This window comes from Capricornis sumatraensis, chromosome 16 (genome assembly GCF_032405125.1).
Source record: "Capricornis sumatraensis isolate serow.1 chromosome 16, serow.2, whole genome shotgun sequence".
NCBI classification, from domain to species: Eukaryota; Metazoa; Chordata; class Mammalia; order Artiodactyla; family Bovidae; genus Capricornis; species Capricornis sumatraensis.
The window spans coordinates 42566806-42855163 of NC_091084.1; the positions used below are offsets into that span (position 1 = coordinate 42566806).

Here is a 288358-nt window from a genome sequence, read left to right on the forward strand (position 1 = left end):
TCAGAACACTCTGAACTTCTCATTGTTTACACAACAGCCACTGCTATGAGCTTTCCAGGGTTAATCACCTTGTAACCATTATGTAGAAGTGAGGAGACTGAGGCACCAAGAGGTGTGTGCCTAGATCAGGATTCATAAAATAGTGAGAGTGATAAACGGGTAGGCCTTGGTCCCCAGGCATGTTCACTAAATACCTGATGCACCGATTTTTTGTTTTTGAAAGTCGCTCAGTCGTGTCCGACTCTGCGACCCCATGGACTATACAGTCCATGGACTTCTCCAGGCCAGAATACTGGAGTGGGTAGCCATTCCCTTCTCCAGGGGATCTTCCCAACCCAGGGGTTGAACCCAGGTGTCCCACATTGCAGGTAGATTCTTCACCAGCTGAGCCACCAGGGAAGCCCGTTAGTGAGCTCCAATTAATAGTGGCATATAGGAATAATAGGGGCTTCCCATGTGGCTCAGTGGTAAAGAATCTGCCTGCCAATGTAGGAGACATAGGTTCTATCCCTGGGTCAGGAAGATCCCCTGGAGAAGGAAATAGTAACCAGCTCCAGTATTCTTGCCTGGGAAATCCCATGGCCAGAGGAGCCTGGTGGGCTACAGTCCATAGGGTCACAAAAGAGTCAGACACAATTTAGCCCCTGAACAACAGGAGTAATAAACATCTTCCCAGTAAAATACTGACTTTACCTCTGGGTGGACCTTGCCAGGTGTGGACCAGGTGAGCCACAGGTGTATAGTCAGTGTTAAGTTCTAGATGTCAAGGGCTTCACTGGTGGTACAAAAGGCCCTCATCCACTCCCCAATCTAGTGGTTCACCTACCAGAGCAGGCACCCCATATTCTCACGTGGCCGTGGGCATGGAACGGGGCTTCTCTCTTCCTTGCATTGGCAGATGCAGGTCTTCACAAGCCCCCAAACTACCAGCCTCCTAAGTGTCTGTTTGCTGTGTGTTTGCTTGGTGACAGTGTGAGATTGTAGGTCACCTTTGCTTTCTAAGTGACCCTGACGGCTACCTGAGTCCCAGCTGCCCAACAGGAGTTCCATGGAGGATGAAACCCACTCTGCTCCTTTCTTTAACAAAGCTGCTGCCCAAACCCCTTTCCCCTCAACCCTCCCCTATAAACTAGATCGAGCCAGGATGATCTTCAGGATGACGCTGTAGTGCAGAGACTTGCGGTGAGAAATGACCCGCAGATATTTTAGCAGACTGGAGTTTGCTTGATGGGAATGTGGACTTTTCTCCAAAATTAAGGTTTTTGGTACTTTATTACTTAAATTTTTAAAAAATTACATAGCATTTATACACAACTTGCTTTATCTGGGCATTTAGTTTTATTGTTGAATGCTTTCTTTAGAAATTTCCATGAATTCCTTAGAGAAGGAGGGTGGGGCTGCTGGAAGAGAGAAGGATAAAGAAGGAAGAGGCACAAGGCCTGGCTATGGTCGGTCTGGAACACCTGTTAACTGAGTGAGTGGTGGATGGATGGATGAGTAAAATTATCACCAAGCAGTGGATTTAAGGGATCCTGGCTCCTCCCTTTCCTTTTTCGGTCACCTGCAAAATAGTGTCCAGGAACCCTATGTACTTCACCCAAACATTCCCATGTTCAGGCTTCAGCCCCATGCTGAGGGGGTGTGGACCACCTGAGGCCCTGGCCGGAGCAGCGGTTGACATGAGCCAGGTACCCACAGCAGCCACCAGCCCTTCCCCACCTGGGTTGTTAAATCAAGCCACATGGTTCCCTCATGGGTTCCCAGAGCACCCCACCAAGGAGGCAGGGGCTCACTCCTGTTATGCCCTTGGGGTCCTGCACCTATGACTGAAACAGCCACCACGGCCAGCAGGAAGAGGGGCAGTCAGGATCGACACACCAGCTGGACATCAGCATGGGGAGACTGCCCCAAACTTAGGGGATCTGAGCACTTCCAGAGTCCCAGCCAGTTTCCCAACCTTTATAAACTCACTCCCCAATAACACTGGAGCACTTTGTTTTACCTCCCCAACAAGCAAGAAAACTTGAAGTTGAACCCACAGGTTAAATTATGAGAATAATAAAAATATTGTATATTCATTTTCAAACACAGCTTCCATCTCAGACCCTGGTAACATCCCCTAAGGGTCCAAGCCCCCGACTTCTTCACTGCTCCCCGAGGGGAGCACTGCTCTTGATGACGAGAAAGCACGGGTCCCCTCCTCCTCTGCTCAGTGGCAGCACACAAAACACTCTGCCCTCAGTTCCATACCCCTCAACCTGGTCCTAAGAGTTAGGGGGGTGGGAGGGCAAAGTCCATAGAGCCATTTGCTCCCCTCAAATCTGGGGCCCCCTACTTGTGACTGCTGTCCTCAAGAAACTTTGAGCAAGGGAACTGAGTCAGCTGGCTTACAGCATCAATCCTCAGTTAAATCCACTGACTCTTTTTATATCTAAAAACTCTGCGATATAAGCGACCTAAATGTTTGTTGGGGCAGAAGAACCACAAATCTGCAAACTGCCTAGGCTTGCTAAGGATCTCAAAAGAGCTAACCTAACTTACTGAGGGAAGTGCCCCACTAGAGAGACCTTTGGAGGAGGATGGCTAAGATGTCACTGACAGGCGAGAAGCAGCTGAAAGAAATGGGAACTTTCATTTTGAACAGCATGCAGCTGGCCGCTGTTCTCAAACCTCTGGATGGCTCCAGTGGAGAAGAGAAGCGGACTTGCTCAAAGGGGGCCCTACAGGCGAGGACAGTGAAGGAAGGCCACATGGAGGTAGGTGGCAGCCCCGTGAGGGACAGCAAGGACTCAAGAGCCATCCTGACTGGGGACAGCTGACCTGTAAGGTAGTGAGGTCCCCATCCCCGGAAGCATCCAAATATCCATTCTTTCATTTATTCTGTCAACATATATGCATTGTGGTCCAGCTACACTTTGAGGGCCAGAAAGGCAAGGTTACTACTATCAGGTAGCTTACATTTTAGTGGGGAAGACAAAAAAAATTTTTTAATTATACAAAAAAATTAAATAGGGTTATGGAAGAGTACATTCCAAGTGTCTCCCCTGAATTGGGTCGCAGGGTGAATATCAAGCAGAAGCAAAATGGCCTCTTGGCAAGGAAGGTGTTCAGGGAGTATAGGCTAGGGACCTTGGAAACCCCTTCCATTCTGAGTCCGTGGGGATCTCACATCATACTACTTGGCCGTTTGTTCCCTAATGACTGACTATTGGGTGAGCCTCCCCAGAAGGTGGATATAGTTGAAGGAACCTTGACCTGACTCCCCCATGGGTGTGTGTTTGGGACCAGGGGGTCCCAGGCACAGTGAGGTGGTGGCTTCCTTTATTTCCACCTGCCACTTCTTGCATTTTGCCTGCCTCACAGGCTTGGTTGCATAACTGCTGCGCTTGGTTTTATAGCTTAGCACAGCATGGAGCTTGTAAATCTTCTTTCACATCATGAAATGCCAGCAATTTCACAGCCAGGGATTCTTGTTCCCATAAAGTCCTCACACCAGCAGATTTGCATCTAAAAGTGTCCTCTGGACTGATGAATTGATGTCAGAACTGCTCTGGAGCCAAACACGGAGGCAGGCAGTCCCTGCCACCCACTCGACTTCCCTGAAGCTCCTAGAAGTGAAGGTCCTGGCTGCCTGGCACAGCCCCTCAGATGTGGCTCCAAGGAAGCAGAGGGGCAAACTTGGCAGCCCCACACTGGGAACTGAGGCACATTTATCTTCAAGCCTATCTGAGGTGGAGAACAGAACACACTTCTAAACAACATGCACAGTGGTAATCCATGTCAGGAAACACTTAAATTTATGCTTGCCAGTGACTCTCAACCTGGATCCTGTTAGAGTAACCTGTGATGTTTTTGAAAAATAAGCTTACAGAAAGAGGCATTTCCCATGGAGATTCTGACCCAGTAGAATCTAGCATCTAGAAAGGGGCCCCTGCATCTCTATGGTCACAGGCAAACATTCACCACCTAATTCATAAGAAAAATAGAAAACAAACAAAGACACGGTGGCAGCTTTCCAAAATGGCCCCAAAGATCCCCACCTCCTAGGACTCATACACTTGTGTAATCTGCCCCCCTTGTGAGTGGGCTGGACCTAGTGACTCACCTCTACGAATAGAACAGGAGCAGAATGATGGAAGGTCATTTCCAAGACCAGGTTACGAAAGGACTATGACTTCTTTATGAGCTCCCTCCTTCTTCTCTCCCTCTCCGGGAAGACAGCGCCAGCGTTGCTAGTTGCCCTATGGAGAGACCCATATGGCAAGGAGTTGATGTCCCCAACCAGTAGCCAGCAAGGACTAGAGGGCTGCTGACAGCCACATGACTGAGCTTGGAAATGCATTCTCTCTCTGTCGAGACTTGAAATGACTGCTGTCACAATGATACCTTGATTGCAGCCTTGTGAGTGATCCTGAGAAAAAGGTGCCCAATAAAGGGCTCCCAGATGCCTGACCCACAGAAACTTTGAGAAAATAAATGTTTGTTTAAAGTTGTGTTTCTGGGATAATTTGTTACATAGCAATGGATAACTAATACACACATATGCAGCAATACATTCATGGTGGCCCACCTAGGGTAGTCTGATTATGAGTGATCTGTATTTTCTTCCTTTTGTTCACCCATATTTTCTAATTTTAAAAAATTACCATGGATTTTGTTCAAAATGAAAAAACAAAATTCATTTTCAAATTATGTTCAAAAATATTCTAGAGGAAAATATCAGAGAAAAATTTTTGTGAATTTATGTAAGGCAAAGCTTTTAGACAAGTCACACAAAAGGGCAATCCAAAAAGTAAATAAATTGGACTTTATCAAAATTAAAAGCTTTTGCTCATCAACAAACAACATTTAAAAAATATGAAAAACAAGCCAGAAATTAGAAGAAAAGATTTGTAAATTATGTTTGATAAAGGATTTTTCCAGATTGTTTAAAGAGCAATAAGACAAGTCAATTAAAACCTGAGCAAAAGTTTCTAATAGACGTTTCCCCAAAGAAGATACACAAATGGCTAAGAAGCACATGAAAAGATGTTCATCATTAGTCATTAAGAAAATGTAAATTCAAACCACAGAGAGATATTAATGTTTACCTATTAGAATGACAATACTCAAAATAATAAGTGTTGGTGAGGATGTGAAACAAGTGTAACTTTGATATTATGCATTGCTAGTGAGAAGGTAAAATGAAAAGTTTGGGGACATTCTTCGGTGATTTCTTAAAATGTTTAATATAAGCTTACCATATGACCCACTCCTAGGTATCTATCTACCCAAGAGAAATGGGTAAAAACATGTCCACACAGAGACTTGTGGGTAAATATTCATAGCAAAATTCTTCTTAGTAGGAGAAAACTGGGAATAATCCAAATTTCCACCAACAGACTACTCAGCAACAAAAAGGAACAAAGTCGTAATTCATGCCGCAACATCACTGGGTCAGAATAATGATATGATAAGTATGGTTTTTCCTGTGGTCATGTATGGATGTGAGAGTTGGACTGTGAAGAAGACTGAGCACTGAAGAATCGATGCTTTTGAGCTGTGGTGTTGGAGAAGACTCTTGAGAGTCCCTTGCACTGCAAGGAGATCCAACCAGTCCATTCTGAAGGAGATCAGCCCTGGGATTTCTTTGGAAGGAATGATGCTAAAGCTGAAACTCCAGTACTTTGGCCACCTCATGCGAAGAGCTGACTCATTGGAAAAGACTTTGATGCTGGGAGGGATTGGGGGCAGGAGGAGAAGGGGACGACAGAGGATGAGATGGTTGGATGGCATCACTGACTCGATGGACGTGAGTCTGAGTGAACTTCGGGAGATGGTGATGGACAGGGAGGCCTGGTGTGCTGTGGTTCATGGGGTCTCAAAGAGTCAGATATGACTGAGCGACTGAACTGAACTGAACTGAAGTAAACATGGCCATATAGAAAAAGAGTACATAATGTATGATTCTGTTTTATGAAATGTCCATAAAGGGTAAATCTATATATACAGTAGATCAGTGGTTGTTTGGGGCTGGAGTGGGAGTGAGTTTGTCATAAAAGAAATTGAGGAAATGTTTTGTGATAACCAGTATGTTCTAAATCTGAACTGTGGAGGTGATTGGCATGGATGTATAAATTTATTAAAAATCATTACATGAACAACTTACAATGGTGAATTTTATGTTTTGTAAAGTATACCTCAATAAAACTGTAAAAATGTTATGTTCATAAGCTTGAACCCAGTAATTTCATGACAAGGGCATAATTGGAAAGGCACACAAAGGCGCATGTCAAGTATGCTCATAACAGTGTTTTAAGTTAATGAAAGTGAAAGGGAAGTCGCTCAGTCGTGTCCGATTCTTTGTGACCCCATGGACTATAGCCTACCATGCTCCTCCGTCCATGGGATTTTCCAGGCAAGAGTACTGGAGTGGGTTGCCATTGCCTTCTTCAGAAAAATTAGAAAAAACTCTGAATGTTTAATAATAGATAATAAATGCTTAGTAAGTGATGATCCACTTGATAGAATACCATGCAGCCATTAAAAATGGTATTTACAAGGGATTTTTAATGATCTCGGGAAATGCTTAGGATTACAAAATTGTTCTTATGGCCAGATTTCTGCTGCTCCCCCCCCCACAAAAAAAAAGAATCTATATAAAAGTGTTCATTTTTAAACATAGCTAAATTTGTTCTTTGAATGGATGTGTCTACATACGCAGCACAACCAGAGGCATATCTGAATATAGTTATTTTTTTTTCTTTTGCACATTTATAGATAGGAAACTGCTGGTGCCTATAAGTCATTTCTATTTTCTTCTTTGTCCTTCCATTATCTTTCTGTATTTTTTTTTCCAAAAAGCATGTATTCATTTCTAAATCTGAAAAGAAAATATTTAAAGGAAGGAAAGCCATGGCAGTCCCTCCTTGCATGGTCAGAGGAGAGGCTGAGGTATCCTGAGTGAGGGGTACACCCTGGCCTCAACCAGAGGATGTAGAGGGCTTATCAGCACGTGCAGGCATGATGGCAGTGAGCACACCTGGAAACAGCTGTCTGGGTCCCATTCATCCCAGCGTGGACTCACAGCCAGTTAGAGATGAAGGAACAGGGCAGGTGCTGATGCAAGGACACTTTCCCCTCATTGGCCAAGAGGAGGAGATGCTCCTGCTGTGGAGAGGCCCCAGGGCTGCTTGCTTTGTCATTGCAGGGTGACAGAACAAGGAGCAAGGATCTCAGAAACAGTCACATGAGTCTTAAAAGAAACTGCTGTAAATCCAGGTCTACAAGCTGCCGCATCATGGAGACAGCCTAACCGCTGGTAATGGAGAAACCAGAGTCTGAATCTTGAATCTGCTGTGGAAGCCATGCTCTGTGGGGTCTGAGACAAACTACGGATCTTTACAGAATCTCAGGTTCCCGATTTGTAAAGTGGGAACAATTAGACTACTTGCTTCCAAAACGGAAATCTCCGTCATTGCTTAATAAGATACTCAGGAATAAAGGGCTTGTATTTAGTTCCCCAGGGCTGCCAGAACAAATTATTGCAATGCGGGTGGCAAAAAAACAAAAATAAACAAAAAGAAAAAAAAAAAAACAGAAAATTTTCTCAGGTTCTGGAGGCTGTGCTAAGCTGCTTCAGTCATGTCCAACTCTGTGCAACACTATGGACTGTAGCCTGCCAGGCTCCTCTGTCCATGGGATTCTCCAGGCAAGAATACTGGAGTGGGTTGCTGTGCCCTCCTTCAGGGGATCGTCCTGACTCAGGGATCGAACCTGTATCTCTTGCATCTCCAGCATTGGCAGGGGGGTTCTTTTACCACTAGTCATCTAGGAAGCTAGAAGTCCAAAACAAAAGCACTGTCAGGGCCATGCTCTTTCCAGAGATTCTGGAGAAGACTTTGGCTTATGGCAGAATCCCCAGGACCTAGTACAGTAACCAGTACATGCTAGATGCTCAATAGGATTTGTACGAATAACTAAAAGGTTAATAAATAGGAGGACAGTGGATATTCCTTTTTGTCTTATTTTATGATGACCTCTTTTTTTCTAAAATAAAAGTGACACATATTCATTTTTTTAAATATCAAAAACATTTATAAGCAGAAAGATCAAAATGTGCCAGAATCACACCTTTTACAGATGAATCACTGCTAATATTTTTGCATATAGCTATCCAACATTTATATAGTGCTGCTGCTGCTAAGTCGCTTCAGTTGTGTCCGACTCAGTGGACCCCATGGACAGCAGCCCACCAGGCTTCCCCGTCCCTGGGATTCTCCAGGCAAGAACATTGGAGTGAGTTGCCATTTCCTTCTCCAATGCGTGAAAGTGAAGTCGCTCAGTTGTGTCCAACTCTTAGCGACCCCATGGACTGCAGCCCCCCCAGGCTCCTCTGTCCGTGGAATTTTCCAGTCAAGAGTACTGAAGTGGGGTGCTATTGCCTTCTCTGATTTACATAGTATAATAACATTTAAGAAAAACTTCATACTGTAAACACACTTTTGTCACTTGACAAAAGTCACATTAACAATTTAATAATATCTTTCTGAAGTAGTATATATTATTCAACCCTAGGAATCATATATCGAAACACTAACCACAATTCTCCTACCTTTCTGAGCATCCTTTTTTCCTAATGCCCTTCTTCCAACCAGTCGGAAGCGGAAATGAGCCGTTGTCATTGCCTTGGACTTGTACCAGTACTCAGATCAACAATGAGTAGTATTTTTAGTCCAAGTATCTCTCAATAAGAAAGGGATGCTGAAAGAGAAAAACACGATACTCAATCTTCAGGTGGCAGAAAATCTGTTCCTTCTTAGTGGGTGCAATAGATTAAAGATGACTGCAAATTCTTCATCACTGTTCCCTGAAGAGGTGAGGTCTATGTCCCCCACTGTGGAAGCCAGGTTGGTTTTGTGACTGCTTGACCTATAGAATAAGGCAGAAGTGATATTGAACTAGTTGACAGGCCCAAGATTCAAGAGACTGGCAGTTTTCATTTCCTTTTTCAGAGTCTGGTCTCAGAGTCTCCATGTAGGAAGCCTGGCCACCTGAGGCTGCTCTCCTGTGAGAGTCCTTAACTATATGCAAAAGTGCCCTGGAGGATGAGACGTCACCTGAAGGGAGAGTTTGAGGCCAGGGGCACCCAGGCACCAGACGCGTAGATGAAGCACCGCCCATAGCAGAGCATCTTCCAACTGCCCCAAACCCCACCCAAATTCCTGACCCACAAAACTGGAACCAAAATAGGGTTCCCAAATTTTGAAAAAAATTCCAAAAAACAAGATGCTCCATTAAATTTGAATTTCAGATCAATGATAAGTAACCTTTTTTTTAGTCCAAGTATCTCTCAAATATGCTAAGACATACTTATACTAATATATATATATATATTGCTGATCTAAAATTCAAGTTTAACTGGGATTAAATTTTTACTCATATAGTACACAAAGATAAATGTTATCATTTTTAACTTTAAAGATAAATAGGTATAGTATTTAGAGGTAAAATATCCATAGTACTTTATCTGGCAATCCTAGACCAAAAGAAAATATATGCTTGATAGGGCTGTTTTGGAAGTGGTTTGTCATGCTGCAGTAGATAACCAGAACAGTGGGAAGAGAAAGGGATCTTTCTCTTGTATAATACACTGGAGTTGGAAGCATACAACTGCTAGCAGAGCTGTTGTTCTTACTCTCAAAATTAAAAAAAAAAAAAAAAAAAAAACAAAGAGGAAGGAAGGGAGGGAGGAAGGAAGGAAGAGAGAAAGAAAGGAGAGAAAGAAAGAGAAATTTCCTCGATGGGAGAAAAGGAGAAATAAAGTGGCCGGGACAAGAGTTGAGACGCTGTTGGTTTCCCGAGGCGGGGCTCCAGCTCCCTCCCCTTCTCCCTTCCCTCTCCCAGGCAGAGTCTCTGCATGTGGAGGTGGGCCAGGGACACGATGGTGGTCTCACAAAGATGCAGGCCTTGATCTCAGAAAGCAGAGGGATGCTAGGTCTTCAAGCATGCCGGAGGATGATGCTCCTGACTCTAAGGGGCATGGAAGTACTGCTACAGAGCCAGCTCCCCAAAGAGGATCCCGGGGCAGGATGGAGGAGATGGTGTGCACAAGGGCCTGACAAAGGAACAGCAAAGCGGCCAAGTAGACTAATGGCTGACACTAAACACCTCCTTATCCCTTGGGAAAGGGTCAAGGCAGCCCCTAGCTGACTAAGGCGAACTTCTCTCATTGGATGAAATGTATCTTAAAATTCTCTTCTAGCCATGGAAAAGATGAAACGATGTTTCTAACCCAACTGAGTGAACAAATTTAAATTTGTACCTGTTACAGTCATAAACCATTCTATGCCACTGTGGTGCTGATATATCCAAGTCTGAAAATTCTACTGTATATACTGGAATACTGACTGCCCCCTCCCCCACTGCCTATCTTGTACCATGCTCAAGCCTTCATCAGTCAGCTGTAGGGGGGAGGGGGAATTTTCTAGCAGTCACATGGCAGAGCATGCACTCTGGAGCAAGATTGTCAGGCTTTGTCCCATAATGGCTATGTGTCCTTGAGCAAATTACTTAATCTTCCTGGTCTTCCATTTCTTAATATGTAAAATAACAATAACAGTCATAACATATGGGCTTCCCTGGTAGTTCAGCTGATAAAGAATCCGCTGTAATGCAGGAGACCCCAGTTCGATTCCCGGGTCTGAAGATCCTCTGGAGAAGGCATAAGCTACCCACTCCAGTATTCTTGGGCTTCCCTGGTGGTTCAGCTGGTGAAAAATCTGCCTGCAACACAGGAGGCTTGGGTTCGATCCCTTGGAGAAGGTAAAGGCTACCTACTCCAGTATTCTGGCCTGGAGAATTCCATGGACTGTATAGTCCATGGGGTCGCAAAGAGTCGGACTTTTATCTGTAAAATAACAATAACAATCGTAACATCTACCACGTAGCATTGTTGCAAGGATATTGTAAACCTGCCCACAGTATGTGTCTGTATGTGTTAGACATCATTATTCTTCTTTGTTCACTTACCTGGAGACTGCATATGGCACTACTATTTTATAAAAACCAGTGGGAAATAGCTATGTAGAAGTGTTGGTGCTAATGATTATTAAACTGTGACAAAGATGGGGAAATCAAGCAGGAAATCTTTGTTCTCAAATATCCTCTGGATTTCTTTGTCACTTGTAGGTTGAATTGTTTAAGAAAAGAACAGATTTAAAAGAAAAACACCATAGAGAATCCAGAAATGTACTATAACAATTTCCACCAGTGCCCGCCTATCCCCTTAGCATTTCCCATTTCGGTGCACTTCACTTAGCTTCCCACCTCAGCCCCTAAGACTTTGCTTTCTCTGGGCACTGCTGGGAAGCCACGCCCTGGGGAGCAGTTGCCACCAATGATTGATGGGAGGTGGTGGGTAAATACCCCAGCTCCTCTGCCTCTTGAGACAGGAGCGTTCTGCCTAGTTTCCCAGAGACCCCAGGGGAGGCAAGTTCCAGCTGCCCACAGTGGTAACTTTCTGGAGAAGTCTCCCCTTCTTAGCTCTCTCTCTTCCCTTTTTCATTTCCCTATCATGCCACCCAAAGCAGCATTTCCTAGGGTCACTTCCCAAATAGACCACCTGCATGCAACTTTTTGTCTCAGGTGTTATTTTTGGGAAAACCCAAATAAGACACATATTATTAAAGATTGTGTCTAAAAGGTTAGACATGTTTAGTGATTTGATAATGCTTTTAATTTGGGAGTTAGTAGGGAGTATAAACATCTCTCATAACTTTAAAAGCTATTGTCAGTTTTTAAAAATAAGCAGGTGTCCAACTTTCAAACATTTGACATATGGATAAATTTCTGGGAACACTCACCATGTATGAAAGCAGAGGGTGGCCTGTGATCAATTACTGCTTCTCTTGATGGACATTTGGTTTATTTTCAACTATTGCTAGAACAAACAATGCTTCAGATAACATCCTTCTGGCAAAATCTGTGCACACATCCTTGATTTTCTTAAGCACAGATTTCCTGGAGTAGGACCACTGTGTCAAAGGCTGCCGTATTGCAAATTGCTCTTGCGTTATACTCCCCTAGGTCTGGTTTCAGAAGTGTTTTCCCACCTTAATTCTCTGCTGGCTGTGGCTGGACAAAGGACATTGCCTTTGCCCTGGCTGAACACTCTGAAGGGCAGGTAGGCTGCAGGCTCAGGCAGTGGGCTCGGACACAGTGGACACCAGACAGGGCCACAGGTCTGGGTCCAGCCCCAGAGTTAAGAGATAAGATGAGCAAGTGAGCATCCAGATCAATGTTGATCCTGGGAGCAGACCTGGAGCTACTAGAGAGGTGACACGTTACCCAGAGACATGGAGAGTGAATCCTCACCACACATATGGTGGCAGAAAAGTCTGTGTCCAGGGAAGGACCTGGTGGATCCGTAAAGCACCTTTGAGCCAATTAGGCAAAGATGTCTCTTCTTGAGGATAAAAACGCAGGATCAGGGTGAGCAGCACCTTGGCTCCATGTACACACAAGCCATGGAATCACAGTTGTGGCCAACATCACACACACTCAGAGGGCCACTCTTCCACCCCACCTACCCCACCCCCATCAGGTGAGGCAACATCAGGTTTAAAGGCTCAAGGGGCTGGGAATCAGGCAGAAGAGGGCCCCAGGGGATAAGACTGCATAGGGCAGCTGCGGCAGGACACACATGCGTGTGCAGAGAGTCTCTGCCCAGACCAGAGTGCCACTGTGAATTCAGGTCAAAGGTGGCTCTCCCCTGCTACCTATCTGGAGACCCAGAGTTTCTGTACCATCAGTATTCTCCCACATAAATTAGTGTGTGTCTCCCGTGTGGACGATGCCCCTTAGATGTAGTGCCCTTGAGTAGTGCACAATCTGAATTCCTGAACATAGGCTGCAAGGCAACTTCCATTCAAGATCTATGAGCCGTACCCTACCTGGTGGTGGGCTGGACTCCTCAAGACCTCCCGGCCCTGCTCAGCCTAGGCTCAAGAATGCAGCAGAGACTTGAAGGGCTTGAGTAGGAGGGCCTGGTTGGGGCAGGGGCCAGAATCCACCCTAGGCCACAGCCATCTCCTAAGGTAGCTCTTTGGGCTCAGGCTGCCAATTACAGGCCTTCAAGATGAAAGAGGAAGGCTTCAGTAAGCAGCTGGCCAAGATGAAAGCCAAGTCCAAGTGGTGTTTTACAGCCTCCTAATGGGAGGATTCTTAGTACTTCTTATTACGCCCAATCAAGCGCTTGCAATTACAGAAACCCAAAGAGATTCTTACCAAGGCGGGCCGGCTGGCCTTGGCTTTCACTCCTGACTCACTTTGACAAATCACATGTACTCATTTCCCCACCAGCAGGCATCTGAAGAACATGCTAATTACTCCAGGCTTCTGGCAGCAGACCCCACCCACTCCTGGGCCCGACTTTGCAGACATTGCATACACGCCCCCTCCCCAGCCCAGGAGCCCAGCCTCGGCTGTGTGGCAGGCCAGAGCCTAGAAGCACTGGGACAGAGCAGCCCTGTCTTCCAAGCCCCTCAGTGGGGTGCATATAAAGGAGTGGGTGGAGCCCCTGGCTAGGGGGACCATCAGCTGATCAGCCTGCCCCACCCCGGGCTCCCTCTGTTACATCTATGCTCAGCAGCCTGGCTCAGCACCCCACCAGAGGGAGAGGAAACGTCCATCCCACAAACCATGTATTCATTTATTTCCTTATTGCCTATCTCCCTATAAGAATGTAAGCCCATGATGGAACGTTTGTGTTAGTAATCCTATTACTGCTACGAAAAATTCCCACAAATGTAGCAGCTTGAAACAACATAGATTTGGGACTTCCCTGACAGTCTGGGTTAAGACTTCTCCTTCCAGGGGTTGCAGGGGTTGCAGGTTCGATTCCTGGTCAGGAAGCTAAGATCCCACATACCTTGGGTCCAAAAGACCAAGACATAAAACAGGAGAGATATTGAAACAAACTCAATAAAGACTTTAAACAGCAATGACACTGGTTTATTATCTTACAGGTCTAGAGGTCAGAAGTCTCACTGGACTAAAACCAAGTGCAGAGCTTTACTCTCTTCTAGAGACTCCGGGGAGAATCTGTTTCCTTGCCTGTTCCAGCTTGTAGAGGCTGCCTGCACTCCATGGCCCTTGACCCTCTTCCATCTTCAAAGCCCCAAATCACTCCACTCTGATCTCTGCTTCATCATATGTCCTCTCGGACTCTGCCTCACCTGTCTATCTTGGGCCACCCAAATGGCCAAGTTATCTCTTGGTCAGCTGATTACCAACCTTAACTGCCAGCTGGTTCTGGGGATTAGGATATGGATGTCCTTGGGGGACCTGCACTCTTTCCACCACAGGACTTATTGTCTCCTTCACTGGTCTATTCCCAGGGCCTGAACAGTGTCTGACACTCATTGAATGAATAGGTGAATGAGTACATGAATGAATTATTAAGAATAAGATTGAATATCCTAGTAAACAGTAACTGTACTTCTTCAGGGTCAGGCACTACTCAAAAATGTTGTACATACATTAACTCATTTCACCCCCAACAGTTCCATAAGGTGCATATTATTATCTCTGCTTCTGCAGAAGAGGAGGTTAAAGGACAGATAAGGAGCCTGACCCCAGCTACACGGTTAGTGAGTGGTGAAGCTGGGATTTGAACTCGAATTTAACGAGCACTTATTTTGTTGCTGGCCCTGGCTGGGCCCTTAACATTTCTGATGCCACTTCATCCTTCTGAGTGGCCCTGAGGAAGGTGGGTAGAACATGAACCCTGGCCTTAACAGGCCCAGAATGAAGTTGCTAGCTCAGCTGAGGGATCCTGTGGCTTGGTTGAGGCAAGGGTTAGATCTTGCTTCTTGGGTCTCCTCTGATGCTGATCAGACAATGACTCTGTGCCCCCATGATACCGTGGGGGCTCCGGTTCCCACCATAATGCAGGGCTCCTCCCTCAGACCTTCCTCTCAGGTGCTGCTTCCACTTTATGCAGCCAGTACTCAGGTCCCCACAGGTCTGCAGCAGACCATGGCCTTCCCCTGCAGCTGGCTGTGGTCACTCTGCCTCCTGGGAGCCTATCCTTCTTCACTTCAAACCGCACCCAGAGCTGAGGTTGCATTGCCCATTTGTCTGATGCCCTCAGAGCCTGGCCCCATCCATAGTTTGTACATGCTGGAGCTGCTTGTGCTCCGCATCACTGGCCTCTAGGACAGGCTGCCTCTCCAGAGCCCCTCTCCAGCTGCTCTGATTCCCCCTGCCAACCTGCTGTTCAAGGCCATGAGCATACCCAGGCCTGCAGGAAGCCCCCAGCCGGCATTACTTCCACTTCCCCCAGCTCTGCAGTGAGAGAGCCACTCAGGCAGGAAGACGGCCCTGCCCCCCTCACTTGCATCTTAACCTTTGCGATCAAAGCCAAGAGGAGTGAAACTCCCCTGTGCCTGCCAGCACAGTGGGGCATCGCATTTTCTGTTCCTGCCAGCACATTTTTCTAGGTCAATGTCAGATCAGGGAAATCCAATACCACATGTCCCAACTTTTTATTTGCAAACAGAGAAGTGGCTTTCCAAAATAAATAGTGTTTACAAGCAAAGCCTGGGGAAGCCTCCATCAGAAACACACTCAGTGCCCAGGAGGACAGATGCTTTCTGGCTTGGTGACTGTAAACCCCACTCCAGCCCCAGCTCCTGCTCTGGAAGGATAGGCCGGGATGAAGGAGAATATATGTATTTACACACGGGTGTTGATGTGTGCCTGGACGTGTGCATGAACATGCATTTGCACAGAGGTACATAGGGTATTTCCTTATGGCTCTTTGTGTACAGTTAGCAAGCAGATGTATATTGGGGGGTTAAACATGTGTACTTATGTGTGCATATACCGATATGTGCGTGTGTGTAATAGGCATGTGCATGTGTGTGTGTGTAATAGGCATGTGCATATGCGCTTGTGTGTGTGTGTGTATGTTTCTGCCTGATGCTTTTGCACCCAGCCCTGCTCCGCAGACATCCAGGCCCCTCTGTAGACACTTTCCTTTCTCCTTACTTCTTCTTTCAGCCCCCATCCTGTTCTCTTTCTCACCTGAATGAGGAGCTGGGGCTCAGATTCTGATACGCTGTAAGTGCATTTCTTCCATTTCCTCTCAGTGTCTACCCCCTGCCCACTAATCCTGGTCGGACGTGAGCTTCTTGCACAGGGCTGCCAGTCACGTTGGGACCCAGCAGTTTGAGCGCACGGCGTGTGACCAGCTCCTGGTAAACGGTGCCTCCTGCTGCCCCAGGAAGGCCTCTCCTTTCACACATCACTGTGGGTCACCCTGCCTTCAGGATCTCCCTCACAGACCTTCTTACTAGCGCTTTCACTACAGTCTTCCCTAAGCTCTGCCCATGTCTGAGCTCAAGGCCCTACCTGTCCAGGGAAGCATCAGCTTCATCAAACTCAAACGACTCAGCTTCCAAGAGCCAAGCGATTTTTCTCAGCAAACCCTCTGGTTTCTTCAGGACAACCCTGGCAAGGCTACCTCGCTGTGGGTTAGCTTGGCCCCCCTCCTCCGTCCACCTCTGAGCCTGTCTTTACTCCGCTGTTCCTCTGCCACAGCCCCTTTCTCCTGCCTCTTCTCTGCCATCAGCTCTGCCAGCCCACACCCTGAGCCTCCTTCCAGACTGGCTGGACTCCCACCCTTCCCCTACGAGTCCTTCTCAGATAAATCTCCCATCCTGAAGTGCCTTTCCTGTCAGGCCCTGTATCACTGGATGACATACCGCCCCATGAATTGCCCAAGAATTGTTTTCAAGTTGCTTCACGGCACTTATCTCGCCCTCCCACCTAGATTGCAATCTCCTTCTAGAATCGAGCCCTGTGCTCACTGTGAATAAGCTGTGGAACCCGACGCAGGTCTCAACACAGTACAGACCAGTGATAAGGGCTTGTAGGTGACTGGATACAAGTAGATGAAGTTGGGGTTGGGGGTGGTCAAGCCATAAAACTGTGTCGGGCACTGTGCCCAGTGACTCACCAGCCCTCCCTCATTTAATCCTCCAATAACCGTGGGAATTGGGTAATACTATCTCCATCTCATAGACGAGAAAACAGAGGATAAGGAAGCACACATGACTTCTCCAAGGCCACAAGACAAGCAAATGCCAGAGTCAGGATTTAACCCTAGGTTGGTGTGACTCCATTTCTCCGTTGCCTTGCAGCAACCATCGCAGTGGAAGGCAGCGTACTAAGAAGTCGAGAACTTTTTGAAATTCTAAAGAACATCCTATGTAGAAAAGAGTCTAAAGCAAGCACTAGATTAATGCTGTCCAGGAGAACTTTCTACTGATCTTCCCTGGTGGCTCAGTGGTAAAGAATCTGCCTGCAATGCAGGAGACCCAAATTCAATCATTGGGTTGGGAAGGTCCCCTGGAGGAGGGCGCGGCAACCTACTCCAGTATTCTTGCCTGGACAATCCCATGGACAGAGCAGCCAGTTGGGCTACAGTCCATGGCATCCCGAAGAGTCAGACGCGACTGAAATGACTGAGCGTGCATGCAGAACTTTCTACAAGGAGAGAAATGCTCATTTCTGTGCTGTCTAGTAGGATAGACGCCAGCCGCGTGTGGCCACTGAGGACCTGAAAAGTGGCTAGTGTGACTATGGAACTGGATTTTAAATCTTACTTAATTTTAACTGACTGAATTGTAAGCAGTGGCTGTGGCTAGTGGCTAGCATATTGGACAGTGTGTCTCTGGATCACTGCTTCCCAACCATGTTCACACCAAGTAAAGGCAGAAAATAATAATAATTGTACAGTGGGTGAGGTGCTTGTTACTGGGGACAACTGGCTCAAGGAGTCCTGCCCTCCTGGTCCCACCCAGCCGCCCCAAGAGTTATGACCCTGAGGGTCAACGTTTTCAATGAACGCGGAACCCATTCCAGGCACAACGGCTCTTCATAATGAGGAGTTACCGGTCAGCTCTAGCCTCCAAGCCTAGGACACCGAAGTCACTGTGATGAGAAACCTGGCGTAGGACACGCACGGGACCTTATCAGTCTTCACATGGTCTCTGACCCCTCCGTTCTCCACAGTTGGTGCCAGGCTCTGGGGTGAGGCTACCGTGCAAAGGGTGGCTCAGAGCCCAGCCTCACTGAGCACGGGGTGGCAGTGAGCCTTCCTGGCCCTCATGGTCAAGGAGCCTGCAGCCCCATGGTCATTAGGGAGCAGCACCCTGGCCACCGCCACAGAACCCGAGGTGGGCTCTGGCCCAGTGAAGGGGAGCCCAGGGACCCAGAAACCTATCAGGCAGCACTTTGGCGCCATCTCCTGGGCAGATTGCAGAGTGTCTGTGGGCCGGGGGGAAGCGAGGCCGGGCCTCTGCTGACCATTGGTGGCTATCAGAGACCTCGCAGGCCCCGTCTGGTCACAGGCTGAGGGACAGCAATAGGGTCCACTCCCTTCCTGCTGGGGAAGGACACCTGGGGGTGGAAGGGAGGGCGAGATCACAGCGCCGGGGAAAGGGGAAGGGAGACAGCTCAAGCACGACGTGAGTTTGGAATGGGTACCTTCCGGAACCCAGGACCTCGTTCACACCTTCATCCTAAACTGCCCCAGGCCGGGGATATACCAGGCAGGAGAGAGCAGACACGAGCTTGGCAGTGGCTGTGATGCAGTGGCTGCGGAAAGCAGGGTGAAGGGCAATGTCTGGACTGGTCTCTGAGGATGAGAAGGGTTGGCTGCACCCAGAGAAGGGGAAGGGAATGACTTTTTGGCAGAGGGAGCCGCCTGGGCGTCAGGCCTGGAGGTGAGAAGGAGGGAGACCCTCTGGGGAAAGTGAAGTGGCTCCGGGTGGCCAGAAAGTGGAGTCTGTGTGTAGGGAAGGGGGCTGGGGTGAGGCTGAGGGAGCCGCAGGATCCAGATCACGCAGGGGCTTCTGAGTTTGAGTGGTTTTACCCATGACCCTGGAGCAGCTGGCAAGTACAGCGGAGAAGCTATATGGTTTAGAGATGGGGCGGGGGTGGCGGGAGGAGAGAGGCCCAGGCTGGGAGACAGGACATTCTGCCGCTGACCAGTGCTGGGACCCGGGGCAACCTTCTTCTCGCTTGGCCGCAGCTGCCTCCACGGAGAGGAGTTGACTGATGGTGTCCATCACCTCTGTCTTAACCAGTCTGAGTCCCCGAGCACAGGAAGGGAGAGAGGAGTAGAGACAGCCATGCCCTGGGGAATAGCCCCTGCCCAGGAGGGTGTGGGTGGGGCTCTGGAGCCCTTCTCCGGTTCTGTGCAGCTGAATGAAGCCCATCGAGTCTTGAGTTCCTCAGCAAGGGAGCTGGGGGAAACAGGCCCTCGTGGAGGGTCAGGCACACGGCTGAGCCTCAGAGGCTTATGGGGAGGGGTCTCTTGTTCAGAGTTCAGCCTGACACAGTTTCTCCGTCATCTCCACCAAGGGGGTCCTTCTGTCAAGGTGCTGGGGGAAGTCTGGGGCTCTGTCTAGAGACAAAAACCTGAGGAGCCCACAGCCGATTTCTGTGTGTGTGTGTGTGTGTGTGTGTGTGTGTGTGTGTGGCATGTGAAATCTTAGTTCCCTAACTAGGGATCAAACCTGCGCCCCCTACATTGGAAGGTGAAGTCTTAACCACGGGACCACCAGGGAAGTCTCCCACTGCAGGTTTCTTCCCAAGAGATTCCTAAGCCCAGGACGCCATCAGATGAGCCCCAGGAGTCCTTCTCAGGGGGCTAGAGAGTTAGCAGCATCGTTAGTGCCGGAGCCTTTGGGTGGAGTCAGAACAGCAACCCTTAGGAAGCTGAGATGGGGAAACAGGGCCACCAGTCAACAGGCGTGACTCTCTCATTGGAAAGCACAGCCGAGCCTCTTACCTGAGGGAGGCAGGGCAGGCAGGGCAGGATTCGGGTTAGGGTCAGGCTGCATTTGCTGACAGCAACACTTCCCTCGGGGCAGAAGGTCAGAGGTCAGCAGTTCAGCCTGGCATTTCATAGGAAAGGACATCAAGCCCCGCCATAGGTATACATATATCCCTTCCCTTTTGAACCTCCCTCTCATCTCCCCATCCCACTCCTTTAGGTTGATACAAAGCCCCTGTTTGAGTTTCCTGGGCCATACAGCAAATTCTCATTGGCTCTCTATTTTATATATGGTAATGTAAGTTTCCCCGTTGCTCTTGCCATACATCTCACCCTCTCCCCCCCTCTCCCCGTGTCCGTAAGTCTATTCTCTGTCTGTTTCTCCATTGCTGCCCTGAAGATAAGCTCTTCAGTACCATTCTTCTAGATTCCATATATATGTGCTAGAACATGATATTTCTCTTTCTCTTTCTGACTCACTTCACCCTGTATATTAGGTTCTAGGTTCATCCACCTCATCAGAACTGACTCAAATGCATTCCTTTTTATGACTAAGTAATATTCCATTGTGTATATGTACCTCAACTTCTTTATCCATTCATCTAGGTTGCTTCCATGTTCTAGCTATAGTAAATAGTGCTTCTCGCAGCCTCTTAATACTGGAGGGCAGAGAGAGTCATGCTCCAAGTGTGAAATACAGACAGAATTGTAGTGCAGAGAAAAAAGGGATATGAAATATATCATTATTTATTAATATTTTAATTACATGTTGACATAACAAGATACTGGATTAAATAAAATATATTATTAAAAAGTAATTTCACCTTTTTTCCCCCTTCTTTTCATGTAGTTACAAAAAATTTTTTTAAATAAATAAGCAGTTGGCATCTGTGGCACGTGTTAAATTTGTAACCGACAGCGCTGTACCAGGCTGTGAGTTCTCACACTGCCTGGGCTGGGTTCATTGCTCTCACCCTTAGGTCTAGTCCATGGAATGGACTGGGGTAGAGACAGACGAGGGACAGGAATTTTCATGTGCCGAGCGCTGGGCTAAACTCTTTTTTTTTGGGGGGGGGGGCGCTAAACTCTTAAATTTTGTTTATCTTCCCAGCAGGGAGAGAGGGGCAAAGCAAGAGGGCTCATTCATGGTCCGGGGTTGGGGTCAGAATGAGGTCCAGGTGATGGATACAGTCCTCTCTTCCTTGCATTAATCTTGAGTTTCTTTCTAGACAGGGGGTTGCCACCTCCTACCCTCCCTCTATGACATCCTGGTGGACCATCTTCCCAACTTGTCCTCAGCCCCGTCAGCTGTCCCATAGCCTCTCAGGCTTTGCCCTTATCTTCCTGATCCAGACACTCTCCCACCAGCAACAGCGTACTGCTCCCCAGAAATTGCACATCTGCCCCATGACCTCCACAGGCCTCAGCAGTGCAGCAGCTTCCAGAGAAGGGCTTTAGAGTCAGGTCCCTGGGCCTGATGCCTGAACGGAACCTGGGCTCGACCCAGGCTGTGGTCCCGACCCAGGCTGTGGTCCCAGAAAGACCTTTGCCAGTAAATTCAAAATCCCCAGTTCCAGGAGTGCATTCTTCCAGGATCCAGGCTTTAGCAGCTGCCAGTCCTTGCTCCAGAAAATGACCACAGGAACCACAAGGTGGTGCTGTCCCCACAAACTCCCCAGCAACCCCGTCACCTGCAACTAAAACATATTTCCAGCGTTTGGAAAAAGCAGCTTTCCCCTGGACCAGTTGTTGAATTTCTTTCTCGGCCTTTAGCTGCCAAAGGTTATTCAGACTCAGGAATGCTGCTATGGAAAATGGTCATCTTTGAGTGGAGCACAGACCGCCAATCAATGCCAGTTCTCCTCTACAAAGGAATTCAGTACCCAGAGGCCCGGCCGCACACCTAACCCAAGAGGCCCGCACACATGCTGAGCACTAGCACATGGGTCCACGTGTGTGTGTGAAGGATGGCCAGAGCCAGAGGATAGTCTTTACAGATTAGTTAGCAGTAGGGTTTATTTTCCTTTTTCAGTTAGCTCCAGGATTTTTTTATTAAAAAAAAAAAAAAAAAAAAAAACAGAAAACCTACATAAAAGCCAAATATGTAAAATGAGGGGGAATTTTTTAAAATTATGTCTGCAGTTGTGGGGATAGACGAGTCTCTTGCCAGTGAGTGTTTTTCTGGAGCCTTGTTTGAAACCTGTCCATCTAGTCCCACAGCCTTACTTCATAGATGAGGACACTGAGACTCTGGAAGGAGACATGACTTACGATCACGCAGCTGCTTTTAAAATCCATGTCCCAAAAGGCAGGTGTTTCCACTGAGAAAAAAAAGTTTCTCTTTTCTCCAACTTCTGCCCAGATTCTCTTCAAACTGTGATGATGGCTCAGGCAGGGCAGAATGAGGGTTATGCATGACACGCCCATCCATCTCTGCTCGCAGCAAGCCCTTTCAGCATCCAGGGTTCAGCACGGCCCTCACACTATCCCTGAGAGCTGGGGAACATTAAGAGGATACCTCACAGATCTGGGAACCGACAAGGCCCGGAAAGGCCACCTGGCTTGCCCTTAAGTACAGAGTGAGTGTGTGTCAAATTAAAAAAAAAAAAATTAAAAAACTAGCCCTCAGGACTCTTGCAACAGCCTGCAAAATAGTCTAGAGCTGAGTCTATTCGAGGCTTAGTGGGAAACACTTTTTAAAAATAATAAAGGTGAAAATGCTATATAAAAAAAAAGGTGGGTGGAGAGGCTGTTAGATATTGGTTCTCAACTGATGAAAAGAAAAGGTGAAAACAAGTCTCTGTTCCTTAGATATAGGACCCGGACTTCTTCACTTTTATGTATTCAGAGCCAGGCATCATAAGTGGTAAGTCTCTAGCTAGTCACTGAATGAATAAATAAATGCAATATAGGCATATAAATAGATCCACTTGGCTCCTGAGACAAATAATTAAGATTCGGCAAATGTTAATATCATTTCCCAATCCACACAGACAGAAACCCTGGGCAGATGTCTTGAGAGGAGGAAAGCTCACAGCACACAAGGATTTGTGGTCTTTTTCTCCTGAACACACTGAACAGTAATTCTGTTACTGTTTTCTCGCTGAACAGTAACCCCCTGGGGAAAGGCAGGCTTCAAATGGTGCTGGGCTCCTGCAGCATTTCTATTGTCCAAATCATACATTCAGCTAATGTCTTCTACCCACCTGCCACGGATAACAATGAATTAGGTCCCAAGGCGTATGAAATTCAGGTAACATACTTAATAGTCTAATATATCAGGACTTAGATTCAGAGTGGAAACATTTAAAGGGAAACTAGCTTTGTGATCTTGAACAAGTGCTGACTCATAGTATAGGTGGGGACAGGGGAAGCAATACTAGTAATTCAATCTAGTAACAGTTTCCTAAACCCTAATCTGCCCATGGGCAATCCACTCCAGTATTCTTGCCTGGCGAATCCCAAGGACAGAGGAGCCTAGCGGGCTGCCATCTATGGGGTCGCATAGAGTCGGACACGACTGAAGCGACTTAGCAGCAGCAGCAGCAGCAGCAATCTGCCCACGAACAAGTGCTCGGTAAGTAGAGAAACAGGGATAAGGAAGGCAAATCACTGGAGCACTTCCTTCAGATAGATGGGATAAGACAAGCATGGAATAATCACTTGGTGTCATATTTAGTCATGCTGTAACGGGTCTCAAGACTCTATTTCTTTTCATTGCCAAACAGCATTCCATTGTATGGATATATACTGGGGCTTCCCAGGTGGCGCAGTGGTCAAGAATCCACCTGCCAATGTAGGAGATATAGGGTTCCACCACTGGGTGGCCAAGATCCCCTGGAGGTGGAAATGGCAACCCACTCCAGTATTCTTGCTGGTAAAATCCAAAATCCCCACAGACAGAGGAGCCTGGCAGGCTACAGTCCATGGGGTTGAAGAGTCACCCATGACTGAGCACATCTACCTATGGATATACTACACTTTATTTCTCCATTCAAAGGTCGATGCACGTTTGGGTTGTTTCCACATTTGTCCTGTTATGAGTAATACTACCATGAACATTCATGTACAAGGTTTTATGGGGACACGTGTTTTCATTTCTCCTGGGTGCATACATACCTAGGAGTGGAATTGCTGGATGATATGCTAACACTATGTTGAACCATTTGAGAAACTGGGACATTTTTCCAAAGTGCCTGCACCATGTTATATATCCTCCCACTGGCCGTGTGTGAGAGCTCCAATCTCTCCCCGTCCTCTTCAGCACTTGTTAGTATCTGTCTTTTTGATCACAGGAGCCCGTTTGAGAGTGCTCTGGTCAGAGATTTTTTCTCCTGCCTTCTGTGGAGCTGGACAAATAGAAGGGATGGCCAGCCAGCAGGGAGAGAGGTGGCCCTGCAAAGGGACTGTGCTGTGTCCATGGAGTCAGTGGTGGAGAGGGGCCCGGGGCTGCACTTCTTAGCTCTGCGTGGACCTGCCTCACCTGTGTATTGCAGGGGCCTGCTAAGCCCAAATGACAAGCGTCTTCACCTGTGCCTGCAGCAGCCCGTGGGCAGGCACACAGGTAAGCAGCTGATGAGGCAGCCAAAGAGACTGTGAAAGACCAGGTCCTGGGAGAGTGGCACTCTCAGGCGGCCTCCAGAGTGGAATAGGTCTTCCGTGTGCTGTGTGTCTGCTGTGCGCTGCACCTCCCAATACCGCATTTAATGCTCACAACAGGGCAAGGGAAAGGAATTAGGAGCTCCATCTTGAGAAGTGGACGTTCTGACTTCTTGCTCCAGGGACTCTCAGACTTTTTTTTTAACTTTTTATTTTGTGCTAGGGTATAGCTAGTTAACAATATTATGATAGTTTCAGGTGATCAGCGAAGGGACTCAGCCATACATATACATGTCTCTCCCTTACAAGCCTTCTTAGGCAATGTTTTCTAACTGACTCCACCCATAAAATTTTAGTACCACACACACTATATATCTGTTTACATACTGTATATACTTCTGTGCTTTATATATAAGCATAAGAATTTTTCTCCCCCCAAGAACCAATTCTTGCCCTGCAGAGATGACACTGCCCATGGGGAAGCCTTGCCCTCCTGTACAATGGACTGAATGATGATAAAAAGAGGCACCTGCCCCCAAGATGCTCATGGCCCAGTGAGAATAGCATTTCAAGTCTTAGTCACTCAGTCATGTCCAACTCTTTGTGGTCATATAGACTGTAGCCTCCAGGCTCTTCTGTCCATGGAATTCTCCAGTCAAGAATTCTGGAGTGGGAGGCCATTCCTTTCTCTAGGGGATCTTCCCAACTCAGGGATCAAACCCAGGTCTCCTGCACTGCAGGCAGATTCTTTACCATCTGAGCCCGCAGGAAAGCCACCAAGGGACAGGAGCCAAGCATCGCAATAGGAATTTAAGATGGAACGGCCGTTTGTATTTGAAGTAAGAGCCTGCCAGACCAGTGGGCGAGGAGGAGCTATGTACCTGCTCTGTACCTGCTCTCTCAGGAGCCACCGAGGGGCCCAAGCCTGCACTGACTGTGTCCTTCCTGACCCTCACCACTCCTCTCCTGAGCTGCTGGGTAAGCACAACTTTCTTTCAGGTGACTCCCGGGAAACTGATTCAGCAGCCCAGGGGAAAGGCCAGGTGGCTGTGGAAGCATCTCACTCTGGGCACCAGACTACTGAGGGCAGGAGGCAGAGGACGGACCTGTGCTCAGAAGCCACCGGCTGCACCTTGAAGGGGGGCCCAAGAGCCCACCTTGGGCTTCAGGAGGATAGCCAGGTTGGGCCACATAGAAGTTGACTTTAGAGCAATGCCAGCTGGCTTTCTCGGTCCCTCTTTGCAGTAATTTTGTGTCCACCTGGCCACCGTTTGCATTCACTCCAATGTGCCCTAGCACCTCAGGCCACCATCCGTGGCCACTTCGCCCAGCCTCAGAGCGCATCGCTGCTGTGTGTCTGATGCATGACCTTCCCTCCTTGGCATGTCAAACTTCTTGGGCTCTTCCACCAGAGCACCTAGCCAAAGTGAGAAAGCATGCTCTATTTGGGGAGCAGGATCTAAATCGTGTTTTTCTTGCTCTTTCTCATTCTTTCTTCTGTACTGCTACTGCTAAGTCACTTCAGTCGTGTCCTACTCTGTGCGACCCTGTAGACGGCAGCCCACCAGGCTCCCCAGTCCCTGGGATTCACCAGGCAAGAACACTGGAGTGGGCTACCATTTCCTTCTGCAATGCATGAAAGTGAATAGTGAAAGTGAAATCGCTCAGTCGTATCCGACTCTTAGCGACCCCATGGACTGCAGCCTACCAGGCTCCTCCATCCATGGGATTTTCCAGGCAAGAGTACTGGAGTGGGGTGCCATCACCTTCTCCTCTTTCTTCTGTAAGGATCTGCTTAATATCCTGTGGGAGAAATATATCTGGTCTTTGCGCCCAGTTCCTGACATACAGCTCCAAAAATCTCTCAGAACCTCTGGAGTGCCGAGAGTGTCTTTTGTATGCTGAGATGACTGGAGGCTGGAGGACCCTAGATAGCTTCAGGATGAGAGAGGTCGCCAGAAAGACTGACTTGAGTAGAGGGTTGGAACTTTCCTGGACTTCCTGATCTTTGGGGAAGGGAGACCTTCAGATTGAGCTAATCGCCAGTGACCGTTGATTCAATCAATCAAGCCTCCATGATGCAGCCTCCAGTAAAACCCTTAAAAGACAAAGTTCAGAGAGCGTCCATATAGGTGAGTACCTCAAGGTGCTGGCAGTGAGGCATGCCTAGATGGAGCAAAGCTGCTCCACACCCCTTCCTACATTCCTTGCCGTATGCATCTCTCCCATTTGGCTGTTCCTGTGTTGTATCCTTTATAATAAACCGGGAATAGCCAGGAAAACTCTTTTCTGAGATCTGTGAGCATTTCAGGCAAATTATCAGATTTGAAGGAGGGAGGCATGGGAGCCTCCAATTTACAGCTAGTCAGTCAGAAGTACAGGTGGCACCTTGGAACCCATGACTGGCATCAGAAGTGGGGACAGTCTCCAGGGGCTGAGCTTTTAACCTGAGAGTCTGCACTAACCTTGAATGAATAGCATCAGGATTGAACTGAGCTTTGAGACACCCAGTCGGTGTCTAAGGGTTGTGGAACTGGTGGGTGGTGTGGGAAAAGCCTGCGTAGTCCATATCAGAAGTGTTCTGAGTAGGAAACACTCCCACCATTCATTCAGCGTGCACTGGGTCCTTTCCTCATGATCTCATTAATGTAGATGACAAACCCCCAGACAGTAGGTACCGTCATTGTGCCTCCGTCACAGAAGTGAAAACTGGGACTGAGAGTAACACAGAGTTTTCAGCTGATGCCTGTTCAAGTTGAGATCTCAAACCTGGTCTGAGTGTGAGGTCAGCACTGTGTTTAAAAGCAGTTCATTAATTCACTTTTCAGTTTTTGCATGAGTAGTATATATGGACAATTTGCAAATTGTACAGAAATTGTACAGAAACCTTTCAGGTACAGAAAGGTTAACAGTGGATATTTCATGCTGATAGACAGACAATATCATACACATACGGTTTTACACTTTCCTTTTTTGACCTAGCAGCTTATCTGGGGGATCATGCTAGTCTATACTTTCTTCCCCTTAATAATAGATTGAGGTGAAATTGAAGATGGTGACTGAAGCCATGAAATTAAAAGATGCTTGCTCCTTGGAAGAAAAGTTGTGACCACTAGACAGCGTATTAAAAGCCGAGACATTACTTTGCTGACAAAGATCCATCTAGTCAAAGCTATGGTTTTTCCAGTGGTCATGTATGGATGTGAGAGTTGGACTATAAAGAAAGCTGAGCGCAAAAGAATTGATGCTTTTGAACTGTGGCATTGGAGAAGACTCTTGAGAGCTCCTTGGACTGCAAGAAGATCCTACCAGTCCATCCTAAAGGAAATCAGTCCTGAATATTCATTGGAAGGACTGATGCTAAAGCTGAAACTCCAACACTTTGGCCATCTGATGTGAAGAACCAACTCATTGGAAAAGACCCTGATGCTGGGAAAGATTGAAGGCAGGAGGAGAAGGGGATGACAGAGGATGAGATGGTTGGATGACATCACCAACTCAATGGACATGAGTTTGAGTAAACTATGGGAGTTGGTGATGGACAGGGAGGCCTGGCATGCTGCAGTCCATGGGGTCACAGAGTCAGATGCGACTGAACTAAACTGAGGTGAAATTCACAAGATGTTAAGTGAACCACTTTACTTTGTTTTAAATTGTCATTTTATTAAAATAACCCATCTCCCTTCACCCAGTCATACACTTAAAAAAAAAAATGCATTTCCTTTATTTCTGTTTGCCCTGGGTCTTCGTTCTGTGTGAGGGCTTCCTCTAGCTGCGGGGAGCGGAGGCCAGGCTTTGTTGCAGTGCACAGGCTTCTCACGGAGCTGGCTCCTCCTGCTGGTGGAGCACAGGCTCTAGGCCCAAGGGCTTCAGCAGTTGCAGCACGTGGGCTCAGTAGCTGTGGCTCCTGGGCTCTAGGGCGCAGGCTCAATAGTTGTGGCGCATGGACTCAGTTGCTCCGCAGCATGTGGAATCTTCCTGAATCCAGGATCAAACCCAGGTCCCCTGCATTGTTAGGCAGCTTCTTCTCCACTGCACCACCAGGAAACGTCCAAGTCAACCGTTTCTGTGGCATTTACAGGACTTCCCTGGAGGCTCAGATGGTAAAGCATCTGCCTACAATGCGGGAGACCCAGGTTCGATCCCTGGGTGGGGAAGATCCTCCGGAGAAGGAAATGGCACCCACTTCAGTACTCTTGCCTGGAAAATCCCATGGGAGGACCCTGGTAGGCCACAGTCCATGGGGTCGCAAAGAGTTGGACACGACTGAGTGACTTCACTTCTGCGGCATTTAGTGCACTCAGTGCTGTGCAACGACTAGCTTCTATCTAGTTCCCAAGAACTCCCATCACTCCAAAGGTAAACTCCTTACCCATCAGGCAGTTTACGCCCATTCAGCTCTTCTTCCAGCCCCTGGTAACCAGAGCCTGCATTCTGTCTTGAACAGATTTGTGGATGGATGTATCTATTCTGGGTATTCACATAAGTAGAATCATATGATCTGTGAGCTTTGGTGTTTAACTTCTGTCGCGTAGCATAATGTTTTGAAGGTTCCCCCATATTGTAGCATGCATCAGGATTTCACCCCTTTCTCAGGCTGATACGATTCCATTGTGTAAATACACCACAATTTGTTTATCCATTCATCCAGCAATGACTTTGGGCTGCTTCTGCCTTTCTGCTATGAACATATATGTGCTGAGGCCCTGTTTTCAATTCTAAGATTGGAGTTGCTGGGTCATATGATAATTCTATATTTGACCCTTTGAGAAGCCACCAAACTGTTTTCCACAGTGGCTAAGCCATTTTACAGACTTATCAGCAATTCTTGAGGGCTCCAACCTTTCCACCAATACTTGTTATTTCTTATTCTTTTATTATAGCCATTCTGATGGGTATGAAGTCACTTTGATTAGCATTTCTCCAGGGACTAATGGTTCTAGGTGTAAGGTGTAAGCTGTTGAGTATCTTTTCATGTGTTTGTTAACTGTTTATCTTCTTTGGAGAAATGTCTGCTCAAGTCCTTTGTCCATTAATAAGTGTGGTTGTCTTTTTGCTTTCACATTTCAAGAGTTTTATCCCTATTCCACATGCTAGACCTTTATCAGATACCATTTCTCACTTTCTTTGTGGCTGCTCAAATATTACCTTATCCAAAAAAAAAGAGATAAAAAACAAATAAAGAAAAAAAAAGATTTTAAAAAAATCAAATATTACCTTATCAGAGGTTTCTCCATAGCACATCTAAAATAGCAATTCTCCTCATTCTTCTCAGTCCTTGGCTTTATTTTATCACCTCCTAAAATGTAAAATATTCTGTGTGTGTGTGTGTGTGTGTGTGTGTGTGTCTGTGTGTGTGTGTCTGTGTAGGTTTGAAGGTCTCTCTCTGTCATCTGGGATGAAAACTCAACAAAGACAGATACTTTGCTGTGTTTTCCATCTCTATTCCCAGTTCCTTTTGTTGTAATTCAGTTGCTAAGTCGTGTCCAACTCTTTGCGATCCTATAGACTGCAGGCTCCCCTGTCCTTCACTATCTCCTAGAGCTTGCTCAAACTCATGTCCATTGAGTCAGTGATGCTATCTAACCATCTCATCCTCTGCCACTCCCTTCTCCTTTTGTCTTCAATCTTTCCCAACCTCAGGGTCTTCTCCAGCTCCTAGAGCAGAGGTTAGCATGTGGAAGCACCCAAAAGATAAATGGATGAATGAATGAATGAGTGAATGAATGAGAAAAGATAGAGCAACCTCATGCTTTTGATGGGTAAAAACAGTATCTCATTGTAGTTTTACCAAATATGATTCTTAAAGCATAAGGTTTCTGGCCATCTAGCAGTTACGTTTTAAGAGAATTGTTCAGCCCTGTCTGGCCCCATAAACAATCAGCTGTCTACACCAGGATTTATATAGCCATCAGTTCATAAACACAGACCACTCACCAGCCCCCACGTACCCTTACAGACTTGAGCCTGCACTGCTTGCCATAACCTGTGGCAAGTACTGTATCCTATTCCGTTTCTAATTTGCACACATTCTGTTGTCTACCTATTTCTGACCTCACCTTACCTTGGCTGTGACACTCAACACTGTTCTTTTCAGCTTGGCTCTTCAGTTATCAGTTGTGTTCTATAAACATCATTCTTTGTCCCTCTGGATTTCAATGGTCCATTTCCTTGAGCAAATCTTTCACCCATTTCTCCTTTCTTGGTTCTTAATTTGAACCCCATCAAGAATGTTTGCTGATAGCTGTTGGCAGAAAATAGAATGAAAAATTTGGAAAGCACTTCAGTTCCCCTTTTGGCTTTATCTACAGTTGTGCTCTCTCTTTTACCTGGGCTGGAGTGCTACCAGCAACACTGCCACCATCTTCTGATCTCTGGTGAAGCTCAGCATCTCCTCCAACAATTATGAATAGACATTTGAAAGGTTTGGTCCCCAGACAGATAGTATTAAGATCACCCAGAAAACTGTTAGAGACACAAAGCCCGGGGCCTCATCTGGGAGTCTAAGACCCACCGCCACTGCCTCCAGGCAATTCTGATGCTTGCTAAGGTTTAAGGATACCAGCCAAAAAGATGACAGGTGCTGTCCAGCAGCAATGGTCAGCCTCAGGGCCAGCAGGGTGAATTTCCAAAATGGTCCAATCATACTGGCATGGGGCTGTTGCCTTGCAGAGACATTAAGCAAATAGACCCACTCCAAGCGTTTGCTTCAGATCAAGGAGTCAAGAGTGACCGTGACAGAGGGATAGAAGTGAGAAGACAGTTTTGTTCCAATCATAGAAAGTCTTTCCCTTGTTAACAACGGGACTTTGGACTTCGACTCTTGCTCACATGTCATCAGGGGACTGGATGGAAATCATATTGCAGGAAGGGGTCTGCAGACCATGAGCGAGAAAAGAAAAAGAGTTTAAACTGTAGGCGCCTCAGCTGCAGGACCTAAGCATGGATGGGAGTGTGTTCTGAGTACAGAGTGTGTTTATTATGTGAACTTCTTCTGACCCAGCCACGCTGGCGGCACTGTGCACCGAGGCAGACAAAAGGTTTGCCTGCATAAACAGAGAAGAGCTGTCTGCACAAGACCCTCCACAACCCTTCGCGGTCTGAGCAAAATTGCTGTGGACACTCCCCTCACTCAGGCTTCCCTGGAGCCCCGGCTGAGTGTACACAAAGGGAGCTCTGTTCCCAGCTCGCTTTGCAAGAGCTTTGTTGGCTGGACCTGGCAACGACGTGGAAGTGATCATATCTTAATAGTTCATGCTCACTGATGCCTGCTGAGTGCTGGGTGCTTTGCTGAGTGCCTTAAGGAGCTGATTCTTGTAAGGATCTCATCAGTCCCATGAGGTCGATGCAGTGCCTAGCCTTTTATAGATGCAAAAAGTGGGGCTCAGAGTCTGAGAGAGGCTTGTCCCAGTCACCTGGCTGGAAAGTAACACAGAGTTGGGGTTGCTCCCAGGCTCCTTCTCTTTACAATGACACAGCAGTGCTTCTAGCAAAGGAGAAAGCAGTTTAAAGATGAGAAAACTAGGGTTTAGAAAGAGAAATTAGCTTATCCAAGATTATACATCTACAAGAAACTTCTCTGGGGGTCCAGTGGCTAAGAATCTGCCTGCCAATGCAGGGGACAAGAGTTTGATTCCTGGTTCGGGAAGATTCCACATGTCTCAGGGCAACTAAGCCCACGGTCCACAACTACTGAAGTCTGCGTGCCTAGAGTCAATGCTCCATAACAAGAGAAACCGCCGCAGTGAGAAGCCCTCACTCCACTAAAGAGGAGCTCCTACTTGCCGCAGCTAGAAAACGCCTGCACAGCAACAAAGACACAGCACAGCCTAAATAAATAATTATTTTAAAAATTTGTATTGAAAATAATAATAATAAATCTAGAAGGTAGCAAAACCATGACTGGAACATTTTCCCCCACACTACGGTGCTCCCACCTGGAACTTCTTTGTTTGATATTCCTGACCAGGGACAGTGTTTCCTGAGAGGTGTGCCTCCCTCTTGAGCTGCCCAAGGTTCCTGAGCACATGCTGCTGAGCAGTTCAAAGTCTGGATCCAGGGGTTCCACACACCTGTTTGAATCCCTGGCTCGGACCTTGGGCGAGTTAATTGCATATTTCCCTCCCCTCATTTTCTTTTAGCTTAGGTATAATTTGCATATATTAAATTCATAGATTTTAGTGGACAGTTCTACGAGTTTTGACAAAAGGATACTAACTTTGTGTGTCTGCTACCATCACCACCAAAGTATAGAATCCCCTGAAGGTCCCTGGGATCCTTTACAGTAAACACCTCCCTCCACCCCAGCCTAGTTGGTAGTCCCTGTAGTTTTGCTTTTTCTGGAACATCACGTAAATGGAAGCAGTATATATAGCCTTTTGAGTCTGGCTCCTTTTTCACTAAGCATAATGCATTCGAGATGCACTTGTGTTGTGTATGTAAGTATTTCATTCCTTTTTACTGCTGACCAGCGAAGATCTTAATGTAGCAAAAACCAACAGCAGCCACCCATTGGAAACACCAGGCTACACTGTTGAGCTTTTCACCTACTAAGTTTTGACTCATTATCTTCAAGGTGGCACAACAATTTTGAAGATGGTGATAGTGGGGGTGACTGGAAACCAGAACTGGATCACAGATGCACAAACATATCTCTTGGGGACTTCCCAGATTATCCCAGTGACAGCAGGTATGGGCTAAAAGCCCTGTGGTTTGGGCATGATGTGCCCATAAGCTAGAGAGTCCTGGGATATTCACAACACGGCAGTTAGGGTAAAAGCCCAAACCTAAATTCAGCACTGTCCAGCTCCAAGTCCAGCCACCTTTCCAGCAGCTTCCAGTCACATCCAGGGGGAAGCAAGAGCTGCTGGCTATTGCACAGGTCAGGGGACAGGCTGATGGCATGAAAGGAGACAACTTTGGTGAGACTTAACAGAAAATGAATTCTCAGTGAGGACCATTGGGAATGTACCCTGAAGGACCCTCTCTCTTAAGTACTGAATCAGTATCTCCAAAGGACACTCAGGCATCTGTTCAGTTCAGTTCAGTCGCTCAGTCATGTCCGACTCTTTGCGACCCCATGAATCACAGCATGCCAGGCCTCCCCATCCATCACCAACTCCCAGAGTCTACCCAAACTCATGTCCATGGAGTTGGTGATGCCATCCAGCCATCTCATCCTCTGTCGTCCTCTTCTCCTCCTGCCCCCAATCCCTCCCAGCATCAGGGTCTTTTCCAGTGAGTCAACTCTTCACATGAGGTGGCCAAAGTATTGGAGTTTCAGCTTCAACATCAGTCCTTCCAATGGACACCCAGGACTGATCTCCTTTAGGATGGACTGGTTGGATCTCCCTGCAGTCCAAGGAACTCTCAAGAGTCTTTTCCAACACCACAGTTCAAAAGCATCTATTCTTTGGCACTCAGCTTTCTTCACAGTCCAACTCTCACATCCATACATGACCACTGGAAAAACCATAGCCTTGACTAGACGGATCTTTGTTGGCAAAGTAATGTCTCTGCTTTTTAATATGCTATCTAGGTTGGTCATAACTTTCCTCCAAGGAGTAAACGTCTAAATTTCATGGCTGCAGTCACCATCTGCAGTGATTTTGGAGCTCAAAAAAATTGTTCAGCAAACTTCCCAGGTAATTCTATTACAGAGCCAGCACTGGACACTGCTCCAGGGAAGAAATAAGCACACCATTCTGACCCAAAGCAATGCAAAGAACTGGGTAGAAACACAGCTATAGTCTTCCCCTATCCTTGCCTGATAAGATCAATTCTTTGCTCTTTCTCTTTTGTCACTGCCTCCACCAAAATTCTCTTAGTCCTTTGTCGTCCTCCTCTTCAGATACACATGCGAGAATATACAGAGCACGTGAATCCACCTGCTAAATAGCAAAGTAAGACAACCAGGCTTGGGCTCACCCTTCCAGTATCAGTCCGAGGGCGACAGGCAGGAATGTGGCCCCCTGGGTCTCTTTTGTTCACTGACCCACGGAAACTTGGCACAGTATATGTTTTGGATATTCAGTAGCTGTTACTCATGGAAACCTTGAATCCACATGAACACTCTTTCCAAAGCCAGATGGAGTTTCCATTCAGAAAAATCTTGGCACCAATTTCTTCATAACAATCATAACTTACAGACAGGAACTGGGAAGCCTCGATAAAAACTGGTGACTGGCACCGTGGGTCAGAGTGGCTAGCAAAGAGGAGGAGACCCCTGGCTGACCATTCCCTGTTCTGCTGGACCTAGTGGCCCTCTATTTCTTGGTCATGGACCTCCTCCTCTAATGCAAATTTCCCTGATGCAGATTGTCTTGTTAAAATATAGGCAGCCCTACCCTAGACATTTAGGACAGCTTGGTAGCCAATAAAAGAAAGTTATGAAACCTAGCTGGAACAAAAAAGGGAAATATATGAGAATCCCCAAACATCTCAGAGTCTAAGGGCTGCTGGGTTTCAAACTCATGAAAAATTAGAACCAAGAACCAGAATGACATCATGGGGTGAGGTTGCCCCTCTCCCCATCACCCCCTTTCTCACACTCATAGAATCTCATTTCTCTAAATGTGTCTCGCCTTCAGTATCTCTCTCTGATTTTTTACTGCATTGGCTTTTATCCTCAAGCAGCTGAACAATGACACCTCCAGCCTTAAAATTCAGGTGGAAAACAGATGGGTTTCAGACAGGTATCCATCCTGATCCAATCAAAGGGGTGAGAGAGGTGGGTCATCCATGCAGATACCACGGGATTGCCCACTTCCCTAGAGATAATTGGACCGCAGTGGACTCCTCTCACCTCCTATGGATGTTCTGAAAAGAATCAAGTTCTCTTGTCTTTTTCTCTGTCTTATTGCCCTGATATTATCTGTTTACTTCTCTCTTTCTTTATATACTATAGATTCCTTGTGGGTGGGGACTCCAGTCCCTCACAGGCCCACATTCATTCAGGATTTCCTTATTGAGTGCAAACTCCCTACATACTGCCTGCTGGACAGGATAGGAGGTGGTTGCAGAGCCCGGTATCCTGGACAATCTCACGGGGCCTGCATTCCAGCAAACAGCTACTAAATACTAAATAGTCATGCAGATACCTGATCTCTGAGCCAACCCTTCACATTTGTTTCCAGATTATGTTCAGTGTAGCCTGTCTATTAATAAGACGGGAGGGAAAGAAAAAGGGAAGTGTGGAATAAATCCTTCCTTGGTTTAATTAATTATTCTAAATGGTTGAAGTTTTAAAAATCAGGGTACGATAGTCACCTATCCAGATTGTGTGCCTCTAAGTTGTGGAAGTCTGAGGTTTCCTTGTTTGCAAACTCTACCCTATCTTGGTGGTGGCAGTGAGTTGGGGGAGGGTTTGACAGATAAGCCCCATCCAGTCCCCAGGGTCATTACTTGAGTCCAGCTCCCCTTACCCTTGCATCCACTACAGAAGGAAAGCTTCCAAGCATTGGAACAGACAAAAGGGCCTTTTATGAAGAGAAAGACCTCTTCTGCTGGGTCTGGTGTGGACCCTCCCCTCCTCCCCTCTCACCTCATAGCAGTAGGGGCCACTGCTGGGCCTTGAGGAAGAGAGCATTCCTGCCAGGAACAGATCTAAGAAGTCTGTTTGGCTCTAAGAGGTTGTATTGCTTTGTTTTGTTTTCAAGGGGTGCAGGATAGAGGTGAGGGGCTGGGGTAAGGGTGCTTGCCTTTTAAGTTTTTGCTTATTTCAGTTTATTCACATGCTAAGTCACTTCAGTTGTGTTCAACTCTTTATGACCCCCATGGACTGTAGCCAGCCAGGCTCCACGTCCATGGGATTCTCCAGAGAATAATACTGGAGTGGGCTGCCATGCCCTCCTCCAGGGGGTCTTCTTGACTCAGGGATCGAACTCACATCTCTCTTGTATTCTGCATTGACAGATGGGCTCTTTACCACTGAGTCACCAATTTATTCACAAACTATTTTAAATACAGTCTGCATATTAAATATTCTGTATATTTTAAACATACAGAGAATAATACAATAGACACACCCATATACCCACATGTTGTTCATCAACTATAGTCCTTTGTCTTTGGACGCTTCTGCTTCAGAACTCCACGTTGCCACATTCTCTTTCTTAAAGAAATAAAATGTTAGAAATGTACATTCCCCACCTCTTCCCCTAACTTCCACCTCAGAGGCAGCCTGCCCACTTCTGTTATTTTCCCCTTATTTGTAGCCTTCAAAAACAGTAGACAATTGTTTTGAGATTTTAAAATAAGCACAAAAAGCATTCTGTGCATCTTATTTTGAAAATTGCCACATTTGTCTTTCAAAATGTAACCACATTGTTGCCTAGAAATATTGGTCCATACCTTTAACTCTTGTTTAGTAGCTAAGTCCTGCCTGACTTTTGACTCCATGGACTGTAGCCCGCTAGCCCTCTGTAGCCGGCCCTCTGTCCACGGGATTCTCCAGGCAAGAATACTGCAGTGGGTTGCCATTTGCTTCTCTGTTGTTTGTAGAAATTTGTTCACCCATCCTTCTGCTAAAGACACTAAGAAGTGCTTTCAAGCACATGGCTATGAGCAGACGTCTGAGACAGCTACACTTGAAATTGTTGTGTGAGTGCTGATTTAGTATGTAATTTCCAGCAGGTGACAACCTCTCTGCTTCTACTTCTTCAATCACAAAATGAGACCCCAGGAGAGAAAACGTGAGGACTTGGAAAAATTTTGAAAGATAATTCTGAAGTGCTTCCAACACCCTAAAAGAAAGAAAACAATGTCCTTGATGGATATAGAGCTTAGACCAGGGATATAAAGAAACTGTGGTGTTTTAGCAAGTTGATTACCCTAAGATGATCAATCTGGACAGCTCTGCCTGCTCTGTGTACCCCTGGGCCTGTCTGTTCACAATGAACATCCAGACTGTGACCCTTTCTCAAGTCAGACCCCAAACCCAGAGGGCTCCCCCCACTCTTGTTCCTAAGCTTCTTGGAGCCCAGAATATACGCAGGTCTGGTTGGGACCCATCTCTGTGGCCACTCGCCTGCCCCGACCCTCCACCCCCTCCACCCCTCCACCTCCCACTCCACACACACACACCCACCCCCCTCACCCCCCACCCCCCGTGCCCCACGAGTTTTCCTGCCTCAGGCTTGTGATAAGATTATATTACCAGGCTGGGCCCGGGGAGCACTTACATTTGAGGACTGTAGATTTTCTTAACTTTCCTTTCTTTTTTCCCTTTTATCTCTTCCTTTTTTGCTGCTTTCACTTAATAATGGCACTATTGATACATTCCTCCATTTCAGGGTACAAAATTTAGACCTCATATGAGGAGACGCATAGTCCTTCCCCTGTCACTTGAGGGCAGCTCAAATTTTTCTTTTTTTAAAAGTTGAGTCTAACAGTCAAGAACTCTAGAATTCAGGGCAAAAGACATAAGGTAGAAGACAAGCCTTACTTGGAGAAAATTCTGGTCTCTTAAGTCAGCAACATAGAGGAATAGAAGCCCATGATTTGTGTTGAGGCAGCCCGAGCGAGGCTTGGAAAAGAATTTCCAAACACAGAGTACTGCGGAAAGGAGTGAGTTTATTGAGAACAAAGAGCAGAGATAATGTGGGCACCGGAATCACAGCAGGCCAACACCTCTTGACAGGCCAGAGAGAGTCCACGGGGCACTGTTGGAATAGCAGCCCGGCTCAAGGGACAGCCGACTCTTTTCATGGGCAAGTAGCCAATCTTTATAGCCTCAAGACAAAGAAAATTCCTGCTGGAAGGTTGGCATTAGGCGATTGGATAGGGTGCTATAGGGTAGGTACTGGGGTGGGCATTTTTGGCCTAATGCGGGGTCAGGAAGCTTGTTGGTGACGATCAAGGAGGGCTTTTGGCAATGGCTACAAAGGGTCTCAGTCAGTTCTGGAGGTGACCTTGGTTCTGGGCTCCACTGCAGTGGCCTCGGAGTAGGACTCCACAGTTTGCTCTGTAAATCTGCACAAGTCTTGTCTTGGCCCCAGAGTGTCTCCATTCTGCTTTCGTTTCTTCCTAGGGTATGTGCCTGGAGTGGCAAGGCGGGGGAGATTGTGTTCCAGGCTCTTTGCACAGGATGAGCCACCCTGAGAGAGCTGATGAATAGCTGAGCCGGGGCTGCAGAGCAGGGGATACTGGGGGCGAATGGGCTTTCCCTGGATTTTTAGCAGGGCTTGATCCAAAGGCCCAGAAGTTGAAGAGAACATGGCTAGAATCCACATCTTGGTGATATACAGTGATTTGAAGACATGTGCAAAGACAATCATGAGAAGGAGAGTTAAGAGCGCCAGCTTTACAGTCAGTCACACTCGGGGTCCAGTTCCAGACCAAACTCTCACTTGCTGTCTGACTCTGGGCAGAGGGTCTGACTTCTCGGAGTCCCATCCCTCACTACAGATTTGGGGTGTGCACCATGCCTGATTCCAAGAAGGCCCCCACATGCTTTCTTCCTGATAGATACTCTGTGGTGGACTCGGCTGGATGAACATGCCAGAGAAGCCATGGTCCTTTTAGGGAGGAAAAAGGTTCTCCCCTACCCTCTTAGAGTCCCCAGCTGGGCCTAAGAATTAAACAGACAAAACACAGAGTAACAGGAGAAAAACATCCACATTTCATTAAAATTTTACATGTAGGGATTTCCCTGGGGGTCCAGTGGTTAGGACTTGGTGCTTCCATCCCTGGCCGGTGAACTAAGACCGCACAGGCTGCGTGCCCCACTCCAAAAGTATTTTACATCTACCTGGGAGACTTCTCAGGAAAATGAATACCTGAGAAGGTACCTAGAGCAGAAAGCTTATATACGTTTTAGTCAAAGATATGATAGATTTGTGAAGAGGTGACAAGGCCAAGGGCGTTGGGTTAGGGACAGTGAACTGTGGGGAAGTGACTGGGAGCGATATGGGGCAAATCTAAGATAAGGGTTATTTTAGTAAGTGTGTCTGTACAGATCCATTTTGGCACTGACTTCCTCTCTGGTGATAAGGATGTTCTCTCCCTGGTACATGGAGGGCATCTCTCTCCTGAGAAATTTTATGGCCTATTTTTAGGTAGAAAAGGGCAGGTGCATCTGCTGTTTCTCAAGCACCTTCCATTCAAAATAGTCAGTGTGCTAAAGTGGCATATTTTGGGGTGGCATGTCCTGAATTCTCTCCTCTGAATACGTGTTTTCTAAGTGGTCACCTGCAGAAACTGCTTATCTCATGCTCCCAAGTCCTCTCATACTTCCTGACCAGGTTTATAGGAGAGGAGTTTGGCAACGAAGGGTGAAGGCTCTGGTGCCAGAGTCTTGCGTTCAAATGCCAGTTCAACCAATCACACAGGAGCTACATGACCTTAGGGAAGTTCCCTTATTTGTGAGATGGAATAAAAGTAGCAGTACCAACCTCAGAGATTGTTTGAGAATTAAATGAGTTGATACTTGTTGCTGGCACATAGCAAGTTCTCTGTAGTGTTACTGCTTATATTGATATATCAATAGTAGCTGATAGAATGACCAGTCCATCCATTTCTTGTTGACCAAGTACAGAATATAACTGAAGCCCTGGTGACACAAAGGTGGGCAGATTGGTCCCTGCCTCCTAGGAGCTCCTGGGCCAGTGACCAGACCTATAGATCATGGCAAGTCGGGGCTTCCATGGGGAAGGACACGGCAGAGGGGAGGTGGGGTGTGGTGGTCCTAGAGGAGAAATGAGACGGAGCTGGGCCAGGTAACAAGAGGCTCTGAGTCTTGAAATATGGGATGGAGTTAGTCTGGCTGAGGGGAGAAGGGAAGGCTGTCCAGACAGAAAAGGTAACAGGAAAAAACAGGAGGCAGTTTGACAAATAAAATACAGGTATTTTTCAAAAATTATGTGAGTGCTCTCTGTTCAGGGCCCTAAGGAGACCACTGTGAATAGACCAAGTTCTGTTCTCATTACAATAGCTGACCTTTATACCTCACTTCCCTGTGTGCGGTCTCCTCGTTACCTGCAAGGTACCCTTACTACTTGTCAACTGAATTCAGAAAAACAAGAGAGCTGTGAGTTTTAGTTTTCCTTGGGGACCTATTGAGGATGACAGTCCATTAGACAGCCTCTCAGAAAGCTCTGTGGAACTGCTCCAAAGAGGTAAGGTGGAGGTGGGGAAGTCAGCATATCCATGATTCTGGCAAAGGGGATAAGTGCAACCAAGGCCACATCTCAATAAAACGTGGCTGGTAGTCGTGAGGAACACATGTGTTACTTCGTAGTTTTAGCGCTTTTCAAAGAATGGGATGATGCAAGAGTTCAGGTTCATAAATCTCCCTCCTGGAAATATCTTAACTATCTGAACGCCTGCTCTGCCATTTTCCCAGAGCACAGAATGCCTCAGCTGCCATCTCTGCCCCGAACTCCTTTCAGGATATGCTGAAGGTCAGCCGCTTCAGGGGCCAGTGACTTCATTCCTATAGAACCAGATGGCAAGCAACATTTTTTTTTTTTTAATTATCATACTCCAAACTCCGTTTTACATTTGGGCTAACTGGGGAGAGACAAATCTGACAACTTGGCCAGATCCTTAAAGTCCTAAGGAGCAGAGCTGGGGTTGACACCAGGGAGCCTGACTGCAGAGTCTGGTCTTAACCACTCTGCCGCCCTTAACGAGCTTGCTGACGTTCTCAGGACCTAGGACCTATTGCGGGAGCTACAGGTGGGTTTTCTCAGGTGGAGTAGGAGTCAACCATGGCAAAGGGATTATGACCAGTAGTTTGTGATGGGCCTTGAGTGCCAGCCTGCCAGGTGCAGAATAGCCTGGAAAAGGCAAGGTGGCGAGGGTTGGACACAGAAAGAACACCTCATGGAAAGTGTGGCAAGAATCTGGGCCAGAGATGACAATGCCGCCCTGGGATGCCGGGCGGCAACGGGATGCAGAGAAGGGGTCAGCTTCCTGCAGGGCCAGGCGCGCGGGCAGAGGAGGCCAGCCTGGGGTGGGAGGTCGCCGGCGCAGGGGCCGGCCAATGGCGGCGGGCTGGGCCGCAGCCCCTCCCTAGGGGCGGGGGCGGGGGCGGGCGGGGCGAGCGCTGCGGGCTCGCCGGGGTACCAGCGCTGCCGCATCCCTGCCGAGCTCCTAGCGCCGGCGGTCCGCCCACCAGGCAGCTCCCGCTCCGCAGCCTCGAGGCAGACCCCGGCGAGGCCTGGCAGGTCCAAACCAGAGCGCAGCTCGGTCCAGTTGGGGTAGGTGAAGGGCGGCGGCGGGGAAGGGGGTGGCTCAGCTCAGTCCCTCCGGGGTGGGTGGAGGAGGACGGGGCGTCGGATTTGGTTCCAGCCCCCGGGGTGGGGGTGTTGAGTTCTCTGACCACTCAAGATGGGGGATCGAATAGGGGACGGGGAGGGGGGGTAGGGTCGCCGCAGCACGGCTGCGCTCTGACCTGGTGGAGAAGGGAACAGGGCTCAAACCCGAGACCCAGGCGGGGTGGGGGAGCGGGGAGGGCGGGGGTAGGGCCATGGGGGGAGATGGGTGTAAGCGTAGGGGCCCCTGAGTTCTGTCGCTCGCAGGAGGGAGCTATCCCTGGGGGCCGTAGCAGAGCGCGGCTTGTGCTCGAGTATGGGGGTCGGGGTACGGAGAGGATCCGGGCGCGCGGCTGGAGTGGGGGTGGGGGCGGGCTTCCCGGTCTGGGGATGCTGCGTCCTCCGGGGACTCAGTATCCTCCTTTCTGGGGGTGGGTGCGGGGAAGCGCGGCGCAGGGGGCGGGCCAGGCTGTGAGAGCCGGAGGCGGCGGGGCGGGGCGGGGCGGCGGCGCGGGCGAGCGGGTGGTCTGCGCGCCTCTGACCGCATTCTGGGACGCGCAGGCGGCGGCGGAGATGCGGCGGCTCGGGGGCACCCTGCTCTGCCTGCTGCTGGCGGCGGCGGTCCCCACGGCCCCCGCGCCGGCTCCGACGGTGACTTCTGCCCCGATCGAGCCCGGCCCGGCTCTCAACTACCCGCAGGAGGAGGCCACTCTCAACGAGATGTTCCGCGAGGTTGAGGAACTGATGGAGGACACGCAGTACAAACTGCGCAGCGCGGTGGAGGAGGTGGGTGCGCCCGAGGGGCCTGCGCTCCGGGAAGCGCGAGGCGGGTGACAGTGGGGGCTGGCGAAGCAGTGCCCCAACCGCTGGCCAGGGTCCTCGGGTCCGCTAAGGGGCTGGGCACAGCCCGCAGCAGATTTCGAGTTATCTGGAGGCAGTGCGGGGGTGATCCCAAATCCCACCTGGTTCCTGCCAAAAGCTCTGGATCTGAGGCTGTCCACCCAGAGACACCGGCTGGACCCACCCATGGACAGCTGGAGTCACCACCTGCTTGCAGGCTGCCGGCCGTCACCTTCCAATTAACTTCAGGTGTGCAGTCGGCCTCATCCTGTTTTAAGCGGATGCTTGCAAGGCCCCTGGTATTCGAGCACTGCGATTTTGCAGAGGAGGCTCCAGGTATCTCAAGTCCTAGCTTGTCTGTTGGGCTTTGAGCTTGTGCCACTTCCCAAGAGACAGTTAGGGTGCCATTCAGTTCAGTTGCTCAGTCATGTCCAATTCTTTGTGACCCCATAGACTGCAGCACGCCAGGCTCCCCTGCCAGTCACCGACTCCTGGAGCTTGCTCAAACTCCTGTCCATCGAGTGGGTGATGCCATCCAACCATCTCATCCTCTGTCATCCCCTTCTCCATATGGGGACAAAAAGCCCTGAGCTGTGCTGGTAATCTGTCTGGACTTCCCCAAATGCCATGTGGGGCAAAGAAGGAACCTGGGAATCTCCATCAGTGTCAGTGGGTGCTGGGTGAGAGGAGCAGGGGCAAAGTGAAAGGCCACCCCTCACCTTGTTTCCAAGGGTGCTTTGGAGTCAATCCTGGGCTCAGGGCCCTCCTCTGCCATTCACCATAGGGTGGCATTGGCCAAATCCCTTAACATCCTTTACCTCAATTTTCCATGAGAATTAAATCTGTGATATGTGTGGCACCTGGAGTATAATAGATGTGCATATATAGCAGCTGTTAGTTATCAGATACCAGACATCTTGGGAAAACTTTGCCTGTTTCTTGCTTCCGTCGCCTCCCAGGTCCAAACACTGTGGATGGCATCCTCTGTGATCAGCACGCAAGCATTGCCAGGGTTGCCTGGAGCGGAGGTGCAGATGGTCCAGCTCGCCCAGCCAGGTGGCTCTGCTGCCTGGGGTGGGTGGGCGTGGCCCCTGTTGGGCCTGACTCTGGCTGCAGCCTGTCTTTGGAGAGAAGCCAGCCATCCCAGAGAAGGAGTCAGTGAGAGATCAGATGTCTAGGCTGGTAGGTCAGGTGCCTCCATGTCCCTGCTTCTCCACACGACATTTGGGCAAAGCCTCCAAAGCTGGCTCTGGTCTACTAGGCGAGGTGGCTTTTTCCTCCCACACCTGCTTAGTCTGGGGATCGCTCCCCTTCCTTCCCACAGCAGTCAACCTGGTGGACCCTGGGTGAAGGAGACACTGGGTTGGAAGGTGGTTGCCTGGGTAGCTGTACCTGAACATCCACTGGACAGGCCGGATTCCAAATATAGACTTTGTTTCCTGTGAAAGCAAGAGAATCCTGACACGAAACAATGAAAGGGGCAGGGGTGTCAGACAGGCCCCAGTGAATTTTAACTCTGCACCTTCACTGATTAAACTGAACATGTGATCCTTGGTTCCAGAGCAAGTCATCTGCTTCCCTTCACTGGGTTCTAGGACTTTCCCTCCTGCCCACGGCTTCCCGTTGAGACTCATCAGGTCACCTCCCCGTTTTTATTCAAGTGTGCACTTGAGCACACAGCGCGGTCCTGTGCTGGTAGCTCCTGCTGAGGGGGCCGAGGGGGCCTGCTCGGTCTTTTCATTGGTCAGAGCCGTTCAGGGCCCAGCAGTCCAGGGTACTGGTGCTCACTCCACGGGAGTTGGCCACGTTGCCTTTGCTTGGGCCCCAGCCTTCCTGCTCCAGACGTGGCTCTGCCTGAGTTCTGCAGTCTGCTACCCAGGGAAACATTGGCTGCCGCGCCCACCCGACTCAGTGGGAGCCAACCTTTCTTATCTCATTCCAGCTCTGCCACATATGAGTGATGGGATCCAGGCTCCAAAGTGGAGGAAGTGTCCACCTCTGGAGTGAAGGGGAGAATTAAATGAAAGGGTGCAAGTAAAGCATGCGATCTGGTTGTCAAAAATGGGGTTAAGTAGGGACTTCTCTGGTGGTCTAGTGGCTTTCACTGCTGTGACCCTGGGTTCAATCCCTGATTGGGGAACTAAGATCCCACAAGGCACGCAGTGCAGCCAAAAAATAAAATGGGGTTAAGTAAAATTGGTGCAATATAAGTTGCCCCCTCATGTCGCTGTTGTAAGGACTATGAGAAATTGTTGATTCTCAATAAATAATGGCTCTCACTGGCACTAATGGAAATGAACCTGCTTGCCAGTGGAGGAGACATGAGACCCATGTTCGATCCCTAGGTCAGGAAGACCCCCTGGAGAAGGGTATGGCAACCCACTCTGGTATTCTCGCCTGGAGTGTCCCATGGACGGAGGAGCCTGGTGTGGGCTACAGCACATAGGGTGGCAGAGTTGGACACGACTGAAGCGACTTAACACACAAACACACTCATTATCATCATATTAATAGCGCTAGTATGAGTGATAACGAAAGAACCACCAGTGTCTGATATATAATAGAATCACAATGGATTAGGGCTATTAGTATTAATTTTAAAAGAGAGATTGCCAAAAAGCCCCTTAAATCTCATAAACACAAGATAATTGCTATTTACTTACGGTCCCAGTAAAGAACAGAAAAGGACCTGCGGCCAGATGCATTAATTGTTTACATAGTTGCACCATGAATCTGCTTTCAAGTAACTTCCTGACATTTAAAATATTCCAGCTGACTTCAAGCTGCTGATTTCTCCTAAGGGAAAAAAGTTAACTCTGGTTATAGGCTCATTATGGAGAGGAAGCAAATCTTCGAATGGTTCAGTCTGGGCTGTTTATTACTGATAAACATATTTTGAGGATAAAGCCACTCCCCAGCCCTTCATTACCACGTCTGTAATTGGCATATTTTACAATAGAATGTTCTTATCAACTCATTATTCCTAGGAAGAATGCCAACACCAAGCCTGAATTTCTCTCTCCAGTTTTTCTTACTCTGTTCCTTTAACAAACACAGAGTTAACAATTTGTGAGTGCCATGTTAAATAATATTCACATTCCTCCTCTATGAAACAAGTCCTGTTGCTTCAGGCTTAAATTTCTCTTGCTAGCAGCAGTAATAGTTGTGGCCGAAATTTCCATTGTAAGCTGTACTTTTAGTTTGTGGTGCCATGAAAGAGCTTTAGCTCATTCTGTTGGAGTAACCACTGGTTGAGGGGGAAATGGCTTTATATAAAGACTATCTGCTCAGCCCAGAGCAAATTCTAATTTTGGTACCTTGTCAATTATATGTAAGCCAAACTGGAGGAGTCTGATTCCTATAGGAATTGTAAAAGCACTAATGTTCTAGTCTCCTTCTGGATTTAGTCCTTCTAGCATCCCCAGACTCCTCTTCATTCCCAGCTGTTCCTCTTCTATCACTAAACAGACCAGGATCTCTCCCTTAAAACAAATTTATAAAGCCTTTTCCTTCGTCTTAAGTCTCCTTTCTTAACTTCATCCGTTTCTCCTCTATTTTATTAGCAAACCCTTCGAACATATGTTATCTACTTCTGCCTTTTCCACCCCTACCCAGACATCCCCTGGCAAACTCGCTTCTTCTAAAACTGCTTTCTTTATTATACCTTTGCAGAATGGCAGATACTGGATCAAGTTCTCGGATTTCATGAGCTTTAATTCTTACATTTGTCCAATAAAGTAGAATCATCATCATTTTACAAACAGGAAAGCTGAGGTTTAGAGATATTGGGTTGACCAAAAAGATCGTTTGGGTCTCTCTGTAAGATGTTACACATTAGCCACCCCAGTATTTGGTATCTTGCTGAAGGTCACGTGGCTGCTTTGTGGCCGAGCTGGGACTTGACCTCATGTTCCCTGACTCCAGAATCTGGGTACTTTCTACTTTGTTGTCTTCAGATGCTGCTGGGGGCAACTTCTTGCCAAATCTAGTGGCAAGCTCTCAGAAGCCTGAGTTCTTCTAGATTTATTTGGAGGCCCCTCCCAATAGAAGGCCCTCCCCAGATATAACTTCTGACTCTCAGCCTGCTTCTAGCTAGTTCTCTGACTCTATTCTTTTCCTTCTCTCGGTTCTGTATTATGTCCCAGTTAGTCTTCAGAGCTTGCTGCAGCTCCCCATTGCTTGGTGCAGAAGTTCTTACCTGGGGGTGAATACAGGGGAGGGAATATCTCAGAATCATCTGGAAAACTCATTGTTTTGTGGGGTGCCCCCTCCAGAAATTTTAATTTGGCAGCTCCAGATATGTAGATATTTTTTAAAGCATTGGGCATGACTCTGAGGTACCCTTCTTGTTGAGAACTAGGCTATCACCATCTGCTTTAGAACTATACCCTGGATCCATCTGCCAGGCTGTCTCTACTTCATCATCCATCATTTTATCGATTTGGGGTCCAGCATGGACCCTTTGCCCTAGCCCATGACACTCCATTCTCATCCAGGCTGCCACCATTCTGCCTCCTTTATGCTCCTCTCTATCCAGCTCATATCTGTCCTTTGAGCCCAATCATGGCTCGCCTCCACCTGGGGACCTTTTTCCTCTCTTCTTTGGACCTGACTGACTTCTAGAGACTTTCGTGATCATCCTCAAACTAGCTTGTGTGAGGATGCCCTGTCTCCACAGTAAAAGCACAAGCAGAATCTTACACTAGGAAAAACACATAATTTGGGGTCAGACCGAGCTGAGTTCTAATCTAAGTTTTGCCACCTACTAAGAATGTGATGACCTTAGACATTCCTCCACTTCCGTCAACCTCATTTTCTTCATCTGCAAATGAGGCGAATAATACTTCCTCATAGAGTTGCTGTGAATACACAAGGAGATATGGAAGGGACTGGTGCGATGGCTCAGACACAGCTGATGCCCAGGCATGGAGGCAGGGATCGGGTTTCAGATATGTGAGGAGTAATCTCAGGGTCAAGCACAGTGCACGGCGGCTGCTGACCAAGTCCTTGTTTGGTTTTCTGGGCCTTTATGTGGACTAGGTGTTCTTCACACTTCTAGTGCAGTATCTCTGTGCTCCACTGAGGCATGGGAATTCTTTCCCCATGTATACCCAGCTCAGCAAACTTGGTTGGGAAAGATTGGAAAAGATGGGCCTCTTGTAGTATATAAGGGAATAGAGAACAGTGATTTTTTTAAAAATAGTAAAATCCTTTTTGAGGATTCATTTAAAGGAATAAAAATAGCCAAGAGTCAAGACTGCACTGTTGGAAAATTGCCAACCACCAGTGACAGCTTCTCTTTGTGTCTCTCATTTTAAATTCCTAGAGAGAGTGTCTGGTTGGCTCAACTAGTCCATGATGTATCTTCTGTTTAAGTCCCGTCAGCTGTGACTGGTCCAGTTGTCACCTGCCCACTCATCAAGTCTGGGTCTGGAAGTGGGTACAGATTCCATCTGGCTGATGTGTCTGGTATAGATGTCATGGAGGCCCATGATTTGAGGATAGTGGCCTCAGAAACCTGACATCACTAAAGAACACTTGTGTAAGAAGGGCCAGAAGGGTGCACCAAGAAATGAGTCATCTGAACTTCTACCGGGGTCTCTCGTACTCAGAGGGTGGATGGGGAAGGACTCATAACTGTGACCCTGCCAGTCATGGGGAAGGGGCTAGGTTCGTGCCCATCCCCACTCAGCCCTGCAGCAAGGATTTGGGAGCAAATAATTTATTCGCGGGGCTTCCCCGGTGGCTCAGCAGTAGTAATCTGCCTGCAGTACGGGAGCCACAGGAGACACAGGCTTGATCCCTGGGTTGGGAAGCTCCTCTGAAGGAGGGCGTGGCAACCCACTCCAGTATTCTTGCTTGGAGACTCCCCATGAACAGAAGAGCCTGGCGGACTGCAGTTCATAGGGTTGCAAAGAGTCACACACAACTGAAGCGAATTAGCATGCATGTAATTTATTTGTGATGTGATCCCAGAAACACTAGGAGGAAGTAGAGGGAGATGGAAAAGGAAAAAGGCAGCAAAGGCTGTGCTGATGAGCAGGTGACTTCTAGGGACAACTAGGGTTCCATCTCTCTGAGGTCCTCGGAGAGAGAGAAACTATCCCACTGAGTGGAGAGGGCACTGGGGTACTTACCCTCATAGGCCGTTCTTCACTGATTGAGAGGTGTCCCTGGGGTGTTCACTAACTAACACTTGGTGCTTGTGTGGACTGAACACACTTCTGTAGTCAGAGAATGCTCTCAAAGAGAAACAGAGTTGGTTGCTGGCATGTAAGGGAATTGAATGTGAGTGACCTCCTGATTAGGACATGGGAAGATGGGAGCAGCACCAAGAGCATCTCTCAGGGGTCAAGATTGCTCAGTGGGGGCATTCTCAAATCCCAACTCTGCCCTTCCCTGGGAATCTTGAGAACTTACCTAGTCTTCCTGAGCCTCAGTTGCCCCAGTTGTGAAATGGGGACATTAACACCCACCCCATAGGGAGATTGTGAGATGTAAGATGATAATATATGAAAACATTTAGAACAACACCTTGTTCTACTCAGTTCTCATTGGCACTTATCAGCAATAACACCATTGTTATTGCAGAAGAGGAAAAGAGTAGTTTTTTTTCTAATGGACTCTGATATGTATCAGAAGAAAACAATATTGCTCATTAAATTCGTTGATTTAATTAGATGGAAGCCGAAGAGGCTGCTGCTAAAACATCATCAGAAGTGACCCTCGCACACTTACCTCCCAGCTACCACAACGAGACCAACACAGAAACCAAGGTGGGAAATAATACCATCCACGTCCACCGAGAAATTCACAAGGTAAGTCGTGGCCAGCGCTTCCTCCTTTCTTCAGTGCCCAGTCCCATCAGAGGACTGAGGTGTGGCCTGTGCTTTCTTTAAGAGAGTCTGCTGTGCAGATGTTTACATATTTGATACACAAGTCAAAAATACACATAAATATGGTAAAATACAGGTTAAAAGCCAGAGGGAGTGAGGGAGATTATTTAAAGGGGAACAATATGTATCAAAAACATAAATTGCTTTTGCATTGAAGCAATAAATTTAACGCTAGTCTTCCTGCCAGTCCAATTGCAAAGGAATGTTCAGGGATTTTTATTACTTGAAAAAAGGAAGCAAATAAGTGTTTAGAGAAAGACTTTCCCAGTATTGAATTTATCTCACAGGTTTTTATCTGTGATTCAGTAGAGAGTTGAAATAGAGTTCATGTTGCGGTGAATAGATCTTCACCATCTCCTTAGGAGGAGCTCAAATGTGATATACTCGAGTCTTCAGAATGGAAAACCTCTATTGCCACAACATGAAACATTTATCTGTTTGCTGGCTATCCATTCAAAATTTTATAGTGGCCTGTTTTCCAACCTACCATATGTCCAAGTGTCCCTTGGTCCAAAGTCTTGCATGAGGAGTGAGCAGGTTTGTTTTCAATCTGATTTGAGAAAGAAAACATTGCCCCTAGCATGCGATGTCTCCAGGGTGACTTTGGTAGGACTTTGGAGATCAAATCATGTGGGCTGTTTTCTCTTAAAGAGAGTCTGGTGTGCAGATGTTTGGATCATTGTTGGAGGCTGTAAAATTGACCTCTGATCTCAGCGCAAGGCCTGTGCACAAGGCCATGAAGATTCTCACAAAAGAGCCTTGCTTTTGTTCAAGTGTCCAGGTAATGACTGAGCTGACACAATAGCATTTCTGTGCCACAGTGGATTAAAGGGTCAATTCTCATGGGCCATTGCCTAGACTATAAAGTAGCCTTTGTGTGGCTCTAGCCCCACTGTATACTCACAGCCCAGCTCCAGAGCACACCCCCCACATAAATGAATGAGCCACCTGCCAAACAGAATCCTTTAGCATTGCTCATCTGAAGACTGGAGAGTTCCGGTCGTTGTCTCCAAAAGTGCATATTTTATTCCTGTCAAAACCAATATTCAGTCATCCTTTCTGACAGTAATTAGCCAATAGGTTTGGCTGCTTCTTCAATTTGCTCCTTGTGAATATCAGAATAACCAAGTATGTGTCCTGCCAGTAACGAGTATGGTTTTCAACTCTGTGACCCTCACTAACCATGTTTATGAAAACAGGAAGATCGGCACCTAGAATACCTTATGGTGTCGTGGGGGCCAAATGACTTAGAGTGTGTGAGAGTTGTTGTAAACTGTTAAGCACTATACAGCAGCAAATTGTTCTTACTGTTAATATTACTGTTGTTGTTACGGTGAAGTTATGGCATCCGCATGGTATAGTAGTTCTTGGGTGAGTTCCATGGAGCTCCTGTCCTGCATGATGCTTTATAAAAGAAGAGCTCAGTGGTGAAACCTGTTTGGAAAACATTGTACATATTTCTCTTCCTAGGGATACAAAAATGCACCTTAGTGTAATAAAACCTCAGAAAAGTCCCTGGATCTTTGCATACAGGACTGTATAATTTTAAAAATATATAGCATTGATTAATCTTGTGAAAATCTGGTATAAAAGGAAGAAGACATTATTTCTTTGCTGGAGAGAGGAATTATTTACATCAAAAATTTTAAAGTATGTTGGTGAAGACATGATCCTTATGCTCCAGAATGGGAATTAGAACTGGAATTTGATCCACTGTTGCACGTTAGGCTAAGAGTTTCCACTTTGTTTTGGCTGCAGATGCCTGTGATATTAGAGCTGGCAGGAACTTTAAAGATGGCCTAGAAATGAGAAAACTGTGAATCAGAGAACAGAAATGATTTGTTCCAGGATACATACTAGACGGTCATTCGTGTCTGAGCCAGGGATCAAAGAATATCGATCCCCTGGCTCCTGAGGTTCTCTCTGTTCTTTTATCACCAACATGAGGGTTAGACATGGCCTTGGATGGGGTGAGAGTGGCCTGAGTTTCAATCAGGCTCCCAGCTTTGAGGTGCCCACTCCTGGTTACAGAAGCTAGGCAGACAGTAGCTAAAGGAATATGGGGCCAGGCCTCCTCTCAGCCTACTTAAGCACTTGCTTTTTTTTTTTTTTTTTTTAACTTTGTATTTTGTACTAGAGTATAGCCAGTTAACAATGTTGTGATCGTTTCAGGTGGACAGTAGAGGGACTCAGCAATACATACACATGTATCCATTCTCCCCCAAGTTCCCCTCCCATCAAGGCTGCCACATAATTAAGCACTTTCTTGAGGAAACAAAACAATTCCCCGGAATCAAGGAGCGGCTGCTCTAGCTAAAACCTGCTTCCTTCACTACCCAGGCCTGTAGTTGTTGAAAAGAGAGTTGACTTGGAGCTTCAAATGAATAAGCCCCAAGAATGATAAAAATAGCTGGTGTTAAGTGTTTGCGAGGTGACAGGCTGTGTGCTGCGTGCTTTACACAGACTTCCTCGGTCCTCCCCTTGGCAGCCCCATGCTGCAGACTCTGCTCTGTCTCTTCATCACTATCTGATGCTGCTGGTGGAGCTCAGAAACACAGGGAGGAGTGGGTATTCTGTCTACTTTGACAGATGCTCCTGCTTCAGAAAATAGAAAACAACAAAACAAAAAACCAACAACTTGTGGGATTTGTCCAGAATCCCTTCTATTTCACACTCACTGTCCCTGTTCTCCTGTAGATCACAAACAACCGGACTGGACAGATGGTCTTTTCAGAGACAGTCATTACGTCGATGGGAGAGGAAGAAGGCAAAAGGAGCCACGTGAGTTGTCGTCTTCCTTGCACTTGTATCCCGATGCACACATTCCCTTGCTGAGCCTTCCAAAGGTGACCCAGACTTCAGACCGTGGGCAGAAAGGAGGGAGCTCTGTGCGCCTCTCCTGCCTTGTATCTACCTGCTGCTGCTAAGCCGCTTCAGTCGTGTCTGACTCTGTGCGACCCCATAGACAGCAGCCCACCAGGCTCCACCGTCCCTGGGATTCTCCAGGCAAGAACACTGGAGTGGGTTGCCATTTCCTCCTCCAAGGCATGAAAGTGAAAATTGAAAGTGAAGTCGCTCAGTCGTGTCCGACTCTTGGCGACCCCATGGACTACAGCCCACCAGGCTCCTCCGTCCGTGGGATTTTCCAGGCAAGAGTACTGGAGTGGGGTGCCATTGCCTTCTCCGTGTATCTGCCTAGATTCCCCAATTCCTACATTTCTGGCCAGACAGATGCAGTCCAGTAACAGGCTCTGCTTCCACGCACTTTGCCTCAGAAATGCCAGGACATCATTTGCACGGCTGCTCTCAGCCTTGAAAGGGGAACACTGAAGGGTCGGGTGTATTGGTTGGGGGTTTCTGGTAATAAGACCTGGTGCCTCTAACCTGAAAATCCCCTAAAGCTGCTGGCAAGACACACACCCTTTCTGATCCCAGGCCTGGTCTGGCAGTTTGAGAGCAAGAAAACTTCAAGTGAAACCCAGTGGCCTAAGAGAAAGGTCCTTCTGCTCCAGCCTTCATGCTTGGGCCCCTTATGCTTGCACTTGCTGCTCAGTAGCCTGTTGCTTAGTCCAGAGGTGGGCTGCTTTTTAGAGAATTATATTCTGAATGATGAGAGGGGCGTCATTTCACAGAAGGAAGGCCTGGCACAGGTTGGAGGGTGACCCAGGATGTCACTGGTCTCCAGACTTCCAGACTAGAGGTGTCTCCGTAGCACCTTGTCTTCACAAAGAGGTGGCTGGTTTCAGATGCAGAGGCCTGGTGAGGAGCAGACAGGGTGGCTGCTGTGTGATTCAGTCCATTGTATGAAGCGCCTCCTCTGTGGGGCCGGAGATGGCCGGCCTCTCTGTGCCCAGGAGCCTTATGCAAACTTCCCACCACACGTTCCTCTCTCTGCAGTGCCTAATGCATCCCCAGCCTTCTGAGGGGATCAGGGATATAACCTGACCCTTTGTGGCCTTATCATAAGAGAAGCAGTGTACCTATAACCACTAGCGAGGTGGTGTTACTGTGGTTGGTAGTCAGTGGGTTCTTTTTTTAAAAAAATTGCTTATTTTTTTTGAAGTATAATTGATTTTCAGTATTGTGTTAGTTTCTGGTATATAGCTAAGTGATTCAGTTATACATACATATATATGTATTCTTTTTCATATTATTTTCCATTAAGGTGTATTACAGGATATTGAATATAGTTCCTGCATTATACAGGAGGACCTTCTTGTTTGTCTTTTTATATAATAGTCTGTATTTGCTGACCCCAGACTCCTAATTTATCCCTCCCCACCTCCTTTCTCCTTTCTATGACTGTGAATCTCTCTCTTTTGTAAATAAGTTCATTTGTATCATATTTTAGATTCCACATATAAGTGATATCATACGGTATTTGTCTTTCTCTTTCTGACTTCCCTTAGTATGATAATCCCTAGTTGCCTCCATGTTACTGCAAATGGCATTATTTTATTCTTTTTTTGGCTGAGGGTGGTATCTTGTAACTTTGATTTGCATTTCGCTAAGAAGTAGTGATGTTGAACGTGTGCCTCTTGGCCATCTGTATATCTTCTTTGGAGAAATGTCTAGTTAGGTCTGCTGCCATTTTTGATTGAGTTATTTTTATTGTTAAATTATGTGAACTTTTTATAAATTTTAAAAAGTAAGCTTTTGTTGATCACATCATTTGCAAATATTTTCTCCCTGTCCATAGGTTGCCTTTTCATTTTGTTTATGATTTCCTTTGCTGTGCAAAAGCTTGTAAGTTTAAATCTCATGTATTTATTTTTGCTTTTATTTCTATTGCCTTGGGAGACTGAGCTAAGAAAATATTGGTACAGTTTATGTCAGAGAATGTTTTGCCTATATTCTCTTGTAGGAATTTTATGGTCATGTCATACGTCTAAGTCTTTAAGCCATCTTGAGCTTATTTTTATGTATGGTGTGAGAGTGTGCTCTAACTTCACTGACTTACATGCAGTTGTCCAGCTGCCCTGACACCACTTGCTGAAGAGACTGCCTTTCCCCCGTTGTCCCCCACTGTATGTTCTTATCTCCCTTGTTGAAGATTAATTTCAGTGGGTATGCTTCCATTATATTGAGCTATGTTCCTTCTATACCCACTTTGGTAAGAGTTTTTTTTATTGTGAATGGATGTTGAATTTTATCAAATACTTTTTTGCATCTGTTGAGATGAGCATGCGATTTTTGTCGATATGGCATAGCACATAGATTGATCTGTGATGTTGAGCCATCCTTATGACTCTGGGATAAATCCAACTTGATCATGATGTAAGATCTTTTTCTGTGTTTTGGATTTGGTCTGCTAATATTTTGTTGAGAAGTTCTGCGTCTATATTCATCAAAGATATTGGCCTGTAATTTTCTTTTTTGGTATTGTCTTTGTCCGATTTTGGTATCAGGGTGTTGGTAGCTTCATAAAATGACTTTAGGGCTATTCTCTTCCCTTCAGTCTTTTGAAAGAGTTTGAGAAGGATCCGTGTAAGTTCTCTGAATGCTTGATAGAATTCCCCAGTGAAGCTATCTGGTCCTGTGCTTTTGTTTGCAGGAAGGTGTCTTTTTTTTTTTTTTTTAATTACAGGTTCTTTTTCACGTCTAGTGCTCAATCTGTTCAAATTATCTATTTCTTTTCAATTCAGTTCTGATGGCTATGTGTTTCTAGAAACTTGTCTGTTTCTTCTAAGCTGTCCAATTTGTTGGCATATAATTGTTCATAGTATTTTCTTATGGTCTTTGTATTTCTGCAATATCAATTGTGATTTCTCATCTTTGACTTCTTCCTTTGTTTATTTGGGTTCTTTCTCTTTTCATCTTGGCAGTTCTGGCCCGAGTTTTGTTAATTTTTATTTACCCTTTCAAAGAACTAGCTCTTGGTTTTATTGATTTTTTTTTTCTATTTTTTAAAAATTTCTCTTTTATTTCCTCTCTAGTCTTTATCATTTTCTTCCTTCTGCTAACTTGATGGGTTCTTTTTGCTTGTTTTTGACACAGTACTCAGACATTTGCTATAGGCAGGGGGAGTCCAGTTAGCTTCGTATGATAGTGCTGACCCCCCCATTCAAGGGAACTGGGAGCTGATGAGGGGCAAGCCATGTGGAGAAATGGAAAGAGACCCAGTGTCACAGGCTGGAAGCGTGAGTTTGTCACTTACAAACTAGGTCACCTCATTTCCCCCCATCTTTTAATGAGGCAATGATTTTCACCATCTCTCCCAACTCTGAAAGCACAGAAGCCTGTGAAGCAAAGATAGGATTGACTAAGGTCAGGAGAGAGAGGAAGGGCCAGCTTTTGAAGGTGGGAGAAGAGAGAGAAAGAAAGAGAATAGGAGGGAAAAAAATAAAACAGACAAAAAGATGGTACCGAGAGGGAAAAGCTTTAGAGTATTCCAGATTTAAGTCTCTGGGAGAGAACAGGGGAAACACAACTCTCAGGGATGTGGGTTACAAAAAAGCCTTTGTGTTCAAGATAAAAAGGTGTATGATTGTATGATTGCATCGTTTTGTTCTGAGAAGCCTCCCAGAGCCCAGAGGGCAGCAGCACCGCTGTGAGCATCTTTGTAGCTGCTGGAGGCCCTGATATACATCCCAAGCTCCCTGCTCTGCCCTCCAAGTAAGGCTGTTGTGTCAGGCTTGGAGCACTGTGGCAGGGGGAACCGAGCTCTGAGACTGGCAGGTCAGTGAGAGACAAGATCTCAAAGATGCCAAGAGTGTACAAAGGTTAGGGGGCAGCTGCCTGCACTTGTGTGCTGCAGCCTCCAAGTGTGTGCCCATTTTCCGGAGGCTGCACAGCCTGTGTGTCCCTGCTCTGGGCTCAGCTGGGGGGCCCAGAATTCCCAGGGCTGCTTCTGCAGGTCCTAATGTTGATTGTGAGATGGAGGACCTACAGGTCCCTGGGCAGTGCATGACCTGAACCCCTGTGTGTGATGGTCCTGAGAATTCAGGAGGGTGACAGGAGGAGACACATCCAAGAAACTCAGAAGGTGGAGACTCACTGAGTTTTTCCAGATTCCTGCACAGGCCCTTGGGAACTTAACTCAGCAAGTTTTTCTATGTGAATAAACTCCAATTTGACTGACTAGGAGAGTAACCTGGGGCATCTGATGCTTGACTGGGTGTTGGCTGCTGAATTGCCTGGGGTCTTGAGAGAACAGACTAGAGACTTTACAAGGCTCCTGTGAAAGGGAGGTCATGTGGCAAGAACAATGGTATGTTACCGCCGAGCCGAGCCTCACTTGTTGTCGAGTGTCTTGCCAAGAGTCAGACAAACAAGGTCTGGTTTCAGATGCCCACAGCATTCTTGCATTCGAATCCCCTTTGTGTCTGAGTGGGAAGCCGTAAAGACTAGATTGCCTCCAGAGGCATGAGAATGGCTGAACATCGTCACCACTGTCCCATTCCATAGTTTGGCAATTTAATGGTTTCTACGGGTGGCTCTGGAAAACGCGTTATGTGCCAATGAAGCATTCTCTGGAATGGAAAAGGGAGGCTTGCCTCTCAAAAGGACAAAAAATCATAAGCTGTTCAGACCTTAAACTACTATAAATAGGGGCTGAATTCTCAGGATTTAAAGCTCCCAGATGAATTCAATTAAACATAACCACCAAACACGCCATATTTTCCTTTCTTCAGACGCTGGGATGTGTATTCATACATATGGTAACCTGACCAGGCCCATGGAAATTCACAGACAGCAACACTGTGTGGCCATCTAGAAAACCTAGCACAGTGCATGCAAGGCATTGGTCTGTTTTGCTTTCATGCTGGAAAGGGGGAAGGACATGGCGGCTTGTTATTTCACCTGAGCGCACGGGCAACTGTGATGTGGTCTGACGTCTTTCTGTGAGGCTTTTGTGCGGAGCCCTCCGTCTGCTGTCTCCCTTGATGGGCCACTGGGTGGGCTGACCACGGCTGTGCTCCTTTCATGCAGTGGGTTAGGAGGGAAGTGGTGTGTTGGAAGCCGGAGAGCAGATAAGCCATTATGCACACATACAAGGCTTTTGTTTATAACCGTGTCCCCAGATATGAAGCATCTGGCCCAATTACCCATGTATGACATGTACTCTCATTAAAACATCCTCAGAACTACAGAACTCAGCACATTGTGCATCTGTTGTCTTTTCTGTTTTCACATTAGAGTATGATATAAAATATCCTACACAATAAGGTATTTTCTCCGGCTGAACATACCTTATTGGAACCCACTGTTTCAATCACATACAACCAGCTCCAAGATACTTCCTGAAACTTCTGAGGGCCTAGGTAGACAAATTTCACTACCAGATTCGTCCAGATAGTAAGGATTTGAGTAATCCCATGATTTCCTTGTCCAAGAGAATGATCAGGATAGACGGCAGACTGTGGAAAATGGCGATGGACTTCTCCACCAGTGTGAACTCAGTGTCGCCTTCTCTGCTGTGAAGATGCTTTGTTTGTTATTTGTGTTCAAGTCTGGGGGAAGACAGATGGTCAGTGTGGCTGGACGTCAAGATTTGTTTGTTTCCTGTTGAACAGTAAACATCCTGTTACTTCAAAGCCCAGAGAGACTCAGCAAGAGTGTGGGCAGAGAAAGTGTGTTGAATAGCGTCTTTCCCCAGGAGACCTTGGGTTCTTGCTTGCCCCCAGCTCGTTCATTTGTCACAGAGTAACTGCAGGTGAGGGGCTGGCTTTGTCTGGTCCCTCTGCCGTGACGTCTGAGGCTGAAGTTGCCTTTATAGATTTTATGGAATTACAGAGGGCACCATGCTGACCAGTCATTGGGGTTTATTTTAACAGAAATGCATTTGCGGAACACACAGGTTCCTTGCAGTAGTCCCTAACCTTTTAGGCACTGGGGACCTGTTTCATGGAAGACAATTTTTTCCACGGTCCAGGGTGGGGGAGGATGGTTTTGGAATGGTTAAATGCGTTGCACTTATTGTGCACTTTATTTCTATTATTATGACATCAGTGTCACCTCATATCTTCAGGCATCAAATCCTGGAGGTTAGGATCCCTGCCTTGGAGAACTTTGGTCAATACCCAAAGGTTCAGCCTCCTGGAGAGTTCTTTTGGATGTATGTTGAGGGGCTGGGTGCATTGCCAAGTCCCGGGAGATGTTGCCCTTCTCTATCTGTCAGTCTGGGGGCAGAGTGAAGTCTGAACAAGGTGTAAGGCTCACCTAGGTTCAAACCTATGCTAACCCTCACATGCTTTGTCCTCTGTGGTTCTGTTTCTTTCTTCACCCAGTGAAGCTAAGCATCCTCGGTTTACAACACTGGGTGAGAGTCTTTAAGGAGAGGTTTATAAAGCTCTTTGTGTGAGGCTCATTATTACTGAAAAGTAGTTAACACTGGGTTCTAACTAGCTTCTCTCCTGGGTCCCAGGAACCTACTGCAAAAGTGGAATTCCTCTGGAAGCTGGAGATGTGTTTCAGGACTCCACGGGCCTCCTCCCACTGATGTTTGTGGCCTGGGGCTAAGTTCTCTAGAGCCACGCCTCACCCTCTGAGTCATGTATTTTGCTAGAAGCTTGTGCTCCCTGCTTTGAGCCTGACTCACCCTGCACTTCTTGTTCTTATGAGTCATAAGTGACTTGTTTGGGTATTGGCGATACAAACAGAAGGAAAGATGGGCCTAATGAATGAGAAGAAGCATATGTGATGTTCAGGTGCTAACAAGATCCCGGGTGGGGCCAGGTTGGCAGGATGCATCTTGGTTTCTATAGAAAACAACACGCTTGTGGGTCTAAGAGTGACGGCGTAGTCTCCTGTGAATGTGCAGTTCCACAGTCCTGCAACCAGACACTTGGGTCCTTTTGTGTGTCTAGGTCTATTTTGCACTGACTTAGCAATTTCTGACCAAGCATAAGGCCCTTATGCCTTCATCCAGTAGGAAAAAATTATAGGGAAAATTGAAGAGCTCTGAAGCATTCTGAAAAATGGATAAGCAGTCCCCAAATAAATAAAGTTGATCCAAGTAAGCAGTGTTTAAGGAGTAGGCATTTCTTTTTGAGCTATAACCTGGCTATATTAAATTGTACTCTCCTCATCCTAAATATCCTTCAAGAAGGAATTTGTGATTCCACATGCAAAATCAAAATACTGTGAAGTTCATAAACCAGTTTCACACAGGTTTCATATGTGTTGGTATAAAAGGATGTCTTCAATGAAACATTAAATGAAGAAAAAGCAATTGTAAAGCAATATATTGCTTTACATATATGACGGTATATATTAGTTCAGTTCAGTTCAGTCGCTCAGTCGTGTCCGACTCTGTGACCCCATGAATCGCAGCACGCCAGGCCTCCTTGTTCATCACCATCTCCCGGAGTTCACTCAGACTCACGTCCATCGAGTCCGTGATGCCATCCAGCCGTCTCATCCTTGGTCGTCCCCTTCTCCTCCTGCCCCCAATCCCTCCCAGCATCAGAGTCTTTTCCAATGAGTCAACTCTTCGCATGAGGTGGCCAAAGTACTGGAGTTCAACTTTAGCATCATTCCTTCCAAAGAAATCCCAGGGCTGATCTCCGTCAGAATGGACTGGTTGGATCTCCTTGCAGTCCAAGGGACTCTCAAGAGTCTTCTCCAACACCAGAGTTCAAAAGCATCAATTCTTCGGTGCTCAGCCTTCTTCACAGTCCAACTTTCACATCCATACATGACCACAGGAAAAGCCATAGCCTTGACTAGACGGACCTTAGTTGGCAAAGTAATATCTCTGCTTTTGAATATGCTATCTAGGTTGGTATATATAAGATATACTTAATATATGTGCATGCACTCTCAGTGGCTAAGTCATGTCTGACTCTTTGCGACCCCCTGGACTGTAGCCCACAGGCTCCTCTGTCCATGGAAGTGATTTCCCAGGCAGGAATACTGGAGGGGGTTGCCATTTCCTTCTCCAGGGGATCTTCCAACCCACATCTCCTTCATTGGCAGGTGGGTTCTGTACCTCTGAGCCACAGGGGAGCTCATATTTTATACATACAGTTTATCTCATTTTTTAGAGAAAAAAGTATACATTAAAACACTTGGCAAAATGTATACAAAATATTACTAGTAGTTACCTCTGGGAGAAATTAACTTTGCAGAGACTTTTCCTCTATAGAATTCTATATGTTCTGAATGTTTTAAAAAGAGTTTGTGAACTGTTTACAGTTTTGCTGTAGACATCTACCTATATTTTTGAACAATATTGCAAGGTTTTCTTTGTGTAAATCCTAGAAATTAAATTGCTGTGTCAAAGTGTGTACAATGTAAGATTTTGAGAGATGTTACCAGATTTTCCTCCAGACGGTTGTACTGTTTTTGCTCTCAGCAGGACTTCTGAAATAACTTCACCAGCTCCCCCTCGCCTGCAATGGGTGTTATAGTGGGTGACCACCTGTGTCTTCTCTTTGCTTCCATGTCTTTGATTATTAGCAAGGTCAAGGAGAATAGCTGTTTGAGAATTGTAAGTTGTAGGCAACATAGAGTTCTCTGCAAATTTATCTCATCCCTCCTCTTCCTCAGGAAGAAGGGTCAGGTTTGCATGCCAGGCTGCTCCCAAGACCAGATACCGTCTGGCCCAGTGTGGGACGGATTAGGAAGGTGTGACGTTCCAGCGGGGACTGTCTGTGTGTGCCGTGGCTGCCGGGCTGTGGGTGTCACACCAGGGAGTAGGTGGTGATGAGGTGCAGGCTACTGCTGCCACCCCTGTGAACACAAAAAGACAGGCACTCCCTCCTTTCTTCTCTGGCCACTTCCACAAATACCCCAAACCAAAGCTTAGGTGCCCTCTGATAGGAAGAGCACTTCAGAGGGCTGGGAAAGGCTTGGGCCCAGGGAAAGCCAGCCTAGAGTACTGCTCTCTGCTGTTAGCTGTGTGACTGGTGAGACCCCTTAACTGCTGCAAACCTTAGTTTCCTCATATGTAAAGTGGACTCATCAAAGTACCTCGCGTGTAGTGCTTCATGAGGATAAAACAAAACAATCCAGATAACAAAACCATACAGCGCCTAGAATGTGCAAATAAGCAGTCAGTAAATGTCAGCTCTCGGTGTTTATCATTATTTGATTACCTCCAAACAGTGGCTGTCAGAGTTCCAAGTATTAGTTATTCAATTCATCCACTTATTTGCATGTTCACTGAGCACTTTATGTGTGTCTGGCAAATAAATGTAAGAGATGGTCCCTGACAGCAGAGAGGACCCAGGATAGCAATGGACCAAAAAAGTAAATGGGTCATTACAACAAGGACTCATATGTATTTCCTAAGGCAGAGGTGGACAGAGCGTGGTGGGAGCGTTGTATGAGTGTCAGATGAGGTAGATTTTGTTAGGAAACAATCCTTCCTGGTCTCTGGAGTTTCTGCAGATTTTATGAGCAGAAGTACCAGTTGCCCTTTGGTTTCAGACTATCTTTTCAAGGATGTTTGTACAGCAAATGGCTCTCCTTCTTGGCAGAGGGCGGGTTTGGTTGCAGTCCATTACATAAGATTTGGTGCTCTAAGCTTGACACTTCGCAGCTGCACACCTACTACACACTACACACTACACACACTGCATCCGCCTGGGCCCCTCCACGTTGCCCCCTGGGACTAGGGGGCAAGGGGAACTGTCACAGACATGAAGCTCATGCTGCTTCTGGGCTGTCAGCAGTAAAGTCCTTTGTCTCTGACCCAGGAGTCTCTTGTCTCTGCCGGTAGCCATGAAACTGTGACCAGCTCACCTGCCACCTTGTAAGTGAAGTCTCAGCCTCTTTACACATCTTGGCAGGCTTCCTGAAAGAGGTGGCAGTTCAGCTGCATTTTGAACGGTGTCTAGGAGTTCTCAGGTGTGGGGAGGAAGGGCATTCCTTGCAGAAGCATTCTTTGTTCGCAATCAGGGAGGCGTGCGGAAATAGAACATGTCTGAGGCACACTGCGTAGTTTAGAATGCCGGAGCTGGAGGTGTACTCACGGGAGCCACAGATGAGCCTGCGGGGGGGGCAGGAATCAGATCAGAAGGGGCTTCGAGAGCCCAGCCAGGGAGCTGGAAATTCATGCTGTTAGGAACATACCTGGCATCTGTATAGGGTATGGAGGTTCCACGCAATCCCCAGAAAAAAGAGCCAGGAAGCCATGGTTTGGATGGCATAGGCATTGGTGGGGACAGGATTTTGATTAATCCTGCTGAAACTCAAGGGCCAGTCATCTGTGTCCTACAAAAAGTCTGGCTTCAGGGCTTGGAATCTGGAAACTTTTACTTAGAACACACTGCTTTTGCTTGGTGCCAATAGGCAGGCCAAATAAATGACAGTGATTAAACTTGAAATCTCATTAGGCTGACGGCTGCAGAACAAGTTGATTTCTGGGGCTCCTGAGTAGCCTGAGCATGTCAGGGGCAGAAGAAGTCCCTGTGCAGGTAGCTTACTGTCCCGGGCTATTAGGGCCTGGAGATCCTTCCAGACTAGCCTGGGGCCTTTTCAGTCTGACTATAAGATCTGTGGCTCTGCCCTTTCTTGATCTTTGGCATAGTTCTGAAAAACTCACAGAGCTTGTGAGTCCATTTTGTTTTATTTTTAAAATAACATCAAAGACCACATTGCTTCATTTGATCAGTGTGACTCAGAAAGTGACCAGATTAACCATCCCTTCTCCAAAGCCACCTATTTCTCTCTTCCCGGGTAAATCCTGGTAACAGTTCAGATCAACTGGTCAGTGCTATGATGTGAATGAGTGTGCAGTGACTCAATCAAAATGACAATATTAGTAACAGATGATGACGAACGTAAGACCTGCTGCTTATGGGGCTCTTGCTCAAGATCTCTTGCTTGAGATCTGCCCGGCTTCCCTTCACATAATCCTCATGACAACCATGCGGGGCACATACCCTCTTGACCCCATTGTATAGATGAAGTAACTGAGGCGCAGCAAAGATAAATAGCAGAGCTAAGTAGAGAGCCAGTACTAAGAGAAAACAAAACAAAACAAATTACTTAATTGCCAAACCTCCAAAACCCATGTCCTTAATAAAACATTTTTTAAATTGTGATAAAATATATATGGGGGCTTCCCAGATGGCGCAGTGATTAAGAACCATCCACTGCAGGAGATGCAAGAGACGTGGGTTTGATCCCTGGGTCAGAAAGATCCCCGGGAGTAGGAAATGGCAACCTGCTCCAGTGTTCTTGCCTGAGAAACCCTATGGACAGAGGAGCCTGGCAGGCTACGATCTGTGGGGTTGCAAAGAGTCAGACGCGACGAGCACACATGCACACAAAATACATATAACATAAGATCTACCGTCCCAACCATTTTAAGCACACAGTTCCGTAATAAGAGCATGTGCATTGCCATGCAGCCTGTCTCCAGAGCTCCTTTCATCTTGCAGAACTGAAGCACTGTGGCCAATAAACCATAGCTCCCGTGTCCTCCCTCCCCCGCAGCCACTCTTCTAGTTTCTGTCTCTGTGAATCTGGCTATTCTAGATACTTCATATGAATGAAATCATACTCTGTTTGTCCTCTTGTGATTGGCTTATTTCACTTAACATTGTGTCCTCAAGGTTCATTCATATTGTAGCATGTGTCAGAATTTCCTTCCTTTTTAAGGCTGAACAGTACTTCTCTGTGTATATATTTTCATTTATCCGTCAGTGGCCATTTAGGTTGCTTCTGTTTCTTGGCTGTTGTGAATCATGCGATGAGTGTGGGTGTACAAATCTCTCTGAGTCCCTGATTTCAGTTCCTTTGTGTGTCTCCCCAGAGTGGAATTGCTGGATGATATTATAATTCTATTTTTAATTTTCTGAGGCACTGTCATACTATTTTCCATGGCAGCTATGCCAGTGTACATTGCCACCAGTGGAGCCTGAGATAGGATGTTGTGTTACCTCTTGGTTTCCATGACTGTAGACACTAGAGAACTCCCGGGCCCAGTGTAAGCTGAAAACCCCTGGGCTCTGTTGTCCTAGGTCAAGACAGTGCTTTCCCAACGCTGGTCCCACTAGCAGCCTCTGCAGTATGGCAGCCATAGTCTCAGGGGTGTCTTTGAGGTGTAACTGATACCACTAAGCAGAGATATAGCTAAGCCCTAACTCACAGCCCCAGCCTGCCGCCTGCTTGCTGGAAACCATTTCCACCTCCGCTCACTCGCCAGCTAGGTGCAGGCATGCTCAGGCTGCGTCCTTGGCAATTCATCTCTAGGAGCCAGAGATGCGGTTTTCCTGATGGTTAGGAATCTACGCCCGGTCCACACCCTCCTTTGTGAGGTCCCTCAGCATGTCTCCTACAAGAATCCCAGAGGCTTTGGGGAACCCCGCTTTCCTGTCAGGGCACTGCAGACCCCTGGGAGCTCAGGTGGGGGCTCAGGCCTCCATGGAGACAGTTTTGTGGTGGTTCACAGTGTTTTAAAACTCCCACTGGTGGTTGGGAGGGCTTTCTGGGAGGAGGGCTAGAGGCCAAGGCATCTGGGATCAGAGGCAGAGCCCGTGGAAGGGAACTGACTCGGGATGCAGGTTTGGGATGCAGAGGTAGGTACTTAATACTCTCAGGGAATTCACAGTCATGCCCCAAACCTGATGAGCTGAGCTGGTCTCCCAAATCAGGCAGGAATATCTTCTCTTGGTCCCATCCCCAGCAGACTGTAGAAAAAATGATGGATGAGGATTGAGTCATCTAAATGTTTGCACAGATCTCATTGCTCTGTCTAGACACAGTGTCAGTTTCATTTTTCACCTCCACCTCCTGGAAGAGAAAGAATGAATAAGACATTTGGGTATGTCTTATGGGAGCACAGAGCAGTGGGATTTGGAGTCTGAAGTTTCATGTGTTGGAATCTCTGCTCCTTGGGTAATCTCCTCCACTGCGCTGAGCACTGGTTCCTGCTCCATGAAAGGAGGACTTAGTGACTTCCACAAGGGTGTTTAGAAAGTAGAGATAAGCCATGGAAAGAATCTGGCCCTCAATAGAAGCCCAATAATGCGAAGTCAAGTGGGCCTTAGGAAGCATCACTATGAACAAAGCTAGTGGAGGTGATGGAATTCCAGTTGAGCTACTTCAAATCCTAAAAGATGATGCTGTGAAAGTGCTGCACTCAATATGCCAACAAATTTGGAAAACTCAGCAGTGGCCACAGGACTGGAAAAGGTCAGTTTTCATTCTGATCCCAAAGAAAGGCAATGCCAAAGAATGCTCAAACTACTGCACAGTTGCACTCATCTCACACACTAGCAAAGTAATGTTCAAAATTCTCCAAGCCAATCTTCAACAGTGTGTGAACCATGAACTTCCAGATGTTCAAGATGGATTTAGAAAAGGTAGAGGAACCAGAGATCAAATTGCCAACATCTGTTGGATCATCGAAAAAGCAAGAGTTCCAGAAAAACATCTATTTCTGCGTTATTGTACGCCAAAGCCTTTGACTGTGTGGATCACAACAAACTGGAAAATTCTTCAAGAGATGGGAATACCAGACCACGTGACCTGCCTCCTGAGAAATCTGTATTCAGGTCAAGAAGCAACAGTTAGAACTGGACAAGGAACAACAGACTGGTTCCAAATCAGGAAAGGAGAACCTCAAGGCTGTATATTGTCACCCTGTTTATTTAACTTATATGCAGAGTACATCATACAAAATGCCAGGCTGGATGAAGCACAAGCTGGAATCAAGATTGCTGGGAGAAATATCAATAACCTCAGATATGCAGATGACACCACCCTTATGGCAAAAAGTGAAGAAGAACTAAAGAGCCTCTTGATGAAAGTGAAAGAGGAGAGTGAAAAAGTTGGTTTAAAACTCCACATTCAGAAAACTAAGATCATGGCATCTGGTCTCATCACTTCATGTCAAATAGATGGGGAAACAATGGAAACAGTGACAGACTTTCTATTTTTGGACTCTAAAATCACTGCAGATGGTGACTGCAGCCATGAAATTAAAAGATGCTTGCTCCGTGGAAGAAAAGCTATGACCAACCTAGATAGCATATTAAAAAGCAGAGACATTACTTTGCCAATAAAGGTTCATCTAGTCAAAGCTATGGTTTTTCCAGTAGTCATGTATGGATGTGAGAGTTGGACTGTAAAGAAAGTTGGGTGTTGAAGAATTGATGCTTTTGAACTGTGGTGTTGGAGAAGACTCTTGAGAGTCCCTTGGACAGTAAGGAGATCCAACCAGTCAATCCTAATGGAGATTAGTCCTAAATATTCATTGGAAGGACTGATGTTGAAGTTGAAACTCCAATGCTTTGGTCACCTGATGCGAAGAACTGACTCATTTGAAAAGATCCTGATGCTGGGAAAGATTGAAGGCGGGAAGGGAAGGGGACAGCGGAGGATGAGATGGTTAGATGGCATCACCAACTTGATGGACATGAGTTTGAGTAAGCTCCAGGAGTTGGTGATGGACAGGGAAGGCTGGCGTGCTGCAGTCCTTGGGGTCACAAAGAGTTGGACACGATTGAGCAACTGAACTGAACTAAATAAATGTTGATTTTCCTTTCTGACCTAATTTCCTGGGCCTCTATGGTCCAGAAGCAGTGATTTACCGAATATGGTGGTGATAAACTAGTACATGTGTTTATTTTGTTGCAAGATTTCTGTGCCTTGAAACCCAGTAACTGAGAAACTGTCTCAGGTGCTAGACCACACAGCTGAAAAAGTTACTGTGGGTGAAGAAAGGCCTTGTGTCAAAGATAAAGTAAAGCGAGATTTCACTGACTTTTAGAAATATAAGAGGCAGAATTTACAGGGTCCTTTGACCTCCTGTAGACCAGAGTTGAGAACATGGGCACATACACTGCCATCCTCCCCACTGCCACACCCAGACATCACTAGTCAATTGTGGTTATTACCGAATGAGCCCAGAGTTTCAGAACCTGAGATAACATAGCACTTCAAGCAGCTATTAACCAGCTGGAAAAGCACTCTTCTTGAAATCCATTTCCCTTTCCTGCTATGGACCAAATCTCTTATTGTATAGATGAGAAAACAGAGATGGGGTTGGGAGGGGGCACATAATTTTCTCCAAATCATGCAGCTGGTGGAGTTGAGACCTCATATCCAGTTGTCTGTGACAAACCTAAACAGCATATTAAAAAGCAGAGACATTACTTTGCCAACAAAGGTCCATCTAGTCAAGGCTATAGTTTTTCCAGTGGTCATGTATGGATGTGAGAGTTAGACCATAAAGAAGGCTGAGCACCGAAGAACTGATGCTTTTGAACCGTGGTGTTGGAGAAGATTCTTGAGAGTCCCTTGGACTGTAAGGAGATCAAACCAGTCCATCCTAAAGGAAACTAGTCCTGAATATTCATTGGAAAGACTGATGTTGAAGCTGAAACTCCAATACTTTGGCCACCTGATGCGAAGAGCTGACTCATTTGAAAGACCCTGGTCCTGGAAAAGATTGAAGGCAGGAGAAGGGGATGACAGAGGACGAGATGGTTGGATGGCATCACTGACTCGATGGACATGAGTTTGACCAAGCTCCGGGAGTTGGTGATGGACTGGGAAGCCTGGAGTGCTGCAGTCCATGGGGTCACAATCAGTCAGACACAACTGAGTGAACTGAACTGATCCAGTTTAGTTGGGTTTTTAATACACTGTGGACCTGGAGTTTCCTGTTCAGGAAGCAGGGCCTTTGTGTCACCGTTTTGTGACATCTGAGATTAGTAACCAGGGAGATGGTCTGCCTAATGCTGAGAAGTTGGTGATGACCAGTGGGCAGGGGTCTTCTTAGGTTTAGGGAGCAACATCAGAAGCTGATGAAGTGGTAGCCCAGGAGAAGCATCTGGAAGATGGAAACTTGAGAGGGCCTTGTCTGTCGTGCTCACCTCTATATCAACATGGGGTCAGCGCTTCGTAGTTGAGTGAAAACATTTAACAGGTGAAAGTTATATGACCAGGGAGTAAGCTGGGGACTATGAACAGAAGCAGCCATCCTTGAAGATAAGATTCAGCAAAGAGCAACGAATATGTAGATGAGTTTTTATTTGCTTGGAAAAATAAAACGGTCCTTTCTGTTTTTCTTGCCTTCATGTGTTCATCTATATTATTGAGCACCTACTGTTTTCTGGGCTGGATACCAGGTGTTTTTACATCATTTATTCTTCAATTTTTATAATGCTGAGAGGTGGGTGTTATTTTACAGGTGAGGACCCTGGAATTAGAGAAGTTAAATTCCTGAAGCCATGGTAAATGGTTTAACAGTAGAATGGGTTCCTATTTCTCTGAAACTTCGGCCTTTTCAATAAAAAGATTTCTGATAGGGAAAGTCATGGAAGTTTGCAGCCATAATTTGGGGTGGGTTTTGAAGAGATTATCGTGACGCCTTCAGCTCTAGTTGCTTTCTTGTCATTTATATCGAGTCATTGAATGCCCCCTCTTTCCCCAAAATATTCAAAATGAAAAACCAAAATCATAAAAGGACTACTGCATGGCAGTAAACCCAGTGGGTCTTTCCCTTGGGGTCACCAGGAGAGGCTGTTGGGTTAGGGAACTGTGGATTCTCTCACCCACTTCCTTAAGCTCTCACCATTGGTCAGCTGTGAGACCCATGCCCCTGAAGGGAAACATTCTAAACCACCGAGGAGGAGTATTTTAAGTGGGTGGCAGGTGCCTGTATCTGAAGTCTGGCCATTGACATGTTTCAGTGATGTGATGTGGAAAATACAGCCACAGTCTGAATTTTCCACAGTCTCATTATTGGCCTCCCAGAAAAGGAAGCAGGTACAAAAGGCAGAGAGAGCCCACTGCCTGGTGATTAGTGGTCAGGATGGAAAAACATCTTGCCTCACAGATGGGTCCCCAGTGGGTCCCCGGCAGCTCCAGGTGGGTGGGGCCCGGCAGACTCCGTCCCTCAGGCCTGCGAGCAGCAGCCCTTTGGGTCACCTCCTCCAAGTTCAGTAGACTTTCGCTTCTCCCATTGCTCTGGGGTCCTTTCTTCCCCATCATGTCTGCTGGACCTCTTTCCCCAGAAAGAATCCACACCCCACAGCAGAAAGGCTGGATCAAAGGCCAGTAGTCATGGTTGCAGCTGCTCCCCTCCCCCTGACAGCTCTGCTGGGATTCAGAGGGTGAAAGAAAGGAAGAAAATGAATATTCACTGAGCACCTACTATGTGCCAGGTACTATGGACCATTCCCTAGAAGCAATTTTCCTTCACTCTTACCAAATCCACCTATAACAGGGGGTACCAGCCCTGCTTGAAAGATAAGCACAGAAAGGATTGCCAACGTTGTACAACCAGTAAATGGCAGAGTTAGGATCTGGAAATAGGTCTGTCTTATTCCAAAGCCTAGCCTTCTTCTAAGTATACTACTTTACAGAAGGGGAGGTCACTAATAGTAACTGAACGTCTGATCCGGGCCATGATATGTGGACGTGCTTATCACTCATAGCAACATAATCGATTTGGTTTTGTCATCATTTTACAAATGAGGTAACTGTAGTCCAGTGACACTGAATGATTTACCCAGCGAGGAGAATTGAGGAGGAAGCTACAGGACCCACCGCTGTAGGGGTATGCACGCATGCTTAGCTGCTCTGTCATGTCTGACTCTTTGTGACCCCATGGACTGTAGCCCACCAGGCTCCTCTGTCCATGGAATACTCCAGGCAAGAATACTGAAGTGGGTAGCTGTTCCCTTCTCCAGGGGATCACCTCACCCAGGGATTGAACCCAGGTCTCCTGCATTGCAGGCGGATTCTTCACTGCCTGCTTAGAAAGGGAGGCCCATATGGTGGGTCCTTTTTATAGCCTGTGGCTGGGTCTCAGCTTGGAGAGCTGGATCAGGCCTGGAGGTGGAGCTGGACTCCTCAGTATGGGTGCCCCGGCCGGCAGCCTGGGGCCATCGTGATGATGTCAGACTGTCTGGGTGGGCCTCGACCACTCTCCCTAGACTGTGGCCCACATCCTCCACCTTGGAGCTGTAGCTCTCTGTGCCCCCTGCCATTACACGAAGATGAAGCAAAATAAGGCATAGCCACTTGTGAGCAGAACCAGAGCATATGTTTTTCCATGACTGAAACATATTAAAGCTTTTTCCAAGCTCGTTAGCACAAATGGTTCGACTTGGAAGGTTTAACAATTCCACAAGTCCTCTTTTAAGTCCTCACTGTGGTGAACTCTGGGGGGAGTGTTGTGGGGAGGAAAAGCCTAATTGCTGATGGCAGGAAAGGGGCCAGGACCAAGGGGTTTGGAAACCCATTCGAGGCCCGGGGTAGATGCCAGTCTGCTTCCCCACCCAGTGGCCTGGCAGTCTCCTGGGAAAGTGACTTTTTCAGCATGGAATGGGGAACCAACTTTGTTTTTGCTTCCTGTTGACTTACATTTTCTTCATCTTTCCCTTTTTATTTTCCTAAAGAAAGTTGAAGGAATTCTTTGAGTTTTTTTTCTTTTTTTTTTTGGCCATACCACTTGGCATCCGACTCATTAGAAAAGTCCCCAGTGCTGGGAAAGATTGAAGGCAGGAGAAGAAGACGACAGAGGACGAGATGGTTGGGTGGCATCTCTGACTCAATGGACATGAGTTTGCGCAAACTCCAGGAGATGGTGAAGGACAGGGAAGCCTGGTGCGCTGCCATCCGTGGGGTCGCAAAGAGTCAGACGCAACTGAGCGACTGAACAACAGCAACACATGGCATGTAGAGTCTTAGTTCCTCAGCTGAGGACTGAACCCACACTCCCTGCAGTGGAAGCCCGGAGGCTTAACCGCTGGACCATCAGGGAGTCCTGAGATGTATTTTTTAAAAAGGGTGCCAGATGGGAGACTCTAAAGCAGAAGTCTTAACCTTGGATATGCATTAGAATCACCTTCTTAATCTGGACAGAACTCATGGAAAAGAAATGCACTTTGGTTTTCACCAGCTTTTATATTCAAGTAGCACTTCCTTCAGTCTTCAAAGTAGACAGCCAACCACAGTATCATTAGCAGTTCCCTTGTTCCCAGAAGCAGTCAGGTGTATTTTTGTGCTCTCTTGCCTCTGTTGCAGATGACTTGAAACAGCATTTACGCTCATTGCTGCTTAGAAATTAAGGTTATTGTTAGACTGGCCAGTAAATCTTACTGGTCAGTGTGTTAGTAAAGAAGTCCATAAAACACTGTATCTCAAAATATGTTGATAATGGCATTTCAGTGCGGTCATTTTCCTTTGTCATCTTGTGTGTTTTATTCACCCAGCGCATAATTCTGAGAATCTATAGACTTTGTTAAGCTGCCATGAGAGTCCATGACGTGACACATGTGAAGTCCCCTCCCTGTTTTTACAGTGGCAAGTGCGGGTACTGGGGCCTCTTAGTCGTTCAGACTTAGATGTGGCCTCCCCAGTGGAGGGGAGGACACTGAAGGAGAGCTGTCTGCTGCATTCCCTGGAGATGTGTCGGTTGCACCCCCGCTGTAGATGGGACTTGACCCCCAGACCCCAGCAATGCCAGCCTCCATTCAGGTGATTTGAAGCCTAAAGACTCTATAGATCCATTCACTGGAAACTGAAGTTTGAAAAAATTTGGATCACCGCCTTCGCAAGTGCAAGGTTGAAAGTGCAGAGCTCAGGCCAACCTCAGGGTCGTAATGTGCAGTGGTCCCAGATCTGTCGCTTGACACCAGGCAGCCCAGCGGGGAAGCTTGCGGAGCCCCATGGCTTAGGGCTCTTGGGAGGCGAGTCTTCCTCTGGGAAGGCGCTGGCTGGGGCTTGGTGGCCCGAGTCACCTCCTGATGTGTCTCCTGACCTCTGTCTCCCTGAGTCCTGTTTCACCAGCAACTCAGCTTGAGGACACAGGACATGTCCCATTGGAGATTTTTAACATGTTGAGAGGGCTCCCTCTGCCTCCCAGAGTCCGTTCCTCCTTGGAGAAGACTTGACCTGCTGCCCTGCCGACTCAGCCCCGAGCCGCTGAGATGAATAAAGAAGGAAGATGGGCTAGTTTCCAGCACCCCATTTCTCTCCAGCACGTGTGCCTTGGGACCGAGCCTCAGAATGCTCCCCTCTGAGAAACTAGATCTTTTTTTTTTTTTAAATCATGTATGTTATTTTATTATGGAATTGAACGACTCAAAGTACTGTCATATTCTTCACTAAAATATAATTTTCCAAAAATGATTATCCAAGCATCAAGTATTTTCTAATGGATATCAGTGTCCTCTTAAAATATATAGAAACTTCTTGAGTTTGGTTAGCCAGCCATAAAATGTACTAAAGACTACAGTTCTATCAAGGTGAAGTCTTGAGAAACTAGATCTTAGGTAGACACTCTCTCCAGGGCTAAGGGTGTTGTCAGGACGTGACACTTTCACGACTTTCTTCCTGAGGGAAAGGAAAAATAATTTGAAGGGGCTGGGTTGGACCAAGTCAGCTCATGGACTCATGTGAAAAGAGTGAAAAGCAAGCAGTTGAGTAAATGTGGAGAAACTCCATCCTTCCCTAGTGAGAGGGGGAGGATCTTCAGTAGAATCCAGTGTGGTGGTGTTCAGTCGCCTAGGCGTGCCTGACTCCTTGTGACCCCATGGACTGCAGCATGGCGGCTCTCCCTGTCCCTCAGCATCTTCTGGAGCTTGCTCAAACTCACGTCCATTGCATCAGTGATGCCGTCCAGCCATCTTATCCTCTGATGCCCTCTTCTCCTTCCGCCCTCAGTCTTTCCCAGCATCAGGGACTTTTCCAATGAGTCAGCTGTTCACATCAGGTGGCCAAAATACTGGAGCTTCAGCATCAGTCTTTCCAGTGAGTATTCAGGGTTGATTTCTTTTAAGATTGACTGGTTTAATCTCCTCACCAGAGAACTGATGTCTTTGCACTGTGGTGCTGGAGAAGACTCCTGAGAGTCCCTTGGACAGCAAGGAGAATCCTGTGTAACTTGGCAGTAAAAACATTCTCAGAACCTACTTAGCGTGCCTCTTGGAAAGCCTGAGCAGACACTGGTACCCTGTCCCCGAAACCCGCTCTACTCCTGGTTCGTCTCCCACATTATTCTCCCCCTGAATGAATGAAGAGGGAATCACACAGCCAGTCGTGTGAGCTGTACCAGGCCTAGCTGGGGGCAGGTGAGTGTAGATGTCATTTAAGTTTCACCCTCAGAATTGCTTTGTTTGAAAGTGAGCTCCCCAGGTGGTGCTAGTGGTAAAGAAACAGAAAGAAAAAAATCCAACCTCTCAGTGCTAGAGATGAAAAAGATGCAGGTTCCATCCCTGGTCGGGAAGATCCCCTGGAGGAGGCACGGCAGCCCACTCCAGGCTTCTTGCCCGGAGAATCCATGGACAGAGGAGCCTGGCGGGCTACAGCCCATGGGGTCGAGGAGAGTCCGACACGACTAAAGCGACTTAGCATGCATGCATGCATGAGGTGATTTCCTTAGGGCCTGTATGAGGAATTGTGTGAGGTCGGGGACACAGATCTGTGGCCCCCACAGGCCCTGAGTGGACACCCTACCCCAGCTGCAGCCACATGGGAGCATCTGGGGTAGATGCCAGCACAGAGGGGACATCTGATTCTGGTTGCAAATATCGCAAAAAGTGGCTGAGGCTCAGCAGAACTGGAGAGAAGGAGATGCAGAATCTGCATGAAAAGGTGAGCCACACCAGCTATTAGTATCTCAGCCCTGAACCAGGAAAGGAGGGAGAGGAAGGTGATGAGATTTCCCCAAGGTGGCTGAGAGGACGGCAGAGGCAGCTGTGTGGACCAGCGCTGAGGACCTTGTGGAGGGACTTCCCTTGTGGTCCAGTGGCTAAGAATCCACCTTCCAATGCAGGTTCCATCCCTAGGCAAGGAACTGAGATCCTGCTTGTCTCACAGCAGCTAAGCTCGAGTACCCCAAATACTGAGCCCTCACACCTCAACTTGAGAAGCCTGCGTGGCACAACAGAGTCCATGCAAAGACCCAGCACAGCAAAAAAAAAAAAACGATTATGGAAACAAGAACCAAGACGTGTCTTCCTATAAACACTCCTGTCACGACTCCCTGCAGCCAGCTCCTGGGAGATCTCCCATGACACCCAGATCCCTCTGGCTAGGAGGGCCCATCTTCTCCCCCAAGAGGGTTGCTCGGGGGATCTGTTACCCTAGCCTCAGTGGTGTCAACCAGCCACGCCTGTGGAATGCTTGTGGATTGGGGGCTAGGAATTTAGACAGGTACAGTGAGATGGTTCGTGTCTGTTCCGTAGTCTGAGAGCTCTGACGTGCAGCCAGATGACTTAGTGGCTAAGGCTGGAATCTTCTAGATGCTCTTCACATGTATGCTTCTGGCTGTTGCCTGGGACATTCATGGTGCTGCGGCTTCCCCATGTACATAGCCAGGGCATCCCCCCAGCATAGAGCCTTGGTTCAGAGGGCAAGCATCTGAAGAGGGAGCAAGCCAAGAAAAGGCCGTATTGCCTGTGACCTAACCCTGAAAGTCACACAGCATCACCGCACCCGATCCGTTAGAAGTGAGCCTGGGTGCTCTTCGAGGGTAGACAGGATGGTTGAGGGGACTGCCCTTTCTGTTGTCCAGCTACCTATTTCAAGAAACAGTCCAAAGATGCTGGAAGTGCTCTGGTGAGACGAGGCTGGTGACTCAAGTGAAAGGTCTAAGAGAGCTTTGGAAATTGAGTCATGAGGACCCACCTTGGGTTGCCTAGAGACACCAAAGACCAGCCAGCCACCGGTCACCTGGGTTGATGCTGGACGGGCTCATCCCTCAGAGAGAAAAGCCATTTACAGACACTAGAACCAACCCCCCACCCCCAGCTTGAGTCTTGAATCTTGGCTTTTCCACTGTCAGGCTCAGCAAGTCTTATAAATGCCTGCTGGTCTTTGGAACCTGAACATCATCCTCTTTCCACCCAACTTTCACTGGGGTAGATGCTGGGGGCGGGGGCACCCAGGAAACAGGCCCTCACTACCCACTGGGAAGGGTCAGGAAGGTCTCTGGGGAGGACACACTGCTGCTTCTTGAAGGTGAATTGGCAGAGTGGGGAGGTGAGGGCATTCAAGAAGCAGGGATCAAAGCTGGGCCTGAGGAGGTAAGGAACCTGGACTGGAAAGCAGGTTGGGAACTGTGTGCCGTGCAGAGACTGGACTCGGGTCGTGGTTGGCAGGGAAGGTGGAGAGACTGTGAGTTACAAGATAGAGTATCTTCAGAGAGACCTTCTCGTGGGAACTCACAGCCTGGGTGAATAATCCAGAGTCCATGATCCTTGAGCCCTGCAGATCCAGACACTGGACAACCTTGGCCCTCTTGCTAACTGAGCTCGGACCTCACTGATGTGTAGTTTTTAGTTTGCAGGAGTGAGGAGCATCTCTTTCCGGTGGCAGGAATGTTGAGGACCCATCAGGGTCCTCCCATCTGGTGTCAGGGTCTTGGGGAGCTGGGTGGGTTATCTGAGGGTTGCTGGGTGAGTGGAAATTTCAGCCGAGGGGGCGGTCCACCCTTCTAGGTCTGCCTGGTGCAGGCAGGGCAGAGGCCTCCCCGGGCAGGGACTCTGGGCCCTGTCTCAGGCCACAGGGGGACACACCTGTTTTTACCCACCTCTGCCCTTGTCGCACTTGGTCATTATGTCACCATCACAGATGCAGTCTGGCTGCTCCCCGGGCCTGGAGGGCCGCCCGTCTCCTCCGATTTGACATTGATTGAATTAGTCCAACCTCAGCCTTCTTCAGGTCCGTCTGCTGGAGCAGCTTTCAGAACAATTATGAGTAGGCTTCTGATGAGTCGGGCCGCAGGTTTCTTCTGCACTAACTGTGTCCCGTGTGCCTTGGGTGAAGGTCAGGCCTGATTCAGAGTCTATTTTTTCATTTTTTCAGGCCATGCAAACTCAAAGCCTCAGAAACGTGGATAGGGAGAGGGTGAGAGGGGCTCAGTTGACTGCTTCTAACCATGGTGGTTGACAGCACTCCATTGGTTAAACACAACTCAGACAGGTGAATTAGAAGCTTTTTTGGAATTAGATATGGTTGCCAGTTCTCCAGAGGAAACATGGCTCAGGCTGAAAGAATGTGTTGGGTAGTTCCCAGAGTGTGGGCCTGGCCAACTCAGTGCCCTGTCCCGGCTGCAGTCTGGAATACCTGCTCTCCATCCTGAAGACCTGTGGGTGTGAAGATCTCCCGAGGGCCCAGGGTGGGGGCAGTGGGGCAGGGGGAGAGGAGGTCTCGGGGCCCAGGTCCCGAGTGACACGGGCATGGAGGGCCTCAGCGTGCAGCTCTCAGCACCTGGCCTGCCAGCCCAGTGGGGCCGCGTTTTCCTCTTTCACGGGCTGTGTGGCTGGGGAAGAGAGGTTGGCAGAGCAGCGCCAGGAGCCCCAAGGCCTTTGCAGATGCTGGGGCTTAGGATAATGACAGCTGGCGTTGGCTCCTGGCTCTGGCCCTGTGTTTTTTGGCAGGGCGGTCTCTGTGTTGTGGGCCAGGCCAGAGCCCTGGGTGAGGTCTGTGGCCCCTGCCTGCCCCGAGCTGGCTGAAAGTCTCCAAGGCAGCATCCAGGAGAGGCTAGGGGCCCCGCTGTGCTGGAGACAAATGGCACAGGAGTCTTACAGGCTCCTGCAGTTGGCCCCGGTCACAGAAGGATGCTGAGGAGCTGGGAAACCCTGTAGAATGAAGGAGAGACTGCCTGCTGCATGCTCTCAGCATCACTTCTCACGCTACAGGCACTTGCACCAGGGGCGCTGACTTGGGGACCCTGCCTTCCCTTGGAGGTAGAGCTGGCAGCTCCCCGCCTCCCCCAGAGGCCTCCTGCCCCACACGTCTCCCTCCTGCCTCTCTGCCTGGGCCCCTGGGGCCTGCTGTTATTTCCCTAGAGCACTGGGTTGGAGTCGGTGGAACTCCTGGGCTTGAGTGGCCCTCCCTACCACTTCTTACCCATGACCTCTGCAAGTGACTTCACTGCCTTGGTTTCCTCATCTGTAAAATTGAGCTTCTCTTGCTCACTTTGGAAGACAGTGCCTAGCACCCAGGGTGAAATTGAATCATGTATTTCCCAGCCCCTTGCATGCCCAGTTGTATCCCTGGCCCCCTTGTAGTTTTGTACACCTGTCCTCCTCGCCTATCTCCTCCATAGCCAAGGGCTCCTCCAGGGTGAAGCAGAGGGTTGTCTCGTGGTGATGGGTTGAGTGCCCTGGCTGCATCTGACATCCTCGATCTTTTCAGTAGGCAGGTATTTACTGTAGAATGAGATCCCCTAGCCCAAACTTAAGCTCAAAGCTTGCTTTCCCATGGTCACCTTTTCAGCTCCTGCAATGAGTTAAGCTTTGCAAACAGAGCTGAGCCCGGAGGGTTGAGTCTTGAGGACCAGACACTCTTCCAAGCGCATGCCCGTTTTATCTCTTTTCATCTGTCCAGCAACCTCTTGAGGTTTTCCATTGTCCAGTTAAGGAAACAGAGGCTTAGTAATTTGCCCAAGATCACCCGGCTTGTAAGTGGACCCATATTCAAATCCAGACTGGGGCCCCAAAGCCTGCGTCTCCCACCTCATGCTGCCCCAGGTACACAGGTGCCACGTGGCCTTGAGGGGCTGGAGGACACGGAGTAACCAGCAGTGTGGTGAGTGCAGTGACAGGAGAGAGAGGTCTAGGGGTGCACTCCCGGGGTGCCCAGGGCTTTCTCAGTGTCAGCAACGGAGGGCCTATGTCCTGAGAAGCACCCCCATCCTGGGCACAACAGGACAGTTTGTGCCCATGGTCTACTTTTCTCTGTGGGCCCATCTCTCTGCTCAGGAGGGCTGGGGGTCAGAGAACAGCCCTGCAGCTGGAGGGGACATTCGTTTATCTCAGACTGTACTGTGTTCGCATCCCAGGAGCATTCAGGGCTTGGCATCAGAACCCCACACCCTGGGCCAGCAGAAGAGCATCCATCCAAACCAGCCAGGACTTCCTGGTTGATGGGGGCTCAGCCAGGAGACCTTATTCTGGTTGCTGAGGTCAAAATCCTTCAGAACAAGCAGTCTCTCCCCCGACCCCATCCCCTCTGTCACCTCGCCCAGGGAGATTGGAAGCTCAGCAACAGAGGCTGGACGTGTCTGAAAGGACTGGAAGAGAGGAGATTTGGCCACAGGATTGTTGGGGGCTGTGGGTGTCAGATTCTTAGAGCTGCCAGAATAAAGAACCACAAGCTGGGTGACCAGATGACTCAACAGAAGTGTGTGGTCTCCCAGCTCAGGAGGCTGGAGGCCTGAAGTCGAGGTGTTGGCCGAGGAGGGTGCTCTGAGGGCTGGGAGGGAGCGGTTTATCAATGGCCATCTTCTCTCCATTTTTCACAATGTCTTCCTTCCTCCAGTGTCTATCTCTGTGACCGAATTTCCCCCCTTTCATTAAGACACTGGGTATATCGGACTAGGGCCCACCCTAGTCACCTCATCTTAAGTAATTATATCTGCACTGGCCCTGTTTCTAAATACAGTCACATTCTGAGACATGTCTGCTGAAAAACAGCACAACCTGCAGGGTGAGAGTTTCATGTCATTCTGTGGGCATTCTGAGGACGTCCAGCTTGGGAGATGGGACCCTGAGGGATTGTTCTGAAGAGGCAAGGGTGGAGTGGGGGGACCCAGGGTGCATAGGAGTTTTTGTAACAAAGACCAGGTAGTCAGAACATCAAAAGATGACTATTAATTAAAGGAAGCCAGACATCTCATGTTAAGGAATTTAGTGCTTTTCTGTGTATGAGAAGATGAAAGAGTGTGGGTTCACTGAAGTCATTCCTTTGATGTGCACCTCAGCTCCCTGCAGCTAACGTCCTGCTTTCTCCATCCTGAGTTCCCTCGGGGAGCACAGCTGGGGGTGAGGCGGAGGGCTCGGCACTGGGCAGCCCCTTTGGTTTGTCTCCATCCTGAGTTCCCTCGGGGCTGGGCAGCCCCTTTGGTTTGTCTCCATCCTGAGTTCCCTCGGGGAGCACAGCTGGGGGCTGCTGTCATGAGATGGCTTGACGGCTGAAGCATCCTTTGTTTACTGACAGGACAGGCGGTATCCCAAGTCCAGATACTCGGGATCAGGACTTCAACGTGTGAATTTGAGGGGAGCATAATTCAATCCATACCTGTGCATTTAGAGGCAACAGGGTGCGATGGAAGGAGCGAGTCTCAGCTTGGAGGTCTGATGGATTTGAGTTTAAATCCTAGTTTCCAGTTATATTGATGACTTTGGGCTCTGAGCCTCGGTTTCGTTACCTGCGAAGTGGAGTCTGGCCTTCAGTTTATCTATGTATCTCCAACTGAAGGACAGCTCCACTTCTCCAGGCACATGCTGGGGGACATGAAGTGACCTCATGGGGCTGTGGGGACAGAGAGCGCCATGGAAGCCGCAGCAGGTGCTGACACATAGCAGGTGCTCTCTGAGCATTCCCTGCTACAGTGGGAGACGCTCCGAGGGCCAGAGTTTCAGCTGGTGCAGGTCCCTGGGCCCTCATTTCATGGGCCTGGCTTGTTCCCCTGAAGATGGGCTGCTTCTCAGAGCCCTGGGCTTGAGAGGAGGCTGTGGACAGCCCCTGCAGGGTCCCCAAGGGCCTCCTTCTTCAGGCCTCCTGATGCAGGAGAGTCTGGATTCTTAGGGACTGTGGGCAGCATGCCCTGGCCAGCATGAGAAGCGGAGTGCGGGGCAGGAGGGTCAGAGATGCTGTGCCCCCTTCGTTTGCCTACATAGAAGCTGAGGAGAGCCTCACAGGGTTCCTGTGCTGTTTTCCTCCTTTGCCTCCCCTGGGTAAACTCCGAAATGGAAACTCAAAGACGCAGGATGGCTCCTCCGCCATTTTCCACTATTTCATGATAGTGTTGAAGCCCGAAGGCCATTTCCCGGCCCAGCATCCTGCCAAATCTCCAGCATGTTCCCGGCCTCCCCGCCTCCCCGCCGGCATCTGAGCTGAGTGCTGTGTAGGCCTCTGGCCAGAGCCTTCTAAATATAGCTCTGTCCTCAGAGCAACAAAGCCCCGATCCCCCAAGTGGCATCCGGCCTGACGGCAGGCCTCTGGGCTGTTTGTCAGGCTTCCCCACCAGGATGGGAGAGAGGAACGGGGACAGACAGGGAGTGGCCAGGACCAGAGGAGCCGCCGAAGAAGCTGGTTCTGTGACGCGTGAGGCCCAGACACCTGTGGCCTTGGCCCTGAGTTCCTGCCTCCTGTCTCTGGCGATGTGTGGGGCCCAGGCCTTGTCCCAGGCCAGCTCTGCTAAGCCGGGACTGAGGGTCAGGAGACTGGTCCAGGGAGAGAAGAAGGGTGAATCTCCCAGGAGGAGACAGAAAGATCCTGTCTTTAGGGTCAGACCCACTGGCCTGGACTCACAACGGCATGTCTAGGCTGGGTGGCCCTGGGCAGATTCTTCACCTTAAATCTCAGTTTCCACGTCTGGGAAGCCTGGATTCTAAGGCCCACACTGGGGGGATTCAGGAGAAGTGGTGCAGCGTGGAGGCAGTAATGGCTCCACGGTGCCTGGGACTGGTGCTCGGATGCTGTGGGCAGCTGGTGTGGGCTCAGCTTGTCCTCTTGGCCCAGCACCTCATCCCACCTGCTCTGCGGTACTCGAATGACCCTTCATTCTGCATCTTTAATTTCACCTCGTGGGTGTAGCATGGAGCCTCTCTTGCAGACTCCGTGACCTGAGAGGTACCCTGAACCCAGAACATCCACCACCTGTTAGGTCCCACCCAAGCCTCTCTCCCCACTCACAGGCCTATCATTTCAGAACTCACCTCTTCAGCCATGCTATGTCCAGCTGAGCACTGAGACACCTTTAAAACCTCTGCTCAAATATGAACATAGCCATTGAGCACTGGTAAAAGAAGCTAGAATTATTAAAAATAATGAAATCCTGGATTTCTCAACATCAGGCCTGGCTCTGGGAGCACCAATCCATGTCTTCCCCTCCCATCCAGCTCAATTCTGTTTAAGGCAGGGGGACCCGACCTGTTCCCAGGTCTCTTAACACCAAGGAAGGTGGGACCCTGCCCCCTACCACTAAGGGGTCCTCAGGAGAGACCCCAGCTTACAGCCTTACCATATGGAGAGCCCGAAAAAGAGGCCACTCTGCTGGAGACGCTTCACTGCTACAAGTGGTCCAGGCAGCTGCCTACTCTTGGAGACACTCTGTGGATAGAGACTGGTCAGGATTAGGTGTGAAATGCCCAAGTGCTGGGAGGGGTCAAGATAGGGAGTTGTTGGTGGAGGCATCAGCCCCTGTTGTTTAGACCTGCCTTTCTGCTGACAGCGAGTCCCCTGGCAAGGGGGATCCCTGGGGAAATCAGGGACTGGGGGGATTAGGATCCCCAGTCTTCTGTTGCTATGACTACATGGGGTTAGGATGCCCTGTCTTTTGTTGCTATGGCTACATTAACAGAGCACAAACTCAGCACCACAGCGCTGTGAGATAGGTCACAGCTATGAAGTGGCAAAATCAGAATTCTGTTTCTGCTCTTGTGGCCTTTAGGGGTTCTTCACAGTTTGAAGTTCCAAGGTTTCCCGTATGATCACAATACTCAAAGAGCATTTCTAGAGGCTGCTGGAAATACACACCCACAACAAATGAGCTGGCAGACCATTAACAGAGCACTGAGCTTTCTTAGGAGGCAGTCATGCTGAAATAACCTGCCAGAGCCCCTGGAGGTAGCAGAAACATGTCAGCAAAGGAAACCATCTCTTTAGTGTATTTGGATTTTTCAGAAGTGTTTGGCAAAGTTCCGTGCTGAAAAATTTTCCATATGTAGAAAAAAAAAATTAATTGCTTTGCTGTGGCTTTGCAGGGATTGCTTTGTTCTGCATTAGGAGTCAGTTCAGGGAAAGGAAGATATTCCTGAGGATGAACCTGTTCTTTTCTTGATGGAGAGCTGTGAACAGGAAAGGGTCTTAGCTCATTTATTTTTTTATTTTTATTTTTTTTCTGCCATGCTGCAAGGGATTGAAAGCACCAAGTCCTAACCACTCTACCACCAGGAAATTCCCAGCACATTATCTTTTTAATTAAAGATCTGGAAGAGAAAGTATATAGTGAAAATTCCATATAGGATTATTGGAGAATGAGAAATCAAATTAATGGAACATGCATATTTTCTTGCTTCGGTTCCCAAATCATTGCTAACAGCCAGCATTTTGTAGGCTGGATTGCTCCGGTAATGGACGAGTGATTCCATCCACTTGATATACATCCACCGGGTGCCCCCACGTGCTGGGTCCAGACACGTGTCCTACACATTGTTATTCTGCTTTACAAAAGTGGGATTACTTGCTTCTTCCACTTGCTTGTTTTATTTACTGATGGACTGTAAACATCACAGTGCAAACAACTACCTCATCCTTTTTAGTGCCTGCCTGGTGCCATTTTCCCTTGAAATGGTTGTACAATAATTTAATCAGTCCCCTCTTCTCGAGCATTTCCATTATTTCTGGATTGCGAATATCATACCAGTGTAGCCTGAAACATCCCTGTACTCGGATATTGCACATACTGATGGATGAGTGTTTCTGAGGATAGCCACCTGAGTGGACATACTCGCTCAAAGGGTCTGTATGCATTTACATTCTTGATAGATGCTGATGAATTTGCCTGCAAAGCATATCTACTTAAATTTTAATAACCCACAAATTACCATCTGGCCATGCTCAGTTTCTCAGATCCCTACCCACACTGGATATTATACTAGTTTCCTATTGCTTCCATCACAACTTATTGTATATTTGTTGTTGTTGTTCAGTCGTATTTGTTGTTGTTGTTCAATCGCTCAGTCATGTCCGACTCTTTGCAGCCCCATGGACTACAGGCTTGCCTGTCCTTCCCCATCTCCTGGAGTTTGCTCAAACTCATGTCCACTAAGTCAGTGGTGCCATCCAACCATCTCGTCCTCTGTCATCCCCTTCTCCTCCTGCCTTCAGTCTTTCTCAGAATCAGAGTCTTTCCAATGAGTTGACTCTTCACATCAGGTGACCAAAGTATTGGAGCTTCAGCATCAGTCCTTCCAATGCATATTCACGATTTCCTTTAACATTGACTGGTTTGAGCTCCTTGCTATCATATCCACTATCATAAGCTATCATATATTTATTGGTTTAAAAACAGCAGGAATTTATTATCTTATGGTTCTGTAAGTCAGAAGTCCAAGGCTGGACTGAAATCAAAGTGTTGGCTGGGCTGTGGTCCTTCTGGAAGCTCTAGAGAGAGAATGATCCGTGGCCCATGGCACATCCATATTCAGTACCAGTGAGGCCTGGATGACTGGGTGGGTGGGGTCTTTGCCCATGGCTTTGTTCTGACACTGACTCTGCTGCTTCTTGCCATGCAGAAAGCCCCATACCATTACGCTGGATGCCCCGGCATAACCTGGGCTGCTTTCCTTACATCAGGTCAGCTGATTAGCATGCTTCATTCCACCCATGACTTTATGCCCTGGCCATGTAACATGACATGTCCCCAGCTCCCAGGGAGGAGGGTGTGGACATTGTGCAGGGGGGGCCAGTATCCTGCCTTCTGCAAATAAGATCGGACTTTTTGTTTCTGCTCTAAGTGAAAGCATGGTACCCTGCTCTTTTAAGTTGTGTCTTCTTGGTTATTGGTGAGGTCAAATATCTTTTCTGTGTGAGAAAAACAAACTAGCTTCTCTGGTAGTAAGTTGTCTGTTCTTACCCTTCTTTATCATTCAATCATAAATGATAAATCTTTGAGGGCAAGGGCCTTCTCATATTCATGATTGCGTCAGTGCTTCAAAATGTAGCCCGGTTCAGAGAACAGCCTTGCTGCGTGTGGGCCCTCTGCTTTTCTCTCCCTCCCTCCCACACCAAGTTCTTGCTATTCTGTTTTGGAAAATATGTCAGATGCTTCTGGTTGAACTGGCTGAGCTGAGTCTGTGTCCAGGAAGGCACAGGGGCTGAGTGCTTTACTTATGGGCTCTGGGGTCACACAGACTGAGAGCCCTGTCCCCGGCTCAGCCCCTGATTCAGGAGGCTCTTCCACCGTCTCCGAGATTCAGTTTTCTCCCTGGTAAGAGCAGCAGTGGTGGCCTGCTGACCTTTTCGGGTTGCTGTGCTGGGAGCCAGGGGCAAGGGTGACCCCTTCTGAAAGGCAGGCCCTGCCTGCTGAGCTGCTGCACTTGCCGTAGCGACGGACGCCGTGGGCGGAGCCGTGGGTGGGAGGTGGAGGCATGGGCTGCTGGGCCAGGATGAGTGGGACTCTGGGGAGACACAGAGAAGAGCAGGTTTAGGTCATACTGCAGTCCATGGGGTCACTAAGAGTCGGACATGACTGAGAGACTTCACTTTTTTCACTTTTCCCTTCCATGCATTGGAGAAGGAAATGGCAACCCATTCCAGTGTCCTTGCCTGGAGAATCCCAGGGACGGGGGAGCCTGGTGGGCTGCCGTCTCTGGGGTCGCACAGAGTCGGACACGACTGGAGCGACTTAGCAGCAGCAGCAGCAGCAGGTGATGGGCAGCGTGCTCTCTTTCTGTTACTGAACCACACTTGGGCCCGCTTGCCCACATGCAGTAAAGCCAGTCTGCTGACACCAGGTTGTGGTGGAGGAAAGTGCAGCGTTTGTTGTAAGGCCAAGCAGGGGGTACCCGTGGCTAGAGCACAAAAGACCTGAACTCCCTTCTCCCAGAGAAGGGTTTTTGCTTTTAATTTTTATTGGAGTATAGTTGATTTGTGATGTTATGTTAGTTTCAGGGGTAGAGCAAAGTGAATCTGTTACATGTTTACATTCAGCCACTCTTTTTTTTAATTAGTTTCCCATATAGGCCACTCCAGAGTACTGAGTGGAGTTGCCTGCGCTCTGCAGCAGATTCTTATTAGTTGGGGATTGACAAATACACATTACTATCCCGGGGACGGGGGAGCCTGGTGGGCTTCCGTCTATGGGGTCGCACAGAGTCAGACACAATTGAAGCGACTTAGCAGCAGCGTGTATAAAACAGAGAGCTAATAAGAACCTGCTGTAGAGCACAGCAGAGTGCTTTTCAAGACAAGAGGAGGGAGAGAGTTGCGCCTGTGTTTGATCAGCTCGTGGACAGTCTTCTGAGTTGGTGGCGACGTGATCCGGAGTCGTCATCATCAAGCTTCTGGTCCCAGCTCTTCAGGGGTGTTTGTGGTCAGCATACGGGTAACTTCTTCCACCTGGTGGGGGTTTTAGTGTCTGTCAAACAGCTGAAGGCTGTGGCTCTGAGTATTGTCTGTAGTCCTGGAGGAGGAGCTAAAGGTCCTAAACTTTGTTTAATGGCTAAACTATTACTAGTTTGTCTTGCTTGAGTGTTTTCCTATGGCTCTGCATTTTCTCACCTCTCTGATTAAATGTGTTCTTTGGAACTCAGGGAAGGCCTGAAGAGGCTAAAGTTTTCCTACCAACAAGAGGCAAACAGGACAGGGGATTGGGGTCTGTCCCTGGGAGGCCCCGAAGGGTCCTGCTCGGTTACACTTGGACAGTTTTTATTTTTGAGAAGTGACAGAAGAGATTCCAATCACTTTGCACTTATTCAGAGGTGTCAGAGCCCTGGTCCCTTCTGGAGCCCCTGGTGAGCGCAGAGCCTGGGACATGTGGGTGACTTGCACCATGTCCCCAGGCTGGCCTCCTGCTCGCCATCCTTCAGAGCGGCTGCGGGGAGATGGCGTCCAGTGGGACTGATGGTCCTCTCTGCTGAGCGAGCCTTGCTTGGTGAACAGAAGCATGACCTGTGCTCTGGGGTGTGCCAGGCTGGGGGTCAGTGCCAGGCCAGGGCTACAGCTGTCCTGTGCAGGAGCCAAACCTACAGTTGCTCTGAACTGAGTGCCCTTCTTCTCAGCCCTGCAGTGCTGACCAGGGGACACACCGGTCACTCCCAGGAACAGCTTCATTCCCTGGGCTGCCTGGCCATAGCTGCCCTGCTGACCCCTAGTCCTGCACTCGTGCTCTCGCCCTGGGGGAGTCCTTAGAAGACCCTGTTCATAGTCTCTTGTCCACACCCATTAGCCCTGGGTACCTCAGCTCAAGAGCACTCAGGCCAGGGCCTGCTCGTCTGGGCCTCTCTGGGTCTGGCACCACGCTTGCTTTCAGCATGGCACATGCCCAGGCAGAAGGAGAAGGCAGGTCCCTCCCTCCCTCCCCTCGACCCTTCCATAAGGTTTGCTGAGGCCCCCGAACACATGCCTCAGGAGCCTTTCTCTCCGTGGGCCTCAGACGGCCACATTGGGAGCCCTAAGCCCCCTCAGCCAAGGGCTGGTGGTGGAGGGGAGCCCCTGCCCTGAATACAGTACTATCCTGGGGGCCCCTTGCCCTCCAAGCCTTGGCAGCCCCAGCTTGGCAGCGTGGGGCAAGTAACCCCTCCCTGCTGCCTGGTGGTGGAGTCATGAAGGGAGGTGGGACACGGAGCCCACGGGGCTGGCACCGTGAGTGGTTGTCAGTGGTTGATCCGAGGGCTTTCACCTCCTCCGCCCTTCTTTCCCTCGGAAGCTGCCAGTCCCCAGGCCTGAGCCTGACAGCAGGTCTGGAGCTAAAGCAGCCATGCTCCTGTGGTGACGGGTGACTGCCTGGGCCACAGCGGCCTCTCCCGTGGCCTCCTCCCTCTTCTGGGCCTCGGGGTGGAGAGATGCCTTCTCTCCCTTTCTTCACTCTCTCTCCTGCTGAGCAGTGCTGGCAGCCTTGAGAAGGCACCTGGGCTGGAGGGCTGGGTGCCAGACATACCCTTCTCCTTCAACACTGTGGCAGCTCCTTGCCAGGCAGCCCTGGACCCCAGACCAGGACCCCCAGGAGGGCCCGCTGCAGCCACCCCGCTGCACAGCCTCTGCAGCCTTTTCCCTCACCGTCAGCCGGGGTCTGCTGGGCCTGGACCCCAGCCCCTCCTGTGCAGCCGCCTGAGCCTGGAGCTCATTAGTTCTTCTTATTAAATCCATCTGCTCTGCCTTGAAGAATGGCCCAGAGTCTCCATGCTCCCGCCGCGGGTATGTGAGGGGGAGGGCTGTACACAGACTCCACTGTGTGCGCCGGGTGCAGCACCCTGCAGGGCAGCGGCCTGGGCGTGCTGGATGTGTGAGGGCCCTGCCAGCCTGGAGGCCATTCCCGTGGGCTGAGACTGGGATAAAGTGGGCCTTCCAGGGCGCATGGGTCAGCTGTTCTGCCTGTCACTGACGAAGCTGCTCCCTCCTCCCCGCCTAGGAGTGCATCATTGACGAGGACTGCGGGCCCAGCAGGTACTGCCAGTTTTCCAGCTTCGAGTACTCCTGCCAGCCGTGCCGGGACCAGCAGACAGTGAGTGTGCCCAGAGACCCTGGGGCAGCAGCACCTGAGCCATGGGGGCCCAGGCAAGGGCACCTGTGAGAGGAGGCCAGCAGCCCACGGTTCGCAGCTGGGCTTCCCGAAAGCCTCCTAAAGGGCCCCAGCACGTCCACACTTGAAAGAGCTAGTCCATGGTGCCCGGTGGGGCTGACTCCTGGGGTGATCAGGAAGCCGTCTGCAGACATGCTGCCACCCTGCCCACCTAGTGATCTCTGGGCCCATCGCCTGCCTCACAGATACCAGAGATAGGGGGAGAGGGCTGAGGAGGAGGCCCCACCTCGTCCCTTCCCTGGGGAAGACCCATCCCAGCCAGCAACAGCAGGGCAGCCCTTGGGCAGGGAAGGGTCAACCCACCCCCACATCTTCCTCCCAGTCTGCTCTGAGGGGGTAGAAGGGGGCCCACAAAGAAGCCAGAGCATATTCCAGCTGGAGGTTCCACCAAGAAGCAGGAATCCAGGGAAGAGAGACTTTCCCTTTGCCCAACAGATGCTTTGGACCCGGCCATATATAGGCTTTCTTGTCCTTTCTGTTATTAAGGCAATCACACGGCCTGATAGGGCTTCCCAGGTGGCGCTAGTGGTAAAGAACCCACCTGCCAATGCAGGAGACACAGGAGACGTGGGTTCAGTTGGGAGGATCCCCTGGAGGAGGGCATGGCAACCCACTCTAGTATTCTTGCCTGGAGAATCCCATAGATGGAGGAGCCTGGTGAGCTACAGTCCACAGGGTCCCAAAGAGTCAGACACCACTGAGCAACTAACACTCCCTCCCTCCCTCATAACACATTTAGGAAGTCGAGGGCTTCTTGCTGCCCCACTTGGCCCTACCTGTGCTTGGGCGGCTGCTGGGTGCCACACACTCTGTGACTCCAGGGCCGAGGCACCCAGGGCCCGCCCATCCATGGGGCTGCCCAGGCTTGGGCCTTCGTTTAGTCAGGCAGTCAGATTCACGCTGCTGCCTGTGTCTGTGGGCCAGAAGCCATCTTCCTACCTGATAACAGGAGGCGAGGTCCAGGTCTGTGGGGGAGCCGAGACGATGTGACTGTCCTCTGTGAAATCTCGAGCTGCGCAGGACTCCTGCAGTTGCCATGCTTCCCTCCACCTGCCCAGCCCTCGTCTCCATCCCCTTGGCATCCCTAAAAGGCCTGCAGACCGAGGAGCTTGGTTTCCTCCTGTCTGTAATGGGAGGAGGATGTGGGTTCACTGACCTGTGCTATCTCCAGGATCAGGAGTAGGGACAGGCTGGGCTCCCCCAGGTCTGTGAGCGGCTGGATCGTGTATCTTCCCTCCTCCTGCAGCTCTGCACCCGAGACAGCGAGTGCTGTGGAGACCAGCTGTGTGTGTGGGGTCGCTGCAGCAAAACTCCCGCTGCAGGCGGCAACGGGACCATCTGTGACAACCAGAGGGACTGCCAGCCGGGGCTGTGCTGTGCCTTCCAGAGAGGTGCGTGGGCTCCCCCCTGGGTGCTGGGCAAGCCCCGTCCCACGCGCCAACCCACTGGGCCTCCTGGGACCCTGCCCACGCCATCACACCTTTTTAGGGACCCCCTCCTGGGCAGGGTCCCTAGTACTCATTGGTATGCGTCTAAGCCCCATGACCTCTGCCTGGGGCCAAAGGCCAGCTCTCTGTGTCCCTGTCTGTTTTTTAGGGTAGGGGCTGTGATGCCTAGAAACTTAATTCTTTCAGGATGCATGAGCCTGAGGGAGGGACACCCCCAGATGTGTGGATGAGGGCAGACCCTCACCCTACTCCTCATCCCCAGGCCCGCCCACTTTCTTGCCAGTGGGCCCCTTTTCCACTGCCCTCCCAGGTGAGGCTGGCTCAGCACTCCCCAGCCCCTCCACTGCCCCAGTCCAGCGGTGCCTGCTGCCCCAGCGTTTTTCCTCAGGGACATGGCTTGCTGGTAGCATTCCTCTGGGAGCAGTGGTTGCTCCTGTCCTTTCACTTCAACTAGACCCTTCAGTTGGCCTTCCAAGGCCTTAGCTGGGTCCAGCTTGCTTGACTTCCTTTTCTCTCCATTCACTCCTCGGGTCTTTCGGGACTCTCATTGCCTCCCTTTCTCACCAGCCCAGCCTCAGGCCTTTGTTGGTTGTGTACCCACCCCCCTTTTTTCCTGTTTTTCTGTTTCTTTATACACACACACACACACATACTTTTCATATTTTAATTATACAAATATATTTTCAATGTAGGAAGACTAGAAGGTACAGATAAGTCTTATCTATATCCTTTCAGATTGTTTTTCTTTGAACACACATATATGTATTTTGTTACAGTAATTCCTACCTGTCCAAAAATACTTCAGTGCCCTTTTCTAGTCTTAATTTCTTCAGACCTCTGGCCTCAAAACCCAGAACCAGCCCGTCTCTTCCAGGCAGTCCTAACTGCTCAAGCCTTCTCAGTTTGTTCCCTTCCGAGCCCATGCTGGTATTCTTGTTTCCTACCATTCCATGTCTTCAATCCTAACCTCTACTTTGGGGTTCACAGTGGAAGGTGGGAGGTCGCACCCCATTTCTCTGATCCTTCTCTTGGTGCCTGCCTGCCTGGTGCTGGGCACGCAGAGGTGACTCTCGGCCGGTTCTAGGTCTGTTGTTTCCTGTGTGCACACCCCTGCCCGTGGAGGGTGAACTCTGCCATGACCCTGCCAGCCGGCTTCTGGACCTCATCACCTGGGAGCTGGAGCCTGATGGAGCTTTGGACCGGTGCCCATGTGCCAGTGGCCTCCTCTGCCAGCCCCATAGGTGAGGTCCCACCTGTCCTTCCTGTCGAGGGCCAAGAGTGCAGGAGGTGCCACCCAGTGGGGACCCAGGAGCAGAAGCTGGGGGGAGATGTGGATTTAAGACAGGTTTAGTTTGAGGTGTCCTTGGGCTTTCCAGATGGAGGGCCCAATGGCGGTCTAGAATGAGGGCTCAGGAGGTGTGGCCAGGGCACAGATCTGGGCTCATCCAGGTGGGGAGTTGAAGCCTCCTGGGTAGATGGCTTTAAAAAGACTGGGTGGGGAGGGCTCCCAGGCCCATCATGACGACAACCAGAGAAGAGGGCAGAGGAGACAGAAGGTGCAGCCAGAGAGGCAGGAGGGGGCCCGGGAGAGCGGCCAGCAGCGTTAGAGGCCGCGGAGGGATGCGAGGCGTCAGGCCTGCTGGAGGCTGGTTTCTCAGTGTGCGTCTCACTCAGCGGCCGCTGCTCTGCCTTCTTTCCCAGCAGAATCCAGGGTGGCTGGGCAGGTAGATAGAACTCTGGGTCCAGCCCACCGGCACAGTGGGTGAGCTCTCAGGGGCTGCTTCTGCCTGGGGGCCTGGGCAGGCAAGGGGCTGTAAGCTGTCAGACCTCGGAGTCCTCGGGGTTGCCCCAGCGGGTCAGTCACAGGAGGACAGACCTGCGCTAGACACAGGAGAGCTGCCTTCTGAGGACACCTGCTCACGGGTGTCCTTCCATCGGTGTGTTCAAAGGCAAGGGGTTAGGGGAAGTTGAGCTGGGGTCATGCAGCGGGCAGGGCCTTAGTTTGAGGGCTCCCCATTTCTCCCTCCACAGCCACAGCCTGGTGTACGTGTGTAAGCCCACCTTCGTTGGGGGCCGTGACGAGGATGGGGAGAGCCTGGTGCCCAGAGGCGCCCCTGATGAGTATGAAGATGGTAGCTTCATGGAGGAGGTGCGCCGGGAGCTGGAGAACCTGGAGAGGAGCCTGTCAGTGGAGATGGCTCTCGGGGAGCCCAGGGCTGCCTCTGAGCTGCTGGAGGGAGAGGAGATTTAGACCCAGGCCTGTTGTGTGGGTAGACGTGCAATAGAGTAGCTAATTTATTATTTCCCCAGCTGTGTCCCTAGGTGTGGGCTCACCAGGCTTTTTTCTGTGGCCTCTTCCCAGTACACTTTCCTTCTGGCTTGAAACAACATGAGGGGCTGCACCCTTGTCCAGCACGCCTCGCCCCACTGTGCATCCTCGCAGCTCTGGTGCCTGGGGAAGACTGGGGTGTAGGAGGCTGAAGCAGAACAGGGCTGCTAAACTGGTCCAAAGTATTGGCGGCTCCACCTCTGCTGGTTGGCAGATGGCATGTTTTATTTTGTATGACATTTCCTTGAGTGTTGTTGGGGGCGGGGAGGGGATGGAAGAGGATGCAGAATTTCCCCATGATGGGTTTTAGGGGAATGTTGACTCTCAGACACGTGGAGAAGGATGCCCTGCTTTGCAAACGTAAACCTGTGAAAATGCAACCAGTGAATCTGCCATGCTGCTCCCACCGTGGGCACAGGCACGCGCTGCCCTGAGCTGCTGCAGGTGAGATGTCTTCTGCGTTGCCTGCATCCATCCTCTCAGCAGTGTCACTCAGCTCCTACCTCTGTGCCAGGGCAGCAGTCCACGTCCTCTCACCACAGCCTGCTGAAGCGGGGTATTGGTCTCCTTGTTGGTCAGGATCTCGGAGGCTCAGAGATGTCATCTTGCTTGCCCAAGTCACAGCTAGTAAAGACCAGAGCAGACTGCCCAGGTGTGACTCCAAGCCCAGGGCTCTCCCTACTGCTCCCCGTCAGCTTCTGTGTGCCAAAAGTCCCCCTATGAGGAGGACGAGAGTTTTCTCTTTTTTGAGGTACATATGGAACAAAAGTCAAACTAGTTCACATATCCCTGTAAGGTTGAACTTCTACTGTTAGAAATACAGCATGCTTGCTGTGGGGCTGGCTGTCATTCTAGCGGAGACAGAAAGTACTAACACTGTCCCCTGTGGCAGTCAGTCACATCAGTAGCCTTAAAGGTACACATGACTGGAGCATAATATACGTTAACTTGCCAGAAACAGTACTTAGGTAATCGTAGGGCCAGAATTATAAATGAAATTTGTAAAATCACTTACCAACAACCGAAGACCATTATCAGCCACATGGAGAAAATCAAACCAAGCAAGGCTCTATGAAATATGGTTGTAATATCCAAGCTGAGAGCACTGAACTGTATGCTGTTCCATAAATGATATTTTCAGGTGTCATGGACTGTTTCCATCATATATGCATCCAGAGTTATTAAATGTTAAAGTCACAATTGTATAAGCATGCTTTCTTTGAGTTTTAAATTATGTATAAACACATATGTTGCATTTAGAAACCAAGCATAAATCACTTAAACTACTCTTTTGTAACTCTTGGACTTTTTTTTTTTTTTAAATAAATAGAAAACCCTTTCAGCCAGAAAAAATAAAAATGAACTGCATTGTCCAAAAAGGAAAAAAAAAAAAACAAAAAAACTCCTCCATAATGCAAAATTTCCAGGCAACTGAAGCATCAAAATATTTTAGAAATGTTAACCATTTTTGGATAGGAATTAATCCTCAAGAGTGTCAGTGTTTCACTGTCTCTGGAAGAGTAAATGGAATGTGTAAGCCCTTTCTGGGGCTTCCCTGGTAGCTCAGCTGGTAAAGAATCTGCCTGCAATTCAGGAGACCTCGGTTCAATTCCTAGGTCAGGAAGATCCCCTGGAGAAGGGATAGGCTACCCACTCCAGTATTCTTGGGCTTCTCTGGTGGCTCAGATGGTAAATAATCCGCCTGCAATGCAGGAGACCTGGGTTCAATCTCTGGGTTGGGAAGATCCCCTGGAGGAGGGGACACCAACCATTCCAATACTGTTGCCTGGAGAATCCCCAGGGACCGTAGCCTGCCAGGCTTCTCTCTCCATTGGGTTGCAAAGAGTCGGACAAGACTGAACGACTAAGCACACAACCCAGCACATGCCCCTTTTGAGGGGAGGCTGCTTTAATCAATTGCAGTTCCGGACCGAACACAGATCTTCAGGGACCATAATTCACAGTAATAAAGCTACTATATATGAAGGTCAGGGTGACATATGGGTGATGGACACCAGATTAGAGAGTATACTCATATTAAGTCAATCTTCATTAAACCCATGAAGAGTATTTTCTTCATTTAGCAGATGAAATGGAGACTCGAAAAGCTGAAGTGAAAGAGACGTCAAACGAAAACAATTATCTAGTACAGTATGCCCAGGATATACTGATAATTTAAAGATGTGATATACAGCTGTTCTCTTCAGTGTCCACAATCATCAGGACCACTCTGCATCCTTATTACTCACCAGATGCTCAGGCCCAGGTGCTGTGATATGCCCCAGGGGTACCAAGGTGATCCAGACAGGGTCCCTTCCCTGAAGGCGTCCCAGCCGAGTGAGGGAGAGACACTGAATGCAGCGTTGACAGAAGGCAAGCCATCGACCCGGCATCTGCAGTGTTGCAGGAGCACATGGGAGCTTGGAGGAGCTGGGCGGGAACTGGCTTTCGGAGATGACAGTTGCTCAGGGGGGGCAGAAGGAATAGGAAAGGGCATTTTGGGCCACAGGTGGAGGGAGGCAAAGAGGAGGGATGATGGTATAGAAGAGTGACTGCAAGTAATGTACAGTGGCTAGGAGGTGAGATAAACTGAGCATTTGGAGAAGAGGCCGAAAATTACTTCATCCAAAAATTTATTGAGTACCTACTAAATGTCAGGCCCTAGGTAAGGTGTCAGGGAGACGGTGGTACATGAGATAAAACCAGGCTCCTGTCTCCTGGAGCTTATATGCGGGTATATTATCTTGTTCTACTTTGTCATAGCCACAAAAATGTAACAACATGAGAGGCTTGACTCAAGTAGCTGGTATATCTCTACTCAGGATTCTAAGTGGAATGTATAAAGGGGGGCAGAGTTTGGTTCTGGCGTCGTCCTGCCTAGCCTTCCCAGGAAGGGAAGCAGCATGAGAACTGGCTTTCGAAGATGATAGTTGCTCAGGAGGGCAGAAGGAATAGGGACAGTTAGGAAGATGCGAGTGCCAGACTACCGCCTAAGGGAAGTATTCACAGGGTCTGGGGTTTAGGATACGGGTATCCTTTGGGGGCTGCTACTCTGCTTACCGCAGAATGGAAAATGTCTGGGTCCTTGAATTCGTTGAGAAGGAACGCAGTCCTGCCGTCAGCTATTTCTGGACTCCTTCTAAAGTCAACCACAAACAAGACAGATCAAGTGCTGTTAGTCTATGTTGTTTGAAATAAAAAACAAGCAAAAGGCGAACAACGTATAGCTTTATGAGTCCCAACCCACCTGCTTTCCAGCCTGCAATGGGAAAGCAAGTTTAGAAAATGAAGGGTTTGGGTGTTTGGTACAAGCTCTGAGTCTGAGCCCCACGTTCTGCACAGGTGAGTGGCTGGCTTGTCCACCCACCCAGTCTTAGACTGAGGAGTATAATGGAACAAAAATGATTGCTGCGGATTCTTCCCAGCTTCCTCTTCATACTGTCTTCCTGCTCCCTCTCTTTACTCCTCCAAGTCGTTTCCAGCCTCCCTACCCTGTTTCTTTGGGCTTTTGACACACTCAGAACAAAGGGGTGTAAGGCAGAAGGATGAGAGCTGAAGAGAGAAACAAGGTGGTCTGCTGTGGTGGAAGAGTGGTATACAGGGAGGAAGTACTCCTGGGGTCTGTGCATCCGCACCAGAGTCAAGAAAGCCGACTAGAGATTATGTTTTGATAGCCAGACCAGGTTTCTAAAGGCAGAGAGCCGAGAGCCGTGGAGCTAGGCATCTCCTCGTAGGGCTTGCTGAGAGGGGTTGCTGCAGTAGCAGCAGCAGCTCAACTGGCTCATGTAAGTTGACAAAAGAACTGGTAAGAAATCCCCTTTTGGAAGATCAGTGTTTGGAAAATAGGTTATTTCTCTCTCTGACTTCCTATGAGGCAGAGGCAATAAAACTAACGGATGCAACTAGAAATAATCATAAGTGAAGTCAGTCAGAAGGATAAATACCGAATCACTTAGATGTGGGATCTAAAATATGACATAAATGAGCCTATGAAACAGAATCATGGACACAGAGAAGAGACTGGTGATTGCCAAGGAGAAAGGGGAGTAGGGCAGGGATTGGGAGTTTAGGATTAGCAGATGCTAACTGGCATATATAGAATGGATAACAGTCCTACTGTATAGCACAACGAATGATTCACTATCCTGTGAGAAACCATAATGGAATGTACGTGTGTGCGTGAGACAGTGACCTCACCACCACCAACAGGACACTGCTCTCTGCCCTCTTCCTTACCTTTTCCACCATCCATAGAGCTGGTGCAGAGAGAGCCAGTGGGGAGTGGGAGTGTTGACCACTGCCTCCTTCCCTTGCTAAGCAGAGAGCATCACATCCAGCAGGCACTGTGTGTGTGTTGAGGGGTGGAGACCTTTGAATCAGATGACTGAAACACTTCATCAGATTGTTTGAATAATGCAAAGTGACTTAAAAGTTACAGAACTGCGAGTCCTCTTCCAGCGTGAAAACTGTATTCAATAAAACACAGCTGGTAGGAAAAACAGAACCACTCTACTATTCGTATCTCAAAAAGGTGGTATTTCAGTTGGTTACTTCAGCATTATAAAAGGCTGAACATGAAGCATGCCCTCTATACTGGTGGAAGGGATAGGTTGTGAACAAAGGAAGCGGAGACAGAACATGGTACTCACCTTTAAGGCAAGGTTCTGGGGCCCACTGATCCCCTGACATGGTAAATTCTCAGGCCCTGACCAGTTAGACCAGTGAGGGAAGCAGGTGGTGGTACTATCATGGGGGACAGGCAGAACACCCCTCCCCAGCACTCTTTTGCCCTCCTAACTTGGCCCCTAGTCTTTTCTAAACGGTTAAACTGGCAAGTATTGTTTCTGAGTAAAGTTTCGAAAATTAACACTGTATCTAACCAAATGCTCATAGCACCCCCTTCCCCACAAAGGACACTGAAGGAGCATCTTCTGATGTCCTGTACACCAAGCCTATGTGACTACAAACTTTATTTGGGTGGTGAACTCCTTTAGAAACCTGATTTTTAAAAAAAACATTTACTAGACCCCTAGAAAACTATACATGCACACAATTTTGCCTTCGATGTAAGGATTTTTGGCCCTAGAAGGCTTTTGACTGCTAGTGACCAAAATATTGATTTGTTTTGCAAAAATTAGAAATTGCTTAGATGGAATACATTTAGCAAAAAAAAAAACCACTTACGAATTCAGATTATCTATTACATATTGTCTAGACTATAATTTGCAAGTCACAAGTGCAAGAGTTGGTTATTTTTTATGCTAAACAAAGGGGCAAAATTCAGAACAGCAGCCAATTGAAAAGGAAAAACTAGCAAATGAACCAGAATAAAAGATTTTATTGTATTCCATACATTCACAGGTCACTTCCAGATTTAGCAATAACACTGCAGTGCTCTGATACTGTGCACTCTTCAGCTCAGACCATGCTGGAAATCTGTAGCTGTAGCTGTCTAGATACCATTCCTAACAGAGCAGCCTGGCAACCAACAGCTAACTGACTGGCAGAATTCACTCCCACTTTCTCGGAAAGTTAAAGGATCGATACTTTCCATTCCCTTACAAAAGAGATTACCAAACACTGTGTAGTATAGAGTTCCTTCCCTCACTTTTTAATCTTATGTACTACTATCCCTTAGTTTGAGAAGCAGATGTTTATCTAGCAAACCTCTGTACAGACCAGCTAAATAACCAAGGCAGAGTAGTGAAAACATAGCTCTTGTTTCTTTGGCCAGAATTCACCCCCGACCTTCAGCCCCTGCCACAGATATGCAAGTACTTGGTTCTCACTGAGTGTGCCTGGCTGACACAAACTCATGTGCCCCACAGTAAAACCTCTTCAAAACTCTGCTGTAAGCCATGGGGGGCAAGGTCACACTTTATGGCACGTGGCCTGCCACAGCCTCAGAAGATTCAGTAGATGAGTGATCACCAGGTTCCACTGTCCCTTGGCTTAGAGGTGCTCACTTGATTCTCTGAGGAAGGCTGACACATGAATCTCTTCACCACAAATTACTGCTTCCATTGCCACGAATCAGTTTGAAATCACCATCCCTTTCTATTGAGATTTTTAAAGTGCAACATGGCACTGAAGAGCAAAAAGCTTTTCCTTTTCTATAATGAGATACACATTTTCTTTACTCTTGGTGTTTGTAATATGCCTGCAATTAGAAGCAGCAAACACGAAACAAACACAACACGGGTAGAAGGCACAGGATGAGGAACAATATGGAAAGTTCACTATTTACTCTTACAGGAACACCAAACCAAACAAGGCCCCAAACCCATTTTGTTAACAAATCGGTCTCCTCTGTTCCACAGTCAGTCCTTGAAAGGAGAAACCACATTTACTAACCCCTGTATCCCAGGTAAGCAGGCCTGTACCAGAACCAAGTAGCCATCACGTTGCACCAGAAAATCTAAGCGATCCGAAAGACAACTCGTTAACAAATGCTTAACATTTTCCTCTGAGAATACCATCAAGTCTACTAATCCAAACCCAGAATAGTACTGCCATTCAATTTAGCAGAATGCTACATAGTCTATATGGAATAAAAATTAGCCACAAAAATACCTTAGAAAAGATTTCTTTCTCCCCCTTGTGGAGACTTTTAAGATATTATGGAATTCTCAAATCATTATATTCAAACTGCAACCAACCTTTGTTAATACTATTTTTTAATTCTTTCTTAAAAGGGAAAAAAGGGTAAATTTTTGATTTTGAAATATTGACAGGATCCTCCAAAGTTAAATATTAACATCTTTTCATCTCTCTTACGAGAACTTTACTGTAAACCTACATTATCACAGAATTAACTATTCAATATGTTACAAAATGTTATACTGAAAGAAAACAAATCTCTCTTGAACCCAGATTCTTCATCCACAAAAGTTTAATGACTAAAATACCACCACAGAATGAACAAATGTTTTATTGGCATGTTCATTGTTGTAAACAGCATCTGGCATGAAAAAGTTTTACCAAAACCTTCTTATTGATTTTTATAAATTAGATGGCATTTTCAAAATTGACGTAGAATTGTGTTCACTGAATAGCTGTATTTAGCAAACTTGCTGATTCTAACAGACTCTGCAATGAAATCACGGTGACTCTATTAGCCTGCGCCATGACCTGACTTCCTAGCAAGTTTATTCAACACGATGTTAAGATGTTTCCCCAAAGTTAAACTACATGTAACTACGTGTTAACTCCAAAAATTAAACTGGGACTTACAAGGTTTTAGAAGATTCAAACTTGAAGTAAAACTTAAAAAATAAATGTACTAAATAAAAATTGAAGCCACTGAACAGAAAAACCTCATTAACAAGGGCAAATACAATCGTATGGGACCCAGTGCTGAGGAACCTCACTGAGGGTTACATTTACATAGACTGCTATACCTCTCAATGTACACAAATGTACATCATGAATGATATGTAAAAGGAATAACCATGGGAAATAGCTGAACTGCAATTATGGTAACTCAATAGTATCAATTTTATTTACATGCTGAATGAACGCGTGAAACGAATTCTCTACATCCATAACTTACGTACAATCAGTTATAATTACAACACTGCAGCAATCTGAGCTGCCACCTGCTGGGAGCGGTCTAGGGAAATGTTTTGATGTTCTAGAATAATGTTCTTAATACTTTGCCAAAAATGAAAAAAAAAAAAAACACAACTTCACGATTCTTTACTGGGTTATGGCTGGTTCTAACATTTTCTTTCTTCAGCTCCTGTTTTTGCTGCTTTCCAAGAGTCAACACACGTTGCATTTACTTCTGAATTGTCAATGAGGTAATGTGTGTATCAGTGAAATAAACAGAAAATTCATTCATTCATGGCCTTTGCACAGCTTTTATTATTAAGCTATGAGCATCCTGTTTGAGGCTGGTTTTACTAGCGGCTAGGTGCACATCTGTCCGCAAGAAAAGAAGTTTACTCGTTCCCCGTCCCACTTTCCTAGTAGCAGGTTTCGCTGTTCTTTTGCACATCCCTTTTCACTTTACAGTACATTTGACTATAGTGCACAACATGATTCCAAGTCAAAACAGTGGCCCACTGGGCACTGAGCTTCTGATTGGCGAAGGGCCATCCAATCAGTGCTGGTGTCACTGGGTTACCCCCAACCATGTCCGGCCAGCATGGCACTACACAGTAGCAGTGAACCGTCTAATTGAAGCCAGAATCCCCCAGGGAAAATGCTACACTAGCAGAGTCAGTCTTGAGTTAGATCTTTATTTGGTGCTCCATCCAGATAAATTTTTAGTGCTTTCTCTTTCCGAGGTGAGTATGTTACACGATGTCCTGTTTTCTGGAGTCGACTGCTTTCTTTTTTCATCAGTTCATTTCTCTGCTCATCTGTCAACTCCATTAATTCTTCTGTTCTATCCCTACATTTAAAATATTAATGACACATTAGACCAGTATACATACCATCTGCCTCCTTTAATTTATGTTTAAAAGCTACAATGCTCTTCAGTGAAAAAATTAAATCTGATTGTCACCACTTGTTATATAACTTATACTAAGATGTCCTAGACTTCTAATGTGTTTATTATGTTAACACAACACTCACTTCTAAAAATGGCATAGAATAATTTCCATGTTACTATTAGTATATAATGGCTATCATTTATTAAACATCTATTTATAACAGCCATTAGGCCAGTTTTTTTAAATGCAGTATTTCAAATTCTCATAAAATCCTGCAAGGCTGACATTACTGATGCCATTATACAGATGAGGACCTAGGTAAATAAATAACGAGGCGAAATTTGAATACCTATCTGCCAGGCTCCAATGACTACTCTTTTTCCTCTCTCTGTGTACCATGACAGATCTGGCAGCCACTAGCCATGTGTGTCTATTGAAGTATGTAAGATCCAAATTGAGATGGGAGGCAAGTGTAATAAACACATATTTCTAAGACTACAAGGAAAATTATGCAAAATATCTTAGAAATGATTTTTATATTGTTTACATGTCATAATGATATTTTGGATATAGTGGGTTAGAAATACTTATTAAAATATTATCTTTCTACATTTTAAAATGTGGCTAACTAGAAATTTTAAAATGCAATATATGGCTTGTATTATATTTCTACTGATCAGGGCTATTCTATATCATAACAATCATAAAGCTGCTTATGAAAAATAAGATGTACAACAAAAATGTGGTATCTCTAGAAATAACCAAAACATTGTGAATGTTACCTATAAAATATGACTGCACCATCATCACAGATATAAAGAGGCCACACATTCAGGGTAGAAACTTTGGGATTCCAGTCCAAATCCTGATGAATATCCAGGACAGAAATATCGCAGGGAAAAGTTCCTCTACCCTAAGGAAAAAAGAATGAATGAATGAATGTCACCGTTGGCCATGTTTACTTAGCACTAGTACCCAGATTTAAACACTCTCAGGGTCTTACCTTGGCAAACTCAATATCTTCTAAAGGAATTCCACTGATTTCATAAAGCTGTAAGAGTAAACATTTTACATGAGTTCACCTAAAAACTAAGTTTGCTGAAACAAGCAATTTTCTTTTCACCTTGTGAACGAAGAAACATTTTGATTTTTTTCCAAAGAAGTAACATGTTTGATATAAAATTTTTTGAAAGCAGGAAGTAGAACTATCTCCCCAGTCCACCTGCAAGTACCATGTCTCAAAATATCAATTTAGTATTAATATATTCCTTCCAGACCTTTTCCTATACATGTATAAACTATATACACATTTATAAAATACATAAAGCTGCATCTACGAAACACATCTATATGATAACTTTATATAACCTATAAAAAACAGCATACAGAGTAACCTCATTCTTTTCACTAGTTGAAAAATATACCATTTTATTTCCAATTGATGGACACTGGGCGTGTTTTTAGGTCTTCCCAGTTACAATTCTATACAGTATGTATACTTTGTATATATTTCCTTGCATATCTCTACAAATTTCTTTTTACTGAATTCTTAGATGTGCAACTGCATGTGTGAAATGTTTATAAACAATGTCAAGCTGAACCCTGAAAAACTTATGTCAATTTAATCACTTATCAAAGGTGTAGGATATTGCCTGTTTTACCCAAGCCATGATGACTCTAGGTCCCCAACTTCCAAGATCTAATGCCTGATGATCTGAGGTAGAGCTGATATAATAATAATAAAGTAAATAATAAATGTACTGTGCTTGAATTATTCCCAAACCATCCTCCTTCCCCTACCCTGCCTGGTTCAAAGAAAAATTACCTTTCATGAAAATGGTCCATGGTGCCAAAAAAGTTGGGAACTGTTGCTCTAGATATTTTTATTTTCTAAATCTTCATCATTATTTAAGAGGTAAAAAAGTGCTACTATTGTCTTCTATTTTTAATTTTTTTTTGCTGCTGTTATTGTTTTAACTTGTATTTCTTGTTCTATGAATTGCCTATTCATGTTCTTTGCTTATTTTAAAATTAGACAGTCCAGTTTATTAATCTGTATATCCTTTTAAATTTGGACATGTCACATATGTTTCATATGTTTTCCCCTTTCTTTTAGTTTTATTTATGCATTGCTTTAAAAAATTTTTTGAGGGGGTGCTGTGCAGAAGATTTAACTTTTATATTGCCTATCTTTCCTTTTCTGGCTTTTGGTATTATACTCACAAATACTTTTCCCTCTATGGGATTATAAACTTATTTTCAATATATTCATCTAGAACATTTATCATTTCACTATATTTTTAAATATAAATTTAATACATTTAGAATTTTTTGGTGTGAAATATGGAAATACATTTTTTCCCAAAATGCCAACTGTCTTAGTACCTTTCTCCAGGGATCTTTAGGAGTCTCACCTTTGCTAACCCTAACCTTCAGCTGGATTCTCTATTTAATTATACTTCATCTGGTTTTTTAAATATATATAGCAATTTACTTTAGTAACTCTAATCCTAACTACTTAGGGCAAAGTTGATCCAGGTAATAGAAAGCGGGGGCTCACTTCTAGATGGCCAGAAGTCAACATAATTTTTCAAAGCATCAGCAGCCCTAAGAAACAATGGCCATGTGGCACAGGTGTGACTGAAACAGAGAGGCTGCAGCATCAGTGTCTGGCACTCACTTCGTAGGGTCTTTCTTATGCAACACACAAAAAAATGTATGTTAGTTCATTTTGTTTAAAATGAGTTTACCTTCTCTCGCAACTCATCAACACTACTGCTTTCCAACACAACCTCCTGGAAGGGATCCAACTTCATCTCTGAAGGCCTCCACCGTCTTGACAAAACTGCAAGTTGTGACATGGACTTCATCTTCTCCACCCCTAAGAATATGCAAGAGTAAGCCATCATTCTGTTCACTCTAAAGATTCATAATATGCCTTTTCTTATACTGCCTCGAAAACAAAAAGATTTCCTTTAGGCATTATTCTTGAAAAGCAGGCATAAAAGAAACTAGTTAACCCAAGGAGGTTTTCAGCATGAAATACTCCCTCTCCCCACTCCAGTCTCAGAAGATAATCCGTAACCCCCCCAAGCTCTCCTTCCACCAGAACTCCTAATTTCATTCTCGTGAGTCTTGCTGGACACTGCTCTCCCAACTACTCTCATCTTTGGACCTCTAATCTTTGCCCTTCTGTTGGCTCCTATCATCCCACAATCTAAAATCATAATCAAACAGCCTTCATTTTATCTTTTTTCATTCAAGCTATCATTAATCCTTCTCTTTTACTCCCAAACTTGCTGATTCTTCAAAACCCAGCTCAACTGTGACCTTTCTCTTTGATGTACAGAAGAGCCAATTGCACTGATGTGTTTCTTAGCACCTATCATTTTGGAATGACAGGTTTGTAGTTCTGGTTTTCCCATACACTGTGCATCTCGAGGCAACCACTGCTCTTTATTCATTGTTGCAGCACCATGGGTCAGAATGTCTGGCAAATTACAGGCCAATGTTTCTTAGATTTAATCACATGACTTAAATCTTACTCAAGTTCTTTGATGCTAAAATACATACTGAAATGATACTGATGCAAGGATCCACCATTCAGTGACATATTCTGGCTAATTCATCTCCACCAATATATACTCCTTCCTAACAAGGGTGACGTCTATGTCCTTCATCTCTTCTTGGCCTACCCAGACACGGGGATTACTCTGTAAGGCCCCAGATACTCAGAGAAGGAATAACTGGTAACACACATTGCTCTTCTAGGTCACTGTTACACAGTTATACAGGAAACTGGGACACAGATAGGAACACCTACACGGAGTGCACTGTGTGCAGATGAGGGCAGAGATCAGGACATTGTCAAGGCATCCATCTACAGGCCAAGGACCACGAGACTGCCAGAAAACCACTGCCAGGAGAGAGGCGTGGAGCAGACTCCCCCCACCGCCGGGAGAGGGGCGTGGAGCAGACTCCCCCTCACCGCCAACAAAAGGGACCCACCCTGACAACGTCTTGATCTCAGATGCCCAGCCTCCAAAACTGTGAGAAAATAAATTTCTGTTGTTTAAGCCACCCAGTCTGAGACACTGTGATAGCCTAGAAAACTAATATTGTTCTCAAAATTTCTGAAAAATTAATAGCACATCCTCAAAGCACATAAGCCAAAATGAAACAAGATACTAAAAAACAAACATGGCTAAGAAATGTTTACTTTCAGTAAAAAGTACTAAAAATACAACTCTGAAATTGCAACTTCCCTGAAAGGAGGAATTCATATTCTTAAAATTAGAGAAAAGAAGAAATATTTAAAAGGCAAATGGGGCCCAGAGAAAAGATAGAAGCAGCTCATTATTTGAGAAAAGCTACAGGCTTCTATTATTTCTAGAGAACTCCTGATATTTCTCCACAAAAATAATGATAATACCATCAAGAACTTCAAGGAAAACCTCCCAGTTGCTGGAAATATTAATATCTTCTTCATAAATATGATAATCCAAAAAGACAGTGCCAGGATTCTTCCATGTTTTTTTCCTTAGACGAAACCTACAAATGTGATAAGATATTTTAAACTACTATACTCTGAAATTCTTAACTTAAAAAAAGTAACATGAATCTGACATCAAGGAAAAAATGAAATGTTCAAATACAAAAGTCAAGTGGTTATTCATTAAAATTTTGGGAAAATACAATGAAATGATCTCAAGACATCAAATTGAGTGTCCAGCAAAGAAGCTCATACCAATTCCTAAATAATTTTGCTTAGTTCTATCATATTAATCTATAGTACAAAATTCTGAACAGTACAGGAATTTAAAAGTCTTCGTTTTAGAAAATCATACCAATCCATGTCAATTAACCACACTTTCTTCAAACTGCGATGACACTGTAATTTTACTTTACCTGTCAATACTGAGCTCTAAACCACACTGCTCCCTGAGTTGAGGAATTAACTCCTCTTTCGATTGCCGTACAGTCATTCCTTTAGCAAAAACAGCATCTAGCAGAAACTTGCATGGCTAGGAAAGTAAAGATAAACAATTACACCCTGAATTACACATTAAAATGAAGATCAACAAAACATTTTATTTGTACTTTATAGTGTGACAATTACTGGACTGGGTTTAGGAGTCTGTCTTCCTATATTTAAATCTTGGCTCCATTACTTACTAACCCTATTATCTTGAACAAGTTTACTTAACATTTCTGTACCTCAGTTCTCTCATCTGTAAACTAGGGACAGTATCTTCCTAAGAGTCATTGTGAAGATTAGATATGATAATACATTCATATTTCTCTTCTTATAATACAATGATTATCACCTTTATAGAGTAAAATGAGGGAAATGATTACTAATTTTGCAAATACATCCATTAATTGTCTCAAGATATAGAATCCACAAACCCCAAACTCAAAGATAAGCCAAAATGAGTGTAATGAATCACACATAAGAGATATAACTGATGCCTAATAAAATTTGTTGAACAAATGAAGGCATTTTATGAAAACATTACCCGCTTATTTGCTGTTTTTCACATCTGTCTAGGTCTTCATTGAGACGTTATAAATGTCTTAAAAATAGTGTCTTTGTCTTATTCTTCTGGGTATTTACTACCGTTTTAAATATCACAGGAATATTTTATTACTCCCCTAGAACATAGTCTGTTTAGATTCTTAATCCACCGTTTCAAAGCAATATGAACTTGGGCATGTTACTTAACTTCTCTGCGCCTATGTTTCTTAACCTATATAGTGGGAATAACAGTACTTTTATAATAGAGGTAACTGATGAGGATTAAAGGAGTTAATATCTGTAAGCACTTAGAGAACAAAGAGGCACTAAATATAATGCTAGTTAAAAAATGACTCTCTGAACTAAAAGAGTATATACACTCCAGGTCAGCTGCCATCCTTCTGTATCATTATGCAATCATTCCCAGAAAATAAGCATGAACAAAACCACTTTTAAAAAGCAGAAAATGTATGCCATTCCAGCATTTGTATCAACACTTCAGATCAGAGGGGTGACAAAAATGGTCTGAGGGCCACGATCTGGTGCCTGTTTTTCTGAGTGACATTTTACTGGAAGGAAGTCACTGCTGTTGGCTTATGTATTGCCTATATCTGTTTTTGTGCTATAATGGCAGCACAGAGTAGCTGCAACAGAGATAGTATGGCTTGCACAACTGAAACATTCCCTAGAAAGAAATATTCCTTCTGTGTGTTGTGCTGTGCTTAGGTGCTCAGTCATGTCTGACTCTTTGCAACCCCTTAAACTGTAACCTGCCAGGTTCCTCTGTCCATGGGGATTCTCCAGGCAAAAACACTGCAGTGGGTTGCCATGCCCTCCTCCAGGGGATCTTCCCAACCCAAGGATAGAATCCAGGTCTCTTGCATTGCAGGTGGATTCTTTACTGTTTGAGCCACCGGGAAAGCCCTTTCCTTCTTTAGAGAGATAAAAAGAAATGTCTAGTAATAAAATCTGTACACTGCATGTTTTTAATAACTACCCAAAGTGACCTTACATTGCTTGTAAGTATGTTACTTACCTCTTGTTCATTGACTAGAAGCTGGTATACTTTAACTCTGTATTCTCCTTTTTTAAGTGCTCTTCCCAGTCTAATTGTAATCTACAAATTAAACACACTTTTTAAGATGTACTGTCTCAGTAGAATAAACTACCCATTCTCACCCCACCTGTTTAGGAGTCTCCCCCCAATTGTCTAGATTCTGGGCTGTTTGAGAACAGGTATATCTTTTATTTCTGATTTCCCAATGCCTAGAATAGTAACTGACACACAGTTAACATTTAACAAATGTTTGTTAGATGAATGCAGAAAACAATAACAAAAAAACCCAATAATCACCAAATAATCCTTTTAGGGTATCTATTTCATCTTACTTGGAAGTAGTGTAAGATGTTCTCAAATCTATCATTTAAAACAGACTCTAATTATTCAGAATTATTTTTATCAACCTTATTGTCATCTGAAAACGATGAAAGTGTCTCATTCAGCCGGACGCTCTCAAACTCTTGATTGCTGGCGTACACGCGAAAGACCTTGAAGTGAGAGGACAAAACTCCAACAAAGGGCTCTAAATGTTGTTTGAAAGTGGCCAGAGTAATTCTTTTGTCAACATGCACCATCAACCCTAAGCACATAAACACACAGACACGCACAAAAAAGAACAGAAACAAAAACGTAAAAGAAACCTCTTTAGAGTATAAATATAGCAGATTATAGATTGCTAACTACACTGTGAGCAGGAAAAAGCACCCCTTTTCAGTCACTTGGCTTTTAGCTAATGTACTACACTGAATGGATATGGACACTGAGCATATGCTACGTATAATCCGATAGCTTTAAATATTCTGAGATATTTAAGTGTGAGATACTTGCTTATTCATTTTGGTCACTAATTTAAAAATCAAACTTTCAGGAATTTTTTTCAAATACATACATTTCTAGTTCTACACAGCAGCAGTGTAGGCTCTGGCTGCATCTCACCCCTGCCTCTTCTGCTTCCTTACTAGCTGTCAAGACACAGAGCAAGTCACCAGCCTCCGTACCTGCATTTTGTCATTTGAAAAATGGAGATAATACCGTACCTATCTCATAGTATCTTACTGTCAATTCAGTGAGGTTAATAAGTTAATCATGCTTTTAGAATAGTTTCATAATAGTAATAACCTCAAAATCTAATTTTTTAGATTTATTAAAAAATTAGTAAATCTAGTTCTGGGATTTCTACCAAAAATGTCAAGACTAGCATACAAAGATGTCTGTCTTATCATGTAGTTGGTTGGACTGTAACAGAAATACCTACATGGATCAGAAACTCCAACCTCCTCTAAGCTTCAATTTAAGCTCTCTTTCCATTACAATATGGACTTCCCTGGTGGCTCAAATGGTAAAGCATCTGCCTACAACATGGAAGACCCAGGTTCAATCCCTGGATTGGGAAGATCTCCTGGAGAAGGAAATGGCAACCCACTCCTTGTCTGGAAAATCCCATGGACAGAGGAGCCTGGTAGGCTACAGTCCACGGGTTTGCAAAGAGTCAGACACGACTGAGCGACTTCACTTTCACTTTCTTTTGCATTATAGTAGGATTATCTTTGATGTGCTTTATTTTTTTCTAATGCTTATTATTTTAATCTTTGTCCTTTATTTTATAAGCCACTCATGATGTTACTTTTGGAGTATACTCATGACTTCTGGAATATATTTCTTACTCTGATCTTTATATTCTATTAGAGAGGAAAACATCACTAGTTGCCTCCTTCTCTTGTAACAGACAGTGCCGAAAGCAAAAGCTGCCACAGAGTCCCAGGCTCACGGTTTCTCTGCAGCCCTAAGGCTCTCTGTAGGGCAGACCACAGGTTTCTGTGAAATTTACATGAGAGGGGAAGGATGAAACCTTTATATACTCTTGGTTTCCATTTTCAAGTCATCCCAACTAGGATTGATGAATTTTTCTGAATGGATTTTTCAAATAATGTCTATTTACTATTTTCCCGGTTATAAAATACTGATTCACTAGAGAAAATGTGACAAGTATGAATCAGCAGAAAACATACAGTGATGAACTTTATTTACTGTATATACCTTTTGAGGCAGTGTATCTTTTAGTTTGTTTAAAATGTCTATTTTTAAGCTTTAAGGAATGTTCCTACATATTAACAATCTAGCTTTTGGCAAACAAACCTCTATTTATTAACCAGAGAGGGGTTAGATTTCTTGAGAAGGGTGTAATGAAAAAATTTCTTGATTAGAAATGAGCAGCCTATGGCTGGATTTCAGTTTTGCCACTTTGGTCTGATAAATGGTTATAGGTACTTATCCAATCTCTGAGCCTTAGTTTTCTCATGGGATTATTACCCAGTCTCATTGACTATTGTTCAACAAATGTAGTACATTCTAAGGCATTACTCAAATAAAAGCTATCACTGCCATTTTGGTTTCTCTCATAACTCCTAGTAATGCTGTTATCACAGGAAGACATGAATGTTCGTTGGTTATTGATATAGTCCAATATGGTGATTAGAACCAAGTGTTCTGGAGTTAGATGGCCTGGCTTCCCCTTCACATATTAGATTTGTGACTTCAACTAACCTCTCTGAACTTCAGTGATCTCTATTATGAAACAAAGATAACAATCTTCATATCTCAAAATGTGTTTTCGGGTCAATACATGCAAAATGCTTAACACAGCACTGACAAAGTGTCAGCTTAATTGATGAGCTATAATTACTTAGTGGTTTTACAGAACACCATCATATCGATTTTCCTATCTATGCCTTCATACAGAAGAGTTCAGTCTCTTCACAGCTGCAACTTTAAAGTGCCCTCAGAAGCTTTCCTTTTTCATTCTTTTATGTATTTCTTGAAAGAGGTGGTAACCAAAACTGTACAAAGAGTTAAAGTGCAAATACATGACCATTTTTATTACTCTGGCCTTCCTATTTATAACCTACTGCCTGCAGATTACAACTGGGTCACACTTGGACAGTATTTTCAAAGAGGTCTATAAGTACTCCCTGAAACAATTCCTGGATTATAACTAATTGCTTCAAGACCATCATTTTAAGTGTTATTTGGTTATTACCTACATGAATTGCCTATACAGTGCAGGACATACCACTCTTCAGGTATCAAATTCTCTGTTTACCCATTCTACCTTGCCATTTCATCATTCTGGAGAATTTGTATTTTACCTGTCATCCACATTTCCCAAGCATCTACTTTCAGATCCCTGTGGAACTGTGACGAAGCAGTCGTAGTACAGATTCCTGAAACACTTGGCTGCTGGCTATCATCCCCATTCCCTTTCCCCTAAGCCAGTTTGTTAAACACGGAAAGACACTTTGCAGGGTTTTCCCCTTTTCTTCTCAAACAACCTTTTGTATAGCTTCTGAACACTTAAATAATTCGTAGAAAATGATTTGTCTTCATCACATGCTTTACTATTTCCATGAATGCTAGTAAATTAGCCCACAATGTATTTCTAAAAAGGTTAAAATGGTCAGCAGGCTCCTTTGTAAAGATTCCATTAACTGTTTTAAGATGGAAATGAGACCCTTCAAACTCTAATTCTAAAAGCCTCACTGAATCTTTCCTACAGTTGAATGCAGTCAAATTTCCAGTACATCATTCAAAAACAAACTCCTTGAAAGAAATTTCTAACCTTTTTCCATAGAGAAGCTATTTTTAATTTCTGCAATGCTCTTGAAAGGTTGAGAATGATAAGAAAGCAGTGTAGGTACTAGCTATCTTTCCTGTACTATGATGTGAGAAAAGAAACAGCGGTTAGCAGTGAGAGGGTGGAGAAATGAGTACTAGGCTTGCAACTGGAATACTTGAATCTGATCCCAGCAGTGTGACCTACTAACTGTGTGACCTCAGGCAAATTATTTAACTTGTATGAGCCAGTTTCTTCATCTGTGAGATATGTTTAACAATATCAATTTCACACAGCTGCTGAGAACTAAATAAAATAACATGTTAACGAGAGCTGTAAGTAAAAAAAAATCCATGAAAATTAAAATTTAAGTATTACTATGATAGAGTTTTTCTGTCTCCATTTTAATCTACCAATCCACATTTTCCCACTCGAGTTTCTTTAAGATATAGGTATGTATGGATGTCAAATAATTATGCTGTTTTTGAACCTACTTAAAAACACAAACTTATGTATTTTTACCACTGATTTCATAATTTCTATCACTTCCTTTTAAAAGATCCAATTTTCAGACTGTGCGCATCATAGCATTTAGCTAACACACTGGTTTTTTGTGCACCTTCTCTCCATGAGATGAAGCATAATGCTGTGCTTTGATCATCCCTACTTCTAACAAATACATAGGGCCTGGGTACAGCTTATATTCAGGAAATAGCAGCTGTGGAGGCATGCAAATGGAGAGATGAAGAGTGGGACTCCCTTACAAACTAACAGGAGCAAGTGCGTTCATACTAGAGCTTTAACCTTTAGCAATGGTCCCACTAGTTACTAGCCATATATGTATTTTTGGGAAAGTCATTCACCCTCTATGAGTTTCAGCTTTCTCATCAGAGGATATCAATGTCTATTTTATTACTCTCAGAGAAGCTTCAAGTGAGACCAAACAAGTGCTTTGAAAACTAAAATATAAAAATATAAGGGGTAATATTAATATTTGCCTTTCAGACTAATGCAAAGTATTTAGGTTTTCAGCTATTTCCCTTTTAAACTTGAAGAAATATTTTTGTATCTTGCACTTGTTTGTCCTGTTAATTCTCTGGCTGGTTTTAGTTTGATATTTTATGAATTCTTTTATTAAGTCTCATACAATGTTATGTTTTTGTTGTTGTTTGTCCAAGTGCCCAAATCACTTCCATTCTGAGATCATACAATTCAGAATTTCTAGTTTATATCTTGCCTGAGGCTTCCTTCAAAGAAATGTGGGGGAAAAGGTCCCTTTTCTTTCTCTGACTTTCCCAGTTAGTTATGTACTCTTTAGGAGGTGTAGGAATGGTGCACCTTGGAGTAGGTGATGGAAGAAAGGGAAGGAATGCACAAATTAAAATTTTTTCTAGGCACTGAATATTAAAGTTTCTAGAGTGCCTGGCCTTTTTTTGTATATTATTTGCCATTTAAACTATTTCTTTTCCTTTTTAAAATTTTGTACGGTTATTATAATTCTTTCCTTTAAAAATATTCTTAATTTCTTTCTTTTTAACAATCATCTCACCAAAGTCTGGACATCATTCCATCACAGGTCTAAGAACACTGCTCACTACAACTCATCAAAAATGAAAGCAAGGAAGAGAGAGGATAATCTTATAATCCAGGATGCTACAGGTAATCTTAGGACAAAGCATTTCTCTTAGCTGATTCTTCTCAACTAAAAATTTAAATGAACTGATAAAAAAGACTGAGGCTGTTTCAAGAAGCAGCCTTTTTCTTTAAAGTACATACATTTATGTCCTTCCCCAGAACCTTCATCTGCAGCATAGGGCTCTGCTTTGAAATACATGTACTGTACTTCTCCCCTACTCTTGCCACTCTCATCATATTCACTGTCCGTTCCAGAGTCTTCTTCTGCTGTATCCCAGGTCTCCTTTTTCCCTTCGTTCGCTTTAGTTCTTCTACTGCTCGTGATGCTGTGAGAGTCAAGTCCATTAGCCAAAGGGATCTGAGCATTATCTGCATTGCACAAAGTATCACTGCTATGACTCGAGCTAAGAATATCACTGTCCACCGAACTTGTACTCCTGTCATTATTCACATCGGAATCTGACCGCTCTTCAGATTGAAAATTTTCAGGATCAGAAGTCTGCATATGCTGTTCCAGTTCTCTATTATCCACTGAGGCTGAGGAGTCCCTCTCATTGAGAGGTGATTCAATGTTTTCAAAGTCACTTGTCTCAGTACTCTTGCTGCTGTCCCCATTATCTCCCTCCTGCTGCTGTTGCAGTGACAAGCTTTTGAGTTTTTCAGTGCTTTCTTCTAGAATAGCTTCCACAGACTTTAGGCTCCCTGCAGGTCCTTTGACTCTTTCACAGTCATCATCCACGTTCCCAGAGTCACCCCCAGCTTTCTGGTATGCTGTCCTTTTGGAATAAGATCCTGGAGATTGTTCAGGTAGCAAAACAAATAATCTGATTGTATTTGCATGCCGATCCAGGAGTTTCCATAAATGAGAGTCTGTAAAGGCCATCTGGTAATCCAAAGTCTCAGAGCTTTCAACAAACACCTAAACAGTAAGTTAAAGAGTTACATTACACCATTAATTTTGGGGACAATCTCATTGACTGTAAGAATAATATCACATCAATATAAGATAGTGCACAACAGATTATAAAATTTGAGATGATAATGTTTCTAAAGGACATATATATTGTTTTTGGAGACTAAAATAAACTTTATGTTCATATCTCCTTTTAATTGGCCATAAACTGTCCTAAGATAGATGGGGCACACATATGTGTGTGTGCCTGTCAAATCTCTTGCTTACTGGAACATTCATAAAAACATCTTGGCAATGTAACACCAAAATCCAAGTTCTATAAAAAAATTTATGGACAAATGACTTGATTCTATAGCAAATAAACTGCAAGGAAACAAACATGAAGAGAAAGCTTTAGACTAAAATAAACTTGAGATATTAACAGACTTTATTCAGATTCTGATTTGAGCAAATTTCATTGAAAAAAAAAATTTAAGATAATCGGGGAAATCTGAACACTGACTAGATACTGGTTAATATTAAGGCATTTCTGTTAATTTTTTAGGTGTAATAATATAATTGTGGTTATTTTAAAAGAGTTCTCATCTTTTAGAAATATGATATGATGCTGGGGATGTTTCTGAAATAATCTGGGGAAGTAGTTACATATAGATGAATCAAGACTTAATAATTATAGAAGCTGGGTGGTAAGTACATAAGGGTTCATTACACTATTTTCTGCACTTCTGCATTTATTCAAAATTTTCTATAATAAAATTTAAAAAAGTGAAATGCATATATATATATATCTGGCAATTATGAATAGCATTTTTAATTTTGTATAAATGTTATTCAATAAATGTTATAAATGAGGGCTATAAGCTAACCATTTAAGGGAAAAAATTAAGTTAGATCCTTCCCACTCCTTATCCTAAAACAGTATTAGGGTAGATTAGAGATTTTAATGTTATATATAAATACCTCACAGAAGTACTGGAAGAAACTAGAGGTGAATAAAAACTACTCATCAAAATTAATAAAACAATATAAAAAAAGGGCTAAATGTGATAAAAGATTAACCTTTCCTAAGATGAAAGAGACTGGAAATGGTAATAAAGAAAAGATGGTAATCAAGGAAACTTTGCTACAGTTTATCCAGAGTAAACCAATAGGATTAGGAATAAACACATGAAAAATGATATGATGGAAACACAATGATACCAAGGGATGCAACAAAAAGACCAACAAGAACTTTCTTTTTCCTTCTAGAGATAAATGAGTAGGCAAAGGGAATAACATGGGGTGAACCCAAGATAAGAATTTTCTGGATACCTAGGCATGCTTCAGACTCACCATGAAGTACCGCTTTATGGGAGGAGCTCAAGAATGAACAAAACTCAGAGGACATAACCATTGTGACCAGAAGTAGTCATCAAGGTTCCACCAGAGAGGCAGGACTAATCGGGGGCTTGAAAAATAAATGTAGGGAGATGGGGGAAAACACTGCATGTCGGGGCGGCACATGAACAAGGCAAAAAGGAGAACCAGCAAGACTCACTTAGAAGACAAAGAAGCATGATCTGACCTGACGATAAAGACAGGTAGTTCCTGGAAGGACGTGAGAATTTAAAAGGTAAATTTCAAACAAATGGTGAACAGCAGTATAGAAAATTGTAATGGGAAAATAAAAGACATACCTTATTACTTCTAAAAAACCCTTCCGCTTTCAGGGTTTTACTGGGCACGGTGAGAAGGCGTAAATCATTGTAGCAGCGTTCCAGCACTATTCTCATTGTTTCAGCAGGTAAATGGATAGCCTAAAATCAAAGCGATTTAATTAAAAAGTACTTTTTCAAAATAACTATGCTTGACTTGGAAATTTGGGAAAGTAAGATACTGCTGAGTTCTTAAAAACAGCAGAAAGAAAATTAAGAGAAAAATAATCTTACTAGAGATTTACAAATTAAAAAAAAAAAAACATTAGTCCTATCCACTAAATAGGCTGTAAATTAGGAGAACAGAGTATCACTTATAAATATATACTCTGAAACTATTTTAAACGTAACAATTACTAAAAGTTCTATTTCTCCCAAACTCATGAAGTAAATGAGGTGATCTGACTCCAGAGGAACTGAATAACTGACTGTGAGAACTGATGTCAAACCACTTAACTTCTTGACTTTTGATCAGGTCTTCTGTGTAAATCAATTTTTTTTCTGTGTAAATGAGATTAAATTAGTAGGTAAATTTTAAAGTTATTCTAAAATTCCATGTCCTTAATTTTTGGTGTCACTTAAGAAATTTCTCATGAAATGAGCAAATAAAAATAATTTACATTTTACAAAGCCTCATTTGTATAGTTAATGATGACTAATTCTGAGGCATCCTAGTTATAAACACTAAATTTCTTGGCATCCTGTTTTCTGTCTATACTCTACAGACATATTTTTCCCCAACAAAATTATAAGCTTCAGGGAAGAAAACACATGTGTTTCTTTTGTATTCTACCTCAGTGCTCGTATTCTAGACTAAACTATAAAAAAGAGCAGTTAGTCATAAACTATGACTTCAAAATATGGTTTGTTTCCTCCGATTATTACTGTGGCAAAAGTGTTGGAAGTAATTTTTTAACATAGTAATAATAACTAACTTCTATATAATACTTCACATTTATTTTCACAAAAAGAGCATTTATTTATTTTACTCATGTTCCCAACAACCCTGTTAAAATAGGCATTAAAAAATTCCAGATGAGATAAAAGACAATACTACCATAAATTGAATAACTAGAAATGACTGGAAACTGGAAGTTTTTTGACTTGTGATTTCTGAACAATTTCCACCACGCCAAAGGACCCTGCTGCTGCTGCTGCTAAATCACGTCAAGTTGTGTCCGACTCTGTGCGACCCCACAGATGGCAGCCCACCAGGTTCCACCGTCTCTGGGATGCTCCAGGCAAATACACTGGAGTGGGTTGACATTTCCTTCTCCAACGCATGACAGTGAAAAGTGAAAGTGAAGTCGCTCAGTCATGTCCGACTCTTCGCAACCTCATGGACTGCAGCCTACCAGGCTACTCCGTCCGTGGGATTTTCCAGGCAAGAGTACTGAAGTGGGTTGCCATTGCCTTCTCCCCAAAGGACCCTAAGTGGGGAGTTAATTTTGCCTATATTTGTGTGCTCAATGTTCTACAGAATACAAGACCCCTGAAAAGATTATAATCATTTCTCTGGAGTGAAACAGTTTTTCTATCCCAGGAAATCTGAATGTTTCATCATCATGTTTTTCAGTTCAAAAATTCTGAATAAGCCTATGCTCTTTACTATTAACTCACATAATGTGACTGATAGCAGCTTACTCTTCTACTTCTATTCATTTATCACTATCTTTCTGGTTAGCCCAATGTGAAACTCCTCAGGTCTTCTGTGTTCCTGCCTTGCTCTAATATTTAGCAACTGCAAGTGCTGCCAATTTTATTTATAGATTCACTCTTACAATCTCCCCTTTTTTCACTTCTGGTCATATGTGTTCACCTAAATTATTTCAACAACCTCATCCATTAATATGTTCCTGGCTCCTCCCTCAGCCCATTGGGAACGCTAGTCTGGAATTGCCAGAATTACCACACTACAGCATAGCTCTCTTATCATAACACTGCTGTACTTAGAAAAACAACCAACCAACCAACTTACTTCCTGCTGCTTACACAAAACAGAGTCCAAACTTATCTGGTTACATTTACAAACCTGCCATGAGATAAAGCGAACTTGTGTTTCCAGGCACCTACTTTACAACGATCAGGCCAAACACACATGTCATTGCTACAGGCACTTGCTTCACATCTTCACATTCAGGTCAGTCTGTTTCTTCCATTATGAAGCGTCCTTTTCTCCCAACTAGAGTCATCTCCAAGCTATAAATACATTGGCTTCTTGAGGTAAATACCAGTTCCTACATCTTATAACTATCACATGGTGCTTTGTACATAGCAGGCATTTAAAAATACTCATTGACCAAGTTTAAAACTTACCTTTGAAATAAGCTGTTTGAACTCTGTAACTGTTTCATTTAAGTAAGCTCGAACAGTGACAGGAGCAGCTACAGATTCTGCCTTCAGATCAACAACATGAACTTTCACCATTACTTCTGTCACATTTGAAAATCACAGAAACACAAATGGAGGTTCTTTTTTAAAAAGGCATTTCACATTAGCAATGCATTCTAAATGTGTTTCTAATAGATAGCAAAGATAACATTTTTCTAATTGTCAAGATGGTAGATGTATATGTTAACATGCATAATACAATTAACACTTCTTTCACAATTTATCACATTACAAATATATATAAAGAACTAACAAATAAAGCTAATAAAAAGGTTCTTATAGATCTCTTTAAACAAGGCAAAAGTCAAAATGTGATTTTTAAAAATACATGCTTTGTTTCCTTATAAAATATTAACTGTCAAATTTTTCAAGCATAGTAAAAATACATATCCAAAGTTCTAAAATACAGAGCAAAAACACAACACTAACATAAAATAACTAGAGAAAACAAATACTGAAGGAGACATAGCAGCCCTACTTGCTTTTCACAACATTCACTAAACAATTCAAGACCTTGCTCATAATAAAAGACTTCTTCTCAAAATATTATTCTCTATATTCTATGGAAAATTTAACAGAAAAGCTTTTGGTTTACATGTTTGTTTTCTGACTTAAAAGTTTCATGTTATAACTTAATGCCATCTTCTCTCCTGTTTTTAGGAAATCACATAACTTAACTTTCAGTCACCAGAAAAATAAATGATCTTCAATCACTAGATTTAGCATTCTCCAGCTTTAACTGTTTTAATCTCTCGTATGTAGTACATGTCAATCTTCCATTTCCCCCCATGAAGCTAATCTAAATTTGAATATTATTCTCAAGTATTGATTATTAAACAATAAAGGAAATTATAAGTGTCATAATACACAACAACGTTTATAGAGTTCTCTTTATAAAAAGTGAGTTATTTTGCTGACCAATGTTATACTTTTATCATAATTTCTACAATCTGGTTCAAAAATAATCTGAAAGAAAATGCTCCAAAGGGACTCTTTATGGATAGAGCAAAGTATGACTGAAGAAGCTCTTGAAAGAATACCATACTTAATCTACTCTGGAAAGAGGAGGCTTCAAAAAAAGGAGGTGTGGAAGATCCACAGAAGAACAGAATTTGAAAGAGTTATGGAACCATGTCTTCAAGGAGACCCTGAAAGACTCTACTGAGACTTTATGAGAATATACTTTTTTGGGCCATGGTCCTCTCTATAAAGAGAGAGGCAGGGGCAGGGGCAGAGGCAGAGGCAGAAGGAGGAAGGGAGGATGATTTAGTACTGGAGAAGAAAAATCCTACTGAAGACTTCAATTTGTTTTTGCTTTGTTATTTGTTTTTTAAATTTTGTGTATAGTTTTTTGAATGTAGTCTAGAATTTAATGCCAGGTTTCTGGCTCACTACTTCAAAACCTATTGGAATTATTATACATTCTGAGAACATGTAAAAAATTTAAAAATAATTTCTATAAACAAAAAACTTTATGAAAATTTAAGTCCTTTACAATTCAAAATACCATAAAAATGCTTACCTCCAGGTTTATAAGACTGGAAAACTTGATCAGGTCTTCTTGTCTCCAATAGCAGATCAAACATGTATGTTGACTTGACTCCACCTAGTAAAAGACCCATTGGAGTATCTTCTTCTCCTTCATATGATCGTTCAAGATAATCATGAAACTCATCATATTTAACAAGACGACAGCAATCCATGGGTATTACCTCTTCTAAATCCATCATCTAAAAGAATACAACACCCAAGGAAAAAGGAAAGAAAATTTTTTTAAATCTGATATGTAACTGTACTAACAAGAGGTCCTAACAAACAATAAAGTCCATATATATTTATGATTTGCATTAAAGCTCAAAGGCATGACTTAAATGGTATTTTAAAATAACCGTATTTCATTATCCCTCAAATTATACAACCTATATACTAACATATTTTAAAGACTTAAAAAGTTAACATTCTAAATTTTAGATGCATTCAAAATTAATGCATTGTAAGCTATTGCTTTATAACTACTAAACTGGAAACATAAGAGGAAAATGACAACTAAAACATGCCTCTTTTGTTATCTTAATCCAATCTGGAGAAAAACTGGTAAATCGTGTATCTAGTAGTGATCTATCTCAGCACAGGACAACAGCATGCCTTGCTGAGCTACCACAAGGGCCTTCCTGTCTCACGGGTGCTACCCCACTCTTCTCTGAACCACCCCCTGCAATCTAAGCCAACAGAACACCAACAAATCAGGGACAGGAATTTCTATCAACAATTTTCCCTCTATTCCATGTCACTTGTAGATGGCATACACTCCATGCAATATCACTTAAGTGGGAACTGAATCTCTCAGAGAAACAGAGTATAACTCCTTAGAAGTATTTAATACTCATCCAAGGTTTGTGCTTCCCGGTGGCTCAGATGGTGAAGAATCTGCCTGCAATATGGGAGACCTGGATTGAACTCCTGGGTTGGGAAGATGCCCTGGAGGAGGGCATGGCAACCCACTCCAGTATTCTTACCTGGAGAATCCCCATGGACAGAGGCGCCTGATGGGCTACAGTCCAAGGGGTCACAAAGAGTCGGACACAACTGAGCAACCAGGCAGAGCACAGCACGAACCTCCCGGCAACACAGGGTAGGACTGCTGGGAAGTACTGAATACTCATCTCAGGCTTGTGAGTATGACTTTAAAGAAAGTGCATAAACCTTGGCTTGTCTCTACTGCCCTCTACTCTTCACTCACTCACACCCTGCAAATGGAGTTTTACCTTTCGTATGTAAGATCAATTTCTCTTTTCTATTTAACTCTTTATCTTTGTGAGCTTTTACTTTCTATTTTTAAGACAAGATTTTTTTCCCCCTACATTAAAAACTGATGGAATATGAGAACCTACTGTATAGCAGAGGGAACTGTATTCAGTGCTCTGTGGTTACTTAAATGGGAAGGAAATCTAAAAAAGAGGGGCTACGTGTAATACATATAACTGATTCACTTTACTGTACAATGGAAACTAACACAATATTATAAAGCAACTATACTTCAATAAAAATTTAAAGAAAAACAATAACAACTGATGGACTGTAAACTACCCTTACCACTATCACTGACTGATCTTACTGTGTAAACCTGTTTAGATATTTTCTCCATTTTAGTCTAATGTGGTTTCACTATTACTTTGCTTGCAGTCTACCACTATGTTTAAAGGATTTTTACTTTAATCAGGTGAAACCAGAGACATTTATTCATTTATTATTTATTCATGACTATACCCATCCAATTTTGACTAGGTAAAAGTATTAGAAATCCAACTGTGAGCAAAACCAGGGCACTCTTCACTCTTGTTAAGTGCTTACAATTTACTGAGGGACAGTAACACTAATTAAAACAGTCACAATTAAGTATAAATTTTCAATAATGATAAAATGCTATGAAAGACTAGGTATGTAACAGAAGTTCTCAAACTCTGTGTGTCCAAAAATTCCACTTGAGGTACTCATTTAAAATGCATGAATCCCAGGAGCCAAAACATAAGTTCACATTTATCTGCAAGAATTAGTTTTTTCATAGGAATGTGATTCTGGTGCAGGTTGGGCTGGGTTACACATAGCACTCTGAGAATAAATGCCAGTGATCTTATGAATTACTTTTACTTTTTCCATTGGTTCTATTCATAATTATAAATGAAATGATGCAGCATGCAATTTTTTCTCTAGCTTTAAACTATTTTCCTTTCTCTTCTCTGTGCCAAGGATCTGAGCACCGGTCAGATATTTAGCAAATTTTCCGGCGGGCTATGAAGGGGATTCCTTGGCACGTTTTTTCCCACTGCTTTTTCCTCCTGTCCTTCAGCCCTCTCCGGGGACTCAAGCTCGGCCAAAACTAACGAAACTCAGGCCCTGATGTCTCATTGCAAAAATTCATTGAGAGACAAATCGATAAGAGGTGGATTTGTTAGGATCCAGAGAGAAGCCACTCTTCAGGGTGTGAACCATTGCCAAGGGCAAGGGCTGGGGCCATGGAATTAGGTGAGGGGGTGGAATTAATGAGTGGGAGGATCATCCCTACCATTGGGGAACCACCCACTCCTCCCTCTTTTGACCTTGCCTTGGAGCTGTCCTGCCACCTCTGGGTATGTCTGTTGGCTTATAGATTGGGGATTAAGTACTTGAATTTGACTTGTCATCTTGGACCCAACTGATTTTTATTGGTTTACATTACACCCTTGTTGGAGAAGGCAATGGCAACCCACTCTAGTACTCTTGCCTAGAAAATCCCATGGATGGAGGAGCCCGGTAGGCTGCAGTCCATGGGGTCGCTAGGAGTCAGACACGACTGAGCAACTTCACTTTCACTTTTCACTTTCATGCATTGGAGAAGGAAATGGCAACCCACTCCAGTGTTCTTGCCTGGAGAGTCCCAGAGACGGGGGAGCCTGGTGGGCTGCCATCTATGGGGTTGCACAGAGTCGGACAAGACTGAAGCGACTTAGCAGTAGCAGCATTCTTAGAATAAAATAAAATTTCTATCCTGAGAAAATCATTTAATTTCATTTTATGCCACTCTATTCTCATTCCAATCCCAAAGAAAGGCAATGCCAAAGAATGCTCAAACTACCACACAATTGCACTTATCTCACACGCTAGTAAAGTGATGCTCAAAATTCTCCAAGCCAGGCTTCAACAATATGTGAACCGTAACTTTCAGATGTTCAAGCTGATTTAGAAAAGGTAGAGGAACCAGAGACCAAATTGCCAACATCCGCTGGATCATCGAAAAATCAAGAGAGTTCCAGAAAAACATCTATTTCTGCTTTGCTGACTCTGCCAAAGCCTTTGACTGTGTGGATCACAATAAACTGTGGAAAATTCTGAAAGAGATGGGAATACCAGACCACCTGACCTGCTTCTTGAGAAACCTATATGCAGGTCAGGAAGCAACAGTTACAACTGGACATGGAACAACAGACTGGTCCGGGGGCCAGCGTGAGGAACTCCGCCGATGGCAAAGGTCAAGAGGAAGGAGGCTTGGCATACGCAAAGCCTGATCAAGCCTCAGGAAACCCCTGTTCCCGAGCATCTAACCCCAAAACCAGAGTCTGTTTTATGCTCTCACCTACGCCTCTGACTTTACGGGGGGCTCTCCCCCATAACCGTGTCTCTCGGAGAAGGAGTAAACGTGCAGCTCCAAGGCAATAAAAATTCCTGGGCGCGACAAGAGTGTTTCAGCTTACGGACTCCTCTGAAGGTTATCTAGCCCACCTGTATAGGTTCGTCCAGCCACATGTGATTGTTTACAGCCTCACAATCTGATAGTTTTAGACTTACTAAAGGCAAATTCTTTTGGGGACTTAGAAATTATTAGTATAGTGAGTTGGTTAGGAATTATATTGGTGAAGGGTTTTTCATGTGTTGTGTCAATAATTGCTGCTAATTCCCTGCTCTGGGTGGGACAAGGATGTCTCAGGTCAAAACCTCTCTGCTGACAGACTAGCTTGTGTGACAGGATTATCCATACTGCTGCCACTACTGCTGCACATGATTGTTTACTACCGCTTAACCACAAACAGCACAGAGTTTTGGAGTATTTTGAGAGTCTTAATTAGCATAGGGCTTTTTCTTCTTATTGAGTCAATGATTGCCACCAGGCCTCCATATCCTTAGGCACCTGGGAATATATTAATGTATTTGGAATATAGAAAAGGAAATATAGTAGTTTTTAAGGTTAGCAATACTAGACTTTTTGAGTTAATGAATTTTCTCTTTTGTAATAGATTACTGTACCTTGTTATAAATCACTGTGTCCTTGCTATGTAAAAATGTAACTTTATCACTATCTTAAGACTAAATAGATCTTAAGTGGAGCATTGGTGAAAGAATTTTTATTTGTTGGGCTGATGTTTGCTGCTAAATCTCCATGTTCCCTGCCGTTATAATGAATATAACACACAGGAGAAATAAGTATTAACCTTTAAGCATATAGGAGAAATAAGTATTAACCTTTAAGATTAATCATGTTAACCTTGGGTTAGATTCCTTTCTTGATTCTAACTCACTACACCCTCACCCTATAGGAATGCAACTTTATTTGGAGGGTGGTGCCTGGTTTAAGAAAAAACACCCTTGGAAAAAATAAGTTTTTTGGTTATCAGAAAGAAAGGATCATAAAATGTCAGCAGGTCTCACTCATGGCCAGAAGATGATGTAATATCCCTAAGACCTTTTTTTTATACATTTATGTGAAGCAACTGATTTTGATAAAGGTCAGGACTGCTGACCCCCGTGTGACTCTGTATTCATCCCTATGTGTAACAAAAGGTATATAAGCAAACCCAAAAGTAAAGAAATCGGATCAGTTTCCGGAAAGACTGATTCCCCCATGTCGCTTCTTTCTTGCTCCCATTTCTCTGGCTGAATTCCCATCTGGATTCAGCATCCTTTTCTCCACTACACTATCTCCTACTACACTATCCGTTTCTAATCTCTCTCTGTATCTGTAATTAAATATGTATTTTTCCAAAGACACTGACGCCGTCCCCACCTTCGAATTCCCTGGATCCACCAGGGCTGGACCCCGGCAGAGTACGTCAAGGCTGTATATTGTCACCCTGCTTATTTAACTTATATGCAGAGTACATCATGAGAAATGCTGGGCTGGATGAAGCACAAGCTGGAATCAAGATTGCCAGGAGAAATATCAATAACCTCAGATATGCAGATGACACGACCCTTATGGCAGAAAGTGAAGAGGAACTAAAAAGCCTCTTGATGACAGTGAAAGAGGAGAGTGAAAAAGTTGGCTTAAAGCTCAACATTCAGAAAACGAAGATCATGGCATCCAGTCCCATCACTTCATGGGAAATAGATGGGGAAACAGTGTCAGACTTTATTTTTTTGGGCTCCAAAATCACTGCAGATGGTGATGCAGCCATGAAATTAAAAGACGCTTACTCCTTGGAAGGAAAGTTGTGACCAACCTAGATAGTATATTCAAAAGCAGAGACATTACTTTGCCAACAAAGGTCCATCTAGTCAAGGCTATGGTTTTTCCTGTGGTCATGTGTGGATGTGAGAGTTGGACTATGAAGAAGGCTGAGCGCTGAAGAATTCATTCTTTTGAACTGTGGTGTTGGAGAAGACTCTTCAGAGTCCCTTGGACTGCAAGGAGATCCAACCAGTTCATTCTAAAGGAGATCAGTCCTGGGTGTTCTTTGGAAGGACTGATGCTAAGGCTGAAACTCCAATACTTTGACCACCTCATGCGAAGAGTTGACTCATTGGAAAAGACCCTGATGCTGGGAGGGATTGGGGGCAGGAGGAGAAGGGAACGACAGAGGATGAGATGGCTGGATGGCATCACTGACTCGATGGACATGAGTTTGAGTGAACTCCGGGAGTTGGTGATGGACAGGGAGGCCTGGCGTGTTGCGATTCATGGGGTCGCAGAGTCGAACACGACTGAGCGACTGAACTGAACTGAACTGATTCTCATTTAAGACGTTCTAAAACAATGCCTCCTTTTTCAGCTTCTTGATCATGCACTTCTTCACCTTAGTTTTTACACATGCTCTTTCTCCAGTTTCTTGCACAGCTGTCTCCTTCTCATGGTTTAAGTTTCAGATTAAATAACCTTAATATACTTCTGAATTACTTCATAGCACCTAAACAATAAGATATTTGCAAATTATCTTTAAATATTTAAATATTGTGGTGTCCATTTTGTCCATTTTCCCCCAAGGGGGATTATAAACTTCATGAAGGCAGTGAGCCTATCTTGCTCACTTTGGTACCTCTAACACCTCATGTTATCTTGTTCATTCTAGTTCTCTTATGCCTCATACGGTAGTCATTCAATAAGTATCTGCTACAGTGGTGCTACTGGTAAAGAACTTGCCTGCCAATGCAGGAGACATAAGAGACACAGGTTCCATCACTGCATTGGGAAGATTCCCTGGAGGAGGGCATGGCAACTCACTCAAGTATTCTTTCCTGGAGAATCCCATGGACAGAGAAGCCTGGCAGGCTACAGTCCACAGGGTCACAAAGAGTAGGACATGACTGAAGTGACTTAGCAATAAAAAACAAAATATCTTTGTTTCTATTTCTGAGTTCTAGAAAGCTTAACTGGCTTTCAGAGTGAGAAAGTTCTCAAAAGCAATGAACCACATTTCAAAGAAGAGGTATAAACTACACTCCTTAAGAGATACATTGATAGGATTTAATGTGCTACTGCAAGGGAAAAAAAAAAAGCTACTGCAAGTGCTTATACTGCTACTGACTATAATAAAAACTTGGGAAAATGTTAGTACCATTACCTAAGATATCAATAATTAAATGCTAACAGTAAAACTAAACATACCTTATAAGCCATTTCTACTGCTTCCCTTAGTGTCTTATCTTTATGAACCTCCAATTTATTTTCCATCATCACTTGTTTCACAGGATGCAAACAGAATAATTTTATCTAGAAAATGTAAAATATCATCATTAATTCAATAAGTCATAAATCAAATTACTTCTTTTGTAGACAGTATTTAAATCAAATTATTATAATTCTTACAAAATATAATTGAGATCACTCTCCCTCGGGTCTCGGAGAAGGCAATGGCAACCCACTCCAGTACTCTTGCCTGGAAAATCCCATGGATGGAGGAGCCTGGTAGGCTACAGTCCATGGGGTCGCTAAGAGTCAGGCACGACTGAGCGACTTCACTTTCACTTTTCACTTTCATGCACTGGAGAAGGAAATGGCAACCCACTCCAGTGTTGTTGCCTGGAGAATGCAAGGGACGGCAGAGCCTGGTAGGCTGCCATCTATGGGGTCGAACAGAGTTGGACACGACTGAAGCGACTTAGCAGCAGCTCCCTCGGGTCTATTTATCTCACTTAATAACTGATACTGTCCTGCTATCAAAAATTCAAAATCACTCATTTTAACAACTATATGTTTCTTTATAAGCAGGTATCACAATTTATGAAATCACTCTCCTATTGATATATGTTCAAGTTGTTTCCAATATTTCCCTAATTTGGAAAATACTGTGGAGAATGCCATGGTAGTTGAAATTTTTACTGTACTGTAATTATTTCATTAGATAATATTTTTAAGAGAATCATATGAAAGAATATAAATTTGCTTTAAGGTTCTTGATAAATGTAACACAAATACTAGACAGAAAGTTTTATAAATTTATTCTTGTAGAAGAATGTTACAAAGTTCATCTCACTGTAACCTTACCAGCACTATTATCACATTACTATTTTTTTATGCATAAAATAAAATCACTTTACCTCAGTAATATAGTTGGTTACATTGCTTAATGATTACACAACTCAATGAGTAAGTTTTGAGAAATGCAGTTAAGCAAAGTTTAACAGCACTTTTTAATTAAAAGTAAATTAGGAAATCCAACCTTGCATGTATTGCGCTCAATTTCTCGTTGCCTCTTTTCTTGTTCTTCCAATTCTCTCTCTCTCTGCACCAAGTTTTTAATATGTTCTGGATACTCATCTACTTCTAGAAATTCTATCAATAGTAAAAACAGGGTAAAACAGTGCCGCTGAGACTGAGCTTTCTTTATACAATTTTATTCTACTATATTTCCAGAGAATATACTTCTACTACAGCTGTTATTAAAATTTACTTCAATTACATCAATCTTTCAACGTGGAACACAAACTTCTTCCAGACAAGGGTGAAGAGGTAGTTAATAATAACACATGGTTAGGTCTCAAAAGAGCCGAATCTTTACCTATATACTTCTTGGCTCCTGACAACTCTAGCAGGTAAATTAAGATTTTTGGAATGAAAAAGCCTCCCTTAAACTTGAAAATAAAAGCACTTTTGATTTCAAATAGTGCTATCACAAAACTGTGCAACCTTGGACAGGTTTACTTCTCCAAACCTTGGTTTTTCTCAGCTTATTAATAGCACCTACCACAAAGAGTTACTACCTGGGATATAATGAAATGTAATAAATACTGTTGATACTCTATTACTACAAATGGTATTTATTTTATTATTATTCACTAATATGATCATCTTTCCTTTGTTCTCAAAGTAGTCTTTTAGCTGCCTCTTTTAATAAGGGAGGCACCATTTTTTTTTTAATTTACTGATTTATTTTTGGCTGCACTGGGTCTTTGTTTTTTGCGTGGGCTTTCTCTAGTTGCGGCAAACAGAGGCCACTCTTTCTTGTGGTGCATGGCCTTCTCATTGTGGTGGCTTCTCCTGTTGCAAAACACAGGCTCTCGGTGCACGGGTTTCAGTAGTGGCAGCACGTGCGCAGGCTCAGTATTTGCAATATGTGAGTGTAGGCTCAAAAGTTGTGGCAATCAAGCTTAGTTGCTCCATGACATGTGGAATCTTCCCAGACCAGGGAGTGAACCCATGTCCCCTGCCGTGGCAGGTAGATTCCTATCCACTGTGTCATCAGGGGAGTTTCCAGCTGCCTTCTAATCAAAGAACTTCAAATGTAACTCTAATTGTTAGAAGTGACAGTATGAGATTATGACACTGTTTAATAAAGCCAATCATTGCTGGGGATTAAAAAGGGAGAACAATTTATATTAAAAAACTAATCACTCCTCTTTGGAAAGTAAAAATCCACTGTTTTTAGAAATGAGCTCTAATTTAAAAAATATTCTGCATTATACATACAGTGCCCCCTGGTGCTTTATCACAAAACTAGAGTTGGGGAGAGCAGACAAAAGAAAGTTGAATTATTGCACTACTGAAAACATATGGGATACTGAGTGCTACAGAAGATACATGAACTATAATCCTGGTCCTACCTCCAGACAGTTATGACCTTGGACAAGTCACTCTTTGGGTATAGGTTATTTATGTGTAAAGTGAGAATGAACACTTCTACTCTGAAATCTCTATTCTGAAATGAGTTTTCATTGTAATTTCTTTTTTCTCTTTCCTATAATTACATTGTAAATTACTGAACAGCCCCTATACAGCAGTCCCTGAATCATATCATTGGTGAAAAGATAAATAAGTCCTAGGCCTTGCAACAACTGAATTCACAATCTCATGAGGGTTTATGAAAATGTAAACAAAAACATGAATTAGACTGCTTAAAAGACTTACAGTATGGCACTTTCTAAACAAAGGAAATGTTTAAATCAAAGACAATGATTAATTGTGAAAATATGAGCAGACATTATCACCTGTCTATATATCTCTATGTACACACGCACACATCATACACCTATCTGCAAATACTGTCTGTCAAGATCAGAGTCGGCAAGAAAACACAGGAACTGTAATTTTTTAAAGTAGCAATTACAAAAGGAAAAAAAGGCAGGCAAATCCACATGCTTTGTATACAGCATTATTTTTAGGATTCTTAATAAAACTGAAATATAATAAAGGATGCATACCTGACTCTTAAAATTTTACTTGATTTTTAAGCAAATAAGCAAAGATATTTAACTCTAGTATGAAACTAAATGCTTAAAATTTTATCTCAATTTTCTATAACAATGCTATAAAATACTAAAAAAAGAAACTACTATAACATCCACATTTCACATATGTGGAAAGTAAGACTCAGAAAAGTTAAATAAATAATTTCCTCTGGGACATGCAAATTGTGAGTTATGATGGCTATACAGATCAGGGACTGTCATCACTGCACCAAACTACACAGAATACAATTTTATTGGAAATAAATATCCAATGTACATAATGCAGAGTAAGTTAAGTTTTGTCTCTTAGTGTGTTACAAAGAAAAGTTCAACTTTTTCCCAAATACTTTTACCAGTTAGTATTACCTCAAAACTATCTTTATAATTAATTCTCTACACATAAAAAATTTAATAGTCCTATCATTTAAAAGTAGTTATCTAGGTTTATAAAGCTTGCAAAAAAAAAAACAACCTTGTTTAAAACATAGACAAAAATCAAGTAACTATGTCAACATACTTGCATTTCTTGCTGGGTCCTTCAGTCTATATATCAGCATATAAGCATTTGTGGAGCTAGTAAAAACATAAAAACGATTAATGGGGACAAAAAGTTGACTGTAAAGATTCCATTTTCTAGCATCAAATTTTTACTTAAGTAGAAGTTTTTGTTTCAAATAATTAAAAATAATGTATTCTTGAACAGGTTCAGATTTAAACATTCTAGGAGAAGACAATGGCACCCCACTCCAGTACTCTCGTCTGGAAGGTCCCATGGACGGGGGAGCCTGGTGGGCTGCAGTCCATGGGGTCGCTAAGAGTTGGACACAACTGAGCGACTTCACTTTCACTTTTCACTTTCAAGTATTGGAGAAGGAAATGGCAACCCACTCCAGTGTTCTTGCCTGGAGAATCCCAGGGACGGGGGAGCCTGGTGGGCTGCCGTCTCTGGGGTCGCACAGAGTCAGATAGGACTGAAGTGACTTAGCAGCAGCAGCAGGAAAAAAGACAACTTTGACACATTTATGAGAAAATCCTCTGTCTTCTCTTGGTAACACAGTAAAATCTTCAAAAAACCTTTGTCCTTGAATGACTGCTACAGTTAAGCCAGTAGTCAGCAAATGTTTTATGGAAAAGGGCCAGATGGTAAAAGCCATAGGCTTTGTGGGCAACTCTGCTGTTGTGGTGGGAAAAGACGAACATACAACATTTAAACCAATGAGCACGGTGGTGTTTCAATAAAACTATTTTCAAAAACTGCAGGCAAGCTGAATCTGGCCCATAGGTTACAGCTTGTCGACCCCTGGGTTAAATCTTTTTAATGCATAAATGTTGAAAAGCTTGTAATTCTAATTTATGAACAGTAAAACCAGGAAGTTATTTACCTTGCAAAAGCACTGGAGTAATATCCTCTGCTTCCTGAAGATCCACCATGTGTTTTCTTAATGTCCTCTTGTGTTATCTAAAAATTGTTACAGTACTTACTTTTTTTGGTATGATCTAACACCTTTATGTCAATATGAACTCAAGTTTTAACCTCAGAGTTAAACAGACCACACAGATACCATTTCTCAAAATGTAATCATAATCAGTGGCTACTAATGGCCAGTCATTTCTAGTCCTCTTAAATAGGCAGCCCACATGAAGGCTTAAGCCAAGAAGAAAACTGGGAATCTATCTCTACAACACTCAACAAGTTCAAAATAAAACAAAACAAGGAGATAACAACAATAACCAAAGGAAATTTATTGAAAACAAAAACAAAAGACTGATTAGGTATGTGTCTTAAAATGTTTCCCTGGACAGACTGTCTCTCATTTTTAACAAGCCCTTCTACTGATGAGAAACATCCCTACTCTTGTCTTTCAGAATAATCATCTTAAAAAATTCCTCCTTACCCTGCTGACATGTTGATCATTGAAGCTGTACCACTGCTCATCACTGAAAGACTTTATGCAAGCGTAATAATGGCCACCAGCAGCACTCCCTGAATGAACCATAACGGAGAAGAGCTCATAGATCAAGGAATTCTAAGGAAAAAAAAAAAAGTAGCTCAGAGGAGAGGAGAAACACAAAACCGTAATTTGTATATTTCTTATTCTCTACTAAAACACAGTGAGGTAGTATGTTAGTTGTCCTATGTATTTACGGCAAATCAACTTTTCTCCAAGATCATTAAAATGGTAAGTCACCACATAATTTTATATACCGCAAGTTTCATTCAACATATTCCTTCACATTTTAATTATGCTATAACCTTTAGAACAATGCATAACTGAGATATAAATTTATATATTTATCTAAAAAGAAGAAAATAGTCTGAAGCAGATCTTTTAGAAGCAGATGCTTAACACGAGACTATTCTGATATGCACATCAAAATCAATACATTTCAACATTTTTAAAAATTCAAATAAGATGATTTTGAACATCTTCTAATATATTTATATAGTACCTGTAATACACTAATCTATTGATTTGATGTCTCTCAGGTATGCAAAGCTGGTTCAACATCAGAAAATCAACCAATGTTAACCAGGCTAAAGAAGACAAGTTATATGATCATAATCAATTGAACCCAGAACAGCATTTGGCAAAATCCAAACCCACCCAAGATAAAGACTCTCAACAAACTAGGAAGAGAGGAACATCCTCATATTGATAAAGAACATCTACAAAAAGCCCATAAAACCTATGAAAGAGCCAATATCATACTTAATGATGAGAGACTGAATACTTTCCTCCTGAGACTGGGAATAATAAGGCAAGAGTGTCTTCTCTCACCATTCCCATTCAACACGGTATGGGAAATCCTATGCAGTGGAACAAGACAAAGCGGGGGAAAAAAAAAAACTAAGACATAATTGTCTATGTAGAAAAACCAGGCACAGGGTGGATTTAGCTCTTGAGCCATAGTTTTCCAACTCTTGCTTGAAAGCAATGATCTTTATACCAAGTTATGATATATCTGCTACATTATTAATCACAGCAATTCACACTCATCTATCCGCCCTGAAACAAACAGATAATTTTAAAAGGTAAAGAGTAGTGGTAATGGTGATGAGCATGATGGTCCTGGTCTAAAAACAGATTTATGCAAGTGAAACTCCATTCTTAAATACTGCCTTAAAAAAGGCTGTATTTAATATGACTGGGTGAGACTTGAATTCATGATCAGTCTTCACACTGGCAATTCATTATTCACACCATGCTCAAGACATTTGATCTGTAATTCTACCCTCAAAAAAGTAAATTACACAAATGTGAAATAGTTTGAAAAATCTTAAAAACCACTGACCTAGTAACGAAAAAAATTATATCCTAGATATTATTCAGTCTTGTAGTTTTAAAATTATAATCCATGGAATTATATCATTTTTTGAAGTCCCTTAAGGGCTGTCATAGGGCAGGGGAGGGAAATTGAGGGGTTCCCTATTTAAAAGATTAATTCTCTTATTATTTCAGAAAGGATGCTACAGCCAGAATCTTTTAAATTAACAAATCTAGCTTAATGCTTTCAATTCGCTATATGAGAAAACTCTGATGTAAGATTTACAGCCTTGCTGTTACTTCAAAGGCCAGTTACAGTTCAGTGTCTCAGAAGTCAATGCTCCCACCTGTAAGCAGTCTTTCCTAAAGTTTAATTTTGATCATATATGCCTAAAAACAGTAACAATTAAATTTTTTAAAGAGAATTATAATAGCAGCTCAGCAATTACTTTATTCTGTCTTTCAACTAAAATCCACAAATTATAAAATACCTTCTCAAGTCCAGGTTTTGGAATCTTTTCAGTTCCACTATTGTTTTCAAGGCAGATTCCTTCATCAACACCGTCATCATTGGAGAAATCATTGCTCATTTGATCACTGTGACAACTGCCTTCATTTTCTGCTCCACTGTCAGTGCAACTTTCAGTCTGAGGAGATTTCTTAATAAAACATAATTATCTTACAATTATAAGGCAAATAAAGGGAAAATATAAACCTTTTAATTTAAATGCTGTGAACTTTTTTGCAAAATTTAAGACACTATTGCTAATAAAAAATACTTATTCTACTTTAAGCAAATTTATTTTCTCTTAAAAAAGTGAGACCTTAAACAAAAAAGTGTATTTTAAAACCATTTCTGTTAACCTCCTTATTAATATCCTCTATTAACAAATTATTGATTCAGAATTCTACTAAACCTCATTTATGCTTACAGTTGCAAAGTAACAGTATAAAACTACCATTTCTTTCATCAAAATCCATTAAAAGCAGAAAACCTAAGCTCAAAAGTGAGCTTCTGTTGTTCTCAAATCCCAAAAGAATACCATCTCCTTTCTTGAACAAAAAGTTCAATTGAGTTTATCACTATGCTAGGTATTACAGACAATTAGAAAGAAAAACAATATACTGTCTCTCTCAAGAATTTTATACTCCAGTTATATGAGGTAGAAATGCAACAACAGTAAATAATACTTTTCCATGCTTTTATGATTTTTAAATCTTTCAGACAAATTTAACTTAAAGAATTCTTCCTAGAAATCCTCAAACAACTCCTTCCTCCCTTCTCCTTAAATATTTTAAATACATAGTTTGAAAACTCTTCTCTTAAACTCTACATTCTAAAATGTAGGCCCTTGATATGTTTAAGGTGCTGCATAGAAGTTCTTGAATTAACCAAGCGATATGTAGTAAGTACCAACTTTTTGCCAAGAATTTTGTTGTAAGGATTACATCTAACATATAGTCTTCATTCTTCAAGAAAGTGTGGTTCAAGGAAAAATGGAAATGAAAACCAACTTTAGAATTCTACATGAAGTTCAAAGAGATCATTCCCAAAACCTCTTTTAACTAAGCCAGAACACCTACTCTTCTCCCAAGAAATGGACCTATAACTTCCTCAAAGTTCCTGTCAAACCTGTCTGTTTTTTTCTCTTGGAAAAGACTTCCTTTTACAAGAACTACATTAGGAATATAAGAAGACCAATCTAATACTGATCTCCAAGTAGGAAATCTCCTTTGAAAGTTTGGTATACTATGGATAGATTTCCTAGCTTAAGCTCAAGTGTTTGAGATATTATTTCAAATTAAACCTTTCAAAATATTACCTGGACACAGGTACCATTCAATGAGTACTATCTATAGTACCATACTCTTATCTAACGCAATCTCTTCTTAGAAAAGCTGTAAAAATCAATTATCATTCTTACTTTACAGACAGGGAAAGTGAAGCTCAGAAAATAATTTGACTCTTAGTACTTAAGAGCATAAATAAAACTTGAGAATGTTTGAAATTATTTTTGAGCCTCTGGGAAAAGGCATTTTTCAACTACTGTGATGAATTCCAATCAGAAAAAAATGCTTTATGGCAGTTTTGAGAATAAGAAAGATTGATCACTCTGTAACAACTGTGTTAAATGGCTGTACATATTCCTAATAACTAAATCAGAGGAGTTTCCAAATGAATAAAGTGGGATATTATGAATCCTTTACTGGATAAGGACAGAGGAACCAGAGAATTTGGGGAGGTCAATGAGTAGAAGAAATCAATTAGCATTATCTGTAGCCCTCAAAGTATCATTCTCAAACTATATTTAATTTTGAATTCTTTATCTTAAAAGTTTTAATTTAAAACACTAATTAAAAATATCTTTATTATCTAGGTTTATAACCTAGCCAATTTATGAGCTGGTAAACCTTAAGTGGCTTCGCTGGTGGTTCAGTGGTAAAGAATCTGCCTGCCAATGCAGGAGACATGGGTTCAATCCCTGGGTCGGGAAGATCCCCAGAAGACATGGCAGCCCACTCCAGTATTCTTGCCAGGAAAATCTCATGGACAGAGGGGCCTGGTAGGCTGCAGTCCATGGGGTCACAAAGAGTCAGACATGACTTACTGACTAAACAACCACAGCAAAACCTTAAATGAGAACAACCCAGAAAACATAATGCTTGAAAAAGTCACTAAGACAAAACAAGAAATTTAAGGCCACATTACCCGTTTTGCTTGTTCATTCAATACACTGTATTTGTTCTCTGTTTATCATGTACCAGAAACACAAATGCAGCCCATCTCTAGACTGCTATGTTTCAATAACTAAGCAAGTTATGAAATATAAGAGACTGGTGGTCCAGTGGCTAAGACTTCAAGCTCCTCCTGCAGGGGGACTGGGTTCGATCCCTGGTCATGGAACTAGAGATCCCTCATGCTGTAACTAAGATCAAAGATCCCACATGCTGCAACTAAGACCTAGCACAGTCAAACACACAAACATGCTTTTTAAAAAGAGAGAAAGTTATGAAACATAAGATTATCACTCAAATAAATAATTCCAGAGTTTAATATCCTTGTCTTTTCAAAGAATATCACATTACTCTGATCAAAAGTGAAGTATAATTTTTAAGTATTTACCTCATCCTCAACATCAATAAATGTACTCATATCTAATTCCTCAGGAAATGTCATCCGATCATTCAATTTAATCCTGTGCATGGTTGTATAGTCAAAGTCAAACCTTTTCAACTGTAAGGTCAGAAGATAAGGGAAATGCAAAAACCGAAGACCCTAAAAAAAAAGTGGGGAGAATCTACTGAATACTGAATATTATCTCAGATAATTAGACCCTAAAAAAAAAAAAGTGGGGAGAATCTACTGAATACTGAATATTATCTCAGATAATTAAGTATTAATTTCTACATGGCATCTACCTTTCGTGCATCACACTTCTTCTTACAACGTTCACAAAAATATTGATTTGGGCCATCCAGGATTTCTGGTTGAATAAATGCATGCAATGCTTCTTCCTAGTTAGAAAACAAATTGTTGTATAATTATTGTGAAATATTATAATGTTAATGATAAAGTCCTGAATATAAAAACATTGTAATTACCAAAGTACTCATAAACAGAATGGCTAGAAAATTAAGAATTCAAATGCAAAAAAGGGAAAAAATTATCAACAACAAATGATTTTATCATTATAAAACAGCAAAAAATTACTTTATTTCATTCTGTATGAGTGCTACGTTTCCTGGTCTTGCACATCAGTAATCTCTGTTTAATTTCCATAGACTTTACATTGTGGTTTTTGGCTAAATAATCTAACAGATCCTCAGTCTTTAGATTAAAAAGTAATTCCACGCTTAAAAAAGCAGTTGCATACCTCACTGCATTCTTCTTGTAAAAGGAGACTATTTAAAACTGCACAGTTAAAAACAGTGCTCTGAAGTGTACACTATCTGTACACTTAAAAATCTAATAATTTTCTTTCCTCACTATATTTAGGGTCAGTTAGTAATTCGCCACTGTACTAATTAGCAAGATTGAAAACCATTGTGCAGCCATCTCAATGCTTGTCAGATACTGCTCCACTTGAAAATGTATGAGAGCTCCTGGACTGTTCACCTAGCGGAACCACGTGGTTCTTTTTTTCTCCATACAGCTTTAACACAGAAGCAAGAGAACTGTATGAATATAAGTTTTCAATTTTTCATCACTGACTTTTTGCAATTAAAAAAGTTTTAGTTAGTACAACATATATGATTGGGGATTCCCTGGTAGCTCGGCTGGCAAAGAATCTGCCTGCAATGCAGAAGATCCCAATTTGGTTCCTGGGTCGGGAAGATCCCCTGGAGAAGGGATAAGTTAGATAACCACTGCAGGATTCTTGGGCTTTCCTGGTGGTTCAGCTGGTGAAGAATCTGTCTGCAATGTGGGAGACGTGGGTTCAATCCCTGTGTTGGGAAGATCCCGTGGAGAAGGAAACAGCTACCCACTCCAGTATTCTGGTGAGGAGAATTCCATGGACTGTATAGCATATAAGGTTGGATTGCACAATTTCATTTGATATCACCTTTATTCCTCACACATGGTCTAAGGACATGGTCTGACAATGTTTATTACATATAAAGAAAAAGAAGTGCAATCACTAAGACAAAATATCTTCAAAAATTTTTTTGCTATAGAACAAGTTGTTCCTCAAAAGATAAATGAGCTTGATCTGGCAAAATGGAGTTAGTGTAAAAACAGCTACCAAGTATATAAAATTCACACAATGCTTGGTATAGCTCATTTTGGAATATGATTTAAAAATTATGAAAAAATATACAAAATGCTTCTAACTTCACCCATCTCCAATTCTGTCCTCAGAACACAAAGAAGCATTAATGGGTGGGGGAGGGGGACCAAATAGCTGGCATTTCTCCATATATTCAAGTATTTTACTGGAGGTCATAGAAAAGAACACATTTAGAAAACGATTTTTTCCCCTTTAGAGCATATTTTAAGTATGAAAAAGGCAAATTCTTCAAAAACATAAGAGCAAAAGAAGCTTTAAGAGCAATCACATCTATAGCTTAACACAGACTGATAAAAATCAGTTGATCTTTCCAAATGGAAACTGAATTAGTACAACACTTGATATATTTTTAAAAAAGGGGGAGAGTGAGAAAATTATGTAACTCAAATTCTACTTTATGAAACTATACATATGTACTGATTTCTGGCTTATAGTTCACAGCCAGAGCTATAATTTTTAAAATTTAAAATCCAGAGAAAAGTTTGAACAACAGAAAATTCCCTTAAACATTTTACCCAGACTCACCAACTTTTAACTTTTTGCTACCTTTGCTTCATCATTCTCCCACCTACATTCACATTATGTGTTTTTCCAAAGCACTTGACAGCAGGTTCATACACGCTTTCCCTGTTAATCTTCAACGTGACTTTTTAAGAAAAAGGATATTCTTATAAAAACAAAGGAGTTAATCAAATTCAGGAAAATTTAATATTGGTAATTTGTCGGTCCATATTCCAATTCTGTCCATTAGTCTAATAATGTCCTTTACAGTATTTCTCTCCATCCAGTACAGAATCAAATCCAGGAACAAAGTCTGCATTTGGATGACCGCCTCTTCAGATTCATTTTATCAGAACAGTTCCAAAGCCTTTCTTTCATGATATTAACAATTTTTGAAGATGCCAGGTTATTTTATAAAATGTTCCACAATTTGGGTTTGTTTGATGTTCCTCACGGTTAGATGCAGTTTATGCCTTCCTTACTAAACTACTACGTAAGTAATGATGTATTCTTCAAAGGGTATCATAGTCAAAGGGCATGATGTCCTTAACATCCCTGTTGGTGACACTAACTTCAATCACCTGGTCAAGGCGTTGCCCAGTTTCTTCACGATATGGTTATTACTTTTTCCTCTTTCCAACTAATAAGCAATCTGTAAGAAAACACTTGGGAGACCATACAAAAATACTGAGCCTTAACAAATTTTCCACCTTGGTTTAGCAAGGTGGAAATTATTGGATTGCAATCCAATCCAATTATCCAATCCATTATTGGATTCTTGCTTAACCCAAATTTTAATGTTTGTTTTGTAAGCCAATTTGAAGATCTTTTACTTTTAATAGGAAATTTAAGCCCATCCATATCTAATAGGACCAATGTTTTGCTCCATCTCAGTCATTATTGTATATTTTAATTATTCTATTAATATTTACTGTTTTTTTCTACATGGTGCTTTTCTTCGCTGTTTTTCTACATTTTCTTTTGGTATTTAGGAAGGCTAGTAATTTTGTTCCAGTGTATTTATATACACTTTTGCTAGTATTCTTAACCCTTCCTCCTCCTTTTCCTTAAGTTTTTAGTGTCTAGACTGCCAATTTTAAATGGTATCCTGGTCTCCCCCATTTAACCGTCTATGACCTCATTCTACATCCCCTTTTCTTTTTTCCTTTTTTAAGAGAGGCATTCTTTGTATATTAAGATTCAGTATTTCATACTTTCTTCTATCATGTCCTCACCATTGTTTTATTTAGTCCTTCAGTTCAGTTTAGTCCTTAATTCTACAACATATTAAAAGCTCACGGTCCTTCTGCTGAAGCTTCCCCAGTGGTCTCTTGGGTGGGTGGAGCTCAACCTCTAATAAACTCAGGGTTTACAGATAAAATAATCAATGAGTCCCCCAATATTCAAACTTTGATATTCTACTGCCATAATAATTGAAGAAAAATTTGGCTAGATAGCAAATCCTTGGCTTACAACTTTTACTTCCTTGAAACTGCTATTCTATTGCTATGACTTGCATGTTGCTCTTCAAAAATATGATGCCAATCCAATTTATCCTTCACGTTTAAAGGTCTATTAAAATATGTCTCAGAGTTGATCATTCCAGATCTGTTTTTCCAGGCATGTTGGGGGTGGCGGGGTGGGGGGGAAGGAATCTTTCAAAAAGTTGATTAAACTTCCCCAATTCCCAGAAAGTTTTCCTGGATTATAGTTTATAAGTTTTGCTCTTCCGTGTTTTTATTCTTCACACAGTCCAATTATGTCGGATTTCATTTGCCAGTCTTCCTTCATAATCATTTGCTTTGAGACCCTAATCTTCACTTGATCTCACTTTCTATATTCTTCCTTAGCTTTCATTCCGTCCTATTCTCTCTCTAGTATTTCATAACTAGTTCTTCATTTCTAATGTAGCTTCATCTTTTCTTCAATTTCCTTCCTGCGTTCGATCAGCTCACACTGCATTTCTTGTTTTGTTTTTCTAACCCATTTCTCTCCTTAAATTTTTGGATGCCAGGTTCTATTCTGCTTGCTTGAGAATACTTAATAGTCCAGAGTACTGTGTTACAGTATCCTATTTTGTGGTTATTTAAGTTTCCTTTTTCAGGGCTGTGTATGTCTAGACCTGTTCATCAGCTGAAATGCTTTAATACATATATTCTGTTTTCTTTCAACAGCTCTGTAGCTTTAGTTTTAGAGCATTCTTTAGTTTGTGAGTATGTTCTGTTAACTTAGTGAAGTGCAATTTTGTGAATAGGTAATGGTGAAGAGAAGCTGGTGTCCCCCTTCATTTTTCAGAATCGTTCTCTTTCTGTCTTCTCCTCGCTGCTGTGACTCAGATGCATCATCCCTTTTTGGTTTATCTCCTTCTCTAGAAGCAAAATTCCTCCAAGGCTGTCACTTCCTAACCCTTCTCACTCTCAAATTCCTTCTCTGTAGCTGGTGCTATAAACTACCAAGTCCCAGCCTGAGTTCACTATTTTGGCACGTACTGCTGTATTTTCTCATTTAAGGGTATTTCATCTTCATTCAAGTCTTCCAATCCCCACTCCTGTTTCATGGAGTCTCTAAAGCGTCCCACTCCATACTCTCCACACACACACACACACACACACACACACTTGCAACAATACTGGAAGGTCTCCTGGAACTTCATAATTTTGCTATTTCACATAATTTAAAGTTCATATTATTCTGTTTCCTAGTAATCCACAAGGTACAGGTCAGTTGGGTTTTGTTAGTGTTCCTTTTTGCCTATGGTTTGGGGAAGACATGTGGGATTATGTAGAGTCAGACAGCTGAAATTATTCTTTAGATTCACAAACCAGTCAAAGCTATACTAATAATTTTCTTTAGTCTCCTATTCACTTTTTAAAAAGTTGCCACTAGAATAATTATAAATAAAGATTAGCCAGCCATAAAGATTAGTTTAAATTAATCTGTTCATTCAACAAATAAAGTATGTATGGGCTAATGTGGTTATATACGTTATCTTCACTTAATGTGATGAGACAATAAAATCATGCTAAACTATATTTTAGATACTAAAAAACAAGTTATGGATCATAAAAATGGAATATAAACACTGTGCCATTATGAATACACACACACACACACACACACACACACATGATAAGGTCATGGGAACCTCTTGAGTATGTTAAACTATTTTTGAGTCATGTTTCCAAACTAGCTTTGGGTTGACTGTGATGGTTTTTTATCATTCCAGAGTGAAGATAATAGCTTTATTTTCTAGCACTTATACCTCCTTATATATTACACAAAGTGTTAACTGTACACAGGTTTTTAGACCCTAATCTTCAGCATTCAGAACATAATATAGAGAATTCTTATATCCTTAGCTCTTTAAGAAATATAGAAAATCTAGGTACAGTGCAATCAAAAGATAGAACCAAGAAACAGTACTGCCTATAAATCTTCATTTAACTCTTAACCTACATATAAAATTCTTTCTGCATCGTTCACTACTTTACATTTTATTTTTCAAACTGAACCACAGAAGATAAATTAGAACTACCACTGATAACTATTTTCTAACTGATTTTAATATACTCAGCAATTCTGTGCTACTGATGTGCAGTTATGCCTTCCTTACAGAGTCAACCATCTTTCCCAGAATATATACGTTGTTTATTTCCCTTTAAAGTAGGAAAAAGATTCTATTTTTACTTAAGCTGTCTACTTTTAATTGCAATTTTTGAGATTACTGAAGGTTCATATACAATTATAAAAAAGTAATACAGAGCCCCCTGTACATGGTGTGATTCCTCCAAAGGGTAGGTAACTAGTTTGCAAAACTATAGTATAATATCACAATCATGATACTGACATTGCTATAACCCACCAATATGATTCCAATTTTCTCAGTTTCAGTGTATTCATTTGTCTGTGCATGTATGTACAGTAAGTTCTATATAATGTTATTACCTGTATAGGCTCATGTATCTACCACCATAGTAAAGAGACGGAACAGTTCCTACACCACAAGGATCACTCATGTTGTCCTGTTATAGTAACCACCTACCCATCCTTCCCCTGGGTTCAGCTACTCCATAAGCTCTGGCAATGATTAATCTCAATTCTAAAACTGTGTTGTATCAAAAATGTTATGTAAATGAAATCATATGTAATCTCTGGAGATTCGCTTTTGTCACGCAGCATAATTCTCTGGAGATTCATTCAAGTTTCTGTGTGTATTGCAGTTTGTTCCTTTTATTAATGAGTAGTATTCTATGGTTTGTATGCACCCCAGTTAATCCATTTACTTGCTGAAAGACATCTGGGCTGATTCCAGTTTTGGAATATTAAAAATAAAAACCTTACGAACATCTAATTAGTTTTCATTTCTTTGGGATAATCAAAAGACTATAATTACTGGAGGTTATGGTCATTTCATGTTTAGCTTCATAAGAAACTGCCTATAATACTTCACATTCCCACCAAAAACACAAGTGAACCAGTTTCTCCACACTGTTGCCAGTTTTCTGTGCTGCCGTTACTTTTTACTTTAGCCATTCTGTTGGTAGTGTGTTATCTTCATAAGGTTTGAATTTGCATTTCTGTTTTGCTGCTGTTCAGTTGTCATGTCCGGCTCTTTGCATTTCCCTAGAGATGTTGAATATCTTTTCCTGTATTTATTTGGTACCTGTATATGCTCTTAGATAGAATGTTTTTGTCTTTTGTCTACTGTTTAAATGGACTGTTTGGGTTTTTTATTACTGTGTTTCAAGATGTCTTTATGTATTCTAAATACTAGTCCTCTGTCAGATATGTGCTTTCCAAATAATCTCTCCCAGTCTGCAGCTTCTCTTTTTATCGTCCTCACTTTGGCTTTCAAAGGGCAAATGTTTTAAAAATTATGTAGAGACACAACTTATCAAGTTTTCCCTTTGTGGACTGTACTTTTTGGTATCAAATCTAAGAATTAATTGCTTAACCCTGTATCTACAGAATTTTTTGCTATATTTTTTTCTAAAAGTTTATAACTTTACATTTTAAGTCTATGATCCACTTTGAGCTAATTTTTGTACAAGCTGTGAGGTTTAAGTAGAGGTTCAGTTTTGGAAATATGAGTACCCAACTGTTTAACATCATTTGTTGAAAAGACCATCCTTCTTGTACTGAACTGCACTGTCCAATTCTAAAAAATCAGCTGGGCTATCTGTGTGGATTTATTTCTGGGTTTTCTATTATGTTCCACTGATCTATTGCTTATTCTTCCAATATCAGAAAACCTTGATTACTGTTAAGTATATAATAATTCTTGAAATCAATCAACTAGACAGAGATTTCTCCTACCTTATTCTTTTTCCAAAATTTTTAAAGCTATTCTAGCTATTTTATGTTATTTAGAATGAGGCTGAAAAAGTTTGTCAGATTTTGAAAGGAATTCATTAAAATTACACAATTTGGGAGAGAACTGACATCTTCAACATGTGAGTCTTTCAATCAATGAGCAGAGTATGTTTCTCCATTTAAATATTATTTCAGAATTTATAGTTTCCAATACATAGGTCCAGGCCATATTTTGTTAGACTTACACCTAAGGGGTTTCTTTTCCCCCACAACTGTAAACAATATTATATTTTTAATTTCACTTTCCACATGTTCTTTGCTAATATTTTGAAACACAACTGATTTGTGTATGTTTATCTTATATCTGGCTACCTTCTAAAATCACTTACTAGTTTTCCAGGGTTTTGCTTTGTTTTGACAAATACCTTGGGGTTTTCTATACCAAAAAAAAAAAGTGTTATTTAAAAAGGGGGAACAATTTTATTTCTTCCTTTAATTGGTATACCTTTTATTTGTTCTTGCCTTATTGTATTGGCTGTGACTTCCAGTACTAAAATGAATAAGAGCAGACATCCTTGCAGAGACAACCTTAATGTTTTAGGCAGAAAACATTCAGTCTTTCACCACAAAGTATGATGTTAGCTGTAAGTTTTTGAATATGTTCTTTGTAAGTTTAAGAAAAATTATCCTCTATTACCAGTTTTTAGGGTTTCTATCATGAGTGAATTACTGAACTCTGTCAAGAGCTTTTTCTAAGTCAATTAATGTGATCATGCCAATTTTCCTGCCTCTGTTAACATGGTAGATTACAGTCAATGATTTTTAAAATACTGACCAGCCTTGAATCCCTGGAGTGAACTCTACTTTGTCATGGTATATAATTCTCCTTATTATATTGCTTAGCTCTATTTACTAATATTTTGACAAGGATTTTTCCCTCTATATGCATTAAGGATATTGGCTTGGTCATAATTTTGAGGGTTTTTTTTTTGTTTGTTTAACTGCCTTTGTCTGGTTTGGTATGAGGATAAGAGGAGCTTCATAAAACACACTGGGGAGGGTTCCTTCCTTTCTATTTTTTGAAAGGGTTGTGAAGAACTGGTGCTCACTGTGCTAAAATATGTGGTACAAGTCCCCAGTGAAAACTTTCCAACTTAATAGATTTTAAGAGATTCTAAATTATGAATTTAATATCTTAACAGTTATGGGGCTACTAAAATTAAGCCATGTAAGATGAGTACTTTGTGCTTTTCAAGGCACTGGTTCAACTAAGTCATCAAATTATATGTGCAGAATTGTCCCTTATTATCCTTTTGATATCTATAAGGTTTGTAATAGTAGTAGTTTCAGTCTTAATACTGGAAATGTTTATCTTATCTTTTTCCCCTGTCAGTCCTGCTAAAGGTTTACCAGTTGAATTGATCTTTTCAAATAACAGCTTTTATTGATTTTCTGTTTTCAATTTCACTGATTTCTGCTCTTTTATTATGTCCTTCCTTTTGCTGGCTTTGGGTTTCTTTTGCTCTTTTTTCCAGGTTAGGTGGAAGCTTGCATTATTAATACATAACATTTTCTCTTTTTTCTTATGGAAGAATTTATACTAAAGGCCAGCATCTAAAGCTATAAATTTTCCTCTCCGTGGTGGCTCAAACGGTAAGGAATCTGCCTGCAATGTGGGAGACCGGGGTTCTATCCCTGGGTTGGAAAGATTCTCTGGAGCAGGGAATGGCTACCCACTCCAGTATTCTTGCCTGGAGAATTCTACGGACAGAGGAGCCATGGGGTTGAGCGACTAACACTTTCCTCTCTGTAGTATTGCTTCAGCTGTGTCTCAAAATTTCTGATGTTACATATCTGCATTTCCATTCTCTCTCTCTCTCTATATATATATAATTTGCCTTGACATTTCCCTCTTTGACTCATGGATTATTTTTAAGTGCACTGTTTATTTTTCCAATGTTTGGTGATTTTCCAGTTAACTGTTATTGATTTCCAATTTGATTCCAGTGTGGCAGAAAAACACACTCTCTCTGATTTTAATTCTTTTCAATTGAAGTTTGTATGACTGCCCAGGATATGGTCTATCCTCATATGTAGTCCATAGGCACTTGAGAAGAATGTGTACTCTGCTGTTGTCGAGTGCACGGTTTTATATTTATTAGAGCTTGTTGGCTGATGATATTGTTAAGTTCCATATCTTTGTTAATTTTTTGGCTAGAGATTCTACCTATCAATTATTGATAAGGGCACTGAAGTCTCCAACTGTAACTGCAGATTTGTCAATTTCTCCTTTCATTTTGAAAGGCTTTTGGTTCACATATTTTGCAGCTCTGTAACTTAGTTTGTACACATTTAAGATTGCTGTCTTCTTGATGGCCTGACCTTTTTTTATCATTAGACAATGCTCTTCTTTATCTCTAGTAATTCTGCTTTAAAATCTGCTTTATCTCCTTTTAATATAGCCATGCCTCATTTCTCTTGATTAATGTTTACATGATATATAATTTTCAACCCTTTTATTATCAACCTGCCTATTTCAATACACCAAAAGCTGTTTTTTGTACCTGGCATATTTTGGGTCACATTTTTAAAATCTAATATGCTGATCTCTTCCTTTTACTTGGTATGTGTGTTAGCTGCTCAGTCATGTCCAGCTCTTGGTGAGCCCATGGACTGTAGCCCGCCAGGCTCCTCTGTCCACGGAATTCTCCAGGCAAGAATACCAGAGTGGGCTGCCATTCCCTTCTCCAGGGGATCTTCCCGACACAGGGGTCGAGTCCAGGTCTCCTGCACTGCGGGCTGATTCTTCACTGCCTGAGCCACCAGGGATGCCCTTTTTGCATGTAGACTATTTACATGCAACTAAGTCTGATATTTTAATGTTTTGGTTTGTTTTGTTTTCGGAGCCTTCCTATGGATAACCTGAAAAAAATTTTTGAATTAAACTTTACTTCGATTTACTGATAGTGCTTCTGAGTGTACCAACTCCGGGAGTTAGTGATGGACAGGGAGGCCTGGCATGCTGCAGCTCATGAGGTCGCAAAGAGTTGGATACGACTAAGCGACTGAACTGAACCGAACTGAGTGTATCTCTTTTTCAGTGGTTGCTCTACGTGTTATATTACATAGACAGAACTTTTAGTCTATTGGTCCCATTCTTTTAACTGTTTAAGTGAAGTACAGAAACCTTTCCTGTCTTTTTACCTCTTCCAATTTTGTAATATAATAGTCTTAAACAGTTCCTTTACATATATTTAGAATCGCACCAGACAGTGTTATAATTTTGGTTCAAGTATCAAAGATAATTTAGAAAACTCAAGAGGAGAAGGAAAGCCTATTATATTACCCTGTTTTGCTTACCATGTTCTTTCTTCATTCCTAATGTTCTAATATGCCTTCCGTTTACCATTTCCCATTTAGAGAATTTTCTTTAGCCATTTTTTTAAGGTAGGTCTACTAGTAAAAAGTTTTCTCAGGATTCCCTCATCCAAGAAGGTCTTGCTTTCCCCTTCACTCCTGAATAATATTTCCGCAGTGTATAAAATTCTAGTTGACAGCTCTTTTCTTTCAACACTTGAAAAATGTACTACTTCCTTTGGACCTTCAGAGTTTTTGATGACAGATCTGCTTATGAGAAACCAGATTGTTTCCCCCCCATAAAAAAGGTACCTTTTCTCACTCACTGCTTCCAAGATATTTTGTCGTTCCTTTTCAAAAGTCTAATTATAATTGAAGTTGATGTAAAGTTCTTTTGGCTTGTTTATGGTTTGCTCAACTTCTTGGATCTGCAGCTTTACGCCTTCTGCCAAATTTGGGAAGTCTTCAGTCATTCTTTCTTCAAGCGTTTTTTCAGCCCTGTCTTTGTGTTCCTCTCCTTCCAGGACTCCAATGACACCAATGTCAGACCTTTTGTTATAGTCCCATGGGTCCCTAAGGATTTTCACCCCCACTGTACTTCTTCTGTTATTTAAAGTGGGCAAATTATATTGTTCTATTGTCAGGTTTGCTATACACTGTCTCTTCCATTCTGGTGTTGAGCCTATCCATTAACTTTTAAATTTTGGTTACTGCATTTCTCAGTTCTAAATTCCTATTTCATTTTTCTTTATATCTGCTATTTCTTCCCCAGGACTTTCTATTTTCTCATTTGTTTCAAGTGGGCTTAGGAATTTTCACTGATGTATTGGTATTTCTATGATGGTTGCTTTAAAATATTTGTCAGATAATTCTAACATCTGTCACTGCTCCCTTTGTGGCCTCCACTGATATCACAGGTAGGAGGGGGATAGCCTCCCTATCCAGGAGGTGAGAAGTGGTGAAAGTCCTGACTCTCATCTGGGCCTCCTCTAACATTACTCCAGTAGGAAGGGAAAGGAACACCTTTTTACTATTAGGTGGGAGTGTAAGGCTAGGCTCCCCACATGGTCTCTAACAACAGTTAACCACAGTAAAAGGAGAATGGCAGTGGGGAGGTTCAGTACTGCCCAGGAGGGAAGAAACTTCTGGTCCTAGTCAGTCTTCTCTGGAATCACCCCGGCAGGGGGTTGGAGCACCTTGTTACAACCTTGAGACTCCCTACTCAGCCTTGGCTGACATGGGTTAGGGCAACAATCTTTCTGGCAGTGTCTGGCTGCAGCACAGCAGTTACTGGCCAAGTTTTGTGCCTTGCCAGGCTGTCCTTTCCCCAGTCTTCTGGCTAGCGACAGCAGACCTACTAGTCTGTGCTATTTGCTATTTCCAGCCTGCCAGCATCTTCAGCTCCAAATTTGGGATACATTAGGCAAAAAGAAAACCCAGGGAACTCACCCCATGTCATTCCTTGAGTCCTGAGGTCCCTAGTCTTTATGCCTTTTCTCCACCTTTCAGAGTCTTCTTATGTTTATTCTATATGTAATGTTCAAGATTTTCAGCTGCTTAAGCGGAAGGAATAGGGCAATGTGCATCTACTCCACCATCCTGAAAGCAGAAGTCCCCACTTTTTAAACTGGCTCCCGCTATGTTGAACCACACAAATTCCTGGAAAAACGAGGGCAGAGTCCATGGAAGAGACTTTTCTTTATGTGATGCTTACACATTTGGACAAATTTGGACTACTCTACCAACCAAATGAGTTATGTGACCAAGCCAGCCATATAAGAATGTCCAAATTACCTGTTAAATCAGGGTAGCACTTATGATATAAACGTGTATAAACTAAATATCTGGAACACTTATGATTTCACAAATGCTTATGAATTTAACAATTTTCTATTCAAAACTTTAAAATGATCATTAACTTGTGTTTACTTAGGGAACAAAAGGTCTTTTACCTAATCTGATCTTTCCCAAGACACTACAAGGAACCATACAGCCAAATCCAGTTTTAGACTTTTGAACACATTTTGACATAATAAACAGATATTTAAATGTACTTTCCCCCCCAAAAAATAAAACTATACTAATAAAAATGGCCTAGAATAGTACCTACCACTGAATAAGCAACTCAATAAAACTACCTATAAAAATATAGTTTAAAATTTACTATTAAGTAGATCGCTCTCCTCTAATTAATGTCAAACATATGAGGTTATACCATTTAGATCTTCTCAAAATAATACACTCTCAAATATGCTTGGCAATAAGCAGATTCAAGGTTTCTTTGATTATAAAGTTTTGAGAGACTGATTTTATGTAGACAGTTCTAATTACCTAATAGATCAGCGAGAATTAAGTTTTTTAAATTATTAATGTAAGTAACTTTTTGGCTGATATTATTTTTTTCAGGATTAATAACAAGACATGTAAAATAACAGGAAATTAGAAACATATTATTTTAGTATTCTCACTCCCTTCAACAGTTACAAGGACATAAATGTTAATGTAACGAAATAAAGATTTCCTTAACCTTAATCTAATGCAGAGCTCCACAAAATATCCTAGAATATTTTGTGAATATGTTCCTCAGAATCCTAGTATCCTTTGAAATACTAACAGATGTCCCACAGAGAAAAGGTTGGTTAATTTCTCTATTACAGGAACACGGAGGGCATTTAAAATTAAATGTGCATTGTAAACTTCCCAAAGAGTATTACAGTTACACAGTTTCCCAATTTTACTTAATCAGAAATCTTCTTCCAAACATCTATTAAACCTATGGGAGATGAGTGCTGAACAAAATGCACTGTGAGAGACAGCAGCAGCAGAGCCCTGTACACAGATGAAACGGAGATAAAACAGAGGCCAGAAACTTAATAAATACTACAGTTATAGCAACTAAGAAATAGTTCAATAAAGCAAACATTGGGATGAAAAGCTGTTTTAAAAAACTATATAGGCAATTTTTAGCTCTTATTTAAAAATTAGTCTGCTACAATCATGCTGAAAAATAACCAAAGTTATATATAGATGTTATAATGATAAATTAACTAAGTGGCAACTCCATTCTTATTTAATTTTAAATATTACTCTCAAGTTAATTTATTTAAATATGGAGATAAAACAATTCAGAAACTGGGTGTTTCAGACGAAGTTAAGAAACAAACAAACAAAAAAACCTCTTATGTTTAACAGAATTTCATACTTACTGATCTGAAATTAAATACCAAGTGTTAACCACAGTGAATACATATAACTATAGTACTGTGGCTCAGTAAACAGAATATGTAATAAGCAAAACACATAACCATCAATGCTGTGTATGAAGGTAAGTATATGTGTGTATATATGTGTGCATGTAGTCAAGCGTCTTTGTGCATGTATGTATGAATAGCCAATAAGGCAAATATACTAAGACCATTAGTAAGAGTAAGAAAATAAATTTTAAAAGAGTTCAACTTAAATTAAGGCCAAATACATAATAGTCTGAACAAGATTTTATAATGCTTCTTTTAACTAGATATTTATAATCCACATTTATACCAAATTCTTTTTAAAACACATAGCATTAACAAAATACACAATGGCAAGCAGTGATATAACATTAAATTTAGATGTTATATGATTTCTGCAGTTTAAGAAGTGTAGGTTGTAAGTTTGAATTCAGAAAATAAAGGGAAATCACTTACCTCTAACTAAAGTTCTCTGAAGGTAGTATCCTCCTTAGAACTCCTATCTTGGGTAGTGTCACCTGCTGTAACTTCCCTCAAGAGACTCCAGCAAAATCTAGGAAGTTTTAGGTTCCCTTCTGTAAGCCCTATTAGCGCATGTGTGTATAAGCCTGCTTACATCCTGCTTCATAGACGTAATTTTCAATTTCCACTGAATAATTACCACCACCATCATCCAAATATCAATGTAGGATAGAACTGGAGAATTCCATTCAGAAATGTGACTATTTTCACTTCTCCAAAAATATCCTCCAATTCACTTCACTGCTCTGTCGGTAACGTACTGAGGAGAGTGGTAACAATTCAGCAGGCAAATAATGAAAAAGATTTAGCTATTTTTTTATAGCTGAATACTCAAGTATTATATTTGCTGAATACTCAAGTATTATATTCCAATGTAACACAAATAAAATTAACTTTCTCAAAATTCAATAAATATGTAAGAAAAAAACTAAACAGGTTCATGAAAAATCTTAAATATTTTCATAAATAAAGTAGAAAAAATAGTGTACATCACTTGGGACTACTGAGCACTTCCCTAGTACATTTCCTTAAATGCCAAAGTTTTAAAATCAGTTAGGAGATAAATCACTGAAAGATAAACCTTAACAATTTTTATGTCTCTTCTACCTTAAACTGACAAAATAAAGTAAAAACAAAACAAAAATGAAAAATAAAACTAGCCACTCAAACCAAGGCCAATCTCATATACCTAGAATGGCAGTTTACAAGGGTATTATTAAGTACTTAACAGAATTTTTCAAATCTGTTCAGGAAGCTGACTGAATCACTATATTATACACCTGTAATTTACATAATATTGTGCAGTAACTATACTTCAATAAAAAGAAAAACATGCACTTAAAAAAAGCAAAAGAGGCCAAATCTTTCCCTATCTCGGAAAGGCCTTTTACTTTTGATTCCCACTGACTGATCCCATAACTTCTTGCTGTTATTGCCTGACAGTCATATAAAAATAAGAGAAAAAAGCAAAGGGTATCAATTGTCCTAGAGACTACTAAATCACAGTTGAAACCCTATTTTAGAGGCTAAAGTATGGACTAATTTTAATAACACTGATTTTACCTGCAATCCACCATCAGCCTGACTGCAGCATAAGTAAGATCATCACGATGAAATTTGACTTTTTCAGATATATTAGCTGTGAAAGTCTCCCGACTCATAATAGGTTTGAATAAATGTTTCTAAATTCTAATTTTAAATGTCAATTTAACTCCTTCCATGACTCTCCTTTTGTATAAGCAATTAAATACACAAATGTAAGAATACAATAATAAAATTACCAAAAAGCAGTTAAAAACAGAGAACAAAAGGAGAAATGAGAAAATCTTAATCACCCAATTTGATGATATATAAGTATGTTAATTATATATAATTCTGATTCTTCAAATTATCTGTGCTTATAAAATGCCTGGGTCATTTTAAAATTAAATTTTAGAAGAGAAATGCTTTTTCAAAAAATACGGTCTGTGTTTGTCTTAGTAACTAGAGGTTATTCTTCTCACAAAAGTATATGGAACAAAACCGTGCTCTCAAAACAAAAAAGTACTTTCCAAAAAAAAGAGTAACAACAGCATTTATAGGAAATTCCCTGGCAGTCCAGCAGTTAGGACACTGCGCTCTCACTGCCAAGGGCTCAGAATCAATCCCTGACTGGTAGAACTAAGACCTCCCAAGCCACCTGGCAAGGCCCCCAAAAAATAAATGTTAAAAAGTAGCATTTATAAAATAGACTGTTTATAGAGGTTAAAAAAAAGATAAAGTGAAGTAATCTAGTCACTTCTACGAAAGAGTAAAAGATTGAGCCACGAGGCAGTACATTTGTATACTATTTCTCTTAAACATGCACTATTAGGACTCACTGAAGGGTCAAAAATCTTCTAGATGTTGCTAGTTTAAATGCAGGAATGACTAACAACCCAAGAAGGTGTATCTAGGATGATACTTACCTTAGGATATATTATATCACCGTGCCATTATGTATTCTGTGTATGGATACACAAGCAGTCAGCTGAAAGGTACACACCACACTAGCAAACGCTTGGCTGGACCCGTAAGGCCGGATGACCAGTGGAATATCAAGATATGTGTCGATTCTCCAACCCTCATAGCCACATTCCAGACATCTCACGTAGTCCTTCAGCTTGCCTTGGTACAGTTCATTTATAAGATCAGCCTAAAAATAAGAACATTCAAATTTTTAAAGGGTTCCTTTAAAATTAGTTAATACTTTATGCCTTTCAGAATGAGTTTCAAAAGGATATTGAGTCTTACTGTTGAAGTTTTAGAAAGTTTTAAGATTTATCTAATCTAAAATTCTATAGGAAAAAAAAAATCAAAGCTTAACAAAGACAAAACAATCCATCATTTTAGGCATATTGATAATCACACAGCTAAATAACTGGCTGTTATTTATATATGTATAGCTTTACATATACATATCACTATTTTCACAATAATATATTCTGATTTCTAAAATCATATCCTCTCTCAAGGTACAAAAAAAACTTTTTTCAGTAATACACATAAAATAATTTGAAGGAAAAATATACTGTACTTTAAATGAATAGAAATTAATAAAGAAACCTTAAACTCTATCTCCCTCAAGATATCCTCACCTAAAAAGAATGAATCTCTCACCTACTCTGCAAACTTAAGTCAACTGGGGGCTACTCTGACCCAAAGGAGATAGGTAACTCCCTAAGTAAAGACCCTCCATATGAATGTCTTGCCTCAAAATTCCTGTACCAAAACTTGGGAACTCAGAAAGAATGCCCCAGCTGGTCTTAAAATTGTTGACCCACAAACGGATGTTAACGAGGACAAAGGGTACCTTCAGACCTACGAAAAAGAAACATCCCCTAATACCTTCTGCATAAGGTTACAAAAATACAATCCTATAGATTATGCAGAAAATCTAGATCACTAAATGAATGTAATTTTTTTTCAATATTTCTTAAGAATAGGTTAAGAAGGAAATCATAGTTTGTCTCTTTCATAAATGTATACCTCTTCAAGTATTGAGGATTTATAAGCCTTCAAACTAGGATCCACCATAACTGTCTACGTTAATACTGTTTGTTTAATGAAGCCTTCTTCATTAACCTGCTCCAGCTATATCTGATTGTCTTCTCTGAGGGGGCATTTCTAAGTGTTTCAATCCAGCGTTTTTCAAAGTTTTGCTAGCAACCCACAGTAAGAAAATAATTTACACTGCAACCTAGTACATATAACTGTAACAAAAGTGGCATAAAACAATACTTACCCTTACTATGTGATGCTTCTATTTTTCTATTTTATTCCTTTTTGAAAAAAAAAAAAAAAGTGCTGTGTAGATTCACTAAATTTATCTCATAAATGAATGGACAGCAATCCAGTTTGAAAAACTCTAGTCCGAGCCATCAGACGGTACATCCTCTGGGCTACCCTCCAGACTTGTCCTCTTTTGGCCTCCAATGATCTTTTATCACTATGCTTAGCATAAACCTGCCTGAGTCCTGAGCCTCATCCAGTTCAGCCTTAGGCCTCATTCCAGTGATATATCTAAAGTTCTCCCACTTTTAATCTGTTCCTCCTTCCACTGGATTTAAGAATAGGGTCAGATTTGGGAGGGGGGGGTTCATGTTTGGGAACTCATGTACACCCGTGGCGGATTCATGTTAATGTATGGCAAAACCAATACAGTATTATAAAGTAAAATAAAGTAAAAATTAAAATTAAAAAAAAAAAAAAAAAAGAATAGGGTCAGAATAACAAGGATCCTAAGTGTGAAAGGGCTTCCCTGGTGGCTCAACTGGTCAAGAATCCACCTGCAATGCGGGAAACCTGGGTTTGATCCCTGGGTTGGAAAGATCCCCTGGAGAAGGGAACAGGTACCCACTCCAGTATTCTGGCCTGGAGAATTCCATGAAATGTATATAGTCCTTGGGGTTGCAAAAAGTCGGACACAACTGAGTATCTCTCACTTTCACTAAGTGTGGAAAGCATGAATATATCTTACTAGTCAAAAAGAAGGTAATGCTAGATGAATATACTTTACAATGTATACTGTATGTGTTACAGATAAGACATTGAATTTACTTAGCATCTACCTGAAAATACTGTTCAAAAATCATCCCTAATATACACACACACACACACACACACACACACGAATTACATAGTTTTCAGCTAAAAAGAGACCATCTAGATCACAGGGCCCAACCTCCTTAAAGATGAGGAAACTCTCGGTACTTTAACAACTGGACTAATGCCCAAGTTTTAAAACATTCCAATAAAATAAAGTCACTTTAAGGAATTAATAATTTATTAGAAAATACTCTCCTCAACTTGAGAGATAAATTACCTGTTCTGTTTGTTTCCATTTCTGTTCCAAAGCATCAAACATGACTCTGCACAGTTCTTGTACATCATGCTGCTGCCAAGCTATTTTAAGATAAAATTTAATTAAAAAGAGCTATTAACTTAGTGTAATGAAATATTAGTTTGTTGTTTAAAAGCAAACTGTCAGAAATATGGGAAAATCTACACAAAATAATGCTAGATTTAAAAAGAACACAAAATATACACTAGAGTCATAAAAAGGCAATCATATGAAAACCAAGAGAGCTCAACATTTTATAAGCAGCATATGCTTTATGATGCTACAATATTTGCCATTTTTATTATTTTTCACTGTAGATCCAAGAAATACGTTAATAAAAATCTAAGCTAACACATTAAAAAAATTTTAGTTTAAGTACATAGAGTATAACCAAACTTATTTTACAAGATAGTTTTAATGGATCAAAAACTTATGCCTTGGAGCTTAAATTTTTAAAATAAGCTATTTTTAAAACACCAACCAAAAAGCAATGAAAAGGTTTAAAGTAAAGATGTTAATGAGTTGTTTATAATACAGTCTCTCAGAATTCCTTTGACTGTTGCAAATACTTATCATTATAAGAGAATTAGTACCCTCACTACTATCCCATCCAAAGCTCCTTGTAACATCTGTGGTTTCAATTGCTCTCTTTTTGCTGGTTTGTAACAAAACAAAAAGCCTCTGAAGTTGGTATGGGATACTGGTCACTGGATCTTCTTCAGATTCTTCAAATTCCCACCTATTGGAATGAAATGTTTGAGAATTATTCATAACATATTTTTATTCTTTAGAGCATAACTAACATTAAGACCATAACAAATGTAAATTTTTAACTCTGGGGATTTTACGGAGCTTGGGTATTAACTGAAGCAATTAATATCTAATGAAATATTCTAATTCATAAATTTAGAAAGCAATTTAGGCAACATGAATAAAAGGCAAAGGTTATTTAAGAGTAATCGCTGAATGTGAACCTGGTCAAGATTCTTGTCCCAATTATTAACTCACAGATAACAGAGGTAACAAAATATTAAATGCCACTATGGCATTTGACCATCAAAATCCAAACTGTGGAAAACTATAGGACAAATGTCATCAGTTTCTGATACACATATATATTTCCAAGGAATAAACTGCAAAGATCAAAGGGAATAAAAAATAGATTAAATAGGTTAAAAGTCTTATCAATTTCAATGCACAGATCTTGTATGGATCCTGCTTTGAACTGCTTAAAAAAGAAATTATGAAGCAATCAGGGAAATTTTAGCAGTGACCTAAGATATAATTTACAGGTGATATGATTAGGTATGTGCTTCCAAATAATCAGAATGGGGGATTATAGACAAAAAAAACTGATCATGAGTTGGTAATATCCAAAGTTGGGTGATGGGTACGGAGGAATTCATTATACCATTTCACTTTTTTTAGTATGTTGGAAATTTTCCATAATTCATGTCCACATACCTAAAGTGGTAGGTTCTTTCTGGCTGCTACATAACAAGTGAAGAGAATAAACAAACGGAACCCTATCTTTCATGCTAGTGCTATCCTGTCTGCAGTCCAGCAAAGTCCAGCCTTTTAAGGGTCATTCCTTCTTTAGTTCTACATGATGAACTCACTCATTTTTGCTCCTGAAAGTCCTCCTCTCTATAATGTCCTCTTAATCTTCTCTACCTGGCCAAACCATGCCTATCTTCATGACTACCTCAAGTTCTACTTGCTCTGCTAAATAAGCCACTTCTCCAAGTTTCGTTAATCTTTCTTCTCTCTAAACTCTCATGGCATTAAGTCCTCCTTAAATGTTATTTCAACTACTTTAAAAAATATACATATTGCTACTGTGAAGGGATCTGTGAATTACTTAAGAACAAAGACCTTATTTCTAACTTTATCAAGCACCTACATATAAACACTGGGTAACAAATACCTGCTGAATGAAAATCATGTCAATTTTTTCAAGTAAATTCAGATGGTGAGCTTATATATGAATTTAATGGTAATATAATGTTGTTTGTAATATCAAAAGTTCCAAAAGTAGATACTGTATTTATTTAGTACTTTATTACTGTAAATATTTACAGTAATTACAAAGGTGTTTCTCAAAAGTAACACAATAAGGAGGAAAAAAATCAGTTTATCTGACTTTAAAATGTCAAAAAATAAAAGTTATGGATATTGTAAAGAAATATGCAAGGGTGTATTATATATATTATAATAGGATACTCATAAAAACAAATGTCTGACTTTAGGGTTTATTTAAATATGGATATATACAAACATATATACACACAGTCTTTTAAAATATACACACACACATAAAACACAGAACAGTTGCATTGTATTTTAATTAAAAACAAAATTTGCAAGTTTAAAAAGGCAACTCTGTTTCTTAAATTGAGATGTGGAGGAAAAAAAGAATATGGTTTACAAATTCAGATTATCTCCAAAAGTAGATAACATACTTCTTCATAAAGGCATTCAAGCTAAAAGCAAGGCAAGCTTAAATATAATAATTTATCTTAAACATAAATCTTATCAATTTTATCCTGTTGCTGTCTATACATTTCTGATTCTCTCTCCCCACAAATTTTTCATATGCCTGCCTCCCATAAAACCCTTTTCTTATTTACTATTCAAGGTATGTTTTAAGAAGTGATAAATGCCCCAAACTTAACAAAGAAGTGCAAGAAGGTAAATAGATTTAATTAGTTAAAAGTTGTATTTTATTCTTAAATCAATTTTATTGATAGAATTTTTTTGAATACTCACTTATATAATGCATTCCTAAATTCAGGAGTCATAAAAAGTGTTTGCAAAAGGCTATTCAAATAGCAAGTCATTGCTTGGTTTACTAGTCCCACATATCCTTAAAAAAATAAATACACAAATATAAATCAGCATTTATGTAAAAAAATTAACAGAAAGAAAACTTAACAAGAATTTAATACACAGTAAAAATTAAGAGGTTAAGGTTATAATTGGAAATTATTTCAAATTTTTTCAATAATACCTAAGAAAGACATCTTTCGTCAATATATGCACTATGTAAACTTTATTTCTCAGAGATAGTCAGGATCTCTGGACATGCTGTTATGTGTCCAGAGATATATACAGATGTTACATAGCATTTAATAACATTTTAAGACAGTTACATTTAATATAGTATTTTGTGACAAAAATAAATCTTTGTTCCCCAAATCTAAAAGCTGTGTATTAAAATGGAAAAAGTATATACATATTCACTTTAAATATCATATAGACCCAAAATAGGAAGACAGTACTGAACCAGTTCACCAGGCGCAATAAACCAATTTCTACCAATAATCAATAACATAAGATAAATCCACTGTATACAAACTCAGAGGACTTCCACTGTTGTACACACCCATGAAGTATGAAACCCTGTAGATCAGCACGCCACGCAAAGAGTGACTATTAAAGTAAGAGAACTCAGAGATGGAAGAAGAGAACTGAGAGAAAGGAAAAAGGAAAGGAGTAACTTAGATGCATTTAAAATTCAAATGAACTATTTAAGTGCTTAACTTTATGTACCTGGTTAGAAATGGTTACCACTGTTGAGAATATTTTTGGAACTTCTTTGAAGTAGGCTTTATGAGGTACACATACACACACACAAACATATCAGCCTCATTATTTTATTATACCTTATTATTTGAGTAAAATGTGATAAACACATTACCTAATAATTAAATTTATTTATACCCACTTTATACTGAAAGACTTAGTTATCTCAAAAAAACTTAAATCTTTTCTCAATACATCCCAAAGCCATTCATTGAAGCTCTCAGAAATACATTTTTCAATTTTCCAAGAATTAACAAAGATATCTTTTGTTAGTAAGATAGTGGAAAACTTTGTAGACCAACAATATTGCTAACTAAGGTGATGAAAAAGATCAACAAATGCAGAATGACCTTTGGTTCAGTTGTGGAAAAGAGGAATAGATTCCACACTATCTGCACTTGTACAATTCTAAGAAGAGACCAAGTAGTTGCCTATCTTTTACTCTGGACTAAGGTTCAAGCTTTGATTTTGAATGCCTTCATCTTTAAGAATACTGTGAACACATGTCTATATATTTCCTCTACATTGCTATATAATTATAAACTGCTTCAATTCCTAATCAACACGTGCCGCCTGAGTTGTTCTTACAGCATACTGTCCTTAATCCTTATTAGAGCTTTTAATTCACTGATCTATAATTGTTTATTTATTTGTATATGTTCCCCAACAGTGAGGGGAGGGGTCGAATCTAATTTATCTCTCTATCCTACTACTTAGCACAGCAGCAGGTACCCATGAGGGAGAAGGGAATATGACTTATAAGCAACACAAATCTATGTAGCTACTTGAACTGATAATGGATTCTTTCCTACAAACAGCACTTGAGCAAGGAGACCCAGTTGTTCTGCACCTGCTCAGCTGCCTGGGATTTCTTCTTTTCCACCTCCTTCCCCAATTCCTCAATAGTCAGGGACAACCATTCTACCAGTAGCCTTAAAAGGCAAGGTACTATCAAGGTCTTTTGTGTATACCCTAAGATCAATCATACACCATTTATTTGTGATCTTGTTTCCCTTCCCTGGGCTTAAAAAAGAGTGGCAGGGGGACGGGTTTAAGGGAAGGAGGGATAACAACACTTTTCCCACTCTTCTTTATTTTACCACTAGCAATAACAAATAGAAATGTATGGTCTTGTGTACTTCATTTAGTACTATATTTAACAGAATGACCAGTGTGTCAAATAAAAGTACTATTATTTTCCAACAGTATGAAGGTTTTAGTGAGATTAAAAAGATAAAATGCTATAGAACTAATAGGAATCTTCTGTCATTATCAATTGTCTAAATCAAAAAATTTCAAATGGGAACTATTATCAAGTGGGTCCTCTATCTGAAATAGTCATGAGTCAATATCGTAAGTATAAGTCAATAAGGGAAGAAAACATAAGAACATATGCCATTCTTTACAGAACAATAACAGGGCAAACACAGAAAGAAATCCTGAACACAACAAATAAGAAATGAAGGAGAACTCTACGAGGCCAAATGAAGTAGAATGAAACTGGCCAACTCAAAGTTGATATAAAGAACTATTAAAGAAACTGGCCAAGGAAAGATATCTCAGATTTAAATGATAGAACACTTCAGTCACTTTTAATCATCTGTGAGTCCAATCAGCCTTCAATCCACTCCTTAATTTTTTAAGTGCCCCCCACTTCCAACCATCTCCCATTAAGAGTAATTGGCCACCAGAAGAAATTAGTAGACAAGGAGACAAAAAAGAGTAAGTCCCCAACCTCACTGAATTATGGAGAGAAGTGTTCCTGAAGTTTTGAGCTGAAATCATGAAAGCATTTTTCAATGAAAACGTTTTGTGCATTTAATAAATTCTTAAGCAAAATGCCAATTCAATAGTCACTAACAGTTTTTGAACACCAATTCGTTTGGATGTATATAGACTGTTCTAATTCAGAAAGGCAGTACTCCAGAACACTGAAGGAAAATGTACAAGTAGGGAAAAGAGTAGAGTAGAACTGTGTGAGGAACGATAGTTGGAAATGAAGACTATGATTACATGGCAATGTGTATCAAAGTCCTATAAAAATATTTTTAGTAAATTTCAACTTAGTAATTCAATTTCTAGAAACCTACCCTAAGGAAAAAATCACAGATGAAAATAAAAAACTTACAATATTCATTATAACATCAGTAATAATTATAGTTTAAATATCTAAATCATATAATGAAACACTACTTTTTAACCATTTAAAACCCATACTAAAATACTACTTAATAATACTGAAAAATGCTCCTCATACATTACATGAAAAATACTGATTAAAACTCTGCTCATAACAATTTCCTCATCTTCTTGAAAGCATTCAGATGAAGGAAAGAGAAGACAAAAATAAGCAAAATCATTAAAGCAGTTTCTGTTAACTGTACTGTCAGAAATTTCCACTTTCTTCATTTACAATATGACAGTGAACATGTATTACATTCATACAATCAGAGAACTTTTTTTTAAGTATACTTTAGTCTCTAGGAATTTACAGGCATCAGAGAGCTATACATTATTCAGTACAAAGCAGGAGTTCTGTAAATACTTCTTGCATAAGGACTGTGTTGGTTGTCAGAATACATAGCAAAAATTTCAAGAATCCTGACTTGCTAAATCTGGAACTTTCTCAAAGTATTTCAACTATCTTATAAAAATGTAAGGGTATTTATTTAAAACAAAATACAATTTATCCAGTCTACTCAACAGTAACTAAATCAGTATTTCGGGAGTAATGCCTCAGAACCTACATTTTTAACAAGTATCCCCAAATGATTTTTAAATAAATAAAATTTTGAGAATCACTACTCTTGACAGTGTAATGAGAAGCAGCTTTCTCATTTGCTATTATCTGAAATAAAGGATACTTTTGCATTCTCTTTTACTCTTGGTAGTTTGCTGCAAAAAGTTCTATTTATATAAATTGATCGTAAATTCCAAACCTGACCAGTTTTTACTATTTCCACAACAAACATGCAATTAAGCCTGTACAAATGCTTAGCTGTGAGTAACTTATTCTATATTTCAATACAAAATATAGTAAGTGGAAGACTACAGAACACATTAAAACAAAACCTACATGTAATTATATATTTCTCTTTTTATACTAGATGAAAGTGAAAGGGAAAGTCACTCAGCCGTGTCCGACTCTTTGCTACCCCACGGACTATACAGTCCAGGCCAGAATACTGGAGTGGGTAGCCATTCCCTTCCCAACCCAAGGATCGAACCTAGGTCTCCCACAATGCAGGTGGATTCTTTACCAGCTGAGCCACCAGGGAAGCCTTTATACTAGATAATTGTGTGTTATATTTACAATCATCTCTGTTCTGAAGTTCTAAGAGTAAACACTCTGAAGCCATACCTATCATGAAATAACATTAACTAGCTGTACAATCAAAAGCAAAATAATATGTAAAATGATTCAGATTACATTTTCAGGCAATTAACCAATCATATATAAATTAAAAAATGCATAAATAAAGCAATTCTACTAGCTCAAAAAATTGAAAAAAATTCAAAAATTTGTTAGTTTTAAACATAACATATTCAGAGATAAGCTAGCAGGAATTTCTTAATTACATGATTAATGTCTAACATATGATTAGATTAAAGCAGAACATAACACAGTAGTTCCAATAAAATAAGCCTGACCCATTTGTTTCCACATAAAGTTATCTCCGTAAATCTACTGTAAACACAGACAGATATTATACACCCCTTTCCAGAGGAAGTAAACTTCAAAAACTTAAGATTAAATTCAAGATAAGAAATTATCAAAAAAAATTATTTCTTTCAAAATCCAATTTGTTTTTTTACTAAACAGTAGCAGTAACAATAAAGATAACAACGAGATGAAGGAAAGGGAAACCATTCTTGTTCTAACTTGGCTTCTGCTCACTAGTGATCTTGTTTTGGGTCTGAGTTTTCTAATCCATAAAATGAGAAGATTAGGTTTAGATTGCTAAGATTATTCTAGGTTTAATGCCCTATGGTTTTATGAAAATACAACAATCATAAATCTTACCAGTTTCTGATTTATTCAAAATAGATGAATAGGAGTAGCTTTGGCTGACATAATCACTGGTAGAGCCCACAGAACCTTCTCTTGGAAGTGGACCAATAAATTTGTCATGGACACTGTCATCCCCAGCACTGGAATCCTCCTAAAATACAGCATAACCAATATTTACTGAGTGGTAAATACTGCTAAAACAATGAAAAAAGGCATACTAATTCCTGAGGCAATGAAAAAAAGACAAGGCATTACCAGCCCCATCAAGACATTCCCTGACTATTTCCTACAGGAAGGTCTGAAACGTGCCCAATATAAAACACTTTAGAGAAATGCTTATGTCTCCTTCCAAAGTTCTTACTTTCTCAAATTTAATTCTTTTTCAATTTTGCTTAAATGAGAGAGATTTACAGTTATGAACTCACTGATGACAGTTTATCATTTATTTTTCTATCATCTTTGCTAAGTAGGCCTGAAGGTAGAGAATACTCAATAAGTATTGAATGAAATGGAAAGGTTCCTATTATCTCCAATAACAAACTTCCTACCAATGAGGAAAATGTACAAAGGGAATAAAGGACATAAAATCAGCACAAGCAACTAAGACAGAGTTGAAGAGTAATTATTAATTTTAAAACAAGAATCCCCAAATTAATAGCTAGTTTAGTTTCAATGTTACTCAGACTAACCTAAATCTTCTCATGATGTCATAAAGATGAACAGTGAGATTAAAGTAGGTCAGAACATTTTCTGGTATTGCTTTGAAATGGATGCCCTATGTTTAACTACTGTCTACTATCTAGAGAGGCACTCTAATTCACAACAGACTCCTAAATGAAAAGCATCAAACAGAAGAACTTTTCCTGAGGAAGTTTCATTAAAGAGAAGGGTTCTGAAAAAGTCCATAAACTCTGTGAGCCTTAGTTTACTCAGTCTGTAAAGCAGCAAGTTAAATCAGACCAGGTTTTTTCACTGAATGCCTCTCAAATTAGGAGTTACTAGATTCAATGATCACTAAAGCCACTGAACTAAACAGGAAATCCTATTGAAATATGAATTGCAGCAAACACTAAAGAGAACAGAAATAAATCATAAAACTTTACAAACTAGTCATTCTAAAAAGGGGTGGGGCGGGGGTGGGAGCCAAAACAACAGAGTAGCTAATTCTGGGGGTCTGTTTCTCTACCACAATACCAGAAAACCTGGCAAAATCGCCAAAGATTTACAGCAGACAAGCAAACACTTAACCAAAGCAAAGGCCACTGAAACGCAGTGAGACCCTAGACCCATCCCCACCCTTGTTGTAGTGGTGATGGCCAGCGTGGCAAGAGACTGCACAAAAAGGGAAGGCGGATGCCCAGTGCAGCCATATTAACATTCGTATTCACAGCAACCCAAGAGAACACAGAGAAGTTATTCATTATACACAAGCTGTGCAAACCACATCTCTCCTCTCTCCAAACAGTAGGTGACAGTGCACGAGAATTACGAGTACAGGGCTTTCTGAACAGTTTACCAGCAGTATCTGAGGCTGTTCACCATCTTTATCTGTCAGATGCAGGAAGTTCTTCTTTCCTGGCTCAAAATTAGCATCAAGAAGAGACTTATCACTGGTATGATCCAGCGGAGCCTACAGGTGTTAAAAAAAAATAAATAAAAGGCAACTCAGATAATGAGAAACATTAATGATAATAATAAAATAAGTAATATGTAAATAGACACGTATCTACAATTATTGGGAATAAGTAGTATTTTTTAAAAATGAAGATTCTGATAAATTCTGTCAATCTAGGTTTGAATTCATTCATCTATTCATGAACTGGGATGGCTAAGCCCAGTGACGGCATACATACTGACAGGTATCCCATCTTTTCACATTTTCCAACATCTAAAAAAACTGCAGTGCTACACACAAAAAAGAATTATAAGCATTTATGTTTCACTGTTCTCTAAAATGTATGCAATACAGTATTCAATAATAACTAAAAACATGTTTTGATATAGGAACATAATAAGAATTCCCATATAAGGAAACACTATGCACAAGCAACCCAACTTATATAATCATGTAATATTTAAAAAAGGGCACTTTTAGAAATGAAGGAAAAGCCTGTCCTAATAAATGATACCTACTTCAAATCTACTGGCAGGATTCAGAAGATCCCAGGGAGATAGAAGTGATCAGTCACTAACCCAACACTCCAGCCTACCGCTGAGAAAAATGAAGGATACTCTTCTGTTTAAAAAACTACTTTGTCAAGCTGGTAGAGAACGGACTTGTCGACACAGTGGGGGAAGGTGCGGGTGGACAAACTGAGAAAGCAGCAGTGATATGTATACCCATCATGTGTTAAACATGAATAGACAGGGAGTGGAAAGTTGCTAAATAACACAAGAAGCCAGCCTGCTACTCTGGGATGACCCAGAGGGGTGGGACGGGGGAGGAGAGGGCAGCTCAGGAGGGAAAGCATATATGTATTAATGTAATTATGAGTGACTCGCGTTGTTGCATGGCAGAATCCAACACAAAATTGTAAAGCAATTATCCACCAATTTAAAAAAAAATTTTGTTCATTAAGAGATGTTTTTAATGTTTCAAAGACATGAAGATTCTCTCTTTAGAAGGCCTTGTTTTATGGAGATGTCTTTATTTCTTAGAAAATTAACTTTATATAAAAGTATAGGTATTAAGGACAAAAAAATTAACTCTAAGAGATTCTGCCACTTTGCTATTTGTGTGACTTAGCACAAGTTACTTCACTTCCCCATGACTCAGTTTCCTCACCCTTAATACAAAGCTGTGATAGCACTTACCTCATAGGGTGGTTAAAAGAATTAAATAAGGTTATATTTGTATAAAGTCTAGTATCAGAACAAAACTAGGCACATAGTAAGCACAAAGTGTTAAGTAATAAAATAAATTTATCAAAATTCACTTAACTTTGGCTCACATGTAGAAATCCATGAGAAAAATAGGATACAGAGAACCAGAAGCTAAGAGAAGCCACAAGAAAGAAAGAAAAGAAAAGAAAGAAAAAAAGGTATCTTTGGTTCCTTTATATTCTGACAGGAACCAGAACGCTCAGCATCTCTCAGGCATAAAAGATGAGATGATATAGCTAGAACACATGGGGAGGGAGGGTTTACCTTAATAAATATGAGTCTGTATATATAAAAGGGTGAGTAGATAAATGAATTAGGTTTTTAGAGAAGCATACATGCGGCATTGTACAGTAAGGTAAGAGTATACTTGTAGGCAAACTAAAGCACAAAAATGAAGTACTTAAAAACAGTTACAGTAGAAGAAAGAAAAACTGTTAATCCTGGCACAGTGCTATCTGAAACTACTGCAGATGTTAATTTAACAAACGCTTTTTGAGTGCCTAGGGACAGTATCTTTGGAGGATACAAACTAATACTGAGGTCCCAGCCATCAAAATATGTTCTATCAAGTGAAAAGACATAAATGAATAACAATCATAATAAAAAGACTATATAAGTGGCATAGCAGAAGAAAAAGCACAATAAGAGGACAAAGACAAAGATTATTTTTAAAGTGGCATGAGGAAACATCAAGTAAAGCTTCTTAAAAGTAAGAGATAAACAGGACTTAGGCAAACGTGTATGGTAGTATAGGACTCCTTTAAGTTGAAAAACAGGCAACACTAGAAATTACATAGTAATGTAAAACAGAATATTCAAAGTTTCAGATTAAATATCATTTTTCATTGTAGAACCTGTTGGGGACTACCAATTTTACTAACCAATTTCACAGGGAAAAGGTTGGTTAATTTAAAACACTAGGGTTTTTTTGTAAATACACACTGAAAAACAATTTTATTTTATATTGGAGTAGAACTGATTTACAATGTGTTAGTTTCAGGCATACAACAAAGTGATTTAGTTATACATATATAGCTATTATTTTTTCAGATTCTTTTCCCATTTAAAAACACTAGTTCTATATTTTAAAAGAATACATTATGAAATAGACGGTAAAATATCATCAATTTTAAAGGAAAATCAAGCAATATCCAACACCTCTTATTCTTCTATAGAGCCAATTAAGACCATACCCTCCAAATATGATGAAGATACACATTCAACTTCATTTGCTATTAAAGGTATTTTCCTGGGAAATTGAAGAGCAACAATGGTATAGGACAGGAAGAGGTTAACATAAGCAAAAACATGGAGATGAAGAAGTATAAAATTTTATGTTAAAATAAATTAGTCCTATCTGTGAGTTAAGATTAGATTTAAAGGACCAATTGTCTTGAATGCTAACCTAGCGAATATGATTTTTAATCAGTGGGCAGTGAGCAGTCATTAAAGATTTCTAAACTGGAAGATGACAGGAGTACTACGATTTAAGATGACTGAAGATAATTTTGACAATAGTACACAGGGTGAATTTGGACTGAGAGTCAGGGGCCAAAAAAAGACTATAAGGCGTACTATCCTAAAATACAGACGAGATCCAGCTCAACAGTCTTCTTGCTACTGTCCCATGCAAAACTGATCGGCGCCTCCTCTTTGCACTTAGAGCAGACTCATAAATAACACTTACTAATACTTGAAACATGTTAACGTAATTATTTTTTATGCACTTGTCTCTACAACTCTACCGTGAGATCTTTGAAGCAGAAGTCATGGTACCACCAACTTTCCTCATCAGGTGTTTCATCACTCTGTGTGGTACATAATCTCTGTTTCATTGCAGATCCAAGTCCTTCTATATTCCTTTTTCTTTCTATATATTACATTCTTTTCTCCTTTTCAAAACATTAATTATAAAATACATAAGATTTTATACTCTGCTTTTCTCACTTAAATATTTAAAATGAGTATTATCCCATTCAGTAAATGTTGGAAATTTTTCCATAGATGACACAATCTTATGATAATCAACTCACATGAATAAAAAAACTAATGAAATAACACTGTGCAGACTTTAAGATAATCAAATGCTGAATTCCAAATGAAGGTAAAGGGATGAGTTGCACATACACTCTACAGTTTTGCTTATGATATCAAGAAAGGTTCCAGGATTTAATATAGTCATTAATAATAACAGCAACTATAATATTATTAGCAGCTTAAGAAAAGATGCTTTCAGTTTAGAGTTTTACCATATCAGCAGTATTGATTCCATTCCCCCACACCAAATCAAAGGTTCCATTTATGTAGCCTACTTTGTTGGCCACATCTTCAAAGAGCTTTCTGAGTGGAGTAGAAGCTGGTAAGTTTAAAGTGATCCGTTCATTCACCGTCTTTGAATTAGTAGTATCTTGTATTATACATAAGACTCTTGGTTCTTCAGCAGCATTTTCTATCTGAAATTTTAAAAAATATATTATTTATCTTTAAAGAAAAATTTTATTATTGTTTCCTACTATTAAATGCAAAACAACACAAAATACTATTTTCTTTGTGTGAATATTACTGTTTTATGTCTGAAACTCTACTGGATATGTCAAACATATAAAGCACCATGTATGTTTGTTTTGGGAAAACTGGGGCATATATAAGAATAAGCCGTTGTTCTTATGGATATTTGCTTTCACCTTTTAAGGCTGCAAATCAATGGCCAACAAGCCCATAAAGACAGTTTACCTGAGCAATTTTCAGTTGAAAACAACAAAATCTGATCCTTAAAAATGTGTCACTACTATGCTAACACGGTTATATATAGCATTTCTGGGTTTCCTGATGAAACAGAAAGGGAACTGTATAGAAATGCAATGAGGATTATCTCAGACTGCAAAATCCATAACTAAAGGATATAAGCAATCAGGCATCCTGACCTTTATGTTGTCCTTCTCATGCCCAAAGACTGAAATGTCCAAAAACCCCTTTTACCACATTTATTAGTGTGTTAGGAGCTAACAAGCTTACCCAAAGAGACTAGCCAGCAGAGAGTAAAGGTAAGCCAGGAAAAAAATACTTTTCTATTATCAATGTACAAGGCATTAGAATCACAAATTTTTTTCATACTTTTTCATCTAGCCTATAAATCTGAGAAGAAAAATTTTGAAAAAGATTTTCTCAAGGAAGCTATGCATTCCCTCAAGCTGTTAAAGGAGACTTTTTTCCTATCTTCCACAGGGATAGTTGGCTACATCAGACACTGTAGTGAAATAAGTTCTTTCCTTCCTCCTGTAATGCCCAACTCAATGAATGGTACCATCATCTACAGACTGCTGAAACCAGACAGGTAAGCATATTCTTCATCTCTTCCTTCTTCTTCACCTTGTATAATTACCAAATTCTATCATTTCTACCATCTGATTATTTCTTGAACTATTCCTTTTCTCTTTATTCCTGCCTGCAGTGATCAGAATCTTACATTAAGATATGGCAATAATTTCTCTCACTCTTATCTTCCTTCAATCCAGAACAGTATTTTAATATGCAAATCTGATTATGTAAATCTCTTCCTTTCCCTCAAAGTCTAGTGAGGCAGTTATTTCCTCTCACCATTCCCACAAAAGACTTTTGCAAAAATGTGAACTGTATGAATCGGTACTGTATACAAGAATGTATTTCTTTCCTTCTTAAAACAAACAAACAAAAAAAACCCACAAAATAATATCAACCTCAGTCTTTTGCTGCTTCTATATTATCCATTTTAAAATAAGAATACTTATTATCACAGACAAGCACTGTAGACAGAACAGCCACAGTTTTTGTTTGGTAAAGTAATATAATGGTAATTAGTTTCTGCCATATATCAATACAATTTGGGATTTGTAAAAGATTACTTAAACTAAGGTTAATCCAGATAGTTTAGAACAGAAGTAAGTGGCCATAAAAGAAGTATATTGTTTAAGATTGGCTACCACTGTATTTCACACAAAACAAGATGTTTAACTACCAATAATAACCCTTTAAAACCAAAGAAAAATACACTTTTAATCAAATAAACAGGATAATTAAAAAAAGTCTTCAGCTGAAAACTTAGGATGTTACATTAACACTTACAACAGATGGTTTTACACATTTTAATGTCAAACAGAAATATAAAATGGACCCTTTTTAAACTCTGGTTTACAATAAAGGAAGGAGAAACTTAAAAACAATTTCAACTACAAAAGGTCTGCTTTTACAGTTTCAATAGTATACTTCAGAGGTAGACTCAAGTCTTCCAAGTGAAAAGCACTATTGTGGCAAGATTTTAAAGCTTCAGGTAAGTTCGAGTTAAGGGTCCAAGGAAGAGAACTCTACCTAACAATTCAGGAATCAGAAGCACTGGCATAGCAGTCTACCTAAGAATGGTGATATGACATCATCATATGGCCATCAGCAAGTCCTGGTTCTTTCCTAACTGAGTACAAGGCACAGGCACTCCAGCCTCCTCTCCCACATCCCAATGTTGGTAAAATTAGGCCCTGTGGAATCTCATCTGAAGGCTAACTGTACTGTAGTAAACAACAACGCTAATTTTACGTATGTCTTTTATTCTTTTTAATAACAACAACTTTCTTTTCTGTGCACTGCATGTTAAGAATTTTTGTTCCTTTAAAAAAAAATAGGAAGAGTATGAAGGAAACAGTGGAAATTAACTATAATTCATAACACAGGTAACTGTGAACATTTTGGTCTATATTCTTCCAAACATTTTTCCTACACATACACAAACAGATATATACATGCATGCTTTTAAAACACAAATGTTCAGATAGAATATATATGCTGTTTTGAAATGTCTTTCTTCACTTATATACATATAATCTTTCCTTGTCAAGTTTTTTCTAACTCATCATTTTAACAATTGAATAGTATTTTATTACATGGATTAATAATAATTTGTTCCATCAATTTTATTTTACTGACTCTTAAGCTAGACTTTTTTTACACTCTGGAAATAATTTTATGATGAATACCTATGTAAAATTTTGTGCATTTTTCTGTTTCCTTAAGCTTCCTATAAGAATTTCCACGTCAATCACATATTGCTCTTAAATTCAATTCTAGGATAACTTGAACAAGCTTTGGTCTTCTTTAAAGTTCTAAGATAGCCACAAGTAAATTCTATTACTTTAGACTCAACCTCCTGGTCCATTTTTCAGTCTGAACTTTATCTACTATATGGCTATCATCCATGGATTACATGTGAATTTTTGTTACCATGAATGCCAGCACTAATTACACTGAAGCAAAATCTCTTTCCTCCTCTTGCCTCCCAATATGCTATGCAGAGTGGAAAACTGACTGGTTAAGCCTTTGCCCAAATCCCATCTCAAAGAACTGTAAACAAATAAACTAGCTGTTTTAAGCCATAAAGTTCTGGGGTAGACTGTTTCATAGTAATAGATAACAGAAATACATTCAACCACATGCAAGCACTGGCTGGGAAAAATATGTGATAGCATTAGTGATGGTGGCTGGTAGTGGGAGGGTGTCCATTTAAATACAACACCCAACATTAAGGTAAAGCATCTGAACACACATCTTAATTTAGGGAAGGGAGCACAATTTTCAAGTTAGTGAAAGTTCTATAATGAATGAGAGAAAACAGTTAAGAAAAAAAAATGCGAAGTTTCAGAAAAGCCTAAGGCATGTCCCACTTGAGAAAATATTTCATCTATGTCTGGTGAGCTATTAGAGGCATAAAATTCTCTATAAAGAAAATCTAGTCAATTACAAAAAGGTACAGAGTATAAAATTAAGACTACTTACTTTGTGGGCAACTCACAGTAATATTACATTTGTGAGAAAAAGGGGACAGTCAACAGGAGTTATATTAACACTGTAAGCTAAGAGAGTGACCTGTCTTTATGCTCTCTGTAGAAACAGATTTCCTAGCAAAGCCTGAAAAAAGGAGTCCTTGAAAAAACAAACAAAAATGATAGTCTTATTTACAAAAGGTAAAATATACTGGGATAAAAACACTGCAAATATATGGTCCAAAGATTAAGGATCACTGTCGGAACATCTAGAAGTGGTCGACACAGACAGTCCTCCTGCCTAAGAAGTCTCTGAGTCTGCTAAAAGGATGTGTGCCTCTCAAGTCATCTTATCTCTTATTCCTGGCATTCTGAACAGTTTTAAGTTGAAATCTGTGTTCTATGAAGTTAATATCATAGTATTTGTTTCATTAAAAAAAAAATTCCTACGTATTTCTTACTAAAAAACACAAAACAAGGTGCATAATTAATGCATATATTTAAAATGGTGTTCACACACAGAAAAGTTAATATCAAACAAAATTCAAAGCTATCAAGTTTAAGATTTTTCTAAGAAAAAAATTAATTTATGAAGAATTTTAAAACATTAAGAAAGGACCTCTACACCTCTAAATCTGTCAACCCATCTTCTCTCAGGACTTTCTTCTTTTCAATGTTATACTATGGTTATAAACTTAAAAATACATATACACAAACACACACAGAGTCCATTTTGTCTACTTCTTGATAAAGAAACTGCTATGAACTAAGAAATGAGGCCTTAGAAAACCACCCTTCTGGGTATCCACAGTTCATGGTTAATACACTGCCACAAACTGGAAAAAACAACTGACGGTGTAAATATTTTTGCTGACTGAAATTTATTAAATTTATCAGCCTCATTCAGATTGTCCGTTTCTACCTTAACAAGTAACAATTCCTGGGGTAGCGCTGGGAGTCTTAAAACGAGAAAAAGATTACTTTATTTTTAAGATCCTCCCTCCATTTTATTCCAACTCCCCACCAAACTCTAATGTATTTTCTAAGTGGTCTCTTGCCACAGATCACCTGGAGAGAACAGAAGAAATTAAATAAAGAACCTTGAGCCTAGAGATAAAGGAGTCTGAGTGAAACGAGGTATTAAGTAAAGGTTAGAATGGGATGCTACATCAGAGGAATGTTTAAGTTTCTAGTGCATACAGGTTGTTTTCAATTTCTATTTAAGTTTTCAAGTTAAGATTTCTGGGTCTTAACTCTGTAAATTACTAAATGACTTAATCTCAGCACTATTAATATTTCAGAAAATAAATATATCTGTATAAAACAGACAACTACCATACCCAAAAGTCAAAACAAAGGGTTCTATAGTTTTTTACATCATTTTCCCACCTCATTCATTTGTTAAAGACAAGGCACTATCAGACATATATTCATTTAAGGTGACTTGTTATTAAAATCAGGTAGAAATAAAATAGGCAACCATAAAACTTAAGACATGCCTTGTTATTAAACAAAAATACTAACATGCTGTTACTTGCTCTGCTGATTATCACACTAAAGCAATTACATCAGCAGTCTACCTGTAAAAATTTCTTCTTCATTTCATCAAAGATATTTTGTCTGCATCTCCAAAACACATCCTATGGTATATAAGAACAAAATAAATTACAAATGATTTCTTTAAAATAAAAAGATAAGACAGTGAAATGAGAACAATTAACCTAAAGGCATTTTTGCAACAAAATGTGTGAATTAAAGTATTATTACACCATCTAAGATTTTATGCATAAATTATATTTGTAATTTTAATCTTAAGCCTCAATTACTCTTGAAAATTACTGAAAGCCTATGTTATGGTGATAAATATAATATTAACATGGAAAACAACTACATTTTAACAAAGAGTGGTAGCTTCATAACTGTATAAATCAAATGTTCTAAGTCACATATTTTCCTAGTTTTATTGACATATAATTAATGTATAACTGTAATAGTTTTAAGGTGTACAACATAATGACTTGATAAAAGTATATATTCCAAAATGATTAATTACTACAGTAAGTTTAGTTAATACCTATCATCTGACAATAGTTACAATTTTTTTATCCCTGTGATGAGAACTTTCAAGTCTTTTATCTTAACAATTTTCCACTATACAATACCGTATTGTTAACTACAGTGATCACACTGTGTATTACATTCAGAACTTATAAGTAGAAGTCTATACCAGTTATCTATAGGATAACCTATAATCAAGACATAATCTCTTGAAAAATCTTGGTTTAACATTCCATACTTTTTCTGTACAAATTTTGTTTTTTTCCACCTTCTTTAATTAATAAAAGGAAACCAACATAATGTTTTAAAAGGTGCTTTTTATCATTCACAGGCTTCCCTGGTAGCTCGGTCGGTAAAGAATCTGCCTGCAGTGCAGGAGACCTGGGTTCGATCCCTGGGTTGGGAGGATCTCCCTGGAGAAAGAAATGGCAAACCACTCCAGTATCCTTGCCTGGAAAATCCCATGGATAGAGGAGCGTGGTAGGCTGCAGTCCATGGGATCACAAAGAGTTGGGCATTCACAGTAGCTTAGATACTATTCTACATCAATTAAAAATTTTTACAGTTTTCTTTTACAATAGAAATATGTTTCTACTATAATGGTAGTACATATTTTTTGGCAAGCAAGTCTAAAATAACTCCTATAGCACTTATTAACAATTTGATTTACATCCTATTAGATCCTCTGCATTCTATGCATATTAAAAACTATTAACCAAAAGAATCGTTCTGAACACCATCATTTAAATTCTGTTCCTTTCCCCTCAACACTCACTCATCTTTCTGGGCCAAAACACTGAGTTTGAAAACTGCAGTGTTCCATTATACAGTCCAATCAAAATTTATTTAACTATTCTGTTAATGGACATTCAGATACTTTCAAATTTCCGCTATTGCTTTGCTTATTTGTACAGTTTTCCCTGAAGATTACGGCCTAAAGAAAGAATTAGTATATCAAAGATTACATATTCATTTTTATGATTTTTTGATACCTGGCACCAATAGGCTGAGTATTTCTTCCACAAATAAGAATTAAACTACAACTATCTGTCAAACAATGTTTTAGGTGCTGAGAAAATAGCGGTGAATAAAAGCCCTTGCCTTCAAGGAGTGGACATTGCCAAGGGAATTCAGCAATAAACAAATCTAAGGCATCAGGCAACCACTAGCCTCAGAATCTCTCCGTTTCTGTACACTGTACATGTGATGCTCTTCCTTTAGATATCCTTACCTTCTTTTCACAAATTCCCCTGTGGTGGCTTCACACTTGATCTTAGCCAAAAGGCCAGGAAGTGATGTGTGGTGGTGCACAAATTCTTTGACATGCCTCCCAGCAAGATGAGGAGTCTAATTCCAGTTCCTTTTAATATGGGCTAGCCAGTGTGACTTTCTATGATACATAACATTACTTTCAAGACTGGGTTAGAAAAGGCAATAAAGCTTCTTCCTGGCTTTCCCTCAGATGCTCATCCTTGGAATTTGGCCACTATGCTGTGTAGGAGCCAAGCAGCCATATGAGAAGGTCATGTGTAAATGTTCTAACCACAATCCAACTGAGATGCCATCTGGCAACTAACATCAAGCACCATACATGTGAGGAAGCATTCAGATGATTCCAGCCCCCAGACTTTCAGATGCCCCAACTGACGCCACGCAGAGCAGAACAAGCTGTCCCTGTCCAGGTCTGCCCAAGCTGCACATCCATGAGCAAAAGTCATTAAGTGTGTGGGTACGCAAAAGACAATCAAAAGAGCCAATTTCTCAAACTCTCTTCTCACCATTCAATTTAAAATTGCAATCCTCTTCACCTCCCTTTCTCGCTTCAGGTTTCTCCACAGCACTTTAGCCACTTGATATATTTATGTTATTATTTATTGTTAACTCCAAAAAACTTCCACTATGAGCCAAAATGAAACAGCAGATTGAATTAACCTTCTCCACCTTAAACAACTAAAAAGAAGAGATGAAATATATGAAACAATAGTTTAAAAATATTAAGTAACAGATAACACAGGACAGTGATCCCTGTGAAAATAGAAACAAACAAGGTAAGCTACCTTGGCAGAAGAACCCAGCTAGAGTTCAGCAATCTCCCTGAGCTGAAAAGAGGTTAGAAATTCAAGCGGGTCAATTCAGCGAGAATTTACAAAGCAGAATACTGAAGAGGTGAAAGATATGCAAATGGCATGCTCCAGAGATATGTAATAGTCCTCCCTGAGTATTCAGTGGAGTACTCATCAACTTATACATGTGAAGAATCTACCTAGGCAAGGCAAAGAACCAAGGAAAGAATCCCTGAGCTCACTTCAGTTCCCACCAGCCAGAGTAAAAAGAAAACCATAATACATAGGCATCAGATTAGAGCAGACAAAAGAGTACTGTCTCAGCAGTGGAACCAAATCAGGCCTAATCTAAAGGTTATTCTGGGGGGCTTCCTTCGTGGCTCAGTGGTAAAGAATCCGCCTGCCAATGTAGGAGACGCAGATTCAATCCCTAGTCCAGGAAGATCCCACATGCTGCAGAGCAACTAAGGCTGTGTGCCACAACTACTGAGCTTGTGTTCTAGAGCCTGGGAACTGCAATTATTGAGCCCACGTGTCCTAGAGTCCATGCTTCGCAACAAGAATGAGAAGCCCACAAACTGCAATGATGAGTAGCCCCTGCCTGCCACAACTAGAGGAAAGCCGGAGCAGCAACAAACTGCCAGCACAGCCCAAAGTAAATAAAAAAATAAAAATACAATAAAGGCTATTCTGGGTCATTCTTAAAATACTAAAAAGCAAGCCGCAAAAGGCTCAAAATGTTTACAAGTAAATTCACATTGTCAGAGAGCAAAGCTCAAGAATATCTATGGAAATAATATACCTAGCACTCATCAACATAAAAATCACAGTATTTGGAATCCAATTTAAAATTAAGAGGCATGCATCAAAGTAGGAAATGATGACCCATCCCTAATGAGTAGAAAAATCAATAAAAATTAACCCAGATATAATACAGATGATATAATTAGTAGGCAAGAATATAAAAAGTTTTAAACTATATTCTGTATTTTAAGAAGGCACAGGGAAGTATATAAAAGGAAACAAATGAAAGATCTATTAAAGATTCAACTCAGGAGGAGACAAGATGGCAGAGTAGAAGGAACGGCACTCACATCCTCTCATGGAAACCCCAAATCACAACTAACTGCTGAATGACCATCGACAAAAAAGACTGGAACCTACAAAAAAAATGATACTCTACATCCAAAGACAAACAAGAAGCCACAGTGAGATGGTAAGAGGGGTGCTCTCACAATATAATTAAATCCCATACCGACCATTTGATGACCTATAAACCAAAGGATAATTATATTTCAGAGGTTCTCCTACAGGAGTGAGTTCTGAGCCTCCCATCAAGCTCCTGAGCCTGGGGCTCTGGCATTGGGTGCATCCCCCAGTGCATCTGGCTTTGAAGACCAGCAGGGTCTGAGCGCAGGAGCTGCACGGGTCTGGGGGAAACAGAGGCTCCTCTCTTGGACGGTGCACACAAGATTTCACATGCACTAGAACAGGGCAAAGCAGTGACTCCCTGGGAGCCTGAGCCAGATGCGCCTGCAGATGTTAAAGGCTCTCTTGGGGAGGCGCGGGTTGACTGTGGCTCACTGCGCGAGCAAAGACACTGGTGGCAGAAGCCCCAGGGAATATACATCAGCGTGAACTCTCGTGTAGGTCACCATTTTGGCACCGAGACCTGACCCCATCTCACAGCCTGCAGTCTACAGTGCTGAGACCCCTCAAGCCAAACAACCAACAGGGTGGGAACACGGTACCACTCATCAGCAGACAGGTTGCCTAAAGTCTGTCCTGAAGGCACAGCCACCTCTAAACACACCCCCTAACACACCATACCCACCAGAGGGACAAGAACAAGCTCCAGGAAGCTGGAGTAGCAATACTCTGCAGACAAAATAGACTTTAAAATAAAGACTATTGTGAGATAAAAAGAAGGACACTACATAATGATCAAGGGATCAACCTAAGAAGATATAAATCATAAATATCTATGCAACCAGCATAGGAGCACCTCAATATATAAGGCAAGCCATAAAAGGAAAAATTGACAGTAACACGGTAATAGTGGGGGGCTTTTTATATCAGTGGACAGATCATACAAACAGAAAATCAATATGGAAAAACAGGCTTTAAATGATGCATTAGATCAGATGGACTAATGGATAATTACAGAACATTCCATCCAAAAGCAGCAGAATACACATTCTTCTTAAGTGCACAAGGAACATTCTCCAGGATAGATCATCTGCTGGGCCACAAAGCAAATCTTGGTAAATTTAAGAGAACTGACATCATATGAAGCATCTTAGACCACAACACTAATGATTAGAAATCAACTAAAAGAAAAAAAACTACAGAAAAAAACAGACACATGAAGGCTAAACAACATGTAACTAAACAACTAATGGGTCACAGAAGAAATCAAAGAGGAAATAAAAAATACTTGGAGACAAATGAAAATGAAAACACAATGATCCAAACACTCTGAAACACAGCAAATGCAGTTTTAAGAGGGAGATTCACAGCAATACAATCCTACATCAGGAAACAAGGAAAATCTCAAATCAACAACCTACCCTTATCCAAAGCAACTAAAGAACAAAAAAGTCAAACACTAGTGGAAGGAAAGAAATCATAAAGACGAGAGCAAAAATAAAAGAATTAGAGACAAAGAAAACAACAGAAAGTTGTTTCTGTAATGAAATTAAAACTTGGTTCTCTGAAAAGATAAATGAAACTGATAAACCTTTGCTAAGTCACCTCAGTCGTGTCCGACTCTGTGCGACCCCATAGACAGCAGCCTACCAGGCTCCTCCATCCCTGGGATTTTCCAGGCAAGAGTACTGGAGTGGGTTGCCATTGATAAACCTTTAGCCAGAATCATTAAGAAAAAAAAGGAGAGGGGTCAAATCAATAAAGTTAGAAATGAAAAAGGAGAAGTTACAACTGACACCACAGAAATACAAAGGACAAGCAACTGTAAGCCTATACATTTTTGAAATGATCAAATATAGAAATGGAAAACAGATCAGTGACTGCCAGGAATTAAAGGGGCTGGACAGGGAGAGGAGTGAGTGTAGCTGTAAAAGGGCATCGTGAGAGACCCTGGGGAGATGAAAATGTGCTGTATCTTGACTATATCAATGCAAATATCTTGACTGTTATATTAGAGGGAACTGGGTAAACAGTACACAATGTCTCCTTTTTATTTCTCAGAACTACAGGTGAATCGACAATTAACTCTAAATTGAAAGCTTAATTTAAAAATAATACACCTGCCTATTCTACTACTCTTCTACCTCTCTTTTCCTAGATACTAAAAGAGGATGGCCTTGGAGTGGAACAGGGGTGTTACTCCTGAGAACGCGGCCCTCAGGCTGGTTACAATCCCAATTCACACTATCTGGGCACTAAAAAATAATTACTTTGAAAATGGTTCTAGAATAGTAGTACTCTGAGATAAATGGCAGAAACAGTCACAATTTTCTTCTGGAAGAAGCTATCTGTATTCCACAGTTCAAACAATTTCCATAAAAATTATTCTTGGGACTTTCCTATCGACCCAGTGGCTAAGACTCTGTGCTCACAGTGCAGGGGGACTAGGTTCGCTTTGTAGTCAGAGAACTAGATCCTACATGCCACAACCCCACTCGATGCGACAAAGACCGAAGATCCTGTACTCCACACTTAACACCCAGCACAGCCAAATAAATTAAAGAAAGAAAAATTTTTTAAAGTATTCTCATAATCACAACACAAATGAACAGCTCCAAAAAAATTTTAAACCACTAAATACATAATAAAAAAGGAATCATGAGGGTCAGCAAGGAATAAAACACAGCAATGACATATGAAAAATTTTCAATATTGAAACTATCAGCAACAGGGGCTTCCCTGGTGGCTCAGTGGTAAAGAATCCACCTGCCAATGCAGGAGACAGGGGTTCTATCCCTGGTCTGGGAGGATCCGACATGCCACAGAGCAACTAAGCCCAAGTGCCACAAGTACTGAACCTGTGCTCTAGAGTCCAGGAGTCACAACTACTGAAGCCCGTGCACCCTAGAACCCAAGAGACACTACTGCAATGAGGAGCTTACACACCGCAACTAGAGAGCAACCCTTGCTCACCACAACTAGAGAAAAGCTCGTGTGGCAATGAAAACCCAGCATGGCCAAAAAATAAAATGAAATTAAAAAAACAAAGTTTGAAACTTGATAGTTTCAACATTATAAAACATTATAAAAATTATAAAAAGAAACATGTATAACATGTTTCAAGAAATAACAAAGACGTTAGAATTCATGAGTAGACGTTGGCAATTAGCAGACTTTTCTTAAAATTTATTTTTAACTGGAGGATAATTGTTTTACAATGTTGTGTTCATTTCTGCCATACAACAAAGTAAATCAGTTATAAGTATACATATGTCCCCTCCCTCTGGAACCTCCCTCCCATGCCCCACCCCATCCCACCCCTCTAGATGTCACAGAGTACTGGGTTGAGCTCCCTGGGTTACATGGCTAACTTCCCATTTGCTCTCTATTTCACATGTGGTGATGTGTATGTTACTCTCTCAATCTGGCCCGCCCTCTCCTTTCCCTGCTGTGTCCCAAGTCTGTTCTCTATGTCTGCATCTCTATTCCTGACCTGCAAATACGTTCATCATTTTTCTAGACTCCATAGATATGTGTTAATATATGATATTTGCTTTTCTCTTTGACTTACTTCACTCTGTATAACAGGCTCCAGATTTATCCACCTCATGAGAATGGACTCAAATTTGTTCCTCTTTACAGCTCTTTATAAATGGAGTAATACTCCATTTTTATACATATACCACAACTTCTTTATTCCACTACTGGGCATATACTTGGAGAAAACCATAATTGAAAAAGACACATGTACCCCGAGGTTCACTGCAGCACTATTTACAACAGCCAGGACACGGAAGCAATGTAGATTTCCATCAACAGACGAATGGATAATTAGCAGACTTATAAAAGCACCAAACAGAATTTATAAAAAAAAAGATCTGTCACTGCAGGACTGCAAACAAAAGATCTAATATTTGTATAACCCAAGTCCTGTAAGCAAAGAAGAAAGAGAGTGAGCCTAAAAAAGCATTCAAAGAAGTAATGGCCGAAATCACCCCAAATTTGCAAAAGACAGGGAGTTCCCTGTGGTCCAATAGTTAGGATTCTGGCTCTTTCATTGTCTGGTCCTGGATTCAGTCCCCAGTTGGGGGAACTAAGATCCCACAAATTGCACAGTATGGTCAAAAAGAAAAAATGCAAAATGCAAAAGACATAATAAAACTACATAATCAAGAAGCTGAGTGAATCCCAAAGAAGATAAACCCAAAGAAAATTAAAGAAAGATACATCTTAATCAAGCTCCTTGAAAACTAAAGACAAAGAGGAAGATTTTGAAACTAGTGAGAGAGAAACACCATCTATGAGGGCAAAACAATCAAATGTAGCATGTTTCTCATCAGAAATGACAGAGACACAATATTTTTCAAGTGCTGAAAGAAAAGGACTGCCAGTTCAGAATTCTGCTTCCAGCATAAATATCCCTCAGGAATGACAGGAAAACCAAAACATTTTCAGATGAAGGAAAACTAAGGGACTTGTTGTGGAGAGACCTACCCTAGAAGAACTGCTAAAGGAAGTTCTCTAAACAGAAATGATTAGAATATAAAGAAGTCATTCTGTATTTAAAATAAAATATGAATAGCATATTCTATGATAACATATGTGCTATTTTATATAAGTTATTAGAGTATTACCTTGATGACATGCTTGCATGCTCAGTCGCTTCAGTCATGTCTGACTCTCTGCAACCCTAAGGAGCCTGGCAGGCTCCTCTGTCCATGGGATTCTCCAGGCAAGATACTGGAGTAGGTTGCCATGCCCTCCTCCAAGGGATCTTCCTGACCCAGGGATCAAACCTGAGTCTCTTATGTCTCCCGCACTGGCAGGTGGGTTCTTTACCACTAGTGCCGCCAACACACATGCGAAACTCTAAACTACATTAATGATTCAGAACCAACTCAATGTGATGGTTGGCTTGTTTCCATAAAAAGCTACACATCACGGATGTCAAGTCTCCTGTCATTCCACAATCTATGCTGCAAAATCAAATTTAACCTACATCATTTCGGTTCACAAAAAGTTTTTTAAAAATGTGACCTTCTATGAGTGCTAAACTGCCTACTGATCTGGTCATTTCACTTCTGCGTATATAACCAAAAGAACGGAAAGCAAGGACTCAGATATTTGCACACCCATGTTCATAGCAGCATTATTCACTACAGCCAAAAGGTAGAAGCAACCCAAGAGTCCCATTGGTGGATGAGTGGAAACAAATATAATACAAACAGAGGAATATTAAGCTTTAAAAAACATATGACATATCCTACAAAATGGACAAACCATGAGGAAATTATGCTAAGAGAAATAACTCTGTCATAAAAGGACAATATAGTATGTTTCCACTTACATGAAGTACCTAGAGGGGTCAAATTCATTGAGAGAGAAAGCAGAACGGTGGTTGGCAGAGACTGAGAAGGGGAAGCGGGTAGGGGAATAGAAGTTATTGTTAAACGAGCACAGTTTTGCAAGATGAAAAGATTTCTGTGGATGGATGATGGTAAGTAGCACAATGACGTTAATGTATTAATACCCCTGAATTGTACACTTAAAAATGTCTGATGGGAAATTTTATGTTATGTATATTTTACCACAATTTTTTAAAATATAAAAATTAAAAGAGAACTTATGACTAAAATTTGTGGAAGCAGCAAAAACTGTCTGCAAATTGGGTTTCCAATGGTTCTGTATTACAGACACATAATATGCATGAAATATATTATGGATATATGCAAATATATATATGAACATGAAATTAATTCCTATTTTTTTCTTTTAAACAACAAAAAAATTACTTTTGCTTATTGATTAAGGATTTTCAAATAATTTGAGTGTATATATACATACACGTAGGGCTTCCCTGGTGGCTCAGTGGTAAATCCTCCTGCAATGCAGGAGACATGGGTTTGATCCCTGGATGGGAGAACTTCTAGAGAATGAAATGACAACCAATTCCAGTACTCTTGCTTGGGAAATCCCATGGACAGAGGAGCCTGGCAGGCTACACTCCAAAGGATCACAAAAGAGGTGGACATGACTTGGTGACTAACAATGATATTTAGGTTGGTGAAAAAGTAACCGTGGTTTTGGACTGTGAATTTCAAATTATTATAACTGGGTTCAAACATATCTTTATTAATCGAAATAGGAACCATTACAATCAACAAATTTTGCTATCAAGAAATAAGCTTGTTTATTCCTATAGCATTAAAAACCTGTGCTTTGGGATTTGACGAACTCTTGGAAAGCATTTTCTGCCTCTTGCTGGTTGTGGAAGCATTTTCCCTGCAAAAAGTTGTCAAGATACTTGAAAAAACGGTAGTTGGTTGGTGAGAGGTCAGGTGAATATGGCGGATGAGGCAAAACCTCGCAGCCCAATTTCAACTTCTGAAGCATTGGTTGTGTGACATGCAGTCAGTTATTGGGCCCATTCTGTTGACAAATGTCAGCTGCAGGCGTTGGCAGTTTTTGATGCATCTCAGAGATTTGCTGACCGTGCTTCTTGACATAATGGTTTCACCAGGATTCAGAAAACTGTCATAGGTCAGACGGGCAGCAGAGCACCAAACAGTGACCATGACCCATTTTTTGGTGCGAGTTTGGCTTTGGGAAGTGCTCTGGAGCTTCTCAGTCCAACCATTGAGCTGGTCACCACCGGCTGTCATATAAAATCCACTTTTTGTTGCACTTCACAATCCAATCAAGAAATCGTTCATTGCTGTTGCACAGAATAAGGTGACAACTTAAACAGCAATTTTTTCTTTTAATTTTCCATCAGCTCATGAGGTCAGCTCACTTATCAAGTTTTTCACCTTTCCGATTTGCTTCAAATGCCTAATGACCGTGCTGAGTTCTTCAGCAACTTCTCATGTATATATAGGTATTCTGAAATTTTTAATAGTTATCATTTAAACATACCACATTTCCTATTCTAAGTCCTATAGGAAATTCTCTAAACAAAATATATTCATTCAGGAAAATAACTTCATAATACATTATAGCCGATGCTTTTGGAAGCACGGTGTGCTCTTAAAACTTCTGAGTAAATTTTTAAAAGTTGAATTGATTTTGTAAACTCTGAAAAGTTTCTGAACTGATTTAAAAAAATTTCTTTACTGCAAAGGCTTTTAACTATTTAAAAGGAAGTTTGGTAATATATTTGACAGTTAAGAAGCAATCAATCAGATGATTCATCACACACAACATGGAACTATAATACATATTTAAAGATGGATGGACCTTTGGACACCAGATCAAGCTCTTTATAGATGTACAAGAAATTCAGAAACCTTAAGTGACATGCCTAAGGGCCCCATATGAACACAGATCTCTTAAGAAATACAAATTTTCTGAAGACTTCATAATGCTGAAATATTTGTGTCATTAAAATTAAAATAGTAGTATTTTTCCTCTCACTTTTACCCTAAACTATTCCCACTTTTGCCATACTCATTTAATTGTTGTTATACTACTATTAACTGGTAACCCACTATTGTTGAGGTATCTAAACTTAGAAACTAAACAAACTACTCTCTGGAGGATGTACAGTTTGTCCTTTACTATTCCTGTTATCTTCATTTTTGATTACAGCTAAGTTTTCTTCTGTGAGTAGGCTGTTTTGATAAGCAGTGACTCAGCTTGTGATACAACTGACTTGTTTACAAGTCTTGAAATGTTCCACTGCATTATTACTAAATCAGAGTAGCTTGTTTATATTATCTGTAATCATGCTTTTTATTTAGAAGCATGGATAATAAATTTTATAATACTCTGAACATGAAATTGTCAACTAAAAAAAAAAGTTAAGGTTATTTAATACTATTTAAAGACTTTATTTCCTATTGGACTAGTCTACAGTGCAGAGTAATGTGATGCAGATGCAAAAACGCTAGTCTAGAACGCTTAAGTCAAGGTGGCTACTTTCCTTTTAGCTGTGTAATCCTATGCAAGTCACTTATTCTGACTCGCAGGGTCCACAAAGAGTTTTACCAAAAATCAAAAGACAGAATATGCTGAAAATGCTCTACAAATAATAATAATAAAATATATCATAAAATCATACAAAATATATTATCCTAGAACTATCAGTTACCCTCCTTATAACAGATTTACTATGTAATTCTCAACAACAAAAATACTTATGATTTATATTATTTACAATTTCAGAAGATCTTTTTTGAGTAATAGAAATTTCATCAGACAGGGAAAATCTCCAAACATCTTTTGTTTTCTGACTGCACAGCCTTCTTACAAAGTTTAAAAACCTACTACTGAAAAAGCAGCAAAAAAAAAAAAACCCCTACTACCAAAAAGTTTATGTTGATTTATAATTTAGAGACAAATCCCTCATTCCCTTCTCCAGTGGATCTTCCCAACCCAGGGATTGAACCTGGGTCTCCTGCATTGCAAGTAGATTTCTGTTTGTGCCAGCAGCAAAGTCCATAATTTAGAGACAAATCCCTCATTTCAGAGATAAAGAAAAAAGAAGAAAAGACCCAGAAAGGATAAGCAATTAATAAGGCAAAGTCAAACCAATGAATTTTCTGATTCCCAAACTGTTGTCCTCTCTACCAGTCAGCTAACATATGAACCTCTTTAAGGAGTCTATCAAAATTACAGTCATACTTTGAATACAATGGCTAGTTTTCTCTATGTAAATTACCAACTCTCTTAAGAATAAGTACTCTTTTTACTCCTCTCTCTCCTAGCAGTACTAGTAAAACTTTAAATATGTAATATTCAATTAAAATATGATTTAAAAAAATCAGAATTAGTAAAAAACCTCAAGCACAAGAAAAGATACTCTACATCATTAGTCATTATAGAAATGCAAATTCAAACCACAGAGATCACTACACACTAACTAGAATGGTTAAAAAATTAAACGGAAAAATACTGACATTGCCAAGTACCACCCCGGAGGCAGAGCAATTAGAACGTGCACACACTGCTGAATGTAATGCAAAATGGTACAGCCATTTCAGGAAAGAAGTTGGGAGTTTCTTATGGAGTTAAACATGCACTTACCATAAGAAGACATTTGTCTATCAAAAGAAAAGCTGTACACAAATATTCGTAGCAGCTTATTCAGAATCACCCCAAACTGGAAATAACCCAAATGTCCATCAGTTAATAAATGGATAAACAACTGTGGCACTGGACAATAAAAAGGAAGCCTGTTGACACAAGCAATTAACATAGATAAACCTCATAGGTTTATGCTAGGAAGAAGTCAGGCCCAAAATGCTACATACTACTTGAATTCCAGTTACATAAGGAAAGGTAAAACATGAAGGCAGGAAACACATCAGCGATTGCAAGGCCCGGAGGTGGCAGATGGTGTTAATTACAAGAGGCATGAGAAAACTTTTTTTAAGGTGATGAAGATGTTTTATATCTTGATTGTGAAGGTGACTATACAACTGTGTAAGCTTGTCAAAATTCATAAAACTGTACATTCTTTTAAAGGGGCAAATTTTACTGTATATAAATTATACATCAATAAACCTGACTTTTTTTAAAAAGTCTCATTCTAGCTCTTCCACTACCTGCAACATTAAGTTACGGAGCTTTTATAGCCTTCATGCTTCCTTCCCTAAAAACGAAGGATCTGTAATACCTAACTACTACCTCCCTTTCAGTGTTAAATCCTATTCTGAGTTATAGAAGAATTTTCTGTATCAATGTCTATTTTTCTTAGAATTCTTTAAATCACATTTGGGTTATATTAATGGTAAATAATTTAATAGTAAACAAATATTTCAAGATGTGAATTTAGAATGTCAAAATTAAAGCAAAGATATTTCTTAGATGTCTTTTAATAAGACATTTCACTGTTATGTATCTAATTTTTCACCTATTTCCTTTCATTATCACAAAGTGCTATAAACAAAGTAATAAATTACACAACTTCGTGTAAACTTAAAGGCAACCTAAACACCTAAAAGGGTAGACATTTTTAGCTATAAAACAGAAGAAATGTACATGAATTCATAGAGTTTTTGTATATTTACAAAAGCCATACGTATCTTTTATCAGATAAGTCATACAAAAATTCTACTTTTTAACGTAACCTGGAACTGGGGTTGTAATCAAGAGCTCCTTCTGGTAAAATTTTATTTGGAGCATTGGGGAAACCCTTGGGAAGATTTAATTAATTCCCTAATTAAAAACATTCCTTGTTAGTGTTCTTAGCTGCTGCTGTGGTGGCTGCTACCATTCAACAGTCTAGTATCGGTACCACTTCTAGCCTGGTAAAGCTGCTGAAAAAAAGCTAGGTAAATAGGGAGTTCTCTATACTATGGCTCCTAGAGCTTCCCTGGTGGCTCAGACAGTAAAGAGTGTGCCTGCAATGCAGGAGACCTGAGTTCGATCCCTGGACAGGGAAGATCCCCTGAAGAAGGAAATGGCAACCCACTCCAGTATTCTTGCCTGGAAAATCCCATGGATGGAGTTGCCTGTCAGGCTACAGTCTTTGGGGTCACAAGAAGCTGAACACGACTGAGCGACTTTCACATACATACATACCAAGACAAATGCCTGTAAAGCACTCAAGAAAGCAACCAGCTACAAATGTAGCTCACAAGAACATGCCTTATACTGAAAAGGTGAAGAAACCACATTTTCATAAGCATCATACAGTGGCTGTCGCTGAAAATTGGAAGCACACATAACTTCTCACTTGCAAACTTCCCTTCCAGCATCAAGTGTGAGAAAATGTTCAGGACTTCAAACCAAATCTACACTACCAAAGTGCAGATACCTTCACATTTCTGGAGGCAAATGAGACCTATCTAGTTAGCCAATTTGAAGATGCCTACCTGCGTGTTATCCGTATCAAATATGTAACTACTATGCCAAAGGATATGCTGCCAGCATTATTCATATGTGGAGAATGCACTTAAGATGCATTACAAAGGCAAACATTTTATTCTTAAAAAAACAACCAACCAAAAAAAAGTACCTAGTTATATGACTGCAAATGAGGAGGGGAAAAAAACAACCGGGTGAGAGAATAGGTATTAGAGCAAATTCCACTTTGCCCCATTTTCATTTGTGTGTAAATGTTTAATATTAATGCAGGGACACAAAACACTCATGCAAGTAAACAATGTTTCAACGAACCAGTTTCAATGAATTTGCTTATAACAATCATAAACAAATCTGTTAACTTTTTCTGCCAAAAAAAAAAAAAAAATTCCTGCCCACTCATGTCTACACAATAAAAACCTAAATTCTTATATGCATAAAAAGCCTTTAGAATTTTAAGACACAATCTGCAGAACTATCTTCTCTCATTCACCCCAGGCACGCCATGCATTTACCCCAAACTTTCTGTCACTTTTAAAATGCATTATAGATGTTAGTGTTTGAAATTTATTTTTCCTAACTAAAAGCTCTTATCTTCTCTTGGCAGTCATCTTTTGCAACCCAATTTGAGCGTTCTCACAGAACCCCCTAAGTGAAGCTGGCCTTCCTCCCTTAGGGTCCCACTTTATTTCCACATTATGCATTTGTCTCTTTATAAATTTTTGTTTCCCAAACTAGACTAAATTAGACTAGCATCTAGAACTAGGTCAGATTTCTTATTCATCTTTGATTCTCTGATCGATGGCAGCTACTAATTCAGTGCTTCACTGAATGAATTCAACAGTATTAGGAGCTACAGAAATCTACATTAAGAAAAATTAAAGTATATTTATGATAAAATAAAAACAGGTAATATCATTTGAAACAGGAAAGATATTTACAGTCAAACTACAATGCTTTGTTTACACTAGAAAATTTCACTTAGGTAATAAATGAAGGGCGTGGTTTTCCCAAAGTTAAACCAAAGGTGCTAGACTCACTGTATACAGTGGTCACCAACCTTCTGGGCAACAGGAATCTGCTTCATGGTAGACAATTTCTCCACAGACGGAGGGAGAGGTGCGTGGGGGAGACTTTGTGTTTCACCTGGCACTCCCCTGCTATGTGGCCCAGTTCCTAACAGGCTGCAGACTGGTACCTGTCCCTGGCCTGGGGTTTGTAGGGACCCCTGGTGTACAGAAAGATTTAAGTCCAGATCTTTTTTCTTAACTATGTCACTTAACCATTAATTTTTCTCTACTGGAAAGCCACTGTATTTCTGCTAATATGTGAACAACTCTGCAAGTCTTATGGCAATCACACAGCATCAAATTTAAAGCACAGTCATATTGTTGTTGTGTAGCCAACAAAGGTCCATCTAGTCAAAGCTATGGTTTTTCCAGCAGTCATGGAGGGATGTGAGAGTTGGACTATAAAGAAAGCAGAGCACTGAAGATCTGACGCTTTTGAACTGTGGTGTTGGAGGAGACTCTTGAGATCTGGAGGAGATCCAACCAGTCCAACTTAAAGGAAATCAGTCCTGAATATTCACTGGAAGGACTGATGCTGACGCTGAAGCTCCCAATACTTTGGTCACCTGATACGAAGAACTGACTCATCTGAAAACACTCTGATGCTGGGAAAGATTGAAGGCGGGAAGAGGAGGGGACAACAGAGGATGAGATAGTTGGATGGCATCACCGACTCAATGGACGTGAGTTTGAGTAAACTCCGGGAGTTGGTGATGGACAAGGAGGCCTGGAGTGCTGCAGTCCATGCGGTCTCAAAGAGTCAGACACAACTGAGTGACTGAACTGAACTAAGTCACTAAGTTGTGTCTCATTCTTCTGCGACCTCATAGACTGTGGTCCCACCAGGCTCCTCTGGCTACGGGATTTCTCAGGCAAGAATCGTAGAAAGTTAAAGTGAAGTCGCTCAGTCGTGTCCAACTCTTTGCAACCGCCTGGACTGTAGCCTACCAGGGTTCTCCGTCCATGGGATTCTCCAGGCAAGAATACTGGAGTGGGTTACCATTTCCTTCTCCAGGGGATCTTCCCGACCCAGGGATCGAACCTGGGTCTCCCACATTGTAGGCAACGTCTGAGCCCCCAGGGAAGCCCTGGAGTGGTAGCCATTTCCTTCTCCAGGAGATCTTTCTAACCCAGGGATCCAAGCTATGTATCCTGCTTGGTAGGCAAAATCTTTACCATCAGTAATACAACTGACAAAAAAGACAATTTAATTGGTCCTTCTATTCGTGTCAACTGGCTATACTCCAGAGTTTTCGAAAGTCAGAATTATCAAACACATTAAGTTCTCCCAGAAACAAACATTCTTAACATGGATCCTGCTTTAAAATAACATTTCACACTGAATCTTATAAACAAATAACCTGTTAATCTAGTAAGTTATTTCAACAAATATCTATATATTCTAAATCAATTTTTCTTAGGATCTTATCAGACTAAAAAGTTTCATTTAAAAGCTGTACTTTGTTACGTTTCAGTTATTAAAAAGCAGTAAAAACAAGTCTTACTTGATAATATAAAAAACCTATCAAATCTAACAATCATTTAGGATTTATGCTGACAGGTCATATCAGATCCATGACTTCAAACAACTAAGCATATTTAATAACTAAGACATGACTTCATTTTTATTTAATCGATACATATTCACGTATAGCATATTATGCTGGCCCCTAAACCAATACAGGATGAAGGTAATAACAATAATGAAGGTAGTAACATTTATTCTAACAGATAACACTTGTAAGAATGCTTATTAAGTAAAAGACACTCTATATGTATTAACTCATTATATTTTCCCAAAAGCCCAAGGAGGTAGTTACTAGTATCCACATTTAACTTAGGTACTGGGAAGTTAAATAACTTGCCCAAGGTCACAAAACTGGTACTTGAACCGAGGCACTCTGACTGTTGTGTCTTGACTTTGAATTAACCTATAATAAAGAAGTGTAATTTTTCCAATGTCAAAAGCTACAGCATTATGGCATTTCAGGGTTAGAAAAATGGTATTAGATTGGAAGAGGAAAATCAGGAAAGGTTTCTTATACTAATAAAAAGGGCTAGATTTTGCTGTTTAGGTAGCATTTTTTAACAGCTTGCTTTTAAAAAGCATAAAAAATTCAAGACAGTTGCATGGCATGGCCAAAAAACATTTTTTTTTTTTTAAATTTTAAAAATAAAATGCAAACCTATTGGGAATTACCTAGCAGTCCAGTGGTTAGGACTCAGCACTTTCACTGACAGGACCTAGTTTTGATCCTTGGTAGGAGAAGGCAATGGCACCCCACTCCAGTACCCTTGCCTGGAAAATCCCATGGACGGAGGAGCCTGGTAGGCTGCAGTCCATGGGGTCGCTAAGAGTAGGACACGACTGAGCGATTTCACTTTCACTTTTCACTTTCATGTACTGGAGAAGGAAATGGCAACCCACTCCAGTGTTCTTGCCTGGAGAATCCCAGGGACGGCAGAGCCTGGTGGGCTGCCGTCTACAGGGTTGCACAGGGTCGGACACGACTGAAGCGACTTAGCAGCAGCAGCAGGGGAACTAAGATTCTGCAAGCAGCGTGGCATAGCCAAAACAACAACAACAAACAAACAAGAAACACAACAAATTCAAGACACAGATCTCAGTAACTTTCATACAAAAAGTAATCTCCATACAAAGAGTAATCTCTCAACACTCTCAACAGTAGGTTTCGGTGATAGTCTTGTATCAATGAAAATGTTCATATCCATGGCTACTTTATTTTTTTTTAAGGCTTCATTGAATCTGTTACTATATTGCTTCTGTTTTACGTTTTATTTTTTCGGCCATGAGGCATCTGGGATCTCACCTCCCCGACCGGGGATCGAATCAGCATTCCCTACATTAATGGGAAGGCAAAGTATTTCCCACTAGGCCACCAAGGAATTCCCTCTAATGTCTACTTTATGTATGCTTGGTTCAGTTTAGTTTCATTAAACAAAAGAATAGTGCAATTACTACTGTTCCCAAACCTGAGACAAAGTAAACAGAAGTATGCAGCAGAGAGGAGACATCTGTTTACTTACACTACAACTATATCCATCCCTTTTTCCATTATACTAACAGAAAACCAGGCTCAGGAAAAATATACATTAAGAATTTTGATCTAAAAGATCACATCGTTTTTGCCAATCATCTGCCATCACTGCTACTCACAATCATTTTGCCAAAGACTAAAAAAACTTTTATTTCAATGTTGATTTTTATTTATTTGGCTGCGGTGGGTCTTAGTTGCTGCATGTGGAGATCTAGTTCCCTGACCAGGGATTGAACCTGGGTCTCCTGTATTGGGAACTTGGGAGTCTTAGCAACTGGACCACCAAGAGAAGTCCTGCCAAGACTTTTTTTTTTTAAACAACAGAGAATTTGTAGAAAATTAGATTGTAAGCAGCAATACTTGGACAGAACACTTTAAAATCTGTGCAATAAGCCTCAGAAAGAACATGCCTCTGCGTATCATGACACCTATTACGCTGTCTTAACTAAGTAAGATCCTCAATACCAATGAATTGGTTTTTAAAGTAGACGTCTTCTGGAACCTTAATTTACAATAGGTATTTGAAAATAAATTTAATGCCATGTTTTTCACAACTCCCTATTTTCAACGCAATCTTTTTTTTAATTTGGGCTAGGGTGGTGATGGTACACAAGTCCTCTGGACACATTGTGCTTCTCCCCTTTGTTTTGGCAAAAATTACAATATCTGGTACTGAGAAACAAAACATTTCTGTGACTAATTCAGAGAATAGAAAATTAAAGAGAGGCAACAATCCTAACAATGTACTTAAGAAAGTACTTAAATAGTAGTTTTCATGTAAAAATCAAAGTTCACCCATTTAAAACTCCCTAAAAAACAGATATTACAAAAATACTTCGTATTATTCACTCAGGGCAAGTGACACAGGACAGCATATAGCACATCAGAGAATAGCCACTAATGCAGCTGAATATGGCTAAAACAAAATTGGCTTGGGGCAGGAGACAACAAAAGCATTAAGAATTTCTGGTTAAAGAGGACAGAGTGAATGCAAGCAGTTAGCTCTAAAGCTTCCCAAAATATCTCTGAAACAAGAATAAAGAAAACTTTTAAAGAGCATAAATCCACAGGAAACCAAAAACACGATTTTAGAAGCTGGAAAGCAGAACAGGTGGTAATGACTCTTACAGCAGAGAAGGTTGAAACCTATATTATTACCCTAGACGAAAAACAAAGACACCTGGTTTATAGCACATACCACATTTACATTTACAGCAAAAGACCTCTAAACTCTTTGGAGAAGTGCTTGATTGTAGTGTTGAGGCAGCGCAAATAGAAGATGGGCTGAAGTATTATGTGGTGCCACAAATTAAAGACGTGATCAAAAAGCAAGGATGAGCACAGATGCCAATCAGAAAGAGCTTCCCTGGCCAAGACTGCAACAGCTTGAGCAACAAAATTAGTAACAATAATTTGGGGTAATAATACAAAGAATAAAATAAAATCTGTAAGTCTACACTGATATAAATAAGTAAATAAATGGGGGAGAAGGGACAGCTTCTGCTCACAAAAGAATTCCAATTAATAAATGTAGAAATGAGGGAAAGAGAAAATCTTAACAGTAGCAAGATCTATACGTGGATGCTGAAACTAGGGGGCAAAAGTTTAAGTAGAAACGGGATATCTGCATGGTCTCAAAGTTGTTAGTAATTATTAAAGAGGAAAATAGTAACTTTACAATGGAGAAACCTAGTACAATCACCTGAACCCAGTGATCAAAGGTTAATATTACCAGTAGAATACGTCAACATCATGTCACCTCCACCCCCCTCCAAATGAAGCACTGAGAAGGACGTATCACTTCTGTGATATCCTTCTCTTTAACAACCTCTGTCTGATCTTGAGAAAACATCAGAAAAACCCAAATTGAGAGCCATTTTGCAAAAATGACTAGTACTGTTTAAAATTTCAAAGTCATGAAAAAGAAGTCTGAGAAAGTGTCACAAATAAAGGAAACTAAGGAGACATGATAACAAAATTTAATGAGGTATTCTGATTATTCTGGTATTATACCTTGGACTAAAAAGAAACATTAGTGGAAAACTAGTTAAATCTAAATAAATTCTATAGTATACTTAATAGTATTGTACTACGGTTAGTTTCTTACTTTTAATAAGTGTTCTATGATTTATATAAAGAGATTATCATAAGGAAAAGCTTGGTGGTGGGTATACGGGAACTCCGTGTATTCCTTTTTCAAGACTTCTATTTAAAAAAAAAAGAAAAACCTAAAAGGCTCAGGAACTAGCTGTTTCAGATACTCTGGGAGCAAGAGTGAGGTCCAAGCTAGAATAGGAGATCAAAGTCTGCTTAAGAAACAGTCAAAACTTCCAGATCCTCTGTTTCCTACTCTTTGACCCTTTCTTGGCAAGAGACTAAACAATCTCAGGAGAGTATAAAACAAGGTATCTCTGGACAAGAGGACGCCGGGTGCAACTGAACTGGAAGGCTGCCATACTGGAAAGTGGCTTTCCAGGTGGTGCTAGTGGTATAAAACCCGCTTGCCAATGCAGAAGATTTAAGAGACCTGGGTTCGATCCCTGAGTCGGGAAGATCCCCTGGAAGAGGGCATGGCAATCCATTCCAGTATTCTTGCCTGGAGAATTCCATGGACAGAAGATCCTTGCAGGCTACAGTCTAGGGCCACAGAGTCAGACTCAACTCAGCAGGCATGCATACTGAAAACTGCAGAATTAAATGAAGTGTACTTGTGTACTTCATGATAAAACCCACATTCCCTTTTCGTACTCAACTCCAAAGCCTGTTCTCTTCAAGGAACAGACCAGAAATCTTTTCTGGGAAATCAATTCAGCACAAGAGAAAAACCTGTCACTGGGAGTCTAAGGAAATTATCCAGACATATCCAATGAATAGGGAAAACCATAATCACTCACTGGTAGAGCTTCCATTCAGCTTTGTAAGGGCCCTCTTCTAAATAAGCACTGACTTCCAAGGAATACCAGACATCTAAAAAAAACATCTAATATAAAAGACAAAGCCCAAAGCCAACAAACAGAAAAAGGAAATTTGGAGAAAAGAGAATATTCAGAGAAGAAACATACCAATAACTTCCTAAGAGAGAAAAGATATTATATTCATGAAACAAAAGAATATTATCATTTAAACTTTTTTAGGAAAAAAAAGTACTCGGAAATTATAAACATAATAGCAGAAATAAAACCTTAGTAGAAGAATTATAAGATAAAGTTGAGAAAAATCTCCCAGAAAGCAGAGGAAAAAGAAAGAAATGGAAAATAGATGTAAACACAGAAGAAAATTAGATAAGCCAGTAAGTAGGCCTAACACCTAAACAACAGGAATTCAAGAGAAACAGAGAAAACAAAGGGGAAGAAACCAAAGAAATTACTTAAGGAAATCTCCTAGAACTGATAAGACAAATTTCAGATTGAACAAGACTACCCTGAATCCAGCAGAAATGAAGAAAAACAGACCTTTACACATAATCCAGAAATTTCAGAACTCTAGGGGAAAAGATTCTTCAAGCTTCCAGAGGAAAAATAAAATTCAAAATCTTCTAGGCATCTGATGTCTCAACAGCAACACTGAAAAAAAGATAGTAATGGAGCAATGTTTTCAAAATTGAGAAAAAATATTTCTGACCGAGAATTCCCTGCCTACCAAACTATCTACAAAGAGAACAGAAACAACATTTTAAGGCACGTGAAGTCTCAAAAAATTACAGCCCATCCTGAAAGCTACTGAAAGTGGTCCTCCAAAATGAGAACACAAGGAAAGATGAAGGCATCAGATTCAGAACCAGGAACTCCTAGACAGACCTGCGGGAAACTAAGATGATTATAAACGTAAATCTAAGACAACAGCTGCAGTTCAAGAAAATTCATCCAAAGAAACTGGTAGGTTTGAACATAATAACAAGAAGATTTATACACTTCAGAGTTTGGACTAACTCAGGGTTTCTCAACAGTAGCACTATTGACATTTTGGACCATATATTCTTTGCTGTAGGAGGCTGTCTAGTGCAGTTAGGATGATGCTTGGCAGCATAGCTTGCTTCTGCTCACTAGACATCAGAAGCACACTCCTGCCCTTGCTCACCTACCCAACATCGCCAATATCCTTAGTTGAGAAGCACCTGGTGAAATTAATGATAAGTACACAGAAAACTAAGCAAAAGCAAATTTTTAGAAAATATTAATTCATGGAAAACACAAAATGCTACACAGGAAGGGAAAATAATCACTATAAACTACAAAGCTCAACTATGTATATAGTCACATTGACATAAACTTTGAACTTTTACGTATCCGAACAACTTGCAATCTGACAATATTGGGATGACTGGGCAGAAATGAGAAGTGTGTCTCTGTGTTTGGGGATAGTAGTAAGCCCAAAATTCCATCGTGGGAAGTCAGTAGACAATTTCTTCAACTGAAAAATCACGAAGGAAAATGACAGGAACACGACTTTGAAATGTGGAGATAAATATCTGAAGAATGAGTTGAAAGTGGTTGCCTCTGGACAGCCTGAAATGGAAGGGGAAGGGAATCTGGACAGCAGAGCTATTCAACTCTTTTAAATATGTGCATGTATAACTTTGATAAAAATTAACTGTAAAAAAACAAATCAATTGAGACTATATTATGAAGGACTTTCCTACTGCTTAAGGCCACAGTGACTCAGAAACAAACAGCTAAACAACTCTGAGGAAGTTACTTACTCTTTATGCATACTTTCTATCTATCTAAAAAATACACAGTGAAAGAGCTGCCTTAAAGAGCTTTATATGTATTAAATGAGAAAAGAGTGTAAACTGTTTAGTAGTGTCTGGCACAAAGTGTTTATAAATTGTATCTAGTATTTGATTTGCAATCAGAGGGTAATAATTATAAATTTTAAAACAGGTAAGTCATAATCTTACGTGTTTTAGAAAGTAATGGCTATTGTGGAGAAGACAGTTACTAAAGAAAAGAGCCTAGAAGCACAGAGACCATTTAAAGGGCCTATATTGGAATGAGACAATAGAGAGAGGCAGAGCCAAAAAGAGAAAGGTAAGGATACAAGAGACATTTTGCAAGTGATGGTCCAAATATATATGCAAAAAGGAGTTGTTAAAAAAATGTTCTAACTTAAGCAAACAGAAGATGATGACACTAACTGAGTAAGAGAATACAAAAAATTATGCTGGGAGGAGGACCAAGAAGAGAGGAAAGAGAAATGAGGTTGATACTACACATATTTAATCTATAGGTCCTAGAGTACAACCAACTACAGATATCCAGTACGCAGGTGGAAATGTGAAACTAGAAGAGAGATCAGGGCTTGAGATATTAAAAACATGTAAATTACAATCAAAGGTGGAAGCCATACAAATTAAAAGAATATTCATTTGACATGCTCCATAGTAGATACTGATGGAACTGATTTTTTAAAAAAAAAGGACAATAGAGATGAAAAACAAGCTGTTTTAATGTTTTGGGGGCTCTCAGTACCAATGGTCCTGATAGAGTTATGAGGTCATTGTGAAGTTCAAATGAGTTAATACAAAGCACATACAACAATATCTGACATTTAATAAATGCTCAATAAATTTTGGATTATTAGTATCATCATTAGTTCCAGATAGAAGTGGTGTTTATTGACTTCCCTGGTTAAGAACCCACCTGCCAATGCAGATGGGTTAATCCCTGGTCTGGGAAGACTTCACATGCTGTGGGGCAATTAAGCCTGTGCTCCACAATAAGAGAAGTAGTGATTATTAAAGAGAAGCAGAAAAAAATCCACTGAGATGTGGAACCACATATTCTTTTCTTTCACTTTTCCATCCTTTCTACATTTATATTCTCCTTGGACACCACTTTTTGCAATGAAAGTATTATTTTAAAACCACTAGGTACATTGTAATATCCTTAATTATACCAGAAGATACTTGAGGAAAAAATAATTTTTTTCTACTTTTTCTAATTATTCCCTGTATGCCAGCATACAGCAATGTACAGTGAGTACTCAACAAATATTAATGTCACAAATTCCTTATAAAGAAACAGAATAAAAGCAACAAAGCAATAAATAAAAATTGTAATATTAAAAGCAAAAGATCTCAGAGTCAACATCAACATACAACAATTCAAAGACATACAGTAGAGTGAAAAGGTGAGGGGAAAAGCTTTATTGTTAACCACACAGAACAGACCACACTGTCTTTGCTCTCCTCTGGGTACAACAACTAGGAGAAATACTAAAAACACTCGATTATGTCTAAAGCAGAGCAAGCTGAGAAACACTTAAGAGAACTGAGGATGCTCAGACTTTAAAACAGAGCTTGGTCCTCCTACTCCTTCCCCCATGTTCAACAATGGAAAAAAGCTATCCTTTGGAAAATAATTTAAAATTTCTCTGCTGTCCAGAGCCAATAATCAAAAGATGGCAGTTATAGAGATCTAGACTTCTCTCAGCTCAAAAACTTAAAACAGATCTCTTAAAAGACAAAGATATTACCCGAGATGTCATGAAGGTATTCAAGCTGAGGTTGGAAAACAGCTTGCCAAGGATGTTATGAAAAACATCCAAGCAGGGGAAATTGGTTAGAAACTGGTTTCCTTGCAACCCTGTAACCAGATCAATGAACATTACTGAAGATGTGCTTCAGAAAGGACGCTGTCCTAGACCTATAGTTGTTGTTCAGTCATTCAGTTGTGTCCGACACTTTGGGACCCCATGGACTACAGCACACCAGGCTTCCCTATCCTTCACAATCTTCTGGAGTTTGCACAAACTCATGTTCACTTAATCAGTGATGCCATCCAACGATCTCATCCTCAGTCGTCCCTTTTTCCTCCTGCCCTTGATCATTCCCAGCATCAGGGTTTTTTTCCAACGAGCTGGCTCTTCTCATCAGGTGGCCTAAGTATTGGAGCTTCAGCATCAGTCCTTCCAATGGACATTCGGGATTGATTTCCTTTAGGATTGACTGGCTTGATCTTCCTGCTGTACAAGGGATCTCAAGAGTCTTCTCCGGCATTACAATTCAAAAGCATTAATTCTTCAGTGCTCAGCCATCTTTATGGTCCAACTCTCACATCCATACATGACTACTGGAAAAACCACTGCTTTGACTATAATGGACCTTTGTCAGCAAACTGATGTCTCTGCTTTTTAATACATTGTCTAGGTCTGTCAAACCTAGACAAACCAGACCTACACAAACCTAGACAAACCTACACAAGGTACTAACCTATATCTTCACAAACCTAGACAAACCTAAACCTATAGTACATATTAAAAAAAAAAAAGGCGCAGGTGAGAGAGACACATAAAGGTCTCTGCTGTCAAGACATCCATCATGAATACTAATAAAATACAGTTGAGACTATAATAGATGACCAGTGAGCCAGTGACTCTGCTCAGTCGTGTCTGATTCTTTGCGATCCCATGGACTGTAGCCTATCAGGCTCCTCCATCCATGGAATTTTCCAGGCAAGAGTACTAGAATGGGTTGCCATTTCCTTCTCCAGGGGGTCTTCCCAATCCACGGATCAAACCCAGGTCTCCCGCATTGCAGGCAGACGCTTTACCATCTGAGCCACCAGGGAAGCCCATAATAGATAACACAAAGCACTATGTACTAATTGGCAAATGAATTCTGTTCATATGTAAGTCTTCTAAGAAGGAGAAATCCTTAAGGTTAAATGGTCAGAAAAGTTTTTTATGAATAAATGAGATATGAGATACTTAAGGAAAGATGTGTATGAATGTTCTGAATTGGTGGGCAGAAGTAGGAAAGAGGCAGCACAAACAGAAGTGAAAAGCAAGTTAAAGAAAAACCTGTTTGGCTCATTAAAAACTTGCTTTGAAGGAGAAGAGATAAGCTTTCTGAAAGGGCAGATTGTGGCCAGAATCAAACTGTATCAATCCTAAGTCTTGACCGCCAAGCTAAGTCACTTCGAATGTACCCTGTATACAGCATCTGTATCAACTACTTTACTATAGCCATAGACAATAGTAAAAAATGGGCATGGCTGTGTTCCAATAAAACTTTACTTATGAATACTGAAATCTAAATTTCATATACTTCCATGTATCACAGATTAATATTATTTTGATATTTTTCAACAATTTGACAATGTAAAAATCATTCTTAAATCATGGGCCAAACAAAACAGGCTACAGGCTGAATTTGGCCCAGGGACTGTAGTTTGCCAAGCCCTGCATGACACTTAGCTGCCTTCTTCAGCAGTCTAAGGTACAGTTTTGTCCTTGAGCTTCTAGGACCAGAATAATATATTATTCATTCAACAACTGCACACACATGAATGCATATACTTTATCAATATATCTAAATCTAGTAAGGGTCAGAGGTTCCCTAAAAAAAAAAAAAAAAAGGATAAAGCTCTCCATATAGTTGGTAATAAGCCATTAGAACAGAACCAAGACATTTTATATTATTTACAATTTTGTAATTTATTTTCACATAATAAATACAGTTAGAGAGTTACAAACCATTCTTACAGAGCCTCTAGGTTACATGGAGGGATGTGTAAAATAAGAGTATAATCAAGAGGATGTAAGTTCTAGCCCTAGCTCTGTCATTTACTTACTCATTATGTGACCCTGAACAAGTCCTTTTCAATCCTCTGGCCCTAATTTCCTTATCTGTAAAAGTGAAGGGGCGTGATATAATACTAGGTGATCATATCACTATGTGCTCTCTCAGCTTTAACACTATATAATTCTACTTCTACCAGACAGAGGATGACAAAGATCAGACAAAAGTGATAATTAAAGACACAGAAAAAGAGAAAGACACTGACCAAATGAGTGACCAGACAGGACAAACAGGTACGAGAAAAAGGGCCCAAAATACAGTATTACTAAAATCAAGGATTTTTTTTTTAGGTATCAAACGCAAAAGAAAACTCAAGGAAGAGAAGCAGGAAAGAAGAGGAGTATGGCCATCGAAAAAGAATGAACCACTTAACTAGTGAAAAAAATGACAGACCTGAGATTTGAGAGTACTGTGCACACTTCCAGGAATCATGAAAGGAGTCAGGGAAAAAGACTGAAGATGAGTCTGGGGAACAGAAAATACAGGCACGTGATCCAGAAGGAGTAAGAAACAAAAAAGTCAGAACTCAGGATGAGTTTGAAGGCTCAGGTAGAGGAATTAGTCTTAAAGGAGAGGCATTCAATCTTAAGAAAAAAAATTTTATTAGGGTATAGTTGTTTTACAATATTGTGTTAATTTCTGCTGTACAAGGAAGTAAATCAGCTGTATGTATGTATACATATATCCCTCCCCTATTGGATCTCCCTACCCACCCCAAATCCCTTCCCACCCATCAGTGAGGCATTTAACTTCTAAAATCCAAAAGGTAAAAGCAGCACTGCAGGTATGTTCCTGTGGAAGTATATCTGTATCATGTTTTCTATAAAACAAATTATTAGGGAAATAAACCTAATATTGAGCTTTCATAAAGCAAAGTTCCACAAATATTTTCTAGTGGTCAAAAAATTAAGAAAGGACTAACTTTGCTTTTCATGGAAATGAAAACCAGCACTGTGTAGCTCTAAAGGAGAATTCATTTTTAATATCTATCTCATAGTATCTATCACTTTCATCCTTGATTAAGAGTTTACTTTTGTAGAAAATTGCTTAGCCCCTACTTGGAGCTCAATGAATACTAGTGTTACCTTTCTTAGTAGCCTTAGAAGTTCCCAAGGCAAGAATTCTGATTAATTCATCTGTTTATTATTTTCTGTGCAGATGGTGCTTGATGAATAAATACTGACACATAAGAATTGAGTTTTAAAAAACTGTCCTTGCAAAACAATCATCTGATAAAGTTGGGAAAATATTCCTATCACTTATACACAACTCCAATAATACTTTTGCAGTGTCAGAGCTTGCTCAAGTAGCAACAAATAGCTACAAGCAGCCAAAAAAGGCAAAAAAAAAAAAAAAAGAATTAAAAAATTTTAAGATCACCCACAACTATCAAGATCCGATACAGCTAACTGCAACCGACACTTGCATCTATTTGAGGTATACGAGAAATAAAAATCCAAAGCATTCGCCTGATGATCAGCCAGTTAAAAATACACATTTGGACACCCTGAAGATATTTATAAAGCCAACAGAGATACTATTAATATATTGAAATTCACTGGCCAGCGCTGGATTCTATCATTAATCTTCTGCTATTCAAGAGAAGCCAAGAAGTCAAGCCTTCTCATATCACTTGCTTTTAAGAATGTAATAAGTCACCCAAACTGGCATACACAACCCAACTACAAAAAGTAGCTCAACTCTCCATATGGTAATGCTTCGCTACCTCTTACCTTTACTTGAAAGTCATATTTGCTACTTTTCAACGGTCTTCGGCAGGCCTCATTTAGGCAGGCCCATAGTACCACCAAGTAAGAAACAGGAGTTCAAAAAAGTCGTAACAGTTAACTGCCCTCGCACAAAGCTCAAGTTGGGCGTAGATTTCACAAGCCCTGAGAGCTATGCCACTGTCAAAACCAGAAGCAGCACCGTCACCCTGTCGTGCACATCGGCCACTGTTGCAGAATTTTTTCTTTGCAATTACCTCTCCACCTACCCTCTCCCCCTAGAGCAGGACCAGATTCCTTCCAGTCCACTCCGTTTATTGTCCAGCACCACAAATCCAAGGGGAGAGGTCTCCGCTCCCTCGACCCCCGAGATCCAGCCCGGTTTCCCAGCTGCTCGCCGCACCCACCATGCACCACCCCCAACCCCGCACCACACACCTCCTCCTTCCCCCACGGCCGGGCCAGCCCACGAGCTGGGCCCGCAGCCCGCCCCTCGCCCCCGGCCTGCGCTGCTCGCAGCGGCCGCAGGCCTCGGGCCTAGCCTCCTCCGCCGGCCCCTCACCTCCTTCGGGACCAGTTGGTTCTCCTCGCCGGGCACCATCGCTCAGACTCCCGGCCGCTCCTCTCCGCCCTGCCGGAGGAGGGGGAGGGTGGCGGCGCCTCTCTAGCTCAGGAGAAAAACGGCGGCGGAAGTCATCCTCTCCACCGCCGGCGCTCGGGCTTCGCGGAGGCCTCAACCTGGGCCTCAGACACCAACGCGCAGACACCGACCCAAGGCTCCGCCGCCGCCGCCGCCGCCGTCGCCTTCGTCGTCGGCCCCTCCCCCCGCCGGCCGCAATCAATGGAAAAATGGCGGCGGCCGCTCTCGCGAGAATTCGGACTGTCGGGCTTCGATCCCGGCGCCTGGCGCCCAAGATACCCAGACAGCTGTTGTTTGCAGCTAATTACCTCGGCTCTCACTCGGCTTCGAGATGTGTAAAATTGGTTGAGCGGCCAAGGAAACGCTTTTCGGAGAGGGATTCCAGACTGTCCATCTCGGGACTCCCTCTGCTGGCAGGGAAAGGACCAGGCCTCAGGTTCTCCATGCCTTTCAGGGCTCTTCGACTCTCCGCCCACCGGGGAGAGACTCGACCCTAAAGCCTCACCTCTGGCCCTGCTACCAACGCTGCTCGCCCTCCCTGTTAGAGGAGCTCCTGAACTCTTCCCCTCTTCACAGACCTCCGGCCTCTACCTGGAAGAGAAAGCATCACGGACTGCCTCCCGGCCTCCGCCCTCAGACACGGTCCCAGCCAGAAAGGACTGCGTTTTCTTTCCCCCTTTCCCCACCCTCCCGAGGGCCCGGCTCGAGGGACCTCAAGTCTGGTCTCCTGCTTGGGGAGGGGACAAATCCATAGCTCGCGAAAGAGGTATCACTTTCCCTCCAGCCCCCCTCCATCAGAGCGGCACTCTGCTGGGCCAGTTCGGGGAACTTCCTCCTCGGACAGGTTCAAGTCTGGGACTGAGATAGCTTCAGAGAGTGGGGCTGCAGTTTGGACCTAGGATCCTCTTTTTAAAATGTTTTTAAAGTACGTTAATCTCCTCTGGCAGTAAGCATTTGTACTGTTTTATAGGCAGCAAATTTTGCGATGGTTATTTTTCTAAATCCTGCTCATTCCTCAAACTTGCCTTATGAAAACCTGGTGGGATGTCCTTCTTGAAGACTTCCGTGGTACAGCGATGTTTTCGCACTCTGAGATAATAATAATTCTGATAACGTTCGTAACACCCACAGTATCAACTACCTGTCTAAACTGTGTGTGCTCTCCAAACGATTTTTTTTTTGATTGCGCTTCTGTATTACAAAAAGTCTCTATACTTACGTAAGTTTAGACACGTCCTGTTGTATATGAGGTAAAGCCTTTTAAAAGTGTAAAAAGGATAAAGATGAAACAAACATTTAAAGTAGCTAAGTTATTTTCTATATTAATTATCTTTTAAAAATCCGTGTTATTTTCACTAAAAATATTTAGTGAAAGCAATATGATTGACTTAAGTCTCAGTAATTTTAAAAATCTGTAATACTTTATGAAAGTTATTAAAATATGTGATTCAACGTTCAGGTTATTTCTGTACTTCAATTTAACGGCTGTCATAAGCTGAAAAAGATAACTCACAAAGATATGTAAATCCTAATGGAAGAAATACATCTTTGGCTGCTCTTAATAATGCAAGTATCCCTTTTTGTCACTTCCATCCACCAACCATGAAGTTTTTGTTTGAAACTCAGCTAGTAACTTTCTGTCTTCCCTGATGTCAGTCAGAAGATGTTGCATTTTTATATATTTTCAAAACTCTTTGGAATGCATTGCTTGGAAGATTTCTTCTAACAGGTTGGAAAATTCTGCCTTCAAGTTTTAGTATACATGTATAAGTTTTTTTTTTTTTGAATACTGATGTTGTATTTAAATTTTAGATTTTTGTGTATCATAGATTTTTGCATTCATTTTGACTTTTTAAAATATTGCATGTAGATGTTCATCTTGATTGCTGATTTTGGGGCATCCTCTTAAATTTTGGGCCCAAAGTGAATGCCTCACTTGCCTCACTATCCAGCCTTGGATAGCACACAATATGTCATTTTACATCAAAATCACATAATGGAAATATTCTCAAATCTCTGATTTCAAAATGTCATGCCCACTACTTAATAAGATGGCCTCTGTAGAGCTCATGCTAGAAGCAGGTATGTCATCTCTATCATCTTCCCCTTTACGCCTGCTTTATTATCTCCAACTCATGTTTTCTTTCCAGAAATCTTTTTTAGCTACTTTCGTTTTTGTGGGGGTTAATTTAATGAAATAACAATATAATTGGTAAATCTGCTTAACCCAGCACACCTAAACTAGAGGAAATCACAATATATTAAGACAAAAGAAAATGAAGAAATCTCCAAATTATTTTCCATGTTGTCTCACACTTTTCACTCAGTAGTGAGATGCCAGTGTCAATCTATATATTAAATATTTGAAAGACTTAACTTTTTTGTTTTTAGATAAAAAATAAATATTTTTAAAAGTTTTATTATTTTCTTTCCACCACCCACAATCTCTGGTTGCACACTCTTCCGTTTAAATGCCATTGGCATGAATGTACTAGAGCCTGATGTCTTGGTATGTATACAATAAACATTTGTGGATAAGTATATATGAATGCAGAATTGATTAATAAATGAACAAATAGGTATGGCTACCTTTCTAGTAAATAAAATTATTGCTATTACATGTATATGTGTTTATTTTACGTATAGATTTTATGTCTCCAGCCTTGACTTCTCTCAGGGGCTCCAAATGCATGCATTCATCTACCTTTTTGATGACTCAAAATGTCTCACATTTAGCTTGAATGAAGTAAAACATTTGATTTCCAAGTCTCCCACCTACCTCCTGCAATATTTACTCTGTCAATTCTCCCCATCTCAATAGCCTACACCATCCTCAGTTCAATCTGTCAAACCAAAATCTTGAGGATCTTCATCTTACATTCAATTCATTACTAAGTGCTGTTGCTTCCCACTCTGAAATAAAATATATCCCAATCCAACCATTTTTTTTTTTAATTGGCTGTGTGTGTCTTCATTGCAGCATGTAAGGTCTAGTTTCCCAGCCAAGGATTGAATCCAAGCCCCTCCTTTGGGAGCATGGAGTCTCAGCCACTGAAGTCTCTGACGGCTTCTCTTTACATCTATTGCTGCCCATCTCACTCTAATCACCATCTTTTCTTGCCTGAACTAATGCATTTGTCTCCTAACCCCTGGCTCCTGGTTTCTACTCTGCCCCGACTCCCTTAAGAGTTTATACTCCACGCAGCACTCCACAGTGGTGGTCTTTTAAAAATTTATTAGATGGTATCTCTCTCTTCCCATCTCGCTCAGCATAAAACCCATATTCCTTGCTATGGTCATTGGTAAAACCCAATGTTATCTAGCCCTGTCTGCCTTGTTCATCTCATCTACCACTCTTTTGCTTTCACCAATGACCCAGCTGCTCTGCCTTTACTGAAACTTTTTTTTTTATAGTGAAAACTTTTATATTTGAAATTAGCCAGCTGGACTCAGTTTAGATGATCCCAGTTTTGTTGGCAACATCCAAAGTATCATAGTCAGGAGCCAGTCGAACATATGCCTTCTCTCCATCAGGCCTGATCAGAGTATTGACCTTGGCCACGTCAATGTCATAGAGCTTCTTCACAGCCTGTTTGATTTGGTGTTTGTTGGCCTTGACATCCGCAATGAACACCAGTGTGTTGTTGTCTTCTATTTTCTTCATGGCTGACTCGGTGGTGAGGGGGAGTTTGATGATAGCATAGTGGTCAAGTTTGTTTCTCCTAGGGGCGCTCTTCCGAGGATATTTGGGCTGCCTCCTGAGCCGCAGTGTTTTGGGCCGCCGGAAGGTGGGTGACCTCCGGATCTTCTTTTTCTTGTGGCTGTGGACACCTTTCAACACTGCTTTCTTGGCCTTCAAAGCTTTTGCTTTGGCTTCAGCTTTAGGAGGGGCAGGGGCTTCCTTCTTCGCCTTCGGCGCCATCTTCATGAAAAGCTGAAACTTTTAAAATACATTGCTTACCTCTGCTATAAATCCTTTGCCTTGTTATTTCCTTTCTCTAAGATGTTCTTACCCCAAGTCTTAGCTCTTACTAGTTCTGCTTTGTTATTTGGGGCTCTCTCAGTTGCTCAAAGAGGCCTTTAACGACCACTCTTCTTCAGTGCCTGGCACATAATAGGTGCTTCATAAATTTTTGTTGAATTAATAACATTTTTTACATGAGATTCATGTTTTTAAAAATGTACTAAGACTGTTTTCTTTATAACATTGTTTGGATTATTTTTCTTTTCCCATTCACTTGAAAATGTTCATAATATAACCCCAGTCAAAACATAACAAAAACATCAGAAAAATCCAGATGGGAGGACACTCTACAGGATATCTGGCTAGCATTCTTCAAGACAGTTAAGCTCTAGAAAAACAATGAAAGACGGAGAAACTGTCATAGACCAGGGGAGACTGGGGAGACATCACAACTAAATGCAATGTGGTACCCTGGATAGGTTTCTGGAACCGAAGGCACATTGATGGAAAACCTGGTGAAGTCCAGATAAAATCTGTAGTTTGGTTATTAATGTTCTAATATCAGTTTCTTAGTTTTGACAAATATACAATGGTAACATAAGATGTTAACCATGGGGGAAGCTGGAAGAGGTATATAGGTACTTTCTGTTCTGTCTGGGGAACTTTTCGGCAATTCTAAAATTATTCCAAGATAAAAAGTGTATTTAAAAATGTTCATGGTAATGCTTCAGGTATTTCTGTCCTCTTTCATATTTCAAGACTATTTGTGAGCATTTCTATGTTTTAAATGACTTTTAAAAAGCCCTAAGGTCAAAATCATAGGATACAATTTAAGAGCTAGTGATGATGTTCCCTATAACTAGAACTATTAGTAATACTGTTAAATGTATTTTGTAAATGTGAATGGAGGTTTTCGCCTTGATTCTGTTTTAATGGGGTAAAAAGATCTTTAGTCAGTGTGATGTGACTTTGGAGCCACACTGATCTGTTTTGAGACTCAAGCTCTGTCACTTTCTCCATAGAAAACCTCCTGGAATCTCTCTGTTCTCAATTAGAAAATGAGAGAATAAAGAAGACTCTTGGCATTTACCAATTTAACATTTGCAGTTTTAACCAGAAAAGTTCATGACATGTGGCACTCTATAATTGAGCCAAAGAGAAAATTTGGATTTTATACATTAGCCAAGGAGAGGAGACACTATAATGTATGATTGAAAGAATGAAGTTGAAAATTGTTTACCTAAATTTGAATCCTACTTCTGTTAATATTAACTGATGGCCTTCCTTGGCTAAATCTCTTAAATTCATAAGCTTCAGTTTTCTTATCTGTAAAATAAAGATAACAATAGCTCCACCTTGGGAATTCCCTGGCACTCCAGTGGTTGAACATGACCCTTTTACTGCCGTGGCCCAGGTTCAATACCTGTTAGGGAAACTAAGATCCTGCAAGCTGCATGGTGTAGGGAGGAAAAAAAAAAAAAGAGACTCTGAAAAGAAATTCAACTTTTAGCAATGAGATTGAAGAAACTAATAAAGTGATGGATCTTAGCCATGAACTAGGTTCTCTGGCTAAGTTAGAGAGTGAAATGTAAAACTAGTCAGTTCAGTTCAGTTCAGTTGTTCAGTCGTGTCCAACTCTTTGTAACCCCATCGACTGCAGCACTCCAGGCCTCCCTGACCATCACCAACCCCCAGAGCTTGCTCAAACTAATGTCCGTTGCGTCGGTGATGCCATCCAACCATCTCATCCTCTGTCATCCCCTTCTCCTCCCGCCTTCAATCTTTCCTAGCATCAGGGTCTTTTCAAATGAGTCAGTTCTTCTCATCAGGTGGCCAAAGTATCAGAGTTTCAGCATCAGCATCAGTCCTTCCAGTGAATATTCAGGACTGATTTCCTTTAGGATGGTCTGGTCAGATCTCCTTGCAGTCTAAGGGACTCTCAAGAGTCTTCTCCAACACCACAGTTCAAAAGCATCAGTTCTTCAGCACTCAGCTTCCTTTATAGTCCAACTCTCACATCCATACATGACTACTGGAAAAATCATAGCCTTGAATAGATGGACCTTTGTTGGCAAAGTAATGTCTCTGCTTTTTAAGATGGTGTCTAGGTTGGTCATAACTTCTCTTCCAAGGAGCAAGCGTCTTTTAATTTCATGACTGCAGTCACCATCTGCAGTGATTTTGGAGTCCAAAAAAACAGAATCTGTCACTGTTTCCCCATCTATTTGGCATGAAATGATGGGACCAGATGCCATGATCTTCATTTTCTGAATGTTGAGCTTTAAGCCAACTTTTTCACTCTCCTCTTTCACTTTCATCAAGAGGCTCTTTAGTTCCTCTTCACTTTCTACCATAAGGGTGGTGTCATCTGCATATCTGAGGTTATTGATATTTCTCCCAGCAGTCTTGATTCCAGCTTGTGCTTCTTCCAGCCCAGCATTTCTCAAGGTGTACTCTGCATGTAAGTTAAATAAGCAGGGTGACAATATACAGCCTTGACGTACTCCTTTCCCTATTTGAAACCAGTCTGTTGTTCCATGTCCAGGGCTTATATTTGTAATGGAAATGACAACATCACTAAAGAAACATGAAAAAGCAATTTGGAACTTATTTTAGTGACTGTTTTCACCACTGTGGGGAAAAAGTCATCAACTGAGTAAGAAATGTAGTAAACACTGAAAAGATAACTTTTAGTGTAAAGATAAGAGCAGGTGGGCTTCCCTGGTGGCTCAGGGAAGTGGTGAGGAATGCCAGGGTGGGGGATGTAGGTTTGATCCCTGATCCAAGAGGATCCCACATGCCACAGAGCAGCGAGGCCTGTGTGCCTTTGAATCTGTGCTCTAGAGCCCTGGAGTCACAACTACTGAAGCTTGTGCACCCTGGAGCCTGTGCTTTGCAACAGGAGAAGCCACCACAATGAGAAGCCTGTGCACCCACCAGAGAGCAGCCCCGGCTTTCCGCAACTAGAGAAAAACCTGCGCAGCAACAAAGACCCAGCACAAGCCATAAATAAATACATAAAATAAACTTATTATGAAAAGAGAGCAGGAAACATGATGCTCTAGAAAATGTAATCCAGAAAAAAACCTAGGAAGGTGTACAAATATTTCTATTAAGCAATAGTGTAAAGATGTTAGTGGAGCTCTCAACCTACCTCGACCTCAAAGAAAGATTTGTTCAAGGGCTTGAAGTAGCATTTTCCATTGACACAAACTAAAAAAGAATTACTGCCACAGAAGTGCTTGCTTCTTTCTAAACTGAAGAAGTTCATGAAAGAAAAGGTTTATAGGTCAATGTGTTCAACAGCATAAAAAGAGACTCACATCAACAGAAAACACCCTGACAAACACGTAGAAGGTGGAGACACGAATATCAGAGCTTACAACAAGCAAAAACAAATTGCCCATGATACATCCAAGCTTTGTCTGCTGCTGCTGCTAAGTCACTTCAGTCGTGTCCGATTCTGTGCAACCCCAGAGACGGCAGCCCACCAGGCTCCCCTGTCCCTGAGATTCTCCAGGCAAGAACACTGGAGTGGGTTGCCATTTCCTTCTCCAATGCAACTTTTCTCCAAGTGAAAAGTGAAAGTGAAGTCACTCAGTTGTGCCCAATGCCTAGCGACCCCATGGACTGCAGCCTACCAGGCCCCTCCGTCCAGGGGATTTTCCAGGCAAGAGTACTGGAGTGGGGTGCCATTGCCTTTTCCGAAGCTTTCTTTAGGCCTCTGCAAATGCTCAGATTTCAAGGTCGAAGAAAAAGGAGGAATCTAATGAAGCTGAAGCCATGGCATTAATCTTTTGAAGTGATTCTGGAGGTGTGCTGGGCACTATGGGGCTCCCTGGCCACATAGCCTTTGTGTCCCCCATTTCTGTGATTATAGGAAACAGCCTTCACTCAGACTCCATGACGTTCCCTGAGTTCCAATGGGCAGATTCAAACAGTTGTTAATTAGAGAAGGAAGGGATTGGGAGACCAAGGAGAAAAAGCCTTGGGGCAGGGTCCTGTTTCTCCATCAAAGGATTCACACAAAAGTATCTTTGAGTCATTTAACAGATACGGAAACCTCCTCCAGGTGGGAGACGTTAGCAGTTAATAATGGCATGCTGCCCACAAACATGTAGACCCCCCGATCAGTTGGACCTGAAGGTTGATGATGCTGACTCCTACTTACCATACCACCAACCCATCTGAAGAATGTCCATGAACTGATCATGCCCTCTTTGGACAATTAGTATAAAACCTCTCACTATCTTCTCCAAGTTGGGACACATGGTTTTGAGAGCATGAGCCCACAGTGTCCCCCTTTGCCTTTTCCGCTTCACTGAGATTTGATTTGGCACTGATGAACACAGAAGCTGAGCTTTAGGCATCAGTTTCATAAAATCTTTGCAACAGAGTAGTATTTATAAATTTGGTGTTTGAATAGATCTCAATATTCCTTGAGACTCTCAGGGGCTCATTGTTGTAATTTACAGAATTGTGAAGATTAAGAATAATGGATACCAAGGTGAATATTTTATGATATTGTCACGAAACAAAAACAAAACTCAGAGGTACAAAGATGGTCATTAAACATTTAAACCTGTGAATAACAAAATACTAGCATAAAGTCAAAAGACAAAATATAAGCTAGAAGAATATTTGCAACAAATATGACAAATGACTAATTTCTCTGATATAAGAGTTCTTATAAATCAATAAGGAAAAGGTGAACAATCCAACAGAAGAATGCATAAAGAAGATAAATTGGTAATAAAAAATGAAACACAAATTGCCAATAAACGTCCATAAGGATATTCTACTTTACTCATCGTTCAGTTCAGTTCAGTTCAGTTCAGTTGCTCAGTCGTATCCGACTCTTTGTGACCCCATGAATCGCAGCACGCCAGGCCTCCCTGTCCATCACCACAACTCCCGGAGTTCACTCAGAGTCACGTCCATCGAGTCCGTGATGCCATCCAGCCATCTCATCCTCGGTTGTCCCCTTCTCCTCCTGCCCTCAATCCCTCCCAGCATCAAAGTCTTCTCCAATGAGTCACCTCTTCACATGAGGTGGCCAAAGTACTGGAGTTTCAGCTTTAGCATCATTCCTTCCAAAGAAATCCCAGGGCTGATCTCCTTCAGAATGGCCTGGTTGGATCTCCTTGCAGTCCAAGGGACTCTCAAGAGTCTTCTCCAACACCACAGTTCAAAAGCATCAATTCTTCAGCACTCAGCTTTCTTCACAGTCCAACTCTCACATCCATACATGACCACTGGAAAAACCATAGCCTTGACTAGACAGACCTTAAGTTGGCAAAGTAATGTCTCTGCTTTTGAATATGCTATCTAGGTTGGTCATAACTTTTCTTCCAAGGAGTAAGCGTCTTTTAATTTCATGGCTGCAGTCACCATCTGCAGTGATTTTGGAGCCCCCAAAAATAAAGTCTGACACTGTTTCCACTGTTTCCCCATCTATTTCCCATGGAGTGATGGGACCGGATGCCATGATCTTCATTTTCTGAATGTTGAGCTTTAAGCCAACTTTTTCACTCTCCTCTTTCACTGTCATCAAGAGGCTTTTTAGTTCCTCTTCACTTTCTGCCATAAGGGTCGTGTCATCTGCATATCTGAGGTTATTGATATTTCTCCTGGCAATCTTGATTCCAGCTTGTGTTTCTTCCAGTCCAGCGGTTCTCATGATGTACTCTGCATATAAGTTAAATAAGCAAGGTGACAATATACAGCCCTGACATACTCCTTTTCCTATTTGGAACCAGTCTGTTGTTCCATGTCCAGTTCTAACTGTTGCTTCCTGACCTGCATACAGATTTCTCAAGAGGCAGGTTAGGTAGTCTGGTATTTCCATCGTTAAAGAATAGCAAATGTAATAAACTGCCATCTTTACTCTCAGATTAGCAAGATTTATAGGGAAATAAGAATTCTCTTAAATTTGTATAATATGAATTAATGTAAGCTTCTTTGAAGGAAATATGGCTCTATAAATACATATATATTATACACAAAATGTATACATCTTTTGATTCAACAATTCTATTTGTAAGATTTTCCTACAGCACAAATTATTAAAGCCATACACATAATAATGTTCATTATGGTATTGTTTGTAATAACTCAAAATGAGAAACAATATGAAAATCTGCCTGTAGATATGTAAATTATGGTACACCCATACTGTAAGATATTATGTAGTCGTTAAAATAGAGTAGGGTGGAAAATTTAAACTGATATGGAAAATGCAGCATGGTGTACTGGCCTAGATCCTAAACAGAAAAAGGACATTAGCAAAAATTTAGTGAAATCTTAATGAAGTCTAGTGTTTAGTTAATATTAATGTACCAATGTTAATTCCTTAATTTTGACAAATGTACCTGGGTTATATAATATTCTCACACTTCATGTTTAATACCGCATGCTTCATGTAAGCTCATATTATAACTTTCTACAAATCCAAAATGAAAAGTTCATGTTTTTAAAAAAGTGGTATAGAATGAAAATCAAGATAAAATAAATGAAAAAAAACCAAGTTGCAGATAATACATACAGCATGTGTATACTAAAAGATGGGGCTATGTATGTATATACTATTTAGACATTGAAATCTCTATTAGCATATGATCCTACCCCACCAAAAAGGAAGTTTATACTAGTTATCTCTGAGTGCCTAGAGTAAAGGCTGTCAATGGCAATATCAGGTTTCGCTGGGATCTTTTATTTTTCACCTTCACATTAAATCACACTGTGTTCTTTTAATTCTTTTACCAGGGTGGGGCATGTTTGCCTTATATAATTTTAATACAACTAAATTAAAAATAAGGTATGGAATTGATTAACATTGTGACTAAAACACTGTAGATGCTCAATGCTTGAAAACTTTTATGATCTTTTATTGTCTGCTTTGGTTCATGAATCCTTTATTATATCTCTATAACAATCAAGAATTGATGCTTTTGAACTGTGGTGTTGGAGAAGACTCTTGAGAGTCCCTTGGACTGCAAGGAGATCCAACCAGTCCATTCTAAAGGAGATCACTCCTGGGTGTTCTTTGGAAGGAATGATGCTAAAGCTGAAACTCCAGTACTTTGGCCACCTCATGCGAAGAGTTGACTCATTGGAAAAGACTCTGATGCTGGGAGGGATTGGAGGCAGGAGAGGGGGACGACAGAGGATGAGATGGCTGGATGGTATCACTAACTCGATGGACGTGACTCTGAGTGAACTCCGGGAGTTGGTGATGGACAGGGAGGCCTGGCGTGCTGCAATTCATGGGGTCGCAAAGAGTCGGACACGACTGAGCAACTGAACTGAACTGAGCTGAACTGATAACAATCACAAATTGTTATTGATTATTTATCATGGTCTAGGCTTTGTGTTAAATACTTTACACATAGTATTAATATCGCATTACTCCCTACAAGAACATTCTGAGTTGGATCCAACTGCCATCCCCATTTTACAAACAATTAAAAAAAGAACCAGAAAGTTAAGTAACTTGCCAAGGTCACTAGTTTAATAAATGGTGGAGCCAAGGTTCCAACCCAAGTTGCAAAAGTCATTCGTTACAGGTAAAGTCATTCTATTACAGGTAAAGCTTGCGTCTATAGATACTGTAGAGTATATTTTAACACACAGAAATATTTTAATAGAATATATTTTAACTTTGCTCATGGTTAAGTAATAAGTATAATTTACCTTCAGTGGAACAAAGCAATGAATCACCACCTTTCTGTTTTTTTGTTTTGGCTGCTCTGGGTCTTCGTTGCTACACAAGGCAGATTTCTGTAGTTGTGGCAGTTGGGGGCTAATCGATAGCTGCTTCTCATTGTGGTGGAGGCTCTTGTCACGAAGCATGGTTTCTAGGTGTGTGGGCTTCAGTGGCTGTGGCCCGTGGACTCAGTAGTTGTGGCTCCCGGGCTCTAGAGCACAGGCTCGATGGTTGTGAAGCACAGACCCAGTTGCTCCACAGCTTGTGGGATCTTCCTGGATCAGGGATCAAACCTGTGTCTCCTGTATTGGCAGGTGGATGGTTACCACTGAGCCACCAGGGAATCTCAATCTGCTTTTAATTTTTAACTAAGTTAGTAATTCAAAATCTCTGGGCCTTTAAAAAATTTTTTCAACAAATAATTTTTGCTGCTTGATCTTCCACATTTTAAATGTTTAAACTGATCTTTCAATTATTTAATGATTTTTCACTAGATTATTCCACTTTGTAATCTTTTTTAAAAAAATTTAGCCATTTAATCCTTGTAGTTGTTCCTTCATTAAAGATTATCAATCTCTTTCTACAAATACTAAAAGTGAACCTTTTCTTTAAAAAGATAAGTAGAATTCCCTGGTGGATCCAGTGGTTAGGATTCGTTGCTTTCCCCCACATCCCTCTCCCCCACTCCCAAATAAAGATATAAAGCAATTATTCTTTTCCTACTTTTCCTCTTGTTATCTCTTTTTATACAGGAGGTAATTTTTCATCAAGATTTGTCTATCAAGACCTTTCAAAGACCAGTACAAGTGACTAAAGGAATATTTTCTCATTGCTTTACATGAGTCTCTTGGTAGGGAAAATTAAAATTGATACTTGGATGTTAGTTGTTCACAGAATTTTCCACATGCATGGATTAGGTCACTTTTTTTTTTTAACTTAAAAACAATTCAAAAACTTCAACTATTACCTCATTTACTTAACTGCAGACAGAGTGTCAATTTTTAACCTCAATAATCATCAGGCTTTTCGTCAATAATCAACATTTATTGGGTTCCTGCAATGTACATGGCACTGCTTTATACAAAGCAGTTTATGAGGAATGCAAAATTCTTATCAGACTCCATGCCTCATTTGATTTAACCACAAAAACTTAAAAATTTATGATGTGTTTGAGCACTACAATCATACAAGTCTCTTTGGGGGATAAAATATAATAAATAAAACCTAGAAAGTAGATCATAAAATAGATTTTTTTTAATGTAATGAAAAGAACATAAAATGAGCAAGTGTCATTTATCATAATAAATTAACCTCTACTAAATATCCCTAAGGTGCTTGACATTACGATAGACGCTTAGGAGAGCATATAGTCAGTGTGGTGACTGATTTCCTGCATAATTGAATAATGAAGATTAAAAATGATGGGGCATGTAAGAGTTTTATGTCTGAAAATGTACTCTGAAATTCAATTCAACAGATATTTATTGAAAGTCTTCTGATAAGGCGTGTTGCCAGGAGCTGTGCCAGAGAGATGAACAAGAATGTTCTCTACTCCTGGGGAGTTTTCTTGGCGCTCAAAGCTTGGTGAGCAGTGCATGGGCATACTTCAGCCTCCATTCACCCTTAGCTGGACATCTCTCTGAATTGCATAACTTGCACATAATTGCATACAATAATTGCATACAATTGCATAATTGTATGTGGCAGCCCTGTTCATAATTAAAACAAATGTTAAAAAGATATAATAGAGTATGCATAAAGTCCTGAGTGGTTAGGGAAGTAGATTCCCCCAGATCATGGCATTTGACCTCAGATGATTGATTGGATGAGAAAAAAAGTGAAGGAAAAAGAGCCCCTTTGTCTACTATTGGCCCAGACTGGGTCACATGCCTAATATAACGACCAAAGAGGAAGCTGAGTGCTGAGACCCCAATAGAGACTTCAGGGAGAAGAGATTCCTGGAAAGCAAAAGCAAGAGGTGGCATTTCTAGCTGGAGAAGTGTGTCACAAACATCATGGAAGATCAAGCCCCATGCTAAGAAGTTAGGCATTTTGGGGTTGTTGGTAAAGACATAAATTTTGTTCTTTAACTTTTCCTTATACATTATTATATGATAGTTTGGGAAAACCCAGTAATATTTAAGTCTAAAGGTAATACATAGAAAGTTTATCTTATGAGTGGTTTGTGTATACAATCTTGTTTCCCAGAAAGCAACTATAATGAACAATTTGGACTGTAAGCTTCTGGGTCCTCAGAGCAAGTAGTTATTTGCTAGTCTATAAGGCAGTGATCTCCAAATTCCTTTTGACCTAGTGCTTATTAAATAAAGCACTAATACATGTTGATATTTATTTATTTATATATTTCAGTTTAGTTCACTCACTCAGTTCTGTCTGACTCTTTGTAACCCTATGTACTGCAGCCTGCCAGGCCTCCCTGTCCATCACCAACTCCCAGCGCTTGCTCAAACTCATGTCCACTGAATCAGTGATGTCATCCACCATTTCATTCTCTGTCATCCCCTTCTTCTCCTGCCTTCAATCTTTCCCAGCATCAGGGTCTTTTCCAATGAGTCAGTTCTTCGCATCAGGTGGCCAAAGTATCGTAGCTTCAGCTTCAGCATCAGTTCTTCGAATGAATATTCAGGACTGATTTCCTTTAGGATGGACTGGTTTGATCTCCTTACTGTCCAAGGGACTCTCAAGAATCTTCTCCAACACCACAGTTCAAAAGCATCAGTTCTTCAGCACTCAGCTTTCTTTATAATACAATTCTCACATCCATACATGACTACTGGAAAAACCATGAAGTGAAGTGGAAGTCGCTCAGTTATGTCCAACTCTTTGGACCCTGTGGATAGCCCATGGACTACTCCAGGCCAGAATACTGGAGTGGGTTGTCGTTTCCTTCTCTAACTGGAAAACCAAAGCCTTTACTAGATTGACTTTTGTCTGCAAAGTAATGTCTCTGATTTTTAATATGCTGTCTAGGTTTGTCATAGCTTTTCTTCCAAGAAGCAAACGTCTTCTAACTTCATGGTTGCAGTCACCGTCTTCAGTGATTTTGGAACCTAAGAAAATAAAGTTTCTGACTATTTTCATTGTTTCCCCATCTGTTTGCCATGAAGTGATGGGACCAGATGCCATGATCTTAGTTTTCTGAATGTTGAGTTTTAAGCCAACTTTTTCACTCTCCTCTTTCACTTCAAGAGGCTCTTTAGTTCTTGATGAGAAAGAGGCTCTCTTTCTCACTTTCTGCCATAAGGGTGGTGTCATCTGCATATCTGAGGTTATTGATATTTCTACCAGGAATCTTGATTCCAGTTTGTGCTTCATCTAAACTGGCATTTCTCATGATGTATTCTGCATATGAGTTAAATAAGCAGGGTGACAATATACAGCCTTGACATACTACTTTCCCAGTTTGGAACCAGTCCATTGTTCCATGTCCAGTTCTAACTGTTGCTCCTTAACATCCTAGTATTATTGACTGATATCCTAAGACATAATAAACAACTTAAGGCAAAGTTAATCACTAAGGATCAGTTCAGTTGAGTCGCTCAGTCGTGTCCAACTTTTTTGCAACCCTATGAATCACAGCACACCAGGCCTCCCTGTCATTCACCAACTCCCGGAGTTCACTCAAACTCATGTGCATTGAGTAGGTGATGCCATCCAGCCATCTCATCCTCTGTTGTCCCCTTCTCCTCCTGCCCCCAGTCACTCCCAGCATCAGGGTCTTTTCCAGTGAGTCAACTCTTCACATGAGGTGGCCAAAGTACTGGAGTTTCAGCTTTAGCATCATTCCTTCCAAAGAACACCCAGGACTGATCTCCTTTAGAATGGACTGGTTGGATCTCCTTGCAGTCCAAGGGACTCTCAAGAGTCTTCTCCAACACCACAGTTCAAATGCATCAATTCTTCGGCGCTCAGCCTTCTTCACAGTCCAACTCTCACATCCATACATGACCACTGGAAAAACCATAGCCTTGACTAGATGGACCTTTGTTGGCAAAGTAATGTCTCTGCTTTTCAATATGCTAGCTAGGTTGGTCATAACTTTCCTTCCAAGGAGTAACCGTCTTTTAATTTCATGGCTGCAATCACCATCTGCAGTGATTTTGGAGCCCCCAAAATAAAGTCTGACACTGTTTCCACTGTTTCCCCATCTATTTCCCATGAAGTGATGGGACCAGCTGCCATGATCTTCGTTTTCTGAATGTTGAGCTTTAAGCCAACTTTTTCACTCTCCTCTCTCACTGTCATCAAGAGGCTTTTTAGTTTCTCTTCACTTTCTGCCATAAGGGTGGTGTCTTCTGCATATCTGAGTTTTTTGATATTTCTCCCGGCAATCTTGACACCAGCTTGTGCTTCTTCCAGTCCAGCGTTTCTCATGACATACTCTGCATATAAGTTAAATAAGCAGGGTGACAATATACAGCCCTGACATACTCCTTTTCCTATTTGGAACCAGTCTGTTGTTCCATGTTCAGTTCTAACTGTTGCTTCCTGACCTGCATATAGGTTTCTCAAGAGGCAGGTCAGGCAGTCTGGAATTTCCATCTCTTTCAGAATCTTCCACAGTTTATTGTGATCCACACAGTCAAAGGCTTTGGCATAGTCAATAAAGCAGAAATAGATGGATAGTCAATGGAAATCTGTATTTCAAATACCTTTAATTATTACACAGGTCAACCTTCTAGCTTCATAGGATGTCTGAAGTGTTGTACCAGGAAGAGGAAATATGTTTGATCTGCCATCCTCTTGTGTGGTCATGTTTTCAAGGCCCATCACATTAAAACAGGTACTAGAGATTGCATGGGGTGACTTGAGGCTCTGCTATCAACTAGCAACTTACTTAAACTCTCTGTGACCTTGTATTTTTTTTTTTTTGAATTTAAAATGGGAATAAAGTCATCTCTTACTCCCAGGGTTTTTGTGAGGGTTAAATGCATTAATAAAGCACTTAGCTGTGTAGTAAGTGCCATGTAAGTATATTCCCACTGTCATTTTTTGTAGGAATCCTTTGAAGCCACTTTTCTATTTTGTGAGGGCGGATTAGTTAAAACCAATGACATAATCTACTACCTAATTGAAACTTCAGTGACTCTTTCTGCTGTGGAAGCTCCCCTATCAACCCCTCCAAGTGACCCAGGTACAGTACTTGTGGAGAGGCCATCAGAGATGCGAGTCAAGAGCAAGTTTGGATGTCACCCACACATACCATGTCAGTAAATCTTAATTTTTCTTATTTTTTGGATAAAAAGTAAATATGTAGGTGTGTGTGTTCTATTTTTTCTCACACCTCAGGGCATTTTCTAGGGTATTCTCTGGAATGTATGCTCTCACTTTGGGGCCAGCTGTGCTGGGGCTGCATCTCCAGGAACAGAGGCACCAACCTGGTGGAGAGCTTACAGAGGTGCAAGCAAGACCCTAGCAAGGCTGAGCCCTGGGATGGTGGAAAGCGTCAGGAAGAGCAAGAAAACCTAGCAAAAGGCTAGAAGTCAGGTTTGAACTGGGGGCATAATCCTGGTCTAAGGACTCTGAGCAAGTCAGTGAGGCCTCAGTGTTTCAGCCCGTCTGTATTTCCGCAGCTCAGAGCCAACCAGCCAGTGTGCACCAAGCACCTTCAGGGGCCCAGCACTGTGCTGTGGGTCTGAAGGTAAGTGGTCACTTCCACAAGGGGTTTGTAGTCTGATTGAGATGATTAACACCAATGTAAAATTTCCATAGGTATGATGTTTATTAATATATAAATACGTGTACAAGTTATGTATAGATCCCACAGCACAAAATGCTCTGACTTACAGAAGAAGAAGCTACTCAGCCCCATTTGAGTCTTCAGAGAAAAGGCTTCCTGGAGTAAGGAGGTGAAGTCCGAGACAAGTATTGAAAGAACAAACCTTCCTCCATTAATGTTAAACAAAACAAACAAGAAAGTTCTCTGAACTGTTTATTAAAGATGGTATTGCTAATGACCTAGGATTTGTATAAAGCCACTACAGACACTAGAATCTAAATCCTATGAGCATGTTTCCCTGAAGATGTTATATTGCTTGTGATAATACCACAGGTCTTTGTGGTTCTCATTTGTCAAAGGAATTAATGAATGATTAGAGAAACTGTGAAATATTAGGTAGGATGCTTTATATTCTCTCCTCAAATCATAAAATGAGTACTATGGGACCCCAGAAATCAGTTCAGTTCAGTTCAGTCACCCAGTTGTGTCCGACTGTTTGTGACCCCATGAATTGCAGCACACCAGGCCTTCCTGTCCATCACCAACTCCCAGAGTTTACCCAAATTCATGTCCATTGAGTCAGTGATGCCATTCAACCATCTCATCCTCTGTTGTCCCCTTCTCCTCCTGCCTTCAATCTTTCCCAGCATCAGGGTCTTTTCAAATGAGTCAGCTCTTTGCATCAGGCAGTCAAAGTATTGGAGTTTGAGCTTCAGCATCAGTCCTTCCAATGAACACCCAGGACTGATCTCCTTTAGAATGGACTGGTTGGATCTCCTTGCAGTCCAAGGGACTCTCAAGAGTCTTCTCCAACACCACAGTTCAAAAGCATCAATTCTTCTGTGCTCAGCTTTCTTTATGGTCCAGCTCTCACATCCATACATGACCACTGGAAAAACCATAGGCTTGACTAGATGGACCTTCATTGACGAAGTAATGTCTCTGCTTTTTAATATGCTGTTTAGGTTGGTCATAACTTTTCTTCCAAGGAATAAGCGTCTTTTAATTTCATGACTGCAGTCACCATCCGCAGTGATTTTGGAGTCCCCCAAAATAAAGTCAGCCACCGTTTCCACTGTTTCCCCATCTATCTACCATGAAGTGATGGGACCAGATGCCATGATATTAGTTTTCTGAATGTTGAGCTTTAAGCCAACATTTTCACTCTCCTCTTTCACTTTCATCACTCTTTATTTCTTCACTTTCTGCCATAAGGGTGGTGTCATCTGCATATCTGAGGTGATTGATATTTCTCCCGGCAGTTTTGATTCCAGCTTGTGCTTCTTCCAGCCCAGCGTTTCTCATGATGTACTCTGCATAGAAGTTAAAGAAGTAGGGTGACAATATACAGCCTTGATGTACTCCTTTTCCGACTTGGAACCAGTCTGTTGTTCCATGTCCAGTTCTAACTGTTGCTTGCTGACCTGCATATAGGTTTCTCAAGAGGCAGGTTAGGTGGTCTGGTATTCCCATCTCTTTCAGAATTTTCCATAGTTTATTGTGATCCACACAGTCAAAGGCTTTGGCATAGTCAATAAAGCAGAAGTAGATGTTTTTCTGGAATTCTTGCTTTTTCGATGATCCAGCAGATGTTGGCAATTTGATCTTTGGTTTCTCTGCCTTTTCTGAAACCAGCTTAAACATCTGGAATTTCACAGTTCATGTATTGCTGAAGCCTGGCTTGGAGAATGGGACCCCAGATATAAACTAGTCCAAATTCCATAGCTGGAAAACCAAGGGCCAGATAGGGCAAGTAATTTGCCCAAGGCACTCCAGGGCCAGGTCTAGAATTGGAATGTGAACTCTAATTTCCTAACTCTTAGCTCAGTGCTTTCTTCACAATCCGATGGCATTTTCCCAGAATTAGCAGATGGTCACAATCATCTTTCACTATTCATACCTTCTCATGAGCCAGGAAAGATTCTGATTCCAGAAGCCTAAAGGAAATGAAGACAGCTAGAGGTTTTTCTCTCCAGCTGCTGTGTATGTGCCTGGCTTCCCCAAAAGCAGTGGTTTCAATGGCTATAAGTCCTTCTTTCAGGAATGAAGAAGATGGGGAGTAGCATTAAGTCTGTAGGCACAATTTAAATTATGTAATATAAATGCATACTCTAACTTCATCCATTATTTCTCAAGCAAACCAGCTGGGCTGAGTGATCCATTCTGTGTAGCCCAGTGTTCTATAGGAGTATGACCTGAACATCTCAGAGTTCCTTATTTGTTCTTAAGGGCATATTTGAATATACATATTCTTAATATAATATGAATAGATTTTCATATATATATGAAGATACATAATGTGAATGTGTAATCTATGATTTGTTATATATATTATGTGTGTATATATATTATGTGTGTGTATATATATATATATATATATATATATATATATATATATATATAGTTTGACCTTGCCATTGTATCCTTTAGCTTCTGCATAAATGTTACTCTCTTGAAGTAATCCAGCCACCCTTTCTAAATAAGGACATCCTGAAACTTGTTTCCCTACCCCCTTTTAAACTTTGCACTTAAATTTCAAATTAAATATCTACTACTTTTAGTTTTCAAGCCTTAATTGTTGTCTAATATATCTCAAAACACCTCAGTTTTCTTCATCTCCATTGCCACAGGCTATCATCTCTGTGAGAATTAGTGAAATAGCTTTTTAATTCTACTCCCTTCCTGCAAGATCTTTCCCACCCAATTGTTAGAATAATCTTTTTTAAAAAGAATCATGCTACTTTTTTTTTGGCTTATAATCTTTTCATACCCCCCACAGCCCATAAGGTAAAGGCCAGAGTCCTTAGTGTAACTAACAGGCCCCTCATGATCTGGCCCTTGCTTACCAGCTTCCTCTTGGGCACTCTGCTCCTAAATCTTTGTATTTCAGCCACATTCTTTCAATTTCTGAGATGATTCAGCTTTTCCCTTCCCCCAGGGTCTTTGCACATGCTGTTTCAACTTCCTTGAATGCTTTCTGCTGCTGCACTTTTCCTCACCCCACACACTTTCTTTGCCCAGTTATTTTCTGCTTACCCTTCAGAGTCCAGCTCCATCAGTACACCCTTAGGAAAGACTTTCTCCTGATGAGAGAAAGACTTTCCTCCCTTTTAGGTGCTGTGTCATATTCTCTCTTAGCAATTTATTTTCATTTTTGATATTTACCATAACTATAATTAAATAATTATGTTTAGTCGTTTAATGTTTATTAACCCCAATAAAATATACATTCTATAAAAGCTATTTTACCCATCACTGTCACAGTATTGGCAGGAATAAATATCTGTTGAATGGATAAATGAGAATAATTTTAAAAATCAAAGGTGTGTGTTACAAAAGGGAAAATTCAATTATGAATTCACATTTTAAGTGAACATAATACAAATACTGAGAAACAGAACTAGACATCACCCTAAATTAAAACACATGCACATAGAACCTCACACTCGCACACATGTTCTGTATCTCTCTCTCTCATACACACACACACACAAGATGAAAAGAAAACATTTGCAGGCCCAATGAGAGAGATTTTTTTAGGAAGGAAGCAGAAAATATCTTAGATCAGGTGGCTGAGTAGTTGAAGACCTGGTCAGCAACCAACTAAAGGAGACACAGCCTCATCCTAGCCAAGTACACTGGGGCTCCTCTCTCCTAGAGGGTCCTCCAGCTGCCTCTCACAGACAAGAAGAGAGCCACTGTGAATTTGGCTGACACTGAAAAGGCAGAGAGGCAGATAAACCTTCCTGGGACATACCAGGTTTCTGAGACCAGGAAGCCTGGGGTCCTCTCCAGATTAAGCACAGTGCAGCCCCAGAGCAGCACTGTGCTGTGGAGGGGGTGGCCAAGGACATCAGGTAGAAGCAACATGTGCGGTCTTTTGTTGTGTCTCAATGCCCAGGGTTAAAGCTAGGGGAGATTATAAACTTCTCTCCCTCAGCCACCACTATATATAAGCTGTCACTAGGCAATGGCACCCCACTCTAGTACTCTTGCCTGGAAAATCCCATGGACGGAGGAGCCTGGTAGGCTGCAGTCCATGGGGTCGCTGAGAGTTGGACATGACTGAGCGACTTCACTTTCACTTTTCACTTTCATGCATTGGAGAAGGAAATGGTAACCCACTCCAGTGTTCTTGCCTGGAGAATCCCAGGGACAGAGGAGCCTAGTGGGCTGCCATCTATGGGGTCGCACCGAGTCGGACACGACTAAAGCGACTTAGCAGCAGCAGCAGCAGGTATTTATTGGTTGTCTGTAGGATATTAGAGTTAGAACAGTAGAAAAGTATATAGATAATTATTAGGAATTCACATTTAAGGAAAGTACCAACTGTCTTATCTTTTTGTGGTACTTGAAGTTGTTTTTCTGAACCTGTAGTAGAAGTGGGGTCAGCTGGTTGGGCAGATTTGTAACTTAACTTTTAGTTAACAGTGAATGCTCATCCTGATTGTGTTAAGATCTGTACTACTATGTAAAAGAAAAGATTGATTATAGTGAATATTCTTGAACAGAGACAGGGAGTCATAGGAATATGGTGTATGGCTTGAGAATTTATTGTTTGCAAATTAAAAATTAGTTAAAGGAAGTGCTCAACAGCTGATTTACAACAGAACATCCCCTCTGTGCACCATCTTATTCATTTCTGCTGGTTTGCAATGAAGCTGGTGGGAATTGGGGAGCCCTCTCTAGTGGTTCAAAGCAGGAAGATGAAAAGAGATGAAGGAAAGACCACTAGTTATTGGGGAAACCACAATATGCCCATTGGGGTCTTGAAAAATGATTGGGAAGAATCTCAGTGGGGCTAGATTTTGGAGGGAATGAATGCAAGAAAAGAAGGGGGAGGGTTGGATCAAGAAATGTATTGCTCTGGATAATGTAAGGTTTTGTTTCATTTTTCATTTTTTCTTTAAACTGATGTAATCTGAAAAAGTTAATTTTCCCCAGTGAGTTTAGATAAGCACATAGGTACCGTGTGCATGTTTATTGATGAAATGAATAGAACAGTAGAAATAGTTTCTGTCTAGGATGTTGAAGAATATGTCCTAGGTAATAATTCCTATTAATTGAACTATGTATTTTACCCATTATGCTACCTGCTTCACATTTAATCCTCGTGACTACCTGCAGGTGAATGTTTTTGAGTTCACGGTTTTATAGGAAGGACGCTGAGGCTTAGAGAGGTCAAGCCACTTGTCTAAGTCACATCCAGTAGGTGGCCAAGCCGAGAGTCAAACCAAGAAAAGCTTGATTCCACGACCTACGTTCCACTCTATTTCTTAGCACAATGATTGGTACTTAATAATAGTATTCGTGGAATATTAGGTATTAAATGTGCTTTTTGTGCATTACCTGAATCCTTACAACGTTATAAGCAAGATTCTATCATTATCTTCATTCTATAGATGAAGAAACAGAGCCACAAAAAGATGAAGCAGTTTACCCAAGATGTCATAGAAGCTGAGTGGCCACTTTCCCTGATCTCTTACCTGTCTAAGCTTGTGGGAAAATCATTTCCCTATCCTCTTGCACTTAGATAGCTTTGTGACTAGGAAGGGTCAGTATGCTAAGAATAGAATCGATATGTCACTTTTCTGCTGTGGGTCACTCGTCTGCTGAAGTATTTAACTCCTGGCATGAGACCCTTCCCAGGGGGTGTGGGCACCCCAGAGGGCTCAGTGGTAAAGAATCTACCTGTCAGTGCCAGAGAGGTGCATTTGATCCCTGGGTCAGGAAGATCCCCTGCAGAGGGAAATGACAACCCACTCTAGTATTCTTGCCTGGAAAATTCCACGGACCTTGGAGCCTTGCCGGCTACAGTTCACGGCACAGGTCGTAGAAGAATCGGACTTGACTTAGCGACTAAGCAACAACAACATGAGTCTCTTCAGTTATCAAAAAGCTGAAGTGCATACACAGCTACAATACACTAGAATCCCCACCATTCTGGATCTCTGAGTGATTATGTGAGTATAGCTCTCTCTACCTCATAATGGAAATGTAGTATGAATGAGAAGTAAATCCTCATGATTTATACCACTGAGACTTTGGTTTTGATCTGTTACAATTGCTACAGACTGAGATTGGTAGAGTACCTGCCTCCCCAATTCATATATTGAAACTTAATCCCCCGTGTGATGTTATATGAAGGTAGGGTCCTTACGAAGTGATTAGGTCATGAGGATAAAGCCCTTATGAGTAGGATTATTGCCCTTGCAGAGGAGGGCTCTGTACCCCAATGTACTCAGCAAGAAGACAGCTGTTTGTAAACTAGGAAGCAGTCTCCCATCTGACACTGAATCTGCCAGTGTCTTGAGTTTAGACTTCCCAGCCTCCAGAACTGAGACACAGTTTTTGTTTATAAGCCACCCAGTATATGGTATTTTTGTTATAACAGCCCAAAGAGGCTCAAACATGGTAACAAACCTCACTTAACCTGACTAATACACAGGATCAGAATTCTAGCAGGTAATGGAGTGAAGCTTTAATACCAGACAGTCTGTTTTAAAGCCCTTGCCTTAAATCACTACCCTATAAGTGATCAGTAAATGTTAATTGACTAACTGAATGAATAAATTATAACAGGCCTTTGTTTTTCACTCATGCTTAGTGAACAGAATCCAGTTTTGGTGGTGGTTGAATGCTTTCAATGTTTCTAAGAATACCATCTCATTTTCATCTTGAAACATTGGCCAGTCTTGATATTTATAGTGAGATGAATATATCTAATCACCACAACATTCATCTTGACTTTGTCTTTTGAAAGCTTTTAGCTAAATTAGAGCTCTCAGGGCTCATTAAAATCGAAATATTTGGTTGTTTCAATTTAGTAATTTTTGACTCTGTATTTAAAATAATAGTACTCCTATCAATCAAATGGAATTTTAATCACAATTGGAATCTTCAATAACTAACAAAAGGCATAATCAGTTTGGAAATAAAATACAGTTCCCCACAGAGGATACCCATCTGCTGCTACTGCTAAGTCACTTCAGTTTTGTCCAACTCTGTGCGACCCCATAGATGGCAGCCCACCACGCTCCACTGTCCCTGGGATTCTCCAGGCAAGAACACTGGAGTGGGTTGCCATTTCCTTCTCCAATGCATGAAAGTGAAAAGTGAAAGTGAAGTTGCTCAGTCGTGTCCGACTCAGCGACCCCATGGACTGCAGCCTACCAGGCTCCTCCGTCCATGGGATTTTCCAGGCAAGAGTACTGGAGTGGGGTGCCATTGCCTTCTCCGTAGGTGCTTTCAAATTACTTTTGAAACAGTAAATAATAAAAAAGAATAAATTTAGCAACATTTCAGAAAATAAAATGTAGGGCAAAAGCAATTCATGTTTCAATCACCCGTTACTATTCTATTACTGTTCTCATTTTTACATTATCCTTATAGTTTTTAATGTCATTCTAATCATAATATCTTTTTTATTTTAATTTTTTACTTAATATTACATCACAAATATTTTTCAAAATTTCCTAAAACAAGAGTTCAGAGTTATGTAGTCAAAGCACCATAATTTAATTCACCAGTCTCCTATCTTTGAACATCTATTTAGATTCCCTGCTCTTTTCTTAACTTGTTAAAAACAGACTGATACAAATAGACTTACCATATAGTTTATTAAAGAAAACTCATGACTTTACTACATGACATTGAGGAAGAGTCAGTTATTTATCAATTATTGATATTTTGCAGTTTATTGGACAGGTGAAAATGCCTGATTTGATCTAACTGTCTTCAACACTGACAAGTCCTGGAAGGAGATACAGAACCAGGATCAGATCCAGTTTTCCTGACACCTGATTGCATACTGTGTTCTCATGTCTCCAGGGTGATAGCGTGGGTTAGGGCCAAAGTCAGCTTGGGTTGCCATAACAAAAATACGATAGACTGGATGACTTAAACAACAGAAATGTATTTTTTCATAGTTCTAGAGGTTGAGATCATGGTCAGATGCTGGTGAGAACTCTCTTCCTGGCGTGCAGACAGCTGCCTTCTTGCTGTGTCTTACGTGGTGTAGAGAGAGAAGGGTGGGGGAAATCTCTCTCTTTTCTTATAAGGCCATAGTCCTTTAGAATTCGACCCCAGTCTTATTACATCATTTAACCTTAACTACCTTTTCAAGGGGCTCCCCAGGTAGTGTCAGTGGTAAAGAACTTGCCTGCCAATGCAGGAGATGTTGGAGACAAGGATTCGATCCCTGGGTTGGGAAGATCCCATAGAGCAGGGCATGGCAGCCCACTCCAGTATTCTGGCCCAGAAAATCCCATGGATGGAGAAGCCTGGCAGGCTATGGTCCATAAGGTCGCAAAGAGACAGGCACAACTGAAATGACTTCACATGCATGCACCTTTTCAAGACGCTACCCAGGTATAGTCACATTAGGGGTAAGGGCTTCAGAATATTAATTTGGGTAAAGAGAAAGTGAAAGTGTTAGTTGCTCATTTGTGTCCGACTCTTTGCGACCCCGTGGACTTAGCCCACCATGCTCCTCTGTCCATGGAATTCTCCAGGCAAGAATACTGTAGTGGATAGCCATGCCCTTCTCCAGGGGATCTTCCTGATCCAGGGATGGAACCCAGGTCTCCTGCATTGTAGGCAAATTCTTTACTGTCTGGGCCACCAGGAAGCCCATTAATTTGATGAGGCGGGGAGGGGGTTACCCAATTCAGTTCATAGCAGAGTGTCACTAAGGACACACAGTTTAATGGCCAAAGAGAACGAGACACAATTCATGTTTCACAGGTTTCTAAAATTTAATCGCTTGTTTTTCTGGAGGACTCCACTCACATTTTCTTTTTTCTGGTGACAGTTGCTCAGCTATCTAGTTTCCCTCTGGGCCTTAGTACAGGGAGTACAGATCCCTGGGCCCATCTCAATAACTGAAGTGAGCCCTCTTGTTGGAATAATTTTTAAAAATTAATTTATTTTAATTGGAGGCTAATTACTTTACAATATTGTGGTGGCTTTTGCCTTCTGCCCCTTTTTTCCTTGATCTTTTTCCCATTACTCTTTGTGCTTTTATGTTAGCCCATTTATATTTCTTTTTCAAGACGATATAAAGCAGAAATTAAAGAACTAGACCATGATTCCCTTCACTAGCTTCCTTTTCTTATACTGTCATTTTATAGAGGTACTATTTATATTTTTTTCACTGGAACATATTGTACTTAATAACAAGGAAACAGTGACTAAATGTTTCCTTCCTACAGGGGTTTAATATTTTTCCCATATAATATTTATTATTCTGCATCTGAGGCTTTTATCATTTAAATAATCTTAAAGACTGATTATTTTTATCAAAGTTAAGACATCCTTTCAGTGAGATACCAACATGCATGTAATCAATTTGCTGAAAAACAGTGTTGAACTAGGTTAAGTTGTAAGGTCCTGAGAATACCAAATTGTAATGACAGTACCTTCTTAACCATGACCGTAATGGTTAAAATTTAATGCAACATTAATGGTGAAATATGGCTCTTCTAATGGTCCCTGCTCCTGCTCTGTGAAAGCTAAGGTTGGATTTATGCTAGCAACAGGAATCTGTATGCATGGAAATATGCAGCTTAGCTTTTAAATATCTCCAGCATATAAAAAGGCCATTTGCTCTGCTTTATGTTTTCATGTATTTATTAGTTTGTAATAATAACCATGACCTCCAGAGGCTGAATATTTTCTGGGAGCTAATGATCTGTCAGGGTTAGAGGTCCACAGCTTCATGCTGAGGCCATTAATTAGCCTACCAGCCCTTAACGTTCAGGCAACACCCTCTTTCCATCAGTCACTGTGATTCAAGTCCTGCAAGCCAGAGCATGGGGTTTGGAAAGCCAACACTGAGGGCTGGCTTTGCTGAATATCACAACACACAGTTCTCCTACCCATGCAAACCGGTGTCAGGAACGTCACACCACAGAGGCCATGGACTCTGATCGCTACTCTTCAAAGGCCTTGAGCCTGTCTCACAAAAGGTCAGCATATGGGACTGATCATTGTTAACTTCCTTTTCAAGCCACTGGTCAAGCAGTATTAAAAATACTTCAAACTGTTTTCTTATAATTGAACTGTATTATATAAATGTTTCAAACATTTAAACAACTATAAGGAGGACTTCCCTGGCAGTCCAGTAGTGAAGACTCCACGCTTCCAATGCAAGGCGCACAGGTTTACACAGGTTTGATCCCTGGTTTGGGGAACTAAGATCCTGCATGCCATACAGCATGGCCTAAAAAATAAATAAAATAGATTAAAAACTATGAAGTATTGTGTAAAACAGAAAAAAACACAAATGAGCCAAATATTCCGTTTTTTAAAATATGAAGTTGCGGGGGGCGCTCTGCAGAAAGAGAGAGGCAGTGGAACTTCCCTCAGCAAAGCCGAGGGGTCCCGAGGAGAGGTGAGCCTGCTGTCCGCAAACCCAGCCCCTCCGTGATCGAAACACAATTTGACGGTACAGGAGTTCCGTCTAAGCTGTTCCGCTTAATTGCCCCAAGCTCTTGGTTTATATAGGCAAGCAAGGGGGTTCTGCGAGGGACTTTCTATAGTTGCACCAATCACATTAAAGGTCAAATCTTAATATACCATAGTTGCACTAATCACGTTAAAGGTCAAATCTTAATATGCCATAGTTGCACCAATCACGTTAAAGGTCAAGTTGTCATGCGCTTCACTGTAACAGGAGTCTATGGTGATCATACGCTGTCCACGTGCACGGAAATCAAGAGAGCCAATCAAAAGTTTTAACAAACAACTTAGGCCACGCCCTCATCTCCTCCGCCAGGTGCCATCTTAGCTCTAAACCGCAAAGCTAGCTCTTCTTTTTTAAGGTTTCCCATGTAGGGCCCCACATGAAGTATTTTTCTTTCTTTGTTTGTGTTTGGCTGTGCTGGATCCTCGTTGCTGCATGGGTATTTCTTTAGTTGTGGCATGCAGGATTGTCAGTGCAGCAGCTTCTCTTGTTATGGAGTACAGGCTCTAGGGCACGTGGGCTTCAGTAGTTGAGGCTCCTGGGCTCTAGAACACACGCTCAATAGTTGTGGCTCACGTGCTTAGTGTGACTAAACACAACTACAGGCTTAGTTGCTCTACACCATGTGGGATCTTCCTGGATCAGGGATTGAACCTGTGTCTCCTGCATCAGCGGGAGGATTCTTTACCACTGACCCACCAGGGAAGACCTCCATTGTTTTTCTTACAACTCTGTTATGATGAACGGAACTCTAAGATGGGTTACCTGTTGATAGAACAACAAGCTTCTACATCTCTCTTTCTGGAAAGGCTCAGAACACTGAAGCTGAGAAAACCAGAGGACTTTTCCTCTTGAGGCTGCTCCCCCTAATTCCAGCTCAACCCTCACTGCATCTTTAGAGAGTTCATCCTTCATGACCTCTCTATAGCTTGTTAATCACTTTTTCTTTCTGGATACTGCTGTTCTTTCATTCGACAAGAAGTCACTGGGCCCCTACAAGACACCAAACACTAGTCCTTCCATTTGGCTTCTGGGGCATCTTTCTTTCTTAGTTCTCATACTTCTCTCTACCTCTCCTGTTTCCTTTCTCTTCATCCTTGGTGTTGTCCAGGGTGCTTGTTTGTCCTTCTTCCTTGATTTTTTTTTGGGCAGTGTCTTGAGATACTTCAGCACTCTTGCCTGGAAAATCCCACGGATGGAGGAGCCTGATAGGCTACAGTCCATGGGTTTGCGAAGAGTGGGACACGACTGAGCGACTTCACTTTCACTTTCACTATGTCACAAAAATCACCTATTTTAAGCATACACTTTGATGAGCTTGGATAAATGTACACAGTTGTACAAACTGCGATTGATACTTTATTCAATATCACAATAAAGTTTAGGAACAGTTTCATCATTCCCCAAAGTTCTTTCCTGCTCCAGCCCTAGTTCTAAAGTCACCGATGTGTTTCTTGTTGCTATTATTTTGTATTTTCTAGAATTTCATATACATGGAATTATGAATATGTTCTCTTTTGGGTCTGATTTCTTTCACTTAGCATGATGTTTTTGAAATTTATTCATGTTACTGAGTGTATCAGTAGTTTGTTCCTTTTTTTGCTCAGTAGTATCTCATTGTATGGACTTACAACTTTGTTTTATCCCTAGATCTTAAACTTTAACCCATGCCGTTCTTCAGTCTCTCAGTTTGTAAAATAGACACAATACTGGCAATTTACTTAGAACAGAGTCTGGCACCTATTAAGCTCTGTTAGCTCATATTATTATATTTATCTACTCACAGTGGTACAAATGTTTTATTACAAGGGGCTCAAACCAAAAACTTACAGAGCAGAGTTTGACTTCCTGTTAGTACAGTAGCGATGGTGGGGCTCTCTAACCCTTTCTGTTGGGCCTGGAGGCAGAAGGGGAGGCCAGAGAGTATCTGGGGATTGTGGGGTAACACTGGGAGAGGGGAGTACTGCAGGTTGGGGGAGGAAGGATGGGGCAGGAATGAGTGCAAGAGCAGCACAGCTGGGTGAGTGGGGGACAGAGGGTCAGGTTGCTCCGACTCGGGGACAGGGCTTGGGATGGGCATGGCAGGAGGCCTTTGGTCCTGGGTCCTTTGGCTCAGCCTCTTCCCCTTACCCAGTGCGTGTCCCCTGGGTGAAGTCAGAGCTCCAAGTTCCTTCCTGAACTAGTGTGTTCCTTTATCCCTAGAAAGCCTGGTTCGGGTAAGCAAGAAGGGCATGGCCACAGGCTGTCAGACCCAACTTTGCCCCTCTAACCCTTTCCCCTGGTTTTAGGGCTAGTGAGCCCAGGCCGTTGGCTGGCCCCAGTGAGCGGAAAATCTAAGACAACCAAATTCTGTGCTACGATTCCCTGCTCTCTGGCCGAGGAAGAGGTGGCAGACCAGCACTCTGTCACAGCTTTTGATACACAGCAAAGAAGGGAAATATCTTTTAAGTGTGGTGGGTGTTGAGTTTTTTAAAAATGTCTTTATTAAAATATCAAGAGGAAGAGATAGGGTTGCATCCACTCCTAGGCCACTTTAAATACACAGAAAGTATTTAGATTTCAAAACCATCCTCCAGTGGAAAGGGCACTGAGTCAGGCGTCAAGGTAGTCCACATTCTCAGAAGTAAGGTCCCTTTGTTACCTCAAACACGTCAGGAAACTTTCTGGGCTTCCCCCATTGTGTCAACTGTAGAATGGATGATCTCCAAGACTTTTCAGCTCTGTGATTTTATAAAAAGCAGTCTAGTAGTGCTGAACAGCCTCAGTTTGTATACCCCTAATCCCACGTGATAGCTGCAAACCTCCCACTCCTTTAGCAGCAGTTACTGTGGCAAAGAGATTTAGAGGTGTTTGGGCCAGTGTGATGGCAAGACTTGCTCTCTGTTCAGGAGCTCTCATTGGCAGGGACTGGAGAAGCCCGTTCCTGACCTCAGAGTCAGGGAGAATGGATCCTAGAATGTAGTATCCCAGGATCTAAGCGGAGGAAAAAGGAGGAAGCTGTGTTTTGAGAGGCAGGGAGGGCTCTCAGACTGGGAAGAAAGGACAGAGTGTGCAAAAGAGCCAGGCTGGTGTGGTGAGGGTGTCACTGGGACTAGTGATGCAAGTATATGACGTACTTCCGTGGTTCCAGGGAACAGACGACTATTCTGACAACTACCAACAACTATTCTGAGCCCAGGTCAAATTCGTCTTTGTGAGGGTCCCCTACTCCCAACCAGGGTTCTAACATGGATGACTAATACAAGCCCACCTCATCAGAAAGCCCTGTGTACTTGTGATTTGCCTGAAAGATACATGACAAGGGTCAGGCAATAATATGTGGACTCTTTCAGGGCTGGATCTTATTCATTTGTTTCTCCAGAAGTCCCTAGCAGAGAGCCACACACACAGCAGAGTCTCTTCTGTATTTTTAAATTGAGTTCTAGAATCATCAAATAAAAAGCATGGCGAACTCTTCCCCACCTGCCTCACAACCACCCCTCTCCAAAACAAACAAACAAAAAACTCCAACTAAACAAAACCCAAAGTGAAAAACCAAACCAAACTTTGGTAGTTACCACAGAAGCCCTTCTCCTGTTCACATGATCCTTGCTGTCTTTAGATCTAACATAGACAAAGATTCTCATTCCATATTTAGGCCATTCCTGCAATGCTGAGTTCCATTCTGGGCAGCACTTTTGAAGAGGGACTTTATTGAAAGCGGTGGCATGTCCAAGAGAGGATGAGCAAGATGATTAGACACTTATAAATCATGTCCTAGGAGGAGCACTTGGGCATATGCAAACTGCAGGGGCATCGCACTCAGTGGGGAAGTGACAGCTGCCTTCAAACGAAGTGAAAGGCTGCCCGGAGCAGAAGGACTTGTTTCGTATTTCTCAAGTCGGGAGAAACTGTAGGGGGCTAATTTGGGCTAGCATGACTGAGAAACTTTAATGATTTGAGCAGTCCAGAAATGGAATGAGCTGCTCCAGGAGGTCTTGATTTACAACCAGGGGAGGTGTTTATTTAGAGACTGGAGTCCGTGTGTGGGAGTTATTACAGGAGAATGGAGGCAGAGGGTGGAAAATTAGGGGAAAAAGACTTTTAAGGTGACTTCCAGACACTTGATTCTGTGTGTTAACTTCTGGTTAAGAACATCCAACTTCAGTTGATTGACTAAAGATCTTTTCATGTTTCCAAGTCATGGGAGCTGGGGACTGGGAAGTATGAACAACTGAAGTTCAGGTAGGGAGACTAGAGAACTATAAACAGGAGGTTAATAAGGGTGAAAAAGAACCCACGAAAGAGATTGCCTTAACCCTCTTCACAGGGTTTTGTTTATTTTCTTCTGGAATCAGTTCTGTTTATGGAGTGGTGCCATGTGACTTAGTGAGTATGTCAATTCTTAGCCTCTTCTCTCTCCTCTTCCTACCTGGTGCTTTCTGTAAACCACACTCTACATGTTGCCAACCCCATGACAGGGAGGCCTAGTGTGCTCTAGTGAATGGGGTCGCAGAGTCGGACACGACTGGGAGACTGGACAACAACAACAACAACCTCATGAGTTGGAAGGGAAGATTTAAAGATGGGATGATGAGCAGTTTAAATTAACCAGGGGAACCTAGACCTGTGCTCTATTTTTATTACTTCTCTGTTATTGTTTAGGTCAAGGGGCAGAGGCTCGATTCGCATACCCACTGTGCTTCTCTTGACTTGTCTTTGAGTTGGATTTGTTATTTGATTTTGTTTTGATTAGAGCCCAGCTTCATAGCATGGGGTTTATCTTCACATAATACAATGTGCTAAAGACAAAGTTATTCTGCATGCAACCACTGCCTAATGGTCCAGACATTTTTCCTGCTTGATTTACATTACAGCTGCATCTGGTACATCGCATAGCATTCTTTCTCATTTATTGCCCTAGGATGTGAAGTATTTTGAAAGCAGAAACACACTACACCAGTGTAAATTGCTATTATGGATAATATGCAGTTCTTTGGGGGAAGTTTATGTAGATACTTTCAATACCTTAGCAGCAAAACATGGCTTTGTTGGTTTTATGACACAGTGTTAGATGGATAGAGCTTGGTACTATGTATTGGCACTGTCAAGTATTGGCGACCTGAAATGTCTATAGTTTTAAATGGCTTTTCTCCTAGATACAGATGAGGTTTCATCGTTGATCCTTTGCTTTTGTTTTTTCACTGAAATTAAAAAAAATAATTTTATATTAGAGTATAGCTGATTAACAATGTTGTGATAGTTTCGGGTGGACAGCAAAGGGACTCAGCAATACTTATACAGGTAGCCATTCTTCCACAAACTCGCCTCCCATCCAGGCTGCCATATAACACTGAGCAGAGTTCCCTGTGCTATACAATAAGATGGTTATCCATTTTAAATACAGCAGTGTGTGGATGTCGATTTCAAACTCCCTAACTGTCCCTTCTCCCTATCATTCCCCTCTGGCAATCGTAAGTTCATTCTCTAAGTCTGTGCATCTTGTTTCTGTTTTGTAAGTAAATTTCATTCTTTTAAAAAAAATCAAAATATCACATATTATGTTGATAAACTTTATCAAAACAGAAACAAACATTCCCTTCTTAAACTTCACTAGGTTGGCAAGTTGACAACAGAAACCTTCTTTTCCCTTCTTTTCTTTGCACTTTGGAGAGCACATGCTTAGCAAACTAACCATTTCTACCTAAAGTACATCAACTCACTGCCCCCTATAGCTTTATCACCTTACTGTGTCGCTCAGTCAGTTCAGTCGCTCAGTCGTGTCCGACTCTTTGCAACCCCATGAATCGCAGCACTCCAGGCCTCCCTGTCCATCACCAACTCCCGGAGTTCACTCAAACTCATGCCCATCAAGTTGGTGATGCCATCCAGCCATCTCATCCTCTGTCGTCCTCTTCTCCTCCTGCCCCCAATCCCTCCCAGCAACAGGGTCTTTTCCAGTGAGTCAATTCTTTGCATCAGGTGGCCAAAGTACTAAAGTTTCAGCTTTAGCATTAGTCCTTCCAATGAACACCCAGGACTGATCCCCTTTAGAATGGACTGGTTGGATGTCCTTGCAGTCCAAGGGACTCTCAAGAGTCTTCTCCAACACCACAGTTCAAAAGCATCAATTCTTCGGGGCTCAGCTTTCTTCACAGTCCAACTCTCACATCCATACATGACCACCGGAAAAACCATAGCCTCGACTAGACGGACCTTTGTTGGCAAAGTAATGTCTCTGGTTTTCAATATGCTATCTAGGTTGGTCATAACTTTTCTTCCAAGGAGTAAGCATCTTTTAATTTCATGGCTGCAGTCACCATCTGCAGTGATTTTGGAGCTCCAAAAAATAAAGTCTGACACTGTTTCCACTGTTCCCCCATCTATTTGCCATGAAGTGATGGGACCAGATGCCATGATCTTCGTTTTCTGAATGTTGAGCTTTAAGCCAACTTTTTCACTCTCCTCTTTCACTTTCATCAAGAGGCTCTTTAGTTCTTCTTCACTTTCTGCCATAAGGGTGGTGTCATCTGCATATCTGAGGTTATTGATATTTCTCCTGGCAATCTTGACTCCAGCTTGTGCTTCTTCCAGCCCAGCGTTTCTCATGAGGTACTCTGCATAGAAGTTAAATAAGCAGGGTGACAATATACAGCCTTGATGTACTCCTTTTCCTATTTGGAACCAGTCTGTTGTTCCATGTTCAGTTCTAACTGTTGCTTCCTGACCTGCATATAGGTTTCTCAAGAAGCAGGTCAGGTGGTCTGGTATTCCCATCTGTTTCAGAATTTTCCACAGTTTATTGTGATCCACTCGGTCAAAGGCTTTGGCATAGTCAATAAAGCAGAAATAGATGTTTTTCTGGAATTCTTGCTTTTTCGATGATCCAGCAGATGTTGGCAATTTGATCTTTGGTTCCTCTGCCTTTTCTAAAACCAGCTTGAACATCTGGAATTTCATGTATTGCTGAAGCAGGACTTGGAGAATTTTGAGCATTACTTTACTAGTGTGTAAGATGAGTGCAATTGTGTGGTAGTTTGAGCATTCTTTGGCATTGCCTTTCTTTGGGATTGGAATGAAAACTGACCTTTTCTAGTCCTGTGGCCACTGCTGAGTTTTCCAAATTTGCTGGCATATTGAGTGCAGCACTTTCACAGCATCATCTTTTAGGATTTGAAATAGCTCAACTCCATCACCTCCAGTAGCTTTATTCGTAGTGATGCTTTCTAATTCAATACGATTAATGTGTGTACTCAGTCGCTCAGTCATGTCTGACACTTTGCGAGCCCATGAACTGTAGCCTGTCAGGCTTCTCTGTCCTTATAATTTTCCAAGCAAGAAAATTGGAGTGGGTTGCCATTTCCTTTCCCAAAGCATCTTCCCAATCCAAGGATCAAACCCACATTTCTTACACCTCCTGCATTGGCAGGTGGATTATTTTACCACTGTGCCACCTAATACTGGGTTTTCCCAGGTGGCTCAGCAGTAAAGAATCCACCTGCCAATATATGAGACATGGTTTCAATGCCTGGGTCGAGGATATCCCCTGGAGAAGGAAATGGCAACCCACTGCAGTATTCTTGTCTGGAAAATCCCACGGACAGAGGAGCCTGGAGGGCTATAGTTCGTGGGGTCGCAAAATTCAGACACAACTGAGCATGCATGCATGCACCTAATACCACTTTTACTGCAATCAAATTACTGTAATGTGTATTATATATAAGAATGACATAGCCTAAGGGCAGGCTGTAAATTGATTAGAACCAACTAGGTTCTAAGACGATGGATGAGGTGACTTCAACTAGACCTTGATCCTCAGTTTTTGCTCTCTGCAACATGTCAGCAAGTTAGATCACACACCCAGGTGTGCCACGACAGTTCCAAGGCCGATCACGAAAGACCAAAAATGGGCTGTGGCCCAATTCCTGGAAATCTCTGCCCCGCCCCCCAAAGAGTTGGAATAACCGTCCCACTCATTAGCTTGTGAAATTACCCAGCCCATAAACATTAACAACACTACATTTTGAGGCCCCACTCACCCTCTGAGATGGCCCACATTCTCTCTGTGAAGTGGGTTTCTCTCTAAATAAATCTTCTTCTTACCTATCACTTTGTGTCCTACTGAATTCTTTCTGTTATGAGCCATCAATAACCTGGGCTTCATTAGGTCCTGAAAACAGATGTGTGATCTCAGTTGGAAGACCATGGGTCTTGGCCATGTTTGACACCCAGTCACTTGGGTTCAAGTCCCAATCTGAGATGAACAGATTCAGTCTTACCACCTATTATGTATTTGCTCATTTAGTGCTGACTTTTTTCTTTTCAAGGACCTATGTCTCCCCTTCCCTAACAAACCTCATTGAGGTATGACCATAGATAATACCTAGCGTAGGTGACCACTTAAATTGTTTATTACACGAATGAATGGAGTTACTGTTGTCTGTCTTATTTTAAGTATCATCCGTTGTAACCAGATGAGCACCAGTGTGAAAACTGGTGACTATAAAGGAAAATTCAGAACGAGTCATCATGACAGAAAAGATACAGCTAGAAAATCAAATAAGACATGGAAGATGCCCATGACTCATCAAAATACGTTTCAGCTGTGTAAGGAAAAATGACTATACAATGCTACATTCAAGAAATCTGAAGGTTTTGAAAAATGTCTCTAACATTTCCTAGGCCTTGTCTTGTGAAAAGAGTAAAACTCCTAGACATAAACATTTTAAATATGCCAAAAAGGATCTGCTGCTGCTGCTGCTAAGTCGCTTCAGTCGTGTCCGACTCTGTGCGACCCCATAGACGGCAGCCCACCAAGCTCCCCCGTCCCTGAGATTCTCCAGGCAAGAACACTGGAGTGGGTTGCCATTTCCTTCTCCAACGCATGAGAGTGAAAAGTGAAAGTGAAGTCGCTCAGTCGTGCCCGACTCTTAGCGACCCCATGGACTGCAGCCTACCAGGCTTCTCCGTCCATGAGATTTCCCAGGCAAGAGTACTGGAGTGGGGTGCCATTGCCTTCTTTGAAAAAAAGATCTAGGCAACATCAAACTAAGAAAAGATTGTATATATCAGGATCCAAACTTTTCTCTCATCTTTATCCTTGTCTCTTGTTGACAAGAAGACAAAGAAGAGGAAAACACGTTCTGAAAGTCTTAGCCAAGACTCACTGTTAGGCATAACTTGTAAAAGCTTTCATGCAAACCTCTCCCCCCAAAAGTGAAATCAAGACAAAGCCGAAAGACCTGTGTAAATGTTTATCTGTTTGTCTTTCCAGAAGAACATAGTTACCACCAGGTAGCCAGTACTTCTAGAGATAATTGCAATGAGGATCTTAAAATTGCCTCATACTGTTTTGATAATGGGATCCTAGCAGATTCCAAAAAGCAGAAAAGGCACACAAGGAAATCATTGTTGGATTTGTATTAGGAGTTGCCATCTCTGAAATAAACAGCTGTCCTCACAGCATAGAGCTTCCTTTGTCATCCAATCCATTTGTGCTGGAATTGAAAACATGTAATTCAGAAGATGAATTTTGGGTGGAGAGCCTGAAAGATAAGAGGGCTTCTCGAGTTCTAAAAAAACAGGCAGCAGTTTTGATCACAGTCAGGAGATTTTTCTAATTCAAAAGACTTAAACATTTCTTTTTGGACTTGTCCCCAGCAGTCACTGGAGTTACTTGTCTTTAACAACTCCTCAGCATGTCAGAGACAGCAATAGAGAAGGGAATCAGCATTTTGCGATTCCTATAGAAATTGGGCAGAGATCTTCACATGGAAAAACAGTTCAAATTAGAGCCATCTCACCCAGAGGAATTTAAAACCCTCCAAGAGAATCAGAAGTCTTGTAGGCATCCAACATCCAAGAGAAGGCCAGTCAAAACAAAAATTTTCTTTTTTCTAAATTAATTAATTAATTTAAATTGGAGGCTAATTACTTTACAATATTGCGGTGGTTTTTGCCATACATCGACATGAATCAGCCATGGGTGTACATGTGCTCCCCATCCTGAATCCCCCTCCCATTTCCCCCCCTGCCCCATCCCTCTGGGTTGTCCCAGAGCACCAGCTTTGAGAGCCTTGCTTCATGCATCGAACTTGCGCTGGTCATCTATCTTACATATGGTAATACACATGTTTCAGTGCTATTCTCTCAAATCATCTCACCCTCGCCTTCTCCCACATAGTCCAAAAGTATTCTTTACGTCTGTGTCTCTTTTGCTGTCTTGCATATAGGGTTGTCATTACTGTCTTTCTAAATTCTATATCTATGCGTTAATATACTGTATTGGTGTTTCTTTTTCTGGTTTACTTCACTCTGTATAATAGATTTCAGTTTCATCACCTCATTAGAACTGACTCAAATGCAGAATAAAGATTTTCTTTAGTTCCTCAGCCATAGTTATCTCCTTGCTCTTCAGAAAGAAAGTAGGTTTAGATGGACAGACACTGGATTTGTTTGACTAGAAGAAGCAAATCTTGGCTGAAAGGATCTGGGAGTGCATTTTGTAACATGCTAGATGTTAGCAATGGAGATCACATGACTCTTAAGAAACGTTTTGGAGACTGTGAGCCTTAAAGAAGACAGTAATGAGGACTCAGGTACAGTGACTGAAGTCCTCGGTGATTATAGCCTGTTGGGAAAAAATGTTTGCAACAAGTTGCGAGAAACAAATGAGATAAAATACATTCAGACAAAATTGAATTCACTCTTTTTTCTTGAAAAGTGAGCAGTTTTATTCCTGATGATCTTTTAGTGAGAATAGAAATCGAGATAAAGATAAATGTTTAAACCCAGAAATTACCTAGGAACCTGAGCTAATCCTGGTGGGCTTCCCTGGGGCCTCAGATGGTAAAGAATCTGCCTGCAATGCAGGAGACCTGGATTCGATCCCTCAGTCAGGAAGATCCCCTGGAGAAGGAAATGGCTACCCACTCTAGTATTCTTGCCTGGAGAATCCCATGGACAGAGGAACCTGACAGGCTACAATCTATGGGGTCGCAGAGTTGGGCACGACTGAGTGACTAACACTTTCATGAGCTAATCCAAAATGCAAAGCAGTTTTTCAGTTTTTATGCTTATGATATTTTTGTACTGTGAAAATAAAAAATTCTTATACACACGTGCACATACATATATTTACATAATTTTGAATTTTAGCATTTTTTTGTTGTTGTTCTAAACTGAAGAAAACCGGTTGTAGAAACAGGGAAACAGCAATTTCTTAGGATATTAGCTCTGACTTATCAGCAAATTTAGATAAGGCAATGTCAAATGAACTCCATTTTGAATAAGATTAGAAAATAGTAATGTTGCTTACCTGCTTTCCCAGGAAAGAAGTTTGCTTTTTTTTAAATGTAATAATCCCCAGTGTGACTGTTTATTTCTAGGAGACAATTAAATGAATAGTAAAAAGTTATTCATTGATGCCTTACAAAAAGAGAGTTTCGTAAATGTAAAAATGACCATATTTTATTTTTTCCAGAAGTTTCGGTGTCTTATAGACACCCTCGGTTTAGGTTTCCTTACCATGTGAGAAATAGTTAATCAAAATCTAGAGTTTGGCCCTTAGCTATTGAATTAAATACTGTGTTTATTTGAAAGCGTTATGCAGCACTTTTAGACAAATAGATGGTTGCATAAATTGATGATTATATTGCCTAGGTTTTTTTTTTTTTTTTTTTGCTATTGTTTAAGCAGTAAAATTTATGTTACTCCAAATAGTTCTTTAAAGATTTAAAACCCACTGTTTGGGAATGTAGTATCTTAAATATTATATGTACATTATTCATGTGTTATAATAAACAACATTTTACAGCTATCTTTGACAATAAGATATATCATTGTACATAGTCTTAACTGTTATAGGGAAGTTATTATTTTTTTAAATGTTGTTTTATGTTTTCCATAATATATAATACTTTTCTGTTTACATTCATAAACACTAAGACAGTTTAGAGGGGTGCACACATGTTCTTTTTGTGAACTCACTGGAAAACTGACTAAAGCACTTTCCATTTGTAGAATGTATTATTTGTCAGATGTTTTTGGCTCTTAATACAGTTTAGAAGGGACTCTCTGATCATGCTAAACACTCATTTCTAAAAACTTGATAATAACTTTAGTTGTCACACCTCCTTTGAAATGAAGCTTCTGAAAGAGATAAAGTTATGGGTCTTTCCTTTTCTTTTCTTCTACAGTCGTTTCAAGGTAGCACTTACTATGCCTGGATTTCCATTTGCTCACATAGGCTTTGAGTCCTTCGGCCTGTATGAAAAGTGAAAAGCTGCAATCAGCGAAGTACACTTTTGGTGGGAGTCCTTGGCCACGTGTGCATGTGCCGTGAACACCGAGCAGTGGCACCCACAGGCTCTTTCTGTGCTGCAGGGATGATTGGTCAGTGTGTTAGCCAGAAGCAAGAGTGATGGTGGGCCCTCAGAGGCCCCTCTTGCACGTGTCAGGTAGGTCTTATCCCTTCTGTTTATTTTGCTGGCAGAAGCTTGCTAAATAGCATTTGAGGAGGAGGTGATCTTTTCCTTCTGAGAAACTGTATCATCCCCTACAAATCACCCCCTGGATTGGCATAGCCACAGAACCAAACTAGAAAATAATAAAGAAGGATGGGGCAAAAAAGGTATGAAGCTAATAGGCGTAAGAATGTGCCATGTGTCTGAATAAAAGTAAGGTCTCCTGGAGATTGCTTTTTTCTTTTCTTTTGAGAAGAATAGTTGAGTCTTAGTGTTTCAGGAAAGAAGATGGGGTGTGAGATAATGGTCACGTCCCAGGTCTCCGGTGAGTCTCTTGGATGGCAGCCAAGTGTGGGTTCTTGGCTTTTTGCAGGACAGAATTCAAGAGTGAGCATAGCAAAGAGAAAGAAGGTTTCTTCAGGGAGATACACATTCCATAGGTAGAGTGCGGGCCATCTTGGAAGTCGAGAGAGGCACCAGGGTGTGGGGTTGTCAGTTTTTATAGGGCCGGGTAATTTCATACGCTAATGAGTGAGAGGAGTATTCCAGCTATTTTGAGGAAGCAGTAGGGATTTGCAGGGATTGGGCCACTGCCCACTTTTTGACTGTTTATAATCGGCATTGGACTGTCATGGCACCTCTGGGTATGTCGTTTAGCTCGCTCATGTGTTACAGTGAGCGTATACTGAGGCTCAAGTTTTGGTGGAAGCCAAATGATCACCATCTTGAACCCAGTTGGTTCTAATCAATTTATATCCTGTCCTTGGGCTATGTCATTCTTTTAAAGGTTGTCTGCTCCCTTCCTGTCTCACTGGGAAGTGGTCTTACTTTTATTTAGTTTGGACAAAGGAAAGTTTCAGTGCAGAGTGCCCCGCAGGTCCTGAGTGTCATCAATCAGTTTAGGAAGATCATAGCTGCAGCCCTTGATGATCTAAGACTATTTTTGGGAGAAGCAGAGTTGGGGGAGATGCGGAGAGCGTGTGGATGTCACAAGAATCACCCCTTGCTCAATTCTGTGGCTACCCAGAGGACCCCTTCTGTGTGAGATGGCCCTCCTCCTTGCTGGGGAGATGGCAGTGCCACAAGAAACTCCACGTATATGGCCTTTTGGCAGAGTATTTATTTCAGTTCAGTTCAGTCGCTCAGTCATGGGTGATTCTTTGCAACTCCATGGACTGGAGCATGCCAGGCTTCCCTGTCCATCACCAACTCCCCGAGCTTGCTCAAACTCATGTCCATTGAGTTGGTGATGCCATTCAACTGTCTCATCCTCTGTCATCCCCTTCTCCTCCTGCCTTCAGTCTTTCCCAGCATCAGGGTCTTTTCCAATGAGTCAGTTCTTCTCATCAGGTGGCCAAAGTATTGGAGTTTCAGCTTCAGTATCAGTCCTTCCAATGAATATTCAGGACTGGTTTCCTTAATGATTGACTGGTTTGATCTCCTTGCAGTCCAAGAGACTCTTAAGAGTCTTCTCTAACACCACAGTTCAAAAAGCATCAATTCTTCAGCACTCAGCTTTCTTTATAGTCCAACTCTCACATCCTTACATGACTATGGAAAAAACCATAGCTTTGACTAGATGGACTTTTGTTGGCAAAATAATGTCTCTCCTTTTTAATATGCTGTCTAGATTGGTTATAGATTTCCTTCCAAGGAGTAAGCGTCTTTTAATTTCATGACTGCAGTCACCATCTACAGTGATTTTGGAGCCCCCTCAAAATAAAGTCAGCCACTGTTTCCACTGTTTCCCCATCTATCTGCCATGAAGTGATGGGACCAGATGCCATGATCTTCGTTTTCTGAATGTTGAGTTTTAAGCCAGCCTTTTCACTCTCCTCTTTCACTTTCATCAAGAGGCTCTTTAATTCCTCTTCACTTTCTGCCATAAGGGTGGTGTCATCTGCGATCTGAGGTTATTGATATTTCTCCCAACAATCTTGATTCCAGCTGGTGCTTCATCCAGCCCGGCATTTCTCATGATGTACTTTGCATATAAGTTAAATAAGCAGGGTGACAATATACAGCTTTGATGTACTCCTTTCCCAATTTGGAAACAGTCCATTGTTCCAGGGCCAGTTTTAACTGTTGCTTCTTAAGCTGCATACAGATTTCTCTGGATCTGTATTTCGTTGGATCTCACTTAATGGAGGTCATGTATGCACATAATAAAAAGTCAAATGATATAGAAAGATACGCAGGGAAAGTAATTCTTCCTATCACTTTTTTTTGGCTGCACCACACAGCATGTGGAACCTTCATTCCCTGACCAGGGATCAAACCTGTGCTTCTTGCATTGGAAGCTCAGAGTCTTAACTATTGGACCACCAGGGAAATCTCTCTCTCTCTTTTCCTTTTTTTTTTGGCAGAGGAAATTATATTGCAGAGCCAAGCAAGGAAAACGAGTGACTAGTGCTCAAAAACCTGACTCCCCATTGGTTTTATTTTATAGGCAAAATTTGGGGTGAGGGCTGCAGAATGTGTGATTTTCCTCTGATTGGTTGGTGGTGAGATAACAGGGTGGTACTCCAGAAATCCTCTGCTCAGCCTGAAGTCATCTTCCCCCTGGGGGCCTTAGTTCTGCAGAAGAAGTCAAAGGTATTGTTGTATATATTTCTTGAAGAGGAGCCAGGCTTCTGCTCTGAGGCTACATTCTAGTTTCTTGACTGTTCCTGCCCTGTTTCTGTATCTCCTCCCTTCCTTTATTAGCAACTGTTAGAATCTGCCCTTTGATACTCAGGGAAGGGCAAGGAGGCTGAATGAAGCCTATTGCCTACAAGCAAGAAATGGAGGACACTTGTACCCAGGAGGGCCCCAGGGGGTGCTGCTCGGCTTCAGTACTACACTCTTTGGTTTCTTGCCACTTATTGGCTCCTCCATTTCAGTCTCCCTCCTCTGCCACTCCTCTTTTTTTTTCTGACTTCTAAATGAGCGTCTCCAAGCTCAGTTTGACCTCTCCTCTGCTCTTATTCACTAAGACGTCTCATTCAGTCCCGTGGCTTTAAATACCATCTGTAGGCTGATCATTCTGAAATGTACATTTCTATCTTCAGATTTTCTCCTGAATTCCAGACTTGTATTTCCAGCTGCCTACATAGCATTTTTCCTTTGGGTCTCTAAAAGAAATCTCAAACTCAACATGTTGAAAACCCAGCTCTTGATTTCTTCTTGTCAAACTGTTTCATCACAGTCTTCTGTGTTCTTGCCCAAGCAAAAAAATAGTCATTTTTGATTCTTACTTTCCTACCTTCCACGTTGAATCTATCAGAACAAATCCTCAATTTATTCTCTTTTCTCCAAGCCACCATCATCTCTCAATGAACAAAATTTCCTTACTTTCATATTTGTCCTGCCTCTATTTTCTGTAGAAACCAGAGTGCTTACTCAGCAACTTAAATTAGGTAAGACTACCCCCTTGATTGGGCTTCCCAGGTGGCTCTAGTGGTAAAGAACCCGCCTGCCAATGCAGGAGAATTAAGAAGGTTCGATCCCTGGGTTGGGAAGATCCCGTGGAGGAGGGCATGGCAACCCACTCCAGTATTCTTGCATGGAGAATCACATGGACAAAGGAGCCTGGAGGGCTACAGTCCATAGAGTCGCAAAGACTCAATCACGACTGAAGCGACTTAACATGCATGCATGCTTGCACTCCCTTGATTAAAATCTTCTACCTATCACAGGAAGTATCAGCTTCCCTTGATATTTCATTACTTAAATTTCTTAACCTTACTTTTAAAGTCCTATGTTGTCTACTTCTCTGATATCTTTTTTTTAAAGTTTTTATTTATTTATTTTACTTTACAATACTGTATTGATTTGTTTCCATTTCTCCTTTGCCCATTCTGTTCCAGCTGCACTAGGCTGCTTGGGATTCTTCCAGCTCAGTAAGCCAATTCTTTCCCTTGTCTTTTCATGTGGTCTTAGAAAGCCTAAATGGCATCTCTTCACAGAGGTTTCCCTGATCAATCATTCTAAAGGTGCCTATCATATCACCTTATTTTAATTGTCTGCATAACATTTTTATCTACCAGATAATTTTTTGTTGATTGGCATTATCTGTCCCAACTAGAAAGTGATCGGAAACCTTGTTTTGTTCATTCTTGTGTCTCCTGCATAATTTGACATAATACTCATGGGTCATCCATAAGACACTGGATATGTAAGTGTGAAGTACAGTAGAAGAGGTTATGATGTCATCAGCTGAAACTTCATGTAATACTTCCCTAATGTTACTGATTTATCTTGCAAGTATTTCTCTGTTCCAGTGCTTTCCCTCCATCATCAAAAAGATGGAAAAAGCACAAAGGTGTCATCGTCTCTTTCCAGAATTAGTTATACAGTTTCTCAGCACATCCCCTTGTGTTCTGTCTGTCCCCTCCAATCCATTCTTCACCTCAATTTCTAAGACCTAAGTCTAATGTGTTACTCTCCTGCTTGAAACTCTTCTGAGGCTCCCAGTTATCTGCAAGATAGTAATTTGCCTAATGCAGAATAGCAGGGCAGCTCCTCTCTCCTGGCACCATGTTTTATGCCCCAGGAACACCTGGGTGCTTGTAGGTCCCTGTAAATACCTTGCATTCCTTCACCTCTCTGGCCTTGCTGTTTCTTTCGAAATAGACACTCCACCTTGGAATGTCTGACACTTAGAAGCTGTGTGACCTTTGGACATTGTTTATCATTCTGAACCTTAGTTTCCTAATAATTATAATCTTTGACCAGGGCAGCATGAGGATCCGTTGGTGTAAAATATAGACAATAAAGTACACGTCTGGTATGTAGTGTATGCTCAAGAGAAAAAAAACAAAAAAAGCTAAGATCATGCATCCAGTCCCATCACTTTATGGCAAATAGAAGGCGAAAAAGTGGAAACAGTGACAGATTTTAATTTCTTGGGCTCCAAAATCACTGCAGATGGTCACTGCAGCCGTGAAACTAAAAGACACTCCTTGGAAGGAAAGCTATGACAAACCTAGACAGTGTATTAAAAAGCAGAGACACTTTGCCAAAAAGTTCTGTGTAGTCAAAACTATGGTTTTTCTAGTAGTCATGTATGGATGTGAGAGTTGGACCATAAAGAAGGCTGAGCGCTGAAGAATTTGAAGAATGCTTTCAAATTGTGGTGCTGAAAAACTCTTGAGAGTCTCTTGGACTGCAAGGAGATCAAACCAGTTAATCCTAAAGGAAACCAACCCTGATTATTCATTGGAAGGGCTGTTTCTGAAGCTGAAGCTCCAATACTTTGGCCACCTGATGGGAAGAGCCAACTCACTGGACAAGATCCTGATGCTGGGAAAGATTGAGGGCAGGAGGAGATGGGCAGATGGGGGGCGGAGGGGGTGGAATAGAGAATGAGATGGTTAGGTAGCATCACTGAATCAGTGGACATGAATTTGAGCAAACTCTGGGAGATGGAGTACTGAGGTGCCTGTTGTGCTGCAGTCCATGGGGCTGCCGAGTTGGACACAACATAGTGACTGAGCAACAACAACAAACTGTACTTATTTTTATTAGCCCAGTTAATATTAACAACATTACACAATAATATTGTAAAGCTGGTATAGGATTTCTGATAGCTTCTTGACTGCTTGCATTTCAGAAAGTAACCAGATCTGGTTAAAAAGTCAGACTACCAGCTGATTCTCTGAGCCTCTGATTTAGCCCTTTTCCTTCCTGGAAACATTGCCATTCACATAATTTTCACTCCAGTGATTCTCAGATCTGCAGACACAAGATAAGCACTCACTTCTCATTGGGCCCTGGGAGTCTGTCCCTGGCTCTGCACCCAGGTGAATGGTCAGTTGAGATGGCCAAGTTTTCCCGTGTCTTTGAATTGGAAATCAAGACTTTGAAGTTTTTCTCTCATCTTAAACATCCAGGCTTCAGGAACTTGTATAAGCCTCCCAGAGTTGGCCTCTTGGCGAGGGAATGCTCATAACCCTGTTAGGTAAATGGATGTTGCTGAGTTCAAAGCACTTTGGCACCAGTTATCTTGTTATCACTGCAAAGGGGTTTAGGCATCCACCTAGCATCTTGTAGACTTTGAGACCTGAGGATAATAACATGTTGTGAATTTCCAGGGTGTGGTGGGAATGGTGAGGTGGTTTAGCCTGGAGTGTTCCACAGGAACATAAAGCAGGATGGCCGTGCCTAATGACAACCTTTGATGGGATCGGAATGTGACACAGTTGAGCCAGGCCTCCTGGTGATTTTTATCTACTTCCAAGGTTTATCTGCTCTGAGTTTTGTGAAGTTTAGTTGTCTTTTAGGTGAATACATTGATTCACTTAGAGACTTTAAAAATTAAGCCAATTTGCTAAATACTGTGTTATGTGCTATGGGAAATTCTAAGATAAATCATGATTCCTGCCCTCTAGGCACTAATAATCTATAGGAGATATGAGACCTATGGATCAGTAACTGAAATAGATGGTGGAAAATGATAATGATTCAAGATAAATATAAACAAACTGTAAAGTAAATTCAGAGGAGGGAGAGTTATTCATTAATCAGCGAACCATCTGGGGTAAATTTTTAGAGCAAGAATTATTTGCATTCAACTTAAAGGATTAGAGATGCAGAGGGCATGCCAGGTGGCAGAAAAGCCTGGGTGTGTATAGGACTGCCACAAGTTTTGTTCAGTGCCCATAAGAGATCATATAGATAGAAACTAGATCATAGGGGTCCTTATGGTCTGTGTAGGAAATTAGGATCTTGTTCTTTAGGCAGTGAGCATTGCAGCAGTGGGTTCAATCCCTGGGTCAGGAAGATCCTCAGGAGGAGGAAACGGCAACTCACTCCAGTTTTCTTGCGTGGAAAACCCCACGGACAGAGGAGCCTGGGGGCCCACTCCATGGGATCACAACACAACTGCGGTGAGGGAGCACTCATGCATGCGCCCTGTGTTGCAGGTGAATTCTTAACTGCTGAGCCACCTGGGAAACCTGTGGTCAACCTAGGTAGGTGTTTTAAGTGAAATTAGCACAACTTTGCAGATAATTATAAAAAAAAAAAGAGGGACAAAGGTGAATAAAAAATATGATGAGAAACAAACCCATTAAATTTGGAAGGAGAATGTATAGTTTGCTAAGGCTTCTGGATTTACCCAGGTGGCACTAGTGGTAAAGAACCCTCCTGCCATTGCAAGAGACATAAGAAACTCAGGTTTGATTCCTAGGTTGGGAAGAGTCCCTGGAAGAGGACATAGTAACCCACTCCCATTCTTGTCTGGCGAATCCCACGGACAGACGAACCTGGGGGCCTACAGTCCATAGGGTCGCACAGAGTTGGACACAACCAAGTGACTAAGCATGCATGTGAGCGAGGTTTCTTTAACAGTACCACAAACTAGATGGCTTAAACAACAGAAATGTAGTGAATCGTAATTCTAGAGGCTGGAAGTCCAAGGTCAAGGTGTTGGCATTGTTGGTTCCTTCTGAGTGGGTGAGAAAGAATCTGTTACATGCCTCTTAGCTTCTGGTGATTTGCTGGCAGTCTTACCATTCCTTGGGTTGTAAATACAATCAAATGGTGTGTTCCCTGTGTGGGTGCTGTGTTCAAATTCTCCCTTTTTATCAGGATATTGGTCATATTAGATTATGGGCTCATTCTGTTCCAGTGCCTTCATCTTAACTACTTTTGTCTGCAACAAGCGTATTTCCAAATAATGTCACCCCAGTTCTACTGGGGGTTAGTACTGGAAAATATGAATTCTGTGGGGACATAATTCCACATGCAACAGGGAAGCTGACATTTGGGAAACCATTTCAGCAGAGACCAGATTATACATAAGACAGCAGAATTAGAAAGTGGAACTCTGAGGTGGAAGGGAAACAGAAAAGCGTGGGACAAACTGAAATAGATGGACCACAAGGGCAGAGGAAATGTTTGTGTTGAGGGCAAAGCAAAAGGGACGTCTGAGCAGTAGCATGTGTCCATGCCCAAGTGCAGAGGGTGGACTTTTCTGTACCCTCCTGCCTGGCCCCACACTCTTTTTTGTTTTTGCCTGAACTGTATGGGAAGTTGGTTTATTTCTCCAGTTTGCTCATGAAAAGAATTATCACAGAGAGAAAGAAAGCAGGTAGATCGAGCAGCCCTGATTTGTGTTATACTATAGAAATATAATGAGGAAAAGAGGAAGGAAGGAAGTCCTTCTTTGGATGTAACCGGAGCATATGCCCTCAGAGAATTTCAGGCTTTCTTTTAAAACTCTTTTTTTTTTTTTTTTTTACCCTCCAAAGAAGATGTGTAGCTTAGAATGAAGAACATTTCCTTTGAGAGAAAGCTTTAAAGCTAGTAATAATCTTAATTAAATAGTCTCTCATATTCAGAAGGGAACAAAATTATAAATGTACATGCAGTTTTCTCAACTGTATGTTCTTTTTAGTGATGTTAATATTTCCCTAGAGGTAACAGTAAAGTTTCTTCCTAATTAGGTAGTATTTTATTAAAGTGAATGGAATTTCATGCTAGTTTGAACACCATTTTCAAGAATTAAATAGTAATCATAGTCTCAGATAAAGGGGGTTTTGGTTTCTTCTATGGAAATTATTTGTGCTGGTCAAAAGCTAGTTTTAGGGACCTTCCTGGAAGCTCAGTGGTAAAGAATTCACCTGCCAATCCAGGAGACACAGGTTCAATTCCTGGTCCAGGAAGACTCCACATGCCCCAGAGCAACTAAGCCCATTCTGGTATTTAGTTGCACTAAGCCTATGAGCCACGACTCTTGAGCCCCTGCTCTAGAGCCCGGGAACGGCCACTACTGAGCGCACGCACTGCAGTTACAGACGCCTGTGCCCCACGAGAGAAGCCACCACAATGAGAAGCCTGCTCTCTGCAGCTAGAGAGTAGGCCCCAATTCTCAAAACCAGAGGAAAGCCTGCGTAGCAACGAAGACCCAGCACAGCCAAGAATAAATCAATGAATAAACAGAATTATTAAAAAAACAGTAACTAGTTTCAGCATGAAAAAACCAATGAGTTTTCTTGTCAAATGAAGGTGGTTCAAATCCTCCAAGATTTTGCCAAGCATGACTATATTATTGATGATTCTACTTATGCCAAGATAGCTATTTTAGGTAAAAATTAAAATAATTTAAACTTCGCAGGAATCTAACTTTTGCAGTTGACTGATTGTTTTAATCAAAGAAGTCAAAATCATTTACAGATTCAGCCTTAATTAACCTCTAAGGGTGTAGTATGGTGCTGGAGCATGAGGACTCAGACTGGAAGCAGAAAGACGAGTTCAAACCTGATTCTGTGATTAAAGAAAAAAGAGCCCCAAAAGTATGTAAAATTGGAAATGATGGAGATTAAAGTAACTGTGCATATAAACCCACAAAAGTAATAAACGGAAGTGAGAAATATGAATGTGCTAACTACCATACAAGATGCTGAAAAGTAATTAAAAAGCTATGATGGAAGAAGACAACAGGACCAGACAGATTTACAAGCAAGTTTTTTTTTTTTCCCTTCATTTTTAAAGGATATATAGTACAAATGTTTTATAAACTAGTTTAGGTCATAGACAATGATCACATATGAATGTAGAGGCAAAATTTCTAAAATATAGCAAGAATTTATTAATGTATCTAAGTGTAGTAAAATCAGTACAGTTTATTCCAAGAATGCAAATATCATTCAGTACTGGAAATCTATCAGCATAGTCCACTAATCAACAAATTAAAGAAAAAATTAACATATCAATTGAAAAGACATTTGAAAATTTAGCAACTATTCCTAACACAAACAAAACAAAAAACTCTCAATAAAATAAAGATCATTTACCAGAAACGAATACCAAATATTATCCTAAGTGGGAAAACAGTAAAATTATTTCAGTTCAAACCAAAAACCAGACAGAAATGCCTACTCTCACCATTACTGTTTAACATTGACTTGGAGGTTCTTGCAAATATAATAAATAAATAAAATGGTAAAAACAGTGGGAAAGCAGAGAAGAATAATCTCTTTTTCTGAACGTATAATTATATACATGAAAAATCCAGGAAGCTGTAATAAAAAACTGTTTAGAATTAATAAGATAATTTGGCTAGCTTCTAGCTGCAAGATAAATATATAAAAATCAGCAAGTTTAATCAATTATAAAAATAAACAGCTACAAATGGGATTGTAAAAAAGTAATTAGTAACAACAAAATTATAAAATAAAAAGAAATTTAACAAGAAACTTATAGGACCTATATGAAGCAAATAATTCATTAGAAGTTGTGTGCCTTATGTAGCCAAGACATGGAAGGAACTTAAGTGTCCATTGACAGAGGAATGGATAAAGAAGATAAGGTACACATACACAATAGACTATTACTCAGCCATTAAAAAGAATGAAATAATGCCATTTGCAACAACATGCGTGGACCTAGAGGTTGTTATACTGAGTGAAGTAAGCCCGACAGAGAAGGAGAAATACTGTATGACATCCCTTATATGTGGAATCTAAAAAGAAATGATAGAAATGAACTTACTTACAAAACAGAAAGAGACTCACAGACTTAGAGAATGAAGTCTCTTATGGTTGCCTAGGTGGTGGGAGAAGAATGGAGGAAACCGATAGGGTGTTTGGAAGGACATGTACACACTGATATATTTAAAATGCATAACCAACAAGGGCCTTCTGAATAGCATGTGGAACTCTGTTCAGTGTTGTGTGGCAGGCTGGGTGAGAGGGGAGTTTGAGGGAGAATGGAGACACGTAGAGAAATATCAATAACCTCAGATATGCAGATGACACCACCCTTATGGCAGAAAGTGAAGAGGAGCTAAGCCTCTTGATGAAAGTGAAAGAGGAGAGTGAAAAAGTTGGCTTAAAGCTCAACATTCAGAAAACGAAGATCATGGCATCTGGTCCCATCACTTCATGGCAAATAGATGGGGGAACAGTGGAAACAGTGTCAGACTTTATTTTTTGGAGCTCCAAAATCACTGCAGATGGTGACTGCAGCCATGAAATTAAAAGACGCTTACTCCTTGGAAGAAAAGTTATGACTAACCTAGATAGTATATTCAAAAGCAGAGACATTACTTTGCTGACTAAGGTCCATCTAGTCAAGGCTATGGTTTTTCTAGTAGTCATGTATGGATGTGAGAGTTGGACTGTGAAGAAGGCTGAGCGCCGAAGAATTGATGCGCTTGAGCAGTGGTGTTGGAGAAGACTTTTGAGGGTCCCTTGGACTGCAAGGAGATCCAACCAGTCCATTCTGAAGGAGATCAACCCAGGGATTTCTTTGGAAGGAATGATGCTAAAGCTGAAGCTCCAGTACTTTGGACACCTCATGCGAAGAGTTGATTCACTGGACAAGACTCTGATGCTGGGAGAGATTGGGGGCAGGAGGAGAAGGGGATGACCCAGAATGAGATGGCTGGATGGCATCACGGACTCGATGGACGTGAGTCTGAGTGAACTCCGGGAGATGGTGATGGACAGGGAGGCCTGGTGTGCTGCAATTCATGGGGTTGCAAAGAGTCAGACACGACTGAGTGACTGAACTGAACTGAACTGGAGACGTGTAAATATATGGCTGAGCCCCTTCACTGTCCACCCGAAACTATCACAACATGGTTTGTTAATAGGCTATACTCCAATACAAAATAAAAAGTTAAAAAAAAGAGTTGTGTGTCTTATAGAGGGACATAAGATATAAACAAATAGAAATACCATGTTTTTGAAAGGGAAGACAATTAAAAGGCTAATTCTTCCAAAATTAATATATGAATTTAATGCATTTTTAAAAATGTAATTAGGATTTCAGTGGCTTTGGAGTGAGGAGGATTCAATAAAATGATATTAAAGTTTATATAGAAAAATAAATGCCCAAAGATGACCCAGAAAAATATGATAAAAGGACTACTGAGAAAGGATTTACAAGATGATAGAACATGCTGCTGCTGCTGCTGCTGCTGCTAAGTCGCTTCAGTCATGTCCGACTCTGTGCGACCCCAACATACTTTAAATTAAATTCTTTATTGGCATAGGAATAGATAGCTAGATCAGTAAGATAGGATAAATACTCTAGAAATAGAACCTGGAATGTATAAGCAGCTTCTGTGTTAGAAAGTTGATAGTTTAGTTCCCTGGGAAAAGGCTTCACTCTATAATGAATGATCTTGGCAAAGCTGGCTATCTATTTGGGAGAAAAATTTGGACCCCCTATCTTATGTATATTTTAAAATAAGGATAGCTGTAAAAACTAAATATAAAAAAATTAAACTATAATATCTTGCAAGATACTCTGGGAGGTTACAGTCTTAGATTTTCTGAAAGTTGGATGAAGAAAGATGTTTTAAATCAGAAGCTTAACTGTATTTAACTATATAAAAATTCACACTCTTATATGGCAAAGATTTCATGGGCAAAGTAAATAGATGACAAATTTGGAAAGAATAATTATAATGCATGTGATAGGTAGAAAATCTGTAGTGAAAATACACCAAGAACTCTTTAACAATGGCAGGGCGAAGATGAACTACCCAGTAAAAAATGGCCTAATCATATAAAGAGGCATTTGTGTGGTAGAACAAATTCAGTTGCCAGTAAACATATGAAAAGGCGCTCAGATTCATTAGAAGTTAGAGAAATGCAAATTAAAGTAACAGTGAGGTTATTCATTACCTTTACCTGATTGTTAGAGACAGTAGTGCCAGCTACTGGTGGGGAGATACAGAGAAAAAGGCACTTGCACACTTTTCCAAGGGATATATGAATTATATCGGTCGGTTTGTAAAGAGATCTTCTAAAAACAAAACATATATCTTTTCTTCAATCTAGCAATCCCTCTTAAAGACTTTCTCTTATACAAATGAACTCATTCTGATTTGGAATGGTTTCTGTAAGACACTGCTTTTTTGTTCTCTCCCTTTGTCTTTTTTGGAGGCGGGTGGCTGCAAAATCTTTATTGTTCTCCTTTGGTCCAAGGCTTGGGAGAGGGCTCCAGGGAGGTTAAAAAGCTGCTGAACAGCACAGAGAAGAGCTTCAAGTAGAAGCCCTGATGCCAGAAGGGTTCCTCAGAGGCTGCTGGGCTTTGGAGGCTCCTGTTACGCTTGAGGTGAGCCTTTCGAAAACATACTCACCCAGCTCAGCCTGAGTTGGTCAGATGGTTGCCCATCTTCTTGATGAGTTTCACCTGCTCATCTAGGAAGTGGCTCTCCAGGAAGTCACAGAGGTGGGATCTGCCCAGGCAGAACCGAGGGCATGCAGATCGAAAAGGGCCTGGGAAAGTTAAGATTCTTATCCCTGAGAACGCGGCTTCCATAGCATCCTGGGTTTTTCCGCTCATGGTGCCGATGGCTTCTGCATGTCCTAGAAAATGACGTGGCACCATGCTGGTTTTGCATTTCCAAGAGAGGCTAGGCATCCTTGAGCTTCTCCACCAATTTATGGAAGAAGTGACACACGCTGTCCCGAGCCACATTGTCATCATGGAAATAGAAGCCCAGAGAGAGGTAGGTGTAGAAGGTGGGCAGGTGCGTATTGACCCAGGCGGTTGACAGCAGCCTTCATTTTGGTGGAATAAATCTCAGGAATCTGGGAGCTCATGGTTGACTGGTAATGAGTTAAATTCAAAAAATGATGTTGGCTGGTCCTGGAGGCCAAGGAGAGCTGAGTGGTTGGTTCCCAAGGTTGAGACTGGAAGAAAGTCTGGAGGGGGGCTGGAGGCTGGAGGATGGGGCATTGCTGGATCGGTTCTAGTAAAATACCATTGAAGCAAGAGACAGAGCCAGGGACCACCCAGCACACTGTAAACTGTAGGATAACATGAAGTGAGAAAAACAAGATGCCAGAGACAGCAGTCAGTTGGTTTAGTCACTCATTTGTGTCTGACTCTTTGAGACCCCATGTACTGCAGCATGCCAGGCTTCTCTGTCCATCACCAACTCCCCAAGCTTGCTCAAACTCATGTCCATCAAGTTGGTGATGCCATCCAACCATCTCATCCTCTGTCTTCTCCTTCTCCTCCTGCCTTCAATCTTTCCCAGCATCAGGGTCTTTTCCAATGAGTCAGTTCTTCGCACGAGGTGGCCAAAATGTTGGAGTTTCAGCTTCAGGATCAGTCCTTCCAATGAATATTCAGGACTGGTTTCCTTTAGGTTTGACTGGTTGGATCTCCTTGCAGTACAAGGGACTCTCCAGAGTCTTCTCCAACACCACAGTTCAAAAGCATCAATTCTTTGGCACTCAGTTTCCTTTATGATACAAATCTCACATCTATGCATGACTATTGGAAAAACCATAGCTTTGACTAGTCGGACCTTTGTTGGCAAAGCAATGTCTCTGCTTTTTAACATGCTGTCTAGGTTGGTCCTAGCTTTTCTTTCAGGGAGCAAGCGTCTTTTAATTTCATGGCTGCAGCCACCATCTACAGTGATTTTCAAGCCCAAGAAAATAAAGTCTGTCATTGTTTCCCCATCAAAGGAAACTCAAACTCATGTCCATCAAGTTGGTGATGCCATCCAACCATCTCATCATTTGTCATCCCCTTCTCCTCCTGCCTTCAATCTTTCCCAGCATCAGGGTCTTTTCGAATGAGTCAGTTCTTCAGATCAGGTGGTTCTTCGCATCAGTCAGTTCTTTGAATCATTGTTTCCCCATCAATGTCTTCCAGTTTCCCCATCTATTTGCCATGAAGGGATGGGACCAGATGCCATAATCTTAGCTTTTTGAATGTGGAGTTTTAAGCCAGTTTTTTCACTCTCCTTTTTCACTTTTATCAAGAGGCTCTTTAGTTCTTCACTTTCTTCCATTAGGGTAGTGTCATCTGTGTATCTGAGGTTACTAATGTTTCTCACAGCAGTCTTGATTCCAGCTTGTGCTTCATCCAGCCTGGCATTTCACATGATATACTCTGCATATAAGTTAAATAAACAGGGTGACAATATACAACCTTGATGTACTCCTTTCCCAATTTGGAACCAGTCCGCTGTTCCATGTCCAGTTCTGTTGTTTCTTGACCTGCATACAGATTTCTCAGGAGTCAGGTAAGGTGCTCTGATATTCCCATCCCTTCAAGAATTCTCCACAGTTTGTTGTGATCCACACAGTCAAAGGTTTTGGCACAGTCAGTAAAGCAGAAGTAGATGTTTTTCTGGAACTCTCTTACTTTTTCAATGATCCAGTGGATGTTGGCAATTTAATCTCTGGTTCCTCTGCCTTTTTAAAATCCAGCTTAAACATCTGGAAGTTCATGGTTCATGTATCATTGAAGCCTGGCTTGGAGAATTTTGAGCATTACCTTGCTAGTGTGTGAGATGAGTGCAATTGTGCGGTAGTTTGAGTATTCTTTGGCATTGCTTTTCTTTGAGATTGGAATGAAAACTGACTTTTTCCACTCCTGTGGCCACTGCTGAGTTTTCCAAATTTTTTGGCATATTGAGTGCAGCACTTTCACAGCATCATCTTTTAGGATTTGAAATAGCTCAACTGGAACTGTATCGCTTCTACTAGCTTTGTTCATAGTGATGCTTCCTGAGGCCCACTTGACTTTGCATTCCAGGATGTCTGGCTCTAGGTGAGTGGTAACACCATGGGTCATGAAGTTATCTGGGTCATGAAGATCTTTTGTGTATAGTTCTTCTGTGTATTCTTGCCACCTCTTCTTAATATCTTCTGCTTCTTTTAGGTCCATACCATTTCTGTCCTTTATTGGACCCATCTTTGCATGAAATGTTCCATGCTATCTCTAGCCAGAAATGCAGATAATATAAATCCAATTTCTCTAAGAGAAACAATGAAAAGCTTCCCCTAATGAGAATATGAATATGTGACATTATATAAATATGGAGAAATATATGGACAGATTCATGCTGGGTTATTGACATGAATTTTCTGTGATACTGGGTAGAGGTGGCAGTTAATTAGCCAAATATTGCATCAAGAATTTTATATGGAATATATTTACTTTTTCCAGTTAAATTTTAATTTTTCTGAAATTATTTGTATGAAGGTAAATTTTTTTCCATCGAGATTTTTTGACAGACTCAACTAATTACTTTTTTTTTCTACTGAGTTTGACTGGTTATAACTTGTTACTGTGAGTTTTCTTTTTGGTCATTGCTTTTTGTTTGGTTGGTGTGTGTGTGTTTGGGGGCCACATAGCATGTCTTATGGAATTAGTTCCCCTACCAGGGATGGAAACTGATTCCTGAGTCCTAACCACTAGACTACCAGGGAATTTCCAAGGCCATTACTTTTCACAAGTACAATACCCATAGGTCAAATGATCAGATTAAAATTTTGTGAAGAAGATTCTACTTTTTCACATAAAATTTTGAGTTCATATTGTATTGTTTTCAATAATACCTAGAAGAAGTGATTCTTTTTTCGTGGGTAGGGGGGTTATGGACTCAGCAGGTGGGATCTTCCCTGACCAGGGACTGAACCTTGGGCCCCTGTGTTGGGAGCACAGAATCTTAATCACTGGACCACCAGGATGTGATTCTTTTAGTCATTTAAAAATCAATAATATATTTTCTTATTTGAAGTTTTTGCCATTGCAGTGTTTGTTTGTTCTGCAAGTAATATTTATTATGAATTGGATGTTAGTGATTTTATATTTCATCAGATCTGAATACACAATGGGATGAAAATATTTTTGAGGTCAAAAGTTAGGGTCAAAATGCTCTTCTCTGTGCCTGATGTAAACTAAATACTTGGTAATTACTAATCATTATGATTACTTGAAAGTGTAAATCAGTCCTACTCTATTTATAGAGCCACTCTATTCTCCACAAGACTTTGTGGTGGAGGTAAGGGAAACAACAGTTTGTGTAGAGCTGGGACCAGGGGTCAACAAGGTAATCTTACCAAGTGAGACGGGTCAAGCCTAAGATCCAGTGGGGATGGGTAGTGCCAAACTGGTCGAGGCCTGCTCAGGCTAAAGGGGCATTTGCTACTCAGCTCTAGCTAACTGTGGGTCATGTATTGCCACAACCTTAGATTTTTAACAGTCTGAAAGTCCACATTTTCAGGTGAAATGCGATATTTAAGCATTGGTAGATAATCTGATTTTTATAGAACCCAGTGTGGGTCACATTATGCAGTTTCAGCAGAACATGCATGTTGTGTACCACTTCTTTAAAAAAAAAATTATGTATGTATTTGGATGTTGTGTACCACTTAAAAAAAAACAAAAACAACTAGTGATGTATTTATTTGGCTGCAATGGGTCTTCGTTGCGTCATGTGGAATCTTTCGTTGCTGTGCACCGGCTCTCTAGTTGGGGCCTGTGGGCTTGATAGTTGCGGCTCACAGGCTTAGTTGCTCTACGGCATGTGGGATCTTAGTCCTCCAAGCAGGATTTGAACCTGTGTCCCCTGCATTATGAGGTGCATTCTTAACCACTGGATCACCAGGGGAGTCCCTGCACACAACTTTTTGACTTCAGTGTGGCTCAGCCCAGGGCTGTCCTCGTGTTCCCAGTGTTGGAAAATGAGACGTATTGGGAAACATCAGACTCTGTTGGAAAAGTCCTTCCTGCTAAGGAAGTTCAGCTGTAACGTCAGGACCAGATAAGGCCAGTGTGTCCTTGGTCCAGGTCTGAAGGATGGAAATGAAATGAAGTATGCTGGCAAGGAATATGTCTAGTCACATCCCATTATTTCAGGGCAACCCTTGAAATAACATGGGATGGCAGCTGTTTGGCAGCAGGTGGCAGCATTAGAACAGAGATTGGCCATGTTAGAACCCATGATCGTCTCAATTCCTTCCTATTTGTGTATGAAGAAAGGAAGAAATAGATTACGCCAGATCAGTTTTAGAGGAAACAAAGTTATTTGCCATATGTTTTCAATAACAAAAAAAAAGATTTAAACTCCTACTAAGTGCCAGTTCCCGTGCTGTACATTTTCTCAACAGTCATCTTGTTTAAACCTCACAAGCTGTCCTGCAGGCAACCGTTAATATTTCTCGCATCTTAAAGATGGAGAAATTGAGTTTTAGAAAGTTAAAGATCTGAAAGTTGTACTGTTTCTAAGAGGTGAAGTTGGGTCTGGAACTACTAGAACTTTGACTCTTTTCATGGAATCACACCTGTCTCTACCAGCCTTATAGTCATGTTGCTGTCTCAAATCTGTTGATATTTTGTCTGATTGATATTCTTAAGAAACTCAGGCTGTATTCTGGGACAGAGAAAGCCAGCATGGCAGAGGACATCTGCCCCAGAACCTGGCCAGGTGGTTGTGCCCCAGAGCTGCTGACTGAGAGATGATGGATGCTATTATGGAAAAACACCAGATTTACAGTCTGGAGGATGGATATAGAAATTTAATGTGTTTCTTCATTTTTTTATGTAACAATTCCTGCGACAAGAACAGATTACCTTTTCTCTTTCTTATTATCTAAAGCATCGACATAGAAAATAAACTATCTAAGAAACTGAATATTTCTTGTGACAAATATGAGGGGCTGGCTATCACTCCATTTAATTTGGTAATTAAAGCTGGAGTGTGTTTGCAATACAAACCTATCCCTGGCTATTTTGTACAGTATCAGATTGTTTGATTAAAATAGATTCATCTCCTGATTTTGTATAAATGGCTTAAATCTGTTAAACAATTTGCTAAATAATTTAGATCATCTAACAAAGTTCAGAATTTTTTATGGCTAAGGCAGTGCTGGGTACAGAATAGATTCTATACTGTCCCTTTCTTCCTGTATGACCTTGTGCAAGTAACTCATTCTTCACTGATAAAGCAGGGGATGGATTGAATGACATCACAGGCTTCTTCCTGCTCTGCTAGTCTATGACTTTCTGAAGTCCCCATGGATTTGTATGGGAACAGAACTAAGTCCGCTTTCTTGCAAAGGAGCTCCAGAAGTGGGAACAGGATTAGATAAGCCCTTCAACCTTCAGAGGAATGATCCCAAGTCACTGGCTAGTTAGGAACCAATGCAAAGGAATAGTATTATATGGTATTTATTAAAGAGCACAAGCTTGAAATCAGACAGTCCTGATCCAAATCCTCATCTACTGGTGACTAGCTGGGTGTTTAATCTTGGATAAAATCTGAATCTTGATTTTCTTAGCAAATAGCTGAAGATTTCCTATGAATTTTTAAAAATAATTTTTATTGGAGTATAGTTGATTTACAATGTGTTACTTTCTGCTGTACAACAAAGTAAATCGGTTATACATATACATATATCCATTCTTGTTTAGATTCTTTACCCATGTAGGTCATTACAGAATGTTGAGTAAAGTGCCCTGTGCTATACAGTAGGTCCTTATTAGTTATCTGTTTTATATATATTAGTGTGTATATATCAATCCCAATCTCCCAATTTATCCTTCCCCCTTTCCTTCCTGGTAGCTTTAAGTTTGGGGGCTTCCCAGGTGGCATTAGTGGTAAAGAACCCACCTGCTAATGCAAGAGATGTGAAAGACATGGATTCAATCCCTGGGTTGGGAAGATCCCCTGGAGGAGAGTGTGGCAACCTGCCCCATGATTCTTGATGGGAGAATCCCATGGACAGGGAAGCCTGGTGGGCTATATAGTCCATAAGGTTGCAAAGAGTCAGGCACAACTGAAGCGACTTAGCACGCACACAGCTTTAAGTTTGTTTTCTCTGTTTGTGACTCTATTTCTATTTTGTAAAAAAGTTCATTTGTACGATTATTTTTAGATTCCACATTTAAGTGATATTTGTCTTTGTCTGACTTACTGCACTCAATATGACAATCTCTAAGTCCACCCTGTTGCTGAAAATGACATTAGTTTGCTCTTTTTTTATGACTACTATTCCGTTGTATGTGTGTACCATGTCTTCTTTATCCATTCCTCTGTCAATGGATATTTAGGTCGTTTCCATATCCTAGTTATTATAAGTCGTGCTGCAAGTGAGCATTGGGGTGTGTGTATCTTTTTGGAGTAAGGTTTTCTCTGAGAAGATGCCCTGGAGTGGGATTGCTGGGTCACATGGTGGTTGAAGTTTTCCAAAGGACCCTCCATACTGTTCTCCATAGCGACTGTACCAACTTACCTTCCCACCTACAGTGTAGCAGAGTTCCCTTTTCTCCACATTTCCAGCATTTGTTGTTTGTAGACTTTTGTTGAGGCTCATTCTGGTCAGTGTGAGGTGATACCTCTGTAGTTTTGGTTTGCATTTCTCTAATAATCAGTGATGTTGAGCATCTTTTCATGTGCATTTTGGCCACCTGAATGTCTTCTTTGGAGAAATGTCTATTTAGAGCTTCCACCTATTTTTTGTTTGGGTTGTTCACTTTTTTTTTTTTTAATATTGAGTTGCATTAACTGTTTGTATTGCTGTTGGTTTTGAATAAATCAGAATTTATAATGCGACATGACAGTCATTCGATAAATGGTAACATTTTTCATTAGTAGTTGTTTTTGGTTAAATTATATCACCTGAATATTCATATGATGAAATGCTAGCTCTCAGGACTTCAGAATGTGACCTTGTTTGGAGATATAGTCTTTTCAGAGGTAATCAAGTTAAAATTGAGGTCATTAAGATGGACCCTAATCCAATAGGATTGGTATCCTTATAAAAAGGGGGAATTTAGTTACAGAGACGTACATTGAGGATGGATGATATACAGACACATCTATGCCTAGAAGAGAGTTGTGGAACTGATCCTTCCCTCACAGACCTCAGAATAAACCACCCTGTTGACACCTTGATCTTGGACTTCCAGACTCTAGAAATAAGAGCCAATAAATTATTGCTGTTTATTCAGTCTGTGGTGTTTATTAAGCAGCCCTAGTACACAAATACAGTTATTTTCACTCAAATTGCCATTCCATTGCCATCTTCCCCCATTCTGAAGGCACCTTGCATCACACCTATCCAAGAACAGATATTTTTGTTGTGGTTTTATGTTCATGGCCTCAGCTGTTCCAAAGCGGTCAGCCAGTCTTCAGGATCATAGGGAAGTAGTTCACATTTATTGGTACATTTTAAGTACTTTATGTGCATTCCATCATCACATAAACCTTCACAGCTCTCTGAGAAAGATATTATTTCCACCATTTGGCACAATGGAAATGGAGTCATAGATATGTTAAGTAAATTATCCCAAAGTCATACATCTGAAGAGTCATAGAGCCAGGGCTTGGATAGACCAGGACACTCTGACCCCAGAGTCCTTGCCCTGAAAACTTAAGTGCATGTTAACTGCCATGCACTGAAGCCTGGAGATGACAAGGCTTAAAATAAATGTGAATGGCCACCTTTCATCAGCAGGACCCCTGGAAGCAGAATAGAATAGAGAGCTCTGTGTCCTCAGCATCAGCCTCTGAGGATCTCTCTCATCATATCTTTGGAACATGCTAGATACAGTGGTGCCCACTGCCAGGAAATCATCAAATCTGCTTAGGGGCTCTGTTGACCAGAGCCTATGGCTGTAGCTTTCACTTTAGGCCCAGATCCCTCATCTTTCAGCCCTCCCAAACCTGCCATTGATGAACTTTTTGGACTCTTGCCCAAGGATCTTTTGTAGAAAACCGCTATGGAGAGGCAGAATGCCATAGTTAAGAGTGCAGGTTCTGGTATCAAATACCTGGGTTTGGACCCTGGCTCTGTTAATTATAGCCTGGGTAAGCTTAGGTGATTCATTCAGCCTTTAATGTTCAGCTATAAAATGGGGATGACAATAGTACTTATCTCACAGGGTTGTTATTGTGGGGGAAATTATTGATACATAAGCACATCTTAGACCAACATATGCTGACCAACACACTTAATACATCTTTGCTATTATTACACAGTTTCAATGGAATGGGATGGAGGACTATGACGGTAACTGCCTCAGAATGCATCTATTTCAGAAGAAGGATTGGTTATACCCAGGCTTTCATAATACACTTATAAAATTTCAATATCTTGCCATCCATATTGCAATAAAGATACAGAGCTTCCTGTGTATATAAGTTCTTTTTAGGAATTTTGCAATTTGGTAGAAAATGTCCATGACACATAATAAATATTTGTTTGATGAATGAATGACACGTGAGGCCCTGGAATTGCAGGAGGGAGGGGAACACAGAGAGATACCTGGGTAGCTATGATATGAGTTAGAGTCAGATGTCCAAATCCTCAGTTCTAGAGGATGAGGTGAATTCTTATTCACCCAAGACAGCAGGTAGAGAAGTGGACATCTCAAGAATCTCAGCAACTGTTGGTGGTGAAGATCCTGGGGCTAGGGCTGGGCTGAGCTGGAGGAAGCAGGGCTGGGAGGAGCAGTGAAAAGAGGGAGGAGCCGTGGCCACTGGGTCCAAGTGGGAACTGAAGAGAAATCCACGGACCAGGACATTAGACAGAAAGACTGCTCTGTGGGAACTGGAGGAGGCCGTGTCACTCCCAGGGTCTCTGGAGACAGACCTGGGGGCAAGAGAAGCACTTCAGACCCCGATGGCCATGTGGGCCAAGCCTGCCTCCTATGTGCCGACCATGGGTCTTCATTGCTGGCAGCTAGGAGGGGTCGGACCCCAGCCTGAGAGAAAGCACCAAGAACTGGCCTCCAGCTTACAAGTTGTAAGACATGGAAACGGTAGCTGATCCCAGTGAGAACGGGCCCTCCCACTCAGCCTGAAACTTTAGCTGTGAACCTTTTGCCTCCTAGAACTTGTAAAGTGAAGTTGATTGATGGCTTTCTAGAAGAAGTGGAAAGATTTGCACTGTGTTTGTCAGCTGTGTCAAGTGTAAGTTTTTATCATCTTTTTTGGAGAGTAATGTGATATTGTCAAAATTTAAAGGATGTTCATTTCAATGTTGTTTGTAGCAGTGAAAAAGGGGAATGCTGTAAATGCCATTAACAGAGGACCGGTTAAATAAATAATCATATCTCTGTACTATGGAAAAATATGCATTAATCAAAGATGATGATGTAAACCCTTATGCACAGATGTGGAAAGATGATCACACTATATTAAATAAAAAATGTTTCAGAAGAGTGAATCAGTGTTATCTAGTATGTGTAGAAAAAGAATTATATGCATAAAATATATATGTTGAGCAATACATGGGACATATTTGAAAGGACACAAGACAAATGAACAGTGGCTAATTCTAGAAAGAGGGCTTTATGGGAGATGGAAGGGAGAGGAAAAGAACAGAGAATTTCACTTTATCCTTGATTTTTGTACTCTGTGCTTGTATTGTTTTATTTTACAATGAGTATTTATTGCATGCTATTTTTAAAACAATGTAAAAAGGAATCTCAAAATAAAACCAAAGTCTGTTATATTAGTATCTGGGGTTTTACATATTCTTGGCTGTCTTCAGGTTTGGAACAAGTTTCTTGTTTTGATTAAATGATATTATGTGGCTTTTTGCTGACTCCAGGATCCTACAGAGAGGCTGCAGTGGGGTTGGAATCATCAAGAGGCTACCAAGGCAGTCCTAGGGGACTGCCTGGGGTATTGTGGGCAGGAGAGAGGCTTACTCTAGGGTTTGAAGGCCATTTATTGGGCACCGTGCAGGCCATGATATGGGCATTTGTTGGGCTGTAGGCATTATGCTTAGCATCATGTTGGACGTCTCACTGGGTGCTGCTCAGAGCATTTCAGGGGGAGTTCGGCAGAGCATGGCATAGATCCCTTGAACAGTTATTCCCTTAGGATGGCTGAGGTCCTGTCAAATGTTGCTCAGGCTGCAGCACATTATACCTCGTTTTTATTGTTTATTCACTAAGTCCTGTCTGACTCTTCTGTGACCCTATGGACCGTAGCCCACCAGGCTCTTCTGTCCATGGGATTTCCCAGGCAAGCCTGCAGAGTGCATTGCCATTTCCTTCTCCAGGGGATCTTCTTGACCCAGGGATCGAACCTGCATCACTTGCACTGCAGGCGAATTCTTTACCACTGAGCCACAGGACAATCACTGCAAGGAACCCTTGACTAGGTTACATGAAGCTTTAGGTGGAATCCTTTTATTTATTTTTAGCAGTGCCGGTCTTCACTGCTGCACGTATGCTTGCTCTAGCTGGGGCTACTCTTCACGGCAGGGCGCGGGCTTCTCATCGTGGTGGCTTCTCGTTGAAGAGCATGGGCTCTGAGGCATGCGGCCTCAGTAGTTGTGGCGCAGGGGCATTTGTTGTTCTGCAGCACGTAGGGTCTTCCTAGGCCAGGGATCAAACCTGTGTCCCCTGCATTGGCAGGTGGATTCTTACCCACTGGACCACCAGGGAAGTCCCTAGATGGAATCGTTTGTGTGCCCCCGTGTTGGATGCTCTATAGCACTCTTACTGGAACGTGACTTTCAGTGTCACAATTGGCACCATGCAGAACTCTGAACTGATCCTTAGGAAGAGCACCTTCCTGAGCGCTTTCATGACTCCGATCGTGAATAGAACTGGGTAGCTGCAGAGTTTGATTCTTGCATCCAGCGCCTCTCGATAGTCCTTTGAGAAACAGAGCCCGTGCTGTGGAGGAATCTCAGCTACAAGTCCACCAGGGAAACATGTCTTTTCCACCAGGGCTCCTTGAGCTGACCGTAGCAGTGAGAAAGGCAGGCCAGAGACTGGGGAAGGGAGGAGAACCATCACACTCCCCACCTTCTCTGGCTTTTGGAAAGGTTGCAAGGGTTTGAAAGGGTCAGTTTGCCATGTGACACTCCAGATCAACAGAAGCCCCTGTCAATAGTACAAAGACTTCTGAGGCTAACTTGAAGTGAAGGCAAACATTCCCAAAGTGCCTGAAAGAGCAGCGAAGCTCTGAGAGCGGCCCTGTGTAAAATTTATGTAACATACAATGAGTGAGTCTCCATTTTAAAGTGTAAATTCAGTGGCACTTAGTAATTCACTAGTTGTACCACCAGGCACTCTGCTGCTTAGTAGTGACCACTGCCTGGGGGTGTGTCTGAAGCCCCCACTTTCATGGGTGGCCTTAGTGCCCATCACTTCCTACATAAAAGACAGTAAAGCCAAATCAAGTATCTTAAGTAACCCCCTCCCTCCCCCGCAGGCTCTTTATGAGAGTTTCTCTACCCTCAATGCCAAGAACAAGGCCAGTTGAGTTGGGAGGTTAGATGACTGACTGGGTCACCAGCTAAGAGATGATTCCATGGATTTCAGATTCACAGAGACTCAGTTTTTCCTAAGTAACCTAGAAATGACCATATTTCATGGACCTGTAGGGTCACTTGAGAATGATCAAACAGAATATTGTGTCTTTTGAATTCAGGGCACCCAGTCGAGGGGTGGACTTTACCCCCTGCAACACCAAAATGCTTTGGGGTCATTTTGGATCATCTGGGGTACCTTCGTCTACCATGATTGAGAAACATAGATGTCTGTGCTTGGGAACTCTTAACTAAGGAGAGATTCAAACCTTTTTCCAGATCTTTTAATTTGAATTAAGAAGAAAATATTGGTCCATCATGGAATGTTGGTCCATATTCTACTCGACTCAGGTAGGTGACTGTGCCCCAGATATGCTGAGTGGGTTTTCATTTCCTTAGTCTTTTCTCCTTGAATTCTCTTTCCCAGTAGCTTTTTAAAATGGAGGTAAAATTCACATAACATACAATGAATGCGTCTCCATTTTAAAGTGTAAATTCAGTGGCACTTAGTAATTCATTAGTTGTACCACCATCTCCATCTAGTTCCAAGACATTTTCATCATCCCCAAGGAAACCCTGTATTCATGAATTACCCACCATTCTCTTCTCCCCCGGCACCTGGCAACCACTGGGTTTCTCTGTCAATAGATTTACTGGTTCTGGATGTTTATATAAAAGGAGTTATACAATATGTGACATTTGTGCCTGGCTTCTTTTACTTAGTGCAATAATTGAGGTTCATCTACAGTGTCCTAATAACTTTGTTAGGGACAATGTGTGGTATGAAAAGAAGGTTCAGACAGACCTGGGCTTTAGTTTTGGCTCAGTCATTTCAGAGCTGCGTGTCCTGGGAAAGCTATTTACTCTTTCTGAGCTTCTGTCCTCCTCATTGATGAAATGAGAATAATAATCCCTACCTGAATTCCAGTTGTGAGGATTGAGAGCAAATATGTATGAAATGACCTGGTCTTGTACCTGGCACACTCTTTAATTATTAGAAGAAAAGAAATGACCTTACCTGTGAGTGTCTGTGGTGCCTGACATGCTAATTCTTTCCATTGCCCCCTCGTTTATGCTCCCCCTTACATGGCAGCAGCTCTTTTCTCAGATTCCTTACAACCTCTCTTCCTTTTATCTAAATAATTTACTTTGATTTGAGCATTCACTTCCTTGTTCCTTTGTCAAGTAGATTCTTTTTTCTTTTTCTTTTTTCTATGACCAGACTGCATGTTTTCTTGAGGTCAGAAGCAGTTTTCTTCTAGCAAACACATGGTCTAGATTTTCCAGACCAAGCCCATCTTTAAATATTCTGTTATGTAGACCCTATAAACACTGGGATATCGTGGAAAATCCAGTTTGGCATCCAAGCCATGTGTCCCAGATTGCTCTGGTATGTAGCTCAGTTCAGTTCAGTTCAGTCGCTCAGTTGTGTCCGACTCTTTGCGACCCCATGAATCGCAGCACGCCAGGCCTCCCTGTCCATCACCATCTCCCGGAGTTCACTCAGACTCACGTCCATCGAGTCCTTGATGCCATCCAGCCATCTCATTCTGGGTCGTCCCCTTCTCCTCCTGCCGCCAATCTCTCCCAGTATCAGAGTCTTTTCCAATGAATCAATTCTTCGCATGAGGTGTCCAAAGTACTGGAGCTTCAGCTTTAGCATCATTCCTTCCAAAGAAATCCCTGGGTTGATCTCCTTCAGAATGGACTGGTTGGATCTCCTTACAGTCCAAGGGACTCTCAAGAGTCTTCTCCAACACCACAGCTCAAACGCATCAATTCTTCGGCGCTCAGCCTTCTTCACAGTCCAACTCTCACATCCATACATGACCACAGGGAAAACCATGGCCTTAGAATTGGCACGATCTTCTTCAGCCTCTGTTTGTACTGTACAGTCCTTTTTTTTTAAAAAAAAAGAAACAGATATAATTGATGTATAACATTATAGTCGTTTCAGGTGGTGATCCCTCTCAATGTTTGGTGAAAGTGTCAGTTGCTCAGAAATACCACATCGGTTCCCCATCGCCCACATAGAAATGGAATGGCGGCAGGTGAGCCTCCATCCTAATTATCTGGCTGTAATTGAAAGGTGCAAGCTGGCATTCTCCGGAAGGAGCATCTTCAAAAGCACTTGCTGCAGAAGCTAAAGTCCAAATTAAAATTGATTCACATCCTCATAGAAAGCATCAGCTATTAGAGAGTATGTTCTGAAATGGCATGCATTACCAGAGAATGAGGTCAGGGGTGGGCAGGAAAAATGTTTTTCGGAGTTTCAGCGTAAGTTAGACCCAGAGCTGAATTTATATGTTGGGTTTTTACTACGTATAAAATGTAAAACATCCACAGTGTCCATTTAATGTTGTTGACTCTTTTTTTTTTTTTAATAGGAAGTTGGTACTGAGAGAAAGAATCAAAACAGAAACCAAGAATAAGAAGCATTTATGAAGGTGACAAATTTCTGGAGCAGCTTTTTAAAACCTTTTTTTTTGGTCACAGAGCCCTTTGAGGATGTGGTATAGGAGAGGTGGTCCAGCAGGTCCTGTAACTGGCCAGGTGAGGTATCACTGTCTGAATATACATTTGATCCCTCTCACTGGAGTGCATCTGCCCTTGAGGGCAGGAGCAATGTCTGATTCATCTTTGCCGCCTTACTGTTGAGCACAGATGGCTCCCATTTTAGTGGAAATCTTAACTTGGTGACCTTCGTTGGGTTTCAAGGGAGCCTATAAATTTTCCCAAAATGATATGCAAAGCTTTGTGTATCTGCCCTTATCCTCCTTTGCCTCTCATTTCTGAGCCAGTAGCAGTAGCTACCAAGCTGGTGACCTGTTGTTAATTTCTCCATCCTTCCCGTGCATGAACTTTGATCCTCATAAAGCTTCTTCATCCTGGGAAGGATCAGATCATTCCTCTCTTGAGAAACCTGCCATGGGGTTTTTCCAGTTCCTCCAGAATAAAAACCCAACTTCTTCCCACAACTCTAAAGGCCTTGTGGGTCATTATATAGTTCAGCTTCGTGTTCTGTTCCACCTGCTATGAACTCTGCTCTTTATTAATACTGAGCCCTTCATTGTTCCCTAAGTAAAGCTTGCACTTTCAAGTTTCCCTGCCTGGCTCATTCTGCAACCCCCTCCTGGAATGCCACTTCCCTTATTATCTATTAAATCCTTCTTATCCTGAAAGAATGAGGTCAAATGCCTCCTCTGTGAAACTCTCCCCAATTCAATAAGTCAGAATTAATGAGTATTTCTTTTTTTTTTTTTTTCCTGATTGTGCCACATGGCTTGTGGGATCTCAGTTCCCTAACCAGGGATTGAACCCAGGGCCATGACAGTGAAGTGTCAAATCCTAGCCACGAGACCACCAGAGAACCCCCATGAGTACTTTTTGAACCTATATTTAGCACTTAGTCTATCCTACCTTATAAATGTGTTATTCCCCATGTTATATTCCTCAAAAGACCCTGATTTTTTGGGGCAGAGGTGCATCAGATTTATCTCTGGAGTCCCTGCTGGGGAAATGGCTCACTGCTAAGTCGCTTCAGTTGTGTCTGACTCTGTGTGACCCCATAGATGGCAGCCCACCAGGCTCCGCCGTCCCTGGGATTCTCCAGGCAAGAACACTGAAGTGGGTTGCCATTTCCTTCTCCAATGCATGGAAGTGAAAAGTGAAAGTGAAGTCGCTCAGTCGTGCCCGACTCTTAGTGACCCCATGGACGGCAGCCAATCAGGCTTCTCCGTCCATGGCATTTTCCAGGAAGAGTCCTGGAGTGGGTTGCCATTGCCTTCTCCGAAATGGCTCACTAGAGATTTTATTTGTGCATTTTTTACTCTTCTTCAGTGGGAGGGTTGCAGAAGGCCACCTGTGACTCTCTGAGGCGCCATTCCTTAGCAGGGTGGGAGTGGAATCCTTTGGAGGGTCCCCCTGAGAAAGGCAAAGCCCCCTGAAATCATTCAAGGTAGATTTTGTTAGAAGAGTAGGTGTACCATGATTGAGGGAAAAGGTCTTAACATAGCCCTGTGTGTGAGGATTTGAAATAATACCTGCTGAGCTCTGGAAGACAGGTCCCAGGAAGGAAGAGAGTTAATTCTGGGTCCAAGAGGTGGGAAACCCCAGAACCCATCCCTGAGCAGCTCATTCCTAATCAGGGCTGCAAACAGAAAGACATGCTACGTAAGGATGGTGTCTACACTGGTGCAGGAGCAGAAGGCCCACCTCCACCTCTGAGCTCCAGCCAGGCTTCAGGAGGGCACCCTGTGCCTGGAGGCACAGCACTTTGCCCTACTGGAGGCCCTCCTCTGCTGAGCTTCCAGGCTCTCCTTGCCCAGAAGCTAGAGCATTCCTTCATTATGGCTTCCACATCCATGCAGAACTGGGAAAAGGGAAAAGGTTTGCCTGAGGGTCCCGAGGGTTCAGCTAGGCCCTTTAGGTTAGCTTCTGGTGGAGAGGACACACCCTGAAACACATGGGTGCCACAGGAGCTGAGGACTTGAAGCCACATCTGTGGGCAGAAGGGAACTCCTCAACAGGAACTTCTGCTCAGCCACTAGTGCCCCTCCCTGAAGTTGGAACAGTGAGGTCAGCCTGGGTGGTCTGCCCTTCTAAGCTCTAAAGACTGCTAGGAACATTATAGGAAAATATGGTCTTGGAATTTATGCTGTCGTTGTCAGAGTAAACCTGGGGCATTCTAGTTGGACCCCAAACAGGATGAAAGAATCTCCTGCTACATCTGTATCTGTAGCATTTGGGGCTTTGTCCACAGTGATGCTCACAGAATTAAATAAAATCCAAATGCTTCTTAGCTGGCTGTGAATATTGATTCTGCTATGCAAATGTTTCATCTTCTTCTCCACAATACTAAATGCCACTGTTTTGGTCCCTCTCCAAGGTCTCTGTCTCTAAGCTCTTAATTTAAAAAAAGGAGTAATTATTAAAGTTATTAAAATATGGAATATTGCAAAGGAGTGGATTAGAAGTCTTCATGCTAATCCAAACAAATCATGCTAATGTTACTTTGATTCTAGCAAACCCAAACCCACAGAGGAAGATAAAAGCTAAGGCCTGTTTTTTAAGTGGAGGTTTTAGCCTACTTGCTAAGCCAGGATTCATCACACATTCACTGGGAGCTGCAAAGGAGAAACTGGAGGAGATGAAATGAAGAAAGATGTGAACATGATAGAAAAGATGACATGGGTAAGGAGGAGAGCTGTGCCAAGACAGCCAACCAAGCCAAGACAGTAGCTGTGATTCATCAAACTCTTCCTTCGGCTGGGGACTACGGGTACAAGGAGTGCCCCCTGCCCCCTTCTCAAATGCAGACTTCAGCGACTGCATTTTGAAGATGATTGCTCCGTCCATCCTAGACATGTCTGCAGATTTATTAGTTACTGGATATGGTCACTTATCATAAAGAAGGATGCACACTTCAGCCAGCATACTAGGCATATCGTTGTCTGGGAACCTACCTTGGCTTGGAAGGTTCCCACATGCCTCTCAGATTCAACATACGCCAGATGAGCTGTAAACTTATATGCCCCCATGTCCCATGCTATTTCTACTAAGACTCGGTCTCCGTCAATAGAGCCACCACTCACTCGGTCCTCCAGGTTGATTATACAGAGCCCTCTTTGGTGCTCCGCCTCGTCCCTCTTTTGATTGCTAACCAATGCCTTTTGGTTGCTAAGAACTGATGATGCAACCTCAGAAATATCCCCCACCTTCTTTTTTGAATTTTAATTTGTTTGGCTGTGTCGTTTCTTAGCTGTGGCATGAACGCTTAGTGACTCCACGGCATATGGGATCTTAGTTTCCCAATCAGGGGTTGAGCCCCTGTTCCCTGCACTGGAAGGCAGATTCTTAACCACTGGACCGCCAGGAAAGTCCCCTGTCCTGGCCTTCTTTCCTCCTCCTTACTTTCAGCACTACTGCTCTTGTTCGAATCTCTCTGATCTTTTCCTGTCCTGCTGCTCCAATCTCTTCTTCCCCTTTCCCGCCCTACCATGTTTCAGTCAACCCCAACTTCTTGCCATTCCTCTCTCCATGCCTTTGCACACGTATCATTCCTTTCCCTCCCTTGACCACCTGCAAACTCTTCCCTGTCCTTCAAGACCTCTCTGACTGTCCAGGGCTGGTTCCCACAGAGCTTTGGGCACTGTGCCATCAGGTTCCTGGCCCATGGCACTGCCACAGTGGACAGTCTGTCTCCCTTGGGGGCCAGGGACTCTGCATTCCATGATGACTGATCCCAGGAGCCTTGCAGAGCGCTTTCTTGCACACAGTACCACTCAACTTGCCTTTATTCCTTTTCTTTATTTGGCTGTGCCGGATTTTAGTTGTGGCCTGTGAGGTCTTTCAGTTGCAGCATCAAGCTCTTAGTTTCAGCATGTGGGATCTAGTTCCCTGACCAGGGATTGAACCTGGTCCCCCTGCATTGGGAGCTCAAAGTCTAAGCCACTGGGCCACCAGGGAAGTCCCAGCATGCCTTTATTGACAGAACGTTGATCCTGGAGAGTGATGTCTGAGGAGGCAAGAGTCACAGTTCTGAAGGGAAGGAGAGGATAAAGAAGTTGCATTTGAGGATGTTAGCTTGGTGGAATTTGACTGTATTTCATAAAAAGATCTCAGTGGTGTTAAAAATCATTACCATAGTTAGAACTTGAAAGGCTTGAAATAAACATTTCAGTTTAGAAGAACTACCACTTATTGAACAGTGTGCAGACAATGTACCCTGCCTATTTTATGTTTAAACCTAACGACTCTACATGTTAGGTATATCTACCCCTATTTTATAGATGAAGGAATTGGGGCTCAGAGAGGTTAAGTAATTCATCCATGGTCACGCAAATATACAGGGAGTGGAATAAGAATTTTCTAAGATCTGGAACGCAGATATGATTCTAAAACCTGGTCTCTTTGTACAAACCTTTACCTACCGTGGAAATATACTACCTCTTCAAGATCTGTGTATGAATTCATCACATCTTCAGCTTTCCCTCATCAGAAATATTATAGGATGAACAATACTTCATAAAATGGACTGAGGTTTGTGTCAATCTGCCCCCTTTCCTTTCCTTCTCTTCTGATTGGTACCAAGATAGGAAAAAAAAAAAAAAAAGACCCCAAAGGAGTGGGCCAAATACAGTCAGAAAGAAGCAAAATGCCCAATTAATCCACAAATGACTAGCAGTGTCTCCTTTTGTACCTTCAGTGTGCTTTCCAAGGACATTTTTCTGTTTATTTCTGGTAACCGTGCTGGGGATATATACTATGGCTCTCATTTTCTAGGTGAGAAACTGAGGCTTGGGGAAATTAAGGGGTTAGACTAAGTTGGAACAACTGCTAAAAGGCAGAGCTAGAATTGAAACTTGGTGTTCATTTTCCCAAACCCACTTTTGTTCCCCTGCACCAGATGTGCCCATACCCCAGCTCACAGCTCAGCACATAGCAACCAATTATATTGGAATACATGAACGATAATAAGAATAATCCATTTTTTATTGAGTTTACAATGTGATAGACAGTCTACAAAGTGCTTTGCATAAATCACCTTTTTTTAAAAAAATTGAAGTACAATTGACTTACAATATTATATTAGTTTCAGGTGTACAGCATAGTGATTCAATATTTTATACACTACAAAGTGATCACAAGTCTAGTTACTATCTCACCATACAAAATTATTTCCATATTACTGACTAGATTGCCTATGCTGGTATTATACTCCCATGACTTACTTATTTTGTAACTGGAAGTTTGTGTCTCCCAACCTCCCTCTCCTATTTCGCTCGTCCATCCATCTTCCTCTCCTCTGGCAACCGCCAGTTTGTTCTCTGTCTGTGAGTCTCTTTCTGTTTTGCTGTTTGTTTGCTTTGGTTTTTAGATTTCACATGTAAGTGAAATCATATGGTATTTATCTTTCTCTGATTTATCTCGCTGCAGCTTGAATGCATTCCAACAATCTTGCACTTGTTCTCCCTTCCCTCACGTTTAATATTTTTGACAGATTTTACACCTTTCTGTTCTGTGTATCGCTTAACTACTTATTGTAGGTGCAGATGACTTTACGACTTGTGTCTTTTAACCTTTGTATTAGTTTCACAGGTGGTTGATCTACTATCTTTACTATACATCTGCCTTTACTAATGAGATTTTTCCTTTTGTAATTTTTATATGTCTAGTTGTGGTCTTTTTCTGCCTAATGAAGTCTCTTTAACATTTTTTGTGAAGTTCATTTTGGGGTGCTGGATATTTAGTTTTAGCTTATCTGTAAAATTCTTTATCTTTAGCTTTTCCAGGTAGAATATTCTTGGTTGTAGGGTTTCTCCTTTAATCTCTTTAAATATAGTGTCACTCCCTCTGACCTGCAAAGCTTTCACTGGAAAGTCAATTGATAGCGTTATGATAGTTCTTTTTATGTAACTAGTAGGTTTTCACTTGTTGTTTTAAGATTCTCTCATCTCTTTAATTTTTTGCCATTTTAATTATAAGACATCTTGCTGTTAACCTCTTTGGGTTCATCTTGTTTGGAATTTTGTGTTCTTCATGGACCTGGATGTGTAATTTCATTTCTCATGTTAGAGAAGTTTTCAGGTATTATTTCTTCGAATAAATTCTCGACCCCTTTCTCTCTTTTCCCTTAGGTATCCCTGTAATGAGAATGTTAGTACACTTGATGTTTTCCTAGAGGTCTCTTAAACTATCCTCAATTAAAAATTACCTTTTTTTTCTGTTCACTTTGGGTGATTTGTACTACTCTCTCTTTCAGTTTGCTGATCCTTTCCTCTGAATCATCTAATCTATGGTTGATTTCTGCTAGTGTATTTTTTTATTTCAGTTATTGTATTCTTTAGCTCTGTTGGTTCTCCTTTATATTTTCCAAGTCTTTGTTAATCTTCTTACTGTGCTCATCCAGTCTCCTCCTGAGTTTGCTGAGCATCTTTAGATCATTACCTTGAACTCTTTACTGAGTATCTTGCTTATCTCCACTTTGTTAAGTTCTTCTTCTGGGGTTTTGTCTTGTTCCTTAATTTGGAAAAAGTTTTCCCTAATTCTCTGTGCATATTTCTATGAATTAGGTAAGTTTGTTACATTTCCTGATCTTATAAAAGTGGCCTTACGTAGGAGATGCCCTGTGGGAACAGCAGCACTCTCACCTCTGGTTGCCAGAGCTGTATGCTGTAGGAGTGAGTTCCCCTCCACGGGCTGAGTGGGCCTTTTGTTGCGGTAGGTAGGGCCTGTGGGTGCTCTAGCAGGTGGGGCTGGTTTTCAGCCCCATTGGCTTCCAGGGCCCACCTCATGCAGTGTCTGTCAACCTGCTGATGGGGGTGGGGGTTGGTTCCATCATGGCTGGCTGAATGGCCTGTGGGGTCGTGGGCTGGTGCCAGCCCACCAGTAATGAGGCCTGGTTCCAGGGAAGCTTCTGTGGGGCCTGGGTGGGGGGCCCAAGACTGGTACCAATTGCTAATGGATGACTAAGTGCTAATAGGCTAGAGAGAGGACTCCAAAATGGTGCTTGCCAGCATCAGTGTCCTTGTGGTAGAATGAACTGCCATAATTGGCTACTGCCTGTGTCTGTGTCCCTAGGGGAAGTCCCTGCCTCTCTGGGAGGTTCTTCAAGATGAGCAACTGGGTCTGACTCGGGCTCCTGTCAAATTTTTGCCTCTGCACTGGGACTCAGAGCATGTGAGATTTTGTGTATGCATTTAAGAGCGAAGTTCCTATTTCCTACAGTTCTCTGGCTTTCCCAAATGCAAACCCCACTCGCTTTCAAAGCCAGCCATTCTGAGGGCTCATCTTCCCAGTATAGGACTCCCGATTTGGGGAGTCTGATGTAGGGCCTGTGCCCCTTGATTCTTGGAGGGGACCCCTGCAACTGTGATGATCTTCCTATGTGTGGGTCACCTTCCCAGGGATGTGAGTCTTGACTATACTACATCTCCGTCCCTCTACATGTCTTGCTGTGGCTCCTTCTCTATATCTTTAGTTGTGGAAAATCTCTCCTGCCAGTCTTCACGCCATTCTCATTGATAGCTGCTCTGTAAATAGTTGTGATTTTGGTGTACCCATCAGAGGAGGTGAGCTCAGGGCCTTCCTACCCTGCCATCTTAGCCACACCTCTCCACAAATTATCTCTTTTATTTCTCACTACAACTCTATAATACAGGAACTCTTATTTGTCCCAGTTTATAGAGAAGGAGACTGAGGAGCAGAGAAATCAAGTCACTTGATTAAGTGACAGAACCAGGATTTAAACCTGGTTCTGATGACTCTGGAGGCTTCGTTCTTGAAAAGGGATAACACGCTCTTCTGCGCCTGCTAATCATGGATCATCTTCCAGTTATTTCCCCTCTCAGAGGAGGCCAGGCAAGGCTGTCTTCCTTTAGAGCTAGACTCAGCTGGGCACAATCTTACAAGGCAGGCCTCCTGAAAAGTCTTTTCTCCAGACTTGGAACAGAAATGAAAACAGCCCCCTTGGAAGATAGAGGAGAAAGATAGTTGGTGGCTAGTTTTCCTTTGTCAGTACTAACTCATATTACCTTTGGAAAGCCTTAGGGTGAAGCGATGGCTATTTCCTTGTATTTATTTCATTTGAATTGTTTGCTGAGCAGAATTCTGAGGTAAGACTGTGCGAGCAATGATCTACTGCAAAAACTCTCAGTACTATTTTCATCCTGTTGTTGGGTTTTACTAGCTGAGGACAATCCTTTTAAGGTTTTTATCTCTGTTTTCTGGAAGGGAATTTGGGGAAGTAGTGATGAATGTGGTGATGAATATGCCCCAGACTCTCCAGGTCATGGGCCTTCTTGGTTTTTGCTCCCCCGACCTCATTTCTTAGCGTTTCATAGCCTGCAACTTCCTGAACTTAAAAAAATATGTTTACCTATATATTTGGCTGTGTTGGGTTTTATTTGCAGGATGAGGGATCTTCCTTACATCATGCAAGATCTTTCACTGTGACAAATGGGCTCAGTATTTGTGGCATGTGAGCTTAGTTGCCCTGTGGCATGTGGGATCTTCATTCTCCAACCAGGGATCAAACCCTTGTTCCCTGCATTGTAAGGTGAATTCTCAACCCATGAACCACCAGGGAAGTCCTCCTGAAACTTCCTGAACTTTCAATCTCCTTGTCTGCCTAGCTCTTATTGGTTAGTTTTCTCATCTGCCAAAGTGGGTTGGGGTAGGGGAATGATAATAACAAGTAATAATAATATTACTAGTAGTAGTAGAAGAAGAAGGAGAAGTAATAATAATAACTGCTTTAACCTTGACATCTGTTGGGTCTCTTACCCGTAAGATAGGGTTGACTCTATCCTCGTTTCATCTCAGTGGGTATCCAGTAGACTCCCCCAAGATTCTAGTGCATTTCCTAGGTGGGCTGAGGTACTCTTGTGATCATGTTGTGTTCCAAGCTCCTATGTTTGCAGAATTGTGTTCAGTCTCACCTGTCCGTGGCTACTTCTGAGGGATAAATTGTTCCCTTAGTTCTGCCTGGTGGCAGCACTAGTACCTGTCTTTTTATGTATATGTGATGGCTAGAGTGGTTAAATCAAAACTGATCTACCAAGTAGTGTATAACCTCACCTCACCTTTTCTGGATCTTGAGCCTGCTGCCCCTCCCTTCAGAATAACAAACTATATCATTAATTAAGGACTTATGATGTGTTAAGAGAGTCTGGTGGCTCAGTTGGAAAAGAGTCTGCTCACAGTGTGAGAGACCCAGGTTCAATCCCTGGGTAGGGAAGATCCCCTGGAGAAAGAAATGGCAACCCCACTCCAGTATCCTTACCTGGAGAATTCCATAGACGGAGGAGCCTGGTGGGCTACGGTCCGTGGGGTCACTAAGAGTTGGACACGACTGAGTGACTAACACTTTCACTATGATGTGTTAGGCATTGGGCTGGTTGCTAATCTATATTATCACATTTAATACCCCCAAAGGTCCAACAAGGCTAGTTTTTATTCCCATATTGTGGACAAGGAAAAAAACAACTCAAATCACATTGCAAGGAAGTGTAGGAACTGAGGTTAAAAACACTTTTGGTTCCAAAATCTTAACCCCTGCGTCTCCAAGGGCTGAAAGTCTTCTGTACCGGGCTTAGTTCCTGAGGCAGGGGAGGAGTTCAGGCAGATGCCCTTGTCTGGTTCCATCTCTTTCTATGTCTGAACATTCTAGTAGGCGCCGGGCCCATTTGTTAATGAAATCTGAGTACAATGTCATTTATAGAGGAAATAGAGCACTCTGTTCCCTTTCTTCTGAGTTGCCCAACCTCTTCCTGTATTCTCTCCACCAGCATGTGCCCTCAACACCCTCCTTGGGCATGAGTTTTGCTATGTAATACTTGCATAAGGTCTGAACCACGATTTTAGTGTATTGGTGTATTTTAATATATTTAGTATATTTTATAACAATTAACATAGTCTCTACTTCATGCTCTTGACAGTATATGCCTAGTTTATCTGAAAAGGTATATCTCAGCTCGGTCTTAACTCTTGTTGTCTTTCAAAGGAGGCCTTCTCTCACCATCCAAAATGAAGATGCTTCTCTCTACTGCCAAGCTACTCTATCACATCTCTCTGGTTTACTTAAATAACATATTTATCTCAAATTAAAATGATTGATGTGATTCCATTTGTATGAAATGTTCAGGAAAGGCAAATTTATACAGACAGAAAAATAGATTCTTGGTGGTGCAGGGCTGGAGGTAGGAATGGGCATGAGGGATCTTATTATGGGAATGTTCTAAAAGTGATTTATGGTGATTGTTGTACAACTCAGTAAATCTACTAAAAGTCATTGAATTATGCACTGAAAATGGGTGAATCTTAAGATATGTAACATACCTCAATAGAGCTGTGAGAAGAAAGAAATGACCTTCATCAGTGTATTTTAGTAAAGTTTGGTGTACTTTATTATGGTCATGTAATCTTTAATTAGAGAGTAAGCCTCCAAGGGCCAGGCCCTTGCCTGTCTTGTTCACCAGTTCATCTAGACCAGCACTTGGCTCAGAGTGAAAATCCAGCAAATAGTCAGGAAACAAGTGAATAAACAAGCTAACCATCTCTAACACTTTTCAAGCACTCCATGTAGGAGCAGATAAGAGTCAAAATGGAATCAATAATAAATTTCAAATCTATAATTTACACGCCAAGGATATAGGAACCGGCAAAACCCCCATCCTCAGTGGGTGTGCCAGACTGTTTGCAGTTAACCCCACATCTTCTCTGGTTCTACCTTATCTTCATTATTGCCTTATCATTACAGAGAAGTCTGCAACTACATTTCCCAGAATTCCTTTCTGGAATGGTTCTAGGTTAGATTCTGTAAATTCATGTGGCAATTGAAAGGTGGCAAGGCAGGAGAGGCCATTAATCTCTGGCACAGTCATGGTAGATGGGAGGAGGGCAAAGGTGAGGTATATAGAAGCTTCCAAATGAATTCTTGTGACCCACCTGTTGCAGGTACCTAAGATTGAGGCTTCTCTGCAACTCCTGAGGTTAGCAGCATCCTTGGTAATCTCTATGTCATTTGCTTTGAGTTGTGGACAACAGAAATTGTCTGAAGTTACTTCCCTGCTGTGGTCACTTTTTGATTTCATGAACTCTGGCAGCTGCTGCCCTGATCTTTGCTCTTTTTTATGTGTCTATTTCCTTTTCAGGGCTTCCCAGCCAGCTGATATAGGAGACATAAGAGACATGGGTTTGATCCCTGGGTTAGGAAGTTCCCCTGGAGGAGAGCATGGCAACCCACTCCAATATTCTTGCCTGGGGAATCCCATGGACAGAGGAGCCTGGCAGACTACAGTCCATAGGGTCACAAAGACTTGGACACGACTGAAGCAACTTTGCATGCACGCACACTATTTCCTTATGTTAAAAGCTTCCCTATTTGGAAAACTGGGAGAACTCTCTTTTTCTGATTGAACCCTAACTGATACAGTGGGTGTAGAATATCATCGTTAAGAACTCAAGCGTTGGTTAATGGTGGAAGGAGAGACGGGTAACGATTCTGTGTCCTTTTTTAGACTTCAGTTGGCTGCTGGACACATACACATCATTAATCTCTGGACATTTGTGGTCTTGAATGAGAATGTCTCTTTTCCTCTTTCCATCAGGACCTCTGTCCTCTCTCCTACTCTCTCTGCCGTGTACATTGCGAGTGATTTCCTTCCCCCTTCTTCTCCTCACCTACTCCCAGAAGCCACCAACATACCTTTTCCTGAGCACTGGTATGTGGAACTTGACCAGCTTCCCTGCCTTTGCCGTCTGGAAAAAATTATCTGGTTGCCTGGTTACACTGAGGGAGCATAGCTGACACTGGGCATGATTTTCCAAAGTAAGACACATCCAGCCTACTCAACAACCTTGTGTGAGACACTTAAGGAGTCAAGATCGTAGATCTGCTGCCTAGAAGATACTGTACAACCTGCTCTTCTCCTTCAAATAACAAAGAAAAGAAATCAGGCCAAGACCATCTTGTAATATCATTCTGCCAGAATACTGTTTTGGTCAATTTGAGCCTAAATTACCATGTTTCTGAACCCTTGGTAGAAACTGGTCAGAGAAGGCCTACAAGTTGTTCACTGCTTGTGCCTTGGCCTCATTCAGCTCCTCTTACCTGCAGGTCCAGGGCCTCATAAATCCCTAGCCATTCCTGACCAGGACACAGTCTGCATTAGCAGACTGACATCCATTGCTTGGGGTCCTGGAGTTGTCACACTCCCAGACTTGATGTCTGAGGGCCAAGGGTGAGCTCTGACTGTTTGAGAGGCCACAGTCCTGACATTTTCTGATCCAGTACTGGATGTAGCCACCTAGCTGTTATGCCCTTTGTTATAGTCTCTCTCCATGACTGGCGCATGACTTAAACTCCCCTGTGGCGGGGACTTACCCCCAGTTCCTTTCCTCCCTTTCAGCCAGGGATGGTGATGGAGAGATGCTGAAATCTCCTTCCTCCCAAGTTACTGGCTGAATCCTGCTGGGAATGGAAGGATCACTTAGAATTGCCATAACCTGTCTGTATGCATCTCCCTCAATTTACATACAGCTGAACCTCCCAGAAAGTCTAGTTTGGTCTTGAGAAGGTCTAAAGTCAGGAAACTCACAGTGAAGCAGAATGGTGACTCTGCTAACTGACCAAATGTCCTTTGCACGGGAACCTTTTCTCACTGCAGACCAGCTGGTAGCTCTTTAGGAATTGAAACGCTCAAAGCTCGTTCTAGCACTGCTTCTTCACTTGATATCCTTGGGGTCTAGTCCACCCAGAGGGGGAACCCAGGATGCTCTTGACCCTTTGTGTGCTCTTGACCCCCAACTCGTGCACTGGGCTGGCACTCGTGCTCTGGCCTAGCACCGTAGCAACACTGACAACAGTCATAGTTGCTACACATTTATGAAGCATCTATTATGTGCCAGGTGTTGGTGAAGGTGCTTTTCATATTTCTTCCCACTTAATCTTCATGATGACAAGGTGAGGCAGGCATTTTCTTAATCCAAGCTGTACAAAAGAGAACGGAGGCACAGAGGGATAAACAACAAACAATTAACCCAGGGAGCCAGACAAGTCTATCTGAGCCCAAGTCTTAATCACTATATTCTATTTTCTCTAAAATTTTGGCACCATTTGAATAGACAGTTTTAAAAAATAAAGTTTACTCTTTTCTGTTATAAAATTCACATTTATTATAAACAGTTGATAACTAGAGAAACAGAAAGTAGAGAAAAATATGACTGGGCTGCTATAACAGAAATAGTATAAACTGACTGGCTCAAATGATGTTTATTTCTCACAGTTCTGGAGTCAGAAAAGTCTGAGATCAGGGCATCCACTGATTTGGTGGATGAGCCTGGAAAGAGCCTGCTTTCTGGTTCATCTTCTTGCTGTGTCCTAGCATAAAGGAAGGGATGAGAAAACTCTCTGGAGTCTGTTTTATAAGGGCACTAATCCCATTCCTGAAGGCTCTACTCTCATGACCCAATCGTCTCCCAAAAGCTCCTCTTACTAGATCACAGGAGGATCTCAACATATAAATTTGAAGGAGGCAGGGCAAGGGGTGGTACAAACATTCAGCCAAGACGTAAGTCATGACCATGTCTTACAGTCTTACTTTTCAGACAATCCATGGTTACTATTTAGTTACACTGCTTTTTAAAAATAATTTTGTTTATCTTTGGCTGTGCTGGCTCTTCGTTGCTGCACGGGCTTCTCTCTGGTGGCAAGAGGGGGACGTGCCCTAGTTGTGGTGTGGGGGCTTCCCATTGCAATGAGAAGCTTCTCACGGCTTTTCTTGCAAAACACAGGCTCCAGGGCTCACAGGCTCAGTAGCTGTGGCTCATGGGCTCTAAAGCACAGACTCAATGGTTGTGGCACACGGGCTCAGTTCCCCCGTGGCATGTGGGATCCTTCTGAGTCAGGGATGCAACCTATGTCTCCTGCACTGGCAGGCAGATTCTTCGCCACTGCGCCGCTAGTGAAGCCCTCTAGTTACACTTCTAATCAGGGCTTTTCCCTGCTCAAAGTCCTCAGTTTCTAATTCTCATGTGGTTGCTGCATTCTCTACTGAAGACATTGCAGACTATTTTTCTGCATATGAACTTTATAAATGCGACAAATGCCACTCATAAGAGCTTCATGTTATCCCAGGTAATAACGCGGCATGATTTTCTTGACTCTTGGCCATTTAGAATCCTTTCTTTCTTTTTGCTTTTTTCCCTATTACAGATTATCTCCTTATGGAAAGAGTCCTAGTGTCGAGGGTCGAATAGGGACACCCAGGGAGAGAGCAAGGAGACAAAAAAGAACTAGCTCATGGTGCTGCCTGTCTCCCACAAGCAGCGGGGGAAGCGCTAGGCAACCACAGTGCATGGAGGGCCACTGGCTCGCCTTGACCTCTGCTGTCTACCACTACCGTTTTCTCTCACCCCTCCACAGATGCTATGCACACGAAGATCAGAGAGAGACATTTTCTAGAGATTTGGCAGTGATTTCAAGGGGTATAGTAACACTGACAACATCCTCAAAAAGTAAAGTTGAATTACCTAAAAAAGCACCATCACTTATAACAAGTAACTTAGGCAAGCAGGAAGGCCATGGGGGCAGTTTAGGGGGAGGATCGATAGGGTGGAGGAACACTGGAATGGGGATCTGAAGGCCAGCGGTGAGTAAGGAGTCCCCGTTCCCACCTGTGCCATTTTCAGCAGGGTGGCCTCTCTCAATCTCAGTTTCCTCATCTGAACATGGCGGGGCAAGAGATAATATCCAAACGTCTACTTCTGCTGGAGACTGCCCCTGCCAGGGTCGCATGCAGCTTACAGGAGACCTTGAGATTGCCCCATTCCTCTGTGTGAGGGTGGCCATCTCCCAGAGCGTCCTGAGATGGAAATCACCCACTTGAGCTTACTTAGCACCTGTTTGAGTGGTACTTCTGCTGACTTGCTGTATGGCGGAGAACAAATTGTTGGTGTAAGGTAGAGATTCCATAAGGACATGAAATCCATTCAGAGGAAGTGAAGGATGCTCTGCTTGTCCACTGTGTGGATTCAGTGCTGGAAGTTCCCTGTGCTTCCTGTCCATCTCCCTACTTATGACTGATCCTGCATGTGGAATGAGTATCTGGCTACATTGATCTTGCTCCCTCCAATTGGCTCCTGATTTTTCCTTTTTTTTAAAAGAAATGGATTTAATTATTTATTTCGCGGTGTCGGGCCCTAGTTGCAGCACACAGGAATTTCCTTGCGGCTCACAGACTCTCTACTTGTGGTTGTGGTGTGTGTGTGCAGTAGTTGTGGCATTCGGGCTCTCTGGTTGTGGTACGTGGGCTCCAGCGTGCAGGCTCAGTAATTGCAGTGCCTGGGCTTTGTTGCCCTTTGGGAAGTGGGGTCTTAATTCCCCAGCCAGGAATCAAACCCGTGTCTCCTGTATTGGAAGGCAGATTCTTAACCACTGGACCCCCAGGGAAGCTCCTGATTCCCTACCCTTTACAGCACACTATCATCCGGAATTTTGAGTATTCCAAGTCCCTTCTTTTAAGTCAGATTCCTAGACCCACAGTGGATTAGGAAGAGGACTGAGCTGGGAGTCAGATCTGTGTTCTGGTCTTGGCTCTGCTGCTTGTTTGTCAGTGTCTTAATCTCCCTGGGCCCTGGTCTTTCAACATGAGACTTTAAAGCAGTAATGTAGTTGAGTGGATACAGTTTTCCCAGAATTCTGGTATTTGGTGAGCAGAGGTGAATTCTGAGCTTACTAGAGAAGGAGAATCTTATAAGAAATCAAAATGCATGGGGAGGTGAGTGTGGGCCAGGGTGGGGCTGGAACATCACCACACTGTAACCCTGAATAAGTTTGCAGCAAGATGGGAGACTGGACAGTCTTAGGCTCAGTTCTTCTAAGTGAACAGTCTCCTTCCTGACATTCCTCCTAGGGCTGTAACTCACTCAAAACTATGTTGAGGCTATAAACTGCAAGGAGCTCCTCTTGAAGAATTTATGAGGGGTCTGAAAGCTGTATATTTGCTCTAGAGACATCTATTGTTTGTTTATAATGTGTGCATGTTTAATTTGCAATAAAACTGGGAGGCACTACTGTACAAACAGGCAGCTCATCCACTCTCAAGTGCTGCCTTGGAAGAAGGAGGATGAGAGAGAGGAAATTCAGGGGAAATTGATCATTTTGGCCTGGCAGTGGAAGGCTTTTGAGTTGTGGCTTCATTGCTAATGAGTTGTCTTGTTGTGCTTATGGGGTGGGCGTCTCCCTTCCTGAAAGATTCTGAAGGTCTCCTTAGCCCCAGTATTCTTTTATCAGAGTTCCACACTACCTGCATCCTCCTCTGGGAGAGTCCTCTTTATGTGTGGAGTCTACTGGTAAGTAATGGGGACTCATAGATCTGTGGCCAAAAGGATACCGTGGATCCTGATGGTTATCTGTGGACAGAAACTGGGGAAATTTTAATTCAGATGAAGCGACTACTATATCAGTAGGGTAAGGAAGCCTGAGTAGGGTGCTCTCAAAGACCATATGGGGTACAAGATAGGGGGTGAGAGGAGGGAGAGTCAGCCCCAAGGAGTTGGGGGAAACCTGGAATTTGCTGAGAGTCTTGTACGGTGGGCTTTAAATACAAGCCCTCTTTCAATGTACTTAGAAATTCTGGGAGGTTACTGTTATTATCTTCATTTTACATATGGGGAAACTGAGTCACGGTGGGGATTGAGTTCATAGAGCCAGTAAGTGGGGGAATCAAGCTGTCTGACTCTAAAAGTCATTGCTTTGAGTTAATGTGACATTAACATTGATTTGAGTTATTGGGATCGTTCTTCTAAGAAGACTAGCTTCTTTGTGGACAAGGATGGGAGACTCAACTTTTCTCCCTAGGGCAGGCTCCTAGGATGCTATATTGAGAAGGCAGGCCTTTGGGAAGGGATGTGGAGTCTTCGTTACCAGGAACCCTCAATGTGTGGAACGTGATACTGGTATAACCCTCTTAATAATAGGGCACTGTGCTCAGGTTCAGTTTTATTAATCAGAAATCTGAAGGGGACTGTGAACACTCTGTGTAATGATATCGGGCATCTCTGTCCCCTATTCAGTTACCTTTCCTTGGGGAAATATGCCCTACCAAACAGTATAAGCTCCGGTGTGACACAAGGACCTTCTCTCCTTTTTGCCCTAGGTTTCCTAGCATGAAGCACAGTATCTGCCACACTCTCCCTCAGTTTATATTGTGGAGAGTACTACAGAATGCAGGCAGAAAGGCTGGGGACATAGTTCTTTTGGACGCTGGGGGCTTCCTGTGCCATGCTTGGCTCAATGGTTGGTGTTCTTAGCTTCGATGCTGGGGTGAAGATGCCACGTTGTATGGATCACTTCACCTGTGTGTGCTCAGTCCTGTCCAACTCTGTGAGCCCGTGGACTGTAGCCCACCAGGCTCCTCCATCCATGGGATTTTCCAGGCAAGAGTACTGGAGTGGGATGCCGTTTCCAAATCCAGGGGATCTTCCCAAGCCAGGGATCGAACCCGCGTCTCTTGCAATAAGTCTCCCGCGTTAGCAGGCAGATTCTTTACCACTGCATCGCTTGCCGTACTAGAGATGCTTATTTCAAAATTGCTTTGTGGGCCCCCAGGGTTTCACTGTGGTCAGCTGGAGTGATTCCCTTTGTGGGAGCTGAGGCTCCCCACCCTCAACATGTGTCCCTCACTGTGAGGACCTGTGTTCCTCAGTGTTTCATTTCTGCAGCAGACATGTGTAGAACTTGTGTCTGCGTGTGGGAGGCCCTCCTGGGGAACAAGCCAGATGCTACTGAATTTGGAAGTGCTGGGGTCGCTGGGAAGGAGTGACTCACTCTCCATTCCAGGAAGACTGAGCAGAGGAGGAATTCCTGGAGGGATCCTCCTGCTCAAGGTGCAGTGGGGCTGTGGGTGATTGTGTATTCCACTGGCTTCCAGCCATCATTGGTTCTGGGTGGTAGTCCCTATTAAGGAGATCTCCACTTTCCTATGGGTAGCTCTTTTAAGCCACCAAAGATTGCTTTCACAACCAAAACTTATCTCCTCAATGTACAGAAATGGAGCATCTCCCTCGATACCCTGGGATCTCATGGTGTCCACAATTTTATTGTCCAAGTTTGCTTGTCTGTCTGCATGACCCCCAACTCCTAGGATCCTCTGTTGATAGAGATAGCCTATACCTACAAGACTAACAGAGGCTTACATACCCTCTGGGGTTGCCTTTGAGTCACGGCTTCCCGAGACAGCCTCAGACGGTACAACAGATCAGCAAGCGTGGACTCAGAAACACGCTGCACAAATGCCTTGGAGGTTTTACAGAGAAAACATTGTCCGAGAGAGACTACCCAGGCAGAGAAGTCCCTCTCCTGGACTCTGAACTTCGGTTGTTTGCCGTATGCTATGAGCCTTTCACAAAGAGCTATCTGTTCAGTGAGCAGATGTCAGTTCTCTACTTTCTCCAGCGTTGGCATGTTGGTGACACCCTTGGCTACTGTGGTGTTTTTTTGGAAACTGTGATAAAATAACATAAAATTTACCACTTAACCATTTTAAGTGTACAGTTTGGTGGTGTTAAGTGTATTCCCATTGTTGTGCAACCAATCTCCAGAACTCTTTTCATCTTACAAAGCAGAAACCATATCCTTTATAAACAGCCCTCCACCCATCCCACCCCTCTAGATTGTGGTCGAGCCCCACTTTGAGTTCCCTGAGTCAAATTCCCCTTGGCTCTCTATTTTACATATGGTAGTGTATGTTTCCATGTTCCTCCCTCCGCGCATCTCACCCTCTGCTTCTCCCCCAACCCTCACCAGCCGTGTCCATAAGTCTGTTCTCAGTGTCTGTGTCTCCACTGCTGCTCTGTCACGTTTGTTCATTAGTTCATCTGCCTATAGGCATTTTAGGTTGTCTCCACCTTCTGGACATTGTGAATAATGCTGCTGTGAATACGGGTGTACAAATATCTTTTTGAGACTCTGCTTTCAGTTCTTTTGCATATATACCATGTGGTGAAATTGCTGGAGCATACTGACTTCTATTTTTAACTTTTGAGGAACTGCCATGGTGTTTTCCGTAGTGGCTGAACCATTTTACATTCCCACCAACAATGAACAAGAGTTTCAATTTCCCCACATCATCAACACTTGTTATTTTCTATTTTTCTTTCTTTGTTTAATAGTAGTTATCCTAATGGATGTGAAGCGAGATCTCTCTGTGGTTTTGAATTATATTTCCCCAATGGATAGTGATGTTGAGCAGCTTTTTCTATGTTAGCCATCGTGGTTTTGACTTCACTTATTTGATGCCACAGTCAGTAGCTCCTGTTGCTTAATAAGGTGGAGCCTTGCTGGTTACAGCTGGAATCTGTCACACCACTCAGATTCACCTGCTGGTCATTCAGCAGGACAGGGATCTTCTGTGTCTCTCCTGCCTGACTTCATGCAGGGGTGTGGCTTGCCTTCAGTGTCACATAAGACCGCAGCTTTGTCCCCTCACTGACTGACTGCCCTTAGATTTTTAGAGCTGCATGCTATCCTGTTGAGAGAACTTTCCTCGATCCCAGTCTGCAGCAGACCCACATCCAGAAGAAATCTCAGGTCATCCTGGAAGACCCTCAGGGATCTGGGAACAAAATTGCATTGTGCTGTGGATGACTGAAAAAATGGGAGTTCCCTTGAAATGCTTCAGGAGCAGCAGCTTGGCTGAGTGAATGATTAGATTCT

The 288358-nt window shown here is 42.0% G+C and overlaps 2 protein-coding genes and 1 pseudogene across 8 annotated transcripts; 1 reads left to right on the forward strand and 2 right to left on the reverse strand.

Annotated features, from left to right (window-relative positions):
- The first annotated feature begins 41530 nt into the window (after positions 1-41530).
- On the forward strand, positions 41531-92628 carry DKK3 (dickkopf WNT signaling pathway inhibitor 3). Its single transcript, XM_068988712.1, has 8 exons — positions 41531-41628; positions 42244-42468; positions 49203-49340; positions 52116-52199; positions 87418-87510; positions 88835-88979; positions 90121-90277; positions 91068-92628. Exons 2-8 carry the CDS (start codon positions 42256-42258, stop codon positions 91285-91287), a joined length of 1050 nt encoding a protein of 349 aa, XP_068844813.1. The 5' UTR covers positions 41531-41628; positions 42244-42255; the 3' UTR covers positions 91288-92628.
- A 5688-nt stretch (positions 92629-98316) lies between these two features.
- USP47 (ubiquitin specific peptidase 47) lies at positions 98317-171278 on the reverse strand. Of its 7 annotated transcripts, none has more exons than XM_068988558.1 (28): positions 171225-171278; positions 166108-166311; positions 162492-162605; positions 160988-161126; positions 156148-156244; positions 153972-154117; positions 153361-153440; positions 151042-151191; positions 134726-134821; positions 134430-134582; positions 131797-131964; positions 129935-130066; positions 129422-129498; positions 128557-128612; positions 126035-126147; positions 124981-125085; positions 118150-118357; positions 116553-116668; positions 114219-114338; positions 111771-112548; positions 106789-106964; positions 106361-106441; positions 104715-104830; positions 104239-104357; positions 102557-102687; positions 100810-100857; positions 100589-100719; positions 98317-99763 (listed from the first exon to the last, which is right to left on the reverse strand). In XM_068988558.1, the coding sequence occupies exons 1-28, from the start codon at positions 171243-171245 to the stop codon at positions 99589-99591; spliced, it is 4050 nt and encodes a 1349-aa protein (XP_068844659.1). In that variant the 5' UTR covers positions 171246-171278; the 3' UTR covers positions 98317-99588. The 7 variants fall into 7 exon arrangements, with proteins under 7 accessions (XP_068844659.1, XP_068844658.1, XP_068844660.1 ...); XM_068988557.1 differs by having other exon boundaries at positions 116553-116665; positions 171225-171245; XM_068988562.1 differs by having other exon boundaries at positions 99620-99763; positions 100608-100719.
- Positions 171279-204254: 32976 nt separating this feature from the next.
- LOC138093181 (large ribosomal subunit protein uL23 pseudogene) lies at positions 204255-204728 on the reverse strand (annotated as a pseudogene).
- Positions 204729-288358: the final 83630 nt, after the last annotated feature.

Excerpts from the sequence above, each read along its gene's own strand:
- DKK3 (XM_068988712.1), top strand. The coding sequence starts at position 42,256 with ATGCGGCGGCTCGGGGGCACCCTGCTCTGCCTGCTGCTGGCGGCGGCG. Across the intron at positions 49,341-52,115 it reads TCCACCGAGAAATTCACAAG|ATCACAAACAACCGGACTGG; the intron begins GTAAGTCGTGGC and ends GTTCTCCTGTAG. Across the intron at positions 88,980-90,120 it reads GTGCTGTGCCTTCCAGAGAG|GTCTGTTGTTTCCTGTGTGC; the intron begins GTGCGTGGGCTC and ends GGCCGGTTCTAG.
- USP47 (XM_068988558.1), bottom strand. The coding sequence starts at position 171,245 with ATGAAGAAGAAATTTTTACAG. Across the intron at positions 154,118-156,147 it reads TTTAGGAATGCATTATATAA|GTGGGAATTTGAAGAATCTG; the intron begins GTGAGTATTCAA and ends TCATTCCAATAG. Across the intron at positions 126,148-128,556 it reads GGACCCAGCAAGAAATGCAA|AATTTCTAGAAGTAGATGAG; the intron begins GTATGTTGACAT and ends TACTATTGATAG.